The 288,358-nt window shown below is 42.4% G+C and overlaps 2 protein-coding genes across 5 annotated transcripts; both read left to right on the top strand.

Moving 5' to 3' along the window:
- The first annotated feature begins 13,813 nt into the window (after nucleotides 1-13,813).
- LOC136612284 (uncharacterized) lies at nucleotides 13,814-38,847 on the top strand. Of its 3 annotated transcripts, none has more exons than XM_066592523.1 (9): nucleotides 13,814-13,924; nucleotides 16,112-16,360; nucleotides 16,442-16,846; nucleotides 17,698-17,787; nucleotides 22,372-22,464; nucleotides 25,808-25,832; nucleotides 29,030-29,061; nucleotides 31,870-32,139; nucleotides 34,619-38,847. In XM_066592523.1, coding segments are annotated over exons 1-9 (1,233 nt in total). In that variant the 5' UTR covers nucleotides 13,814-13,857; the 3' UTR covers nucleotides 34,621-38,847. The 3 variants fall into 3 exon arrangements, with proteins under 3 accessions (XP_066448620.1, XP_066448622.1, XP_066448621.1); XM_066592524.1 differs by lacking the exon at nucleotides 13,814-13,924 and adding an exon at nucleotides 14,850-14,898; XM_066592525.1 differs by lacking the exon at nucleotides 17,698-17,787.
- Nucleotides 38,848-63,993: 25,146 nt separating this feature from the next.
- CHRNA7 (cholinergic receptor nicotinic alpha 7 subunit) lies at nucleotides 63,994-269,113 on the top strand. Of its 2 annotated transcripts, none has more exons than XM_066589960.1 (10): nucleotides 63,994-64,065; nucleotides 72,376-72,515; nucleotides 200,998-201,042; nucleotides 213,191-213,300; nucleotides 237,286-237,365; nucleotides 251,951-252,118; nucleotides 253,369-253,563; nucleotides 256,263-256,349; nucleotides 257,303-257,412; nucleotides 268,453-269,113. In XM_066589960.1, exons 1-10 carry the CDS (start codon nucleotides 64,020-64,022, stop codon nucleotides 268,975-268,977), a joined length of 1,506 nt encoding a protein of 501 aa, XP_066446057.1. In that variant the 5' UTR covers nucleotides 63,994-64,019; the 3' UTR covers nucleotides 268,978-269,113. The 2 variants fall into 2 exon arrangements, with proteins under 2 accessions (XP_066446057.1, XP_066446058.1); XM_066589961.1 differs by lacking the exon at nucleotides 63,994-64,065 and adding an exon at nucleotides 72,090-72,144.
- Nucleotides 269,114-288,358: the final 19,245 nt, after the last annotated feature.

The following is a 288,358-nucleotide window of genomic DNA, read 5'->3' as shown; positions in this document are numbered from 1 at the left end:
GCGTAGTGCTGCGTGCTGACAAATCCCCATACACTATCTTGGCATGTATGCGCACATAATATACACCAAATATTGCATGTCACATGCCTTTTTGGCGAGTGCATTTTGCATGCTGTGTGTGAGAAGTACCGTTGAAAGTAATGTAGTATTAGTTACCATGTATTACAAACACAAAACCTGTGTGTGTAATACGTGGTAGAAGAACAGGCCCTGCATGCACAAAAAGTACAGCACTATGCACCCATACATGCACAAATCTGTCTCATCAACCTCATTCACTGCACAAATACATTGCGCTGAAGCATGTACAATTGTGCATACGGTCATCTGAAGAAGCCCTAATACTTACACTATCCTGCCAAAAGTAATTAGACACCTGGGCAAGAATCAAAAGCAGTATTTATTTCAATATGTTAAGACTTAGTGGGGCTCCTTTGGCCCTAATGACATCGAATACTCTGTGGCATACTTTCTAATAACATCTCATACACTTCAGTTGGTATTTCCATCCATTCATCTTGCAAACAGCTGTTCATATTTCCTGACCTGATGTTCCATGACCTGGGTATAACGGATCCAACCTGCTGTGTCCACCAAACCTCCCTTCTCCCCGGACGCCATTAAACACATAACATTTCTAGTTTGGCTAAATTGCCCACAGCAGCCATTTATTGTAAAATATTAACAATATTGTAAAAAACACTCAACCTTAAAAAAAACAAAACAAAAAAAAACCACGAAAGAAAGGGAGGTCCTTGGAGCCCCAACCAATTCTGTCATCTCACCAAACAGAAAAATTATTTGGAATACCTCCTACCGCACAGCAACCGACTCGGGAGACCAAAATTTCTCAACTAACGCCTCCTGCCACAAGCCAAACGACTCGGGAGGCCCAATCACACCCTGTTGCCTCTAGTCGCCTACCTCCCAACTCAGAGACCCACTAGCCGTTCCCAGGCTAGATATTCGACATCTCTGCAGGGGCTACTGCTCTGTCAGATGTGAGAGGCGACATACTCACCGAAACCCCATGAAAAAAGGGCGAAGGTAGCTATCCAGCCCCTGCCTTCCCCACCACCCCACATTATTTCTGACTCCAAGGACTCCCCTTTAACCACCGCAGCAAGCATGGCCTGACCACCTTATGCCTGTGCCACACCCCACAAAGCCAGCGCATGCTCTATTCCCTCCTCCACTGCCAATAGCCACAAATCCGTGCCAATTTCGTTTAGGTGCACACCATCATTTCTCCAATAATTCCCATCCCCCGATTCTAAGTTCACGTGGTGTACCGCCACTCCACCATTACGTCCCACAAAACAGGATACTTCCCGATTAAGTTTGATCCTCGCTTTGTCAACCCACTTCACTGACCGCGCATACCAGCAGACTTTCCTTGGGACTATTTCAGACCACACAATTATCAATCCTCAATACAACCTTAATAGACGCAACATATCTTACCATATCTCTAGATGAATCCCTAAAAGGCCTCCTCCTCAAGTCATTACCCCCCACTAAAACATATGGCAACTTATCCAAATTGGTGCTGAACATCCTGCAAAACCCTGAACCATGGCATACCCCTCACACCAATCCACTGGATCACTGCTGTATTTCTATCAATTCTGAATTGACTCCCGTCAGGAGGAACTCTGGCCCTTTCCCCCCTCAATATACATAAGGATGGCCCATAAACCAGATAAGGGTTGCTCGATGATCTGCAATAAAGAGAAAACAAACCAACAGTAAATAAGTAAACCCTTATTAAATGTCCACTCCCTATAATAAATGTGGTCTAATATAAGTTTCATATCTCCCCGAATCCCATCGCCCAATCTTCATCACCGCCGCTCCTTTGCTGCTTCTGTCACTGCCCCAACCCTAAATGAGTGCGACCTGAAGCAAGCACTGTCCATTCCCAACTTAACCAAAATTCTTTTAAAAACGTCGTAAGAGAATTGAAACCTCGACAAGAGAAACCTGTCCCTATGCCTTTAAAATGGCCCTGACCTCACCCCCAACAAAACACTATACTTCCTCCAACATTTCACTGGACACATGCTTCCTCCTTGCATTTCCCCTCATCACTAGCCGTTGACCGTTTCCCTCCTGATCCATTTTTGAGTGGTAGATAAAAATTTCCAGCCGCCCCTCTAACAGTCTAAGGTCCTCCGCCTGCAAACACCCCTTCCCTATTTTTAGACCGGGCAAAACTAATTTGCCAACTCGAAGAGCTCTAAAAAATGCCAAGAGAAAAGCCGCCTTAAACAACGAACTTTCAAAATCATCATCACAGACCTCATCAAGAACCTTTCCCATTTTTTCCAACATGTCAAAAGTTACCGGTCTTCGAGTATCTACACTCCCTTTTCCACTCCTAAAACCCTTTAATGACTGCCGGACCAAAAAGTGTTTTGTAATGTCAGTCATTCCCCTCAACTTAGTGCCAAAGGCAACAACCCTGATGAACCTATAAACCCTAGCTACCGACCATCCTTTCAACGACCCATCACCTAACCAACCCAGCAATGCCCCCACCCTATTCTCATCAGTCTTAACTGTCCCGAACTGCAATAGCCACACTTCCCATTCCGACCACGCTGCCTCATAGGGAGCCCACGTACCCCGAGCCAGTGATACTCCAATCAGGTGTCCCACTGCTCACTGACCACATTCCAGATATGTGCCAGGCATAACCTCCCCTGTTCCTCTGCTCCTGGTGCTAGCATCCGGAATTGCTTCCACTGAAAATGAGAAAGCGCATCCACGATTGAATTGTCGACCCCTGGTAGATGCAGCGCCACAAGCCACATATTCAAGGACAAAGCCTTCAATACCAAATGGCGCAACAGAGCCACCACCAGAGGGGATGAGGCAGACAAATTATTGATCGCCTGCACCACCCCCAGGTTGTCAGAGTGGAAGCATATTTTCCTGTCCCTAAAATGATCACCCCAGAGCTCCACTGCCACAATGATCGGAAACAGTTCAAGCAACACTAGGTTTTTTACAAAACCTGACGAGTGCCATTCTGTGGGCCAATCACCCACACACCATCGGCCTTGAAAATAAGTTCCAAAACCAGCGCTCCCTGCTGTATCTATAAACTATTCCTAATCGAAATTGTCTACTACCTCACCCATCATTACCGACCTCCCGTTGTATTTCTCCACGAATGCCGACCACACCGCCAGGTCCTTTTTATGACCTTTCCCCAGGCAAATAAAATGGTGGGGTAAACGAACTGCAGCCGTAGCAACCGGTAATCTCCTACAAAAAATTTGCGCAATCGGCATTATCCGGCAAGCAAAATTAAGCTTGCCCAATGACAAATGCAACTCTCTAAAAGTAGTCTTGGTCACCAACCTAGCTCTATTCACTTCTGCTATTAAATCATGCAGTTTGTCTTCTGGCAACCTGCACTTCATTGCCACCGTGTCAATGGAAATGCCTAAAAACCTCAAACAAGTTCTGGGCCCCTCAGTTTTTTCAGGTGCCAAAGGCACCATGAAATGCCGGGCCACTCATTGAACCAACCCCAACAATGCCACGCAAATTGGCAACCTCCCCGGCCCTAAACACAGAAAATCATCCAAGTAATGGATGACTGATGCAAGCCCACACTACCCATTCCAAAAATGAGCTGAACGCTTTAAAATATGCGCATGATATCGAACAGCCCATGGGTAAACACCTAGCCGCAAAATAATTCCCCTCCCAAAAACAATCTAACAACCAAATACTCAGGTGCTACTGGAAGTAACCGAAAAGCCAAATCAATGTCTAACTTTGCCAACAGTGCTCCTTTCCCATACTTTTGTACCCAAATAACTGTGGCGTCAAATAAAGTATAAACCACAGAGCAAATCTCCGGATCTATACCGTCATTAACTGACGCCCCTTTGGGATACGAAATTTATTCGCCTTCATTTTGGGGACCACTCTGAGCAGTGACACAACCAAATCTGCAAATAGAGGGGACTTAAAAGGCTCTGCCATGCACCCTGTTCATCTCAAAGATGTTCAGTAAGGTTTAGGTTGGGACTCTACGGGCTGGTCCGATTGTTAAGCATCTATATCCTCAAACCATGATAAAACTTAGATTTGTGATAAGGTGCGTTGTCTTGTTGGAAGTATTGCTAACTATTCACAGAGTATTACCAAATTATCATCAGCGCATTATTGCATTGAATGTCAAGGTACACCTGTTCATGGTTCTTGTCACTACAACCAACAGACAAAGGCCATGCCATGTAAAGCATCCCCAGACCATAACAAAACCTGTTATACTTAACTGTTGGCACAACACACTTGGGCAGAAGGCATTCCGCAAGCATCCTCCACACCCAGGTACGTCCATCTGATTTGAAGATGGAGTAGCATGATTCATCACTCCATAGAATGTTCTTCCATTATTCAACTGTTCAATGATGATGCTCCTTGCACCATTCTAGATGGACCAATGCATCTTCTTTGAGAGAGCCCGCCAGAGGTCTGCAGGATTAATGGAGGGAAATACCAGCTGAAGTGTATCAGTCATAAGTAGAAAGTGTGCCACAGAGAGTATCCAATGTCATTAGATCTATAAATACTACTTTTGATTCTTGCTCAGGTGTTCAATTACTTCTAGTAGAGTAGTGTGTATATGGATCCAACAATATTGGAGATCACAACATATACAGTTGTTTGAAATAGTATATTTATCGTGATATTCATCTTTCAGATTAGGGGAATGAAACTCATTTTCAATGAGAGCCACATTAGCAATATTGTTGCCTTCAAAGGGCTCATTCACATACGTGTATTTTTACTCTATTTTATGTGCGCAATATGGATAGTTTAAACACCATTGATTTGCATTAGGGTATTTAGACATGCATTTTCCACGCATCTGTTTTACGCTAGTGAAAAAAAATTGTAGCATGTCCTTTTTTGGCTCATACTACGGACTGAAAATTGGCCATTAAAGTCAATAGGATCCTGTAATTATGCATAACACGCATGCGGAAAAAGGTAGGACCTGCTCTATCTTTTTGCGTTTTATGCAGCAAAGGCTCCCAAAAAGAGTATTTGGAGATGTGAGACAAATGTGAGACACTGCGCAAAATATAGGGAAAAGAACACATCTGGACCTCATTAGGCTAATTAGCCTTTTAATCCAGTTATTATTTAGTACTCTACATTTTCCAGTGATAGTCTCATTCAGACACAACAGAGACCCTCGCTATTTATGTGGAAGGGTTAAATCATATTATTCACATTACCTAAACTAGACATCCAGATCCCATATTTCACATGGCTTTAGCATTCAATGATAACATCATGGCTGTGTGCAGCTGCCACTAGGGGGAGCTGACTGCAAATGGATGTATACAACTAGTATTGAGTTCATTGGGAGCTGTGGAAAACTGTATGAAGTAAACTCCTAAGAGTGGCTGCCTAATACAGAATTGTTAAAAATCACAAATGAACAGTGCCAGGAATTATGGCAACATCTGATTGATTCTTATCATTTAAATATAAATGAGCGGGACTCACCTGGTGCCCGGTGGGAGTTCCAAATCATAGGACAACCCACTGGCACCTCTATGTCCCGGTTTGCCTTGTATAAAGAGTAGCCGAGCTTCTGGTCCCATCCTGATCTGGGTTATCTGGAGAGTTGTCCAGGGGAAATCTGCCCTCTAGTATTTAGAGGGCATCCATACATAGATTCCAGAGTGAAAGAAACAAAACAAAAAATTCCCTGCACTCGAGGGATCAGGATGAAGTTAGGCTGTTCAGACTAATCAGTTTTTATTCATTGATTATAAGGATAAATACAGAACGGTATGCAACGTGTTTCAGCACTATGAGGCGCCTTTCTCAAGCATTAGAGATACACGATATCTTTGCCATATATATACAAAATACATAAGTAATAAACAGACTTACTCATTAGTTGTTCCACCATTCTGCTTCGGACGCCGTATCTGCAGCCGTGACGTCATCCACGGGATGGGTGTATGCAAGGGAGTTCCTCAGAATTGACATGAAACGTTCTGAATGGAACGCAACGTGCGTCTCAGAGGAAATAGTATGAGCGTCGTGGAGCGCAATGTGCGCTTCATTAGCGTGTGATGACGTCACTAGCGTTCTCGGCAGGGAATATGTACAATACATTTCAATCAATGTAAAATTCAAAGTATCATGCAAGAAAGACATAAAGTTTTAAACAATACTACATATAACTATCTTAATGGTTAAAAACATTTAAAAAGTCATTACCAAACAGTTATTACTAGATTGTTGTTGTGATTTACTAATAGGATTATTAAATACATAGAGACATAGTGTTGATAGTGGTTAACGCTAATCATTTTCATAAATGACAATCGCGAAAGGGGATTTTTGGAGAGTATTTTGTCGGGACTCACTAGACATTTATACGAGTATAGGAGACTTTACCATAAAAAAAAAGAGTATCTTGTCAGGGATCACTGAATTTCAGTATCAGAGTTTTTTTCATTATTGGCCAATGTGTGCAAAAATATATTTATAAAAGGCCTCTTAGAATGACCTATAAGTGACACATAAAAATACTTAAAAAATAAAGTTCTATAAAAAATGTGGAGAGAATTATTTTTAAATTAATAAAGGATTCAAAAAAATTCTATAAAAATATGGTTTCATTAAAAGATCACTTCACTCATTTTATATTTTCTCCAAGACCTCATTTAAGCAATTGGGCATATATGTATTTTGTATATAGTAACATAGTAACATAGTATGTAAGGCCGAATGAAGACATTGTCCATCTAGTCCAGCCTGTCTATCCTACTGTGTTGATCCAGAGGAAGGCAAAAAACCCCAAGGCCAGAAGCCAATTAGCCCTTTTGGGGGAAAAATTCCTTCCCGACTCCCTAATGGCAATCAGACTGTTCCCTGGATCAACCCCTAATAGTTCCTACCTGCCTGTATACCAGGATTGACCCTTAACCTAATATTTATATCCTGTAATATACTTCTTCTCCAGAAAGACATCAAGTCCCCTTTTAAACTCCTCTATCGATTTTGCCATCACCACTTCCTCCGGTAGAGAGTTCCACAGTCTAACTGCTCTTACAGTAAAGAACCCCTTTCTATGTTGGTGATGAAACCTACTTTCCTCTAATCGTAGCGGATGTCCTCTTGTTACCTTTGTGGTCCTGGGTGTAAACAGATCACGGGAGAGATCCATGTGTTGTCCCCTCATGTACTTATACATGGTTATTTGGTCGCCTCTTAACCTTTTTTCTAGAGTAAATAGTCCCAATTTGGATAGCCTCTCTGGGTATTCCAGTCCCGTCATTCCATGTATTAGTTTAGTTGCCCTTCTTTGAACCCCTTCAAGCACTGTGACATCTTTCCTGAGCACCGGTGTCCAGAATTGTACGCAGTATTCCATGTGAGGCCTGACAAGTGCCTTATATAATGGAAGGATAATGTTCTCATCCTTCGCCCCTATACCTCTTTTAATGCACCCCAAGACTTTATTTGCCTTTGCAGCAGCTGACTGGCATTGGTTACTCCAGTTTAGTCTATTATCCACTAATACCCCTAGATCCTTTTCCATATCACTTTTCCCCAGCGGTACCCCATTAAGTGAGTATTTGTGACATCCGTTCCTCCTGCCCATGTGCATAGTCTTACATTTTTCAACATTGAACTTCATTTGCCATTTTTCTGCCCAAGCCCCCATCTTATCCAGGTCCGTTTGTAGCCGCACATTGTCTTCCGTTGCATTAATTATATTGTATAATTTTGTGTCATCTGCAAATATTGATATTTTGCTGTGCAGCCCCTCTATCAGGTCATTAATAAATATGTTGAACAGAGTGGGGCCTAATACTGAACCCTGTGGCACCCCGCTAGCGACTGTGGTCCAATCAGAGTACGAACCATTTATTACCACCCTCTGCTTTCTATCGTTGAGCCAATTTTTTACCCACTTACACACGTTTTCGCCTAGTCCGAGCTGCCTCATTTTGTATATTAGCCTATTATGTGGCACGGTGTCAAAGGCTTTAGAGAAGTCCAGATATACAAGATCAATAGATTCTCCCTGGTCCAGCTTAGAGCTTACTTCATCGTAGAAACTGATCAGATTTGTCTGACATGAGCGACCCTTCATGAATCCATGCTGGTGAGGAGTTATTCCCTTAATCTCCTTGAGGTACTCATCGATGGCGTCTCTCAGAATCCCCTTGAAAATTTTTCCCGTTACTGAAGTGAGACTTACTGGCCTGTAGTTACCAGGCTCACTTTTGCTCCCTTTTTTGTAAATTGGAACCACGTTGGCAATGCGCCAGTCCAATGGTACTACTCCGGTCTTGATAGTGTCTAGAAATATTAGGTATAGCGGCCTAGCTATCTCGTCACTTAGTTCCTTTAGTATCCTTGGGTGTAATCCATCTGGGCCCGGTGATTTATCAATTTTAGTTTTCTTTAGACGCTTCCGCACCTCCTCCTGCGTTAGGTATGAGATATTTTGTGAGGGGTTCGTTTTATTCCCCTGCATCTCGTGTGGCATTTCCTTTTCTTTGGTGAACACACTTGAGAAGAAGCTGTTTAGTAGATTTGCTTTCCCTTCGTCATCATCAATGATTTCTCCTGCATTGTTTTTTAAAGGGCCAGCGCTCTCCCTGCAAATCCTTTTGCTGTTTATGTAGTTGAAAAATAGCTTCGGGTTGTTTCTGTTCTCTTTTGCGATCCGTCTTTCTGCTTCCTCCTTGGCAGTTTTGATCGTATCTTTGCATATTTTGTTTTTTTCCCTGTATGATTTTAGCGCTTCTTCGCTGCCTTCTTGCTTTAGTAGTTTGAACGCTTTCTTCTTTTCGTTTATTGCCCCTCGTACCGTCTTGTCGAGCCACATTGGTTTCCTTTTAGCTGAGTTTCTTTTATTTTTAAAGGGAATTAACTGCTCACATGAGGTGATTAGGATCCTTTTGAACTTTTCCCATTTTTCCTCCGTACTGATATTTTTGAGGATGTTGTCCCAATTAATGTTACCGATAGTAGTTCTAAGCTCATCAAATTTTGCTTTACTAAAATTTAGTTTCTTTGTCTCTCCCTGATAAGGCTTCCTATTGATTGACAGCTGGAAGTTGATTATATTGTGGTCGCTGTTCCCCAAGTGCCCCTCAACCTGCACCCCCCTTATACGTTCCGGTTTGTTAGTTAGTACTAGGTCCAGAATGGCCCTCCCTCTTGTTGGTTCCTGCACAAGTTGGTTCAGGTAATTGTCTTTAATTACTCTCAAGAACTTATCACCCCTGTGAGATTTGCAGGTTTCGTTCTCCCATGTTATATCTGGGTAATTAAAGTCCCCCATGATAATTACTTTGTTTCGTTTTGACACCTCTTCTATCTGCCTTAGTAGTAAGTCTTCAGTTTCTTCTGTTGCTTTTGGTGGTCGATAGAAGACCCCTATCAGGATTTTGTTATTTTTTCCTCCCTGTATTTCTACCCACAGAGATTCCACCTGTTCGTCTCCTACCCCTATATCCTCCCGTAGCCTCGGCTTCAAGTTCGATTTGATGTACAGACATACCCCTCCCCCTTTCTGGTTCCTTCGGTCTCTTCTGAAGAGATTGTACCCCTGCAAATTCACCGCCCAATCGCACTTATCATCAAGCCATGTTTCAGTAATTCCGACTATGTCATAACTTTCATCAGTCATTCTTGCTTCAAGCTCGCCCACTTTACCGATCAGACTTCGTGCATTCGTGATCATACAATTTATATCATTTTTTTTGTTTTTTAAATTTGTTTTGTTGCTATTCGTACTTATGGCTGATCTATCAGTTCTAACTGTACTAACCCCACCCCCTGCTCGTCCCCCATTCCCTTTGCTTGGACCCAGATCGCTAATTACACTGGCTACCCCACTATTTCTCATTTTGCCCTCCCCCCCAGCTGCAACCTCTCACACCCTGCTGCAACCGCTGCTGCAACCGCTGACCCGCTGCTGCAACCGCTCACCCGCTGCTATAACCGCTCACCCGCTGCTTCAACCGCTCACCCGCTGCTTCAACCGCTCACCCGCTGCTTCAACCGCTCACCCGCTGCTTCAACCGCTCACCCGCTGCTTCAACCGCTCACCCGCTGCTTCAACCGCTCACCCGCTGCTTCAACCGCTCACCCGCTGCTTCAACCGCTGACCCGCTGCCGCAACCGCTGACCCGCTGCCGCAACCGCTGACCCGCTGCCGCAACCGCTGACCCGCTGCCGCAACCCCTCACCCGCTGCTGCAACCCCTCACCCGCTGCTGCGACCCCTCACCGCTGCACCCGCTGCTGCGACCCCTCATCCGCTGCTGCGACCACTCAACTGCTCACACGCTGCTGCAACCGCTCACTCGCTGCCGCTCTCGCGCAAACGCTTACCCGCTGACACGCGCTCACAACATTTTTTTTTTTTCCCCCCCCCTCACAAACACTTAGACCCCCAGACACACACACACACAGAAGACACAACTAACCAGATACACAGAAGACACACAGCTCACAAACACACACAGAGGTAGAGGTAGATACTTATCAGCACACTCTGCCCTCCTGCCTCAGTTGCTTCGTTCTGGTCCCCTCCGCTACTGCCGGTCTCTGATTGCTGCCCCCGCACCTGCACCTGCTTCTGCTCCGGCGGCCGCTCACTCCACCTGTCACTCTGCCCTCCTGCTGCTGCTCCGAGACCCGCTCCGCTTCTGCACTCCTCCTGCCGGCTCCTGTCACCTTCGGGCGCCGGTATCGGCTCCTCCGCTGGTCCGTTGTCTCCCTCAGACCCCCTGCTCGTGCCTCTGCCTCGGCGCGCTGCTACTGGCGTCTGACGTCACTTCCGGTCCCAAAAGACTGCAAATATTTGGCAAAGATACCATGTATCTCTAATGCTTGAGAAAGGCGCATCATAACGCTGAAATGCGTTGCATACCGTTCTGCATTTATCCCTACAATAAATGATAAAAAATTGATTAGTCTGAATGGCCTAACTTCATCCCGCTTCCTTTGAGCGTAGGGAATTTTTAATACAGAATTGTATCTTTTAAAGGGGTTTCCCATCAATAGTATGTTATGGTCTGCAGGTAGCATATACCATAACCACTCAAAATCGAAAGGACTGTGCTGCTCCTATTGAGATGCTGTACAGAGAAATGCAAAATTGGCCACAAAGATTTTTTGCCTTCAGTTAATTGATAGTTATAGAATTTCCATAGGTCATGCCATACATATCCAATAGGTGGGCTCTCTCATCTGGAACTACCACCTAGCTGGAGAACAGGGTTCATTCAAGTCTACAAGAGGTACAGAAACAGTTGAGCACCACTCCTACATGACTGGATACAGCAGCCACATCACCAGGCGCAATGTAGGTCAGGTGACCTCTGTTCTTCATATAAGTAGGGGTCCCATAGCCATGAGGGTCAGATAAGTAGGTAACTTTGTTGGTCACAAGGTTTTGGCTAGTAGAAACTAAAAATGGCAACAGCACGCAGAATAAATTTACTATCAGAGGTATACATACCTATAATCAATACTCTAACCACATTAAATAATGCAAGGTTCTTGGTATATAATTCGATCAAATTACATTGGCCCATCTACCAGCGTCTAGGTGACCAAGCTCTCAGATGGGTCCTAACGCTAAAACCAGGTGGTAAATCTCAACCTGGGAAAGCTGGGTTCCTACCTCTCAGAATGCTCCTCTCTTGGGACTAAAACCACAGATAAAACCAGGGAAGGTAGGAAGCCATTCATATGCTCAAGTAGGAGGGACAGAAGGTAAATGGGCGGCAGGTGTGCACAACCAAGTGAAGGCAGCCAAAACTTCACAATGTTTGTACAAAAAAAAGATAATATAGGTCAGCACTAGCAAATGGAAATATATCTCAATAGAAATCTATATGTGCACTGTAACAACACGGGGGGGGGGGGGGGGGTGTTAAAGGGTACACCAAATGGTCACTTTTACTTCTTTTCATTTATTCATACATAAGCTTTAGCAGAACATATATAACTGGGTCTCCAGAGAAATAATAACATTTGCAAAGTCCTTTCAATGTAATCCTCCACAGTTATCAGGAGGAGCAATCAAGTCCACAACTGCCAAACAGTAACAAATCCGTTCACCTTCAGAGACCTGTAGTAGTCCATAAGCGCAGCTCATCACCAGGGCATAGTGTCTCCAGACCACAATCCCAGGGCCAGGGTTCTCCAAGCGTCCTGCCGGGACAGCGTCTCTCTCTCTGCTTACAACAGGAGTTCCTTTATCCAGCAGTCTGGTCGCAATCACCAGGATGTAGTGTTTCCAGACCTCAATCCCAGGGCCAGAGTTCTCCAAGCGTCCTGCCGGGACAGCGTCTCTCTCTGCATACAACAGGAGTTTCTTTAACTAGCAGTCTGGTCGCAGTACCAGTCTCAACTGAAGTCTGGTTCTCCCAGACACACACACCTCCCTCACTGCAGCAGGAACAAACCCTTTTATCTTACTGACCACACCTGTGGGTGTTTCCCCTTGACTCAGGCACCAGACTGACTGTCTGTTGCCCCCTACAGTCCATTCTCTGTAGCACACCCCTACATATCCCTCTCCCTTGATGAAGACCGTAGGCCGCATTACATTTTTCTTCTCTTGGCCCTTCAGGGTCAAAACTCCAGCCTTGGGGGTCTCTTTCTATTTTTACCTGTCTGACAAGTTCTTTCTTCTTGTCTTCACTCTGCTCATCACATCCTTGCAGATCTCTGTCAGACTGTGCTCTCACAGCTTGCAAGCTGACTTCCAAGTGCAACTTTGTGGCTTGTAACTTATAGTCAAGCTTCTCCTTCATTTCTTCTACTTGCTGTTGCAAGGCTTTAGTAGACTTTTCTAGTTTATATACAGTCTTTTCACCAACATCCTTGGAGCTAACAAAGTCCTCCATTTTAGTGCAGAACGGCTTGTGGAGACTTTCAAACTGAGCCTCCATTTTGAAGGTCTCTTCTAGCTCAAGAACCTTGTCTCTATATTCTTCCAGTTCCGACTGGCTGTTGCCCCCTACAGTCCATTCTCTGTAGCACACCCCTACAGCACGTTAAACCATAGCGGCAACATATAGTAGTAGCAGAAACCAGCAGAAAGGTTTTGGTTAGTTTCAGTCTTTTTAGCATGCTTTGTGAACAGCAAAGCCATTCTGACTCTTTAGTCTAGCATGCTGCTGCATTCTTTCTGTGCTGATCAGTTCTATGGAAGTCCATCCAGTAATATTAAATGCAGTGCTTCTGTCTTATTTAATACATATTAAAATGATTTGGCTTCTTTAAGAGGACATATTACGTGTGGGCAAATATAATTTAATATAGCGGGGACGGAGAACTTTTTAAGTAAGAATAAATGTCAGTTTACTTTTAATAGTGTACTTTCTCTTTTAGATGGTCAACCTGGACAAGGAAGTCACCAGCAGGTCACCCCGGCATGTCCCTATTCTTCATTAGCTCAGAAAGGCTTTGTTGAAGTCTTACAAAATTGCTGTATGCTAGAGGTGAAGTTTTCCCCATTTGCAAAATGAAAGTACAGTATATTAAAGGTAACATAGTATGTAAGGCTGAAAAAAGACCTATGTCCATCCAGTTCAGCCTATTACCCTCACCAATGTTAATCCAGGAGAAGGCAAAAACGCCAATGAGGTATTTTTTTTAAAATTTAGGTTTATTTAAAAAATATTGTCCCTCCCTTTTATGTGCCCATAACGTGCAGGATAGTTCCTCTTTAAAACCACAACCCACTTGTTCCTGAAATATTTAAGCTAAAAGGATGTGGTTAGGGCAGAATATTGCGCTACACTTTCTATATCAAGCACTGTGCAAAATGACTGTTGTGAGGGAAGACCTAATTATTACTCTGCTACTTTATTTACTAACATCTCAAGGAAAAGGTACGTTTTATGGATCCAAAAGTCATTTTATCAGGAATATGCTGCATGCAAAATGTTGTATACCTTGTTCTAGCAATGAATTAATCCTCTGTGTGCTGCTGGACAGGCTCCATCCGGTGCCATATATACAGAGAGGATTTCCTCTATAAGCATGGCATTGTAATACCTCTGTATATACAGTATATAATGGAGCACGTTAGCCTTTTTTCCTCTTTTCGACTTGTACAAAATCCAATAGAAGAAACCTCTATGCTTCCACATGAAAACATAGGCATACGGAGGTGCAGAAGAGGGCTCATACACATCTAAAGGAGCTCTAGTAAGCTCTAATATAGTTGAGTTATTGCATATACCAAAATGTGATCACGTGTCTTATTTGGTGTGTGGAATTTTAGGCTCCAAGATCCAATTAACATGAGCATATAGAAATATAGTTGTAATATACATCTGCATTTATAGGTGGTGCTGCCCGAGGCACAATGGTGAATACACCCCATATTAGCAGTAGAGCTGCGTTTGTCTTTGATTGCTCTACTTAGGCAACATTCATAGTTTGTGTTCATTGTACACATAAATGCAATCTTGCTTAGGTTGGGTTCACATATTTTAGTTGTAACTATACCTGAACACATATAACAACAGTAAGCAACTGTACTTGCGGATTAAAGAGTTTTCCAAGCCTTTTTATTAAGGACCTATCATGATGGTGATTTGCAAATTGTGGCCATACAGCTGAAAGTTTATGTTAAAGATAACTCAGTTCAAAAGAAAAGTCTCCCATGTGTTTGGTTATGGAATGTCGGTCTCTTACCTGTTCTTTTTCTTGCTGCTTCTGTCACAATGGAACTATCATGTACATGGTAACAGTAATAGGCTTCATTGCCACGCATTTTCTAAAGGGGTTATAAAAACTGATGGTCTATCCCCCATGCCAATCAACTGTCTGAAGGGATGGCAGGGCTCAATGTTTGGAGGTAAGTACAATCTTGTTTATACTTAGAAAACCATACTAATCATAGTGGCCATTCCAAGTCTCTGCAGTGTTGTCCCATTCACTTTAATGATGGGGTGTCGTTCATTGGCTTGTTCATGTGAGCACAAAAATGCTCACTGGTTGGCTGCACATTTTGTGTAAACGAGGAGATGTGGAGCCGACCAATGCTACCTGTATGGGGACAAGTCATCATATTAACAGTCGTTCTGCCCCATAATGCAGGTCATCTGCCTGTGTAAATGTTATTAACGAGTGCTGACCAACATGCTCATTATCATTCTTTGCTTGTTACCACGGGCAGGTGATCTGTCTATGTAAAAGGACATACAGAACTCATACCGCACCAATAGTACCTACCACAACGGTGCCAACGACAGAGTAACCCTATAACGGTGGTAGCCACACATCATTCCCTAAAAATGCTAGTAGTGCGCCATTGCTTCTTGCTCCTCTTGCTTTTGATAAGGAAGTTACTTGTGAGCTTCCATAAGAGGGCTTACAGAAACCAGAGCATGTTCTGCATAGGTAAGTTGCTACTGTCTTTGGCAGTTGTGTCTTATGGAACTTGTATTTCTGTCTCCTGATAATTGGGGGACAGACAGTGGGAATGTAGGATACATGTGGCCGCTGGGTTGCAGGTTATACATCCCTGTTGCATAAGATGCAGAAGAAATAACACGGATAGGAGGTAATTTATCAAGGCACTTGTGTCCAAGTTGCAAATTTTAGTGCACACCATAATTTGCACTAAAATTTGTTATTTTGGGGGATTGTGCTCTTGCCTCTTTTAAAAGGGGTGAGTGGGGCTTAACAGGAAGTGTGGGGCCTCCCATCGGCTGACGTATTTACTATTATTTATACCAGAAACTGCTCTAACCATGCAGAATTTTGAATTTCTAACACACAGACAGGCAAACATGTACCTCTTAATAGATTTGGTGCATCTTACTCCAACTTACTAAGGTTTATGAAATGCCACTGTTAGTAACATCCCCACAGTCTTTAGATATTGGAAAAACTGCCAACTGTAAGTTCTGATGGGTAACACCTTGTCTCTTTGCCAGTAAACCTTTCTAAAATTATTGATTGAAGTACATTTATGGTTCAGTATTTCTCATGTCGCTCACATATTATTGTCGCCCACACTATGACTTCCTGCTTTCTAAGAACAGCCAACTTTGAATATTTTACAGTATACTCAGATGTCCTGCTTAAAGACAAGTCAGAGAACATTACTTGTAATGGGACTGAAGGAAAAGAGAAATTTGTATGGTACAAATACGATGCTGAATTCCTATTTAACTATGCTACTGATAACAAAACGTTTGCACCTCCATCTGATGGCGGAATATTTACTTGTGATAAAAAGAACACTGGAAAAGGAACGCAAATAGCTGTGAACTGTACAACCCAGAATATAATCATTATCCCAGCAATTACAGGTATGTAACATTTTTATATACACATAGCATATACTAAACATAAAAGGGCTAAATGTTGGGTTTTTTTTGTTTTTTTTTTAGGAAACTATGACGGTGTGCCAAAAAATATTACAAAAAGCATTGGGCAAAATGTTAGCTTTCAAACTCAGTTTTTCGAAAACATCTCATACACTTTGTTGTGGATAGTTAAGCGACAAAGTGTTTCTAAGTGTATATATTCAGTAACACAATCAATTGCAATTACGAGCGTTGAAACTTCATTGAATCCACTGTGCTGTTCTAGTGATGGCATAAAGGATGAAGAAAGAATTAAGTTTAGGAATCTAACAGCCCTACATAAGCCCAATCAGACTGTTGCTCTGGACCTCGTTAATCTTACATCCTCAGTCAGTGGAGAATATACATGTATCAAACTTTCTTGTGATCAAACAAAGTGGAAATGGAATATCTTACGTAAATTCTCACTTGAAGTAACTGGGGGAGAAGGTAGGTACAATGTCTACGCCAGATTAATCTACAAAAAGATCCCATCTATCAGAGGTATGTGTTATTTTAGCAAACTCCAGTCACTTGTAGTGGAAAACAACTCACATTGGGATGCTATGGTTTTTTGAATCTACAGCATGCTATATTTGTTACAGAAATGTATTTTCTCACAGTAGAATTCATTTACTGCAATGCAATCAATCCGCATCAAAGTTTGCACATGGCTTTGGTGCAGATTTGCTCCATGATGTATGATCATACCCCTTTAGTTTTAAATTTCGGTGCATGTCTGCATCATGTTATCTATGTTGAACCTATGCAATGTAACAGAAGTGGGGGTTTTTCCTGAAACTGTGCAATTATTTGCAGCTGTTTCACAATGTAAGAGACTGTTCATACCTTGTTGTTGGCTCTGTCCCGGGGCTCCACTTAAAATCCCAAAAACAGCACCACTGAATGGAATCTGGGTGAAAATGATCTTTTCCATTAATGAAAGCTGTGAAAACAGAGACCAATATGTCTTTGTGTCGGCAGGTTTTTCTTCATTTCCGGCATTTTGTGTTAGAAAGAATAATGTGGTGGACTGCACTGTTCTTTTCTGGTATAAAACACCATAAATGAATGCAAACCTGCTAAAAAGGAAATCTATTGGTCTCTGTGTCAACAGATTTCATTAATGACCAAGATAGGTTGGGTCCAGGTCTCATTAAGGGGTGCTGTATTCAGAATTTTAAACAGAAAACCTGACGGGATCCCTGGACAAAGCCAATGACAAGGTCTGAACAGGTTCTAAATCGTCAAGAATGTATGTGAGAGAAATATAGCCAATTTTATGTTATTTATACACATAGGATCAATCTGTGGCACTGAAGCAAGCAACATATCTTGTAGTGGAAACACTTGTACAACAGAAATAAATGCCTATGGAGAGGGCAAGAAAGGTAATGTGTAGGGACAGCTGTGGCTTGTCAATTGGATGTCAGAGGAATGGCATGGTTGTGTGATCACGTGTGTTGTGTATGTGATCCATGATGCGGTTTACAGTTGTTGATGTAAAAATTGGGAGGTACGTGCCATGGACACTGTATACAGACCTTGGTTAGTTGATAGGTAAAGTGTAGGTTAGAACTGATGGACAGGTGAGATCGCGTTAGGGCGATATAACCATTTGTCTAATGATACAGATTTTAATCTATACAAGATATCGATATAACTCCTGTATATCACAATATCTAAGGGCCCAGTAACTTCCATGCAGGCTGCGCGAACCAAGACCTACAAGGATGCAACCCAAATAAGGGCTGGAGGGAAGAAAGGTGTAAGGATGGGCATACATTCTTGACACCACCAACAACATAAACCAAAATGTGCAGACAACAGGCAGCAAGATACTTACCAATATACTACAACTCAGAGGCAGATTGAATTGCTAATAAGTACGTATGAAGTAATGGTTTGTATTTTGGCCACAATACATAAGCTTCGAAGCCCACATCAAGGGTTCTCGAGTCCCTACTCTAACAGGACAACTATAACCACAAAAAGGGATCCCTGCCTACAAGTGGGACAATCGTCCAAATACAGAGAGCCCCAAACTGAAACCTAGCGGCCTGGATCACCCTAAATAGCATACAAAGTGTAGTCCACACCTTCAGACATACACTGAACAGGACCTAGTTCACACAAAGTGTAGTCCACGCCTACAGACATACAGATAGTCCCCGACTTGCGAACATTCGACTTATGAATTTCGCTAGATACGAACTATCTGTCCTGCACAGTATGATGTAATGCTATGGCATTACATCATACTGTGCAGGGACCGGACAGGCTTCTTTCAAGCCTGATAGAAGCCTGTCCGGTCAGATCTCGGTTGCTGGGCAGCCGGGGGCCTTCTGAAAGGCCCTAGGGCTGTCTATGCAGAGCGCCTAGCAAGCCGTGCGCTTGATAGGCACTCTGCATAGGCAGCCCTGGGGCCTTTCAGGAGGTCGCCGGCTGCCTAGCAACCACACAGCGTCCCGCGATCTCATCATGGGACGCTGTACGGGCCCCCTGAACGTCGGGTGCAGGCTGTTTCTTACAGCGGGCACCCGGCGGCAGCAGTTCCGACGAGCCGCGCCGCTCGTCAGAACTGTTAACACTTTAAATACCGCTGTCAGAGCGGTATTTAAAGTGTTAACAGTTCCGACAAGCGCCACGGCTCGTCGGAACTGCTGCCGCCGGGTGCCCGCTGTAAGAACAGCCGGCACCCGACGTTGTATGGAGCGGGATCCACCTGCGATCCCCTCCATACAACCATTTGTTCGACTTGCGAACAAAACGGACTTGCGAACGGGCTCCCGGAACGGAACCTGTTCGCAAGTCGGGGACTAACTGTATATAGAACAAGTCTTTGTTTACACCAAGTGTAGTCCACACCTTCAGACATTCACTGAACAGGACCTTGTTCAGACCTAATGTCTGCTCACCTCACAGACAAACAGGGAACCCCACTCAGAACCTTATGGATGCATAGATAAAACAGGAGCTAGCAGTGTCCACACACCAAGGGACAAGAGCATCAGACACCAAACTGACATGTTGCTGCTGCCAGCAACCCCATTAAAAACAATGGGTGATATCGCAGAAAGACAGGACATGCTGCGATGTGTTTCTCGCATAGCATTGCATCACGGTGCTAAGCAGGAAAACATTGCTAATGTGAATGAACCCACTCAAAAGAATGGGGTTTATATTTGTACAAGATTTTCTCGCCAGTGTGAAGGCCCCCTAAATAGCGAAGCATTGTCAGACAAGGATCTTTCAATGCCGTATTTATTAGGCTGTAATTACATGGTCGATATTCTTCTGCACGTTTTGTGTGTTGCGAGACAGAAAAATCGCAGCGTCTCTTATTTTCGTGTGAGTTTTGCACAAGAATACTACATGCAAATGGGCGATGTCCACCAATGTGCTGTGCAATGCAAGTCACGTGTGACTCGCTGTTGGCTATCTAAGTATGCCTTATACTCACAGCATATATATAAGCACTTACAAGTCATAAAATGCCAAAACTTAGCCGTGCGTAGTGCAACCTCCTATATTTGGTTGATTTGAGAAGGCAATCTACTTCTGTGTGTTTCCTGCTGATATCACCATCTTGGCCACCATAATATCTTGTGTGCCATTCCACGCCTTTTATATCAAGTACCATAGCTATAACAGAAGTTGCCAACTGTTATTAATTAGTGAAGGCTGTTGCGTTTAAGTGAAGATGCAAGCATCCCCGTTTGTGGTCGTCTGCAGACTTAACAAAAGAGTTACAACAACTTTGTTTACGATGTCTCCCGGGCTGACTGCAATACCACCCGGTGACATCTTCATGCTCTATAGACTCAGGATGCAGATGGTTCCTCCTCACGATGACGGTGAGTAGTCTTCCTCCTGAGGAGATGCTAGCTATTATTATATCCACTTTGATGGAGGAGGTCTTGTGCCCCGAGCCCTCAGAGGACCGACCCACTGAACCTGCTATACCATAACATTTCCCCTAATAAACGCCACCTTATATACAACTTTCCTAAATAAATCTTAGTATTCTACATGACCCCTCTAAATAAAGCTTTGCAGTTATAACAGTTACTCGACTACGCTAAGTTAACTTCTTCATCCCACTAAAGCCAGTTTCAGCCGAGTGTATTGTAACATGGATGTGTTACCGATGACACAACCGTATTTCATCAGTGTTTGATCTGTATGTCTCTAAATCTTTACTGACATTGGTTTTATTTTCTACTGATCCGTATTTACCCAATAGAAAATAATACCAAATATGGAGGCAAAAATCAGGCAAATAGGTCATGCTACATTTTTAGAAAACGGTTGTGAAAAATAAAGCCAAAATCACTATTTGGTGGAGATATTGCACTGCTTTAGCCTTGTCGTGGCCGAAGGTCTAACCTTAATTTGCACATGAGTGTCCTTCAGCTATCGCAACACTGGATGGATATACAAAGAAGCTTACACTACAAACAGCAGGCGTCACCAATGTATGTAAAAAAACATATCTCAGAGAGGAAACATTTTTTTTTAGAAACAATTAGAAATGGAGAAAGGCCATGTTTTCTATAAAGGATTACTTAAATAGACCCTCCGGTTTCAGGACAGTATTCTGTTCTGGGACAGCATAGACAGGGGATATAGTACCTGCATTTCTGGTTCTCTGCTGCCCCTTCGATCCGCTATTTTCAGGCCTTGTGTTCAGCTGCCCAAGATGGCTGCAGCAATTTTCTAACTACCACATGCAGACTGTGCATTACTTTCTGATTGACCAGTGTTGATCACATGAGCAGCTCTGGCCAATCAGAAAACAATTATAATGCATTGGTAGTTTAACACAACCAATGCACTGGGGGATTAGGTAGTCTGAAGATTGTGCCGGCCATCTTGAATGCCCAAAAACAGGACCCAGAATTGGTAATCAGAGGGCTGGCGGAGAAGTACTGCAGGTAAATATATTACCCACCCGCCTTTATTCCTGGGTCAGAATTTTGTCCCAAAACTGGAGGGTCGCTCTAATTGGCACTTTTGTTCATGTTACAACTACTTTAAGAGGTTAAGCAGTAGATGTAAATTTTTCTTTACAAGGAAATTAAGGAAACTATAGAATTTGCATTACAAAATGGCAGCTAGGGTAATTGAATTGTTTTACAGGTCAAACTTAACAGTTATGTTCATCAGGCATCAATTATTGTTCTTTTTTCAAAACTGTTATGCAACTTACAAAGGGCTTTTACGACCGATTCCTGTTTTTAATTTTGCTTGAACACCCCCATTTGCCCACAATGGCTCCCATTAGTTTTGGAACTAGACACTAGTCCATTTCAAGTGGGATGTCTCCACTGCATCGTGTCAATGGCTGATGTGACATTTCATGCGATGGAGACCACCTACTTGACAATGGACTAATTTTGGGCTTTAAAACTAACAGGAGCCATTGTGAGCGAATAATTGCATAGCATGCTAAATCAAAATTAAAAATATCAAAGGAATAATCAGGGACATATCTGCAAATATATATAGTCTATACCACTTGTCAGGACATGACAGGTGCTCTTTAAAGTGGTTGTGCCAAGTTATAAAGTTATCACCCATCTGCAGGGGCTGCTACAAAAACCACCGATTTTGAGAATGGGGGTCCTGAAGGTTCTGCATGAATGAAATGGCAATCACGCAATTGTGCCATGGCTCCATTCATTTTAATTACAGAGCTGGCCAAGCTCCTGTACTTGGCAATTTCTGGCACTCCCATTGAAATGAATGGAACAACGCCACATATATGCAACTGCTTTTTCATTCATGCAAGGAACTCTGGAACCTTCATTTTCTAGATCAGCAGGGTAGTAGTAGTTTACAAGTTGTCAATATCATTAGTGAAAAATTTTGTATTACTTATAATCTTTGATGAATAAATGTACATTTCAGATGTGTTTTTTTTTTACCAAACAGTTGAAATTATCAAATGATAAATGAATGTTGTTTTACAGGAAGTCCCTTCTATATAATTGCCGGATCTATTGGAGGGTTTATTGCAGTTGTTGCTGGTTTATTACTGACTATTTTTTGCATCAAAAACAGAGGTAAGATTATGCATTAAAACATATAATATCTGGGCTTACATGTTGGATGGAAAACAGGAAAGTAGATGGATGGATGATAGGTGGATGGACTAATAGATGTATAGATCTGTTAGTAGGAATGCTCCAGAAACAATAGATGAAAGCTCGAATTTCAAAAGTAGTAATGTGAAGAAACTTTTTTTTATATAATACTGTGGCAGAAAAACATCTTTTTGTCTGGGAGCTAATTAATGTACATAACGAAGACCAGAGGCATACCTAAAGGCTCAGGTGCTCGGGGTGCAAAAGTTCAACTTGGCCCCCCCCATGGGCCTCCACCCCCCACTCACTTGTACCCATACCTAGATCGTGCTGCATACAGCTGCAGAACAAATTTCTATACATGATCTGTCCCTTGGTGTAATCTTTCCAAACATGATGCATTTCCTGCACTACATGAAAATATGTTTGTAGCCCCGCAGGCCATTCACACACACCGATTTTTATTGTTATTAGTGCGGCGTCCTGAGTGCCGTACTAACCGCGGTACAACACTCCCCTGCTCTCGAACATGGTGTTCCTAACGCCATGATTTTCAAGAGCAGACTGTTCTACTTTAGAGTTTTTGTGTTTTTTAACACACCTTCTCGCTCATCACAATGATTGGATGCATTAAAAAGCACTGTCAAACATTGTACCATGCGTTCAAAAATGCTGCTCGAAATTGTGGTAAAAATGCCATGATTTCAAGCTGCCTTTTCTGGACACACATGTGAGAGCGGCCTGAGGGCTCAGTCACATGGGCGCCGATCCACTTGTGTTTCTGTACGATAAGATAGCCGCACTGCAGGTGCAGACGACTCTCCGCACCGCCCCGGAAGAAAGAACACATGTCCGGCAATGGAGCTGGTCATGCAGAGAGTCGTCTGCACGCGGTGCGGCCATCTTATCCTGCAGAAACACGGGCGGATCGGTGCCCGTGTGACTGAGCCCTTAGGGTGGTTCACGTTTTAGTTGTACTTTAACCCCTTCCCGCCCCAGGACGTACTGGTACGTCCTGGGAGCCTGGTACTTCCCGCAACAGGACGTATCGGTACGTCCTGGGGATAGCGCGAGATCACATATGATCCAGCGCTATCCCGCAGTGGGAGCCGGCTGTCAGTCACAGCCGGCTTCCCGCTGTAACAGCTGGGGGACATCGGAGATGCGCCCCCCGCTGTTAACCCCTTCCCTGCCGCGATATAAGTAGATCGCGGCAGGGAAAGAGTTCACAGAGGGAGCGCGCTCCCTCTGTGTCTCCGGCCGGCTCTCGCGATGTCATCGCGAGAGCCCGGCCTGTCACCATGGCATTAGGACGCCAGACACTGGCGTCCTGTATTGCCAATGCCTACGATCGCTGTATAAGCGATAAGGCATGGCAGAGCAGTAGCTCTGCCATGCCTCATGGTAGCGATCATAGGCATAGTGCTGCAAGTCCCTCAGAGGGACTCAAATAGTGTAGAAAAATGAAAATAAAAATGTAAAAAAAAGAAAAATGTAAAAAAAAAAGTTAAAAAAACCCCTTTTTTGATGCTTTTTCTGATATTACCATAAAAAAAGGTAAAAAAAAAATTAAAACCCCACATATTGGGTATTGACGCGTCCATAACGACATGTACAAAAAGTTGAACACCCTTTTTATTTTGTATGGCAAAAAGCGTAACAAAAAAACGCTAAAAAACGTAGGCAAAATGCTAATTTTTAGCATTTTGCCTCCCAAAAAATGCAATAAAAGTGATCAAAAAAGCCATACATTCCCCAAAATGGAACCAACAAAAACTACAGCTTGTCTCGCAAAAAATAAGCCCTTATAGAGCTTCGTACATAGAAAAATAAAAAAGTTACAGGACTTTGAATGCAACTATAGAGAAAAAAAAAAGATTTCCAAAAAAAAGGGTTTTTATTGCAAAAAGTGTAAAAACCTAAAAAAATATAAGAATTTTGGTATCGTTGTAACCGTACCGACCCGCAGAAAAAATTTAGTGTGTCATTTATGCTGCATGATTAACGCTGTAAATAAAAAAAAAAATCTATGGCAGAATTTATGTGTTTTCTCTCCCTGTTATCATAAAAAAAATAATAAAAGTTTTACGATATGTACCCAAAAGTGGCACCGATAAAAACTACAGCTCGCCACGCAAAAAACAAGCCCTTATAAGGCCACATCGACGGAAAAATAAAAAAGTTATGGCTTTAGAAAAATGGAGATGGAAAAATACAAAAAAATCGCTTGGTCCTCAACGCCAAAATAGGCCATGTCATTAAGGGGTTAAAACCACAAGAAAAACACATAAAAAACCTGCTTGCAGTATTCAAAGACCAGATATGTTATTAAGAAGCTGCATACACTATTAAAAACCGCATGTGTTTATAATGCGTTTTTCAATTGTGTGTAATGTGGGAAATTATATACAGTAGATACAGGGAGATGTATAACATATATCAGCCGTGGATAGGTAGAGAGATATGAGACAAATAATAGATCGATAGCAGAGAGATAGATAGATAAATACACAGACATACACACACACACATATATATATATATATATATATATATATATATATATATATATACATACACACACACAGACACACACACATATATATATATAAATATATACACACAGACACACACACATATATACACACACATACATACACATATACATACACACACACATATATATACACACACACATATTTACATACATACGACCCCTGTCGGTACGCCTGTGCCAAAGGCCCTGGACAATACATTAGTATATTCACTGACAACAATCATATTAAAGGCCTGATTTGGAAAAAAATCTGTAACAGCGCTCCCCACTTTGTATGTGCCATTTATAAACTATATGGTGGTTTCACACTCAGGGTTTTGTGACAGTTTTTCATGCAGTTTTTCAACCACAAGTGAAGTCTAAAGGTAAATAATAGATGAAAGATGGCAGCAGAGGCATAACTAGAAGCTCTTGGGCCCTGATGCAAAATCTGTAACAGGGCCCCTTGCCTACCATGTGCTGTTTATAATACTGGTGTCTTCTTATGTGATGGAAGTGCCTTTGGGCCCCCTAAAGCTACAATGCCTGATAGCAACTGCTACCCCTGCAACCCCTATAGCTATGCCCCTGGATGGCAGCATGGTGGCTCAGTGACTAGCACTGTTAACTTCCAGCGTTAGAGTCCTGGGTATGAATCTGCCCCCTCAACTTTTTCTTTTATCTCCCTAGCTTAAAAATCTGTGTGTAAAATATGCAGCACTTCTAGATAGATAGAAGAACTTGGCGTGCTAATGATACATATAACATTCTACTTTTTCTCGGTAGGCAAACAGAAGAAGTTAAATAGAAGGTGATGTATTATTTCCTTTATGTAGTATGCTGATAAACCTATTTTATGTATTATTTAATGTGATAGTCATACAAATCCATTAGAAAAATGTTAATGGGTATTTACATATGATTTGCAGTTTTTGGAAATGTTACTAGAACTGTTTCTATGGAAACCTGCATTGTGGTACCACATCTCTTCACTTCGTCATGCTCTCCTTACTGATGAGCGACAGCAACCACTTTATATAGGTTTATACAGTGGGTGTAGTCACTGTAATATGATGAAGCCGGGAGAGGGGACGTAACACTCAGCTCATGAATATATAGGCGGAGATGTCAACCTGGGAGAGCCCTTCACAGAGTGATGCCTGAACAGCAGCTTTTTGTAAAACGGGAGTGACTCTTCCAAGGGGTGTTGCTTATATAAAAGGACATGGGTAAATATATTCAGTCCACTTATATTAATATCAGACCCCAGACCAGAACCCAAAATTAGTTTCAGACCCCCTAAATATATCCAGACTCCTTATAATGATATCTGACCCAGAACAAGTGACCTAAATATATTCAGATCTCAGAGCCCTTTAAATTAGTATCAGACCCTAGGCGTCTGACCCCTAAAATATATTTTGCCCCAGACTACACCCCTAAATTTATTCAGATCCCAGATCTGACAAAAAATATACATTTAGTTCCTGGACTGGAGTATACACTCATCCTCCTCGCTCCCAGCTCTTGGTCAACTTTGGGCACCGTTACACTTGTCCTTGACGCTGTCCTTAGATGTTCTGAGTCCTTCCACACATTACATTCTGATGCCGGATGGTGTCCCAACCCAATATAACAAATTCCATAGATGAACAAGAACCGGGAGCAAGGAAGGCAAGTATACAGGCATCTATATATGGGAGTAAACCAATAGATGCATGCTGATTTTATATTTTTGCGGTACCTGCACCCCAACTTTAGCCTCCTTGGCCAGCAAAAGGATTAGTATATCACAGAATGAAGGAGGCTATAAAAGGGTGATTGCCTGTAAAACCAAGTGAGTTGCCATGTCTGCTAGGACGTCTGGTGTATTTTTTGTCTTCTAATATGATGATCTTGAAGATCATTACATGGCTCTTCTGACATGCAGATTATACGGCTTTTTCTGACCTTTGTTCTCTGTTTCTGGAGAAAGAAAAACAGGAAGAGCATTTCTTCGTTATTTTTAAAAAGGAGGAAGTAAGTCAGATAGTAATTTAGGAATAAGTTATTTGCATAAAGGTCCCTGTAACTTGCTAATCATTTGACTGATGTAATTCCATCAGAAATAGAACTTTTCATGAGAGCTTCATATGAATGTAATCAATAGGATTAAAAGGGCTTCCAAATAATCGTTATTAAAAATGTCCTACTGTTTTGTGTCAGCAGCTCCTATACACATGTCTATATATAAGACTACCAAAAAATAGATAACCTATGTAGTCTGATCACTACTTCATCTAACCCTTTGAATGTATTTTAGGAACAAGCACGGTAAAGATGGGGTTATGACTGCAGGATTAAGGGACAGTTGCACCAAAGTTTTGATCTGAGATCAACAAGAGTTGATCAAGTAGAAAACCATTGCTCCAACATGGTTAAGCCTGTGATCTTGGTTAAATGTAGGTTGAATTTGATCCCTCAATTTTGGCGGCTCAAACTAGTTGAACTCAGACTAGGCTGATAATGTTTTTTCTGCTATTTTTACTATCACTCTGAAGTCTAGGAATATTGCTATGAATGCTAGGCAGGAACTTGAACACAGTCACCAATCACCATGCTCGATACATTTCTACCAGATTCAACCTTTGGTTGCACATCAAGTGAACTTGGTTTTGCAAATCTTAGATCAAAAAAGTAGGTGCAATACTATTTTTTCCTAAAACCAAGTTCAAGAGTTGATCACAGTATTACTAAGCCTGGATCAACAACATGGCTGGCGCAACTCACCCATAATCAGCTAAGATGGAAGCACTGTACTACATATAGACCACTCTTCTTCACAGTCTACCATTCTGGTTACTGTTAGGCTTCATTCCCATAGAGCTATTCACTGTGTTGTGGGATTAAGCCTGCCACCTCACTTTATATGGCCCACCAGATGTGCAGCAAACCGAACAGGCGTTCCACTCATCTAGCCTGCAGTAGTGGTCCAGGGCGATTGAAATAGTGCACAAATATACAGGTTTCCTGCATATATTGATTGCATATTTGCTCTGGCCCATTCACTTTAATGGCCTATTGCAGTCATTAATAGGTTATACCACATATCTTGTCATGCAATCTCATATCGTGTGAAAAAACAGGCTCATGTGAATGAACCCATTGAAGTCAAAGGAGTCTATTTACTGAGTATTATGTGCTCAAATACGCTCATGTAAATGAGCCCTTACTGTACAGCAAAAACACACTATGCTTGCTGCTATGGAGCATAGTTGCGCATAAACCAGTTTTTTTTTTGTCTTTTGGCCGCTTAAACTCTGCCATGCTGTGTGCGAGTTTGAAAGAAAGTGGGAAGATAGGACAAGTCCTATCTTTACTCGCCCGTACTATTAACGGGCAAGAATACCGCTAATGAAAACGAAACCATTGAAATCAATGTTTTTGTTTCGTCCCATTATGTTGCCGTGATTATCACACCCGCATAACGGGACTAAATGACACCCATGTGAAGAAGCCCTTACAATTACAATTGGCCATTGAAAGCAACCATAAGACTGATGTAGCCCTCGGTGAAAATAAGTTTGACACCCCTGATCTCAAGCATTGGTGGGCATTATATGGAAGTTGCTAACTTAGGCCACGTGCAGATGGTCAGGTCGGATCCCATGCGAGAATTCTCGCAGCGGGATCCGACCTGTGTCCCTGCAGGGACCAGTGTGGAGCCAGCGCGCTGGGAGTGACATTTCTGTGAGGGCCTCTGCGAGACCTGCACAGAAATAAAACATGCCGCGATTTGTTTCCCGGGTGTATTTTCACGCGAACAAATCACGGCCGCCTGCATAGGATTGCCTTTTGTAATGCAATCCTATGCAGGAAGGCACAGGCGGAAATTCTGCGGGAAATCTCGCCGTGGAATTTCTGCCCGTGTGCAGGGGGCTTACTGTGATACCTTTTCCTTGTATGTCAATCTGGATAGACACAGATATCCTGTTCTGCTTATGTATATTTTTCTTCTTTATTTGCCAGTTCTCCTGCAGGCGTTCCAGATGACTATGAATGTAAGTAGTTTCGTAACAGAACTGATAACCTGGCATGTAGATGTTTTCTTTTTTACTAAAACAGTTACAAATTGTAGTAGAACAAAATATAAAGCGAAACGGTGTATCAACTAAACCAGAAGTTTGTATAAGCTACTTAATTTATTTAGCTCTATTTTAGGTTGTCTAGGATGAAAAGGCCCGTCATACACAGGGGGTATAAAGGGCACCAAGAGAAAAGTAAAAATAAATATCCAGAAATGAGCTCCTCACTATTCACAACATTTCTCCCTGTTGTGTTCCAAGTTGTATGAAGAACATTAGGGTATTAGTGTATCTTGACGCCACCAGCAAGTGCTGGTGGAGTTCAGATTGACAGAGGGGGTGACGCCCCCTGTACGTGATTGGCTGCAGAGAAAGCTGAGCTGTAGGTCCTGGCAGCCCACTAAAGTTAGCCTACAGCTCCATGGATTAAGATTGCATAGAGCGGCCCCGCTGCAGCTGCTGGTGCAAAGCCCATTACCGCCGGTGGCACCCACTTCTGTGCTCAAGTGCAGAGTGGGCTCGGCAGCAGGGAGGCCACACCGCGGGAGCTGCAGTGCCGCTGCCACGGGCGCCAGAGGAGCAGCTGCAAGCAGCCCCAAGGGATAGATAGGAAAAAGTTATGTACCCGGCGGTGACAGAATTCCTCTTCTCCCAGCACACTGTTCCGCGCAGTGGCAGTCGGCATGGGACTTCAAAGAAAAAGTTGTGCGCAGGGAAATGGCTGGCCCGTGGGGATGCTGCTTTCAAGGGCTCTCTGCAGAGCACATCACAGGCAACGCTCACACATGGCTGTAGCACGGCCACTGCACACTTACACCTGTGGTCTCCGGGGACTCTCGACTGACGCACAACTCTCAACACCATGGACTCACACCGCACATAGCACATAGCACAAATGCGGGGCTGGCAGAGTGACAGCTGCGGGCTCCGTCCTGAGGCGACAGGCAAAACTCCAACAACACCGACCACAGGACACTTACACCTGCGCCCTCCGGGGACACCAGTTTGAATATCTGCATTCCGGCATCCAATTCAGCACATCAGTCCACATAGTACTGTGGGCTAATGGAGCAGTGAGCGAGCGGGGCCTTGGTAAAGGACCTTCAAGCTCCTTCAGGAATGCCGCCAATCAGGAGCTAGGAGTGTGACAGGGGCATTCCTTAAATCTAAGCCCTGTCAAACTCCTAGCTTTCTGGTGGAGTCAAGAATACCGAACATTAGTGCTAAGCAGTAATTTAGTAACTTTAAAGTGAAAATCAGAAACCCACTTACAAATATCAAAATGCTGAGAGCTTACCAAACAAACACGGATTGATCTACATATCATTGTTGAAACAATCCACTTTTTGTACAGCATGACATTTTACAGCGAATACCAGTAAGTAGCACTGCCTCTATGGGGCCTCTTTTATATATTGGTGGCATGCCAACCCCCACCTGAAATTTTGATTATATTAAATTGCTCCAGTGACTCCCTGTGATAAAGCACTGAATAGATATGGTAGCCTGGTTGTTGGTGGACCACCTGGTCAATCAACCTCTTGGCTGACCAAAGTGCTGCAGAAGGGATATGCAAGTTGCTATCAGTAGAGATCAGAGATGCAGCGCTAGTACTCGACCTCACTTTCTCCCCTACTCAGTTACATTCCAAATGTGCTCTAAATTGTCTCCCACTTCTTCAAGGTAACTCTTACTAGTGTTCCAGGTTGGGGTCTTCAGGCAGTTAGAACAGCACCACCTCAGTGGTACTGCTGTGTGTGCGGCTGCTCCCTCTCCTCTGTCTCTGAAATTAGGAAGTCCATTGGCTGTATGACACCATGTACACTTATTACCATAGGACTACGAAATAAGTGCCAGCCACATGCCTTTACAGTGCTACCCACATACAACATGACACAGTGCTGGTCACCTGCCCTCTAAAAGCGCCTTCCAATCTCTATAGGTGTCCTATATCCTCAGCATATACAGTGCCTACAACATGCCACATAGCCCCGCAAGTCATGTAGATCTCCGGAACAACAACCTCTCTCGGTCGTCCAGGACGTTCCTCATCATTGGTGCTGAAGTGGCCCGTTTTAAATTTGGCAACCCAGTTCTTAACTGTAGAATATGAAGGGCATCGATCCCCCAATGTCTGTGACATATCACCATGAATATCCTTCGCGGACTTTCCTTGCAGAAAGAATTTTATCACTCCTCTGCTCTCATTTGCAGTGAATATCGCCTTAGACGCCGCCATTTTGTTTTCCGCGTGCCCAGATCACTGTTGCCATAAGCTACAAGCACAAAATTTTGAAAACCTATATTAGACACATAAGGCTTTCATGTGAAGTAACATTCGTTACCATAGAAACAAAAAAAGAACACAAAGCCAAAGACTTATCAGCACTCTCTCATATCACATGGCATGGCATGCAAGAGCCATGCAATGTCTTTTAAGGTCCCATTGAAAGCAATGGGCGAGACATTCCGAGAGAACGCCAAAAGATAGAACATGCCGCGATTTTGTTCTTCACAGCATTGCTATGAAGGAAAGAATGCAGTTCATATTCATGCAAGTTTTGTGCGTCTCGCAACGAACAAAACTTGCGTAAACGTTTTGCCTGTGTGAATGTAGCCTAAATCTGATCAGGTTCGAATTGAGATCACATGACATCGGAGGAGTTTCAGATAGAAAGGAATAACAAACCAAGGTAATACTAGCTGACATATATACTGAGGGGACACTTACGTAATAAATGATAAAAAAGTCACCCTTTAAATAAGGAATCTACTTTCTTACAGGTATGCCCTATGCAGTGAGTGAGCGGAAGGAAAAGTCCAACAATATGTATTCACTGGCACAATACCCAGTGCCAACAACGGATGCTGAATATTGTGAAGTCCAGCTCACAGATTTGGCTTTACCTAGTGCTCATACTTCTAAATCTGATATGAAAGCAAATATTGTTCCCGATGCAGAGTATGCAGAAGTAATGAAGAAAGAACCACTTAATGAAAATGATGCATGCCATGCCTACTCGGTGGTAAACCTAAATAAAAAGGAGAACTCATGTAAGTTTCTGCTTTTCTTTGTAAAGTTACAGAATAAGGAGCGACCATGGGAGTCCATTAGCCTTCTACTGTCCTGATTTCATGCAGAGGCTTTTTGATCACAGATGTTTTTATTACAAAGGGCTTCTATGGCTATTAGAACACACCCATGTTGATGCGCATAGTATTGCATAAGCCAGAAATAGGCGTTTAATATGCCACACTCTACGATTAAAAGTGCCATTGAAGTCCCAGTTCCCAAGGCACTCCACAGCGAATGTTTTCCAACAACTCATTTCTGAGTGGGGACTCCACAGAGAAATTTTATTCACTGCCACCTGAGCGCCCGTCCACACTGGCATACAGTCATCCATAAAACACTTTTTTGGCCCCCAAAACAAATGAAAATGTGGAGTTTCACGGATCCAAAGGTTAGAATGGGTTAATACTAGAGATGAGCGAGCACCAAAATGCTCGGGTCCTCGTTATTCAAGTCGAGCTTTTCATAAAATTTGAGAGCTGTATTCGAGTAACGAACCCCATTGACTTCAATGGGAGACTCGAGCATTTTTGTATGTGGGCCGCCGGTTTCCCATCTTTTTAAAAAAATGTTTTATTTATCTATTTCTCTCTCTCCAGCCACAAACTAGCGTTGACGTGTGCTGAGTCGCAGCAGGGAGGGGTCAAATCTGACACATCAGCGGCGGGGAGGGGTCAAAACTGGGGTTTGGTCGAACGCGGCATGATGCTCGCTCGAGTAGCGAACATCATCGAGTATGCTAATGTATGTTTCCATACATTTAACGTATACATTTTTTGTGATCAAGGAAAAATTAAGCTGTTGAAATACAACATTTTATTAAGAAAAAAAGAGTTTATAGTGAAAAATGTATAGGTTTTTTAAATCTACAAATGGAACAACATTGATCAAAATGTATGTGAAAGTGCCATTGTGGACGGGCCCTGAGAGAGAGAACAAGGCCAGGGTGGTACAGCCCGAGTAGAGTCAGAGGCTTGCTTGGAGAGGAGCCAGGCTGATTGGGGAAGACAACCAGCAGTGTACAGTAGATATCCAGCCCCAGGGAACCTCCACTACACCTAATGGCCCTTTTACACATGACCACAACTGTACCAGCTGGTACACACTCATGTAGGCTGTTTAGACAAATCATCATTTAGAATTGTTAATTTCTCGTTCACTACTCGTTCAGTGGTTCACATTCCTATGTGGACAAGAAGTAAATGAGCTAGCGATGATTTTTTTGCCAGTTGACAATGAACGACGAATGAGAAGCAAGTGATTCTTGTTTGTCATTGGCCTGTGTTTAAACTGAATCACTATAATCGTTCACTTTTGTTCATTTGAATGATTTCTACCTAGAATAATCATTCTACCTAAATGCACCTTAAGGGCTCGTTCACACAAGGGACCTATTTGCACAAAAATTCGGCGCGCAAAAAAATTTGTGATTTCATTATTTTCTTTGACCAAGTCCAGAGCTTAATTAGCAGTGAAATTGCCCATTCACACGATTGGGAGCTGCGCGTTGCTGAAAAAAAAGTGCTGCTGCTCCGGAAGGAGATAGAGAGATAAAGGAAAGCCCTGCGGAGCTTCCCTTCATCGTTGGGGACTCCCTTCATCTTAGCGAGGGAGAAGGAGGAATTCCCTCGTAGCGGAGAGAGAGGGGTTCCCCTGCAAGGGAGATGGAGAAATATCCCCATAGTGGGGCGAGAGGGGATCCCCTGCAGGGGAGATGGAGGGATATCCCATTAGCAAAGAGAGAGGGGTTTCCCTGCTGCACAAATTCTCTTGTGTGAACGGGCACTAAGAAACTGTTTTGTTTCAGCATAGTTGCCTCTGCAGGGCAGGAGAGAATCTGCCCCAATTCTGTGCAAGTAAGCATAAGTTTATATAAACCTGCTCTGCCTTTTCCTGGATTTAGGTGTCCAATACAAAATAACAGTCATAAAGCATCCAGTTTCACTGTGGTACACGTTAGAGAAACACAAAGCCATGGCCATCCTCAAGTGGACCAAGGGATGAGAGACCCAGTGACACTGATCACCTACCCCAGCCTCCAAATCCCATGTACTGCACATGGAGAGCCATAATATGCATCAAATTTATTACATTTATTGATTGATTTTATTAGTTACTAATACATTCGGCACATGGTGCTCCTGCACACTTCAGACTAAGGATAGATTCACACTGTGTTTTTACCTCCTGTTTGATGTACACGCAGGGTAAAGCTCCTGATGTATGTGATATGTGGAGGCCGTGATGGAACAGTGGCATCTCTCACCCATATACTAATATGGGATCCATTTAATGGATACATTGGGAGCTTTTTTTCTGCACAGTAAAATCCATTCCATGCCCCTAAATGGGGTTTATAGTAGAAACCCCGTTCAGATGAATGTGGCAGTCACAGAAATGTATGCTACAAATGTGTCACGTGTGAATATAGACTAATGGTGTTTTACTTTGTTTTGCCAGAAGTATGAAAATCTAGACATGAAGAAGCACAACCAAAGTCTCTGTGCAGATACAATGATGTTACTTCATACTGAGAAGACGAAAAACCAAAACGTCAGTTTTCAGGAGAATCACACATATTTCACAACCTGTTCTTCAAAATCTTCTCACGTACGGGAAGTCATGCATCATTTCTCAGTAGATTATGCCACAGTGTTGTCTCTACGACTGTTGCTGTTGTGGTTTTGTTGCAGAGACAGTTATGTTTCCAAGGGCTTCTTCACACGGGCGGATGCGTTTCTGCGCACTCCTCAGCAGAACATATTTGAGCTATGAACAACGAGGCTATTTTGTGTGTGTATTGGTGAATTTTAGTATACTTTTTGTGCCTGCAGGACATGTTCACTTGCACATGACAGACGAACATGCCCCAATTTAAATGCCTACTTTGCTTATTGAGTTCCGGATGTGTTCTTTTTTCATGGCATTGTGTAGCATGTTGCACATTGCATGCAAATTACCGCACCACCCAAAGACTCCTATCGGGACAAATGCACAGAAAAATAGAGCATGTTCAATTTTTTTGCACGCGCGCTAAATGCACGTGCAAAATTATTCGCACACAAATACGCCTGTGTGAAGGAGCCCTAAGGCCTCCTTGTAACACTTTTCCCAGCTTTCTTCTGTAAAAACATACCATGAACTTTATGCGTTTTTCATAGCTTTTTATTTATTACATAAGAGGGCGGGCCGTCCAAGGGCAAGATGGATGGATGATATTCTTCAGGTGACGGACTGGACCTTGGGGGAGATTGGGGTGGCCACAGCCGACAAGAAGCCTTAGTGTGGGCTGGTCCACGAGGTCACGAAGAGTCGGAAGCGACTGAACGAATAAACAACACAAAACATTTATTACATTTGTAATATGCGTTTTCATGTGTTCTGGTGTAACGAAGTGGAAAAAATGTGATACCCCGAGCATGTTGTATTCTGATATAACTACTAGAGCCAAATAAGAAAACCAACACACCACAAAGGAAAACAGACTGTACTGCACTCAGCAATGCACCGTAGACTTCAATATACCAACTGACTGCACACAAAAATGCAAAAAAAAGTTGTCAAAAATGCCATGAAAATGGCTGGAAAAACACAGCATTTTTCAAAAAAAAACTGAGTGCGATCCCACTGTAGCCCTTCTTCCAGGAATGTAGCTAATGGCTCAGGGTTACAGGTGCAACAGTTGAGTTCATCCCCCCCACCTATACCCGTACTCATACCTAAACCGTGCTGCATACATATGCAAAATGAATTTACATACATGATGTAGCCCCTGGGCTTTCAAAACATGACATATTTCATGGACTATGTGACAATATATATATATATATGTAACTGGTATAAGTTAAGCTCCCATGCACAGCTGGTATAAGTTACATAGTATAACTTAGGGCTTAGTCACACAATGGAGCCGGTCAGGTGTTCTTTCTGCCGGCGGTGCAGAGAATCGTCCGTAACTGCAGTGCGGCCGTCTTATCCTGCAGGAAGACGGGCGCATCGGCACCCGGATGCACCCGTGTGACTACGCCCTAATACTAGTTTTGTGGGGTACAGGACTCCTGCGCTGGGAGATGGGTGAAGGGGGTGGCACAAAAGAAGTGAGTATGCCTTATTTTGCTATTTTTTAAGCTTTCCCAGCCCGGAAAATGTCTTTAACCTAAGAGCCCTCATTGAGAGACTTATTCTTAATATTGCAATGACAAAACCCTATGCCTTATATAGACTATGTAGCTATTATGCTTTGGTTCCTGTGGAGTATTGTATTCTTAAGTTTAGCACTGGTGTCCGTTTCAGTTACTGCGCCATCATCGAGTTTGACTCTGCAAATTACCTTACTGGTTACTGCCTAAAGGCCCATTTAGACACAACGATTATTGCTCAAAATTCACTCAAAAGCCATCTTTTGAGTGATAATTGTTGTGTGTAAATGTGCCCATCTTTCACTTTTCTGCCAAAGGATGAATTTTCAGTTTTGCATGAAATCCATCATTCAGCAGAACAGCTGATAAGCTGCACCACATGCTGTGTTCTGCCTGAGGAGTGCTGATAACAACTGATTACATTGTCTCAGCTGCTCTCAGCTATCAGCCCTTGCCAGCAGAACAAAGGGAATGTAATCAGGGAACAGTGGGCGGTCTGTTCCCCGGATACAGCTTCTGGCAGCTCACATGCTACTAATTGGTACTAATAGGCATTAATATCAAGTAGTAGTTAATGCAAAATGATCACTCAAAAGCCATTTTTTTAACGATCAATTTTTTTGGTGTAAATGCACATTAACTCTTTCACGGATGACCTAGTGGCGTATTGTCAAGTGTCATTGCTAAGCAGTATGGTACAGTGATAAAAACAGCTGACTTTTCAAAAGCTTCTTCAATGCTGCAGTGCGAAGCAAGTGTGACATATAAGAATTATTCTAGTATGGGTCTTTCTTCTTCAGGACCTTCAGTGGTGGTTTAAATTTGGATTATCTTTTCTGCAGGATTCCTGACATAAACTGATCAGTTATAATGTTAAAACCACATGTCTAATATTGTATAGGTTTTCATAGTTCTGCAAAACAAATTTTGACTTACAAAGGCATGGACTCCATAAGATCTCTGAAAGTGTCTTGAGGTATCTGTCCCCAAGACATTAGCAGGAGTTCCTTTAAGTTCTGTAAGTTGTGAGGTGGGACCTCCATAGATCTGGTTTTTCCAGCACATCCAACAAATGCTCTATCAGATTGAGTTCTGGGGAATTTGGAGGCCAAGTCATCATCTAGAACTCTTTGTCATGTTTCTCAAACCGTTCCTGATCAATTTTTGCAGCATTTTACGGCACATTATCCTACTGAAAGTGTAATGTTGTTGACATGAAATGGATGTACTAGGTCTACAACGATGTTTAGGTAAGTGGTATGTGTCAATGTAACATCCACATGTATGCCAGGACTCAAGGTTTTCTAGTAGAACATTAACTAGAGAATCACACTGCCCCGCCGTCTTGTCTTCTACCTGCAGTGCATCCTGGTACCATCTCTTCCCCAAGTAAGCGACACACACCCAGTTGTCCACATAATGTAAAAGATTAGAGCAGCTCTTCTGTGGGATCTGCCTTTGCACCACATAAGCATTAATGAGTCTTGGGCACCCATGACTCAGCGGTTAGTTCATGGTTGTCCTTCCTTGGACTACTTTTGGTAGGTACTCACCACTGCACACCTGGAATACCTCACAAGACCTGCTGTTTTGGAGTAGCTCTGACTCAGACATTTAGCCATCACAATTAGGATCTTGTCAAAGTTGCTCAGAGCCTTACACTTGTTCATTTTTCCTACTTTCAACACATCAACTTCAAGAACTGACTTGTCACTTGCTGCTTAACCTGTTAAAAATTAAAAATTGCTAACATATATATATTTTCAGAATTCAAAATAGCAGAATTCTGCTAGCAATTCCATATCAAAATCTGTAGTTAAATGTGCGTATTTTGGTGCAGAAGTCCATTGCAACATATTCCGTATTGTGTAAAGCACCCTGAGGGCTCCTACATATTTGCGATTTTTTTAACACGATTGTCAATGGGACTTTCTAATGTTAAAAAGCATCGCAAGTTTGTGCTTTGCGATTTTTGTGCAATGCGTTTTTAACATTAGAAAGTCCCATTGACAATCGGGTTAAAAAAAACACAGCAATATTGCAGCGTTAAAAAAAAACAAGGGGGTAAAAGCCTTGAGGATTACCTTCTTTGCTGAAAACTGTGGACAGAAAAATGATAGTAGTACATGTGATGTGTACAGTGCAAGCAACCTGGTCGTTTACTATAGTTATCAAGTAATGTTATAGTATAGAAGCAATCAGGAAGAGACATTTCCAGTAGTCCCACTATATCAATAACCATACAGTGTAAGATTAAGGAACCAAATGCAATGCTTGTGAAGGTGTAACTGCTGCCTAAGTGCTCAGACGAGTGTTGTTTTTGGGTGCGCAAAAAGAGCGCTTCTAAAAGTACCAATGCGTTCCTATAGAAACGCTCATATGAGAGAATGTAGTAGTGCAAAACGGCTCGCACCTAACAAAGATAGAACATTGGCTATCTTTGGTGCAAGCTGTGCAGGAGTTTCCATTGACTCCTATTGGAGCTGGAGTTAATGGAAACCCCTACGCTCGGAATAGATTCCCCGCTGCTTACAGCGGGACATTTAAAACATGCTGTCCAGAAGTACATTTTAAATGTTCTGCTGTAAACTTCTGCTAGTCTCCGCGGGGATGAGAGGGACTTCTCGAATGTTCCGTTAATTCCTGTGGGGACTAACAGGAATTTACAATGGGACATTTAAAATGTGCTTCTGGACAGCACCTTTTAAATACCCTGCTGTAAGCTGCGGGGTATTTCTCCTGCCCCCCTGCTGGGCAATTCCTAGAGCAGCAGGGGCAGTAGGAGACTCCCTCCCCCTCTTTCCCAAGGGATTTCCCTATAGCGGGGAGAGAGAGGAGGGGTTACAGGGCTTTCCCCGAGAGTGTGGGTGGGGCTAGAGGGATCTGCCCCCTATCCCTGCCCCTCTATGGTTTGCTATGGGAAATCTCTGTGAGAATCCCTACAGCCCTTCCCCTTCTCTGTAGCCCCACCTACTCTCTCTGTGCTATGGAGATATCCCTTGAGGGTCCTCATAGCAGGGAGAGAGCGAGCAGCTATGGGGGAAAGAGTGGAGCAATGGGAAATTAACCCATAGCCCCACTCCATCTCTCCCTGCTATGCTCTGCTCTCCCTCCCTGCTATGGGAAAATCCCGAAGCCCTGCGGGACTTCTTCACTCTCCACGCGCAGCTGCCCCAGTGAATGAGCAAATTTCATGAGCATGAAGCTTGGGTCTTCTGCGCATTAAAAATTTGCCCGTTCACGCGATTTCAGTAGATGCGAGCGGCGCTTTTTTGAGTGCCTATTGGTGCGCAAAAAAATAGTCGTCTGACTGAGACCTAATTGTGCATCTGGCAAGTAACACAAGATCTAAAGGGATTTTCACACAAAATGAAGTTATTCCCTATCCACAGGATAATAGATAACTATCTGATCGATGGGGGTCCGACTGCTGGAACCTCTTGGATCATAAGAATAGGTGTCCAGAAAGTCCCTGAATGGCAGTGGACAACCCCTTTACTAATGGCTTCTATTTCAGCCTCCATCCCTGGTTAGCCGTATAGGTAACATAAAGACTCCTAACAGAACTTCCTGCGTGGATTTCCAATAAAACTACTGTGAGAAAGCACTGTATGCATTGCTATTTAACCTGGGGAAATTCGGGGGTGCATAATACAGTCAGATGGACTCCATTGCAGTCAATGGGCTCCCTTCCTGCGCTGTTCGGATCCAGCACGTGCCAGACCCAGCACTTCCGGTTCACCATCAATGGAGCTGAACAACGGACTACAAAAGCAGCCATGTGAATAAGCCCTGAATATTGTTTAGTTCTTTTAATTTCTGGGTGTCCCTCATGCTTGTAATTTAACTGGCAGGAGAAGCTAAATTTTATGACCAACACATCTATCTCAGAGGGACGCTTCATTTTGTACTCTTAAATACTGCAACAAACCTGAACCAAGAATTTTAGCAGATTGGGGTCATTTTGTTGTTGAAAATTATCATAATTGAGCTTGAATGGGACACTCCGCTATGAACAATTCCACTCTAATGGCAGAAAGGTGTGCTGTGGTTAAAGGGGTTTTCAGGGACTTAATTATTGATGACCCAGTCTCAGGATAGCTCATTAACAATTGATTGGCAGGGGTTCACCATTCAGGATCCACGCCAATCAGGAGTTTTCTGGGCTCACTGTCAGTGTGGATGGAGCTGAAATCTGCTATTTCTGTCCACATTGCTGCAGCCAGGGTTGGTAATGCCAGCACAGAACCTATTGAATTCAATGGGGCCTGTGAGCTCTGAAAACTGCAAATATAACTTTTCTGGTTAGTCAATAAAGGTATCACCTCTATAATATTTTTGTCTCTTTTATAGAAGCATATTAAACATCACATAGATTTTTCTGGTTAGTGCTGTACCATGCTATTTCTGCTCTACAGAAGTTCTTAAAATGGACACAAGATGTCAGTGTTTGGCTTAGCAAGCATCCCAGATTCATTTATACCGATGATAGTGCAAAGTGCAACTACACTTTACTGCTAAAAAACTACGTATTGTACAAATGCTCACTGATCTTAATATTATCATAATTGAGGTTTTTCAAATATTGCTCACATTTTTGCTTAATACATACAGATAATCGGCATGCTAAAAATTGTATTTAATCATATAAAGCATTAAACTTAATAAAACATCATTTTGGTTTCTGATTGGCCTCTGCGTTTTCTTATGGAGGGAGATCAAGATGGCTGCCAAGATCTGCAGGTCAGCAGGAACTGATACTGTCATACTGTTATTACTTACGTAACCCTCAATTTGCACAGAGGAGTAAAGCTGTAATTAAGTGAGAACAGTGTTGTGAAAAACATATGAGTGGTTCTGCTGTATTGTCTGGAAAACACCTAGAAAGTGATGGGAAAGATCTTATATTTGATTTCCTACTCTGGGATAGATATACAATGTATCTCTCTCTTTCTCGCTCTCTCTCACTACTTGTATGTAGTGGACATCTTTTTCCGCTTGTGTAGAGCTTGTTGACCTGTGGACACCTCTATGGGTCGTTCTGAGCAGACTGTTAGGAGGTGTTGGGACCAGTGGATGTGTGAGGGCACACAAGGTGACTGGGCTCAGTTTCCCTTCAAGGATTCAGTTTTCCACAATACATGATCCTTTTGCTCTGATGTTGTAATCAATTCATCAATTACTGATATCAATGTTACAATAACACATGTAACATTTCATTAGATTCTGACAACTCCTTCTCCTTCTAGGAGCTTGATTTTCTTTACAATGACAGTTGAAATTTTAAATTGTTTAAATCCTGTTCCCCATGCTAAGCCGCTATGTGTGAGACTACAACATCACATAAAGCCATGGTCGATTAAAACCTGCAACCTTGATCATTTAGGGCTCCAAAGCAGCTCATAACTCGACCATGTAAATCAGTTTTTGTCATTTTCCTCAATATGTATAATAGATATTCTTGACTCCTCTATATGTGGATCATGGGAGCAACTTGCTGGGGATAAATAATCTTCCATAATCAACAAAGGGAGCACCACCAAACGCCCCAAAATCTTGTTATTTCCAGCCTAAAATGGTCAGAAAGCAAACCGAATCTACAGCTCCTAGGAAACTTACAGATTTTTTTCCCTTCTGGCCCTTACGGCATCAGTCAAGATGTGGATTCTCATGATCACAGCTCAGAACCAAGACAAACAGCAGAAACGAAGTTCTCCATCATGATTTTCCTCTACTGACTCTTCCTCATATGAAGCAGCAGAATAAAGCCCTACTTCCAAAGAGGTTACTAAAAGGGGTATTCTGGGCTCCCTACCGGCATCCCCCAACTCTAAAGGCCCTTCTTTCAAAAAAGGAACTTATTCTACCACTGTGAAGGATCTAAACATAGAGAATCTCTCCTGTAATTTACAATCGTATCCAGGTACAGATAATTCTTTAACCACCACTACATTGAAGGAGCTACTTTTCTCTCTTTAAAAGGATATTTTTCAAGGTATGCAAAAAATTTCTAATCAGCTTTAATCCAATATTGACCACTTTGCCACATGTTGAACAAAAATGGGTGAATCCTCCACTGCCCACAATGAGTTGATAGATGCTCACAATGTCTTGGAAGAGGAGATCTCTCATCTGCGTGAAAAAGTTATAGACCTTGAAGATGGGTCATGAAAAAAACATAAGATTCTGTGGGATTCACTTGACTTCCATCCCTATCTCCGCTGGAATATAGCATTGATAGAAGACAGAATTCCTAAAGCTTGGTCCGTCCTGGGGGCTGCTCCAAGGGACTTTCTAGCTCAAATCCATTTTTAACAGACTTAGGGGAAACTTCTAAACGAAGGAAAGCAAAGAGGATCTTTACCAGCCCATATAATGCCATAGTGATGTTCCTTGATCTCTCTCCTGCAATTTTGCAACACCAAAGACAATTCAACAGTTACATCTGTTCTTCATGGTGTTAACAATAAATATAAATGGAGCTCCCTACTAAGCTTCTCATCTCAAGACATGGTGTGTCCTATGTAGCAACTTCTGTGATGAAGGGTCTGTGCTCCTGAAGAAGAAGGAAATTCCTGTTGATCAAGCTGCACCTTCTTCAACGAGTAAGCCCCCACCTCGGATTACACAAGAATGTTCCTTCGCTGGAAATAATGATCGTCATACCTAACTAATAAGTACTTTTACTCTAATCATAATCTTATCTTTTTGTACTTTTCAAAACTTTTCTTACTTTAATACATTATTGGCATTATAGAGCAATTCATGATGTTTGGATATGTAAATACCACCAAATTATTATTAACCTTTTGTGCAATTGGCACTTGGTGAACACCAATATATTGCTTTTCAGTATTTTTTATTGGTTCTTCTGTTAGTTTTGTTTTTGTTACATTAATAAGAGGTATTTCTTTATGCTTTGTGTCCACCACTTTCTGTCTTCCATGAAATCAGCACAGTTTTTTAAATTTTTATTTATACATCATGCCTATTATTATTTCTTCGTTACATTTTAATGGCTTGAACAGTCCATTTAAATGCAGTTCGCTATGGAACAAAGCCCTCAAGCTACATGCTGATATATTCTTTGCTCAAGAAACTCATTTTATAAAAGATAAACACCCTAAATGTTCTCATCCTAAATTCCTGCATCTTCTTTTTGCTTTAAATCCCGATTGGAAAAAAGAGGGAGTATTACTTGCAATCAATAAATCAGTATCATCAGTATCATGACTTATACGTAGATCCTTTGGGTGGTTTCATAATTCTTGTCCGTGAGATTAATAATGCCCCTTTCACTTTAGTGAATGTATATTTCCCATATATAGACAGCAATCTAAATTTCTTTCACATATTTTGAATGAAACTGCTAAGATACGAAAGGACACTTTGATAATTGGGGGTGACTTCAATTCGGTTATGGATCCGACTTCTTCCTGGGCACCTTGAATGGAATATTTGCCTAAAAAAACCCATAATGTATTCATTACCTACATAGTTCTTTTTTCAGAGCTGCGTTGCTTGTGCCGGACCCCTATACCATGGGAGACAATTTGTCATTTTGATCTGTTCAACACCTGCTTCTTTGTTTCTTTTTTCTATCTCAGGTACTTAGTGATGGTGGACACTTTACTCCTGTTATTATTTTTAATCTTTTTTTTAATCGACACTCATGTATATATTTTAAATGTACACCCATGGTTCCCGTATTGTGATATGTCTACCAAGTCTTTGTTTTAGACCCGGGCTGTTAACTCTGAAGTTTTTTTGTAATGTTAATTATTTTAAAATAATTTCAATAAAGTAATTATTCCAAAAAAAAATTTAATAGTTTTCCTATGTTCAAAAATTCCATCTAAGTATATTCGGTGTTATTAATAGGGAAAATTCCCTAGCCTATACTGTATTAAGTTATGTTTAAACTCACATAGGGCCAAGTTCTCAAACAGTTCTTTTGTACAGATAACCCGAGTAAAAGGGAGGTAATTGCGGATATTGGGTATGGATCATAGAGGGCTTCAGTGAAGACCCTACCTGCCACCAGTAACACATTGCAGTAAGTGGGGCTATTGACTAATGGTTCCTGGAACATTAGGATGGTTGGAGCAATGTCCAGAATGTATCCACCCCTTCTCAGACTTGCTGAGAGTTGTTGTGCAGAGCTTGAGTTGCAGTTGGGCCTTCAGGGGATGACTCCCACGCCACATTGCAATGCTCAAAATAATTTTTTAATAACTCACAGCTTGTTACAACAGTTTTGGGGTAATGAAGGTAAGGCTTGCTTGAATATTGACTGCATGTGGTTCATGTAGCTGGCTGTAGAAGTGGGTCACTGTGCGTTCAGATTGTCAACCGTGTTCTCCCTTCCATCTCAAATACAGATTACCACTCCCTACAGTAGTGTCAGACGGTTGCCACTGTTCTCTTTAAAGAGACTGGGATCCAGCCTAACCTGCATGCTGCTGCTTCTCCATTCTGCCTATAACTGCACACCAATCTGAGCAACTAGACATGCAGCTCTTCCGATTCCGCAGCAGACCACCTACAGTCCCCAATGCGCTGTTAAAGAAACACACACCAACATATTAATGCAAGCAATTTAAGTTAGACTTACTCTGTGGACAGTGACTGGTGGGGAGTTTGACTGGGGCGGTACACCTGTATAATCCTAATGTGGGTGTCCTAAGGTGAGCTCAATGCTGTGTAGGATGCCAATCTAACATTAGCTTTGAATGCCCTGGCAGTGTTTCAGTAGATAAACATGTGTTATTAAGTACAAGGGAATTTAATTTAATGCAGGACATTCATATAATGTAATGCATGAATGAAGTGTTTCCTTGATCAGAAATAATAAAAAAACAAAACAATGCACACCAAATGGATACATTACTGGGAGCCCAACACAGAACACAGTGTAAATATATTTGATATTTCTATTCAAGCAAAGCAAAGCCAAATGGCTTTAGTGGAAGTTGTTTTAGTGCATAATACAGCAGACTGATGGCTCTTTTTATGCTCTCTTGCTTTATAAAATCCAAACACAAAGAAAAACATATTTCTTGAATATAGTATAGAAACATCCAACTCTGAAGGGCAATTATTTGAGACTCGTCGGAACAGATGTACATGCACTGCTTCTATTGTGTCCTGCTTTATACATTAATGTCACTTAGTTAACCCCCAAATGGCAGTTTTTGATCCTAAAGTAACTCAGAAAGCTAGATTGTAATCAGATGCACGGCTTTTGGAGAGGGCAGATGGGGCAGCAACAGCCACAGAATTGAGAGTAGAAGTTGAATGGATGGTTTATGTAGGTCTGGAGAAGGTGGATCGGGTGCTGGAAAAGTGAGGAGCCAAAGATGTCTGTATTACAAATTTGGCATAGACAAGTGGTGCGTGGAAGAAGTCATTATGCTATGCTTGTGCTGGATGGAAAAGTAAAGGACAGAGAGGATGTCACCTATCAACTGTATTGTAATCACCAATATGGTCTGCAGAATGTTTGTGTAGAACTGGTATCTACTGCTATACATATAATCACTATATGGTGGCAGCATGTTTGTATAACCACTATGATTGGGCCTTCGATGTTGTAATATGTGTCACCTAGGGCCCACTCAGAATATTTCGTTCCCCCATGCTAAACCTCTAACTACCCCTCTGACTGCAATCCTATTCCAGTATTTAGATAAGCACAAGAACTGCGGGTTCACGAAGAAAATGGATGTAATAGAAGAGGTTGACTGCTAGTGAAAATGTAGGTTGTAGGTCCAGAATATTCTTTTTTTAAAGTACAAAAGAATGTGAAAAATCTAAATAATTTATTTAGCACCAACATCTAATATAAATAAGCCTACATGCTTTTTCTTGCACCACCCTTTGACCCCTTTGCTGTAACTTTGGTGTATGATGTTGGTGTCATTAGATGACACACATGCTCACCGGTGCCGTAAAATCATCAAATGTCAGTTTAATTCATTCAGGGACCTGTCAGGTGGGTTGAAAGTTACAATGCAAAGTCTATGGGTGGCGCTGCTGTGCTTCAGGCATGAGAGACAGTGAGAGAAAGAGAAAAACAGAGAAAACCAATAGAGACAATGATATAGGGACAACAATAGAGAGACAGACAGAGAGAGAGAGAGAGAGAGAGAGAGCAATAGGGAGACAGAGTGAGAGAAACAGAGAGCAATAGAGAGACTGTAAGAGAAGGAGTGATAGAAACACAGAGAGAAAGCAATAGAGAGAGAGCGATAGACAGAAAGAGAGAGAGAGTGAGACAGGCAGAAAGAGAGAGCTATAGAGAAACAGACAGAGAGAGAAAGTGAAAAAGAAATAGACAGAGGGAGAGTGATAGAGAAACAGAGAGAGAGAAATAGAGAGACAGACAGAAAGAGAGAAGGATAGAGAGACAGATAGTGATAGAGATAGAGAAACAGAGAGAGAGAGAGAGAGAGCATAGAAAGTCAGAGAGAGCCTTAGACAGACCAACAGAAAGAGATAGCAATAGAGAGAGAGCAATAGAGACAGAAAGAGAGAGCTATAGAGAGCAAGAGACAGACAGAGAGGGACAGACCATGAGAGACAGAAAGAGAACAATAGAGACCACCAGAGAGAGAGAGAGAGAGAGATAAACAAACAGAAACAGACAGTAAGAGAGAGAGAGAGAGAGAGAGAGAGAGACAGACAACAAAAGAGACAGATAGGGAGAGAAAGACAGACAGAGAGAAAGAGATAGAGGGAGAGACAGACAGAGAGAGACAGAGAGTGAGAGACAGACAGAGAGAGAAAGACAGACAAACAGAGAGAAAGACAGACAGAGAGAGAGAGAGAGAGACCTGTTGGCTTTTTTATATTAGATATCTGCTCCACATAGAAAGTGACACTCTAAATAATCACCTAACCAAGCAGGTTTATAAGTTCACAACCACCACTTTTGAAACATTTTATGGTCGCGTAGCGAACATCGGGTCAATCTAGTATTATAAGAGACAAGATGCAGGAGAAGAGAATAAATCTTCTCAAACAAATTACAGTAAATATGGAAATATATATATAAAAAATCAATAAGCAGTTTTTGAGTTGGGTTTTGTTACAAAAGAGGAGAAAGGTTTACTAAGGCAAAGTAGCAGAACCCGGGGCATAGTGGCAGCCTGGGAGAATTCCTTTAGCCAGGCATGCAGGATAGCAAAAAGTTAAAGAAGAGGTAATAAGAATGATTTGATTGATATTTAGTGGTTGAGGTTTGAGAGAAGTTATGAATGGCTATGAAGGTAAAGTTTGGATTTTACTTTCAGGTTTCTAGTAAGTCAGTAAACAAACTAATAGACCTATATATTAGGAACCCCCATAAATCACCCCATTTTAAAAATTCTGTTAACTTTTTAGGGTTTCACAAGAAGTAAATTAAAGTGAAGGATAAATTTGCAAATTTAATTTTTCTTGCAGATTTTTGAGAGAAGTATCAGATAAAAAAACCTCAAAATTTATTACCCTGAATCTGCAAGTTTTTGAAATATACAACATGTGACCCTAGTGTGTAACATGACTCAAACACAGGCTACAGAAATGAATGAGGCCCTTATGGATATTGAGCCAATTTTTCATTGTCCTATTCAGAGAACCATATTTTTTTTAGTTTTCCATCTAGGGGGAGGGGTTTACACATAAAAATATGTATTTATTTTTTAATTACAGTTACTGTCAGTGATCAGCTTCTGTGCTCCCATGTAATCCATGTAATCAGCATACATGGATGCAGCAACTACTGGTGCACTGCGATGTATGGTGACTGTCAGGAAGGGGTGAATGCATAATCTGCCCATTTAGACATTATTTATGAGTGCAGATTGATGTGTCCATTGTGGATCAGCACTAGTTAGCACAGGCAGATGATCTACATGTGAAAAAGCACCTTTAGGAATACATTTTTAAAATGTCAGGAGGATAAGGTGCAAATATCTGCCTTCCTTCAGTTTTAGATATTGCATCCATACGTCAGTAAGAAATTTTAGGGAGGAGAAGGTTCAAGAGTGGGTCAGTAGATATGTAGGACATACAATAATGACCCTTATTTACATACTGCATACATATTTCACAGCACTGTTCTTTGGGCTCCACAATTTTTAAATTCAACTATTTATATGTTTTTGGAGTGTAGGAAGGAACCCACACAAAAGTATTGTCCCTAGCCACATTTGAACCTAGGACCCCAACACTATAAGGCAACAGTGCTAGTATGCTGTTTCTATAACTCCTACACACTTTAATGGGAGTTATGGAAACAGTGTGGCTCAGCCTCCTCTGCTGTTTCCATACTTCTTGCCAAGTGTGTATTTCTATCTTGGACATCAGTTGCTGAGATAGGAATAGCCCTTTAAATCCTGCCACATAAGGTAAAACACACCCCTTCGGTTGGTCCCCAGCTGAAAATGAAACAGATCAGTAGGAAATTAAAGGGGGTTTCCATTAAAAGCATTTCTCCTCTATGCACAAGATAGGAGAACGCATCAATCTCCACCTGTCTTCTTGAAGTGAATGTAATGGTGGCTGAGCTTCCTTACCATCTCTCCATTCACATAGAGTATTTGGGAGCACGGACCTCAGTATTACTGGGGGTCCCAGTGGTCCGACCCTCAGGAATCAGACATATATTCCCTATCCTATGGATATGGGATAAATGCCTTAAGTAGTAAAATACCTTTTCATTTTCATATTCTCTACACAATTTCTAGAAGTCTGTTTTTTTTTACAAGAGTAAAAAAAAATTCTGCAGACTGGCAGTGTGAACACGTTTATCTGCTGCTTACTTTTATCATTAACTTCTAGGTTTAGTATTTTTTTTTTAAGTAGATTACTTTAAAAATGTGTGAATCTAATCTGTTAAAGGGGTTTTCCAGCACATTAAAAAAAATTATAAAGGGTTAAAAAGAAGAAAAATTGAATACTCACTTATCCCAGTGGTTCTCCATCCAGAGATGCAGCCCAATGCCCGCCACACGGAACCTGGAAGAAGCAGTCAGTAGCCAGGTGTCATTAATTGCGTACATGACTGCCCAGCCACTCATAGACTTCAGCTGTGATTCTTCTATGGATGCTGAAGCTTGGGAGTGGCTGAGCAGTCATATGCACAATAAACGGCACATGAACTCTTGCTTATTCTGGGTTCTATGCCATGGGTGATTTCCCAACTGTGGCGCTAGTTGGGGAACCACTGGGATAGGTGAGTATTCAATTTCTCTTCATTTTTATTCTTTATAATTTTAAGCTGCCCCATAAAACTGCAGAAGAGACTGGCAATGTCCTCATAATACATTTAAAGGGATTTTTCAAGACTATATTATTGATGACCTATTTTGAGGATAGGTCAGCAATAGTTGACTGTGAGGAGTATGCTACTTAGGACCTGTGGCCATCAGCTGTTCTCATCCCTGCTGCCAGTGTGCATGGAAGTGGAAGCTGTAATCAAAACAATGTATTATCCAGCACCATGGTCCAATAAAAATGTATTAATTGTTTTATATAATCCATATATTAAAAAATGTCACTGGCAATAGAAAAGATCAACAGTCTACGCGTTTCAAGCTTAGTCACAGCCACTGCACCAAATGGGAGCTGTGTCTGCAATTACGAAACTGGGATGCTGAAATGCAGATGGTTCCAACCCTAACAACAGTTGGCCAGATATCGGCTTATTTCCGGGGGTCCCGAGTGGCAGACCACTGCTGCTCAGCTATTGATGGCCTATCGTGAGAATAGATCATAAGTACTGCAGCCATGTCCTGGAAAACCCTTCTACTGATTGACTATTTATCAGATGGGCTCTGAATTTCTTCAGCTTTCATCTAGAAATATTTTTTTTAAATTTGTGTAATTATATGAGGGGATTAATGTGCTTAACATTGATTAAATGTTCAAATTAGAATTATTTTCTTAAGTTCTTGGAATCCCAAAACTTGGTAGCAGGGAGGCTGCCAGTGCGTGTATTAATCTAGATTACAAATTGCAGTATTTAATTTGTGGTTGATGCATAGCATATACGATGAAATCTATGCCAACACTACATAAAACATGCTGACGTTTTTCAGGCCAGGTAATTGGAAGTGGAATCTCAATCCAATTTAACAGCATTGTCAGCAGATTTTCTTTTATTTACAAACTTGTCTCGTTACTAGAAGCCACTTTCTAGTGTGAGATCTGGACAGTTTTACCGACTCTGCCATGAAGTATATTAAGAACCACTGAGGACATTAAAGGGGAAAAAACTGCTCAGCTGACTTCTATTTCCTTGTTGTTCCTCTTCCAACTTCTTTTGATATGATTGCTGACTGCCTAAAATATATACCTTCTCACAGTTTCAGATATATTTGGTCAACTGATACACTATGGTCTTTTTCCTAGGCGAATGAAAATCTAGCTGATAAAAAGGCACCGCCTTCATTTTAAAGGTGCCATAGATTTGGTTATGTAGTGCATTTCCACTAATCAGACCACGAATGGTCCCTATGTAACGTATAGTACATGTAGTGTTAAGGCACTCAAAGTAGGGCTTTATGGCACTGTGCTGCATCTGCTGCTTAAGTTCCTAAGGAAGTTTGTTAGGATAGATTGCTTTTAAACATTCATTGTCACATTTGTGCTTATTGCTCATATCTGGCAATACCGCATTTTATGTTAACATAGTAACATACTATGTAAGACCGAAAAAAGACATATGTCCATCCAGCTCAGCTAATTACCCCTAATGTTGATCCAGAGGAATTCATTTTTGTTGATCTAGTATTTTTTAAAGAGGCTTTGAGGTCCTCTGATCATCAGGGCCAACTGCATAGCTTTATAGCTGTAGCCCTGCTGACTCTATTGCCCCCCCTTCTTTCTGTTCGGCGCCTGTAATCAGTCAAGTGGGCAGTCATATTCTCTCACTGTCAATAGATGATGTCAGTGGGTAAAGGAAACCTGATATTGAGCAGAGGGGGACCACCCACTTGACTGATAACAAATGCTGGTAGCCGTAACTAATGGAGGGTGGTATAAGGGAATAGCATTATTCTTTATCCAGATGATAGAAGATACCTATTTGACTGTTGGAACCCCTACTGATCATAACAATAGGAATCCTTAAATAAATGGAGTGGTGGTCACGCATGCACACTGTCACGTCATTCATTTCATTGGAATCGTTGCAAGTGCTTGAACTGAGCTATATCCAACAGTCCTATTGAAAAAAATGGAGTGTCAGTGCACCTCCACTCCGTTCATTTGGGGACCTCTAGTATCATTGTTCTCATGATTTGTGAGGGTCATAGCTGTTGGACAACCACCAATCAAATAGTTATATCCTATCTTGAGGATAGGCAGTAACTTATTTTCATAGGACAACACCTTTAAGCAGGCACTCTTGATGGTCAAGTTAAAGGAGTTTTGCAGCCCTATGAAATATTTCACAAACAGCTGATAAGGGTATAAAACAATGAAAGGAGTATTAGTTCCCTTACTAGTCTCCTCCAGGTTCCCAGGGGACTGGGTAGGTATTTTTTAGAATTACCTTGCTCCCGATGCCTGCACTGTCAGCCCCAAAAGCTGTCGTGTAGACCGTGCATTCAGCACGTGGACCATGCCAGAAAACACAACAGAAACAAAACCACAGTTACATAAAGTAATCAATTGGTGGAAACAGAAGGGGTGAGGGTCCTGCTCCAATGAGCTTACATACTACAGATAATGGGGTGATACAGAAGGTAATGGGGCTGTAGATGTGCAGGGTATGGCGAGGTGGAGAATGGGGGATGCTATACACATAGACAATGGTCAAATTGAGCCATATGGTGGCTAATCTCTATGGGAGCATGTTCACACAGCTTTGAGCCTGATGACACGGTCCATGCGCCAATTTTTGGGACTGACAGTGCAGGCAACGGGAGGCTGATAAGTATAAAAAATACCTCCCCGGGCTCCTGGGAATCTACCCTATGAACACCATAACTTAGATTATTGTGCTCACAGCTGGTGACAGGTTCCCTTTAACAGCTTCAAGATAACATCTCAGACTTGTATTTTCAGGTGATATTTTAACTTTAGCAATTTCAGAGTTCGTTATGTCTTAAAATTAAACATGAGAACATGATCTATGAGCTACTGTATAATGAAGTATCATTTAAGGGTACAGAAAGTGAAACTAACACATCATTTAAAGAACAGATAAAAGGCATATAATGAAATTGAGACATGATAAGAAAAATATCTCCAAGGTTTTCTTATCCTCAAAAATTGTGTGTAAGTGCTTTAATTGCAGTATGATCCATACCTGTGTATGTAACGGCTGGACTCCTGAGCCTGCTGCATGCACAGACACCCGACGGGCCCTGTACATATACGGCCAATGTTAGAAAGGGGTTAAGTACGGAATCTTCTCATGCTAGCCCCATTTCTTGTAACCTGGTGAGTGACTGGTGTGCACAGAATGCAATTACCTACAGTAAGTATTTTTGCTTAGGGTGGCTTTACATAGGTGTAAGCACAATTGCACATACCTCAGCACAACTCTTTTGCGCTGTAAAGGAGGCATTTTTGCACGTGTTTCGGGTTATTCTACTGTACTTTTTGGAAATTGGTTATGAGTTCCAGATGTGTTTTTTATCCAGTGGAAATACAGAGTGTTTCACGCATCTCCTTGCGAATTCTGTGCGCATTTGTTTACCTCCCATATTATTTTGTGCAAGGCAAACAAACACATCGATTGAAATGGCTAATAAAATCCAGATGTGTTCCTTATCCAATGGAATTACACAGTGTTTCACGCATCTCCTTGCGTATTCCGCGCGCATTTGTGTACCTCCCATTTCTGTGGGGACCTTTGATGAGCAAAACTGCAGAGAGAAAGCGCATGTTCATGTTCAAAGATAAAGCATGACAGGGAGGCGCTGTAATCAGCATTCTTTTGCCTGATTTTGAACAGTACCCCAAAGCGGAGTTTAGAACTCTGTCCATACAATTTCAGTACTATTACGGCTCACTTATACTGGCGTTAGCCTCAGTCATGCATTTCCGTTTTTCTGTTCCATTTGAGGAGCAGAGAAACGAAAATAAAAACCGAATTAAACATTTCCGCTTTATTCTCCATTGATTTCAATAGGTTTTCATTAAAAACAGTTTTATTTCAATTTTTCAAACGACACAAATAGCGCAGCTGAGGCTAACGCCAGTGCGAATGCGCCCTTATATACCCATAATCACACCCTTATGCATTTGTATTCTTAGGGCCCTTTTACATGGGACGACCTGTCAGGTGCCGATGTCCAACAGGTCTTCCGAGTGATAATCGTTCGGTTTAAATGCGAGACGACGACAAATCGACATCTGAGAATCGTGCACTTTTTGTTTGTCGTTCAGCTTCAGCAGGACTAAAAATCAGCATTGGCTCGTACAATTATCGTTGTGTGTAAATGCTGCCCAATCAATGTATTACGTAGGAATGTGAAATACTGAAAAAGTAGTGAATGATTCTCAATGATGATTTGCCCATCATATGGCTGAATGAGTGCAAAAGAGTTAGTGGTGACGTCACTTGCTTGTTTTAAAGAGAATGGGCTGGTCTAAAAGGGGCATTAGTAATGCATCCTTCACCCTTTTATCTGACTGGGTGGGGTGGCTGGGCAGAGCCCCCAGACTGCGGAAAAAGAAGCAGCTGGAGCCCCGTGAATAATCCAATTGTTCAAATTTCAGTCCAACCCTGGGCCCCCCAACTCTCCTGGGCCCCTGTGCAGCTGGTATGTCCCCTCTGCATGTAACATACTAATGCTAATAACACTAGTGATCAGTCCTTGCAAACTGGTACTTCTCGGAGCTACTGAAACAAAATGTGATGTGTAAAACGCATGGCGAACATAATTTTATCAGCAATCTACAAGGAAAGTGAAGCCTTGCAATTCTGTCAGTAGTATAATATTAATTATTATTAAGTTTTGCTTCATTTCTTCATTAAAGACTGGAATTAGTTTGACACAGTGTAAATTACTGTAATTACTCAGACAGAGGGGGATTTGATTAGCGCACTGTGCTCCTCTGTATTTTTCTTTCTGTTTGTCTGTTGCTTTCTTCCTCTAGACATTTATTCTTTTTTTAAATGTATTTAGAATATTATGAGCAGCCCTCTATCCGTTTATGGTCTATGTGCTCTATTCATTCTAAGCGGAAGCAGCATACTTTACTTTTAATAAAAATAAACTTTACTTAACATTAATGGAAATGGGGGGGGGGGGGGTCACTCCATTGGAGGGTACAAGATACTTGAACATTGCTTAATAGACAATGGTGTAACCATTTGCTTTAGAGTACAAGGCTGGAATCATCATATGGCATAACCAACATATCAACATTGCTTGACAGCTTGACAAAGATCTAATCTAAGATCGAGACGTTGCAGCTTTGTACTATGGGGAATAAAAGTTATGTTTTATCCGCATCTACCCATGCGGCCACGGTATTTATTTATCTGAACAACATATCAACATTAATGTGCTTGGTACATTGAGGCCTCGTTCAGACGAGCGCTGTTTTAGCGCAGAATAGGCGCGTGAAAAGAGTGCTTCAATAAGAACCAATGGTTTCCTGTAGAAGCGTTCACATGAAGGAATGTTAGATGCGCTGAATACTCGCATCAATCAAAGTTAGGACATGTGACTACAAAGCTTGCGTCTAAGGTGCGAGAAAAGATAGGACCTTACCTATAGTTTTCCATAGACTCCTACGGGAGCTGGATAACACGCACCTCCGACCATGTGAACGGGCTGATTAAAATAGCTAGAAATCACCCGTTCATGCGATTTGTAGTGCAGTATAGGCGCAATCTTTTCACGCTCCTATACTGTGCTAAAACAGCGCTCGTGTTAACGAGGCCTAACTCTGAATTGAACCAGGCCGCAGCAATTCACCTGCCTACTTAAGTGACCTTTGGCTGTAATTAACTCTGTTACATGTAGCTTAGACCTTAAAACCCCATAGGGTAGGCGTCTTTCTTATCGAGATGTATGGACATCACAGACGTCAACTATCACAACACTACACGGCTCTATCCCTGACTAAATCCCATTTTCTCTCAGTAATGCAGATGAAATCACTGTGCCCTCACATCACCAGCATCATACACATATTAAACAACCGTCTTGCCAATAAACTTGTTTCCCCTATTGCAGGCCTACGCATAACTCAAAGTCACATGGTGTGCACACTAAACAGAGGCTGGGCCTCACTTACATCTCTCAGGCAAGTGGAGCATCCCCCACTGACCCACAATAACTTGTTCCAACCATTCCCTCCACACTGGGGCCATATTGCAGCAACTTAGCCTTTCAGGCTGCAACCAATTCGGAACCTTCAGCCCTCTGGTCCTCAGGGCCCTTGAAGTCCATCATCCTCACCCTCTGTCATCAGGACCTAGATGCTGATGCCTGTACTGCTCCCAAGCTTCAGGACAGCTCTTCTTGGGCTGCACTGCTATTAATCGCCACTGCCACAGTTCAAGCCTCTGCTGGGCTTCATACAGTGTCACATTTCTGCTCACATTTGCATCCTCGCTGCCCAGACTCTGCTGCTCTGTGTAGGAGCTGTTGCTGCCGGTCATACTCCTCAATGAAGCTTGTCCTGCTGCCACACACACCACCACTCCTATGGGCCAAGATGGCCATCAACATGTGACTTGGGGACAGGGTGTATACCTTATGCACAGCCCCAGCATGCAGAGGTAGTCCTAGTACCTATAGAAGCTTCATGAGATGGCAAAGCTAGTTACCATAAGACCTTAGGAGGGAAAAGGCTTAGCCTCTATACTCTCCCCTCCCCTCTGTACTGTCAGGCAGCACACACTGAGGGTGGTGTAAACTCTTCTAGAAGCTTCACACAGGGCTTCACTTATATGGCACCCATGTCATGGTACTTGACTAGCGGAGGGGGACCTTTACACGATACTGGAAAGACTGCATTAACCTGGCACTTGGCCAGTCTCAGCTCTCCCTGCTCCCCCTCCCAGGTGAATTCTGGGCACAAGTGGCACACCTTAACACATGGCAGTTGGGCCGCTGCAGACTCTGTAAGAGGGTGCGGGCAATGCTCAACATCCCTTACAGGACCACCTTCTGGGTACTTGCTGGAGTGGAACATGCTGGATTAAAATATCTCCTACAAGGCTGATAGCTATGCTGATACTTCTGTAGCGGGATGTAGCAAGGCACCCAGAAATGTTGGATACAATGACAAGTAAGGAGATGTGTTTACAAAAATACAGTTTCAGTTTGTTTTAGATATGGGGCTAGCGGTAAAAAGACCCCTAAAACACACTATTATAACCAGCTACTGGCTATAACCTATTGCAACTGACTGTGGTCCTTTTAGCACTCCGTGCTACAAGCAAACAACTCTTTCTCAAGTATGCTCTTTGTCAGCAATGAATATCAGGTTTTCAGCATTATATGTCATACAATAAATGCAAAATCACACAAGTCCCAAATGTCCAAGTAATCTTCAGGCACCTTTTGAATAGTTCCCGTATTGCTAGATGAAACCTGAGTTCCTTGTATAGTCCATGATTCCGCTGTCCCTCTTACAGTAAGTATGTGTGCACACAACAATCAGCAGAGACCAGTCTTTCTTGGCTCCAAAAGCTGGCACCATTGGTAGAGGAAGACTTGCACATAGCCTTTGTGAACTCAAGCCAGTTGGGGAGCTTGACCCATTCCCTACCCTCCAAGGTGGTAACTGGGAGCTCTCAGATATGTAGGAGATACCATCACCATGTAGCGGATTACATTGTCAACAGTTCTCAGATGTGATCCTTAAGAAGGTCGTATTTCACAGCAGTGTCCAGAAGTCCCAGAACATCAACTCCTCAGCTTGTCCAGCCACACAGTTGAGCTGTTCCACAACTCAGCTGCAGATAGAAGGCTCTATAACCACAACCAGACCCCTTTTATATCCTCCCAGACAGTCTACCATAACCTTCCAGGAGGTTTTTTAGATTAACATTGACTTCTGTAAAAGGAAGTCTCTTTCTCTAAATTGGAACTTCCTCTTGTGTCCAAACCAGGTACTGCAGTCTCTCATATATCAACTGTAGTAGAACAATCTACAATCACCCTCAGAGGAATGTTTAAGCAGCTCTCCAGGTCCTACCTAATGCTATTTGGTTTTACAGGGTCAAAACCACTGGCAAATTCCCTTTAATGTAAATTCCACACTTTATCCTGTAGGCATGTATTTTACAGTGAAATTACTTTGAGATAACCACCTACAATTGCGTCTTCTAGGGCATGGTCTTCCCAAAGTAGATTGTCAGCATGCATGTTATTTGGAGCAGCTGAAAATCTGTCATGGAGAAACCTGGTCTGGATAAGGGGGTGGTCTTCTCAAAAGGTGGTCTTTTGAGGAGGCTTCACTGTATTAATTTTATTTATCTATACCTTTTTCACCATGTGAACATTAATGTAGGTTAGGGCGTAATATCTTCCTGGAAATCTGTTACTTTCTCATGTGGATCACCTTTCCTAATAAAATGGGCAGGGTAGTTGGTGAGATTTGCACTAATTTTATTTAAAGGCACACAGCTCTTAATACATTTGGAGCATTTTGACCACTCACACAAAAAGACGTTGCTGTGCCAGCTATGAGTAGATGTGGATTTGGGCCATACATCTCCCTCATTGAGGTTATGAAATATGGCCAAACTATATCTCCTGGGAGATCACAGCCACTTTTCTTGTCACTTTCTAAATTTGAAGAGTGAGTAAAAACATTACATTTTATGCCAAAAACTATAATCCAATAAAAGAAGAAAAAGTTTTAAAGTTTTGTTCACCCCCAGATTTCACATTTCTCCTGTTACAGTAAGCACATTTGATTTTGTATGTTCTTACATTTTGTCTTCTGTGACCTTGTAAGTCCCTTTTAACAAAAATATATCTGTAAGACAAACCCAAAATCTAACGAAAACTTCACAGAAGAAAGCAACAGCACATTTTGGCACATTTCCAGCTGCTGCACATTTTAATGATATGAATCATTTTGTAACTTAGATTTCACGTATTAGATGAAATGTTCCCTTAAGGAGGCCATGCAATAGACAAAATGCTCACAATGAAGAAAGCATTCTGAATACGGAGTCTGGTTATCGTGGAGCCTGCTGACATGAATAAGATTACCCACTAACAACACTGTGTTGCATCTTCAGCAGGTGCCTTTAGAAACTCTTTGCAGGATTGTTATTGCATTGTATATACTGTATATAGGAATACATGCTCTCGATGCTGCATAATCCAAGATTACATGGAAAATTCTATTTTACAGAATTTGCCACCTATTTTGTAGAAAGAGCATAGCTTCAAAGAAGAAAGCCGCCGCAGTGTTGGTAAATAAATTGTGGGGGCTCTAGTGTCAGTAGAGCTTTAAATATGGCTAATAAACCTGATTATGGCATGTATATATAAGAATTAAAGCTCTAAATAATTGACTATCAATAGCTGATTGGCGTTGATTGGTTGCCCAGGACCACTGCCAATCAGCTGTTTGCCAGGGCTAGTGCACTCATGCACTGATGTATGTCCAAAGCACACAGCTCTATACACACTGCAGTGGCCAGATATGGTATGGCAGGTGCAGTTTCCATTCACTTAAATGAGAACTGCACCTTCATTACCCCGCTTATAAGCTATTGATGACCTATCCTGAGGACAATCCCTGTAACAGAAGTGTGTGGAGACTGTAAGCATTTACAGGAATATGATTTTTTTAAATTTTCTTTTTGCAACTTCGTATATGGTGAAGTGCCAGCATATAGAACTAGCTGACAACTATGTATCCCCTTCAAATGTACGGCTGTGATGCGGCACGGCATCACTGACACAATGCAACTAGTTATTGTCTGAACCAAACAACAATCAGCTTGAACCTAAAGACTGAATCGTTATGCCTTAATTACATAGAAAAACTCTGTATTACCCAAGGCTAGGGTAACTTTGGCCCTGCTACCTTGCACTTTCATTGAAGTCAATGGGGTCACAGTGTGACTTGCAAGTGGCCACAATCACCATCAGATCACAAAATGTTCAGCCGTGGTGATTTTTTTGCAATCTGCGGGTGACAGTCACAACCATGTGCGAATCACACTGCAACCTTCATTGACATCAGTGAGAGGGCATGGTTCCAGGAGTACACAGCAACTTTTGGATATGTGTTGCAGCCAAAGCCATTATGTAGCCCTAACCTAATCACTACAACTCACCTTGACTGCAGTAAAAGGCGGTCTTCTAGAGAGGTGGTCAGAGTGTACATAATGCTTGGTAAAATGTTTGTGTAGAAAATATATACTGTACACTCCATAAACACAACAAATGAGACAAATCAAAGTCTCGTCTTTAACCATGTTTTTAATCTTTGTTTAATTATGTGATTATCCACAGTTTATGGCACCTGAGGAATACACACCTGGGGGGAAATTTACATTTCCAATGCTGGTATTAAGGCCCATTTACACGCAATGATTATTGCTAAAAAATTCAATCAAAGCCATTGTTTGAACGATAATCATTGTGTAAATGCTTCCATCTTTCACTCTTCAGCTGAATGATGATTTTTAGGTAATCATAAAATCCATCTTTCAGACAGAGAGAAGATAACACAGACCGCATGCTGTGTTCGCTGTCCATGGTGCTCTATTCTCCACGGGAGCTGCTGATTACACTGTATTCAGCTTGCAGCCCTGCGGCAGAACAAAAGAACTGAATGCAGAGAACAGACCACCCCCTGTTCTCTGCATACAGTCCTGGAGGCTCATTTACATGCAAATAAAAAGTGATAAGCTGCTAATGGACTTTAGTGTCCAATTTATGCAAAGGAATTGCTCAAAATCTTTTGAACAATTATCTTTGCGTGTAAATGGGCCGTTAGCATAATTTGCCCAGGCATTTCATGGCTCTTCATGCACATGCCTCTTCATGTATTAGGCACATCTTGGCACCTCCATGCACGTACACAGAAATGTATGCCAGGTCCGACCTGGCATTTATTTTGAGCATAAATGAAGCCAGTTTCTGGTATAAATTCTAAATAAAATTGTTTACAAAAGTGCCGAGTTTGGCGCAAAAAGCCAAAGACTCGCAAATTTTTATGCAAATATCTACTTATACAAAAATTTGTAACAACTTTATGCAACAAACCGGCAAAAAAGGTCTATGAATGGTGAAAACCCACTTGCGTTTTTCTTGTGCGTTTTTTTCACACAATTTCACTGCGTTTTTTTCACGCGATTGTCAATGGGACTTTCTAATGCTAAAAACGCATTGCACAGAAATTGCAAAGCACCAACTTGCGATGTGTTTTTAACATTAGAAAGTCCCAATCGCAGGATAAAAACGCAAGTGTGCAGGAGGCCTTAGGCTTCCTACATACAGGTGAGTGTGATACTGGGCCGAGAAACTTATATCGCACTCTTAAATGTGTGATTTACGGCGGATGTGAATCGATTTTCAGGCAAAAATGTATCACATCTGTGAAATTCCGATCCTCTTGCGTGTGTTTCATGCGCAATAGAGGATCAGAAGCGTTTCCCATTGATTTTAATGGGAATTCTCGCATCGCACTCACATACACATCGCATGGCATGCGACAGCCATGTGATGCATTAAAAGTTCCATTGAAGTCCATGGGTGAAGCGTTCCGAGGAACGTGAAGAGATAAAATATGCAGCAATTTTTTACATCACTCATGTATATGACTCAATTTTAAAAAATGGATTTTCGTGCGAGATTTGTGCATCTCAAACGAGTTTCTCAGCAGTGTGAAAGTGACCTTAGTCCTTTAATGTAACATTAGAAAGTCCCATTGACACTTGGGAAAAAAAAACGCAGCGAATTCACAGCGAAAAAAAACCCGCTAGTGGGTAAAAGCCCTTAGGCAAACATTCATAGACCTTTCTTTGCCGGTTTGTTGCATAAAGAAGTTACAAATTTTTGTGAAAGTGGATGAAAGTGGGAAAGATAGTTCTGGAACTATCTTTTCAGCCTGAATACAGCTACTGCCATAGACTCCCTTGTGAGCTGCGGGAGAAGGGAGGTGGGAGGGAGTTTAGCAGCGTGACTGCTAAACTCCTCCCCCTCCTCGCCCCTTGCCGGCTGTCTGCAATGGCAGGGGGCGGGATGGGGTGCGCGCTAGTGTGCTAAAGTCCCACCCCTCCCCTTGCCTGCAGCTCCCATAGACTGGAACAGAGAATGGAAGGGACTAGCTCTGCTAAGCTCCCACCCCCTCCCCTTGTCGTTAAACCGCAAGGGGCGGTGAGGGGGTCGGAGTTTAGCAGATAGCTGCACTGAACCTTCACTAATTAAAAGCAGATAGTGGTTAAGCAGAGCTAAACTCCCATACCTCTGGCTGTTGGTATTCCGAGGCTGCGGTGTATATGCGCTGCAGCCTCGGCTGACGGAACGGGCGTTTAAACAGGAGTTGCAGCCGTGACTTGGTCATGGCTGCTTCTCGATCATGCAATTTTCGGCCGCGCTATGGCCGTGACACGGCCAGCCAAAAATCGTCAAGCCTGTGTGAATGAAGCCTAAAGAACACTATGGAATAGAGTACTGCAGTGTATTATGTTATTGTATACAGTTTTTGTACTAGAATTATTGAGGCAAAACTCATTATCTACCCTCTGTACAGTTTTAACTAAAGATTTGATTAGAAGTGGGAACACAACCAAAAAGGAAACAACAATAGTAAAGTGATAGAAACACGTTAATCTGAGCTCATAATCTAAAATCATAATTTGCAAATGATCAACTATTCTGCAAAATGCTAAAACTATTCTATGCTGAATTATTGTGATTTTATGTTTTTTTCTTCTTTTTTTTGGTACTCTGTTAATTAATTTAAGAGGCGGCCTATAATTATGTCAGACTCATGCAAGTGGACCCAAAACAGGTGTTAATTTATCGCTGAAAGTTATTGGAGGCTTTGAGCTGTCATTACAAGAGACACTTAGCATAACACAAATTCCCAGATCTGAGTGGAGAAATGCTTCTAGTTTTGCTGAGTCAGATATGAGAGGAAGAGAGCCCAGAAAACAAATCGACGCAGGTAATGTGTTTGTTAATTAAGTTATTCTTGCTCTCTCCGCTGCCTGTTTTCTTCACTATGTAAATTGATCAGAAATGTCTGTGAGGGTAAATTTGATCTGGTTAATTAATTTCAAGAAACATTACTAAAACTGGAGACATCTGAATATATGCTGTCAATAAAGTAGTTCTATAGTTAAACGCCAGCAAGGTAACCTATAACAAATAAGTCATGTGCAAGTATGGGCTGTACTGTGGACTGCTAGCTCTGCAACACTAATGTTTGACTTAAAGTGTGTGTATATATATATATATATATATATATATATATATATATATATATATATATATATATATATATGTAATAAGAATGCACAATGCACTGGTTCAATACACAATGGATTTATGCTTGAATACCGCATCCTCTGAATTCAGGTACTTGTACAGGTAGGTCTCTTCTCTGCTCTAGACTCCTATGTTTCAGAACTGTAGTGTCATTCCCTATGGATACAGCGAACGGAATGGGTTGCCATAATGTAATCTCAAGATTCTGCTCTACAGCGAAACATAGTGCAAGTCACTAACATGATACATAATTGCCACTTGTCATGATACAGACAATGCTACAATTCTGGGTGAATTCGATGCTCATATATATGACAGATAATTATGAAGCACTGTAAATGTGTCAGGAGGGCGAAGACATCTGATATTTGTAACTATTTGTAGCCATTCTGCCAACAATTTAATGTCTCTGGGGACTATCTGACTCAAGCTTATTGGGAGGAGAATCGGAAAAGTTGGATAGTTTGTATTAGATGTTCTCTGGCAGCGGTTCTTCTCTCTATAGCCCAAAGGTGATTTAAATTTTATAGAAAGGTGCCTCAGGGTGCACTATTAAAAGCTATATGTTATTTTTATATAGTTAACTCCCAGGGTGCATGTGAACTGTTGCACAGAGATCATTGGTCCCCACAGCAAAACTTTCCCAAAAAGTACGATTTCTTTTATTTAAGTTCATTAGCCATTATACTGTATCTTTATAGGGAACAGGTACATTTTATGGACTGTATATAGAGCTCCAATTCCCCTGCTTTCCTACAAACAGTCATTGAGATTAAGTGATGAAATTCTATCTGCATGTAGCTACCACTAGGGGGAGCTAACTGCATATGGATTTACTGTATATAAGTAGCAGGCTGTCTTCACACAGGCAGTTAACGCTGTGGAATTTCTGCAAGCAGAATTGCTGAGAAAGTTTTGCAGCATTTATAGTACAAGCCATGTGGAGGAGCATTATGCTGCGGAATGATGCTGCAAAATTCAACCCTTGAAATACAGGGGTTAAATTCTGCAGCTGATCTGCAATTAAAAACTCGACCAAATCTGCACCCAAATGGCCAACACGGATTTCCTGCAGAAATGCCGTGGGTTTACCATTGCAGAATGCTTGCAGCTATTCTGCTCTGTGAGAAGATACCTGTACTGAACCTTTACTGATTAAAACCAGAATGCGGAAAAAAAATTAAATCTGTTTTTATTTTTTGATTGTAGAATTTTTAATCTTACCTTTGATTTATGGGCCATTCACACAATGGACAGTATCTGACCCATCGACTTCTATTGGATACTGTTCTAGGCATGCTCTGTGAACAAACAGAGATCATTATGCAGGAAGGGCAAGGAGGTAAGCTGTGAGCATCACCTATTGTGAATATTGTATCCTGTTATCTATATGTGTTCACCTTTCATTGTAATCCTGCCTGTGATCATAATGAAATGACTGCTTAAAGGTTTTCTCTACAGAACAGGAATTGTCAGACTATAGTTAGACTTAGTGGTCAATGTAAGAACTGTGGGGTTATATGACTTCTTTAAATATAGACCATGACATCAAAAATTAAGAAACAACACCAAAAACTCTTAAAAGATATATTTAACACAAAAACGTGATTTATACAATAAGTAATTTTCTGATGACACATTCCCTTTAATACGAATGTTCCAATGAATTGAATCTGCCCACAATAAAGCAAATGAGGATCATTATTTTCAGCTGTGGTTGTGTTTTATGTACTTGTCTGTATTTTCTCTACAGAACTTTAGTGTGTGGATTTGTGTGTAGGTGTCCTTCTTTGCTACCTAGTTGGAAAATGTAGACTCATTGTGCGCATATGATCGGTTCTCTTCCTACAGATGTTGATAATGGTGGATTTATTTCCATCTAATAGAAAGAAATTATTTCTACGGTGCCCAATTATAAGAAAATGTACACTCTGGAATGACTCATCCATGGGTAATTTGATAAATTTAATATAAAAAGCAATATGTAGAATCTAGGTCATTTTAACATTATTGTGACATATCATCAAATTAATGAGACATAAGTGCCAAATTCCCCTGGACTCGCTTCTTTAAAACCTTTTTAGCAATAATCCAGCAAATCAGCTCAAGTCATCCTGGGATTCTTTGAAGGATTTTTAGCCCAGGAATATAACAGGCACATGGCAGATAAGAATATGTCTGTTAGAATAAACATTTCTCAGGGATAATCAAGATATCCCCAAGGAGGAGGTCTAAAACGAGACTTGAGACCTTTCACCATGACTTGACTCTTTTAGAATGAGAAGGAAATCAGCACATACAATTTAGAAGCTACATAGTATTTGCTGATGGATAGTCATTAGGAAGAATCAATTTAGGATTCTACGATTGGAAGTTTTTAACTCTTTAAAAACAAAATGTCATACAGCTTCTGACAGTTTAAAACCCCAATACTTATCTTTTAAATGGACCTCTCAAGTCCAGTGCCATCAGTCCAGTTCCAATCATGGAAGCGACTGTAGCAGGCATGTTGTTGCGTTCACTAACGTGCAACCACAATAACATAAATCAAAGGCACAACTGTGCAAAAGGAAAACAAAAACTAAAGGGGAATGCTCTCCCTATCGTCCCCTAACCCGGGAGGGGACCCTGCCTACTCGGCAGACTAACCACGCTGAAAAGTGCGAGCCCACACTCGAACCTGGGCCACTGACCAGTCCCTAACTGGGGGCCCTAGCGCAAAACAAAAGGAGAACAAAACCAAACAAAACAGCAAAGAACTTAGCTTATCCAGCAGAGCTTCCACCACACTGTGTTGCTCCGTCGCTGTCCAACATGGAACTGCAGAGAATCATTGACCAGCACAGGAGTAACCGTTAGCCCTGCTTAAATAGCAGCAGAGCTACTTAACACCAGGTGCTGACTGACATTAATCTTGTCACTACCACACCTCTCAGCTCCAGGAGAGGTAGGAATGCTACTAAACCCTGGTTTGGCCTGACAGCAAGGTGGGAACCTTAGGACGGCTGCAACACATGTGCTGTTCTTCAATCTGACTGCTCAGTCAATTACTGGCCTCAGTGGTCATGTGTGCATGAACGGCACATGACCTCTGCGGACAGTGATTGGCTGAGCAGTCACATGAATGATGACTGGCACATGACCGCTGCTGCGGTTTCTGGGACTGAGCAGACAGGGATTGGACAGGATTGTTGGAGGAGCTGCAGTATTTAAAAGTTGAGTAGATATTTTTTTTCTATTTCATACTGTCATTAGTTGTGTGACTTTTTTTCTCTTTTTTAAATATCATATTCATATAACATTCACGAACCAGGGAAATGGATGGACAAGACTTTAGGTCTCCACCAGATAGGAGATGCTGCGGTACATGGAAGTGAGAAAAAAATTTGATAAAATGCTATTGCTAGATAATTTTTGTTAATAAAATGTGATTATCTCTGGGGGCTCCAGGAATAAATCTGTAAATATCAAAGTTCTCAACTACTCTAGTATGTGATCCTGTCCCATTGGGCACGTTTGTGCTAGAAAAATTTTGTACAGTCAATCCAGATTCTTCTCTATGAAACCCGATAAGGGTTAATTACTTCTAGAGGGCATAACATGTTCTAAAACCCCATTTTGTGCGTGTCATTGCGCTTTACATATACTGATGGAAATATACTCAGGCAAATATTAATATTTAAACTTGGAGATATAATTAAATCTGTCCTGTTGGTTATGTGAAATGCGTCAGGCTACCATTAGGGACATTTATAAAAGTATGCCCAGTTATGAAATGTAACAGGGACACATTTCTTAACTTTTAGTTAAAGAAATCTATTTCAAGGATGTCTCCTGCACAAAATATATAGACTTCTCTTTATTAAGCATACTTACCTATATTCCCAAGATGCCTTCAAAATAGGTGAGATCTCCACCACTCCCAGTAGAGCAGGCAGATCTCTTGTAAAACCTGCATATTAATATTGCTCCTATTGATTTAAAAGGAAATGGTATAAATATGTATGCAGTGAGCGCTCCTTGGGGTGGTGGCTGCTGGGCGCTGGAATTTCATTGTTTAATTCTATGAGTGTGTAAAGGGAGGGACTATCATGTTGATGCTTTTGTTTATTGTGGGCACTTTGCTGGCATTGTTTCTATAGGATACTCTGTGTGCAGCATTATTTATTGGGATCTCTTTATTAGCACCATTCTTTTATGAGACACAGTCTTCAGGCAATGTCTATGGAAGGACATTCTGCTGGCACTGATTATGGGAACACTGCATGGAGGTCATTCTGCTTATGCTATCAGTAGAGGTCCTTAATATGTGGGTGTGGCTTGTACTTATTAAGGGAACTTACGTATTTGCCTAAAAAAACCTGTCCTTTGCATTTCAGGTCTTGTTGAAACTAATTCTGAAGGGTATGATCATACATCACGTGTGGATTTTCAATGCGGTATGCAATTGTTGCATTGCAATGAATGAATTCTGCCTAGAAAATTGGTAGCATTTCAGTAACATATAGTGTGCAGTCATTGTTATAAGACTTATATAAAGAGTCTAACATTGATTTGTATGAATGCTACCTTCCAATAGGTGGCGCTGCAGAGGTATTGTTCCATCTTCCGTATTCACAAGAGATAGAGCATGGTATGTATATGAAATTCCACAGCATGTCTATTTTCTATTGCAGATTTTTTTCTACTGTTAAGGCCCATTTACACACAATGATTATTGCTCAAAATTCATTTAAAGACCGAATTTGAGCGATAATCGTTACATGTAAACGCGGACATAGGGCACTTTTCGTTTGAAGGATAGTTTTAAGGTGAACCTTAAATCCATTGTTCAGCTACTGGAGATAAAGCAAACACCTTTATCTGTCAGTAGACTGCAGGCTGTTATCTCTGCAGAGAGCTGGCAGTTAACATTGTATTTTGCAGGTACCAGTGACGAGAACAATGCTGCTGTGCTCACAGCTGGACGTGTGATTAATCACACACTGGGCTCTGCAACACAGCTCCTGTAGGCCCTTTTACATGCAAATGAAGATGATAAAGTGTTAATGGCCATCAGAGGCCATTAACACTTTATGCAAAAAGATCGCTAAAAACTTTCAATCTTTCAACCATATGAAAGATTATCTTTTGGTGTAAATGGGCCTTCAGACCGTCTTCAGATGGGCCATAAATGCTGCAGAATTTCCGCTGTTGGAATTACTGTGAAAATTCTGCAGCATTTATAATACTTGTCATGTGAAGGAGATTTCAGAAATCTCCTCCAGATGTTGTGGACATTTTCTGAATCTGCAGCACGTCTATTAATGCTTTAATATTTTTGCTAAGGAATTCAGTCCTTGAAATAGAAGGGTTAAATCCCACAGCAAGTTCGCAAGAAAAAACGTGGCTGAGTCTGCACCTAAATGCTGTGGATTTGGCCATTGCGGATTTAAAGTGTAATGGCTGCAGGTTTTCTGCTGCGTAAAGCCCACAGCAATTACACAATCTGTGAAGGTGACTTAAGTGAATGGAGTTTGTTAAAATCCTATTTACTTACATTGTACTGTACATGTACACTGCTGCAGACATTCTGCAACAATTACGCTGTGTACGTGCCATGCTGCTATACTTACGCAAATTCAAGTAGTACAAATAAGTCTTAATTATGTAATTGTAAATGCTGCAAACTATGCACGATTGTCCCACAATATTTCTAGATTTAAATAATCTTAATTTGAGGTAATAATTTACAATATATTTTCCGTAAAAAGAGTCTTGGCGCTGCAAATTTATGGCGTTTGTTTGCATTTCCTATAACGTAGAAAAAAATGAAAGCATGCCAAGTGATCTTCCGCTGCTCACTCAAGTCAGAATACTGCGAATCACACAATTGCACGCTCTCCGTTGCCTATGAAGCACTGAATCCTTACAGCAGTGTACTCCAAATTAAGTAACTGATTACGGGTGACTTTGGTATCTTAGGAACAAGTTTACAACCAAGAGCGATCCTATTATAAATTACAAGGCTTCTGGAAATTTCAAACTTCCCAGGAGCTGTAAGCGGAATGCAGACACTGTTTATGGCAGACTGTACTGTATGTTGTAGGTGCAATCCTCATGAAGGCTGTTCATGATAGCCACTGTCAGAACAACATTGAGAAGTCACAAGTTGCCATAAACTACACATATATTACATTGTGTTAGGAGGACATTTAAAAGTAAATTCCTAAACATAATCACATCACTAATATTACATCTATTGACCATTGTGCTTCATCCATAGTGGCATCACATTTGTCTATCATGCTTCCATTTTTCTATTGGCTCAAACTATGCATGCTATATCTGCTAGAGCAATCCAACACTAAAGGTGCCATATACATTAGACTAAGGCTAGTTTCACACGGGCGATCGCGATTTTGCCGCATGAAAATTGTGGCAAAAATGAGTCTATGTTTCTGCAATTTTTGAGCGGCAGTGATGCTTTTAAAGAATAATCTCGCATTGCAGCACTGCTGCCAATGATAAAATTCTGCAATTTTTTTTATTGCAAAAGTCAATAGGACTTTCTAATGTTAAAATTGCATTGCAATGCATGTGTTATGCATTGCGATGCGATAACATGGGAGATTAAAAATTACACATGGCAGAAAGATAGAGCATACCCCAATTTTGTGATCTCTCAACATCACATCCGTGAAAACATCGTAGATCAGAAGGAAACCGTTGTAAATCATTGGTTTCATAATCTGCTTTTTTAACTGACTCTCGCATTAGGCGGAAATCTCGCCTGTGTAAAACCACCTAAGGGCTTTTACCCGCTAGCGGTTTTTTAACGCTGCGATTTCGCAGCATTTTTTTCAATGGGACTTTCTCATGTTAAAATCACATTGCACAAAAATCACAAAAGCACAAACTTGTGATTTTTGTGTGATGCGAATTTAGCATTAGAAAGCCCCATTAAAAAAACAGCGATATTGCAGTGTTAAAAAAAATGCTAGTGGGTAAAAGCCCTAAGGGCTCTTTCCCATGAGCGGATATACAGTGACGGTGTTTTTACGTTTTCACACCTACTCCATATTAGCGCTTGAATGGTTGTTTTTCTGCAATCCTGGGCAGCGTTTTCTCGTCCATTCACAGGACCACGAGCGTCGTTTTTAGCGTAAAAATTTTACGCACCCCGGAAAACCCTTGCTCTGCCAAAATCCTTGGGATGCCTTCCAATGTCTACATAGAGGCCCCTGTAAGCTTTTCATAGCATTGTATGCTGCAAAAATGCTTCTCCCTGCATTCTCTTTCCCTGCTACCATAGGAGTCTATGGGACCCGCCGGCGTATATTGGCCAAAACATAGTTCCAGAACTATTTTTTGGCTGAGTGTATATGCGCCGGCCTTGTTTATGTTCTTTTTTCATGCTGCCTGCTTTACGTGCTGTACAATTGCCCATGTGAACTAATGCATTGCGAACCAATGCTTCACATGGGTAGCGTATATACGCCCGGCATGAAAACATGCCGTATATGTGCTCATGGGAATAAAGTTGATGAAAATAGATGATTTCAACCAAAATAATAGTTTGTTGGTGGAATTTAAAGGGGTTGTCCCGCGGCGAAAGTGAAAATGTTTTTTTTTCACTTACCCCCGAATTCTGCCCTGTTAAAAAGAAAGCATGGGTTAGTTTTTAAAAAGCACATTGCACTTACCTGCATCAGCGTTCTGCAGCTTCTTCTTTTCTTCTTGTGAAGATGGCGCCGCTGGTCTTCTCCCACGGTGGAACGCAGGTCTTCTCCCATGGTGCACCATGGATTTTCTTCTCCTTCCTTGCGTTCCATTGCCGATTCCAGCCTCCTGATTGGCTGGAATCGGCACACGTGACGGGGCGGAGCTACGATGACGACGCGGTGACCAGCTCTCCGGCACGAGCGGCCCCATTCACCAGCCAGAAGACCGGACTGCGCAAGCGCGTCTAATCGGGCGATTAGACGCTGAAATTAGACGGCACCATGGCGACGGGGACGCTAGCAACGGAGCAGGTAAGTGAATAACTTCTGTATGGCTCATAATTAATGCACGATGTACATTACAAAGTGCATTAATATGGCCATACAGAAGTGTATAACCCCACTTGCTTTCGCGGGACAACCCCTTTAACAACAATCATTTTAGCCAATTAGTAGTCATACATAAGATCATTAATCCATGAACAATCTTTCTTTGAAGGACCGTGTCATTGAACATGTATGGCCAGGTTCAATGACTGTATTGACCAATATGGCCTAAAATGTGTATAGATGTGTCTGCAAAACAATTCTCCACCAGACGACCAACTAGCAGCCAACTTCTGGCAGTGGTCTTGAACCTCTGCCTCTCCAGCTATTGCCAAACTGCAACTCCCAACATGCCCTAACAGTTGGGGAACATTGCACTGAGGTAAGAAATTTTAAGTCGCTGTAGCCAATATGTCATTGCATCGGTACGCTCACACACAGCTTCAGGGGTAGCCAGATTTCAAGAGTGGGCACAATTACTAATGCAAGTACTTTTTAGTTTTTTTTTATTTAGGCATGTATGTAAAAAACATTAAACATCAGACAAACTGCTCAAAACCTTCCTAAGCCTTTTGTGCTTTTATTTGTAAAGCGAGCAATAAAATCATTTTATTTCATTGGCAGTCATGCAATTCTTCTTTATAACAATCAGAATGGCTTTAATTAAAATTAGGGTTTCACTTTTTAATTGTAGCAGAAAACCTAATATCTTTCTCTTTCCTGCGTTGAAATTCTAGTCATTATGTATTGATTCTTTAATCTATTTTACTACTGAAGAAGCCGTTCTAAAAATATCCCAGCTTACAGATATTTATAGTCAGCTTGATGCTCCGTCCTATACTGGATGTGCCTGCATGGCACGCGCAGCAGCGAATGGGTTAATACTCACACCAGATCTGGGCTGCTGCTCTGCCTCCTCCTCGCCTGCTATAAAATACAATGCAATGAACAGAGCTCAGACTGAGACAGGATCACAAGTCACAAGCTTCACGTGGAGCCCATCTGAATGGAGCCATTGCTTCCTGACAAGTGCCAGCACTGAACCTAGGGGGGAGTTATCAGCGGCAGCTGGGAACTACTGGAATCCCCCAATAAAATAGATGCAATGCAAACCTAAATATGAAGACAATCCCCGGCTTCCCATCATCAGTGAAGTCTCATACACAGGGGCTGTGATACTTTAGTAGTCACCACCTCCACAGCCTGAGCCTGGATGCAGCCAGAGAGCTGATTTTCTGCATTCACCAGAATCCAGGACTCCGCTTATTGTCATCAAATCATAAACTTTTCCCCCTCAGCTGGGAATCTGAAGACCTCCTTGCCTTGATCTCATACAATGGGAGCTGGGGAGATCCAATTGTGGATGATTATGTCAGTCTGCTTGATACATGGTAAATTTATCTCACCATTATACTGCATTCCACCCTAATTGATAACACCCCATTCTCTGTGAATGTGTCCCAGTTCAGAGCTATGTTCATGATGAGCTGATCACTGTTATACAAGCCACTTGCTATATTGCCATATCTATATCACTAGACCATATCATTGCACTGTCCATGTTACTGTATATTGACTATGTGCTGAGTGAGTGCTGATCATGCTCTTCTCTTGGTTTGAAGTGTCCCTGCAAGGAGAATACCAGAGAAAGCTCTACAGGGAATTACTGAAGAATTATAATCCTTTAGAGAGGCCGGTGGCCAATGACTCCCATCCACTTACTGTTTACTTTGGAATGAATCTCATGCAGATCATGGATGTGGTAAGTGTCCTCCATACATTCTGCCTATGTATGCATTCCTCTCAATCTGCTTTAGTGGGATAGGTGCAATTCTCCGAGTCTGCGGTCGAATAAGGACAACCTCATTAATAATTATAGTTATTAACTCCCACGGATCCTGTATATTATGCAATATATATATACATTTAAGAGGCGTACATGCTTTTGGTGAATGGTATAGTTAAGATGACTTTTTCTGCCAACTTTTAAACAATTGTTGAACATTTCTTTGAGTTTCTATTAGGAGTGGCAACCATTGTGAGGTAAGAATTGTTCAAAAGTCCCATCAGTCCTTAAGTCACTCTAAACTTCTCTCATCTCCCAGCCCGGATAATAAATATAGGTTATTTGTAGAACTATTTAGTAGTTTCACGCCTTGTGCAATGTTAAATGTAATTATCTTGTGCCTTATTTTTGCTGAGTGTGCCACAGATATACAAATCTTTAATTAGGGTATTTTTCAGATGCCCTAATAACACTAATAAAGTGTGTCCATAAGTTAGGATGGCGTTACATGGCACAATTATGGACTAAAAAATCACTGAAACAAGTGATTTTCAGCGATAGTTGTCCCATGGGACTCGGCAGGGACACATTGCTAGTCACATTGTTTTAGCTCAGTGAAATGAAGCAACTAGTGAGCGAGTTCTCACTTAGTGTAAACAGGCAGTCATTCATCATTGAATGACTGCCTGTTCACAGTGAATTGAGTTGGGTGGCTGGAAGAGTCTCCAGTGTGTTCTGCTTCCATACACTGAACAATTACAGCTCCTATGTGAAAGCGTGGGTGCGGTAAGACATTGGGAGCACTTTTGAGAGGCTATGCAGTTAACAGTCATCCATGTAAAGCTACCCTTAGAATGCACTGTATGAATAATAGTGATTTCCTCGTGGTATTCATGTGACTAGATTGTGGCTCATTGAGAAAAAAGGATTCATATAGCCAGTCAGCAAAAATAGGACTCTTTGGTAGATGTCCCAATGTAATGAGACTGGCCTTCAAGGGTGCTTTCACACATGATGGAGAATTCCACCATGCCAAAATCTGCACCAAAATTCGCATGTCTTACATATTGAATTTGATGCAGATTTTCTCTTAGGGCTCCTACAGATGAGCATATGCATAGATATGCTTGTGATAATATGACATACTAGCACTGTGAAGGAAGCGCTATCGTGAGTGAATCTGCGCATTCTACTGTACTTTTCTACGCTGCCAGGTGCGTTCACTTTGGCGTGGAACACACCCACACCATGATTGAACTGGCCGGGCAGCCTAATTATTTCTCGGTGTTATCGACTAACACAGCAAACTCTCGCAGTTCAGTGCTTGATTTCGTGCAGACGTGGTGCACATTTGCATTCCTCTATAGACTCCTATGGTGCTTTGGGTGCGCAAATGCACACACAATGGAGCATGTTGTGTATATTTTTGCATGCTCTGTGGTTTGCATGAGTGATTTAGCATACGCAAAAGCGCACACAATGCCGCCTGTCCGCAGAAGCTCTTAGCAAATATGCAACAATTCTGCAGCACATTCTGGTCAAAATCTGTATGTAAGACATACGGATTTTGGTGCAGGTTTTGCCATGGAGGAATTTTTTGCACATCTGAAAGCACTCGAATAGTGACACTTGTGTCCTACTTATTCAGGAGATTCTCAGCTTGGGTCAAAAGCAACAAGCGGCAGAAGTTTTCTTGAGCTATATGAACATTATGGCAAAAATGTAAAGGTGATGGTCTCTACATTTTCCATAACCACAGTAAGAGCAAAGACCACAAAAACATTTGGAGAACCAAGAGGTTCTGAGTACATGGTGGTACAAATCATACCATTTGAGGAACTTGCATCTTTGTGCAGAAAATTATTAACTAAGAATTTTCCTTAAATCTTGGTTGTAAAATGGAATCCCATCTTATATTGTGATGGAATATCTCTAGGATATTCCATCACTTTATAATCAGTGGGGATTTAGGACACCCATCAATCTGAAGAGTCAAGAGACCACTGCATGGATGAAACTCTGCAGGCCATTGACAGTCTTTCTCTGCACATTGGTACCATAGCCACCCATGGTTCAGCATGGCACCTTTCACCTGAATGTAGTCATGCTGCGGTTCCCCCACACCTCGGGTAGCTGCAGCACCGCTGTGTAGGGTGGAAGGGTGAAAGAGCTGCCATACTGAATCAGTGCTGTTGCCCCTTCATCCTCTGTTTTGGTTGGAGTTTCCGATGTTGGAGCCCAACTGATTATGAAGTGATGCCATATCCTAGTGATATACCATCACTTTATAAGAATGGGACATCACATCACCAATAGATGCACCGTGTCCAGTTTATTATTTTTAGGGCTTGTCACCCAACTTATCAAAGAACCTGAATGTCATATAAATCTGAAGAGCGTTGTTCTTGCAGTATGTGCATGGACGTCTGCAAACCCCATTCAGAGGATTGGGTCAGCTGCATAAATGTTTGCAACAAATCATCTGTGGGTAAACATACCCCTATTGTCTCATCTTGCTAGGTTTGGGAACACATAATTGGTTTTGCAACTATTAATTTACAGAATTATGATTCAAGAAAGCTGAAGTGTCACCAGCAATTATTATCATTAGAAACATTATTATTACAAATGTGTATTCCTTTTTTTGCTGATTTATTCCCCTATTCTGTAAAATATTTCTTACGATTTCCTGGCATTTTTACTATTAATTTATGCTACATTGATCTCACGACTGGAAAGCTTAGTGATTCTTAAATGTGCAGTGTTGGAGTGATTCCCACGTCTCTAACTTGTTGAGCACAGAAAAGTAAATATGACTAATTTGCCATGCTCCTTCTTGTTGCCATGCTTCTTCTTGTTGCCATGCTCCTTTTTGTTACCATGCTATTGGAAATGACATATATTTAAAATGTTGAGCGGCACTTGCTGCTTGATTGCTGCTTGTTTGGAGAGAAGGAAATCTGTATGACAGGTCCAGCTTATTGAACATTGGAACAACTAACAGCTGTAATGAGAAGATGCATATGTAGTAATTATGTGGCTACTTAGTCACAATCTGTATTTTTGTTAAGAAAGAAAACTGTTGGAGCTGTTAGGATTTGGGATCAATGGCACAATTTAATGAATATTAATACAGAGCGCTTAATACTTCCAACATACTTGCGGACTTAATTTACCTTTATCCAATTTTTAGTATTTTTTCCGTTATGCTGTAACGAACAGTAATACACTTATAATATTATTCTGCACAATTGATACTATATTAGCTTTTTATTATGGAAATGGCAACAAAAATTCATGTATATTAAGTAATACTTACCTACAGGATCTGGAAGCATAGCTCAAAGTTTTCGTATGAAGCGTATTCTGGTCAGCATTTGGAAGCCAAAACCAGGAGTGGGAAATAAAAAGGTAAAAAATAGATAATGGAAAGATTTCTACATCTTCCGTGTTCTGGACCCCCTCCTCGTTTTGGGAAAATACTGACCAAAATACTGCCATGTGAAAATGGCCTTAGATGGCATTTTAGGTCATTGAAGCAGATGGCATTTTATATTTAAAAGGTGGAATTTAGAGTCTACTATTCTGCATGATCAATGGTGACACCAGAAGACTGTAGTTACAATATTGGCATCGATATAATTGTGAATAAAAGTTGGAACTTTGTTCTGATACTTGGTAAGCAGAGTTAACAAAATTAGTAACCACTTATTAGGCTATATTGTCATTGAAGTAAGCTATGAAGTTTAGATCTCTGGTACAGTAGCGTATTCAGGGCTGTGTGCTGTCTGCGTTAATCCATGGCAGCCCACGGCCCCATTATAGGCCAATGTGTCAATACACATGGATGCTTTTTTACCCGGACTCATGACATGTCCTATTCCTGTCCATCTCACAGAGGAGAATTAGGACATGTCAATGCATACCATTGTGCATAGTCCCTGTATATCAGAGTGGCACACAAACTATCGTCTATGTATGGTACAATGCCAGTTGCGTTTCAGCCTCTTGCATGCAACTCACATTTATGGCTAGTTTGCATCTAGCCTACAGTGAAAAGAATGGTGATGTTTCTTTATAGTACCACTAGGGATTAAATCTAATCTAGTGATTTCTTGTAAGGTATCCCATGTCACCATAGTTGACATTTGGGCTGTCCAGCTACAATAAGGCTGTGTGTAGCCTGAGCCAAGGTCTGATCAGTTTAATTTTCTTATATGTGTAGTTAAAAAGTTTTTGAAATAGTGCTGGAGATTCAAGGGCCCGGGATGAGTGAGTATGGGATCTTTTGTTATATTTTTTTTTTTACCATGGACAGCATTTATTTTCATAATTTATTATGGAAAAACTATTTAAAGTTTTACATTTGGTTCATATTAACCAACGTAAAAAAATAGCATTTAATTTCTGGTGTTTATGACATATAACTGCTTTCAAATGTTGAGAGTTACACCCAAATGTTACATTAAACAATTTTGTTGCTTTGCATAAAAACTGGCTTGGATTCCAAATGTGAAATCTCACAGCGGAACCAGACCCTGTGCCCCGGCACTAACCCCATGTACCTGTCATCTTGTCTTCTTTCTGCTCTGTGGATATGCAGTGCAGAGACTCGTGCCGGCGATGACGCGGATCCGCTTTAACTTGCCGCAGGACAGACGGCTTCCATTAATTGCAATGGAAGCCGTCTGTGCGAGGCTCACAATAGAATAAGACATGCTATGATTTTCCCTTGCGAGCGGAAAATAGCAGTTGATTTCCACTTGTAGGCATGGAAAAACGTTTTCCATAGCATGTCCATGCGCAGTATTTGCTACAGGATCCGGAGACGAATGCTCGCTCCGGATCCCGCAGTGCAAATACGCCCGTGGGCATTCGGCCTAAGGCCTGCTTCACACGGGCGACTAAATTGCGATGCGGGAGTGCTACAAATCGCATGTATGTGAAGCTCATGCTTTCCTATGGGTTCCTTCACATTAGTGATGTTTTGTAGCCTGTGACATTTCGAGGAAAAAAAATGTGCTTCCCAATAGAGGCTCCTAGTTTATCGCATCTCACAAACTTGCGATTTTCGTGCGGTGCAATGCGATTTTAACATTAGAAAGTTCTATCAACTTTCTCGCTATAACATCACGCGTGAAAATTGCGGGTAGCAGCGACGCGATGCTTAATTTTTCCCAAGAAAAAAGCATCACTGATGCTAGGAAATTGCGTGTACATAGCAGCGATATCGCTGTCGCCCGTGGTAAATGGGCCTAAGTCACTTAGGTAAGGGTATGTTCATAACCACTACTGGGTGAAAAATGGAAGAAGAAATGATGTTAGCAAATGCATTTTTATGCTGCTTAGCTGGATTTTTGAATATTTCAAGGAAAATGTCCTCAGAACCAGAATGTAAGAAACGCTGTGTACAGTCAAAGAGCACATGTAATATAAAGTCCCTGCGGTGATTCTGCAGGACCTTCTATATAACTGCAGGCTAACTTCCTGTATAATGTCATAGAAAAGTTCTACTATCCTATTGATTACAAAGCATCTATGAAACTATTCCAAATGTGTTAAATCCCAGCAGTGGCTACAACATCATTAACCAATTTGTGGAGGAGCTTATAATGTGCTCCTGGTTAGCACTGATAAGTATAACAATGACCATAATTAGGGTTTTTTTCTATCTGTTTCATTTCTCATAAAGATTTAGGACTCCTGCACATGGCAGAGCCCTAGGCATGAAACTTGTGCATCTATATGAAATTGGAGGCATATGGAGGTACAATAAAGGCTCAGTGTACCTCTATGGCAACTGTATAATGAATCAAATTGGAGCTGTAATATGCATGAGCTTTAATACCAGCTTTATACTAAAATCTTATAATCGGAGTAATTGTAGTTCCCATTTCTTCCAGAATTGAAATGCTGATAAACAAGGATTTGGCAGTTTCCACTTTTGCTAAGACTATATACAGTGTATTATATATATAATATGCTATTCAGTTAATAATTGTGATAGGATATCAAATGAACTGGTATATCATCAGACTAAATAAAAATTACATGGCAATTACACATTATAGTGTACAGTTACAATAGAAGTATTTAACCATGAGCCACCGTGCTTCTTCTGACATCTTCTCCAGAGGAGAAGGGAGAGAAAATGAAGACGTGCAACATACAAACTCCATGCAGATGTTGTCTTTTCTCATATTTGAACCTAGAATAACAACACTTCAAGGCAAATGCGCTAATCACTGAGCTACCGTGCTTTTTCTGCCACCTTCCTCTAGAGAAGAAGAAGCACAACATACAAACTCCATGCACATGTTGTCCTTGGTCAGATTTGAACCTAGGTCCCCAGTGCTGCAAGGCAACAATGTAAACCAGTAAGCCACTGTACACATTCTACCTTCTTTTTCCTCCTTCCTCCTCCTACTTCGTCTTCTGAAAGAGGTAAGGAGAAGAAGGAGACCAGAATAAGAAAAGAAGAGGTAAGGAGAAGGTATTTTTCTTCTGCTTTGAAGAAGGAAGAAGGAGTAGGAGGAGAAAGAAGACAGAAGAAGCACGGTGGCTCAGTACTTAGCACTGTTGTCTTGTAGTGTCATACACCAGCTTTAGGGGTTGTAGCAAAGTTTCGGTTTGGTTTGAACTAATTCAGACAGAACCAAACTTCTTGCCGAGATTCAGTGAACAGGTCAAACTGAACCTTTCAAAAATTCACCAAACAATAGTAAAGAAGCCTTGTCACCTCTTGAGATTGAGCCATATTTTTCTCCACAGAGGGAGTACCCCCATGTCTTTTGAGAGGATTTTACATAGAACAGGTTTTCACCATATATTTTGTACAAGCCATTTATATAATGGTGCCATTTAATGATGCCCCCTTTCATGACTCTTCTCACGACTAAATAAATTAAATTCTATTAATATTTTCTAATAGCTAAGATCCTCCATGACGCTTATCAGCTTAGCTGCTCTTCTTTGTATTTTCACCATCTCCAGGGCAACCTTTCTATGAACTGGTGCCCAAAACTGAACTGCATATTCCAGATGAGACCGCACTAATATTTTGTGAAGTAGAAATACTCAGTTACAATGAATAATACTGATACCGACATCACAGCCAGCTGTTTCTTATTTCTAAAGACCATTCTTGTTTGCAATGATATGTCTGTTATTTTAATTCATTGAAATAGATCTTATATGTAGCTGACTGACATTTGACAATGTATTATTTACTGCCTGAAATTCAATAAAATGTACGTGTCAAGATATAGTCAAGCCATTCTTTATAGTCTGCATATTAATCACATAATGATACAATAGACTTCATGCTGATTCACATAAGTGTATATTTTTCTCTCTGAAGCATTATTTTATCAGTAATAGAATACAAAAAAGGTAACTTGAGGTACATTCCGAGACACTTTTCAATGTGTTTTGAAGCCAGTGTATGTTTTAATGTATATATTTTAGTATAACAGAAATTTAATAAGAATTAGTACAAAGAGGCGTAACTTGAAGCTCCCGGGCCCCAATGCAAAACTTAAAACAGGGCCCCCAACTATAATGCTTTACTCATAGTACTGGGTTCCCTATATGGAGAAGAGAGGCCTTATGGGCCCCCTAAGGCTCCTGGGCCCGGGTGCAACCGCATCCCCTGCATCCTCTATAGTTACGCAAAATTTATGACGTACTATGTTGTGTGTAATATACAATGAGACTTCTCTAAAAGAGTACCACTTTGGGAAGATCTACCCTCTTTTTCAGATTACATGTTTAGCATTGATTTGAACTCCAGGTCAACCTGTCATGGTCCTTAAATGATTCTTGGAATATTTTTGCACTGTGGCAAGGCACATTTTCCTGCTGAAAGAGGCCACTGTCATTAGGGAATATGATTGCCATAAAGGGGTGTACTTCGTCCGTAAGAATATTTTGGGATCTGGTACATGTTAAAGTCATAACCATTTGAATGCCTGGATCCAATGACCCATTGCCAACACCAGCTTGTCTTCTTCCTATAATGCACCCTGGTGCCATCTCTTTTCCTGGTGTTATTTGTTCTACGTATGTGACCCCGGCAATCTATATTGTATAAAAGAATATCATTCATTAGATCAGGCCACCTCCTACTATTGCTCTGTGGTCTGGTTCTGATGCTCATGTGCTGACTGTAGGAGTTTTTGGCTACACAGCTAAATACTCAGCAAGCTGCGATATACTCTTTGTTCTGACACTTACTTATGATACCCAACATTAACTTTAGCAGTTTGTTCTGCAGTAGCTCTTCAGAGCAGATGGACTATCCTGTGCTGATCAAGCACATCACTGAGCTTTGGGTGCCAGTGACTCTGTTGCCGGCTCACTGGTTCCTTAGAACAGTGTTCCCCAACTCCAGTCCTCAGGAACCACTAACAGGTCTTGTTTTCAGGATCTCCTCAGTATTGCACAGGTGATGTAATTATTGTCGGTGCCTTAGACATTGCCACAGGTGTTCTTACTATAGGATATCCTGAAAACATGACCTGTTAGTGGTCCCTGAGGACTGGAGTTGGGGACCCCTGCCTTAGAACACTTTTGGTAGATAATAACCAATGCATCACCAGGAACACCATACAAGATCTGCTGTCTTGGAGATGCTTCAGATCAGTGGCCTACTCATCACAATTTGTCCCTTGTTAAAGTTGTTCGGATCCTTACACTTGCCCACTTTTCCAGTTTTCAAGACTTCAACTTTGAAGACTGGCTGTTCACTTGCTCTCAATATATTCCACCCCTTTGACAGGTATTGTTTTAAGAAAATAATCAATGTTACTCACAGTTTATGCAGTATGAAGATGCATTGTTCATTTTATGCCTGAACAGTGTATACACTTTTTTCCTTTTTCAATGAATGGAATAAAAATGCAACATAAATTCAATAAAATATAATACAAAGGCCTCTGCTGTCTTAGGTAGGACATCAATTCAAATTGATATATCCAAATAGGTATTCTATGTGCCTTAAATTTTAAGGGAAAACATAAAATAGTGCTATTTATTCTTGAATGAAATATTGTACGGTGATTGACTATATTCAGTCATTTTCATCATCATATTAATGAAGCACTCCAGATTTCTCTTCCTTGAGAAATCCATCCCAGTAACAGTAACGTCTTCCGTGAATAAGCCACTTCTGTAGCTTGTCCCCTCCAGACTGTGTATTCTGTACTTTTCTTTCAGCCTCCAGATCACATGACCAGCACTCTGACAACACTCTGTGTCCTGCAGTTAATGGGGCAAATGTATGCTGTCACAAAGAAAAATTGCCTTTCTTGTCCATAGCGACCAATCACAGAGTAGTATTCATGTTCATGTGTAGAAGGCGAAAGGAAAGCTGGGCTGTTATTGGTTGCTTTAGGTATGATAAACTGTTTTTCTTTCTCCACTTGTTTTAAATCTGCCTTATTAACTGCAGGACACAGTGTTGGCAGAATGCGGGTCATGTGACCTGGAGGCCAGAATAATAGTGTAGAATACCCAGCCTGGAGTAGCCGAACTGCAGAACTGGATACTTCGTAGCCGTGATCACTCATACTATGATGGAGTCCCTCAACATAAAAAAGAGTGCTTTTTTTAACTTTTGCTTTGGAATTCTATGTAGATTATGAATAAAGAAGTGGTTCTCTTCTATAAGTGTTTATAAACCTAATATTATTGCAATGGCTACTGTAACTATATTAACAAGATGTAATATCTATATTATTATTTTATGATTGCTGGTGTTATACCTAAACATCCAAACATAACATAGGTCTTCTGTGAATAGAATACTTTTTGGCTGAGCTTATGATCTAATTCTAGTGAGACAGAGAAAAGTGACATGTCTATGATCAAATTAGTCTTTGACCTCTTCATTTCTTACAATCATCTCTAAGTGTAATTGTTTCACTTGTACTATTTTTTTCTAAAGGGTAAAAGACTCAGTTTCAATCCTCCCTGATATAGAAAACATCAGTGACAGACTTATTCGTCAGAAGTTATTTCAGAAGTTACTTTACAAACAAATCATTTGGAGCTGTTAGGATTTAGCACTAAGATTTGCTTGTAGAACGATGGCACAAACCTCTACTGGTCATGTTCATTTCTGGGCTGTGATTCGGATTGTTTCATTAGATCTTTATACCCAGTGGCCCTACCTGTTAAAGTTGTGATCACAGGGGAACTGAGGGTGAAAGCTCTTTGCTGTTTGGTGAGATTTGGGGAGATTTTTTAAGGGAACCATTGAAGGTTAATTTTGTAGAGCTCTACTACAGAACTGCATCTCACATCCGTGATCACACTTGGCAAATGATATTAGATATAAGTAATTACCTCCTGTTTGCTTTAGCTTTGTTTTTATTGTTCAAAGGGGAAAAGCTATAGAAGCATGTGAGAAGTCCACATCAGAGAAATCTGTGTTTTCCGGCAACTGCTTATTTAATGTATGAAAGTGATTTAAAGGCTATTCAAAACTCAAAGTAGAATTGAGCTTACCGCGGCAATTTCCTTTCGTGCTTCAATCCAGCCAACATCTGCAAGTCGTACCGAAGGTTGTCAGTAAACAGTAACCACAATCAGCAAATGGGAAAAGTAGTTCATCAAGTCTGGATATTATAAAATCCAACTTTATTAATAGATTAAAATGGATTATGATGACACATCATGCTTTAGACAATGTCATAATTCATTTTAAGCTATTAATAAATTTGGATTTTATAATACCCGGATGTGCCAAACTACTTTTCAATGTAGTAAAAAGTGTTTTCAATATCTGAAATCTCTGATCAGTGTCAAAAGGGTCTGAACTCTCTATAAAGCTCTTTACTACTTGAAATCAGTGGTAACCGCAGAATTCTTCAACCCAACCTTCTAATATGTGTCTATGACATATCAGCAAATCATTTTCCCTTAAAGCGACCCTTCAGGTTGAGACAAATCAAGATGGCTTCTCTGACTATCTGATGCACACTTTGCATTAGTTTGCATCATTAGTATAAGACACTACACCTTTTTTGATTGACTAGTGCTGCCTATATGAGCGGTACTGGCCAGTAAGAGCAGCACGTAGTACCTTAGACTATTAATGCATACTAATACATAGTGTGCATCAGGTAGTCAGAGAAGTAGTTTTGCCATCTTTGTTTATCCAGGCCGGGAGAGTCACTTCAGGTCAATTGAATGGTCAATGTGGTGAATGTTCTATGTAGTTTGTCACTGGGTAGACATGGGAGACTTTTACTGACTGAGCAAAGGTGAACTACTTTCATTATGAAATATAGACGAGTATTACACTGCTTGTATTTAGTTGATTTATTATCACTTTTGAATGAGGCTAATGCCATTTTTTCACTACTAATCTTAGGTATTGAGTAGATTATTAGTGCTGGAAGGACTACACAGAGATTCCTTTGACATTCTCTTCAATGGTTTAAAAAAAAAGCTGTAAAGGATCCAAAGCCTTTTTATTGCAGTAATGCTGTGTGCATCCATATTCTTAAGAGAATATTAAGGTTTATTGGATGTGCTAATGGTTGCATGCCCTAGAAAAGTGACAAACATTTTTCTGAGCCTAAAATAGACAGGAAATGCTTGTTACTTTCTTCTCTTTCACATATTTCACTTGACAGTACAGTAACTAGTAAAAGTCATTACTTTATTTATTGTCTGTCATATAGCATCACCATATGCTGCAGCAATGTCATCATTCACAATAGGGCTCACAATCACTATTTCTTTCACTCGCACATGTGTGTGCACACACACACACACACAATTACTAGTGATCACCGACTGGGTTGATCGGGGAAATGAGGTGGATATACTGTATCTTGACTTTAGTAAAGCATTTGACAAAGTATCTCATACTATACTTATTGAAAAAATGACCAAATATGGGATTGACAAGGCAACTGTTATGTGGATTCACAACTGGCTGAGTGATCGTACTCAAAGAATGGTCATAAATGGCTGCACATCCAAGTGGAAGAATCTATTAAGTGGGGTACCACAAGGCTGTCCTAGGCCCAGTGTTGTTCAATATTTTTATAAATGATCTGGAGGAGGAAGTTGATGGGAAACTGATCAAATTTGCCAACGACACAAAGCTAGGAGAGATAGCTAACACTAGGGAAAAGAGAGAGAGTAATCAAAAAGATCTAGACAAGCTTGAACAGTGGGCCGTGATTAACAGAATGGTATTTAACAAGGAGAAATAAAAAGTCCTACATCTGGCCAAGAAAAAAAAAACAAAAAACACATACAAAATGGAATTGGGCCAAGCAGCACATTTGAAAAATACTTGGGAATACTGATAGATCATAGACTGAACATGAGTCCACAATATGATGCAGGAGCCGAAAAGGCAAACACAATTCTGGGATGCATTAAGAGAAGCATAGAGTCATGAGGTAATTATCCACCTCTACTCTTCCTTCTTTAGACCTCATCTGGAATACTGTGTCCAGCTCTGGGCACCCCACTTTTAAAAAGACATAGGCAAACTGGAGCAAGTTCAGAGAAGAGTTACCAAGATGGTGAGCGGTCTGCAAATCATGTCCTATGAAGAACAGTAAAGGATCTAGGAATGTTTAGCTTGCAAAGAAGAAGGCTGAGAGGAGACTTAATAGCTGTCTACAAATATCTGAAGGGCTGTCACAGTGCAGAGGGATCAGGCCTGTTCTCATTTGCAGAAGGAAAGACTAGAAGCAATGGGATGAAACTGAAAGGGAGGAGACACAAATTAGATATTAGAAAAAACTTTCTGACAGTGAGGATGATCAATGAGTGGAACAGGTTACCACGGGAGGTGGTGAGTTCTCCTTCAATGGAAGTGTTCAAACAAAGTCTGGACAAATATCTGTCTGAGATGATTTAGTGAATCCTACACTGAACAGGGGGTTCGACCAAATGACCCTGGAGGTCCCTTCCACCTATACCATTCTATGATTCTATTAGATAGCCGAGTGCTATCTCTGGCAGTTTTATTGATAATAAAGGAACGACAGCATGCATGGTTGGCTGCTACTCCTTTCAAACTTCTTGTCACTGGCCGGAGTGCATTGAGGACGAGAGAAGGACACAAGGCCCTCATTTTCAGGATTGGTGGGGGTCCTGGCAGTGAGATGCCCACTAATCAAACTTTCATTACGTAGACTATTCTATAATAGGTGATAAAAGTCAGTTGTAGAAAAATATGGCAGTTCTCTCCCAAAAAACACCACCACCCAAGGCCTTAGTTAGTGTTTGGTATTGCAGCTTGGAGTGAATGGGGCTGGGATGCAAACCACATACAATCCATGGACAGGAGTAGAACTGTTTTTGGAACAAAGCAGCCATATTTATCTAATCCTAGACAACACATTTAAGTTGCTAAAGCTTTACTCACCCAGAGCAAAACTTTGCAATAAATTCTCCTAAGTCACACACTCTTTGTAAAAAAAAAAAAATCAAGCACCTAGAATGAGGTGTCATCTTGCTACAAAACATGGCGTTAAATTTCAGGCACATATGCAAATTATTACAGTTTTGTTGTGATTAGATGAACGGTTTTGCCACCTGAGGCCCTAAAAGTAGTTCCACCCGGTACTCATGCATCTTGTCTCCACCAGAAGCTAGAGGTTGATCTGCCTTATCTGGAGTTTAGGCCCTGGTCATGCCCATAGCCGCCAATTGGCTCATGGTCTGTGCTGTTCCGTGCCCATCTAAAAGACAACGGCAGCAGCGGAGGCTGAGAACCCGCACACAGCGGCAGAAACCCAGCAGGGGGCGGAGTTGTGAGTCACCCCCTGGCTTGCACTGTGGTAGCTGGCTGTGCCAAGGACTGACAGGTGCTGTGCAGCCAGCAGCAGTAGTAGCAAGCGCAGATTCAGTGCCTGGAGCTGGGCGGCCAGCAGCTGTAGCGGCCGCTGCCTCAGTGCCCCAGTGCCAGCGCAGGTTCCAGTTGCATTTGTTGGTCGGGGGGAGGCTGGAGTAGCTGGCCATACAGCAGCAGTAGCGGGCGATACAGCAGTGCCGATGCTGCTTCCAGTGGCAAGTGTTCTTGGGGACCGACAGGAGTAAGCTGGAGGCTGACCTAAGGATGGCACGTCTGTGGCAGCCAATCAGTCGCTGGGGGCATTTCTTCATTCTCAAGACTGCCAAACCATGTCTCCACCCATTGTTCTGGTGGATACATAATGCACCAGTTCCATTCCACCCTTGGTCTATAAAAAAGCCCTCAGAGGCTACTTGTGTGTAGTGGACCGCTTTTCCAATTTGTGTAGAGCTTATTAACTACTAAACGCCTCGAAGGTTCAATAAAAAATAATTCACCCAGTTAACAGAGTTTGAGCAAGGGGGCATTATTGAAATGTGAGAAGCTGGATAGTTGTATCAAGGAATAGCCTACCACATGGGCCATTCTGACCAGAGTGTTAGGAGGTGTTGGGAGGACAGACCACCAGTAGAGAGGATTGTCTGATCATCTGACAAGAATGAGCAGTTCCAATTGTTTCATTGTCTGCCATTCAGAGACAGGTGGCACCCTCGATACAGGACCTTGTGTCTGTCAGAACCATTTCCAGGTGCTTAACTTGAAGGACATTTGGTCTCACAGTGCCAATTATGTGTACTGCCTTTGACACTCACCCATCACTTGCAGTGGTTTGGTGAATGAGGACACTGGACTGCTATGGAGTGGATTCCGGTGGTCTTCAGTGATGAATCCAGGTTTAGTTTGGACACTGATGATGGCTGTGTTCATATCTGGAGATGCAGAGGTGAGCACATAAATCCTGCTTTTGCTGTGGAATGGCACATTGCCCCCACTGCTGGTGTGATGGTATTGGGGGCCATCGCATACAACAGCCAGTCACCCCTAGTAGTGGTATGAGGGACAATGACAGCTCAGCAATATGTTTAGGACATCCTGCAGCCACATGTGTTCCTCTCATGGAGACTTCCAAGAGGTATCTTCCAGCAGGATAATACTCGGCCGCACACAGCAAGGATATAACAGAAAGTTTCCACAACACTGTCACACTTCTGTAGCCCACCAGGTAGCCAGATTTATTGCCAACTTTGACAGCCTACAGGTTTGCACAATCTAGAGGCTCAGTTACAGCAAATGTGGACCGATATGCCACATGATACCATACGGAACCTGTATGCTCAATCCACGCCTGTATAACATCTTGTATCCAAGCTAGAGGCAGTACAACAGGGTGCTAGAGCCTCCATGGCCTTCCATATCACATCTTGTATCCAAGCTAGAGGCAGTACAACAGGGTACTAGAGCCTCCATGGCCTTCCATATCACATCTTGTATCCAAGCTAGAGGCGGTACAACAGTGTACTAGAGCCTCATGCCTGCCTGTATCACATTTTGCATCCAAGCTAGAGGCAGTACAACAGGGTACTAGAGCCTCCATGCCCACCTGTATCACATCTTGCACCCAAGCTAGAGGCAGTACAACAGAGTACTAGAGCCTCCATGCCCGTCCGTATCACATCTTGTATCCAAGCTAGAGGCAGTACAACAGGGTACTAGAGCCTCCATGCCCACCTGTATCACATCTTGCACCCAAGCTAGAGGCAGTACAACAGAGTATTATAGCCTCCATGCCCGACTGTATCACATCTTACATCCCAGCTAGAGGTGGTCCAACAGGGTACTAGAGCCCCCATGCCTGCCTTTATCACATTTTGCATCCAAGCTAGAGGCGGTACAACAGGGTACTAGAGCCTCCATGTCCACCTGTATCACATCTTGCATCCAAACTAGAGGCAGTACAACAGGGTACTAGAGCCTCCCTTCAAGTGAGCAGTTTTCCAAAATGAATGATTCTTTTGCTCTGATATTGTAATCACTTATATCAACGTTACAATGAATTCATTCAATTCTGACAGCTCCTTCTAGGGGATGGATTTTTTTTTTCACAATGAGTGTATTATGACATTTTTACTTGGTGCCACTTTAGAGTTTTGTTCTCTGTATCTGGTGTTAAGTTGTTTTATGTACTTAAAATAATTTTGAATAGAAACCTTTGAATGACAAAATTTTAAACTCTGGTTGCCGTATTTCTGTTCAGACTTCACAGCTAAATTGCTGCATGTAATATTCACCGGTGCTTGAAATCCACCTTCAATTGACAGATTACCATGAGAGTAGATGTTTGTATGCCTTGCATCAGCAAATAACAAAGTAAAACCATCAAAAGGTCACGCATGAAATTTATGCTACCTTGGGTGTATGCACATTTTTAAAGGCTTTGTCTTAAGTAACATTTCCAGTTCCATTGACATGATATTTTATACTGATTGGAGTACACAGTTCACATTGAAGAAAAGTAGTACTACTAAGCCTGGGAGACCAACTGAGCTGCTGAATAATCCATGCTGTGCCTTGTAGTATTAGTGCTTAATGTGATACTGATGTCAAAGGCATAGCTGCAGATGTGAGGGCCAAGGTCAGCAAAAGAGGAATTGTAGTAGAAATAGTTACTAAAACTACTATCCTTTTTGTGGGACAGAGACAATCCATCCATGTTCTGCTTGGTCCCTGTGTGACAGTCATCGTCCCTGGACACTACTTTAGCCAATTCATCTGAATGTCATGTATTTTCTAACTTCATATGCAGTATAAAAATTGGAAACAATTCTCAGATTCTAAATTTACTCGTTATGCTAGTTTCACACAGCTGAGCATGATATCGGTCCAATATCGTGATCACGCACCTGAGACATGTGACATGTTTGTGTGACATGTGACATGCACATTTGACATGTTTGTGTCAAAAACGCCTCCCATTACTTCAGTATATTTGGGATCCTCTGGCACGACTTTCAGCTTGTTGCACCGGAGGATCGGCAAGTGTTTCCCATTGTCTTCAATGGGAAACCTCGCATGCACATTGCACGCCGTGCAATGAGTTTTCCGGCTCAGTTGAAAACAATAGGCGAGACGTTCCGAGGGAACACCCAAAGACAGGACATGTCACAATTGTTACATGTACTGCACTCTGATGCAGTGCGGTAAAAAATCGCTCATGTATGTGACCTCATTCAAAAGGGGGTTCATATTTGTGTGAGATTTGTGCAGACAGCTCTGTCTAAAGTTCAGTGGCCTGGTTTGGTAATGAGGCACAGCTGGCATTGAATTCAAAGAAAACTTCGCCCGCATTTTGAAGCCGGGCTACTGCACAGCGGCCAGAGCTGTTTGCTTCTGCCACAGTCCACAGTGACAGTGGGCCTGGGTAGCAGTTTATCAGTGGGGATGCTAAGCAGCAGAACGTTACGGAAAAACCCTTTAAAGGTTGTTAGTCATGTATTTCCAAATAGGGGAGATGGAACAATACCTCTGCAGCGTTCCCTTTTTGAAGGCAGCATTCCTGCAAGTCAATGTTAGACTCTTTATACAAGACTTGTAATGGTGACAGGAAATTGAAAGACAAGCCAGAATCCATACACAGACAGCTATTGTGCATCAATGTGCAGTAGGTTTCTGGCTTGGCTAGTAAGAGGCCTGGGATGTGGGTCAGGCTTTCAATTTGCAGTCACTGTTACAAGGCTTGTATAAAGAGACTAATATGGACTTGCAGGAGTGATGCTGTCCAATAGGTGGCACTGCAGAGGAATTGTTCCATCTCTCTTGTTTGCATATTACCCAGAGGAGCATGAATGGCCATCTAAGTTTACTCACTCGCCTTCTAGGTGCTCTCCCTAAAGAAAAGAGATAGCGTTCCTGGCTCATATATGCAAAACTCACTGTATCTAGCATCATTGAACAAGCTTTTAATTCAGTATTCAGTAGTATTCTGCATTTGTGCAGCAAAAACGGAAAGAAATGCTTCTTATGGCCTATTGACTGCAAAATATTACAGATTTGCAGTTCTTTGTGACTTTGAACATTCTCAAAGATCTTCCTGCAGAAAAGTTAAGAGGAAAAGCTTACTCTGTAGGATCTTAGTGCAGACTAATACAATTCTGCTTTTAGCCATATATTTATCTTTGTAACAGGACTGCTTTAATTAACTGCAATACATTAAAATGCCCTTTAAAAAGTGCTTGCTTAATCCTGTTTGCTGACGTTATGTATTTATAGCGTATTATAAATATCTGGAAAATGCCATTAATTGATAAACAAGACACTTTATGCCTTTTTAAATTACACTTTAGCTTTCTGCCTGGGAATTGTCCGAGAGTACATTTGTAATTCTAATTAAAATGTTTCATGAAGAGCTTTACACAATGTTCTGCCTACAACATACTAAAGTACAAGCAAATCAAAGCAGGAAAATGCTGTTTAAATGAATGGCTCTTAACATCCTTTTATGTGAAACCTATATTGTTCCAATTCAAGCAGAAGGGTTTATATAAATTAACTAAGCAATAATACTTTTTTTTAATGGTGAACAATTAAAAAAAGCATCAATCAATCATGTATTTGATCATTCATTAAAAAAAAATTAGAAGGATTTTCTAAGCTTTAATGACGGTTTATTGTTACACAAACTTTATGAATGGAACGATAACTTCTGGAAATCACTTTTTGTGGATGGACCTTTATAAGAAATAAGAATTTTTTTTTCAGATTTCTCATTTGCACAAGGAAAGCCTAGAAGCAATGGGATGAAACTGAAAAGAAGGAGACACAAATTAGATATTAGAAAAATCTTTCTGACAGTGAGGGTGATCAATGAGTGAAACAGGTTACCATGGGAGGTGGTGAGTTCTCCTTCAATGGAAGTGTTCAAACAAAGGCTGGACAAATATCTGTCTGGGATGATTTAGTGATCCTGCACTGAGCAGGGGGTTGGACCCGATGACCCTGGAGGTCCCTTCCAACTCTACCATTCTATGATTCTATTTCACCAAGATGTGCTAAAAAAGGGACAATCGTTCTTCTGGGATAATATTACTGAAGGATGAGTAGACTAGATGGATATTAGACTATTACACCTTGGCTGATGAGGAGTTACATCTCTGTAAACCTATATTGATATACTGTATTTTATATATACAATTGTCAAGGCTGGTTTTAGACAGAGTATGGCCCTGAGCAAATTTGAAAGTGAGACCTGAAATGCTGAATCACTGTACCAATAACACAGTCAGTTTAATTATTGTGATGAGATCTGTAGCACTGATTTATAGCACTTCCAGGAGCATTACTAGCGTCATAAAATTGCATAGGCACAACCCTCACATGAGCCCCAATATACACGAAGAAGTTATTTGCAGACATAAATACATATCAAATAATACAGCTATAGCAGGACCAAGTATTACCACCATACAATGGTTACAGGGGTTTTCTAGTACTACCCTACTGATGCCCTATCCTCAGAATAGGTCATTAATAATTGACTATTGGGGGTCTGCCACTCAGGATCAGCTGATTGAAATGACAAAGGTGCTTGGGTAAGTCCTGTTGTCATTTCAGCCCATACCAGGCATAATGCCATATATTGTATATGTTTGTGCCTGGAATTGCAGCCCGTTCCTATTTACTTGAATAGGACTGAGCTGCTTTCAGAAAATGTAACCAATAAATGTGGCATCACGGGGCTAAGAAGAGTTCACAGCACTCACCCAAGCACCGCAGCCTCTTTAATCAGCTGATCAGTGGGGATCTTGAGTAGAAGAGGTTCAACTATTGAGGACAGTTCATCAATATTATAGTCCCGGAAAACCCCTTTAAATTTACCAACATACTGTTACTGAACAAAATCCACTAGGCTTATACAAAGACCAATATAACCAATAATCACACAATACAAGGCGTGAATAATACTGCTACAACATAACCACATACTACCACAACACAGTGACTAATGCCAGCGGCATTTTACCAGAAGAAAAAGCGTTACATTTAGCGCTTTTTCTTCCGGTGTTTTATACCAGATGTGCAGATGTGAAACCGCCCTTTAAAGTTTTATAAACTGATGTTTTGTTTTATTCTTCTGCATTTTGTTGAAGTTTTAAGTAAAACTTGACTTGTATAAATTGTGTAGGGGAGTCTCTGCATTTAGGATTAAAGGGATCTAGGAGTTGTTGGTTCAAAAATTCCTTTTCAGGGATGTTACCAACGTCTACAGCAAGTTTTAAAGAAAAAAGAGAAAAAACAGAAATGCTAAGGAAAACTCCAGTGAAAATATACTGATGTAGTCAACTATACTAAACGTGATGAAAAAGCACTTTACAACTAGACCCATATGTCTCATGTAAGAAAGCACTTGACAGCAATCATTGGAGCTCTGCAGTGAGGGGGCACATGGGGGCTGTTTTAACTTGCAGATTGTCTAATGAAAGTGAAGTAAGGCAGTCATGTGATCCATTTCTTAGTTTAGATAGAAAATCATTAACCTGGCACACGGAACGTTTTTATCAATCTCCATAACTTTTTTCTTTTTAATGACATAAAATGAACTGTCAAAGCCTAACAACACTAAGTACATTGAATGCTGCAATTATCAGCAGTTCTTACATGCTTCTGCCCTCTGTTGCAATGCAGAAGTATTAATGTTAAAGGAAAACTAAACATAGAAGATACATAAAAAATAATATCCCAGCACATCCTACCTTCATCTCCTACCTTCTTGTAATCCTAGCAGTGCAAATAAACTGAGAAATATATACAGAACTCTTCTCTATATATAACACCTGGATCACATTTTTCAATCCCCGGCCAGAAGAAGAGCAATGCAGGGACCTGGAAGAAGATGCCAGAGATTACAACGTTTCTAAAGTGATGTGTATTTTTTTTTCTGCAGCTAGGGCTTAATTTTGGGGTAGGGGTTATATTTCAAGCCCCTCCACCAGGAAAATCATTGCTGCAGGGGTCCCCTTCATCCTAATGCTTTCAATGGGGTGGCAGCAGCCCCAGCCCCATTGAAAGCAGTGGGATAGCATCATGCTCCTCTGCTACAGCTGTCACAGCTGTGGCAAGGGAGCGCGATCTGTGACAGCTGTGGCAGGGGATTTCTTCATCCCCGCGGGGAGTCCCCTTGTCACTGAACACTGTGACAGTCACTAGTCTAACCCAGCTTGACCCCGAAATGCATATCCGCTGGTTTTAATTGACACAATAAAAAGAGAAGTTGGATAAATCTTAACCCAGTGCCTGTTGATATTCATTGGAGAGCAGCACACGGTTACCAGTATTGTTTCTCCATTTGCTCCATTTGGTGGCTTTATCTGGTCGGCAGAGCTTCCTAGTGAAATTAATTTTCACACAAATCCACACTATATTTTATTCAGCTCTTTTTGGCTTCTTGTCCTCAGACATCATACCGGGCTCCGGACCCTCATACACACTAAATTTGCTCCACCCATTTTCTATGTCTTTGTCATAGTTGTGTGAGGGCTTGTCTTTTGCATGACGTCCTGTAGTTTCTATTTGTACATTTTTGGAGTTCATACAACTTGTTGATCTTTTTTTAAAAATCTTTTCTTGGAGGGTTGACTAAAAAAACACAATTCCGTGGTGTTTGTATTTTTTTCCTGATGTTTTTCACCATGTCGGATAAATAATGTGTTACTTTGATTGATCAGACTTTATGGATGCAGTGATACTAAATGTCTTTTTTTATTATTACAAATATGGGAAAAAATTTTTTTAGAAGGCCCTAGTCTTCCATAGCAACTGAACAGCACCTCTCAATCTCATAGCTGTTCGGGATCCCTGAATACCAATTGGGGCATTTGAATGACTGTTAACATCTGGGATCAACAGCTGATTGTGGCTGCTGCCGGTGGGTGTCGGCACCATCATGTATGGAAGGAGATTGGCTTCTGATCCCACTCCATACAAGCCCTGTGCCCCCAGGATGTAACTGTATGACCTGGGGTGTGAAGAGGTTAAAGAAAATTAATCAAACAACTAATATGCATAAAAACAGACTTTGCATATAAAAGTCAGAAAGAGCTGCTGGAAGCGGTAAATAACAGTACATGCAGTGCTCCACCTGTTGTCCACAAGAGCAGCTCATGTTAAGCACAGGTAAAGAGCAGTACAGAACATGCAGTAGCATGAGTTACTATAGAGAAATGCTGCTAGACAGCAATCAGTGCATGCAGTTCAGTAATATGTGGGTTTACCAATAAAATGCTCATATAGATCGACTGGATTTTCCAGAAAAGGTCTGAACTGTCTGGGACATTGTATGTTGAATCGGATTTCAAGTAGTAAAGACCCAGGACATACTATTGCATGTTGAAAATATTGCATCATGAGGCCATTGTAATGTGAGGGATCAGTGTACCTGTTCTTCAATTGCAATAAAAAGAGAAGGTGACTCTGCTTTTCATTTTAGACCCAACGTCAATGTGTGGATTTTAATTATAAAATCCGTGTCTGTCTCCTATACAGCGCTAGAAGCCCATAGGGATACATTAGCATCCGCAGTGCAATTTAAAGCATGCGGGTGTGATTTTTTTTTTCACAGCATGCGCATTTCACACGTGGGAAGAAATTGCAGCATGCTCCATTTTTCTCTGCGGATCCTGCAGGACGGCTTCCATTGGAGTCAATGGAAGCTGTCATGTCCGCGGCACACCCGCAGCTGTCATTGTGACTGTGCCGCGGATCCGCGGAAAAGCAGAAAAAAGGAAAATGCACTGCTCATGTGTCCACTACGTCGCCGACACATCCGGACGTATCTGCTGTGCTGAAGAAAGAAGATCAGATCCACGCTGGAGCAGGAGAGGTAAGAAAACTTTTTTTTTCCCAATGTCTGCGCGCACGGATGGATTTCGCTGCGGGATTCAGCAGTGGAATCCGTGCATGCAAGTGGACATCGGGCTTAAAAAATATTTATCTATTAGCACTGTATATGTTTTTTTAAACTGGTTCAATAACAGCTACACTATTATTTAGACATACTGCATCATACAAACAAAACATTTCAAATAGTCACTTTGAACATAATGCCTGAACTTAGTCTTAACTTACTGATGTGTTTATATTCTTTATTATTGAAGTTTCTACCTTTTAACGTTTTAATAAAAACATGAATGTTTGATCATCTTATTGCCCTTGGATAAGATTAGAGCTCCCCATTTATTACAGTGCACACTTCCCAAAGGCCATAAAATTTAGCAAAATTTGGTTATAGAGTGCTATTCATTTGAAAATATTTCATGTTTCAAAGGACAGAGAAAGGAACCCTTTAATCTTAGTGACTTTGTCTAATATCTAAGAGCTCCTCTACTTGTTTTTTGCTATCTCTGCACTGTCTCGAGATTCTTTTTGTTCATTTTAATGGACTTTGAAAAATCAAAGGAAATATTTAGACATGGATATTTGCAGTCTGGCCAACACACACATTGTAGTCAGGGTTAGGAGAAAAATGGGTATTGTTTTCATTTCAGGCTTCATTTAGGCTGTATTAGTGGATGAGCTGCATACAAAACTAGATGCTGTCTGCGCTATACAATGTATTAAAGGCACAGGAAAAGTCAACTACATTAATGGGTCTCACGTTCTGGTTTAAAAACAGCTTTTTACACGTATTGTAACGAAGGACACTGTAATGACTAACACATTCTAATAAGGCCTTATTCACATGAGCGTTGTTACGCAGCTATTTTGCCGTGATAGAACGTCGGACGAAAATCGCAAACATATGAAGCATTGGATTTCAATGTATTCATTCACAAGGACGATTTCCGGGCACGTGAAAAAATCGCACTGTCAAAATGTGAAATTGGCGACTGTTTTTAGTCACCGATTTTTCATGATGTGTCAAAAGATAGGTCTTGATCTATTTTGAACGGAAAATGCTGAAAGCTCCCATAGACTCCTATGGGAGCTAAAAAAAAAGGGAGAGGGAGGGAGTTTACCTGCATCTGGGGCTTGGAAAAGAAGACAGCTGGCTCTATTTAGGCATTAGAAGTCATTCCCGAGGGTTCTGCTGACCGACAAAATTCCGTGCCGCAGCTTATTTTTCACGTGATACGACCCTGTGAATGGACAAGAAAATGCTAATTAAATTCAGGACTTGATTGCAGCTACTCTTCATTGATTTGATTTTCATACTGACACTGACTCGCCCGTGTGTAGGTAGCTTTACATGGAGAGTTACTTGTAGAGTTCACCACAGAGTTCATCCGGCTATACTGAAAGTGGTGAAATCTGTGATGGAAGGGTGAATTCATACCTGCATTTAGGCTCCGTTCAGGGTTTCCATCTCTTGCTCAGTTTTTGGAGGAGAGAAACTAAGGCTAATTTCACACGGGTGAGTGCAATATCGGGCCATGAATCGCAGCCTAATATCGAGTCCCCGATTTCTTCTTGGAGGATCGCGGACTGTTTCCCATAGCTTTCAATGTAATCCGGCTGCACTTGGGGGTGGAGAGTTGGATGAAAAGCTCGGTGTAATCTGGCTGCTGTTGGTACACTCCTGAAGGCAATTAGGGAGAGTTTTTAGTTCCCTCCTACCCTGGGTTCTGTGCTGGCCGATTTCAGTGCAGTCTCCTTCTGCTGTGGAGTGAGGACCTCTCTGGATCTGGTTTTTGTGGTCTTTCTGTGGCTAACTATCTTCAGATAAATTCAGAGATTTATTACTAAGATTTATTCTTTGGGGTTTTGGTTTACTCTTATGCTGGTTTTTACTTTGGCATTTATCAGGGTTAGTGAGTGGCACAGGCACAAGGGTGGATGCGTTCTTATCAGGGCGGGTCATCCACTAGTTCCTCTTAGGGAAAGTTTTCCTCCTTCGTTTACTTTTTCCTTGTACTGCAGGGAGTTCCTGTTAGTGTGGCGTGTCATTGCTAGAGAGTTTATATTTTGGGTTGCAGTTATAGCACGCACAAAGCAGACATGACAGCATATCAGGCAGGGATGGATTAAATCTACCATAGTGCTGGGCTTGCATGGTAGATATAATAGCAGAATCTCGTAATCAATAGTAGTTCCCGCAGTACTGTTTTTAATACCCAATCATGGGGAGGAAAATACTGCAACGCCGATCAGACTGGTGGACCAACCTTCCAAACACACAGCCAAGTTGCAAAGAGGATCTGCAGCAGACCAGGAGATGATAAAAGAATAGTCCTTTATTTCAGTCCCATAAAATGGAAAGTACAGGCAGCGACATTTCGACCACTGGTTGGTCTTTTTCAAGCTTTAATTTTTTCCATTAGTCCTCTGTCTATCCATTGAAAGAGGGAAAGGTCCAATTTGGACATCGCTGTGACCCACTGCTTCTTGTGCAACACGTCTTCGGCCAGTGTAAGAACAGATCTCTCCATAGTAGCGATGTTATTGGGGTCGCTCCCGAGCCTGCGAAAGAACAGGCGTCGGCCCCCCTGAATAAGACCAGTGCTCCATCTGCACCAATTATAATTCGGCCCTGGTCGTAGATTGTCTTTAACTGACATTAGATGGGGAAGTATACCCAACAGCTGCAGGTTACTGTAGGGAACCATTAATTTTTTTGCTCAATTGAGCTCCATTAATTTGTTTTCAGGATTCTGTCAGGATTTTGGCCATGTAGGAGATCCCACAGCAGCATCCGACCTGGTGCCCGGCCAGTGACCCCTACCTACCTGTCCAGATTAATTTCTTCTGTGCTGCGGACCTGCTGGCCAGCACGCCAGCACACATGCGCAGCACAGATTTGACCGCAGTGTCACTAGGCAATGATGCGGATCCCGCAGCTTTTCAGCAAAGATGATTGCGGAAGGGCGCGGTACACATGGCTTCCATTGAGTTCAATGTAAGCCGTCCGTGCGTAGCCTGCTCTACAATAGATCATGCTCCGAAATTTCCTCTACGAACAGAAAATCGCAATTGATTTCCGCTTGTGGGAAGGAAAAAGCGTTTTTCCATAGCATGCTATGGCAGCTATTTGCTGCGGAATCCAGAGGCGGACGCCTGCTCCGGATTCCTCAATGCAAATCCGGCCATGTGCATCTGGCCTTAGACATGTATTTACAAAATTCTGATAGTTAGCAGGTAATGTAAATTAGGGTAGGGTATTTTTGTACCCCATTTAAATGCAGTATAGGAAATCCATGTGGATAATGAACTGACTGTGGTTTGTAAAATGTCCCAAATTTTTCTTAGACTTATCCCTCTGTGTATAAAAAATAAATAGAAAGAACTGTATCTGTATGAGCATAAACTGGTAAATTAACATCATATATATATTCCTTCTCAGAACCTGCCCTGCTTCATCTCACTGTATCCTCCACACCCCATACACCTGAAAGGGTGGTGTGGTTTAAAGATAAAAAATTTTAAGGGCTGGGCATAAGTTTAAATTAAAAAAGAAAAAGGCATACCCGCTGGCTTCTGTTGCCCCATCTCCGTTCTCTGCCAACAGAAATCAGGTGATCGCTGTGGCCAATCAGAGCAGACTCAGGCAGATTCCCCTCTAAAATCCGCTGTGCGAACATGAACCTACCTTAAATGTAACGACCACATAAATCAATATTGGCAGAGTTAACTGCATATTGACTATCCAGCCAATAGAAGATCTGAGCAATGAATGCTCTTGAAAACTACAGTGGGAAACAGCAAATTGCCAGATAGCTCACAATATGTTGTGGTTCAGTAAAGCTAATTGGGGGTTATTATTTATGTATTAATTTTTCATGATAATTGGATGTAAAATTGAAAAATAGATGGAACATATTGTATAGAAAATGTGTTCCCATGTTTCTTGTACACTTTTACATGATTTACTGTAAATGCTGTCTTTTCCATCTTGTCTAGATTCAACCATTGATTGATTATGTTTGGTTCAGATTGCCAGCATGACGCTTAAATCAGAAATTCAGTCTTGTTTTCTGGTAAATTTTCTTGTAGCTTTGATAGTAATAAAAGCGTTAGTGTGGAACCTGTGTCCTCTGACGATGTAGTTCCTTTATGGAGCTTAGCACAGCTTGGACGCCGTGCAATATCTGTATAAACAAAGTGAAGCCGCAATCAGTGATGGAGGAATTTAAAGTGAACACCAAATAACTAACAAGTGTCAGAAAAAGTTTTCAAATTCAGATTTGTAACATGAGGTTCCTAAGACCCGGCAAGGTACAGATTGGTGCGAGACCCACAGAAAATTAGCATGGGGTGGAAGAAACAGGGGAGACCAGGACAAGAGATGACTTGCAACTTGATGCAACGAGCTTGGCATTTACACTTTAGGTTAACAACATCTGTGTTGCAGGGTCCATTTTGAACCTCAGTCATAAATCTGGCAAAAAAGAAAGGACCCTATAAGGGGTGCAGGGGACCAATGTATCAATACTAATAGAAGAAATTGGCGTAATCGGGCAAATAACAAAAGCCCTAAAATCACATCCCGAATGTGAAAATATACTCTTTATTGAAAATGAATTAAAAGACTTTCACAGGACTTATGTTTAAAAGAATAAAGGGCCAAATGACCAGTCGTATGTAGGTCCAACACTGCACCAAAAAGGACTAAACCAGAAACATATATAAACCGATATCTAAAGGCCCTTTTACATAAATGATTATCATTCCAAAAAATTATTCGAATGTGCGAAAGTGATTGATATCATTTAGTCTAAACAGAGCCAACGACTGAACAGCGAATGATAAATCGTTGGTTTTTTGTTCAGCATTCATTTTATGCAGGGCTAAAAATCATTGTTGGCTCAATCACTTATCATTTAGTTTATAGCGCTTGTTCAGTCGTTCTCATTCACATATACAGTGAATGTGAACGAATGAACGATTTGTCATTTGAACAAGCCAGCGATGTATCTGCCTTTATAAACAGACTGTGGCATCGTTCGCTCATTCAAACGATATATTTTTTCGTGTAAGGGCTCGGGCATATGTGTTTTTGCACGTCTCAGCACAACGTATTTTATGTGTGCATCGGTGCATTTAACTGTACATTTTTTGCTCGCAGGGCATGTTCATTTGTGCATGGCAGACAAACACGCCCCGGTTTAAATGTCTATTTAGCCTAATGTTTACAGACTTGTGCAGCGTATTGCGGATCCTGTTGCGCATTGCACGCACATTTGTGCACCTTCCATAGACGTCTATGGGAACATTTGGTGTATATATGTGCAGAAAAATAGAGCATGCAAAATTGGAGGGTGAGAGCAAACCCATTGAAATGAATGGGTTCTATTCTCTGCGTATTGCATGTTCAAATTTTGCATGTGCAAATACACCCCCGTAAAGACGCCCCACGCTCTTTACACCTCTCTACTATTGCTTTTTTTCGGAAGATTTTAAACACTACACTATTCACATTCGTGTCTGGGGCCGTTTTTCATAGATAACATTTTAATTTTATAGGATGCTGACACCAATTTTTTCAGGATTTTGTCAATGTTGGAATTCTAATTTTATAGGTAAAAAAAATTACTTATAATTTACAAGATAACATTAATAATTTTTGGGATTTAACTATCTTCATTGATCTTGAGTACTGAATACAGACAGAAATGTTTTGAAAGCCCATAGCCACTAACAACTTGCTTATGTGGGAGAGCTGGCATACTCCTGCACTGTAAAAAGGCATCCCAGTAAGTCAGTACATACGAACCAGTAGGAATTGTTTTAATGAAGCTTTCTCTGTTTGCCTCATTAGGCAAATTTCTTCTATCGGGCACAAAACCATCACAAATTCACAGGAAATAGGGCAGCATGCTGTGCTATTTTGTCCAGGAAACTGCTGGAGGGTATGACAGAAGTTATTTGGATAGTAAATAGGGCCTGTTGGGTGCAATTAGTTTCCATCATAGGATGGATCTTGGCCTTCTAATTGCCTGCTCCCATGCAGCAATGGAAAACTGAAACTCAAACACAAATGTGAATTCTGCCCTATACAGTTCACAACGCTTGGTGATTACAACTCGCCTAATACAAGGCTACAGATCTTAGTTGTGTTGACAATTTGGCAGCTAATGGCAGTTACTCACTGGTGGTGTAATTTGGCAATTCAGCAGTTAACTCCACTGTCCTTTCTGTCTCTCAGCCACACTGAGATCCCACTTCTTCACTTCGCAATGCTCAATGCAGGCTTGGTTGTCTGCTTACCTATTGAGCTTCTTCGCCCTACCTCTTTCAGGGTTTTTGGGATGGAACTTCCTCTAAAGATCACAATGGAGGAAAACACATTGGTTAGATGTATGCACCAGAACATCAGGTGGCAACTAAAGCTTTCAAAAACAACCCCCTGCCACATCCTCTGCTCAACCAAAACTCTCTAGCAAAAAACTACCTCTATAAATTAGGTTTCCAAACCCCGGCCATACAGAGAGACACTATGCTCATCATCAAGGGGCACCCACTTCAAATACGTTAACTTATATACAGTTTCTATGCAATATAGTGCCAAGTGAGGTAATTTCCCCTTTGCCACATTGTGACTTAGGCCCAATGTCCATGGGCGGATCTGGTTTGCAGAAACCATATGGGTGACCCACACGGAAAATTTACAAATCAAGCCGCCCATAGAGGTACATGGGCACCCGCAAGTGAAATAAAGCATGCAGATTTGATTTTCAGACTTTTTTGTTCGGAAAAAAAAAATCGCAGCATGCTCCATTCCACTGCGGATGCCGAGTAAATCAAAGATTTAGAGCAGCAACACGGGTGCAATTTTCTTCAAATAATCATACTCACATCTCAAGACTTCTGTGCAGCATCCTTTATTGGTTAAAATACAGTCACTGCGGATCCCGCACGGACGGCTTTCATTGAGTTCAATTCAATTGTGGACAGGCTGCAGATTCCATGGGAAAGATTTAAAAAGAAAAATATCTACTGCGCATGTCAGCGCTTCCTCACACATCCGCAGACCCGGACAGGTAAGCACCGTCCTTGGTCGCGGGCAGGATTGGATTCCGGTGCGGGCTCCCGCATGCGGAATCTGACCCGCCAGTGGACATGAGGCCTAACTAAAATACTCTGATTGCCATGAACCCCAAAGCCATATTGTCTTGCATACCACACCAGAAGATATAATATGATAGGATCATGCATTGTTTAGGCACCTGCACATAAGAAAAGCATGTTTATGGCGGGCACCTCGCACCTGATACATCCAACATAAATAAGGTGAATAGCGTCTTTTGGGACTCCCCTCCCCCAGGCAAACTGGCCAAATGCCCACTGCCAGAGGAGACCTCACGCAGATTAGGATTTGGATTTTGATGGAGATTCTCTGTAGATTGAACCCTTTGATGAAAATCAAGAGCATAAATTGACATGCCTATTTTGTTGTGGAACTCCACAGCTACGGCTTTGACTGTGTCAGGCAATGTAATTCCATCTCATGTGAAAGCCCCCTATGGGTGCTTTCACGTGTACCAAAATATTTTGTAAGGTGCTGGTGAATATTCCATCATGCGAAAGAATCCACACAAAAATCTGCAAGACTAACATACGGATTTTGCCATGGGTTTGAAAATTGCTTAATTCTGCAACAAGTCCCTGTCAATATCCGCATTTAGACATGCAAATTTTGGTTTGAATTTAAACAGCAGAATATTCCATAGAGTTTTGTGGAATATTCTGGTATGCAGGAAATTTTGGACACAGATTCCATGCAAATATGGTGCAAAATCCCCATCAAGAAGTGACCTGTCACAACTTTTTTTCTGTATGTGGATTTGAAGTCAGCGTGTGGAAAAATTATTTTGCCGTATAGACTACGGTGCAGATTTTCCATTGAAAGTGATAGGATGCAGATTTGCTACAGGTGTAAAGTAAAATCACTTTGGGGTCCCCATCAAGTCCACATGAAAAATTGGCTGTGAGAACATATCGTTATTATTAAGGCAAGTTTGGAAAATAAAAGCAGTCCTTACGCTAGAATGGTCAAGTAATGTGGATGTGCAACCTCACTGTTGGATGTGTATATCACAGTAGGTAGGTAGCGCCCACCATCCTTTGTTTTGTCCATTGCACAGTGATGCTATTTGTATATACTTTCTGTTGAAATGTATATTATTAATCAAAATGCTGAGGAACGTGGGTCAGGAAAATCCATACTTTTATGCACATCAACTCCTAAATGCATATACACTTGAGCCTGGGACTCATTTTACACCCACTGATTGGAAGGGACAGGCAGATGTGGCTAGACTGCAGAGCTTCTTTTCGATAGACCTCATTAAAACACTGGTTCTTTCATCAAGCACAAAAATCAGATCTTATTTTATAGAACAAATGGAAATGTGAAGACTGCATTTTACAGAAATGTGTGGAACAATTTTCGATCCTGAATGAGAATGACCTTTAAAGCTGTGAGGATCGCTTACCCATCACTATCATAAGTAAATGCACTGGGCTAGTTCCAAGGTCAATTTATATAAGTAAGGCTACTTCTACTATACATATGAATATGTGTGTCTTTTAGACTTAAATTAGTCTTAATTCTATTGCAATGGGTAGTATTACACAAGAGAACATACTAGTTAAGATAATTATAGTAGTTTGATGAACTGCAATTTTATAAAATACAGTACAGAATGTGTACGAAAATGAATATAAGCATGCAAAAGACATGTGTTTGATTTGGACAAATGGGTATAACTGCCAAGGTAATAAGTTGTTGTGGCATCTGGCTGGTAAATGGTTCCACTTCCAATGTGAAAGAGCAGAAACTGAGTAGTGGTAGGAGGCAGGAGATATGTTCATGTTGCAGTATTGGCTGCCATATAACATATATATCTCCCAACTTATACATTAAACAGAGATTGTGATGAGTGTCTAACAGCAGTGTCCGTCAACCATAGGTTTTAATGGTCTAATTATGAAAAGCTATTGAAAAGAGCATAATTCTTTCTTTTACAGGTGCCTGTGATGGATGTCATACAGTGCCATCTTTCACCCATAGACTACCATCTAATATATATATATACATCTTAGCCTGATGTGGTGCAGATTGTTATCAGAACAACTCTGCCCTCATGTGTATGCATGCACCACTATACGCTATGCCTCATATTCACTCGTCATCACCATAGCTTCTACAACTTCATGCCTCACATCATCTACATCCACACTAGCAGTGCAAAGCTACCTCTCTGAATCAAACACACAAGCCCGCATTGTAACATGTACACTTTTTCACCAACCATCTGCTGAGGTTCTAAAATGACGGTTTCATGAAGTGGTAAAATCTTGATTTAACAAATTCCATACTTACGTCCTGTGAAGTCATAGTATGTCCTCAAATATACAATAGCAAATAGGATAACTGAGCTGAGCCAGTAGAGAGAGTGGGACAGCAAAGGGACCTCCACGTTGGTTTGCTCTGGGTATTTCGTGTATTCGAAATAACTGATGCCTTAGCATTAAAACTATTATTCCTAATTCCATTGCATCATTTTCCTGAGCACGGAGATTTAGACCCTGAGCCCAGCCAGAGAGGCCCGGTAAAGGAGGAGACATTCACAAGAGACACGAACATCATAGTGATCATAAAATGGGGCCTTTATAATTGCTGGTTACACCCTGTTGGGACACCAATTTACAGTTTGCATGAAAACTTTGCAAATACTGCAAATGTATTACATATCGTCGTGTAGTGATCCTGAGATAATGCCTGTATAGAGCACAAGCACAGTCCCAATTCTACAGGCGTAGCCAATGCATTGTTTATTTATGGCTGGTCCATTGCTCTGAGAGCTACCTATGTTTTCTTCCTGTTGTGACAGGCATAAGAGCTTAAATTTTCAAAAATTTCTTGCTTTCTCAATGCCTATATATAGAGGTTTGGTAGGGGCTTATTCATCACTCCTCCAAGATATAAACATGCAAGCTCAGCTGTGTATGCATGTTTATAGTGGTATATGCACTGGGCTGTAGGACCTCAGGTAAGTTGTTAAGGATGTGTCTGTCAACAAGCTTATTAACTTGTGAATAACTCCAAACTGTAAGTCAGGATCTTGTACAGTTATTATACTATATTATACTACACTACCTTATAATACATGGAAGTTACCATACTATATAAATTCTTATTCACATCGGGCATACCTATAGGGGATGCAGAGGATGCGGGTGCACCTGGACCCAGAAGCCTTAGGGTGTCCATAAGATCTCTCTTCTCCATATAGGGAGCCCAGTACTATGAATAAAGTATTATAATTTGGGGCCCTGTTACAGGTTTTGCATTAGGGCCCAGGAGCTTCAAGTTACGCCTTCGTTTACACAGTTGTATGCAGTTTCAGTCCATGAAATATGCAGCGTTTTCATGGACCGAAATTGCATGTATTTACAACATATTTGCTCCTTCTTGCATTTTTTTGCATGCGTATTCACTGCATTTTTCACGAGCTCAAAAAGGTCCCATAGATTTTTCCTGCCTTTATACATAAATATGCGGTAAACACGCATGTATCATGTGTATTCATTGCATATTTACACAATTCCACTGACTTTAATGGGCAATTTTTGATCCGTAATATGGACCAAAGTAGGACATGCTGTGATTTTATCATACACAGGAAAAATGCACGGCTGAATACCCCAATACAAATGAATGGGGTGTATGCTGTCTGTGTTACGCTCGTAAAAAAATACAAGCGTAATACAGAGTACAAACACGCTATGTGAATGAGGCCTAAATGAAGCCGGCCCCTGGGGTGATCCAATGAGGACAGGAAGATTGTTAACTGGGGGACTAGTAGAGGTCTGTAGTTTTGTAATGTCTTCCCTAGGCAAAGGCCGCAAGGTCAACTATGTTGATACTAAGGGGACAAGGCCAAGTCCTTCTTGGGGGTCGACAGGGGCTGGGGACACTGCATCACAGTTAAAGGGGTTGTCTCGCGGCAGCAAGTGGGTCTATACACTTCTGTATGGCCATATTAATGCACTTTGTAATGTACATCGTGCATTAAATATGAGCCATACAGAAGTTATTCACTTACCTGCTCCGTTGCTGGCGTCCCCGTCGCCATGGCTCCGTCTAACTTCGGTGTCTTCTGGCGTTTTTAGACGCGTTTGCGCAGATGGATCTTCTCCCTTCGGCTGGTCTTGGAAGCATCAGCGTTTTGGCTCCGCCCCCTTGTACGCATCATCGCGTAGCTCCGCCCCATGACGTGTGCCGGTTCCAGCCTCCTGATTGGCTGGAATCGGCACGTGACGGGGGCGGAGCTACGCGATGATGCGTACAAGGGGGCGGAGCCAAAACGCCGATGCTTCCAAGACCAGCCGAAGGGAGAAGATCCATCTGCGCAAGCGCGTCTAAAAAAGCAAGAAGACACCGAAGTTAGACGGAACCATGGCAACGGGGACGCTAGCAACGGAGAAGGTAAGTGAATAACTTCTGTATGGCTCATATTTAATGCACGATGTACATTACAAAGTGCATTAATATGGCCATACAGAAGTGTATAGACCCACTTGCTGCCGCGAGACAACCCCTTTAACAGATGTCTCACGACAATACATATCCAGTATAACAGTCTCCAGATATTCAAAGATGGGGTAGCGAATGGCAGGCACCGAAAACCTAGTGGAATGCAGCTTCAGCTCTGGAGATTAAGGAGGAGATTTTCCGTAATTAGCTGTTCAGTCTTCCTGCAGTTACGACTAGGATACCAGACAACCCAGCTGGCATGAATCCTTCCTGACAGCAAACACACGTTCTTCTCCTGCATCAGACATTGAGTTCACACCTTATATTGAGCATGTATGATCCTGGCATCTGCATGCTCCATGTGTCCAGCGGCAGCCAATCACAAAATAATAACAATGTTAATGCAACAGGATTGTAGTAACACAGTTTGGCCTGTAGAGGTCAGGCCACCCTCACTCATTACAACAAATATGGGTCATTACTTCACAAACCACCCATTTAACGTAAGGGTGCAGGGGGCAACCCCCTTACATAAGAGTGAGTGATCATGTATATGTAGTGATGTGGACCATGCAACATTTAATATAATGTATGCTTCTCAACTGGAATTCAGGGCTGTATCTTAGGCTTCCACAATGTAAAGGCTGATGACCGCTTAAGAATTCTTTGGTTCTCAGCATTGACCCATGCAGGGGAATATACTGTAGAATTGTTTTTAACAACGGACTCCTATGTTGTGGCTCTTCGTTCTCTTTGATGTAAAGTGAACTCAGAGATAAATGGAAGAGGGCAAAGATGAACACCAGAGGATGAATTTAGAAGTCAGAGACAGGTGACAATTAAAGCCCTTTACATAAAAAAAAAACTCTTTTATTTGGTAAAACTAATGGTATCAAAATTCCACATACTATACATGCCGAATAACCTAACACCACCTCATGGCTATAGGCGCAAGTAAAAAATTTGGAGCCACCGTTGAATGCTCTATAGCAGTGATGGCGAACCTTTTGGAGTCCGAGTGCCCAAACTGCGACCTAAAACCCACATATTTATCGCAAAGTGCCAACATGTCAGGGGGCGGGGCTTATCACGACGTATGATTTTACCTCCGTCGTTCTAAAAAGGACAGGGCCGCTTCAAAATAGACAGCGTGCAGATTTTAACTGCTTTTTGGATGCGCGTCCATCAAAGTAGCACATTATTTACCCCACATGGTGACCGTCATCCGAAAAAATTTAAAAAAAAGAACGCCAGAAATGCACTTTCAGTCACCCTGTCTCCCAGAAAAAAATGCAATAAAAAGCGATCAAAAAGTCGTATGTATTCCGAAATGATACTAAAATAAACTACTGGACATCTCGCAAGAAATGAGCCCTCGCACAACTACGTTGATGGAAAAATTAAAAAGTTATTGTGCACAGATGATGGCGGCAGAAAATAATTTTACAAAATTAGATGTCTTTACAAAAAAATAAAAGTAGTACAGCAAAAAAAACTATACAAGTTTGGTATCATTGTAATCGTACTGACCAACTCGTCCCGCAAAAAACAAGCCCTCATACAGCAACGTCGATGGATAAATAAAGGAGTTATGATTTTTAAAAGGGAAAAGGAAAAAACGAAAATGGGGAAAAAAAACGAGTCCACGTCATTACAGGGTTAAACGTGAACTTTGAGCCACCTGCACATAGCCGGGTCAGATCCCGCAGCGGAATCAACCCTGTGCCTCGCCAGTGATCCCTATCCGGGTTCTTCATAATCTGTATTGCGGCTCTACCAGCCAGCATGCATGCGCAGTACAGATTATGCCGCGCTGACGCAGGTCCTGCGGCCATTCTGTAATTATGACTGCGGAATGGCCGCAGGACAAGCTGCTTCCATTGACTTCAATGGAAGCCATCCGTGCGTAGCCCTCACAGAATCGCTGCATGCTGTGATTTCTCTTCCGCGAGCGGAAAATCGCAATCAATTTCTGCTCATGGAAGTGAAACCACGTATTTCCCCAGCATGCTATGGGGCGGTATTTGCTGTGGAGTTCGGAGGTGGACGCCCGCTGTGGACTCCACAATGCAAATCCACCTGTGTGCGTTCTGCCAAAGGCCGCCTGCACATGAGCGGAAATTCCGCGGTGGGATTTCCCGCGGAATTTCCGCTGCTGGAAGCCTGCATAGGATTGCGTTAACAAACGCAATCCTATGCAGACGGCCGCGGTTTGGCCGAGAGAAATATCGCGCAGCAAACAAATCGCGGCACGCTCTATTTCTGTGCAGGGCTCGCAGAAATGTCACTCACCCGCTGCCGGCTCCGGTCTGCCCAGCAAGCCAGCACATCAAACAGCCGGAGCTGCGGGGCGCGGGTGCGTACGCACTGGTCCCTGCAGGTGCTCGGGTCAGATCCCGCGGCGAGAATTCTCGCTGCCGGATCCGACCCGCCCGTCTGCAGGCGGCCAAAATACAACATGCTGCGATTTTCCATCCGCGAGCGAAAAGTCGCAATTGATTTTCGCTCGGCGACATGGAAAACTGATTTCCAACAGCATGTCTATGTGCAGTATTTGCATTGCGGAATCTGGAGGCGGACACCGCAATGCCAAAACGCCCGTGTTTATGTGTTTAGCAGTTATCTTTGCAGTAACTGCTGTTCGCTTCTTACTTTAACCCAGGCAGCAAGGATCTTCTTTTAAACCTCTTCTTTACTGCTGCAGCTCCGCTCTGCTTCTCTCACCACAGGCAGTCAATGAGCGCAGGCTGTTGTCGGCTCTGCATTGGAAATCCCCGCACTACTTCTGACATGGGAGGTAGAAAGCGCTCCCATTGGGCTGCTGTGCGGAGGGGCGGGGATATGAGGAGCAGACAACAGCCTGCGCGTGCCGGCATCTCCTTCACCTCCGCTGCCGTCTGGGCTTTATTTAAATCTCCCGCTATAGGAGTGACAGGGGAGTAAGGAAGCGCTCCCATTGGCCTGATGTGTGGAGGGGCGGGGGGGGGGGGGGGGGGGGTACGAGGAGCTGCTAGAAGACCGCGCGTGCCGGCAATCAAGTTCACTCTGCAGTCAGCGCTCCCCTGCCTTACGTTTGACAGGGCAGGAAGCTCTCTCTGCAGTGCCGACGGCCGGGTGATATCAGCGAACAGCACGCGTGCCGGCAGAAAGGACTCCGCGTGCCCTCCCCGGCACGCGTGCCATAGGTTCGCCAACACTGCTCTATAGCCATACATTGTTGATGCACCTTTTTAATGGGATTTGCACCACTTTATTTACACCATTGCTCCACTTTTATGATGTAATAAATGTACCCTATAGGGTATTATTAGATATTCATCCTTATCATAATATACTATATATTATACAGTAACAGTAGGGAATGACACATGAAATACACTGGTAGAACGCCTTTCCCAAATGGTGACTGCAGTCTATAGATATAAATCTCCACACTCAGGAAAATTATTCAGTGTAATTAGGAATAATAGTTATCATACAAAGGTGTCAGCCATTTTGAATACACAAAACACTCAGGGCAAACCAACATGGAGGTCCTTTTGCGTGTTGCCCCACTGACCCACTTTTGTAGACACTGATGGAAACTATCAAAAGCCTCCACAGGGTTTTCTTTTGGCTTTAATTAAAATATTTCCCAGAAAACAACATTCCAATGAAGTTTGTTGCACAGGCGGTCCACAAAAATTATCCTGGCACCACACTCCTATGAGAGCTGTTTAAAAGAAAATCTTAGTTGCCAATGGCAACCAATCGCAGTGCAGCTTTCATTTTACCTCACCAGTACAAGAAATGGAAGCTGCGCTGTGATTGGTTGCTATGGACAACAAAAACAGATTTTATTTTAGACAGCTCTCATAAAAGTGTGGTGCCGGGCTTCTGTGGCCAACCTGTAGATGCTATGGGGATGATGAGGGAATGTGAGATATAGTGTGTAGTTACATAATCCACACACAGAAGGGCAGAGTTTTGATAATCCACATCACACTAAGGGCTCATACCCAGGAATGTATTGGTAAAACGCTGCGCGTCTCCCGACAGCGGTTTACCGAGTTTGTAAACACCAGCTCTGCCGGCAGAGACTGCGTATGGCTGCGAGTGAACTGCGCATGCCTGCAGATCACATGCACACAGACATGCATAGGGCTTATGCTGCGTGGTACGCCAAGAAATAGAGCTTGCTGTGATCTATTTGTCATGCGTATCTACATGCGGTGTCTACACGCACATGTGTGATTGCTCTCAGTGAGAGAAACCAAGTAATCTTGTACATATGATACCATTTTAATGGCAAACAAAAGTACATGATGTTACAGCAAGCTCTCGGGTCTTCTATCGATCCTTCATCAGGCAAAAATGAAACTGGCTTGGATGGGGCGCAAATATAATATACAAATGCAGAGAGGACACCTCCTCTTGATTTGAAATACAAATGTTCACACACAGAAATTTGAGACTGGTTTCCACTCAAAACTTAAAACAACAGACAAACTGAGCTGAGACATAACTACTTAATCAGTCCACTGAGCTCAGGAATGTGACAGTTTTATGATGTGTCTTATCTCTCCTTTAACCTGCACATGAAAAGAGATGCAGCACCATCTATTGGATGGCAACATTATTACAAGTCAAGTTCAGAATTTTAGGAAGTTGAAAAGAAAAAATGATTGAGAAGAGGACATATCTCTTGACCTCCTTCAGACCATATTCTCCCCTTATGCAAGAATCCCTGGCTTTTTTTTTTCATTTTACACACACATGTACATGGATCAATGAAAGTCCATTGACTTTCATTGACTCCATTCACAGTGTATCATGGGGCCGTGCAACACACATGTAACACGCAGTGAAAACACGGTTGTGGACATGTGCCTTTAGATGTATATAAATTAGATAATAAAGAGATACATACAAACTGTTAATAGATATTGAGGAGAATTATACCTGAGTAAATCATACATATGCACACTAGTTACCAATAGCACCCCCGGTACAGATGACATTTGTAAAAGCAGTGACCAGACTGGCTAGTATGGCTTTTTCCAGTCTTTTCTTCTTACTGGGTATATCACTGCACTGCCCTTTTAAATGTCCTTACTAATAATTTGTGGTTTGTTATTTACTACTTCTACTTTTTTATTCTAGACTTACGCTATTACTAAATGAATATATAAGATGAAGGTGAAGGCAGAGAATGAATGTGTCACCATAGACAACTATTAATCACCGTCGGTATCTGATTAAATTTTGCCCGACCAGTATTCAGATCCTTTCTTCCCCATCGGTGTTATCTGGCTAAGTCTATTACATTAATGCATAAATAACCCAAAAAACATTGATTACAACTAATTGCAAATCCTATGATGTGCTCACCATCATTAACCTTAAACTGGCATTATATACTATACATTAGTCTGAACATGTCCTAGAATGCAATACACGTAGTATATAAACTAGTGACACAAATGCATAGTATTTTTATTAGATGAACTCCTAAAATATGTTTAAAAATATTCTTATATTTTATAGTTATGTAATAAAAAAAAGTTAATTAATCTAAGAAGAATTATTAAACAAGAAATACCAAGCAGGACCAGTCTGGAATTAAAAAAGCCCGCCTGGCACACAAATCCTGCGAGCTCACCGATCATCCACCACGTTGCAGAAAAATAGTCATGCGCAAAGGATACTGATGCAAACTTTGCTTTATGCCGGGCTCACATGGGTGTACATTTACCGCGTATTATGCGAGCTCTGTACGCCCATGTGATACGCGGTAACTCGCAGGGAATCAATTACATTGCTTTATGCAGTTCCAATCACATTAGCATGTTGGAATTGTATAATATGTAACCCTCTAAAAAAACCTAGCATGTTCAATTTTGCCTTGCATATATGCGAGATAGAGCCCATTGTCCTCTATGGGCACATATATATGCGAGCCCATATGCAATTGCATAAGAAAAACAGGTGGACCACGCATACGGCATGTGTGAGATATGCTGCCTTGTGCAGTACAATATTGTCGCCGTACACTGTAAAAATGCTGTAAATGCAGCTTGAGCCCACACAGCAGTTTAGGCTTACGGCTGTGTGAGCTTGGCCTTGCTCTTTCATTTGAAAGTATGATTGGCTGTAATCTTTTTGGTAAATTCAATAGATCATGACTTCTCAAATGTTTTCTACTAAGGCCTGACCAGCCTGCACAGAATGACTAGTGTCGGACTATCAGGAGGAGGTACTTGCAGAGATGGAATTCTAATTTTTAATAACAGGTTGCCTACATAACTCACTAAGATATGCATGCAATGTGCCTGTGACAGCATGATGCAGAAAATTATCTTTAAGCTAATTACAATACTCCAAATATATATGTTAATGAATTATGAGGCTGGTGGTACTTCAGGAGGTTATTAGGACTGTAATTTATGTCAACTTACACACATCTCACAGTAAATGCTGGTAATGAATTCATATCAATATCTGACCGTGAGAAATATATTAATTAATCTTCATTCATAATGGTTTTCCAATTTGTCTATAAACAATGTTGATTGCCTGTGATATTTGAATAAGCTTTTGTATGGTGTAGAAGTGCAGTACATAGAATGGCCTGCAGAGGTTGGTAGACAGGCATTCTGGCTGCAGAAACCAGAGGATTAACACCTGGGTGTGTCAGGAAGCAATATAAAAGTCTTAGGTAGGGCACTGTCATCCCCCTTGTAGTACAGGGTCAGTTTGCCAGAAACCCATGTGCGTACCCAGTCCCCTTTTGGTCATGATCGTAACATAATGCACCCCCTTTTGTAAGTGGGGGGCATTATGTTACAATTGTGTGGGCAAACTAAGCACGGGGCCCACACAATCGTGACCGTGACCAAAGCGGGGACATTGCCCCAATAAGGGCAGCCCAGCGGTCTTCGGATCTGGGCCCTAGCTGATGCTAGGAGCCACGCACCAGAACAGGACTCATTCACATGCCACATGACAGGGACTGAACAACAGGACACACAGAGCCAGAATACACAGCATACAACAGCCAAAATGTAACCACTAATAAAATATAGGAAGCTGAATATAAATAACAGGTATTAATTGACATTTTGTACAAAACATGAAAACTAGCGGGCCACTTCATGGCTCCTGGTTATACTGCTAGTCCCTACACTAACCAGAAGTCCAGCAGAACTGGACACAGTTCACACAGAACACTGCAACAGGACAGGACACAGATCGCAAGTCACACAGCAAGCTGACACAAAACTAACAGAATATAAACGTACAATCGAACATGAACCAGCAAGACACAGATCACACAGCAAACTTCAACAGGCAAGGATTCATGACTGCTCACCTTGAACACCAGACAGAAACTGACCAGGAGCTGGGTTTATATGTGAGCACAGACCCAGAAGATTGGCTAGCAGGAAGAACCACACCCAGCCAGCTCAATCATTAACCCTGAGAGTGCTGTGCTGCTGGAAGCACAGTAGTACAACATGTCTCAGCAGCACAAATAACAGTTGCTTGATCTTGCCTTTAGGAAGCAGTGAACAATAAGAAAATATTCAGTGCAAAGGTGTTCATATCGTTCATGCCTTATAAAAGATAGAAAGAAAACTTTATTGGTGCTTCATGAGAGAAAATAATGTACAGGGCTTGGACTGCAGAGGACATGAGTAAAAATATTTTCTCTAGTGAGGCCCCCTTCAGACCACTTGGGACATCTTGAAGAATGATTGTCCAAAGAAGAAAAGGTGAGCACTACCATGAGTCCTGTGTGATGCCAAAAGTAGAGCATCCTAAGACCATTCATGTGTGGCTTTGCTTTTCATTCAAGGGAGTGGTCTCACTTACAATTTTACCTGAGAACTAGGCCACGCATAAAGAATGGTATCTAAACATCTTCCAAGAGCAGCTTCTCCAAACCATCCAGGTGCAATCTGGTGATGAACAATGCTTTTTCCAGCATGATAGAGCACCATGTCACAAGGCAAAAGTGATAACTAAGTGGCTTAGTGAACAAACCATTGACATTTTGGGTTCATAGCCAGGAAACTCCCCAGATCTCAATCCCATAGAGAACCTGTGGTCAATCCTCAAGAAGCAAGCAGAGAAACAAAAACACAGAAATTGTGATAAACTCCAAGCACTGATTGGGCAAGATTGGGTTGCAATCAGTCAAGATTTGGACCGGAAGCTGATATTCAACATGCTAGAGCAAATTGCAAAAATCTTGAAAAAAGGGTCAACCCTGTAATTCTGGAGTCTTTGCCTAAACCCTTTGTGTTTGTCAATAAAAGTTAATAAACGTATGAAATTCTTATTATTGAACTTCGGTATACTGTCTCCGGAGGTAATGCTTGACTCAGGTTTTAGGATACGATGGAGCCAACAGAGTCACAAGAAATATACAAGGTTTATTTAAGAAGACAGAAATATAAATAATACCAATATGAGAATGATGATAATGAATAAAGAGTCTGACTTTTATCCTAGGGTTACTTAGCGCCTTTTGCAGCAACTTAGTTCTTAACACAAGCGATAAGATAGCAGCGATGTTTGGAAAGAACAGTGTTAATGACACTTTGTGAATATTGGTTTGGTCCGTTTACGTTATATAATGCACAGTTCTTCTGAGAAAAATCATTACTGCACTACTGATAATGCGAAGTAACTGAACATAGCGTGTTGACTCCAGGGGCTTCCGAAGGTGTAATGTGGTTAGTCTCTGTCCGTAATGTGCAAGCAATGTTCCTATAAGTCTTAGCTCCTGCAGCGTTTCTTTAAATAGCAGGCCTGTTATAACTGATCTAATCCCAGTGAGCATTCACACCCAATGCTTACATGGAGTTCAACCTCACTTGCAGTTTGCTGCTTGAAAAGGGGAACACCTCTGCCCCATCATCCCCTGAGCATGCTCTCTAGTAGTTTTGTCCAGCAACACAAAGATTTCCTCAGTATAGCACTTATTGCCGCTGCCTCTCCTGCAGCTTTTGGGGTCCTTACAGTGTAGTTTGCTCTAGGACAGTATTCAGCATCCAACTAGGCAATTTTATGAATAACAGTTCTGGAATATACAAAGTGTGCCACAAAAATGTGCCCTACACCACACTGTTATGAAAGCTGTCCAAAAGAAAATCTGTTGCCCATAGCAACTAATCACAGAGCAGCTTTCATTTTACCTCAGCAGTATAAGAAATGAAAGCTGAGCTCTAGCAACCAATCACAGAGCAGCTTTCATTTTACCTCAGCAGTATAAGAAATAAAAGCTGAACTGTGATTGGCTGCTATGGACAACAAAAATTACAGGGAAAGTCGGGGAGTTTTTTGATTTTTAATGACGCCAGTATTCGTCGCTGGTGCTGAAGAACGCTCATGCAAAATTTCACCCAAATTGGACTAGAATTGTGGATTTGTATACGATACAAACAAACAGATTTAGCATTTTATATATAATACTACCACACCATGACCACGGCCAGTACCACTATATAGTGAGTGAGCATTAAGGCTTGTTCAGATGAGCGCTATTTTAGCACAGTATATGCGTGGGAAAAGATCGCTGCTATACTACACTAAAGATTGCGGGAACGGGTGAATTCCAGCTATTTGAATTAGCTTGTTCACATGATCGGGAGCTGTGTGGGGCGTGTTATCCAGCTCCAATAGGAGTCTATGGAAAGCACACACCAAAGATAGGTCAGGTCCTATCTTTACACGCACCACAGAGCTGAGATGCGACCTGCAGTCACATGTCCTGCCTTTGTCAGGTGCGTGAATTTAACGCGCCCAAAATTCTTTCATGTGAACACATCTATAGGAAACCATTGGTTTCAATAGAAGTGCTTTCTGTGCACGACTCTAATGCACGCCCACAGCGCTCGTATGGACAAGCCCTTATTTTAAGAAGATAAGGAAGGAAAGGGGTCGAGAAGAGAGGGAAAAGGAGCTTGATGAATTGAAATGAAAACAAAGTGGTTGTGCCGTCAGACACAACCCCTTTCAGAATGGGTCACCTGGGGCAAACAGCTGATTTTGAATGGGAGATGTAGTGACAGGAGAACTACAATTCATCCAAATGGGAGCTGCTATTCCAGTGTGGCTCTCTGCTTTAGCTCATGGGGGTGAAGTCCCGAGCAGGGGTCCCCACTCTATGACATTCATATGCCCTGTATATTTACTTAATTTATTGAAGAATAAATATTGCACAAAAATTTTGAGGGACTTTTATACCCATTGACATGTCATGATGAAATGTGTTGGGCTTTATAGCATCATCCTTTCTTCTGGAGCTTTATCAGTGGAGCAAAGAGTCAACGATCAAAGACACCCCATTACCTGATCCTATTATTTTTATTTTTAAACTCACTAGAAAGAACCAAATTGAAAAGAATAGGATAAGAAAAGGAGCCCTTAGCCACTAACCCCTCACTTGACTAGGTTCGCGGGCTGCTTTCTGGGACTGGCTGTAGGTGGAGCTTCATGATGGTTTCTTGCAGCCTCTGCTCCCGTGTGACCAGGACTCCTTGTCAAGTCACAAGAAAAAGAGAGCTGTACAGATTACATAGTGGTGGTCTGCTAAGTGGGACCTTTCATGCATATTGCAAGTGCAGTGCGTCCGACTGCCTGGGAATCCTCTTGGGGATGGAGGCCCTGAGCAATTGCACAGTTTTCTCCTTCCGAATGCCGGTCCTATATGCAGGTCTTGGCATCCCTGCCAATCTCTGTATTGACTTTCTGTTGCACTTACAAAGCCTCTTATTGTCCTGACATCAACCTTTTCTGAAAATCCTCACTGGGCATGCTCACCAATACATTGCAACATTTTGGCACAACGTTTGATGCACACGGTGAGTTTTGGTGCACATTTTGGCATATTTCTATCTATTGCCCAAGCAAACCTTTCAGGCTAGCCCCTTACAATACCATAGAAAAAGCTGACTAAAAGATCTGAAACCTCTGAAGCAGCAAACTTTGTGAAAAAAGCATCAGTGGTACAGTATATGTTTAACCTGGTAATGGTTCTTAGTGATAGGCTGTGCTTCCTTAGGAAAATGTTCTACAGATGTATACCAGCAAGGCGAATGTCAAAGGGACATCTGTCCGGCCAATAGAATTTCTTAGTGCATATGAAAAAGTACTTTGAACGTGTTGTGAATATTGTCTGATGCTTTGATTTTCCTGGTCCTATTGGTACATAGTAATACTGTATCTACAGCTGCAAACAGTAAAGGTTGCAAGAAGCATCTTGCTTGCACTGGCTTTTGATAAGTGCCTATGCAGCTATGTAATAATTTCTAATGATTTTTGAACTTTTGGCTTGATTGTGTCTCCTGGTAGAATCATAGAATGGTAGAGTTGGAAGGGACCTCCAGGGTTATCGGGTCCAACCCCCTGCTCAATACAGGATTTACTAAATCATCCCAGACAGATATTTGTTCAGCCTTTGTAGACTTCCATTGAAGGAGAACTCACCACCGAACAGCCTGGCTGTATAAAACACATATAAAAGCATAAAATACTACCCCCTCTTCTAACCTAGAACATCAAAGTTAGTGACATTAATCTCTCGACTTTCTTAGACCACCCAGAAAATTTTTAATACCTTAGAAAGAAATATTTTTCCTATTTTGTGTTGTGTAAATCTGGATGTTTCCTATAGTCTGGTGCATCTTAGAGTCCGAAAAATAAAGCAATTAAATAATACAAACAGTAAAATCTCTACTAACGTAGGTAATCCGTCCGAAACAATCGGCTTTATCTGAAACCGTTGCAACTTGAGGTAATTATTTCCATAGGAATCAATGTAAATCCAATTAATTTGTTCTAGACATTCCAAAAAACACACAAAACCACATTTAATGGAGGATAAAAATGGTCTTTAATACCAAAAGCAATAACCATAATAAATGAATATAAAAGACTACTGTAAAGAATAAATGAACATTTAACTCGTTATTGAACGTTACTGTGTGTTATCTGTGGTGTTACATAGTACTGCAGGTCACCACTACTACATCATGTGTCCTCAGCGTTATCACTGTGTTCTCTGTGCTGTTACATAGCACTGCTGGCAACATCATTATTTGTCCTCAGCGATATTACTGTGTTCTTTGTGGTGTTATAGGACTGCAGGTGACACCATTATCTGTCCGCAGCGTTATCACTGTGTTCTCTGTGCTGTTACATAGCACTGCAGGCAACATCATTATCTGTTCTCAGCGATATTACTGTGTTCTCTGTGGTGTTATATAGGACTGCAGGTGACATCATTATCTGTCCACAGCGTTGTCACTGTGTTCTCTGTGCTGTTACATAGGTCTGCAGGTGACATCATTATCTGTCATCAGTGTTATCACTGTGTTCTCTGTGGTGTTACATATGACTGCAGGTGACATCATTATCTGTCCTCAGCGTGATCACTGTGCTTTCTATTCTGCTACATAGGACTGCAGGAGACATCTGCTATACTACAGTACATCATCTGTCCTCAGCATTATCACTGTGTTCTCTGTTGTGTTACGTAGGACTGCAGGTGACATCAAGAGATCACGTGGGTTCAGCAGCAAGGTCATGCAGGCTGGCACATGCCGGTGCTATTAGAGGCAACCAATGTTACTAGAGAAAAAAATTTTCGCAAAAAAAATGGCCGTACGCAAAATCAGCCTTAGTAGATATCAATGCTAGTAGAGGTTTCACTGTATTATTTTAACGTGTGATGTGTTATTCCAGTGTGTTACTATCTGTTGCCATCGATAGTTTCTAACAGGGCTATACGTTCATTCTCTGAGGCCTCATGTCCACGGGGAAAATCAGGCCCGCTACGGATTCTCCATGGAGAATCCGCAGCGGGTCCCTCCTGCCCCGCCGACATGAAGGCTGAAAATAGAATAAACTCACCTGCTGCGGGCTGTGCAAGTCTTCCCTTCTTCGCGGCCGGATCTTCTTTCTTCGGCCCGGCGGATGTGCTCGGCACGCCGGATGCGTGGCGCGCACATGCGCCGGGCACATCCGCCGGGCCGAAGCAAGAAGATCCGGCCGGGAAGAAGGGAAGACACGCACGGCTCGCAGCAGGTGAGTATATTCTGATTTTAGGTCTCCCGCGGATCCGGACGGCTTCCATAGGCTTCAATAGGATTCAAATGGAGCATGGTCTGGATTTTTTCCTGCATGTGGATCCGCATCTGCAGGGAAAAATGACATCCGCAGGTATTTAACTACCTGCGGGTGTCTAATGCATCCCTATGAGGCGCAGATCCGCGTGCAGGAAAAACGCTGCGGATTTTAAATAATAATTTGCAAGTGGACATGAGGCCTTAGAATACCTGAAATACTGAAGGCAGCTTTAGAATATTGCCAAGCTGTCAATCTGTGATCATGGACAGCCTTCATGTCAGAGAATATAGATGTATTCTCTAGGACATTTAAGTATTCACAATCCAAAACTGTATCTTTCTCTTCTTATCATTATACGGCCTTCATCGAGAAGCTGTCATGTGAAATAATAGCATGGGTCATGCAAAGTTAATTTATTTATTTGCACACTGTGATGCCAATGTAGCAGCAAAGCTTTCTAATGCGTATTAAAAGTCACGCAGACAGAATGTTAAATCAATATAATACTTTATTAAAATAGATAAAGTGGATGAATGATAAATAGACCTAAATTGAATGATTATTGAGCTGTACTAATCTACGAAGCATGAATCTTACATAAAGATCGATTTTTATTTTTTTTTTACTGTATGTTACAACTTTTGCATTCAATGTATATTAAAACTAGGAGATAACCTTGGTCTACTCAATGTAATGCTGCTGATACACAGTGTCCTGTTACAATGCGTGTTCTTTTGGTGTCCACACATATAATTACATATTATATTACTGTATAATTTCTGCTGGAATCAAGTGCAAGTAATTGCTCTATTTTATTCTATACATATGCTCTAGGGGGGGTTAGATAATATTTAGACCCATTTCAATGGGTAGCCAGTTTTCTTATTGCGAATCACATACACATGATCAAAATACGGTATATACTCGAGTATAAGCCAAGTTGTTCAGCACATTTCGGCTTATACTCGAGAGAGGAAAGCAAACAAAAAAAAGCAATACTCACCTCCCAGCCGGCGTTGGTGTCCCCGGCACGATGCGCCCCCCGGCGCTGTGGCAAGGTGCTGGAGACTTCTCCCCGCTGTCATCTTCATGCTCATCTTTGAATTCCCCCGCTGTCAGTGCTCCTGTAAGTAAGCGCTGTGATTGGATCGAGCGCCAGCCAATCACAGCCGGCGCTCCATCATTCACAGCTATTCAGTGAATGACATCACTGAATGGCTGTGATTGGTTTATCGAGCGCTGGCTGTGATTGGCTGACACGTAATCCAATGACAGCACTTATTTACACAGCGCTGACGGTGGGGGAATTCAAAGACGAACAGGAAGATGACAGCGGGGAGAAGTCTCCAGCAGCTTGCCGCACTGCCGGGGAGACCATCGCGCCGGGGACACAGAAGCTGGCTGGGAGGTGAGTATTGCTGTTTTGTTTTTTTTTACCTAGTATATACTCGAGTATAACTCGGCTTATACTCGAGTCAATAAGTTTTACCGTTTTTTTGTGATAAAACTTATTGACTCAGCTTATATTCGGTTTGGGTAATACTCAAGTATATACGGTGAGCATCAACTTAGCTCAAAGATATAGAAATCTCTGAGCTTTGAACTGAAGGGGCACAGTCAAAGTCATAACTAGAATTCGCCCCTCCTTAACAAAATGAGGAATGCCCCCACCTTGTTGAAAGTAAACTGAAGATCACTGTTGTAATGCAAACTATCTTTATTTGAATAGCAACCAAAGTATAACTATAGTTGTTTCATATCGTTGTGGTAACTGCAATAGTTTGTATGTCAAATCAATCTAACTTTACAGGATACAGCATGGAATCCGCATCAAGGAGGGACATGTCACTTCTTTTTTTCCCGTACACAGATTTGAAATCTGGAAGCAAAAAAATCCATGCTGTGTATATATAGACTATGGTGCAGATTGTCATTGAAAGCAATGGTGAAATGAAGACTTATGGCAGAGTCCTCCATCCAAGGTTGGGATCAGCTGATGGGTGTTGGAGTGTCTGCGGGGTAAGTGGCTTACCTGTAGCTCAGGTGGCAGAGTCCTCCAACGGGGTCTTCCTGTTTCTTGGTTCAGTCTCATCACTGCGAGAAGCAATGAAGCTCACTTTCATCATCAATTTCAACTGAATTTATCGTGGCTTCTCTCTCTGGGCGCTGGGTGGCACAATCAGTGGAGCACAGTTGATTATCCTCGCCTCCCTAACTGCTAGGTATTAGGTCTGGCACACTCTGTAGACTCTCTCTACCTCTGACCTTACTCACTCTCATTTTGCCAGGGTTCAGGCACCACCCTACAATTTCTACAACACCCTCGTTATCAGGGTAAGGGTGAATGCAGACGGCCGGGTCAGATCCCGCTGCGAGAATTCTCACAGCGGAATGCGACCCCTGCCCCTGTAGTGACCCGTGGCTCACCTCCTCAGGCATCTTCTCTCTGCTTTGCGATGTGACGGCTGGCGCACAACTGCAGATTTTACATGAAATCTGCATGGATTTCCAGATCCAATTCGCAGCAAAATTCTACAATGTCAACATGCACTTATTATTCCTAGTAGCAGGGCCTAACTTGAAGTTGCTGGGCTGTAAAGCAAATCTTTAACAGGACGCTCGAATGCTTCATTTTTAGCACTTGTTTCCTTATATGTGGAAGAAAGACCTTATGTGTTCTGTAAGGCTCCAGGACCAAAGTGTGAACACACCATCTGCACCAACTATTATTACTTCCCTAGGACAATAAAGAGCTAAAGTATACAAATATCTGACTTGCCATATCCATAGAGTTAAATGATAACATTTTGTCTGTCTGCAGCTGCCATTAGGGGTAAAAGGAGAAACTTCAAGCACCAGTTTGAGGGCGGAGAAAGCCTGCATCTTATGAATATCATTGGACTCCTTGTTCACAGAGCTGAGAGCACATGGCAATTATTAAGCTATATGCAGACGGCTGAGTGTGAGTTGTGGCCAGGATTCTCAGATGCCACTCACATCGGGCAGCACATGGACACACATCTTCATGCTGCCTCATACTCACGGCCGGTGGACAGTGCATGTCCAATTCTGGTCCGTGTCTGGTCCAGAATAGGACATACTGCAAGTTTTTCGATCCATGTGAAAAACATATTCATGTGAATAGCCTAATTGGCTTTAATGGGTCCGAGTGCTGTCCATAAAAAATAGATGGGAAAATCGTCCATATGAATGGGACCCTATACTGTGACTTTAGGCAGTATTTTACATGCTGATTGCAGAAATAACTAACTTCTTCTGATTATGTAAGCCATTTTTCTACCTCCTATATTTTTGTTTGGAGGTGGAATTCATGTAGCATCAGTGATGCTGCTGCCACAGCAGGAATTTCTAAGGGTTGGAGATATCTTCCAGAGATGTGAGTAGTACAGCATTACCACATTATGCATTCCTCCTTTATAAAAAAGATCTCACCTCCTCCAGAAACCGGTCACAGATCTCCTAAGTAACATCAAACGAGCAAATGAGCCGAAGCACTGCACTTGAATAATGTAAAGATTCTGCTCATCCATTCTGCTCTGTTTCTGTTCTATTAACCTCATATCTAAAAAGTTGTAGTCTGGATTAGTAATTCTTGGCATTCTTCATAAATTTGCTGCTGCAGTTCATTCGTTTAACCATAGACCATATGTGTTGGGGAGACAGCTCATCGTGAATTGCCATCTTAAAAATAATGTATTACCTATATTTTTTTTACCTATATTTGTTTTTTTTATTTTCTGTTTGTTTTTTATTATTCCATTTTCTGTACATGTTATAGGGGTGTCCAGCCCGACTAAGTGGCTGTTGAGAGCTTTCAGAGATATGTTTACAACCATGACATGGACATAGGAACCTGAAATCTGGAGATGACTTATTGACTTCTATTGAGAGTGGTCTAGGCATGCTCTGTGATCATTGTGCAGGGAGGGGGGGAGGGGGGGGAGGTGAGCTGTGAACATCACTTATTATAAATGGTGTATCCTGTGTTTTCCATGTAGAGACCTTTCCATGTTATCCATGTATATACACTTTTCATTGCCTGTAATGATAATGAGGTGAATGCTGAAAGGTTTTCTCTACAGAACAGAAAGTGTTAGTTTATTATCAGGCTCAGTGTCCAGAGTAAATATTGCAATAAGTCAGGATTTTAGTAAATATTAACATGGAAAGTAAAAATACACACAAAAAAGTCATTAAAAATGTTTAACATAAACACTTGATTTTTCACTCTGTGGTGACACATTTCCTTTAAGAACTGATGATTTGGGTATTTTTATCTGACACAGCAAATTTCAGCATTATTGGTTTTAGACTAAGCAGTAAGTTTTTTGATCTTTTGCAAGTTCTCAGTAAAGTACTAGAAGTCTTGATGTAAAGCAGCTTTCCTCTTTGTTCCATAACCCATCTTAACTCAACACTTCTGTGACTTAAATTATGTTAATGAAAAATCTCTATGTCATTAATAATTTACAACATTGAGAAATGACAATACTACCCAAAGGATGGGCTGGTAATGCCGCAATCTTAGGTGTCCTTAGAGATCTACTTATGCAGCAGTTTCACTGATCTCCCGTAACCTGTTAATAGCCAATGATTATGTGTGCGTATATATATATATATATATATATATATATATACTGTATATATATATATATGTGTGTGTGTATATATACAGGGTGGAGCGCGGTAATTTGCTAATTTGGGAGTGAAATAAAAAAATAATGAACTTGTAAAAACTTTATTTTATATTTTATTTACATTGAACAGTAGTGGAATTTACAAATTATTTGGTTTTAAATATTGTATCTGGCAAATGTTGACCTTCGCTACGAACATAGAACGAGTTAGAGCAGCAGTATTGCAATCTCCGAAACGCCCTGCTCGGAAGCAAGCACTTGCTCTTGGCATTTCAAGACGTTCTCTCCACCGGATTCTTCATAGTGAACTGAATTTTCACCCGTGTAAAATGTGCGTGGTCCAACAATTGTCAGCACGGGATTATGTTACACGACGAACATCTGTATTGCAACCGTCCCAACACCCTGGAAGACCTAAGGAACAATATTGACGCTGAGATTGCCAGAATAGCAGTCGACATGCTTGAAAGAGTGCATGAGAACTTCAGAAAACGTATGCAGCAGTGTGTGGATAGCGAAGGTCAACATTTGCCAGATACAATATTTAAAACCAAATAATTTGTAAATTCCACTACTGTTCAATGTAAATAAAATATAAAATAAAGTTTTTACAAGTTCATTATTTTTTTATTTCACTCCCAAATTAGCAAATTACCGCGCTCCACCCTGTACATACACACAGACACACATATATATATATGTGATTTTATAAGTATTTGTGTAAGCAAAGAAGGACAATCCATTATGTGATGGATATTAAATTGGGGGTGAGTATTATACTTAGGTGAGGGAGACGTAAGTAGTAGTTCTACTATATTTTGACCTATATTCTCATTTCAGGCCATAGATTGGATTTGCATTAATATTACACAACTTTTGTATTGAGCTGCAAACCTACTATAAGACAAACTTCACACGGGCATATTTGAGCATGCCACACAAAGAGAATAGAACCCATTGATTTCAATGGGTTCATTCCCATTTCCATATTTTGCGTGTGCATTTTGGTCGCTCAAAAAAAAAAATTAAAACATGCTTTATTTTTCTGCATATTTGTGCACCTAGGGTCCAGATAAAAGGGCTCAGTCAGATGATCGTTTTTTTACACGCATGTTAGGTGTGTTTGCAATTCGCATCTATAAAAACCAATGCTTTCCAATGAAAGCGGTCACATGTCCGTTTTTTTTACAAACAAATAGAATTTGCACCTGCAAAAAATAGGACAGCATTTTGCAATTCAAATGAAAACTAGGCTTTTGTGCAAATCGATGCAACTTTAACAGTAGGAAATCCTGGCACTGTTCTCCTTTATTTAAAAATCCCTGCCTCCTGGAAGTGCTGCCTCTGATTGGCTGAGCGCTTTGACCAATCACAGCCAGAATGGGAGAAAACGTATATTTTTTTTTCCAACAATCATCACTGTGGGGGCTCCCTTCATCCCATTGCTTTTAATTGGGAGCAGCAGTGCCGGCCCCATTGAAAGCATTGGGCTACCATCGTGCTCCTCTGCCACAGCAGTGGCAGGGGATTTCTTCATCCCTGCGAGGAGTCTCCTTGTTACTGAACACTGCCGCCGGCCCATCCAGGGGTTTTACATCCAAGGAATCTCTTGCTGCAGCGGTAACAGTTGCAACAGGGGATACCAATGCGACTGCACTTTTATGTGCAAATTTTGCTATCATGTGACCGCACAACAAGTCCGAATTTAAAAAGACATCTGCTGCTTAGGTCACGCAAATTTTATAAATGCGTTTAGCGAATGTGTTTCCTATGTCTAAATGCGTTAAAAAACGCTCATCTGACTGTGCCCAAAGATGTTATGAAAGGTGTGCAAATACGTGCACAATATGCTTGGAGATGCGTGAATCACTGCGTAATTCCGCTGGTAAAAAGACACATCTTGAAATGATTAGACATTTCAATTAGTGCTTTTGTTTGCTGCGCGCAAATGAACATGCCTTGTTAGCAGAAAAAGTAGAGTGCCTCGTTCAGTGCCAGTAAAGCCTCGTTCAGTGCGCTAATACGTTGCGCTGAAGAACGTGCAATTGAGCTTTCACTCATGTAAAACTGGCCTAACTCTCCATTTTCTCTGTGCAAGGGCATTTTTTAATGTGAAGGGGATTAATACTTTTTATGACAATGACAAACATCTGCTGTCATAGCTGTGTAGACAGCCATATTCTTGCCAGTGTAATACAGGGTAAATCTTTTTGAGTTGTGCATAATTATAGTCAAATATTTCCTTCACTGTTGCCTATTGTTAAGTGGGATGTCCAGCCATTATATTAGTAACGGTAGAGTAACAAAGGACAAAAAATGACAAAGGAGGAAGAAAGATGAATGCAAAGATGTGCAGATTAGATACATAGTGTTCCTGTAAAACAGCCGACTGATACCTGGACGCATAGGCTCATGGAGGGCAAAGTCTAATGTAGTAGTCATGTAACCTTGTCCAGTATCTTTAGCCTCAACAGTTACTTTTCTGAGGCCATTTCTAAATTTCTACAACTCTGCAATGCTGATCTCCGGCCAACAACACATGACTGCTACAGCCAATTACTGGCTTCAGTGGTGTACTGCTGAAGTTAGTGATTGGCTAATTTAGTCATGTGCTGTCATTGTGACACCACCAATGTAGCCCTGCAAACAAAAAATGTTGAATAGCAGTGGAGATGCAGCACTGGTGCAGCAGGGATTCAATGTCTAAGTAACACATATTTTGTTGTTTTGCCCCATTCCCTGCCTTTATAACACTTTAATACTGTAGACAATTGTTTCTTATTTTAGGAAGCCCCACAGAAAAAGAGTACAACATCCTGTAGGGTGACTCTGGACACATGGCATATGCTGAGCAGCTGGGAGGACAAGATGCTGGCTTGTCACAGTGGCACTTACCACGCTCCCTCTCAGAGGGGCGCACATAGGCAATGCCAGGGCAGTGCTGGGCTTCTTCGAGACACCCCTGGTATGGGGATGCCCAATAAATAGAAGAACGGGTGATGAGGTTGTCACGGGTGACACCAGCTTTCGGGTACCCCCCAGCATGAACATTGAAGGGGAAAATAAATGAGCCACAGACAGTTCTAGAGTACCTTAAGTCCCTGGGAATGGTCAGGGCCTGAAACAACTTTACTCAACGTAACTTTAGCAGTATACAAGGCACAATTTGAAGCAATGACAGTGCAGGAAAAGGAATAGACTTTAGCAGTAGTACCTCCACATAGTGATCCAGACTTCAGATCATCTGTGCGTGGCAGACAAAATGGGTGTACCTCTATGCGGTGATCCAGATGAACTTAGATAGTACCTCTGCACTGCCTTGATAAGCACCCACTCATGGTTGCTTTCGCTCTGCTCAGGTGGTGCTCACTCCTTTCTCCTCACAAGCACATCCAAGCCAGAAAATCTCTCTTCCTCCTCCATGCTTCGTTACATGAGGGCTGAAGGTGCCCCCATGTAGCTGGACCTCCTGACTACCACTCCTGAAGACATGGAGCTCCTTTCCCACTCTCAACACTCACATTTATAGCCACACTTATACCACTTGACAGGATAGAATTGTTACATTTACAGACAGTCAGCTCATACTTTGCAGACATTAAACCATCACATGCTGCAGCTGTGCAATACATATAACACAATGACAAGACAGTCTACATAAGACATACATGTATGACATTATGGAGGAGGCCAGGAAAGCATGTACTGGGCCACTACAGTTTCCCACTACTTAAAAATAAGCCCACCCCTGCACCTCCAAAACAGAGTGTATGAATCTGTGTCAGGTCATCTCCAGTGTGTGACTTCCAATTTACCTGAGAGGCCTCTGCGCAGTCATGGAGTGTGCAAGTTGAAACTTATAAACACAACTCCTACCACTGGTTACCTATCTAAGGTTAACCCACTCCCAATGTACTGAAACTAGAAGAAGTGTCATTTCTGACTATGGCTTCTTGTCCATGACAGCATGTAAGAAACATGACTTGCAAGTACATTTAGAAATTCTCCTATGCTGAACAGAATTCAGGAACACTAGTATTGCTATGGAGCACATTAATAACTCTTCTCTCCAAAGACTAAAGGAACTGAGACAAGTAGAATGACAATCACTTTCTCTATTAGGAATGAAACACACTGTGACCAAACTACAAAAATTAGAAAGGGCGACTGGCAGGAAAAAAGAACAAGAGATGAGTGGAATGACCATCACTCTCTCTGAAACAAGTAGGAATCAATGGCGCAGTCAGTAGCTTAAGTCTATACCACTGTCCAGCACCTTTCAACATTTTACCAGATGGTCTTGATGGTTTTGCATTATAATAATCAACTAAAAAGAACAGTGCTCCAATTAAATTAACATTTTTAATGCGTCATAATGAAAGTAGTCAATATATAAAGCAATATTTTGGACATGTATAATACCGTACAAATGTTTTAGGCAGGCTTGGAAAAGTGCAGCAAAATAAAAATGCTTTAAAAATAGAAGCGTTAGGCTGCCTGCACACGGGCATGTTTGCCTCTGGCAGCATACTATGGAAAAGCGATTTTTCCTGCATATGAGCAGAAATCAATTGCGATTTTCACTTACAGAGAAAAAAATCACAGCATGTTCTATTTTAGTGTGGTGTCCGCAATTAGCACTGCAGAGAAGTCGCAGGACCCGCGTCATTGCTTAATGACAGCGCGGAAAAATCTGTACTGGACATATCCGACCGTGAGCCATCTGGACCATACGCAGCATATAAAGAGATAAGAACGGCACGTATGCAGGGTCACCAGCTGGACACAGGGTCGGATTCTGGTGTGGGATCCCGCTTCCTGAATCTGACCCGGTCGTGTGTAGGCGGCCTTAATAGCTTTTTGGGGTCAATTAACAAAATGCAAAGTGAATTAAGAAAAGAAATCTAAACCAAATTCATATTTGCTTTGGCCACCATTTGGTGGTGAAAACAGTATCAATTCTTCTAGGGACACCAGCTCACATTTTTTGAGAGAACTTTGAGAGAAACATGGTGGTTTTTTCAAACATCTTGGAGAAATAATCACAGATCTTCTGTTAATGTAGACTTGCTGAAATCCTGTCTTTACATGTAATTCCAGACAGACTCAATGATGTTGAGGTCAGAGCTCTGAGGAGCCATATCATCACTTCCAGGACTCCTTGTTCTTCTTTAGGCCTTAGTCACACGGGCGTTTTTTGCCGCGATTTGCAGATCGCATGACGGATACGCATCCGCAAATCGCGTGACCGGGGCCGAAAAATCGCCCGAAAAAACTGCTCCTAGCCGCATTTCAATAGAAACGGGCCGGAGCTGTCCAGCGCATTGAATTCAATGGAGCCGGCAATACAGCCGGCTCCATTGAAAGCAATGTGCTGCGGGCGATCTCACGATGAATTGTCAGGAAGGGCTTAAATATATAAGCCCTTCCCTGCAATTCATCCAGAAATGTGTAAAAAAAAATAATATATATATACTCACCTTGTCCCGGCAGACGGAGTTCAGCGCGGCCGGCCGGCAGTGGGTGTGAGTGGGTGTGAGTGAGAACTGCCCCTGATTGGTCCCTGCGCTGAGCCAATCAGAGGCAGCACTCACTCACACCCATTCATGAATGGGTGTGAGAGAGAGCTGCCCCTGATTGGTCCCTGCACTGAGCCAATCAGAGGCAGCTCTCACTCACACCCATTCATGAATTCATGAATGGATGTGAGTGAGAGCTGCCTCTGATTGGCTCAGTGCAGGGACCAATCAGGGGCAGCTCTCACTCACACCCACTCACACCCACTGCCGACCGGCTGCGCTCAACTCCGTCTGCCGGGACAAGGTGAGTATACATATATATATATATATTTTTTACACATTTCTGGATGAATTGCAGGGAAGGGCTTATATATTTAAGCCCTTCCTGACAATTCATCCTGCGATCGCCGGCAGCCCATTGCTTTCAATGGAGCCGGCTGTATTGCCGGCTCCATTGAATTCAATGGGCAAACATCGTTCTTCTCTGTCACAGCTGTTACAGCTGTGGCAGAGGAGAATGATTTGTCTACTATATGTTCTCAATGGGGTCGGCGCTGCTGCCGCCGGCCCAATTGAGCGCATATAGAGAAGAGAACAGGAATCGCAGATCGCAGATAGGTGCGATCTGCGATTTCTGTTCTATAATTTATCGGACGAGCACATAAAAAGCGCTCATGTGTCCGATACCATTGCAAAGCAATGGTTTTCTAAAATCGCCAGACGCATGCGCATGCGCAAATCGTGCGAAAAACGCCCGTCTGACTAAGGCCTTACACTGAAGTTGTTATAACATTGGCTGGATGTTTGGTGTTGTTGTCCCACTGCAGAATAAATTTGGAGACAATCAGACGCCTTCTATTTTTTGAAAACAAATCTTACTTTGCATTATTTTTTTTCCCCACCTGCATAATAATTTTGCACAGTACTGTATGTCCTCCAAAAGCCCTACGGCGGCCTCAAAGGCAGATGAAGATAACGATTGCCCATTAAAGTAGCCAACTAGGTGCAATAATCTAACAATAAAAGTTTTCATAAAATACAATTTGCATATAATTTTTGCATAAAATAACCTAAATACCAAATGAACAGCAAATACCGCTTAAAATCCTCACAATGGCATAGAAAGTTCTTACCAAACAGACCCCTCTACATTGTACACCTCTGCCCTCATCCCAAGATACTAACTTACACATTACCTTTTGTCCTCTTCACTAATTCTCACATTATCACCTACAGGGCTTGTCTTGTACATCTCCTTTCTAGAAATGTGCACATCAAGGCATCAGACCCCTTCCTAGCCTACAGGCGTTCAAAAGGAAACTCAAAAGCCTTCCTCTTCATACAAGCATACAACCTATCACTACTACCATATATACAAACGTTAATATTATTTCTATTAACTCAACTTCTGTTTCTTTCTCCTTTCCTTATAGATTTTAAGTTCTTAAGGGCAGAATCCTCTTTCTCAATCATCCTCTTTATTTTGTCATGTTCTGTATTTATTTCTTTACTTGTCATTTATTTTCACATGCATTACACTGGCTGTATGTAAATAAATAATGAAAATTATGGAAAACGTATTTTAAGCAGCTATATAAATAATCTTATATATTATAACATTTTAAGTGAAACATTAAACAGGGAAATACATCTACTAGAGAAATTAAGACAGGTTTATTTAGCATATGACATAATTAAAGTGTTTCAAATGTACCATGAAGCAAACTGGGAGCCTTTGAGTTTTGTTAATCATTTCTAAGCAACAAGGAGAAGTAATTGAGATGGTTTCTAATTTTACCTGTCTCGTTGCATGCTGCTCTGCTATCTGAAGTTTGGCAGCAGAACGTCAAATTAATAATGGTGGTAACCAGGAAAGAATCAATGTACGCGATTTCTGTACCGCATTCTTCTTTTAAAATGATTAAGCAGTTCAGCATCAATTATGCAATAGGCACTTACTTGAAGAACGTTATTTTTTCTGAAACCATCCATAAAACATAACATTTCTGCTATTTCTCAGGGATGTGCTGTCGCCGCTTATATCTGACAAAACTGTTGAAGTACAGAAGTTCAAATAGAGAATCGTGCTTGTGTCCTGTTGTGCCCAAAGGTGCATATTTTGATTATCCCAGGAACAGTACAAAACTTTTCATCAATGCAAGCCTCACGAATGTCACAAACATCAACAAAAGCAGGGCAGAATAAATCCATCACCCTGAGTAAGAAAATAGGAGCCTTCGATAAACCTGCTGATATAAACATCAAGTTGACAAATGGCATATTGCCAGTGCTGGATATTGGACAGGTCTTCATCAGAATTTATATGCTGTATTATGACATTCTCAGGTTTACTCTTTCCATTTAAATAGTTGCGGATCCACATATAATTTGAAAACAATTTTTACAACACTATTTCATGTAATAATTACTCATTATGAAGGTCAATATGTATTTGAATATTCTATACAGTATAATGAATCATTTACCAGCAAGATGTTAACTGATCATTTAATTTGTTGTATTACATTTCAGTTATAAATGCAATGATTCAGCACTCTCAGGAATAGACTCATTTCAGATTAATCAAAATGTACATTTTGTAGTACCTAAAGATGTGTTATGATTTTGGGTCAATAAGACCAGCTAAGTAGCTTTGTAGCCCCAAATACTGTATTGAAAATTCTCCTTTCACTCTACTCCTGATTGTTCCCCTCGTATCCTGTTAGATTTGGCTCTGAGCCCTTTAAATCTGTCAAGTGGGTGGTCTCTACCAGTCTCTACCACTCACTGACAATGAAATCTAATATCATTTATTGACAATGAGCCGTGGAGACTGCCCACTTCAAAGTGCCAGGAACTGAATCTGATGAGACTTAGTACCAAGGAACACAATTTGACCTTACTAGGGTAACCTCTTTTGATGCACCCCATTATCCTCTTTGCCTTCGCAGCAGCTGCTTGGCACTGGTTGCTTCAGTTGAGTTTGCAGTGTTTTCCAATTTAGTGTGTAATAGTGACATGTATTTTCTATGCCCATGTGCATAACTTTACATTTAACAGTGTTAAACCTCTTTTGCCACTTTTCTGTCCAATCCCCAATTTATCCAGATCCTCTTGCATCCGCATTCTGTTCTCCCTTTTGCTAATTACTTTACATAGTTTTGTTTCATCTGCAAATATTAATATTCTACTTACAATCCCTCCACAATGTCTTTAATTTAATAAAAAAATAAGGCCTAATTCTGACTCCTGTGGTACCCCACTAGTAGCAATGGCCTAATCAGAGAGTATACCATTTATAATCACCCACTGCTTTCTATCACTGAGCCAGTTACACACATTCTCGCCCAGACCAAGCATTGTCATATTATATACCAACCGTTTATGCGGCACAGTATCAAAATACTTTTGAAAAATCAAGATACATGAGATGCAATGACTCTCCCTGGTTCAGTCTAGAACGTACCTCCTTGTAGAAGCTAATCAGATTAGTTTCACAGGAGTGATCTCTTACAAACCCAAGCTAATACAGAGTTATACAGCCATTTTCCTTGAGGTCCCCCATCTCTTAGAAACCCTTTAAACATTTATTCACAATATAAGTTAGACTTACTGGTCTATAATTTCCAGGTTTGCTTTTTGACTCCTTTTTGAATATCGGCATTACATTTGATATGCGCCAATCTAGTGGAACAGACCCAGTCACTATGGAGTCCTTAAATATAAGAAACAACAGTCTGTCGATCACATTACTTAATTTCCTTAGAATCCAGTGGTGTATGCCATCAGCATCTGTTGATTTGTCGATTTTAATCTTCTTAAGGCAGCTGTGCACTTTTTCCTGGGTTAGACTAAAGACATTTAATGGAGAGTTTACTTTATCACTCTGCATTTCATCTGATATTTTGTTTTCCTGAGTGAATGCACTAGCAAAAAAACTATTTAACAGATTTGCTTTTTACTCATCACCCTCTACTATTTTTCTTTCAGTTTTAACTTTTACTATTTATAGTTGAAGAACATTTTAGGGTTAGTTTTAATCTCTCTGTCTCCACGTTTGCTGCTTTTATTTTCTGTTTACATCATTTATTTTTTTCTTAATAGCTTTTTAATGCTTCTTCACTGTCTTCTTGTTTTAGTAGTTTAAATGCTGTCTTTTTGTTGTTTATTGCCCCTTTACATCTTCATTGAGCAACATTGGTTTTCTTCTATTTCTGACCCTTTTATTCCTGTAAGGTATGAACTGCTCACAGGGAGTATTTAAAATGCTTTTAAAAAAATCTGATTTATTGTCAGTTCACTTATTTCTGGAGACATTATCCCAGTCAATGAGGTTAAAGACATCTCTAAACTGACTGAACTTTGCTTCCTAAAGCTTAGTATTTTTATAGAAGACATGTTGAAATTAATTTTATTATGGTCACTACTTCCCAAGTGCCCCCCAACCTGCACCCCTATTATTCTGTCAGGTCTATTGGTTAATATTAAGTCCAAATTGGCCGTCCCTCTAGTTCGGTCTTGCATAAACTGAGAAAGGTAATTATCTTTATTTATTAACAGAAACTCATTTCCTTTATGAGATCCGCAGGTTTTAGTTTCCCGGTTTATATTCAGATAGTTAAAGTCGCCATAATAATTCCCTTATTATAATTTTACATTTCATTTATTTGCTTTAGTAATAGATTTTCAGTGGCTTTTGTTGTATGTGGTGGCCTATAAAAAAAACCCTAAGAAGATTTTATTATTTCTCCCTCCATGTATCTCTACCCATAGAGACTCCACTTGCCCATTTCCCTCACATATATCTTCTTGTAGTGGGGGCTTAAACAGGACTTTACATAAAGATAAAAACCGCCCAGTCACAGCTTTTATCCAATCAGATCTCCCTAATTCCCGCTATGTCATAGTTTTCCCCAGACATAATTACTTCCAGTTCTTCAACCTTATTGGTCGGACTTCTAGCAGTAGTCACCATACAGTTTAGAAAGTTTTGCTTATTTTTGTTTTGTTTCCCTATTAACTGTGCTTCCAGTTCTAACTGTAGTAATCCTTTGCACTGCTCAACACCAATTTCCATTACTTAGTCCCAAATCACTGTGCACACTATCTTCCTCTCTGTCTCTTTGGTTGCTCTCCCCCCAGTTTCTAGTTTAAACACCCCTCCAACCTTTTCCCCCAACCCTCATCCATTGATATGCAGCCCATTCCTAGAGTAGAACCTGTAGCCAACAATTCTGGCCCAATGCTCCAGAAATCTAAACCCCTTCTTCCTTCGCTAACTCTTAAGCCACTTGTTTACCTGCTTAATCTCCCTCTGCCTTTCTGTTGTGGCACATTGTAGAGTTAAGAACACCAATCCCTACCATTAACATCTTATATTCTCCAATCAATGTTGGAGTTAGCAGAGGAAGGGAGCTCATTCTGAGATGTCCTTGGCTCAGAGTCATGAAATTGCACAGGGCTTATGGGTTGCCAATTGCCATGGCATTCAGATGTGCCATGACTTTCAATGTAAATCAATGCTGGTAATAAATTGCAGCACAGAAGTACTGATCGCAGGTTCAAGTCTCCTAAATATATGTTAAAAAAAGGAAAAAAATAAAGATAGCCAAAAAAGTCCTTTAAAAAAATAATTTTTTTGCACACTTCTCCCATTGTTTGTTTAAAAATGTAATAAAAAAATCCTTATGCTTGGTATTGCTGCATCCACAAAGACCTATACAATAAATTGAAAATACTTTTTAGCCCACGATGTAAACGCTGTAAAGAAAAAGCTAAAAAAAGAGCCAACTGCTTTTTTTTTTGTTCATTTCGCTTCCCAAAAAACACAATTAAAAGTGATCAGAAAAGTCATCTGTAAGCCCAAACCGTACCAAAAAAAATGAAAGCTTGTCACTCATGAAACAATCCCTTAACACAGCTCCATTTATGGGATAAGGAGAAAGTTATGGGTCTTTGAATGCAGCAATGCAAAAAAAAGAGTTTTTGTTGTAAAAAGGTGGAAAAACGTAAACTATAATTTTCGTTTTGTCATAATCATACCAACCTGCATAAAAAAAGTCTACATGTCATTTATACCACATAGTGAACACTATGAAAAAAAAGCAATGATTGAATTCAGCTGTTTTTTTTAATCTCCGCCCGCCAAAAAAAAGGTAATAAAAATTGTACAATTCATTACATGTATCCCAGACCAATGAAAACTACAGCTTGCTACTCAACGAGCAAGCCATTATATGGATATGTTGATGGAAAAATAAGTTATGGCTTTTGAAAAGTGGAGCTGAAAGTCCTAAAAATCATTGCATCCTTAGGTCCAAAACAGGCTGCGTTCTTAAGGGGTTATAAATGCATAGTGTTTTTTACAAACCAGAAGAAAAACCATGAGAAAGAAAGTTTGTGAAGGAAGTTTCAGATATGAGATTGGAAAAAAGTTATTGAAATACATTAGTCTGAAAAGAGTTAGAAAGTCATGTGTAAGGCTTTGGGACTGCAGTGAACCTTAGTGAGATCCATTATGTTCAAATGGAGAGAACTTGAAATAGTGGTAAATCTTCTCGCTCATGTCAGGCAAGGTGAGTTTTGATGATTCTGCTATTAGAAAAACATCTGAGCTCAAATGACAATGATGACTTGGCATGGCAGAAACTACTGCTAATAAAGAGAAACATGAAAACTTTAGGGATAAGGTTCTGAGGACTGAAGACTTGACAGTGGAACTTTTGGAAGACATTTGTTCTGTTCTAAACAGTATGGTGTAAATCCTCAGGGTTTCCACAATAAAGTGTCACTAGATTAAAAACAAAACTTTCTGATTTGTCATAGTCACATGTCACAAGTATTGATTGCTGGGTGGTCTGGGTGCTGAGACCCCATGGTTTACTACATTGAATAGGAAGAAGTGCTCAGCTGAACAGTGTTCTTGTTCTTTTGTTATGAGTGAGCAATGTATGGACTCCATAGTCTACTGTGTAACTCAAATGCAGCCCCTAGCAAGGATGGAAACAACGTAAAGACACTAGGTACATCACACTATGAGTAGGTCATAGATGACGGTAGAGTATCGTAGATGATTTGCCACTCCGTATCCCTACTGATCAGCTGATTCCCAGCACCACTGTCATTACAGACAACAAAGGGAGCAGATTACGCCATCCTTACTGTAGCGACCCTGATTGGTAATGCAGGAACAGCTCCATTGAATTCAATAATAGTTGTGCCCCCACTACCAAACCTGCCAATCATCTATTGATGACCTATCCTGAAGATAGATCATCAATAGAAAAGATGCTCAAAGTCCTGGACAACCCGTTAAATGACACTTATGAGCTCCATAATAGAAGTCATGTCTATATACATGCTGTCCCTCTTAGGGCTCCCACCCACTGGCGTTTTTTTCTCCACTGCGATGCGATTCTAAAGTTAAAGTCTCGCATCGCAGTGCAAGAAAAACGCAGGCAGATATCCCAAAATCGCTGGGATATCGCTGCGACATCGCCAGTCTTTTCAATGGGGCCAGCTGCCAGCGCTAGCCCCATTGAAAAGACATGAAGAATGCCGCGGACTTCTGCCACAGCTGTGACAGCTGTCACAGCTGTGGCAGAAGTCAGCGGCATGCTATCCCATTAAGCCCTTCCCCGATAATCATAAAAAAGTGGTTACAAAAATAATAAAAATGTTACTCACCTCTCCTGCTGTCAGCCGCATCCTCCGGCTGGCTCCCTGGCACTGCTACTGAGCTCTTTCAGCAGACAGGGATTTAAAAATCCCCGCCTACTGAAAGGGCTGTGCAGATTGGCTGAGGGCTCAACCAATAGCAGCTACTGCTTAGCTATTGGCTGAGCGTTCAGCCAATGACAGATAGCTCTTAGCTATTCATTCATGAATAGCTAAGATATTGCTATTCATGAATGAATAGCTAAGAGCTATCTGCCATTGGCTGAGCGCTCAGCCAATAGCTAAGCACTAGCTGCTATTGGCTGAGCCCTCAGCCAATCCGCACAGCCCTTTCAGGAGGTTGGGATTTTTAAATCCCTGTCTGCTGAAAGAACTCAGTAGCAGTGCCGGGGAGCCAGCCGGAGGACGCGGCTGACAGCAGGAGAGGTGAGTAACATTTTTATTATTTTTTTAACCACTTTTTTATGATTATCGGGGAAGGGCTTATATTTCAAGCCCTTCTCCGATAATCATTCTGCAGGGCTTGTCAGAAACCACTGTTTTCAATGGGATCGGCAGCAGTGCCGATCCCATTAAAAGCAATGGGATAGCATGCCACTGACTTCTGCCACAGCTGTGACAGCTGTCACAGCTGAGGCAGAAGTCTGCGGCATTCTCCATATCTTTTCAATGGGGCTAGCGCTGCTGCCGCTGGCCCCATTGAGAAGACTGTCGCAGCGATTTCTCGCACTGCTCTGCGAGAGTTTTCACTTACTCTCGCAGCGCAGTGGAGAAAAAAACGCCAGTGGGTGGGAGCCCTTAGACTGACCCATTCCTCTGATGATGTGCTTGTCAGCAAAATATGTATGACATTGTTCTTAGCTTGTAGAATTTTAGTCCATATGTTTTGTCTACAATTGATTAGTGAGGGACTGGATGTCTGGATTCTCCTCTCTCTCACCCTAATGAGCACCTATATCTATATAAGAAAATATGGCTAATTTACGAGAAACGTGTTAAGTTAAGAACCATAGTATAGTAGAGTTGGAAGGCACCTCTAAGGTCATCAGGTCCAACCCCCTGCTCAGTACAAGATTTACTAAATCATCCCAGACAGATGTCTGTCCAGCCTCTATTTGAAGACTTAAGATGTTAAGTTTTAACATCTTATTCTTTCCTTGACCAATCTTTGTTCATTTTAATACGGTTGAATAAACTGTAGTTTATATAAATGCTCCTTTAGGTGATGCTTTATTACAGCCATGTGCCTGCTCCTGATCGGGCATGTAAAAGTATAGCGCATGTCTTCTGAGAACTTCCGTCTGTATTGTGCCAGTCTCAAGGGGTTAATATTTTACTTTTTGGGTATATTTGGCTTTTTTCCTTTTAAAATATTTATTCTTTGCATTTCCCCTCCTAATGTTTGAACTTTGTAATCCATGGCAGGTCCTATCTTATTTGAACGAACCTGGTTTAAGAAAAATTGTAAATGTTTTCGCAAAGACAAACAGGCAAAATGTGCAAACAGAAAGTGCAATTTTCTAGAGCAAACATTATCTTGTGCGGATTTTGCTTCGACGCTGATTGTGCCTGCTCATCTGTTAATGCACAACTCTGCTGTACTAGAGAATATATTTAGCCTCAGTTCATTCTTTTGAAGGAAATGAGTGTAGGCTGCGTACGACTAACCTTTCTCCTCACCTAATGAAATGAGCTACTGTTTCTCTAAGAGCATGAATGACATTATTTACTCAGCATCCATTACACTGAAGACGGTTTTTAGAGTCAAACTTCTAAATTTATTAACAATGAAAATTCCACCGATACTTTTCTGCCTGTTTTATGTTTAGAACATCCATCTTTTTAATGTAGGTACATTAGGTGATAAGCACAAACATTGCCTGTTACATTATGTGCTGGCATTCACAGGCTTCATAGCTCTGGTTATCCATTTTATGGTTCTTTGCTAATATGCATTTAAAATAATTTCAGTCTGGATCTTGAGAAGACTTTGATAACTTTGGTATCCTTGGAGCTATGAAGTGTAACGTGCATATAGTATATATAGTCAAACCATCATGTTTTATTGAAGTGTTTCAAAGGCCACTGACGGAAGAAGTAATATGAATGCAAAGCAACATTTGAATCAAGAAGTGCTGCAGGGGGCACTTAACATTACTGGATGTTGGACTGTTGGAGCTAAAATTGATTAGCAGGTTACCTTGTCAGATTACTTATAAATGTTCTACAACTGCCCTTTCTTTTGTCCTCTAGTTTTTTAAGTCTTTTTTTTTTAAAGAGACAAATTAGATTGAAAGTCATTATGGCATATCAGTAGTTAAAAAGATATATCAGTGCTCCCATTAGATTATAGATACAGTCATACCTCTACTTTCGCTACCTTCTTTTTTCGCCGGTTTCCAGTTTGGCTGAATCTCCAACGCAGGATTTCACCTCTACTTTTGTTGCCTGCTTCTAGACCTCGCTGTCTGATTCATGGATTGCTCCAATCACAGCTATTCATTGATGTTCTTGGAGCATCCAGTGCTGGCTGTCATTGGCTGAGCGTGCTGTCACTCAGCTGACTCAGCCAATCAGAGCAATCTGATTCAATGGGCGACGCAGGGCCAAAAACGCTTGTGTGAACAGCCCCATTGAAATGAATGGGAGCGTTGTACAGTGTTTAGCGCTGAGCTGAAAAAGCAGCACTAAACGCTGTACAAAAATGTGTTTTGATGTGTTTTTTGGAATGTCTAGAACGAATTAATTGGATTTACATTGATTCCTATTGAAATAATTGCCTCCAGTTTCATTGGTTTCAAGTTTAGCCGATTGCTTTCGGACAGATTATCAACGAAACTAGAGGTTTGACTACACATGTTTTGTTAGCAACAAACAACTATTAATATTACCATTTAAATTAACTTTTTTCTAGAACTAACAGGGTCCTACAATGAGAGGTCAGAATTGGTAATCAACATTTTGCCCCAGACAGATATACACCTCCACAAACCTTTGTGCGACTGCTGTCAGTGACGCTTAAAGGGGTATTCTGGTTAATGTCAATTTCGCATTTTCACCCATCAACCAGAAAAGTGAAAACTGATAGATCAGTGGGGGTCTGACTGCTGGAACCCCCACCAATCCGCCACCTTCTGCTTTCTTTTCCTATGGCAATGAATGGACGACAGGTTTTGCAAGTGCACTGCTGCTCTATTCACTGTCACTTGGACTGTCGGAGATAGCCAATCACTGCACCTAGCCGTCTCTGGTACTCCCATTGACACTGAATGGAGTGGCAGTGTACTTGCATGACCTGCTGTCTGTTCATTGCTATGGGAAAAGAAATTATACTCGGCTATCTCTGGCAGTCACACTGACAATGAATTGAGTAGCAGTGCGCTTGCACGAACTGCTGACGATTCATTGCCGTGGGTAAAAAAAGCAGAAGGTGAGGAGAGGGTTCCAGCAGTCGGATCTCAACTGATCTATCAGTTTTCATCCATCCAGTGGACTGGGAAAAGTTGAATTTAAAGCAAACTTACCGGGATACCTATTTAAGGCCCCCATGCATATTAGAGCTTCGTTGTCTGAACCCATTGTTAATAGCAGGGTCAGACAATTCTTTGAGGTGCATGTGGGTGGCTCAACTTTCCCTGATGGGAAAAGAAGTATCGGGGATGTTGAATTTGAACAACCGCTTCTTTTATTCCTGAATGTTTGTGTATGTTTTTCAGTCGCTGGCAGCATTTACACTGAATGATTATAATCTTATTTTTATTTATTATTGTTCCGATTTGCATGATCTAGTGAGAATCTGAACGATTATCGTTCTGTGTAAAATGCCCCTTACATCTCTGTTTTATGTCATTCTTCTAAGTCCCTGAATAATAAAGTTGTCACACCAACATAGAAGGGCATTCTTTACTATAAGAGCAATGAGACTATGGATCTCTCTGCCTGAGGATGTGGTGATGGGGAACTCCCTAAAAGAGTTCAAGATGGGCCTAGACGCCTTTATGAATGCAACAATATTACATATTGTAGTCACTGATTACTGGAGATGGGATGTTGATCAAAGGAGTTATTCTGATATTTGGAGTCTCAGGAAGGATTTTTTTCTCTGAGATGACCAAAATCGGCTTTTAAGTCATGAGTTTTTTGCCTTCCTCTGGATCAACATTGCAGGATAATAGGCTGAACTCAACGCACTTGTATTTTATTTTCAGCTTTACAAACTATGTTATTGTTATATTACATATCTCTGTTCATCCTGATCTTCCTGGAGATGAATATAATAGTACAACTACAATAGTGCATTGCATCCTTTGGAATTTGTACAAGTTATAGGAAAGAAGTTGCAGGAGGAGCATGTCATTCATGGGTTCTGGAAACTTTGGTTACAAGCCTTATGGGCACTATAATGGTTGCCATTACTGGTTGGCACTTTAGGAAATTATGCTAGGTCTCTACATATAGGACAAGTTTGAAGATTGCAATTTGATTTGAGCTGCTAAAATACCTTTAATCATAGCTTGTGAAACAGTACAAATGTTTAGCCTTGACTTTCTGCTGCCTGATAACTCCTGTGTCTTTGTAGATAGTGAAATACTGCACATAAATCTGTTTACATAAATTCCAAATGTCTCTATCTATTGCCATTTGAAAAAGTACATACTTTGTAGTTGTGCTGCTTTAACATGATTGCTAGCCATTGCCGGCAACAATTTGCTTACAGCATAGACAGCCGGAAGCTGTGCTTTTTCAGCATTTAACAAAAGCTATCAAAGGACACAGACACGGTTCGGTGCAGTCAGCACTTAGAAATAGAAAACCTTTTCCATACTTTTTCACATTACTGTATTCTCAATTTTTTTCCATTTTAACAATATATAAATATAAGGGCTCCTACCCACTTGCGTTTTTCTAACGCAATTGTCAATGGGACTTTCTAATGTTAAAAACGCATCCCACAAAAATCGCAAAGTACAAACATGCGATGCATTTTTAACATTAGAAAGTCCCATTGACAATCGCATTATAAAAACGCAGTGATATCGCAGAGTTACAAAATACGCAACTGGGTAAGAGCCCTAAAGCTGATGTAATTGAACAAAAATGCTATTTGAGTTAATTAAACAAAAATCTACAACATGCCATTTCTGGCTCCAGAACCTGGTATCACCCCTCCTTACATTCGAAACAACCTTCAAAAGGCATCTCTTATTACTTACTGTCTGCCTGGCTCTGACAGCTACTAGAATATATGTTTCCCACTGCCTGGTGAAGAATTTTTTTCCTTTGTCATACAGTATGACTGAATGTCATCAACGGTGTCAAGAAACTTTTGACATCGCCAATAGCAATAGAAAATCTGCTCCAAAATTCATATCAAAATCCGTACATGGATTTTGGTGATCATACCCAAATACAACATATTTCCATCCTGCGTTGGGGTCTTAATCAGATACCTGATAAAACAACAGGTTAGCGGTCTCAAGGCAGAACATCCCCGCTTTCATCACGGCTAGAACATTGTAACCCCAAGAGATTATGTATCTCATGGATTTATTATATATCTAATAGAGTTGTGCCCATGGTAGCACAACTACATTAGTCTTAGGGCAAGTTCACACAGACGTATTTGTGTGAGCAAAAGGCAGAGAATAGAACCCATTGATTAAAATAGGTTCATTCTCACGTCCTGTTTTTGTGCATGCATTTCGTGTGTGGAAAAAAAACACAGCATGTTCTATTTTTGGTGCATTTGCGCACTAAAGGTCCCCATAGAAGTCTATCAGATGTGCACGGATGTGCACTCAATGCGCAATACACTGGGCAATTCTGTGAGAAAGAGAACACGTCAAGACCTCATTAGACTGAATAGCCATTTAAATCGTGACATTTTCGTATGCTGTGTGCAAATGAACATGGCTTGCATGTGCAAAAAGTACATTACAATGCACCGATACTCACACTAATCCACTATGTTCATAGCACAAATACGGTGTGCTAAAGTGTGTACAGTTGAGCTTATGCTAATGTAAATTGCAGTTATTCCTCTATTCGTTTTTGTCTATACTACACTTAGAGTTCCGCCCTGTTCTCTTTCCTCTTTTTCTGTTTTTTTGGCTCCTATACGATACACATTTTGGAGGCAAGCACATAGATCTCCTTAAGTCTCATTCAGATGAATTTGGATATTTTACAGAAATTTCTGCAACAAATCTGCTATGTGTGAACTTACCATTACGGCTCAGTCAAACGAGCATTTTTTTCACGCATGAATAGTTGCATGAAAAAAAAAACGCAAAATGCATGGTTAAAAAAAACGCATGACCGAAGCTTCAGAGTCATGCGATAGTAAAATTTGCACATAAATAGTGCGGCCCCATTGAAAGCAATGAAAGAGAATTGCTATCCTCTGCTTCGGCTGTGACAGCTGCAGCAGGGGATTCCTTGGATGTGAAACCCCTGGATGCTGTCACATCCAGGGGTCTCACCTTGTTGTCAAGGGGGCCGGCAGCAGCTCCGGCTCCATTGAAAGCAATGGGAGAAGGTCGCGCTCCTCTGCCACAGCTATGAGAATTGTGGCATGGGATTCCTTCATCTCCATGGGGAGTCCCCTCATTACTGAACACTGTGACAGCACTGGTTGTTATTGGTCAAAGTGCTCAGCCAATCAGAGGCAGCGCTTCCAAAAGGCAGGGATTGTTCAATCCCCGGTTAGAAGAAAATGAAGACGAAGAGGGGCACGGACCTGGGGGGAACACACGCTGGTGCTGACAGTGCTTCTAGGTGATGTATTATTATTATTTTTTTCCCTGCAGCTAGGGCTTATTTAAGGGCTCTGCCAGCAGGATTTCCTACTGTCAAAGTTGCATCACTTTGCACGAAAACTGCGTCTTTGTGCAAATCGAAAAACGGAGTTCTATTTTTTGCAGGTGCAGATTTTAAATGCTTGTAAAAATGGACATGTGTCCGCTTTCATGGGAAAGCATGGGTTCTAATAGATCCGTTCTTAAAACGCGCCTATACAAGCATGAAAATTTGCTCGGCTGACTGAGCCCTTAAAGTATTGTTAAAAGTTGCTACAATGGATGGTGTTGGAGCTATTTAGTCATTATCTTTCAACTAACTTTAAAATATCCATTGTGTGGGAAACTTTTAAGAAGTAAGAAGTAAAGACACAGCTCATTAAATTTTGCATGGGAAAATAGTAGGCAAATAAAATCAAAACCGGAAACATCAGTTGCACTTGAAAGGCGCATTATATTATAATACATTGAAATAGAAAATGGGTCTAAACTACACCAGGATTCTTTTAAATCTTGAAATTATTGTCCCGGCAGTCAGATCAAATCCAAATCTTTTGAGTTTAGGTTGTTATTGTGCAATTTTAGGGTACTTTTTGGGCCTTTTTGATGCAGTTATTTGCAGTTTTTGAAGCCAATGTCAGAAGAAGATCATGAAGTAAGGGAAAGTATGTGTAGAAAGATTCAACTATTTTTTCAATCCACATCTAGTTTTGGCTTCTAAAGCTGTGTAAAAAAGAGAGAGCTCTGTAAGACTGAGGTAGTACATGAGAAATTGTGCACATTATCATTTCAAGAAATTGGCTTATAAATGTTCTATATTATAATGCACCTTAATCGAATTTAACTTAAATATGTTCATATCACTAGTTCATATATACTGTATTGCCATACATTTAGACTCATTTATGAAGACTAACCCTGATAAAACATTCCTTTGTCACTTTTTTATTGACTACTGTGATAACGTAGCAAAGGAGTAATACTGGAATGTCAGTAAAGCTAAACATAAGGCAGCACACGTAGTTTAGTACTTAAATCATGTAGTCATTTTCGATTGATTGATGTGAGACATACTATAAGTGCTGTCTTCCGTTGCTTCATATTATACATGTTGTTTTTTTATTATCCTGCTGTAAGAGTTAAGGTTAACCCTAACCCTAATAACTGCTGCATATCATTTTGGTGTATATGCAGGGTAATCATAATTAAAGTATCCGTATTCAGAGATGTATAGGAGACATCTACTGGGTGATATTCAACCAAATTGGGAGTTATCTATTTGAAAAAAATGGTTAATAATTAGAGATGAGCGAGCATCAAAATGCTCGAGTGCTCGTTACTCGAGTCGAACTTTCAGTGATGCTCGAGAGTTCGTTTCGAGTAACGAACCCCATTGAAGTCAATGGGCGACTCGAGTATTTTTGTATATGACTGGTGCGCCGCTAAGGTTTTCATTTGTGAAAATCTTAGCAAATCACCAAAGGCATGTAAAAAACACAGAAATGGGTAGGGCAGGTGAGGAGCAACATGCAGGGCTGCATTTCGGGCTCCGAGGTCTCACTATTAAGCCACAATAGTGGCAAGAGTGAGACTCCCCCCCTGCACTGTCAGCATAAAGATTGTTCTCCTCTGCCACAGCTGTAACAGCTGTGGCAGAGAAGAACGCTGTTAGCCCATTGAAAGCAATGGGCTGCCGGCGAGCGTGGGATGAATTTTCGGGAAGGGCTTAAATATATAAGCCCTTCCCTGCAATTCATCCAGAATTGTGTAAAAATAAAAAATATATATATATACTCACCTGGTCCCAGCAGACGGAGTTCAGCTGCGGCCGCCTTCAGTTCTCCTGAACTGCTCTCTGTAGTATTCAGCAGCCGGGGATTTAAAATCACCGCCTGCTGAATGAACTGCCTCTGATTGGTCACAGCCTGACCAATCAGAGGCAGCTCTCACTCACACCCATTCATGAATTCATGAATGGGTGAGTGAGTGCTGCCTCTGATTGGCTCAGCGCTGAGCCAATCAGGGGCAGTTCTTAGCTGTCATTCATGAATTCATGAATGGGTGTGAGTGAGAGCTGCCTCTGATTGGTCAGGCTGTGACAAATCAGAGGCAGCTCATTCAGCAGGCAGGGATTTAAAATCCCCGGCTGCTGAATACTACAGAGAGCAGTTCAGGAGAACTGAAGCCGGCCGCGGCTGAACTCCGTCTACCGGGACCAGGTGAGTATATATATTTTTTTATTTTTACACAATTCTGGATGAATTGCAGGGAAGGGCTTATATATTTAAGCCCTTCCCGACAATTCATTGTGAGATCGCCCGCAGCGCATTGCTTTCAATAATGCGCTGGACAGCTCCGGCCCGTTTCTATTTTTTTTTTTACACATTTTAGGATGATTTTCAGGTAAGGGCTTATACTTTTAAGCCCTTCCCGAAAATTCATCCCACGATCGCCGGCAGCCCATTGCTTTCAATGAAGCTGGCTGTATTGCCGGCTCCATTGAATTCAATGGTCAGTGTTCGTTTAATCGAGATGAGTACCGCGTGGTGCTCGTCTCGAGTAACGAGCATCTCGAGCACCCTAATACTCGAACGAGCATCAAGCTCGGACGAGTATGCTCGCTCATCTCTATTAATAATCTTACCAACAGAAACAGGATTTTCAACACTGTTGACTGGCCATATCTAACTAATCATAGTAGGTAAGTGTGCTTTCACATGTACAGGAATATTCCACAAGAATCTGCTGTGTGAAAAAAATCAGCACCAAAATCCATATGTCTAATATGTGGATTTTGACACGGATTTGAAAATTGCTTAATTCTGCAAACAATTTTGTGTCAAAATCCACAGTTAGGCCTTAGTCAGACGGGCGTTTTTTCGCGCGATTTGCAGATCGCATGACGGCAGCGTATCCGCAAATCGCGTGACCAGGGCCCGAAAATCGCCCGAAAATCTGCTCCTAGCCGCGTTTCATTAGAAACGGGCCGGAGCTGTCCAGCGCATTGCATTCAATGGAGCCAGCAATACAGCCGGCTCCATTGAAAGCAATGCGCTGCGGGCGAGTGTGAGAGCGCTGAGCCAATGAGAGGCAAGTCTGACTCACACCACCTTCACACCCACTGCAGGCCGGCCGCTCTGAACTCCGGCTGCCAGGACAGGGTGAGTATATATATATTTTTTATTTTAACACATTTCTGGATGAATTGCAGGGAAGGGCTTATATATTTAAGCCCTTCCCGACAATTCATCCTGCGCTCGCCGGCAGCCCATTGCTTTCAATGGAGCCGGCTGTATTGCCGGTTCCATTGAATTCAATGGGCAAACATCGTTCTTCTCTGCCACAGCTGTTACAGCTGTGGAAGAGAAGAATGATTTGTCTTCTATATGTTCTCAATGGGGTCAGCGCTGCTGCCGCCGGCCCCATTGAGCGCATATAGAGAAGAGAACAGGAATCGCAGATCGCAGATAGGTGCGATCTGCGATTTCTGTTCTATAATTTATCGGACGAGCACATAAAAAGCGCTCATGTGTCCGATACCATTGCAAAGCAATAGTTTTAAAAAAATCGCCGGACGCATGCGCATGCGCAAATCGCGCGAAAAAACACCCGTCTGACTAAGGCCTTAGGCTGCCTTCACACATGGTTGAAATGGTGAGGAATTTCCACTACAGGAAGTGCTGCAGAAATTCTGCAGCCTTTACAGTATTAACCATATGGAGGAAATTTCAAAAATCTCCGCGTGGTTTGGAAAATTTCCCTAATGAATCCTCAGAGTTTTTGAAAAGTGCTGTGGATTCTAAATCTGCCGCTTGCCTATTCATGCTGCAGATTTGAACCTTTGAAAAAAAGGGTTAAAATCTGCAGCACGTCCGCTACAAAAACCGCAGTCAAATGTGTAGCATTTTGGTGTGGATTTGGTCACTGTGGCTTTCCTGTCTATCTGCTACAGCGGATACGGCTCATATGAAAACCACCTTAGATATGTGGATTTTGGTGTGAATTTTGCCAGATGAAAAATCTGCAGCATCTTGTGGAATATTCTGTTACTTGTACAGGCACCCTTAAGCAGTAACCAAGGCATAATAGCTTCTCTACCATATAGCTAGACGACAGTATTATAAATGGCACATTTGGTGGGGGTGGGGGGTCCTGTGAAGGGTCAGGAGCTTCAATTTATTCCTCTGACTCTGCCAGCATGTTAATGTTGTATGAGGTTCACTGAAGTCTCGGAAACCTTTCATCTGTTTGTACAGGGAAATACAGAAAAACTAATAACCTTTTTTTTTCAACTAATTTTCAAAGCTCTCATTTAATGTTTTTAAGAATATACATTGTAATTAAATAAAATACGATCACCTAACTCAATGATGAATGTGCTTCCAAAAGTGTCCATGTAGCTGATAATTAAATTCTGATTGAATTGTTATCATTGCTTTGTTACAATAATGTGCTTCCAACATTAATCACAAGTAAAGTTGCTCAGTTTGATCCACTAATCATTTTGGACTCAAACAATGCTTTTATTTCAGCCGCTCTCTCCTTTATTAAAATGAGTGACACTGTTAATTTAAATACATCACTTGACATTATGTGGGCTGTAAAGAAATTGCTTTCCCCATTCTATGTCCAAGTTTCACAAATAAATTAATCTATTCATCAAATTCTGAAAAGCATATGTGATGTCCAGGAATAATATTTTTTCACAAAGAAGGACCAATAGCTCTTTTAGCCCTATAAGCTAAGCTTTTGGGCTGAAAGTAGGTGACCTGCTGAGTCTGGGGATGTAAGTGTTATACTTGCCTCCCCAGTCGTTCCACCGGTGTGAGTGCTGAAAGCTGCCGCTCATGCATTGAGAGGCTCTGCCCAGTAGTCCGCCCATTATAAAATTAGAGCGTGCTACTTAGCGTTCCACTCAATGCATTGCGACTGCAGCTTCCAGCACTAATACCAGGGAAACAACAGTGAAGGTAAGTATAACACTGGCGTACTCGGACTCAGCTGGTCACCCACTTTCACCCCAAAAGATTAGCTTATAGGGCTAAAAGTAGGTGACAGATTCCCTTTAAAACACAACCAACCATTCAGCCACAAAGAACACATTCTAGTATAAAAGAAAAAAATTTGGTACAGTGTTAGCCAGTAGAGCAAAGTGTGATTGTTCTCAGTGAGAGAAACCAAGTAATCTTGTAGACATGATATCTTTTAATGGCTAACAAAAATACACGATGTTATAGCGAGCTTTCCAACCTACTCAGGGTTCTTCCTCAGGCTTAATGGAACAGATCCGAAGAAGAAGGCTCAAACATGGTGTGATTAATTTGCACTTAAATATAAGTGCAAATTATAGCTATAAAATGATAATATTAATTAAGAGAATCAGCAAAAAATCATTTATTGTTTTAATCCCGTATTTTTATTTTAATTTTTTTTTCATGTCATTTAACTTATGGCTCAGACATATTTTGTACCTTTCTGTTTCCACTGTAGTTTTACATGGAAGTAAAACAATTTCTATCATATTCTAGCTTTATACTGTCCACTGACCCACCACTACAATCTAACGCTTAAAGGGCTTATTCACACATGTCATTTTTATGTCTGTGTGATACCGTAACTGCGCACAGACAACACACTGAATCATTACAGTCAATGGAGCTATACAGATATGTGTTTCCTTTAAAAAGGAGTACAGCATGTCCATTTGTGGTCTAACTCTCGAACAACAGTCACCCAGTCAAGTCAGTAGGTGCGCAAAAAAAGAAATGGAGAGCACACAGATAATAAGGCCTTACAGATATGACTTTTCAGCTGTGCATACTAGGAGGAGGTGGAGCAGTTATCTCATTGTCATCACAGTTCAGGATTACAATGAGAGTGGATTGAGATGAATGTGAGTTTGTTCCCTTTATACGTCCGTGATAATCGCAGCAGTATAATGGGACAAAACAAAACCACTGATCTCTATAGAATATCAGTGGTATCATTTTCACCACCTCTTTTCCCCGCCATTAGTTGTACGACTGGGAATATATAGGACCTGCCCTATCTTTCTGGCACGTAATTAAACTACGTGCGGAGAAGATCGGACGGCACCTATCTTCCTATGGTAATTTTCGAACTACTGCACTCTAGCGCAGAGTTTGAACCGCTGGCGATGGGACTCCCCCGTTCAGGTGCAACTATGCTCAGTGCTGCCGAGCGTAGTTGCGCCTTCGGCAGTCTGAGTAAGTCCCAAAACTGGAGTACATGATCACACCATTGAGGATGACCATTGGTGATGGTGTACAGCTTAGCTCCATCCTCTCTCTGCACATTGATCTCTGCACATGTCACACAGCAAGCTCACATTGCTCTCTTATAGAAGTCAACTGACTAAATTTCTGACTGAACTTTCCTATGTCTTCGATAAAGTGAAATGCCTATAGCAATTTTCTTAGCTCAGGGCAACTGTGAACACAGCTGCCTCAATATTCATGTAAAAAAATAATACAATGTACAATCTCAGAAAATGAAAAAAATATTGTATAGCAAACAGAGTTATATCAAAAAGTTACTTAATGTACAGTATGTTAGAGTTTGCAATTATGGTGGTGTTACTCACCTTACCCAGTTTCAGTGCCATGTTTTGATGGACGGCTGTGGTACCTGTCGATGGTTTTGTCCAATTACTAGGCAACTAGATGCTTTCTCTTCATTCAGCTTTGGCTCCTGTTCCTCACTGGCAGCATTGAATGGCTAACGCAACTTGTACCCAAAGATAATTGCTGGATGGTGGCCTATTTAAGGGTCAACTGTCTTGCCCTGTCTAGCCTGGTGTTTGTAGTCCATTTCTGTCCTGGTTTTTGTTCCCTGTGCTAATATTTGATTCCTGATTGACCATGATTCTGTCCTTGGCCTTCTTCTTGGACATTTCTCCTGCTTCATCCTGTGGTACATTCTTCTGCTATCTGTTCTTCTCCTGGCCTTGACCCTGGCCACATCTCTGTCTATCCCTCTGTCTCAACCTCTAGCCTGTTGCGTCCTGTTGAATGCATCAAGCATTGAATCATTACAGAAATCTTCATGATAGTGAGTCCTCCTTGATGACATTTTTTGTGTGTGGTAGGTACACTTTGATTTTTCTTTTAATTCAACTTCAACATGTAGTTACAATTATAATCTGCTCAAAGCAGAATCCTGTGGTTTCAGTAACCAGCCAGTCTGATAGTTAAGAATTTGTTCCTATGTGTTTTTCACCGAGATAGAAAAAAGTCAGTTCTGTGAGTAGTTTTGACTGTCAGTTCATCACAGTGGGAGTTTGGATTATGCTGGACTGTGTGTAGAAGATATGGGCTGCTGTAAATAAAACTTTTTAAGCAATATGTGTGGAAATGAATTGTATCCCTGACTTCCCTGCACTTATTAAATTTACTGAAAACACTTGAAAAAACACTATATCCAGAGCACACTGAGATCTGAAAAAAATGAATTGGAGCTGAAAAATGCACTAAAAGTAAGAAAAATACACCACTATAAAAAACACAATGTTTGGAGTACCACAACTCCCCACTGGCCTTCAGATACCATCTGGATGGGATATTTTTAGCCTTAAAAAAACACAAAGTCTGTGACAAAACCATCATTTTTTGCACATGTAGCATATACATTTTTCACAAACAAGTTTACACCCAAATCCACATGCAATATATCTGGATTTGGGTGTGGATTTGTCACAGAATTAGTACAAAATTGGTGAGGAATATTCTCTTTGCATGGCAAACTGCAGAATCCTCTCTATGGCTTCCCTAACACAGGTGTTTTTGTACAGCGTTTCTCACTGGGTTTTCAACACTGTGCTAAATATTGTACAACACTTCTATTCATTTCAATGGGGCTGCTCACACAACCGTTAAAATGCAGCGTTTTCAATGCTGTGCTTTCACAGCGATGTATGTTCTATTTTTTGCCATTTTCAGCTGTGCGTCGCACATTGAAATGAATAGGTAGCGGTTTCAGCCTTGCTGAAAACGTGGCACAACTTGGTATTGCGTTTTTGACAGCGCTAAACACAAGTCCTAGCTACACTACCTTAAAAAAAAGCAATACTCACCTAGCAGGCACCGTCAAGGTCCTTCCCACTGTTCTCTGGCGCTGCTACAGGCTTCCCGTGCACTTGTCATCGCCGACAGAACATCTCTTGCTGGTAATGGGGTTTGAAGACCCTGCCTCCAGCAAAGGATTTCTCTAATTGGTTTATTAAGGGCTGGGTCAGCCGATCAGAGCCAGCACTCGATAAACCAATAAAAGCCATTCAATGTGATTGGCAGCGCGGCTCAGCCAATCAGAGCAATCTCTTGCTGTAGGCGGGGTCTTCAAAGCCTTTTAGCTTCAAGAGATGCTCTGTTGGCGATTACAAGTACCTGGAAGCCTGTAGGGACACCGAAGAACAGCTTAAGGAACCCGGACGGCGCCTGCTAGGTGAGTATATGGCTTCCCTCACACAGTTCTGGCATTCAGCCTCCTTGGTGCTAAAAATGCAACCAAAAGGTTGACAAAACGCATGTCAGTGCTGCTGAAACTGCAGTAAATGCAGCAATAAAAAGCAGCGTTTTTGCAAACGCCTGTGTGAAGGAAGCCTGTTTTTTGTGGAAAATTAGCAACCTCACTGCAACATATTTGCGCTATGAATGAGTCTTTTTTGTGTGTATTTTATTGTACTTTTTGCACACACAGAGCATGATCATTTGCGTGCAGCAGACAAATGTGCCCCGATTTAAATCATTATTTAGCCTAATGAGTTCTGGATATGTACTTTTTCTTCATGGAATTGTGCAGTGTTTCACGCATCTCCTTGCACATTGCAGGCGCATTTGCGCCCCCCCCCCCCCCCACAGGCTTCTATCGGCACCTTTGGTGTGCCAATGCTCAAAAAAATTATAGCATGTTCCATTGTTTTTTGCTAATGCAGGAAATGTGCGCGCAAAAAAAGGAAAGATGAATGAACCCATTGAAATCAATGGGTTCTATTCCCTGCATGTTGCACAAGCAAATTTTGCACACGCAAATACACCCATGTGAAGGAGCCCTAAGACATACAGATTTTGGTCGGTTTCACATGAGCATATTGCAACCGCATTTATACATTTGTAATATGGATGAGTGTCCTGGCCCAACTGCTGGTCTACTGACTCGATCTCGGAACATTATAGGCCCCCCTCACAGCTACTATGGCCTTGAAAATATAAACACATGCTAAGAAACCAACAATTTTTAGTGTAGTATGTTCATTAATTAAGCAACATACCATAAATGTTCTATCAAGCCTCTTAGGGCCCTTTTACACGAGCTGATAAATCGTTGAGATTCCTGCATCCAGGAGGAATCTGAACGGTTATTGTTCGGTGTAAATGCATGCCCCAACTGAATGACGAATGAGAATTTGTTAACTTCTCGTTCATATTTCAGTTTCTTTAAGCAGAAAACTGAACAAGAGTTTGTTGACTTCTCGTAAGGTTCTTCAGTTTCTGCATGCAGAAAACTGAATGACGGATAGGCCCATATAAACAGGCAGTCGTTCATTTACTTGTGACTTCCTGTTTATTGTGAAGGGAGACAGATGGGTCCAAACGATCCCTGGCCTGAGCGATGTTCGTCCCTGTGTTAAAGCACAGGAAGGCTGATTGCTTAGATGACCTGTTGGGCATCTGCATTCGACAGGACGTCCCATGTAAGAGGGCAAATGATGCATATAAAGGCAAAAATAGACTGCCTGCTTCCATTCAGAATAAACAGGCAGGCATAAGTGGACAACTGCTAGTTTACACGGCCGATCCGTTGCTTAGTTTTCTGCATGCATAAACTGAACAACCGCACGAGAAGTGAACGGACTCTTGTCTGTTGCTCAATTAGGGAATACATTTACACTAAACGATTTTCAGCCCTTGTAAAAGGACCCTTTCCAAGCAAATCTTTATCTCTCAGGCCATTATTTATTGCTCACAGTTAAGGCCCATTTACATGCAACAATTCACATAAAATTCATTCAAACAATGGCAAATGAACGATAATCGTTGCATGTAAACACTGCCATCGTTCACTCTTCAGCTGAACAATGATTTTAAGATGAGTCTAAAATCCATTGTTCAGCTGGAGAGAGATAACAGGGACCGCATGCTGTGTTCTGCACGGGAGTCAGAGATTACATTGTATTCTGCTGACAGCCCATGCAAAAACAGTGGAGCTTTGTGCAAACCTCAGACCACATGCTGTTTTCTGCAAACAGCTCCCGGGGGCACTTTTACACATAAATGAAGCTGATAAAGTGTTAATGAACATTAGTTTTTGAAAGATTGTCTTTGCGTGTAAATGGGCCTTAAGATGAGTCCACGTGAGATAACTTTAATAGTTTCAGGTGGGGCAGTTTACAATATTTTCCAATTTCACCTTTGCCTCTACTTTATTATGTTGTCTCAGGACTATTGCTATGATATTTACATTCAAATAGCCTCAGTAATAAAACTATTAAACAACGTTTAAGAAGCAATAATGGCCATGATAAAATTCAGACAGTAGAACAGAATGCAGTCTTGGGTTCTCGTGCAAATTTGGCCTTTACTGAAAGCATTCCTAGCTGGCCTAGCAATAATTTAAACTCTCTGACATCTTATTACTGATGCATACAGAACAAATCGTGCATGCAATTAAACTAACATGGTAATTTCGGTTAAAAAAATGGATGTAACCTTTCCTGTGTTCTAAGTGCCTGAGAGACTCCATGGTATTTATATTCAAGTCTGAAAGAACACAAATTTCACTTATAAGGAGGGAAATAATGGTTCAGTCTTTAAGATGCCTTATTTACACATCATTGTTAAAGAGATGATTTTTCATAGGTTAAATACTTTCATTGTGGCGGCACTGGATGCACAAAACGTGTAATGTTTATTTTATTTTATTTTTTTTGCAGAAAAGCAAGTCAGTTGATAGTGAAATCCCATTATGGTTTATAATGGTAAAAGGAGACATTTTTTAACATAATACATGCGAGTACGTGATGCAATTTAAGGTCTATTGATTACAGTGTGTACTATGAATATGGATAAAGATATATATGGTAAAATAATATATAGGAAATTGCTCATTTCATTAGGACTACTCTCATACAAGATGATCAGAATACTCATGAGTCATTCCATGCCAAGTGGTCTAACACAAGAAAAAGTCCCCTCCTTCATATCTCAGATTTTGTTTAAAATTTGTGTATTACACACCCATGGTATCAAAAGAAATTTCCCAAAGTTTTAGGTTCCTACATATAATGGTTCCTGAGTTAGACGCCCTGTTTAGGGAAGTGTCTGCAAGTGCGCGCACAACAATGAATAAAATGGAATTTTTTTTTAGCTCTTAATACATTTGGAACTACGTGATCATAAAAGCTAAAAATTGGAGGTCCTGCACAACTTTTTATGCTAAGTTTAACCCTTTCCAATCCAATTTGTATCTTGGTTTTCCTAGGGGGCTTACTCTTTTTCTGCTGTTATACAACAGCGCTATATGCTGGCTAAAGCCAGTACTGCATGAGGTGACACATTGGATAGGCTCCGACAGCAGAGAGGCTGGCAATATACAGTAAGAGAACCCCGACAGATGTCTTCCAACATTGGAGCTGTACAGCCTTAAATCATAATGTCTTAAGACGTCAGACAGTGGATTGGAAATGGTTAATTAATGGTACCATCATGAACTTTTCTGGTTCGAAAGCCAGCTTGAAAACCTGGCTCGAAGGGTGCCTTAAAATCTGTCATTCTCCGTGGAAGGAAATTTGGACCAGGGTTTTGGCCACTGTAGCATTACCCAAAAAGTGATACAAACCTTCAAGTTACGCCTCTGCCTGTAGTAACAGATGCTGAAAAAGACACTATTGCAATCTCCAATCATGTGCCAATTTCTACAGCTAACCAACGTAATTTTCTCCCAAAAAGAGCTTTTACATACCGTAGGTCCTCACAGAAAGTTAATACTTTATGAAATATGAGAACCCAGATGTCTTTGAGCCAATTATCTGGAAGTCTCATTAAATGGTGCTTAGATGGGCCTTTATTAACAGCTGTACTGACTTGAAGAGACACTGGGAAAAACAAATTAACACCCATCTTTCACAAATTGCTGCACTAGAGAATCTACATAAACAAACTTACAATGAGCTTCGCAGAAAGACCTTTTACTCAGAAATCAATGAAAAGAGCGTCTAAACATCAAAGCCACCAGATCACTGCATCTCTGCAAATACAAAGCTTTTGTTCATGGAAACAAGGGTTCTAAAATGATATCTCCGCTGCTTAAAAAGCAGAAAGAAAATTCTTTTGTACGTGCAGTAAAATCCACTACCGCATCATAACACTCTGATACAGATGAAATACCTAAATATTTCTGGTCCTATTATCGATCTCTTTAGAATCTTAATTCTGCCTAAATAATATAAAGATATTTTATTCCATGGGTTCTTAAAAGGATGTAACATTTTTTGGTCAGTATTTATTGGCCCAAACCTGCCCTGGAGGCATATATATGTCATACCTTAAGTAGGTAAAGACCCTGAATTTAAAGGCTATGTACACCTTTGCTCTCTTTTTTTGTTTTATCAATGTGTCTATGGAAATGAAGACTTTTTGCAATTGGTTTTCATTAAAAACTTTTGATTGTTTGGTTTCCATGCTTGTATTATTTTCCAAGGCACTGAAGATTGAAGATTTTAGCAAAATCCATCAGTGAGAGTAAGGGCCCTTTACACAGGCAGATAAATCATTCAGATTCCCACGAACCAGAGAGAGTTTGAATGATTTCCATTCAGTCGAAATGCATGCCAGCAGCTGTGTGATAAGAATTGCACGTCCACTCCATAGCAGAGGAGGAGAGCCACCTGTACAAACTGCTGATTAGTGAGTGCCCAATAGGAACTTCTGCTGCTCTTCCGCCCCACCAATCAGCTGTTTGTATGGGTGGCTCTCCTCCCCTGCTATGGAATCAGCAGCTGTGTGATAAGAATGTGCGATCCTCATCACACAGCTGTTGTTGGGTCTGAATTTCAGCACATTCATTTTATAGGACACACTGACGTTTTTCCACCACTTTAGAGGCAGGGGGAAGGAAGTGCTTCTTATAAAGCAAAAAATACAGTAAATTATTATTTATTTGTGGGATGACCCCTTTTAGAGGAAGAAGTTCCGACACGGGTTTATGCTGGCAGTTCTCCTGCCTGTTCTCTGAGACTCTATTGTCTGATACTCAAAAATGACTTCCACTCATATGCATGGCCTGCAATAGCTTAAGCATCCCCCAGTTCTCCAACAGCTTTGCAATGCTAAAGAAAGGCAAACGGGCTGTTTGGTGCCAGTAAGTTGAAAACTCAGGTATGCTTTAAATTTCTCTCTTTACATGGGAAACAGATTTGTAATAATAAAAATTACTATATTGCTTCAGAAATGATCTAATTGAATGTTAGACTTTGTATTATTCCATTTTTTGGCACAATTTGGATTTTAAAAAATTCTGCATTCAGTTGATTTTTTTTGCAAATATTTAAATGAAACACCATTGAAGCATATAGCCATGCATGAAAAAATGGATCTTTCGCACAATGAGCAAAAAGTGTCCCTCTTTGAATGTCCCAATAAATTGAGAGGTGTGATTACAGTTCTTTGCCAGTGCAGATGTTTGACATGGATTTTGATGCAGATCTGCGGCAGATTTTACCCTTTCAATTGAAGGGGGTGAATTCTGCTATGAACAGGGTGGATTTTGACGCAATATTTGATGCGGAAATTGACGCATGTTTCGATATGGATTTTCCACTGCAGGATATCCAGAGCACAAAATATAGTGTGGATATTGGTGTGAATCCACGCAATGTGTGAATATATCCTAATGAACGAGCAAGGAATTCCAAATATGATCTGGGTAAGCTCCACAAGTTTTCCTAGCCTTAATACTGTGATACATTATCTGTTCATACGTGATACATGAAAAGTGGCAGCCGGTGAAAAGACCCCTCCATCTCCAACCAACATTGCAGTAGCAGAATATTTAGGGCATAAAGTTAATACTGTATGATTTTGCTTTGAAAAGTAGCCAAAACAGCTTTCCCCTAGAAGAACTTAGTGTATATGTGAGTAGGCTGCCAGCAATTGCTTTCCTCGGTCTTAGACAGTCTCTCTGCAGCTCTGTTCTGTGTAATATGATCATTCTGTAAGAAGCTCCAACCATTTTCATGCCTATATATATGCCATAGTTTTCCAGAAAGTGCAGAACTTCTGAACAGCTAGAGATAGTCCAATAGCCAGGTGAAAGGGAAAGAGGTGGCTGATAAGTAGAGAAAGAGGCACTTTCCTTTAATAAGATATATTACAAAATGTATTATCTTTGGATATTGAGTTATAGAAAGAAATAAAATGATAGATGTGCTTTCAGCGGACATGGAGAGCTGTTAAAGGGAACCTGTCACATTGAAAATGCATGAAATATGAAGAAAAAAACACAGTGGGCAAAGCTCTGTGGAGTAAAAGTGCGATTATACGGTATACCAAGGAGGTGTTCCCAGCCTAGTAACACTGTATACTATATGGCTAGATGAGTGTTAAGGAGTGCAGAATAAAGAATACAAAAGCTACTATTCTGGAGCCAAAACCCCAAACAGGAGACAGAGGTGATATAGATAAGGATGGTGACAACTAAAAAAAGAAACAAATGAAAAGGCCATGTTATAAGACAACAACAAAATAAATACATAAGTGAAAACAACTATGAATGTTAAAGAATAAAATATTAGTATTAAAAGAAAAAAAAAGTACGGTTTTACACAGAATGGGTTAAGGTGCTTTCACACTGGGGATTCTGCTTTCCTGCTCCATTCGGACGGAATCGAACAGCGCCGGGCACTGGTGTAACTATAGGGGATGAAGGGAATGCGGTTGCACACAGGCCCAGGAGCCTTGAGGGCCCATAAGGCCTCTCTTCTCCCTGTAGGGAGCCCAATACTATGAATAAAGCATTATAGTTGGGGTTTTGCATTGGGGTCCAAGAGCTTCAAGTTATGGCTCTGCGTTAAGGGGTTAAGAGAAGTTGGGGGGCCCAAGATAAACTTTTGCACCCGGGCTGTTGAGCCTTTAGCTACGCCCCTAGGGCTGGATAGACCCCATTGATTATAATGGGGTCCTCCCACTTTCCACTCAGCTGTCCAGTTGTGGGGTGAAAGACCATGCGCTGCATGCAGCGCCATTTTCTTCTAGTAGTTGCAGCCTCCAATGCAGATGTGAAATCAGCTTAAGATAGTGGAATGGGGATAAAAGAATGTTTGAACCAGACAATAAAGTAACAAAAATGATCTAATCAACAATATTTTCAGACCCTCATTTAGTCCAGCCGGACACAAAACATTCAATTTGTATATGCAATTCATTTCATGCTGTTTGAATCTTTCAAAGCAGTTTTCAATGTTGTACAGAATGCATTCTATTGGAGTAACTGATATTGATCTGAAGGTATATGCATGTGCAAGTGCTGTGTGTTGTGAGACGCTATGCTTTATAAATCTATTGATCACATAACTTTGGTGTTTACTTATTCTATTGCGCAGTGTTTGCGTGGTACGCCCAATGTATTGTAATTTACAGGTGTATTCTAGTAAAAGGTGTATTTATGGGAAATATTCAAACGGCCGCATCTATAGGAACCAGCCATACAGGAAAGAAATATGGTACCACTAGTATGTTTATTTAGTGGCTGGGAGTTCTTAATATACTTGGTCCCAGTGTGTTCTTGAGGGTCTTGGCTCTCTTAAGCATTATCCTGGGTTTACGAGGAATTGACTGAGCCAAGAGAGGATCATTTAATATGCCAGTGTTTATTAAGCATATTTCTAATAACTGGATTGGACTTATTTTAAGTAGTAATTAAATTATGAGTATATTGGCAGATATATTTTTTCTCTTTTTTTCTTCTGATTTCCAATGGTGCTCATAATGTGTGGTCACATTTTGGCTCTTTGAAAGTTCATTTTGATCAAGGGCTTAAGATATCCTTTTGAAATTAGACAGTTCTTAACGATGTTATTCTATGTGATAAAATCTTCCTTAGTCAAGTGAATTGAATATTATTGAGCCATTTTTTATGATTGGCGTAAAATTTAAGAGGCTATTGCTGTCGACCTTCTTAAAGAAGGTTCTTGTAATAATCTTCTCTTCATCATGGCTGAGAGTTAAATTTAAGTATTTAATATTTGAATCTGAAATTTTCTTAGTGAATGCAAGATCCCATATTTTTTGTATTAATATAGCAAGTAAAGGTTTGAAACTCATCAGAGGTCCCACCCCAAAGGAACAATCTTTTGCATCTCTTGTACAGGATGATCTTAGCTGTCCAGGGTGGTCTGAAGTAATACATTTTGATTCAAATGCAGCCACATAAATATGTGGGAAGCTAGGGGTGACCTTCGTCCCCATAGCTGTATCGAGGGTCTGTAAATATAGCTTTGAGTCAAAGCTGAAAAAGTTATCCTTTGAGATAAACAATATACTGTCTAAAATGAATTTCTTCTGACTCCTAGGAATAATGGGGCCCAAATCTAAGAAAGTGGAGACAACCCAAATGTCTTGGTCATGAAGTATATTTTAATATAGGGTATTAATATCAAGAGTGGCTAATAATAGTAAGGCTTCCATAAAAGTCCAGAAAGAATTTAGATTAGTCTGGAGAATAATGTCAATATAATGAGAGAGATTGGATGTGATGCTTTTTATGCCAGAGACCAATACCAGAGACCAATGCTCTTGCTTTTAATGCCAGAGACCAATCTGCTTTTTATGCCAGAGATTATTGGTCTACCTGCTGGATTTTCAAGATTTTGATGTATCTTGGGCAAATGATAAATTAAGGATTCTGGATAATAAAAAAGTATCTTTCCTGTTTTTAAATAATTTTATCTTCATATGCTGTATTGATAAAGTTGCAAAATTTATCTTGTATATCTTTGGTAGGGTCGTGGTCAAGGGGATGTAGCAGTTTGCATCTGACAATGCATAACAGGCCTCTTTACAGTCTTGTAGTACTACTCCACCCCTCTTATCTATCTGCATTTCTAATAATGAGTTCACTATTGTCAGTTAGTGATTTTAAAGCTGAAAACTCCTTTTTTGTGAGATTATATTGGATTTTAAGATGGGAGTTGATTTTCCTAAATTCCCCCCAAACCAGTGTATAGCATGTTCCAATATGATGGCCCTTATATTGGATAGGATGAGAGTTTGATTTAGGTTTAAGATTGGTCCAAAACGAAGGTGGAGATGTTGGTTCTAAAAGTGGAGAAGTGGGGAGGAATCTATTTGGTTCGTATCAACTAAAGGTTTTGTAATACCGTGTTTCCCCGAAAATAAGTAGCAAGATGCCTAGTAAGGGTTAATTTCCTTATAAAAGTATTAAGATGAAGAAATAACTCAAATTCATTTATTCTTTCTATAGGATATTATAAACCCTTTATGTATTTCAATTATTATATTTGTCAGGTGCATGAATATCTTTCAATTAATACTGACAACTTATAGTTTTTTTGATTTTTATTAGTTATATGTCATATGTAAGCAAGTGATTTAAGAGTCTGTAATTTACATTCCTTTGTATTCCTAAAGTTTCATGTTCTTGCCTTGATTTTACAATTATTTTTATTTCAATTTCTTCACATAATCATTTGTTTTTATTAAGCACTATTGATGGATATTACTCCCATAAGTTTTCATTATATATCATTGTGTTACAATTAGTAGTCAGTGCCTAAGGTTCTTATTTTTTATTATAAGTACATAGTTTTCTATAGATTCTTTGACCTTATATGAACTGTCTTATAACATGTCCTTTTCATTTGTTTCTATTTTTTGTTAATTTATGTTATTTCTTGTCCTATTTCTATGTCATCTATATATATTTCACCGTCCAGTTGTTTGAGAAGGAGACACATCGTCTTGATACATGTCTCACTCACTGGTTTTAGAAAACAAAATCGTCACCATCTTTATCCATTTTTAAACTTGTGTCTCCTGTTTGTGGTCTTTGCGCCAAAATCCTAGCATTTGTATTTTCCACATTGAAAATGCAGTCCGATCTGCAATGAATACCCTATAAAGCAGGAGGCTCTGAGCTGACTGATATACTGAATTTTCTTCCCGTAAAACTATATAATATCATTTATTGATCTGAATCTCAGGCTCATTCTGGGTCTTGCTCAGTGATTGTTAGCCTTCCCCATTTGATTGTGCATACAAAGGTACCTGTCAATCGATGAGTTGAGACCACCCACTGGACTCCTAAGCCCAAAATGAGCAGAGTTTCAGATCAATGAAAAAAACTAAAAAAAAAGGGGGGTTGGTCAATGATCAATGAAATGCATTTGTGTTAACTCAAGGACAGCACACAGACCTATTACAGCCAAAGGGGCTAAGCAGATGTGGTCTGTATGAAAATGCTCAATGCTTGTCCCATTCTTGCCTGTATCACAGCCAAGAATTAGAACATGCAAATGCATCTCAATGTGCAGGCTGTTTTTATATCGGACAATGCGGACAATGTGGCTAATGCGATTTGTGCCTAAGCCTCTCTTGCACAACTTGGACACACAGGAAGGGTGTCATAGCTGTGGGCTGCATTCACACAAACGTATATCGGCTCGGTTTTCACGCTGAGCCGATATACGTCATCCTCATCTGCAGGGGGGGAGGATGGAAGAGCCAGGAGCAGGAACTGAGCTCCCGGCCCCTGTCTGCCTCCTCTCCGCCCCTCTGCACTATTTGCAATGAAAGGAGGTGGGACGGGGGCAGGGCTAAGTCACGAGAATTAGCCCCACCCTGGTCCCGCCTCTTCCCATTGCAAATAGTGCAGAGGGGCGTAGAGGAGGCAGAGAGGGGGCGGGAGCTCAGTTCCTGCTTCTGGCTCTTCCATCCCCTCCCCCCCGCAGATGAGGACGACGTATATCGGTTCGGCATAAAAACCGAGCCGATATACATTCATGTGAATGCAGCCTTATACTGATTTTTCCTCTCCCAAAACAATATCTCAATCAGTTTGTGTCCTTCTACCCTATAATATGCTGACTGCAGATTGGATTGAGTTTTCTATGTAATAGGTTCCCCTTAGTGCATTAGAGATTTACGATGACGACAGAAAAATAAATTTATGGAGTAATTGTATTGAAAACAAAGGGGTCCAGATCAAATACCATATTTTTCAAACCACCTGTCACATTTTCTAACATAATTTTTGTATGTGTCAAAAGATTCGGGAAGAAAAGTGCAATTTATTTGCAAAAGACGTTTTCAGCAAACTCAGTAGTTGCTTCACATTTCTTAATCAACGCTATTATTTTTAACTGGTAAGAATATTTTAATGTGTATGTTCCTTTAACTAAAACATAGCTTGTGATCATTTTCTGCATGTTAATTATACATTATAGCAATGTAATTAGTTTAATAAAGAGAAATGGACATTTATGCAGCAGATATCCAATTAAAGAGATTAGCAATCCTTAGTAGTATGAAAAGAACATGTAAGATTTCTTTTACATGATAAAAGAGCTTGCATAGATTTATTTCTTGCACTGTAGTAATGATTCCATTATAGAAATTGAATTTAATCATTAATTCAATATATGGAAATGCTTTAATCATCTACAGATATTGGAATAAAACAGACGCATTTCAGCTATTTATAAAAGCAGGTGGGAACATGTACATCTATTGAGATAAAACAAGCCTATCACTGACTCTTATTCCAAAAGCACGTTTTATGCATGTTCCTTTGTTAGCATACAAGATTTAATGAGTCTTACATATTTATAATATATACATTGTGTTTTGTCAATGTAGCATAACCAGCCCTAACAGTGCTGCTATCTCTGATTTTTTTCTAGCTTAAAGGAGCTGACTCAAGACAACCCTTTCCATATGCATTATTAGGACTAATGATGAGCGATTAGTAGACTAATCAGTTAGGGTCGGGATTGTGCCAATTTAACCAAAATCATTGTGAATCGGGATGACCGATTCAGACTCCCATTAAAATCAATGGGAGTAAACATTGGGTTCACTAATTTGCCCTCCTATAGCAGTCAAAGCCCCTCAAATTGCATAGGGCAAAAGCCACACATCTGGGGAACAAGATGCTCCTCCAAAAAATTCAAAAAAAATAGTGTTCAGTGGTGTGGGGTCATTTGTAGCACAGGGGTGTAATAGAAAACAAAAAAGGCCTATATAGCGTCTCCTATATCAAAAATTAGGCCAAGGGAGACAGCAGGTGTGCTGCTAGCTTTAAAAGCATTGTCATAAATTTTGCCATGGACAAATTCTACCAGTGGAACAGAACACCCAAGCATTAGCCTTCGTCAAGGAACAGCTGTTAAGCTACAGCTGTTTCTTGTGCTACCCAAAATAAATTTGTTGTGGGGAAAGGAGAAGGAAATATGGTGGAGGCAGGAGAAAGAGAGCAGCAACACTACCACCACTGCCACCAGCAACAACTGCACCCTGAGGGCACAGTGTGGTCTTTGATATAAATCTATGCCCCTTCATATGTAATTAAAAATTGCCAGTAAGCTAACTAATCAGAGGAATCTACCATAGGGGTGCAGATGTCAGGTGACATCCATGCCTGGTTAATGTTTATAAATGCCAAATGATCCACGTTGTTTGAGGAAAGGTGGATACATCTGTCAATTATCACACCCCTAGCCATGCTGAACACCTTTTCTGATAGCATACTGGCAGCAGGGTAGGCCAGCACCTCTAAAGTATGTTGTGCCACTTAGACACCCAGATGTCAAAGAGGTCAAGGACAAGTCTGAGTGCATCAATGAGGGAGCTAATATACTTTTGGACTATCATGGATAAGTGGAGGGTGGCCACCCAGTAATGATCTGCTATTTTGATGTGGGCTTTTGAGATGGTCCTTCTGCAAGCACTGCAGCATAAAATCACTCATATGCTTCAAAATGCCTAAAGGTGATGGCCCACATTCATTGGGATCAGACCTATGAGTGTCCGACAGCCAGTCCCACCATCCACACACAGAATAGCTGGGATTAGTGATGGATGGAAGGAACATTGCTCCTCCACTGCTTCTGGACCTATATTATCCCTCTGCTGTTACCCTTCTTCTTCTGTACTTCCCCAATGGGTGAAGAAACATGTTGGACAAGGCCTCCCCCTCATTTTTTGTCCAAAGCCACCCTCCCTGCGGTGGTGAGAAATAACAGACTAGCCAAACAGTTGGGAGATTGATATCCCTTCATTCCTTTCTTCCTATGACAATGGCATGTCATTGGCCCTGAGGCCCTGTAGCATCTGTTCCAGCAGGCAGACAACAGGGATGGCCATCCTGATTATTGAGTCCTCATGACTGACCATTTTGGCCGCTTCCTCAAAGCAGGCTGATACGGCACAAACATCTTTGCTCTGCAGCCACACTGCAGGCTTCAAGTGACAAAATTCCATACAATGCCTGCTAACGGTATACACAATATGGTATTTCGCGATCGCTCTCTAAAGCTGGCATAGCCTCTGCAATGTGGGATTCCATTGTGTAGGCATGTCACAGATGATGTGGTTGAGTGATAGCCTGGGCTTTCGCTGCACCTTCGCCAGATGAGAGGTGGCTGGGTGTGAACGCCAAAAGTGTGACCACAGTTTCCTAACCTTTTCCAGCTGTGGATGTAAACCTCAGTAATTGTTTAGGAAGCACTGTACTATCAGATTCATGACATGGGTTGGCAAGGTATGTGTGGGAGATTTTTGAGGTGCTGCTAGCAAATTGGTCTCATAATTACATGCGACCTTGCCTGGCTTCAAATTGCGCGGGGTCAGCTACGTGTCAACCTGGACCTGCAATATTGGCTAGACTCCTGACTTTGAACAATGCCTAAGACCGCAAACCCAAAACTGCGATTTTCCACATGCAGCAGAGTAGTTTGTGTTATATATGCTATATATGCTGCTATATACAGTGACACTAGCAGGAATATATGCTCTATAAATTATCTCTCCCTAAAGTACATGTTTTGTATAGGCATAGAACATTCATGCAGCTTGTATGATCCCCTTAAGGCCTCTTTCACATGCTCGACAGCAATATCACCACGAGAAAATCGCAGCGATATTGCATTGGTGTTCGGTGCGATATCGCTGTGTTTTCTAATGGCGATATCACAATTTTGTGTCACTACAGAGTTGCATGACTTTGTAGTGCTCTTTTGCTGGTGCCGGGGCTTGAAATATAAAGGAAGGGGCCTTGAAATATAAGCCCTATCCCCAAAATAATCCCTAGCTGCATGAAAAAAAAACAGTACATCACCTAAGAGGTGCTGTCCGGCTCCGCTGACATCTCCTATACATTTCCGGCACTTGTTTGAAGTCCTCTGGCAGAGCTTCCTGGTCAGGAGTTTGAAAAACCCTGCCTCCAGGAAGCGCTGTCTCTGATTGGTTCTCGAGCGCCACAGCTCAGCTAATCACAGCCAGCGCTCGATGAACCAATCACAGCCATTCAATGAATTTGCTGAGCCACGGTGGTCGAGAACCAATCACAGCCAGTGCTCCCTGGAGGCAGGGATTTTGAACCTCCAATCCAGGAAGCGCTGACAGAAGACTTCAAACAAGTGCCGAGGATCTGCGAGGAGAAGTGTGTCGGAACGGAAAGCGCCTGCTAGGTGATTTTTTTATTTTTTTTTTAATGAAGCTAGGGCTTATTTTAGGGCTTTTACAGTAGGACTTCCTACTGTAAAAGTTGCATCGCACTGCATGAAAAACGTGTTTTCATGCGATGCAACAGAAAGGAAGGCTTCATAGGGAAACGTGGGCTACAGAACATAGCAAACCACTGAAATATTTAGCAACCCACGATTGTTTTTCTCACAATGTAGCAGGCTACAAAATATAGCTAATGTGAAGGAATCCATTGGAAAGCATGGGTTTCACATACATGCGATTTGTAGCACTGTTGTAAAACTCTGCTCATTTTGGGCTTAGGAGTCCATGTGAAACCAACCCAACTCTGTCCTGTGCTAAACTATAAAATGGCTGCTGCTTACACACTGTCTATGTTATATATGGCTTGATCATGTGATGCAGGTGTCCAATGAAAGTGCTACCCATATGTAAGGTGGCGGACACATTCGGAGACATCATCAAGGTGCTCTAGCTGCTGATTGGCCACACACTAACCTCTGTACCTGGCATTATGAGAAATACTATTTCCATGTGATGTTCGCCAAAAATCAGGTCATGCACAACTCATTTGATTTAGCGAAAATCGGGTTGATTTTATTCCCTGTCCAATCAAGATGAACAACACTAATTATAAGTAACCATATAATGTATTAGAACTAGAGATGAGCGAACACCAAAATGTTCGGGTGTTCGTTATTCGGAACGAACTTCCCGCGATGCTCGAGGGTTCGTTTCGAACAACGAACCCCATTGAAGTCAATGGGCGACCAGAGCATTTTTGTATATCGCCGATGCTCGCTAAAGTTTTCATGTGTGAAAATCTGGGCAATTCAACAAAGTGATGGGAACGACACAGCAACGGATAGGGCAGGCGAGGGGCTACATGTTGGGCTGCATCTCAAGTTCACAGGTCCCACTATTAAGCCACAATACCGGCAAGAGTGGGCCCCCCCCCTCCCAACAACTTTTACTTCTGAAAAGCCCTCATTAGCATGGCATACCTTTGCTAAGCACCACACTACCTCCAACAAAGCACAATCACTGCCTGCATGACACTCCACTGACACTTCTCCTGGGTTACATGCTGCCCAACCGCCCCCCCTCCCCCCCACAGCGCACACCAAAGTGTCCCTGGGCAGCCTTCAGCTGCCCTCATGCCACACCACGCTCATGTCTATTTAGAATTGCGTCTGCCATGACGAGGGACCGCAGGCACACACTGCAGAGGTTGGCACGGCTAGGCAGCGACCCTCTTTAAAAGTGGCGGAGCGATAGCCCACAATGCTGTACAGAAGCAATGAGAAATAGAATCCTGTGCCACCGCCATCAGGAGCTGCACACGTGGGCATAGCAATGGGGAACCTATGTGCCACACACTATTCATTCTGTCAAGGTGTCTGCATGCCCCAGTCAGATCGGGCTTTTTAATTCATAGACACAGGCAGGTACAACTCCCTATTGTGAAGTCCCTGTCGACCCACAGCATGGGTGGCTCCCTGGAACCCACCGGCAGTACACAGAAATATCCCATTGCATTGCCCAACACAGCTGAGGTAGTAATGTCGTGCTTAATGCAGGTGGGCTTCGGCCCACACTGCATGCCCCAGTCTGACTGGGGTTCTTTATAAGTGTACAGATGTAGTAAAAACTCCGTGTGCACCTACAGCATGGGTGGGTGCCAGGAAGCCACCGGCGGTACATAGAAATATCCCATTGCATTGCCCAACACAGCTGAGGTAGTAATGTTGTGCTTAACCCTTTCCAATCCAATTTGTATATGGTTTTCCTAGGGGGCTTACTCTTTTTCTGCCGTTATACAACGGCGCTATATGCTGGCTAAAGCCAGTACTGCATGAGCTGACACGTAGGATAGGCTCCGACAGCAGAGAGGCTGGCAATATACAGTAAGAGAACCCCGACGGACGTCTACCAACAACGGAGCTGTACAGCCTTAAACCCTAATGTCTTCACAGGTCACACAGTGGACTGGAAAGGGTTAATGCAGGTGGGTTTCGGCCCACACTGCATGCCCCAGTCAGACTGGGTTTCTTTATAAGTGGAAACAGATGCATTTATAATTCCCTGTGGACCCACAGCATGGGTGGGTGCCAGGAAGCCACCGGCGGTACATAGAAATATCCCATTGCATTGCCCAACACAGCTGAGGTAGTTATGTCGTGCGTAATACAGGTGGGCTTCGGCCCACACTGCATGCCCCAGTCAGACTGGGGTTCTTTAGAAGTGTACAGATGTATTAAAAACTCCGTGTGCACCTACAGCATGGGTGGCTCCCTGGAACCCACCGGCGGTGCATAAAAATATCCCATTGCATTGCCCAACACAGCTGAGGTAGTAATGTCGTGCTTAATGCAGGTGGGCTTCGGCCCACACTGCATGCCCCAGTCAGACTGGGGTTCTTTACAAGTGGACACATGTAGGTTAAACTCCCTGTGGACCCACTGCCTGGGTGGGTGCCAGGAAGCCACCGGCGGTACATAGAAATATCCCATTGCATTGCCCAACACAGCTGAGGTAGTAATGTCGTGCGTAATACAGGTGGGCTTCGGCCCACACTGCATGCCCCAGTCAGACGGGTTCTTTAGAAGTGTACAGATGTATTAAAAACTCAGTGTGCACCTACAGCATGGGTGGCTCCCTGGAACCCACCGGCGGTACATAAAAATATCCCATTGCATTGCCCAACACAGCTGAGGTAACGTCAGCTGTAATGCAGGTGGGCTAAAAATTAATTTGATTACACTGTAGGCGAGGGCCCACAAAAATTGCTGTATCAACAGTACTAATGTACATCCCAAAAATTGGCCATGGCCAGCCAAGAGGGCAGGTGAAACCCATTAATCGCTTTGGTTAATGTGGCTTAAGTGGTAACTAGGCCTGGAGGCAGCCCAGTGTAACGAAAAATTGGTTCAAGTTAAAGTTCCAATGCTTTTAAGCGCATTGAAACTTATAAAAATTGTTCTGAAAAATTATTTGAGTGAGCCTTGTGGCCCTAAGAAAAATTGCCCGTTCAGCGTGATTACGTGAGGTTTCAGGAGGAGGAGCAGGAGGAGGAGGAGGAATATTAGACACAGATTGATGAAGCAGAAATGTCCCCGTTTTGGATGGTGAGAGAGAACGTAGCTTCCATCCGCGGGTGCAGCCTACGTATTGCTTACGTATCGCTGCTGTCCGCTGGTGGAGAACAGAAGTCTGGGGAAATCCAGCCTTTGTTCATCTTGATGAGTGTTAGCCTGTCGGCACTGTCGGTTGACAAGCGGCTACGCTTATCTGTGATGATTCCCCCAGCCGCACTAAACACCCTCTCCGACAAGACGCTAGCCGCAGGACAAGCAAGCACCTCCAGGGCATACAGCGCGAGTTCAGGCCACGTGTCCAGCTTCGACACCCAGTAGTTGTAGGGGGCAGAGGCGTCACCAAGGATGGTCGTGCGATCCGCTACGTACTCCCTCACCATCCTTTTACAGTGCTCCCGCCGACACAGCCGTGACTGGGGAGCGGTGACACAGTCTTGGTGGGGAGCCATAAAGCTGGCCAGGCCCTTAAAGACTGTTGCACTGCCTGGGATGTACATGCTGCTCGATCTACGCACATCCCCTGCTACCTTGCCCTCGGTACTGCGCCTTCTGCCACTAGCGCTGTCGGCTGGGAATTTTACCATCAGCTTGTCCGCAAGGGTCCTGTGGTATAGCAACACTCTCGAACCCCTTTCCTCTTCGGGAATCAGAGTGGGCAGGTTCTCCTTATACCGTGGATTGAGCAGTGTGTACACCCAGTAATCCGTCGTGGCCAGAATGCGTGCAACGCGAGGGTCACGAGAAAGGCATCCTAACATGAAGTCAGCCATGTGTGCCAGGGTACCTGTACGCAACACATGGCTGTCTTCACTAGGAAGATCACTTTCAGGATCCTCCTCCTCCTCCTCCTCCTCCTCAGGCCATACACGCTGAAAGGATGACAGGCAATCAGCCGGTGTACCGTCAGCAGCGGGCCAAGCTGTCTCTTCCCCCTCCTCATCCTCCTCATGCTCCTCCTCCTCCTCCTGTACGCGCTGAGAAATAGACAGGAGGGTGCCCTGACTATCCAGCGGCATACTATCTTCCCCCGCCCCCGTTTCCGAGCGCAAAGCAGCTGCCTTTATGGTTTGCAGGGAATTTCTCAAGATGCATAGCAGAGGAATGGTGACGCTAATGATTGTAGCATCGCCGCTCACCACCTGGGTAGACTCCTCAAAATTACCAAGGACATGGCAGATGTCTGCCAACCAGGCCCACTCTTCTGAAAGGAATTGAGGAGGCTGACTCCCACTGCGCCGCCCATGTTGGAGTTGGTATTCGACTATAGCTCTACGTTGTTCATAGAGCCTGGCCAACATGTGGAGCGTAGAGTTCCACCGTGTGGGCACGTCGCACAGCAGTCGGTGCACTGGCAGCTTAAAGTGATGTTGCAGGGTGCGCAGGGTGACAGCGTCCGTGTGGGACTTGCGGAAATGTGCGCAGAGCCGGCGCACCTTTACGAGCAGGTCTGACAAGCGTGGGTAGCTTTTCAGAAACCGCTGAACCACCAAATTAAAGACGTGGGCCAGGCATGGCACGTGCGTGAGGCTGCCGAGCTGCAGAGCCGCCACCAGGTTACGGCCGTTGTCTTACACGACCATGCCCGGTTGGAGGCTCAGCGGCGCAAGCCAGCGGTCGGTCTGCTGTGTCAGACCCTGCAGCAGTTCGTGGGCCGTGTGCCTCTTATCGCCTAAGCTGAGTAGTTTCAGCACGGCCTGCTGACGCTTGCCCACCGCTGTGCTGCCACACCGCGCGACACCGACTGCTGGCGACATGCTGCTGCTAACACATCTTGATTGCGAGACAGAGGAGGAGGAGGAGGGTGCTTTAGTGGAGGAAGCATACACCTCCGCAGATACCACCACCGAGCTGGGGCCCGCAATTCTGGGGGTGGGTAGGACGTGAGCGGTCCCAGGCTCTGACTCTGTCCCAGCCTCCACTAAATTCACCCAATGTGCCGTCAGGGAGATGTAGTGGCCCTGCCCGCCTGTGCTTGTCCACGTGTCCGTAGTTAAGTGGACCGTGGCAGTAACCGCGTTGGTGAGGGCGCGTACAATGTTGCGGGAGACGTGGTCGTGCAGGGCTGCGACGGCACATCGGGAAAAGTAGTGGCGACTGGGAACTGAGTAGCGCGGGGCCGCCGCCTCCATGATACTTTTGAAGGACTCCGTTTCCACAACCCTATACGGCAGCATCTCAAGGCTGATGAATTTTGCTATGCGGACGGTTAACGTTTGAGCGTGCGGGTGCGTGGCGGCGTACTTGCGCTTGCGCTCCAACAGTTGCGCAAGCGACGGCTGGACGGTGCGCTGAACTACACTGCTGGATGGGGCCGAGGACAGCGGAGGTGAGGGTGTGGGTGCAGGCCAGGAGACGGTAGTGCCTGTGTCCTGAGAGGGGGGTTGCATCTCAGTGGCAGGTTGGGGCACAGGGGGAGAGGCAGGGGTGCAAACCGGAGGCGCTGAACGGCCTTCGTCCCACCTTGCGGGGTGCTTGGCCATCATATGTCTGCGCATGGTGGTGGTGGTGAGGCTGTTGGTGTTGGCTCCCCGGCTGAGCTTTGCGCGACAAAGGTTGCACACCACTGTTCGTCAGGCGTCAGGCGTCTCTGTGAAAAACTGCCAGACCTTAGAGCACCTCGGCCTCTGCAGGGTGGCATGGCGCGAGGGGGCCCTTTGGGAAACAGTTGGTGGATTATTCGGTCTGGCCCTGCCTCTACCCCTGGCCACCGCACTGCCTCTTGCAACCTGCCCTGCTGATGCCCTTGACTCCCCCTCTGAAGACCTGTCCTCCTGAGTAAGCGTTGCACACCAGGTGGGGTCAGTCACCTCATCGTCCTGCTGCTCTTCCTCCGAATTCTCTGTGCGCTGCTCCCTCGGACTTACTGCCCTTACTACTACCTCACTGCAAGACAACTGTGTCTGATCGTCATCGTCCTCCTCACCCACAGAAAGTTGTTGAGACAGTTGGCGGAAGTCCCCAGCCTCTTCCCCCGGACCCCGGGAACTTTCGAATGGTTGGGCATCAGTGACGATAAACTCCTCTGGTGGGAGAGGAACCGCTGCTGCCCAATCTAAGCAGGGGCCCGAGAACAGTTCCTGGGAGTGCTCCCGCTCCTGAGCAGGTGTTATTGTAGTGGAGTGAGGAGGCTGGGAGGAAGGAGGAGCAGCAGACAGAGGATTCGGATTGGCAGCAGTGGACGGCGCAGAACTGCGGGTAGACGATAGGTTGCTCGAAGCACTTTCTGCCATCCAGGACAGGACCTGCTCACACTGCTCATTTTCTAATAACCGTCTCCCGCGTGGACCCATTAATTGGGCGATGAATGTGGGGACGCCAGAAACGTGCCTCTCTCCTAATCGCGCAGCAGTCGGCTGCGACACACCTGGATCAGGAGCTTGGCCTGTGCCCACACCCTGACTTGGCCCTCCGCGTCCTCGGCCGCGTCCACGTCCTCTAGGCCTACCCCTACCCCTCAGCATGCTGTATTACCAGTGATTTGATTTCACAGGCAGGAAATAAATTGGCGCAAGACTGCAGGCCAAATATAATTTTTTACCTTTTTTGAAAACGAAAGGCCCCACTGCCTCTAGTGAATGAATAATCTAAGTTTAATAACTGTGCTGTTTTCCTGCTAATGTGTCACAGAACGTGAGGGTAGCAGAGTTATTAACTGTGGCAGAGCAGGTATTTTTTTTCCCAATTAAGGAAAGCAAATGGCGAAGCCAGGAGTAAAACGTAGCTGGGTGCGTATGATTTTTACAGGTTGCACACGCAGCCGACACGTGTCCACCGGCGTTAGGACGGACAGAGGCAGGACAAATAGAATTATTTTCACTTGTTTTACAAGCAAAAGGCAGCACTGCGTATATTCTATGAACATGAAAAGTTTAATAACTGTGCTGTTTTCCTGCTAATGTGTCACAGAACGTGAGGGTAGCAGAGTTATTAACTGTGGCAGAGCAGGTATTTTTTTTCCCAATTAAGGAAAGCAAATGGCGAAGCCAGGAGTAAAACGTAGCTGGGTGCGTATGATTTTTACAGGTTGCAGACGCAGCCGACACGTGTCCACCGGCGTTAGGACGGACAGAGGCAGGACAAATAGAATTATTTTCCGTTTTTTGGCACCAAAAGGCAGCACTGCGTATATTCTATGAACATGAGAAGTTTAATAACTGTGCTGTGTCCCTGCTAATGTGTCACAGAACGTGAGGGTAGCAGAGTTATTAACTGTGGCAGAGCAGGTATTTTTTTTCCCAATTAAGGAAAGCAAATGGCGAAGCCAGGAGTAAAACGTAGCTGGGTGCGTATGATTTTTAAAGGTGTCACACGCAGCCGACACGTGTCCACCGCCCTTAGGACGGACAGAGGCCGGACAAATAGAATTATTTTCCGTTTTTTGGCACCAAAAGGCAGCACTGCGTATATTCTATGAACATGAGAAGTTTAATAACTGTGCTGTGTCCCTGCTAATGTGTCACAGAACGTGAGGGTAGCAGAGTTATTAACTGTGGCAGAGCAGGTTTTTTTTTTCCCAATTAAGGAAAGCAAATGGCGAAGCCAGAAGTAAAACGTAGCTGGGTGCGTATGATTTTTAAAGGTGTCACACGCAGCCGACACGTGTCCACCGCCCTTAGGACGGACAGAGGCAGGACAAATAGAATTATTTTCACTTGTTTTACAAGCAAAAGGCAGCACTGCGTATATTCAATGAATAATAACTGTGTTGTGGCCCTGCCTACACAATTCTTTCCCTGCAGTATCAATGGAGGGTGCAATGCTCTGCAGAAGCGATTTTGAGAAGCAAAAAAAAATGCAGCACAGCTAACAGCAGCCTGGACAGTACTGCACACGGATAAATATGGCCCTAGAAAGGACCGTTGAGGTTCTTGAAGGCTACACTCACTCCTAACACTCTCCCTGCCTATGCAGCACTTCTGTCCCTAATGCCAGGTGCAACGGTCTGCAGAGGCGATTTTGAGAAAAAAAAAATTGCCACTGCTAACAGCAGCCAACACACAGCTATCAGTGGCCCTAATAAGGACCTTTGGGGGGTCTTGAAGCCTACACTAACTACCAATTCTTTCCCTACAGCAGCTCCGGTACAAACAGCACTGTCCCTCATCTAACTCACACCGCATCTGAGGCGAACCGCGGGAGGGGCCGACTTTTATGTTCGGGTGACACCTGATCTTCCCAGCCACTCACAGCAGGGGGGTGGTATAGGGCTTGAACGTCACAGGGGGAAGTTGTAATGCCTTCCCTGTCTTTCAATTGGCCAGAAAAGCGCGCTAACGTCTCAGGGAAGGAAGTGAAAATAACCAGAACACCGCATGGTGTTCGTTACGAATAACGAACATCCCGAACACCCTAATATTCGCACGAATATCAAGCTCGGAAGAACACGTTCGCTCATCTCTAATTAGAACCCTTTCACCTTTAGTCTACTTTCAGATGAGTGTATTTTAGCTGCATATTTGGTCCATATTTTGGGGTGCACAACATGTAGCTAATGTAACTCTATCGAACTATTCACGTTTCTGTAGTTTTCTCGACTGTCTTTTAAAAATGCAGCATGACCTATTTGCATTTCTGCCTCTATATTACTATTATTTTGTATTGGGCAAATACGGATCGGGAATACCAAAAGAATATCTACATGTGCTTCATCGACTATGCTATAGCGCGCCCTACAAGACCTGGGAGTATCGGCACATCTAGTCAAGCTGATAAGATCACTTTATACCAATCAAGAAGCCACTGTGAGAACACAGTATGGGGACACAGATTGATTTGGGATTGACAAAGGCGTCTGACAGGGCTGCATCCTGTCACCCTTCTTATTTAACCTATATGCAGAAGTGATCATGCGTAAAATGGACCTAGACGAACGGGAAATCGGAGTGAAAATAAGTGAAAGAATCATCAACAATCTCTGTTATGCGGATGTCACAACTCTGCTTGTAGAAACAGAAGCAGGTCTGAAGCGGCTGATGTGTAAGATTAAAACTGGAAGAGAAAAAATGGGCCTCTAATTGAATTTAAAGAAGACTAAAATTATGACAACTGTAAAAAATAGTCAAATTCAAATCAAAATCGACAATGAGGTCATAGAATTTCATGCGAGACTTCATCTTCCTTGGCTCAAAAATTGACCAGGCTCTAGAATCTATGTCAGAGATAAAAGGTAGGATAGCATTGGGACGAAGCGCTATGCTAAACATGGACAAAATCTGGAAAAGTAGGGATATCGGTATAGCAACTAAATGCAGGGTAGTGCAAACCATCGTATTCCTCATAGCCATGTATGGATGTGAAAGCTGGACTGCGAAAAAAGCTGATAGGAGGATTGATGCGTTTGAACTGTGGTGCTGGTGAAAGCTGCTGCACATGACCTGGACGATGAGAGTAACAAGCAGAGAAGTCCTGAATTGTATACGACCCGATATATCACTGTAGGGGAGGATTACCGGACTCAGACTCACGTATTTTGGCCATGTAATGCGAGCAGAGTCGCTAGAAAAATCTAGAATGCTTGGACAGATCAGTGGCAAAAGAAGACCTGAGGCCAAAGAACACGATGGCTGATACTGTCAAAGCTAATACTGGCATGGATATCACACAACTGAAAGAAGCAGTGCAAAACCGAAAAATATTGAGGGAGCTCCCTTTTAGGTTCGCTAAGGGTCGTGAATGACTAACTGGCTAACAACAACAATTTGTATAGTAGAAAATAAAACCAATATGGAGGCAAAAGCAAATCAAATACTGCTGAAATACTGATGATATAGGTTTGTAACACATCCATGATACAGATCAGTATTATGGACGTGTTATAATTCGTTTGCCTGAAACGGCCTTAAAGTGGAGTGAAAGTATCATGTTGGTGCAGCCGTGACATTTTTTAAAACCAAAACGCCATGGCCGTCACCACATGGAATGGTTAGTGAATTTCCATACACTGCATGCTTTGAATCAACCATTTAATGGGTGCAGCAGCACCCACTGGTTTGATATAGAAAGATCATATATTAGATGTGCTTTTTCCAAAGTTTTCCCTTTAATAACTCTCAGTGCCTCCATAATATAAAAATATGCATCTACCGATCCTTTTTATTGCTTCCTGTCACAATTCAGCCAGAACTCAGATCAGACTTGGTATACCTGAACTGATCCTGGTGGACACTGATGTCACATGAGAAGCAGAGAGAAAGCAATGTTAGTGATCTAAAACAAGAACTTGGTAGTTACCTTTAACCCATGTCTGTATTCTGCTGCGGCCATCTCTCCCCATAGAGAGAAGAGAGCTGGCAGCGGAAACGGCAATGCAATTGACATGCTGCGGCTTTGAAGTCCACGCCACATGTCAGTTTCAGTGCAGCTTGGCCGGAACGGATCGGACGCAGCGTATGGATGAGATTTTTGCACTTTGCTGCCTAATGCCAGGATTAAAATTGCAGGCGGAGTCTCCATGCAGAAAGTCTGCACAGTAATTCCGCGGCAATTCCGTCCCGTGTGAACCCAGCCTCAGAGTCAAACGGACTTGATTAGCAATGATAGAATAATTAACTTCATATTGAAGTAAATGTAGGTTAGGTTAGTAATAAAGACTCAAGATCCAAGTACAGAAGACTCATGGGAATAAACAAGTCTGGCCGTCAAGGAGGAATCCCATGAGACACAGGAATGTCAGCGTTCACCGCACAGATGTTAAGAGCCAAGCCATGCAAGCAGTTTTCTTTACTCTTGGGTGATCTGTCACAAATATTCATACAAATCTTGGTGCAAGCAGGAAAATTCATGCGGTTACAAAGAATTTGTGATGTTTCAGTGGACCTGGCCTAGAACTGCAGAACTGGTGACTCAAATGACATTTTCCCAATCCCCACAGCTTGCTTCGGTCTCTCAGCTCCTTTAGATTGTAAGTTCCTATGTGCACTGCTTCTCCTTTGCTGTACAACAATTTGTTCTGTTTGAAGCACTTTTGCTTTGGTAATATATTTTTATGTTGTTTCTCATTTTGCCCCAGATATAACAGCCACATAGAGGATGACGGTGCTGTAGGAAGAAATAAAGATATGAATACAGATGTGAGAACAGAGTTCATTCTGTTTGCTCTTATATATTTGTTTTTAATAATCTTTTCACTTTAGAAAGAAAACCAAAGAACAACTGACAGAGAGGGATGAAAAATATAGGAGATTACTATGCATAGTAAAGTGAATCTGTCACTTTTTCCTTTCTTCTGAAATAATTATAGCTAAATAGCAGTTCTGAAATAGATCCAAAGCTTCAAATGATGGACAGATTTTAGGGCATAAATGCACCATACGTTAGCTAGAATAGAGCAATGTTCTGCAACCAATGCATCAGTAATGACACATACTGCTGTTCAATGTGCTTCAGTGACATGAGGCATGTCATTGACTGAAACCTGGCACCAAGGTCAGGATTATATTTTCTCACAGATCAGGGCCATTAACCTTGCATTTGACATTATAGCCAAAAAACCCTGGAACTTTACATAATAGAGTCATAGAATGGTAGAGTTGGAAGGGACCACCAAGGTCATCAAGTCCAAACCCCTGCTCAGTGCAGGATCACTAAATAATCCCATACAGATGTCTATCCAGCCTTTGTTTGAACACTTCCATTGAAAGAGAACTCACCACCTCCTGTGGCAACCTGTTCCACTCATTGATCACCCTTAGTGTGAGAAAGTTTTTTCTAATATTTTTCTAATATCTAATCTGTGTCTCCTCCCTTTCAATTGCTTCTAGTCTTTCCTTGTGCAAATGAGAATAGGGCTGATCCCTCTGCACTGTAACAGCCCTTTAGATATTTGTAGACAGCTAGTAAGTCTCCTCTCAGCTTTCTTTTTTACAAGTTAAACATTCCCTTTAACTGTTCCTCATGGTAGCTCTTCTCTGAACTTGCTCCAGTTTGTCAATGTCTTTTTTAAATTGGGGTACCCAGAACTGGACACAGTATTCCAGCTGACGTCTGACCAAAGAAGAGTAGAGGGGGATTAGTACCTCACGTGATCTAGACTCTATGCTTCTTTTAATACAGCCCGGAATTGTGTTTGCCTTTTGTGCTGCTGCATCACACTGTTTACTCATGTTCAGTCTGTGATCTATTAGTATACCCAAGTCTTTTTCACATGTGCTACTGCTTAGTTCAATTCCTCCCGTTCTGTATGAGATTTTTTCATTTTTCCTGCCCAGATGTAGGACTTTGCATTTCTCCCTGTTAAATACCATTCTGTTAATCACCACCCACTGTTCAAGCTTGTCTAGATCTTTTTGAGTCCTCTCTCTAGCTTCTCCAGTGTTAGCTCTCCCTCCTAGTTTTGTGTCATCTACAAATTTGAGTAGTTTCCTCAATTTCTTACATTAGATTATTTAGAAAAATGTTAAACAACAACGGGCCCAGGACCAAGCCTTGTGGTACTCCACTTGAGACACTCTTCCAATTGGATGTGTAGCCATTTATGACCACTCTTTGAGTATGATTACTCAGCTAGTTTTGAATACACTTAACAGTTGCTTTGTCAATACCATACTATGTAATTTTTTTAAATAAGGATAGTATTAGATACTTCGTCAAATGCTATACTAAAGTCAAGATATATTATATCTACAACATTTTCCTGATCAACCCAGTCGGTGATACTGTCATAGGAAATTTGATTAAGCCTGGCATGACTAGTTTGTTACAAACCCACACTGGCTCTGGTTAATTACACCATTCTTATCCAAGTACTTGCATACATGTTGTTTAACCCTTTCCAATCCACTGTCTGACGTCTAAAGACATTACGATTTAAGGCTGTACAGCTCCAATGTTGGAAGACGTCTGTCTGGGTTCTCTTACTGTATATTGCCAGCCTCTCTGCTGTCGAAGCCTATCCAACCTGTCACCTCATGCAGTACTGGCTTTAGCCAGCAGATAGCGCCATTGTATAATGGCAGAAAAAGAGTAAGCCCCCTAGGAAAACCAGGATACAAATTGGATTAGAAAGGGTTAAGAGTTTGTTAAAAGATATTTCCTGTTATATAAGTCAGGCTGACAGGTCTGTAGTCTCCTGGATCCATATGCGCTCTTTTTCCATTTGCTAAACATTTTTTCTTTCTTTCTTTTTAGCATGTATTTAGTTCTGTGTTCATTCACTCTGGTCTCTTTAAATGCTTCACATTCTTCCTTTTTTTAAGGATTGTTAACAATTGGGCTTTAAGAATCTCATTTCCCAACCTTCTTGGACATTTCTGTCTTTAAGAACATCCAGCCATTGGATCCTTCCTACCCTCTTCCTGAGTTCAGTCAAATCTGCCTATCTGAAATCCAACCTTGAAGTCTGAGTTTTCTCAAGTCTTTCACCCCTTGTTATACAAAATTCAAGGATAGCATGATCACTGCCTCCTAAGGTCCCAGCAACCCTTACTTCCTCAACCATTTCCTCCCTGTTGGTAAGAATTAGGTCCAAGATAGCAGAGCCACTTGTTTTCTCTTCTACCTCTTGGAAGATAAAGTTGTCAGCAAGAGCGGATAAGAAATTGTTGGATCCATTATTTTTGTCTGAGAGGGATTCCCAACAAATGTCTGGATTAGAAATGAGCGAATATACTCGTTTCGAGTAATTGCTCGATCGAGCACCTCGATTTTTGAGTACTTCCGTACTCGGGTGAAAAGATTCGGGGGGTGCCGGGGGGCAGGGGGAGGCGTGGCGGAGCGTGGGTAGCAGCAGGGAACAGGAGGGAGCCCTCTCTCTCTCTCTCCCCCCCCCACTCCCGGCTGCAACCCCCCACTCACCCACGGCGCCCCCTGAATCTTTTCGCCCAAGTACGGAAGTACTTGAAAATCGCGGGGCTCGGGCGAAAAAGGGGCGTGGCCGAGTAGGTTCGCTCATCTCTAGTCTGGATAGTTAAAATCTCCCATGATCACTATGTTGTACTTTTGTGAGAACTTAGCTGTCTAATGTAAAAATAATTCATCTATGTCTCCAGCGTATCCAAGTGGCCTATAGTAAATGCCTACACTAGTGTCCTTTCTGTTGTTCTCGTATTCTTACCTAAACATTTTCTACAGAAAATCCATTCTCTGAAGTTTGAACCTTCATGTGCTCTTTAACATTTTTGCTCACTGAGATTTTTATGTTTGGCTGTTTCATTGTTCTCATACGTACCTTGTTATAGATCTGTTCCAAAATTTACATTTTCTAGCAATGCAGTTACAATTTACTTCCACATCCTAACTTAACTTCCATCAAGATTACATTCTTTACTGTTTACCAAGACAAATCTATTATGCTTGAATATTCTAACCGAATTTCTGATTACCTTTACTGCTTGCAGAAATCCCATTTGCTTCACATCTGTAATCAAGTGGTTATGTCATTACTTGGCCACAGAGCTAGCAAGGAGAGAGCTCCTTTCTGGGGAGACAGATGAGTGTATGACAGAGACACTGGTGTAACTACAGGGGATACAGTTGCACCCGATCCCACAAGCCTTGGGGGTCCATAAGGCCTCTCTTCTCCATATAAGAAGCCCGGTACTATGAATAAAGCATTATAGTTGGGGGCCCTGTTACAGGTTTTGCGTTAGGGCCCAGAAGCCTCAAATTATGCCTCTAGACAGAGATCCCCAATCTTTTCTAGCTTGGGAGCCTCTTTCAAATGTGACTGATGAAAAATTCTATTAAATGTATGACTGAATCATTTGACTCTTATTCTATTGTTGAATGGCAGAGACCTTCATGTGCTCTTTAACATTTTTGCTCACTGAGATTTTTATGTTTGGCTGTTTCATTGTTCTCATACGTACCTTGTTATAGATCTGTTCCAAAATTTACATTTTCTAGCAATGCAGTTACAATTTACTTCCACATCCTAACTTAACTTCCATCAAGATTACATTCTTTACTGTTTACCAAGACAAATCTATTATGCTTGAATATTCTAACCGAATTTCTGATTACCTTTACTGCTTGCAGAAATCCCATTTGCTTCACATCTGTAATCAAGTGGTTATGTCATTACTTGGCCACAGAGCTAGCAAGGAGAGAGCTCCTTTCTGGGGAGACAGATGAGTGTATGACAGAGACACTGGTGTAACTACAGGGGATACAGTTGCACCCGATCCCACAAGCCTTGGGGGTCCATAAGGCCTCTCTTCTCCATATAAGAAGCCCGGTACTATGAATAAAGCATTATAGTTGGGGGCCCTGTTACAGGTTTTGCGTTAGGGCCCAGAAGCCTCAAATTATGCCTCTAGACAGAGATCCCCAATCTTTTCTAGCTTGGGAGCCTCTTTCAAATGTGACTGATGAAAAATTCTATTAAATGTATGACTGAATCATTTGACTCTTATTCTATTGTTGAATGGCAGAGAGCTGGTTTTGACTCTGGTTCTAAGTTGTAGTGACACTATGACATCCCTGGTGCCACCAGGGCATAATGGTATTTAGATTTGATACCAGCTGGGGAGCTAAATCCAGGCAGCCTGAGAGCTCTAAGTGGCTTGCGGAACAGTGATGTATGGTATTACAGTAACTATACATCAGGTACAAGAGACAGGAGGTTTCCCGGAGGATTTCTCAATGATAATAGCAAATCACTGATAAATGATGGAGTGTCACCCAATGCATATGTGAAGGGTTGCTATTTGCTGAGAATTTTTTTTTGTGCAGTGCTGCCATAGGGCGAGACAAGAAGAGTCAATTGTTCTACTTTAGAACTGTAAAATGCATATTCAGCATTTAGAATATACAAGAAAATAAGGTGCATATTTTGTGCTTACTATTGAAAGAATCTTAAAGTTGTTAGTATTTGCTTTACAGATACAAAAGTGTAGAAAAAACACTAGAATTTTGTTTTGTTTGTGTGCTTGATAAATCTAGTCTTGTGCATTGATTTTATTGATCTTTTCTTCTGTGTGTTTTACTTTTGGCACCAAGAGAGCTTTCCATTAATATACTTTACTTGATTAATGTACGTTCTTACTACGCCTAACCTACTGTGTAATAGTTTTAAGGGTAAAAGCCTGTCTTTCTTGGCCATAGTCATATATCAATAGACAGTATGAAAAATGTTAGCATTATCTGCACATAAGTGGATTCTTACAACTAGTTTAATCTTCAGGAAAGATTTACTAGAGATAACCTGCTATACCAAAAATTATTGGGAAAATTAAGTAATTCATTATTTATTCTAATGAAAGCATAGGTTTGGTTTGCATAGTAATACAAAATTCAAAATGACTTCAATCACAGTTTAGGTGCATTTAGACACAAAGATGGCTTTTGAGCGATCATTTTTACATAAGCTACTACTTGGTACTAATGCTTATTAGTACCAATTAGTAGCATGTATGCCGCTGAGAGCTGCATTCAGAGAACAGACCACCTGCTATTCTCTGAATAAATTCCCTTTGCTCTGCCTCAGGGAAGGCAGCTGAGACAATGTAATCAGCGCTTCTTGGGCAGAACACACCATGCGGTCTGTCTTATCAGCTTTTCTGCTGAACAATGGATTTTATGCCCATCTGAAATCCATCGTTTGGCAGAAAAGTGAAAGATGGGCATATTTACCCGCAATAATTATCGCTCTGAAGATGACTTTTGAGCGAATTTTAAGCGATAATCGTTGCATCTACATTGGCCTTTAGTAGTAACAAACTGTGTACAAAAAAAGTGATTCAAAAATACAAAAAGAGCCAAAGAAATATATGATAAAAGTCATGTGATACCAAGAAGAGACTCTTCACCAACTGTGAGACATGGGAAAATCTCTCTCTGCAATTCAAAAGCTCATAGAAAATCATAAAAAGCACATAAAAGACAATAGACAAGTTCAGTCAGTCCCATTGAATATATATGGATTTCAGACAGTGAATCCATTTGACTTCCTTCCTCAGCAAAAAATTATCCCAGTTACCATCTCGCATGGGGGATTTATCATGTTCAATCCCCATAAAGGAGATTGTGCCCAAGTCACCACTGTGTATTTTGTTAATATGTCTCGCCAGCGGCTTAATACTGCAATTCACTATTTCACCAACATGATCCCTTACCCTTCTCCTCAACTCTCTGATAGGTCTGCCTACATAATTTTTCAGGCAAAAAACACCAGTAGTCTTACAATTATTGTAAAAGTGTCACCTATAACTGCACTGGTAAAGATCTTACCCACTTATATTGATGAACATACCACACAATTTCCATTTAGTCTCTAGTCTTTTCCTAACTGTGGCAGATAAATACCAATTAGAGATGAGCGAACGTACTCGTTTCGAGTAATTACTCGGACGAGTACCGCCATTTTCGAGTACTTCAGTACTCGGATGAAAAGATTCGGGGGGCGCCGGGGGGGAGGGAGAGGCGTGGCGGCGCGGGGGGTAGCAGCGGGGAACAGGGGGGAGCCCTCTCTCTCTCCCTCTCCCCCCCACTGCTAACCCCCGAGCCGCCACGGCGCCCCCCGAATTTTTTCGCCCGAGTACGGAAGTACTCGAAAATCGCGGTACTCGGGCGAAAAAGGGGCATGGCCGAGCACGTTCGCTCATCTCTAATACCAATCTATCTTTCAAATTCCTCCCCCGCCTGTATGTCACTGTTGGGCAATCTGTAACCTAACATCAGAGACAGATTTCAAAACATCCCAGAGCATATTCAGTTAAATCTTGGTATTTGTATAGCGCCAACTTTCCACAGCGCTTTCAGGTAATTATTACCCCCCACCATGCTGGGTTCTAATTTTACCAACCTCAGAAGGATGGAAGGCTGAGTCAACCTTGAGCCGGCTACCTGAATCATGCGGGGATTGAACTTGCAACCTTCAGCTCATAGGTGTGAGCTTACACTCTGCGCCACACGAGTTTTCTGTTCACTAGCTGATGTCTATTACTTGAAGCCACATGCATATAGGCCTCTTTCAGTACATACTCAGGGAAACCTCTCCTTTCAAAGCTATTCTTTAGTTCCCTGGACTTCTTTTGAAAATCCCTCCAACCAAAACAATTTTGTCGCAGGTATTGCCCATTAGGTATCCCACGTTTCAGGAGGACTAGGTGGCAACTGTCCCACCTGAAAAGTCTATTGGTAGCTGTGGTTTCCTAAAGACTGTTGTAGACAGTTTTTTAGCCTCAGTAACTGCGACCTCAAGTTGTTGTTTTGTTTTCTGAAAAATCACCATTTCCTCCTCCAAAAGCAATTTCATTAATCTAATTGATGACTCAGTAGCCTCCTTTTCCCATTTTTTCAACAGGGACAAGGGAAATACACAAGAATATTGAAAATAGTTCTCTAGGCTTTTTATGTTCTACCAAGAGCTTGTATGGTTCATATATAGTTGAGTAAGATTTTTGATGGTCGATTTTAGAGGGGTTTACTAGTTGACTTAATAATCTCACATTCTGAGAACACTTCCCCTGCCTCTCTTGCCTATTTGTCTATATCAATAGCATTAGATAGAAAACTTGTCATCAATTCTAGACAAGAACTGTTTAAGTAGATACTACACTAATTGTTAATAACTATATATTGTTCTCTCAAAAAACTTGGCTGAATCACTGACATAAGCAGAGACTAAAACATAGGTTTTATTACATAGATAAATAAAATCTAAAAACATCACTCAGTATAATCCACATGACTCCGCTACCAACGTCAAATATCAGGTGAAAAAAGTCTCATTTAAATCACCCGATATAAGTGCACCAACAGCACGTGATGAAACCATGCCATGGAGAAAGAAAACAGTCACAATATTAGATAAGCCAGAGGACAGTTATCCCTCATACATAAATATACCAATAGCACAATAAAAATGTGGCAAAAGGGGGGTGATTTAAACTTTTATTCCTTTTTTTTTACAATTAAAAAAACTTTATTGATCTTTTTTTTACTTTTAAGCCCCCCTGTGGGACTACAACATGCGATGCTTTGATCGCTCTTGCAGTATGACGTAATACTACAGCATTACGTCACACTGCAATTTGACAAGCAGCCTATCAAGCCACCCGACGGGGAAGGCTTGATAGGCAGTCTCCTAAGGCAGTCCTGGGCCTTTCAGAAGGCCCCCGGCTGCCATGACACCTACACGGCTCCCCCGACCTCACAGCGGGGAAGCCATACGGGACCCCTGAACATCGTTCGGGGCATTTAAAGGGTTAATAGCCGCGATCAGCCGCACTGCCAATTCCAGCTATTGCCTGTGGGTGTCAGCTGTAGTAAACAGCTGACGCCCACGCTGTATGAAAAGAGGTCGCCCTGCGACCTCTCTTCATGCATGCCCCAACGCTCCAGGACGTAAATGTACGTCCTGGAGTGGAAAGGGGTTAAAATCCTCACCTGCTGAATGGACTGCCTCTGATTGGCTGAGCACTGTGACCAATCAGAGGCAGCTCTCAACTATTGAATGCCAGCTGAGAGCTGCCTCTGATTGGTCCCTGCGCTCAGCCAATCAGAGGCAGCACTCACCCATTCATGAATAATTTTGAGGAATGTCAAATGCAGGGAGTACAGTTGAATAAACTTTTCAAAAGTTCAATTCAGTCAGTTTGCTGAATTTTGTAAAAAAAAAAGTTCATATTCAATTATTTTTAAATCCTTGAAATGATGGTGTGGGTTGCAGCTCCTCAATAGATGTAAACTAGTTGCCTTACACTGCTGGGGTCCTAGGTTAAAATCTTGCCAAGGACAACATCTGCAAGGAATTAAAAACTTCATGCAGATGTTGTCTTTGGTCAGATTTGAACCTAGGACTTTATCACTGCAATGCAAATAAATATAATAGGATAAATAATAATGATTTGCACGGAACATACGTAAATAAACAAATATTCCTTGCATAGAGGTCCCGAAGATCATCTCTCTGGATAGATTTATAATGCGCAGTAGATATTGCCAAATAAGTGTTACATAAACATAAGCTGTAGAAGACTGCAGATCCCTTCACGTAATGGGCGCACATGACACTATTATTTCTTGTGGAATGTATGATATGCTGGAAAATGTCTTTCAGTTCCATTCAAACTGCAACTCCCAGAGAAAGTCATCCCTCTCCTAAGTCACTTATATAGCTTTTTGCTGTGGAAAGACCCAAACCTGCAGTGGCACAATGAAGTGCAAACTCCTCTGCATAGCCTCAACCTTATTGGCACATACTTGTTTTGCACACGAAATAGAGAGTTTCCTTAGCAGTATAATCAGTTCTTTTCTAAGCGCTACACACATTCGATGGATGTCTAAGGCACAACTCTATTTAGAGTGATCACAATAAATGTCACCGAATACGCAAAGACAATTAGTAAGTGACAAACAACAATGACAGAGGACAGCGCAGCACTGCGCATACATGCTGCCAACCAGCTCAGTGCTAATTATGAATTAAAATGCCTCTCTCTAGTCTCATTATAAAACAACCCCACAGGAGTCGAACATTTAACTTTAATTAGGTAGAATCAAGTAGGCAAAAAATGTACAATAGGATTTGTTGAAAACAAGATCAGTACACAGAATGTATCTCTGCTAGGAAGCCGCGAACGGTAATTACAGGAACACGATAACTTTCTGCACATAACTAGATTTTTTTTCCCTTTGATATGGTACTATTAAGTGAACATTATAAAATAATTTGTCTTACGATGATATAAAATGTTTGCTGCCAAAGACTCTTAGAAAATAACATGAAGATGTAGTAAAATACTCCCTTGTAATCCCTGTAGGATGGTGTCACGCGGCAACATTTTCTGCCCATGTTTTCTGCCCGAGTTTTCATGTTTTCGGTTGCTCTGAGGATTTTTTAATATTATTTGTACATGATAATCAATGGGAACAGCTTAAAAAACATAAAAAGTCATTATTTCCACAATAGAATGCTACACAGTGAATTTCTTGTACCTGCCCACCTATACCTTAGGGTTCAGTCAGACGGGCGTTTTTATGTGTGTATGTTACCTGCGTTTGCGATCCACATCTATATAGAAACAATGCTTTTCAATGGCAGTGGTCAAATGCCGATGTTTACCTGCGCACAAAAATGCGCAGCCGTAAATATAGGGCAGCAGATTTTAAAACCGAGGTAACTGCAGCATCCGTTTTTTTTAATGTGAAACCTTTAATGTCACATCCGGGGGTTTTACTTTGTGCTCAATGGGGCCAGCGGCAGCAGAGCCGACCCCCTTGAGAACATACAGTGAAGATCGCGATCCTCTGGCACAGCTGTGACAGCTGTGGCACCGGAGCACAATGTTCTCCCTTTGAATTCAATAGAGCCGGCGCAACTACTGGCTCCATTGAAAGCAATGGGCTACCGGCAAGCCCTGCAGGGGTATTCAGGTTAGGTCTTTAAATATAAGCCCTTTCCTGAAAATCATCCATAGAATGTGTTAAAAATAAATAAAAATATATACGCACCTCTCCGCATCAGCCGGGGCTCAGACGCGTCCAGCCGGCTGTAGTGCTGGCTCCATTGAATTCAATGGAATAGTATTGCGGTCCTTTGCCACAGATGTGACAGCTGTGGCAGAGGATTTCTTCATTTCTGTGGGGAATCCCCTTGTCATTGGACACTGTAACAATGCTGTCATAGTGTTCAGTGACAAGGGGACTCCCACAGAGATGAAGAAATCCTCTGTCACAGCTGTGGCAGAGGATCACGATCTTCTCTGTATGCCGATGGGGCCGCCGCTGCAGCTGCCGGCCCTATTGACCAAAGGTGAAACCCCTGGATGTGACAGCATCCAGGGGTTTCACATCCAAGGAGTCCCCTGCTGCAGCTGTCACAGCCACAGCAGGGGATAGTGGGCAGCACAGCTTATGGGCTCATAAATGCTGCCAGGTGCAGTTTTTTCAGCGTGACGCCCGCTTCGGTCACGCACATTTTTTTACACATGCGTTTTTGCGCACATAAATTCGCATATAAAAACGCCCGTCTGACTGAGCCCTTAGAGAGCATGTCATGATGGTTGTACAGGATGATTTACTCAAGTGTTTACAAGGGCTATTGTATAGTATATTGTATTTTCTATGGTTGTATCAGTCATTAATTATCTAGTTTATACCACCATTTGGCCTGCGCAACCACATATTGTATATTGAGGCCCAAGTGTGGGACAGTCTGCAATATGTGGAAACTACTATGAGGCACAATTTCCCACTAAATTTAAACCCAGACCGGGACGACACAGTATTGTTTTGAGTTGTGATATTGAAGAATTCAGTGATAATGATTACATTGTACCAATTATATCCAAAATCTACTATAAACTAATTTAGGCTCTGTAAAAAAGAATAAATTCTGAGAACTGGTAGCTGAAGAAAATAACACACCAGGGAAATTGTGACACCTAGGAGAGGAAGGCGAAAAGAGGAGAGCAATTTGCAAGGTTTAATGAGAGCAGGTGATGAAAATTCTGACTTGCTGTTCAGTAGTTGGTGAAGTTGGCTTATAACCACTGCAAGAGCTGTAACAGCGACCATATTACTTGGCTTTAATTTTTCTTGAAGCAAATACAGGGTAATTAAAAAGTCAGGGCCATCTGGAATATCTCCTGAACAAAAAGAAATACAAGTAGGAAACTTTGTACAACACTTAGATGGGGGGAGTTGTTTTGGAACCATAGTGGAGCCTTTTAGCCATTTTGGTGACATCTATCTTGGATTGAACCCAAGAAACGTCAATGGAAAGGGGTTCCTGGGATACATGATTTAAGGGTAGAATTTCACCAGAAATTTATAGGTGCAGTCATGTTTTTAATATTTACAAACATTTTTGACATATGGATGATGTCATGTTGAGTATTGACAAAAATGTTATGTTGAATTATGTGTTATGGCAAAAACATGTCTTTTCAGTTACCAGAAGATGTCAAAAACAACCCAGAAAAAAATTGAGATCATTCTGATAGTCACAGAAGTTCATGTAAAGTGGCTGAGGCTTTATGTGGACTCTTTGTGAAAAGAACAAGCTCAGCTGTCGACACCTGGGGATAGGAAACACTGCTCAGGCGACCAATTCTTGATTTATCCCATACACGACCAGTTTCCATGAACTTCTGAATCAGTTTCCTGACAGTTAGTTCATGCACTCACTGTCTTCTTGGGTGTTCATGAGTGAAAGCCTCAGCCACCTCATATAAACTTCTCTTACCTGCCATCAGGTTGATCTCAGTTCTACCCTGGATTCTTAATGCCATCCTATGGTACTTGAAAAGACACGTGATTAGTGTTTTCTATACCTCGGAATTCTACATAAGAACTTTTTAATACTCAACATAACATAATACATAACTCAAAAATGGATTCAGGAATTAAAGACATGACTGTACCTATCAATTGCTGATGAAATTCTATCCTTAAATCATGTATCCCATGACCCCATTTATATTGAGGTTTCTTGGGTTGATTCTACAATCGCTGCCACCAAGAGGGCCAACAGGCACCATCATAGTGCCACTTATGGTTTAATGTTTGTACTTCTTTTCGGTCAGAAGATATTCCGGGTGGCACTGACTTTTGAATCAGCCTGCATAACAAAGAAACAGCAAGATAGAATTTTTAGCAATTTTACAACAGAATACAACTCAATGACTTATCCTGACTGATGATTTTACAATGAAATGCCTTTTACGTGAAACTTTTACATGGTGCATGTTGACGTGCCATAGAAGGATGATTCTGCTTGTGTAACCTTTTCATTTGAGCAAAATTATTCTCTCCCCATCCTTTGACCTGCAGAACATTTTATATGACAATACGTAATATAGTATATTACATGTTGCTGTCAATGGTTCTAGCAGAATATCAGCGTCTTATCTGAAGTTTACAAAAGCTGTATTCATCCATTTCAGATCACCATAATTGCTATTTACCAAGATAAAAACATTGTTGTTTGTTTATTTATTTATTTATTTTTAAGTAAGAGTCACTTTAACCTCAAAATTGATGTAATTGCTTCACTTCTTCTTACATTGGTAAGGACATGCGGTACGCAATCTTCAGTGCTTTCAGCCATAAGTAGCTCTTCAATGTTCCCAAACAGAGCAGACATGCAGAGGTGGATCAATAAATTAAACAAAAGATACTCTTTTGTGGGCTCTACAAGATACAAGTGTAGCAATGAATGAAAATATGAATTTGGAGGTACTTATATTTGTCCTATACTTATGAATGAAGTCTGCTTTGTAGTGTAAATGCAGCATCTGATGAAGTCTTTGAACCCTAGTTTATTGTACAGAACACAATGTACAGTTCAAGATGTACTTAAAGATAGTTGGTAACTTCAATTAATCATGCAATTCAGGAACATTCGGGCTTGGTGCAAGGGGATGGAGGCCCCTCTGGTCCGACAATTCATCATAATTTATGCAAGAATCTGTAATTGATTATAGCACAAATCTACGCCAGCTCTCAGCTGTACTAAATTTGACTTTCTGGTGCATGGGATAGTTAGAAATGTGTCAAATTTCTTAAGATGTATGTGACTCTTAAGACCCACAAACAAGCAGCTACTGAAGGCAGTTGCAGTAAAGGCCTCAAAGAGCATCTCAAGGGTGGTAAGCTCAGCATTTGGAAATATCCATGGGTTTCCAGCCACTGACTGCAGACTACAGGGTACCTCAAAAGTGTGGAAACACCTATGCAGAATAAAAATCTTTTGGCAGATGGTGATCCAGTTTTGCATACAAGCTGTGAAGAAGGGGGAAACCTGTAAGGCCATGTCACCAACATGATAGCTGTTTTGAATGCTTTCATTTTGGATTCAACTCCTATTTTTCCAATGAGTAGCTAGGTGTGTGATATATTAGACTTGCAGATGATTTTTATTCATTACAGGTAATGTGAATGATGAGGCTATGTCTCTCAGAACATATTGAGATTAGAGATGAGCGAACACCAAAATGTTCGGGTGTTCGTTATTCGGAACGAACTTCCCGGGATGCTCGAGGGTTCGTTTCGAACAACGAACCCCATTGAAGTCAATGGGCGACCAGAGCATTTTTGTATTTCGCCGATGCTCGCTAAGGTTTTCATGTGTGAAAATCTGGGCAATTCAACAAAGTGATGGGAACGACACAGAAACGGATAGGGCAGGCGAGGGGCTACATGTTGGGCTGCATCTCAAGTTCACAGGTCCCACTATTAAGCCACAATACCGGCAAGAGTGGGCCCCCCCCCCTCCCAACAACTTTTACTTCTGAAAAGCCCTCATTAGCATGGCATACCTTTGCTAAGCACCACACTACCTCCAACAAAGCACAATCACTGCCTGCATGACACTCCACTGACACTTCTCCTGGGTTACATGCTGCCCAACCGCCCCCCCCTCCCCCCCCACAGCGCACACCAAAGTGTCCCTGGGCAGCCTTCAGCTGCCCTCATGCCACACCACGCTCATGTCTATTTAGAATTGCGTCTGCCATGACGAGGGACCGCAGGCACACACTGCAGAGGTTGGCACGGCTAGGCAGCGACCCTCTTTAAAAGTGGCGGAGCGATAGCCCACAATGCTGTACAGAAGCAATGAGAAATAGAATCCTGTGCCACCGCCATCAGGAGCTGCACACGTGGGCATAGCAATGGGGAACCTATGTGCCACACACTATTCATTCTGTCAAGGTGTCTGCATGCCCCAGTCAGACCGGGCTTTTTAATTCATAGACACAGGCAGGTACAACTCCCTATTGTGAAGTCCCTGTCGACCCACAGCATGGGTGGCTCCCTGGAACCCACCGGCGGTACACAGAAATATCCCATTGCATTGCCCAACACAGCTGAGGTAGTAATGTCGTGCTTAATGCAGGTGGGCTTCGGCCCACACTGCATGCCCCAGTCTGACTGGGGTTCTTTATAAGTGTACAGATGTAGTAAAAACTCCGTGTGCACCTACAGCATGGGTGGGTGCCAGGAAGCCACCGGCGGTACATAGAAATATCCCATTGCATTGCCCAACACAGCTGAGGTAGTAATGTTGTGCTTAACCCTTTCCAATCCAATTTGTATATGGTTTTCCTAGGGGGCTTACTCTTTTTCTGCTGTTATACAACGGCGCTATATGCTGGCTAAAGCCAGTACTGCATGAGCTGACACGTAGGATAGGCTCCGACAGCAGAGAGGCTGGCAATATACAGTAAGAGAACCCCGACGGACGTCTACCAACAACGGAGCTGTACAGCCTTAAACCCTAATGTCTTCACAGGTCACACAGTGGACTGGAAAGGGTTAATGCAGGTGGGTTTCGGCCCACACTGCATGCCCCAGTCAGACTGGGGTTCTTTACAAGTGGACACATGTAGGTTAAACTCCCTGTGGACCCACTGCCTGGGTGGGTGCCAGGAAGCCACCGGCGGTACATAGAAATATCCCATTGCATTGCCCAACACAGCTGAGGTAGTAATGTCGTGCGTAATACAGGTGGGCTTCGGCCCACACTGCATGCCCCAGTCAGACGGGTTCTTTAGAAGTGTACAGATGTATTAAAAACTCAGTGTGCACCTACAGCATGGGTGGCTCCCTGGAACCCACCGGCGGTACATAAAAATATCCCATTGCATTGCCCAACACAGCTGAGGTAACGTCAGCTGTAATGCAGGTGGGCTAAAAATTAATTTGATTACACTGTAGGCGAGGGCCCACAAAAATTGCTGTATCAACAGTACTAATGTACATCCCAAAAATTGGCCATGGCCAGCCAAGAGGGCAGGTGAAACCCATTAATTGCTTTGGTTAATGTGGCTTAAGTGGTAACTAGGCCTGGAGGCAGCCCAGTGTAACGAAAAATTGGTTCAAGTTAAAGTTCCAATGCTTTTAAGCGCATTGAAACTTATAAAAATTGTTCAGAAAAATTATTTGAGTGAGCCTTGTGGCCCTAAGAAAAATTGCCCGTTCAGCGTGATTACGTGAGGTTTCAGGAGGAGGAGCAGGAGGAGGAGGAGGAGGAATATTAGACACAGATTGATGAAGCAGAAATGTCCCCGTTTTGGATGGTGAGAGAGAACGTAGCTTCCATCCGCGGGTGCAGCCTACGTATTGCTTACGTATCGCTGCTGTCCGCTGGTGGAGAACAGAAGTCTGAGGAAATCCAGCCTTTGTTCATCTTGATGAGTGTTAGCCTGTCGGCACTGTCGGTTGACAAGCGGCTACGCTTATCTGTGATGATTCCCCCAGCCGCACTAAACACCCTCTCCGACAAGACGCTAGCCGCAGGACAAGCAAGCACCTCCAGGGCATACAGCGCTAGTTCAGGCCACATGTCCAGCTTCGACACCCAGTAGTTGTAGGGGGCAGAGGCGTCACCAAGGATGGTCGTGCGATCCGCTACGTACTCCCTCACCATCCTTTTACAGTGCTCCCGCCGACTCAGCCGTGACTGGGGAGCGGTGACACAGTCTTGGTGGGGAGCCATAAAGCTGGCCAGGCCCTTAAAGACTGTTGCACTGCCTGGGATGTACATGCTGCTCGATCTACGCACATCCCCTGCTACCTTGCCCTCGGTATTGCGCCTTCTGCCACTAGCGCTGTCGGCTGGGAATTTTACCATCAGCTTGTCCGCAAGGGTCCTGTGGTATAGCAACACTCTCGAACCCCTTTCCTCTTCGGGAATCAGAGTGGGCAGGTTCTCCTTATACCGTGGATCGAGCAGTGTGTACACCCAGTAATCCGTCGTGGCCAGAATGCGTGCAACGCGAGGGTCACGAGAAAGGCATCCTAACATGAAGTCAGCCATGTGTGCCAGGCTACCTGTACGCAACACATGGCTGTCTTCACTAGGAAGATCACTATCAGGATCCTCCTCCTCCTCCTCCTCCTCCTCCTCCTCAGGCCATACACGCTGAAAGGATGACAGGCAATCAGCCGGTGTACCGTCAGCAGCGGGCCAAGCTGTCTCTTCCCCCTCCTCCTCATCCTCCTCATGCTCCTTCTCCTCCTCCTGTACGCGCTGAGAAATAGACAGGAGGGTGCCCTGACTATCCAGCGGCATACTGTCTTCCCCCGCCCCCGTTTCCGAGCGCAAAGCAGCTGCCTTTATGGTTTGCAGGGAATTTCTCAAGATGCATAGCAGAGGAATGGTGACGCTAATGATTGTAGCATCGCCGCTCACCACCTGGGTAGACTCCTCAAAATTACCAAGGACATGGCAGATGTCTGCCAACCAGGCCCACTCTTCTGAAAGGAATTGAGGAGGCTGACTCCCACTGCGCCGCCCATGTTGGAGTTGGTATTCGACTATAGCTCTACGTTGTTCATAGAGCCTGGCCAACATGTGGAGCGTAGAGTTCCACCGTGTGGGCACGTCGCACAGCAGTCGGTGCACTGGCAGCTTAAAGTGATGTTGCAGGGTGCGCAGGGTGGCAGCGTCCGTGTGGGACTTGCGGAAATGTGCGCAGAGCCGGCGCGCCTTTACGAGCAGGTCTGACAAGCGTGGGTAGCTTTTCAGAAAGCGCTGAACCACCAAATTAAAGACGTGGGCCAGGCATGGCACGTGCGTGAGGCTGCCGAGCTGCAGAGCCGCCACCAGGTTACGCCCGTTGTCACACACGACCATGCCCGGTTGGAGGCTCAGCGGCGCAAGCCAGCGGTCGGTCTGCTCTGTCAGACCCTGCAGCAGTTCGTGGGCCGTGTGCCTCTTATCGCCTAAGCTGAGTAGTTTCAGCACGGCCTGCTGACGCTTGCCCACCGCTGTGCTGCCACACCGCGCGACACCGACTGCTGGCGACATGCTGCTGCTAACACATCTTGATTGCGAGACAGAGGAGGAGGAGGAGGAGGAGGGTGCTTTAGTGGAGGAAGCATACACCTCCGCAGATACCAGCACCGAGCTGGGGCCCGCAATTCTGGGGGTGGGTATGACGTGAGCGGTCCCAGGCTCTGACTCTGTCCCAGCCTCCACTAAATTCACCCAATGTGCCGTCAGGGAGATGTAGTGGCCCTGCCCGCCTGTGCTTGTCCACGTGTCCGTAGTTAAGTGGACCGTGGCAGTAACCGCGTTGGTGAGGGCGCGCACAATGTTGCAGGAGACGTGGTCGTGCAGGGCTGGGACGGCACATCGGGAAAAGTAGTGGCGACTGGGAACTGAGTAGCGCGGGGCCGCCGCCTCCATGATACTTTTGAAGGACTCAGTTTCCACAACCCTATACGGCAGCATCTCAAGGCTGATGAATTTTGCTATGCGGACGGTTAACGTTTGAGCGTGCGGGTGCGTGGCGGCATACTTGCGCTTGCGCTCGAACACTTGCGCAAGCGACGGCTGAACGGTGCGCTGAACTACACTGCTGGATGGGGCCGAGGACAGCGGAGATGAGGGTGTGGGTGCAGGCCATGAGGCGGTAGTGCCTGTGTCCTGAGAGGGGGGTTGCATCTCAGTGGCAGGTTGGGGCACAGGGGGAGAGGCAGGGGTGCAAACCGGAGGCGGTGAACGGCCTTCGTCCCACCTTGTGGGGTGCTTGGCCATCATATGTCTGCGCATGGTGGTGGTGGTGAGGCTGTTGGTGTTGGCTCCCCGGCTGAGCTTTGCGCAACAAAGGTTGCAAACCACTGTTCGTCGGTCGTCAGGCGTCTCTGTGAAAAACTGCCAGACCTTAGAGCACCTCGGCCTCTGCAGGGTGGCATGGCGCGAGGGGGCGCTTTGGGAAACACTTGGTGGATTATTCGGTCTGGCCCTGCCTCTACCCCTGGCCACCGCACTGCCTCTTGCAACCTGCCCTGCTGATGCCCTTGACTCCCTCTCTGAAGACCTGTCCTCCTGAGTAAGCGTTGCACACCAGGTGGGGTCAGTCACCTCATCGTCCTGCTGCTCTTCCTCCGAATCCTCTGTGCGCTCCTCCCTCGGACTTACTGCCCTTACTACTACCTCACTGCAAGACAACTGTGTCTGATCGTCATCGTCCTCCTCACCCACAGAAAGTTGTTGAGACAGTTGGCGGAAGTCCCCAGCCTCTTCCCCCGGACCCCGGGAACTTTCGAATGGTTGGGCATCAGTGACGATAAACTCCTCTGGTGGGAGAGGAACCGCTGCTGCCCAATCTAAGCAGGGGCCCGAGAACAGTTCCTGGGAGTGTTCCCGCTCCTGAGCAGGTGTTATTGTAGTAGAGTGAGGAGGCTGGGAGGAAGGAGGAGCAGCAGACAGAGGATTCGGATTGGCAGCAGTGGACGGCGCAGAACTGCGGGTAGACGATAGGTTGCTCGAAGCACTTTCTGCCATCCAGGACAGGACCTGCTCACACTGCTCATTTTCTAATAACCGTCTCCCGCGTGGACCCATTAATTGGGCGATGAATGTGGGGACGCCAGAAACGTGCCTCTCTCCTAATCGCGCAGCAGTCGGCTGCGACACACCGGGATCAGGAGCTCGGGCTGTGCCCACACCCTGACTTGGCCCTCCGCGTCCTCGGCCGCGTCCACGTCCTCTAGGCCTACCCCTACCCCTCAGCATGCTGTATTACCAGTGATTTGATTTCACAGGCAGGAAATAAATTGGCGCAAGACTGCAGGCCAAATATAATTTTTGCCCTTTTTGGAAAACGAAAGGCCCCACTGCCTCTAGTGAATGAATTATCTAAGTTTAATAACTGTGCTGTGTCCCTGCTAATGTGTCACAGAACGTGAAGGTAGCAGAGTTATTATAACTCTTGGAGAGCAGGTATTTTTTTCCCAATTAAGGAAAGCAAATGGCGAAGCCAGCAGTAAAGCGTAGCTGGGTGCGTCTGATTTAGCAATGTTGTTCACGCAGCTCACACGTGTCCACCGCCCTTAGGACGGACAGAGGCTGGACAAATAGATTTGTTTTCAGTTTTTTTCCACCAAAAGGCAGCACTGCGTATATTCAATGAACATGAGAAGTTTAATAACTGTGCTGTGTCCCTGCTTATGTGTCACAGAACGTGAGGGTAGCAGAGTTATTATAACTCTTGGAGAGCAGGTATTTTTTTCCCAATTAAGGAAAGCAAATGGCGAAGCCAGCAGTAAAGCGTAGCTGGGTGCGTCTGATTTAGCAATGTTGTTCACGCAGCTCACACGTGTCCACAGCCCTTAGGACGGACAGAGGCTGGACAAATAGATTTGTTTTCAGTTTTTTGGCACCAAAAGGCAGCACTGCGTATATTCAATGAACATGAGAAGTTTAATAACTGTGCTGTGTCCCTGCTTATGTGTCACAGAACGTGAGGGTAGCAGAGTTATTATAACTCTTGGAGAGCAGGTATTTTTTTCCCAATTAAGGAAAGCAAATGGCGAAGCCAGCAGTAAAGCGTAGCTGGGTGCGTCTGATTTAGCAATGTTGTTCACGCAGCTCACACGTGTCCACCGCCCTTAGGACGGACAGAGGCTGGACAAATAGATTTGTTTTCAGTTTTTTGGCACCAAAAGGCAGCACTGCGTATATTCAATGAATAACAACTGTGTTGTCGCCCTGCCTATACAATTCTTTCCCTGCAGTATCAATGGAGGGTGCAATGGTCTGCAGAGGCGATTTTGAGAAGCAAAAAAAAATGCAGCACAGCTAACAGCAGCCTGGACAGTACTGCACACGGATAAATATGGCCCTAGAAAGGACCGTTGAGGTTCTTGAAGGCTACACTCACTCCTAACACTCTCCCTGCCTATGCAGCACTTCTGTCCCTAATGCCAGGTGCAACGGTCTGCAGAGGCGATTTTGAGAAAAAAAAATTTGCCACTGCTAACAGCAGCCAACACACAGCTATCAGTGGCCCTAATAAGGACCTTTGGGGGGTCTTGAAGCCTACACTAACTACCAATTCTTTCCCTACAGCAGCTCCGGTACAAACAGCACTGTCCCTCATCTAACTCACACCGCATCTGAGGCGAACCGCGGGAGGGGCCGACTTTTATGTTCGGGTGACACCTGATCTTCCCAGCCACTCACAGCAGGGGGGTGGTATAGGGCTTGAACGTCACAGGGGGAAGTTGTAATGCCTTCCCTGTCTTTCAATTGGCCAGAAAAGCGCGCTAACGTCTCAGGGAAGGAAGTGAAAATAACCAGAACACCGCATGGTGTTCGTTACGAATAACGAACATCCCGAACACCCTAATATTCGCACGAATATCAAGCTCGGAAGAACACGTTCGCTCATCTCTAATTGAGATCATCCTTATATCAAGTAAATGAAGCACATGTGTCATTGCCGCAAATTTCAATCAACATCACCCAACCAGACCTCCCACAGTACAGTTGCCCAACTCCTTTCCAAATTCATTGTCCGTCTCAAGAATGTGGGGTTAGTCTCCATACAGCTCATTTTGTCTATTCATAAATGGCATCATTACAATTTGCAGATGCTGCAACATGTGATGTCCCAGATTCTTGGATAGAACTTGCAGAATGGGTGACACGGCAACTTCTGATTAACCCTCATTTTCCCTATCAGGTACTGGTCAGTGATGAAGCAAATTTCTTTATGAATGGTAAGGTCAACAATCTGAATACCACATTCTTGAGACAGATGATGAATTTGGAATTTGGAAAGATGTTTGGCAACTGCACTGTGGGTAATGGCAGATCTAGTTGGGTGGCATTGATTGAAATCTTCAGTGATGACTAGAGATGAGTGAGTATACTCGCTAAGGGCAATTGCTCGAGCGAGCATTGCCTTTAGCGAGTACCTGCTCGAGACGAAAGGTTCGGGTGCGGGCAGCGGGCAGGGAGCTGCGGGGGATAGCGGGGCGGAACGGAGGGGAGATCTCTCTCTACCCCCCGCTCCCTCCTGCTGACTGCTGCTACTCACCGCTCCCCCGCGCCGGCACCCGAACCTTTCGTCTCGAGCGGGCAGGTACTCGATAAAGGCAATGCTCGCTCGAGCAATTGCCTTTAGCAAGTATACTCGCTCATCTCTAGTGATGACATGTGCTTAGTTTACCTGACATAAGGAGGATCTCAACATGTTCTGTTTGAGATAACGCCATCATTAACATTGCCTGTAATGAAGAAAAATCACTGTGTTAACATGAGAAGGAATAATATTATGTTAAAATGAAGCAGTCAATTGTTTTTTTTGCCAAATTCATATATCACACACCTACCTTCTCATTGGAAAAATCGAATCGAAGATTGCAGCATTCAAAATGGCTGTCATGTTGGTGGCATGTCCTAACAGATTTCCCCCTCTGCTTAAATGAAAAATTGGATCATGGTCTGCCAAAACATTTTCGTTCTGTATGGCCGTTTCCATAATTTTGACACAGCCTGTATTTGCCTCTTGAACTGCTTAGAAGTTGCAGTTATTTATATAATAAGTACCAAGTATATTTACTCATTTTTGTTACCTTGCTCCACCATATTGTAATTCACTAAGGCCGAGCATTATGTTTGAATGCTTTGCACCAGAGATGACATGATTTGATCCGTCTGTATATTTAGAATAGACTGTATCTATCTTCCGCTATCTATCTATATGACTAACTGACTTCTGAGGTGATAAAAATACAGCGCTCTGACTTTGCTTAGAAGGAACTGTTAGAAGGGATAAAGGAATGCTATCTTGGGAACAATATATGGACTTCACATGTACAGTAGAATAATTTACTAGAACGGTGGGGATGCTGTTCTCTAAGCACGTTTTTATTCTTATTTTAGGATGAAAAAAATCAAGTTTTAACCACAAATATATGGCTACAAATGGTAAGATATCAATTTTTCTACTATTTAATAAAAATATGTTTCTGGATCTCATGCACAGGATGAGCAATGATTTCATATAAAAATGACGTATGTTAGAATATATATAGTAAATAATGACACATTTGTATTGAGTTTATCTATGCCCAACAGTACCATGTGTCTGGTGTGTGTTATATCAGTAGTGTTTTAAAATCTATTCTTTCATATGATATATCTTTATTTATTAATACAAGCACTCACAAATACTATTTATGTCCACACATCAAAGTAACATTTATAGTAAGAATCCTACAAGCATTACATCTGCTTTAACAATATGGAGATGGGAATAATTCCTAAACTGAATTTCAGTTTTCAGACTCCCTAACCAGCCATAATGTAGTAAAATATACTGATGATTGTAACATGATTGTTAATACAACAGTATAGGCAAATTAAATTATTGGCTTTCAATCATGAGAACCTCTACTGGACCCTGACACAGTTTATTGACACCAATCATGGCATAATTGATGTTGCTTCAAAGGGAACATGTCACCTCCAAACAGCACGATAAACTAGGTTAAGTTGCTGTTTGGGTAGCATGTCCTAAAGAAAGTGTTTAAAGGAGTTACAACAGAATCACATTATCCTCTAGCCACAAGATACGATATAACTTGTTGATTGGTGGGGGTCTCACCATTGAGACCCCTACCGATCCTGAGAACAGGGTTCCCATGTCATACTCTGCCTGCCACTGCGTGGCTACTTCACCCCCCCATCCTCCACAGAGATGTCAGAATGAAATGAGTGCAGGCCGAGCATACACAGCCACTGGTCTATTCATTCCAACGGGGCTGATGGAAATACCCAAGCACTTGCTGCTCAACTATCTCTGGCAGTCCCATTGAAAATTAATGGAGCGCTAATGTGCTTGTGAGACCCTCACTCCATTCAGTCTCCTTCTCACTGTTGGAGGTGCAGTAAGTCCTCAGTATGGACAGGGGGCAAAGGACCCCCATTCTCGGGATCAGTGGGTGTCTCCACAATCAACAAAGATTACAATGCAATCAAAAGTACATGTTCTGTATGGATTGAGGATAAACCCTTGGAATAATTTTCTTTGGTGTACCAAACAAACCCTAGTCTGATGCTTCATGTTGGCCCCTCTACACAATACACATATACTGTATACATTGTATATTTTAGTTAAAGCAGAGCAAAAAGGGAAAATTACTCATCCAAATATATCGTCGGTCAGCCATTTGAAGGTACTTGTAAACTTTATGTTATCCATAAAGAGATCAACATATATTCAACAGCATGATTACACTTATAGCACTATTAGCAATGAGAATGTGACCTTACAAGTAGATGATGGTTGGTCATGGTCATATCTATATGTACACTTGCAGAGACACATGACTATATAGTTCCAATATGGTAGCACGCATTTCATTAAACTTCGTCATACAGAGACACCTACCAGAAAGCATTTTAGACGATTTCATTGTAATACTTGCTCCACTTTAAACTATGTAACTAATAATATATTAAACAGTTACAAAGGGAAGTAATGGCACTGTACAAGTGCTAAGAAATACGCCAACATAGAATATACAAATTTTGAATTGCATTACTGCTATATTCATATAAATGTGCATTTATTATACATTTGTGAGGTTCTTAGGCCACTCTTCAGATGTGACTGTACACTTACCCCTCTTTCAGAATAGGCCTCCAAATAAACTCAGAACAGGTAGGATCCCACTGTAATCTGCTGTAAGTACAATCAGCCTTGGACAGATGGGAAGTAGCGAAGGGAGGGAACTTGTTATTTGTATAGCACCAACATATTCCGCAGCACTTTCAGGTAATTTATTTATTACCCCCCAGCTGGGTACTTATTTTACCGACCTCGAAAGGATGTAGGGCTGAGTTAACCTTGAGCCGGCTACCTGAACTGTGCGGGGATTGAACTCACAACCTTTGTGAGTGAGAACTTAACACTCTGTGCCACACGAGGCCCCTTGTGCATATCCAAGATGGAGGCAAAAACATCTCCAAATGAAGAACTCCAAAAAACAAAGTCAGTGCACCCAAACTAAGTGCAGTAATTTTGAACAGCCTTGGACAGATGGGAAGAAGTGGCACTAGAAAAGTACTGTTGCATCGTTTTGTGATTTGTACTTTACAGCCATAGTAACTTGCAGATGCAAACAATTATTCCACTTGGTTTGGATGTACAGTATAGTGCGGCACATAGAGATAGGCATCATGTACCTAAGACATAGACATCATACTGCGATTCTTGGAGTGCCCAAGGTCCATTATAGAGTTCTTTAGGGACTCCGAAATGTATGAGCCCTGAGATGCATTAATGATATCTAGAGATGAGCGAACACCAAAATGTTCGGGTGCTCGTTATTCGGAACGAACTTCCCGCGATGCTCGAGGGTTCGTTTCGAACAACGAACCCCATTGAAGTCAATGGGCGACCAGAGCATTTTTGTATTTCGCCGATGCTCGCTAAGGTTTTCATGTGTGAAAATCTGGGCAATTCAACAAAGTGATGGGAACGACACAGCAACGGATAGGGCAGGCGAGGGGCTACATGTTGGGCTTTATCTCAAGTTCACAGGTCCCACTATTAAGCCACAATACCGGCAAGAGTGGGCCCCCCCCCCTCCCAACAACTTTTACTTCTGAAAAGCCCTCATTAGCATGGCATACCTTTGCTAAGCACCACACTACCTCCAACAAAGCACAATCACTGCCTGCATGACACTCCACTGACACTTCTCCTGGGTTACATGCTGCCCAACCGCCCCCCCTCCCCCCCACAGCGCACACCAAAGTGTCCCTGGGCAGCCTTCAGCTGCCCTCATGCCACACCACGCTCATGTCTATTTAGAATTGCGTCTGCCATGACGAGGGACCGCAGGCACACACTGCAGAGGTTGGCATGGCTAGGCAGCGACCCTCTTTAAAAGTGGCGGAGCGATAGCCCACAATGCTGTACAGAAGCAATGAGAAATAGAATCCTGTGCCACCGCCATCAGGAGCTGCACACGTGGGCATAGCAATGGGGAACCTATGTGCCACACACTATTCATTCTGTCAAGGTGTCTGCATGCCCCAGTCAGACCGGGCTTTTTAATTCATAGACACAGGCAGGTACAACTCCCTATTGTGAAGTCCCTGTCGACCCACAGCATGGGTGGCTCCCTGGAACCCACCGGCGGTACACAGAAATATCCCATTGCATTGCCCAACACAGCTGAGGTAGTAATGTCGTGCTTAATGCAGGTGGGCTTCGGCCCACACTGCATGCCCCAGTCTGACTGGGGTTCTTTATAAGTGTACAGATGTAGTAAAAACTCCGTGTGCACCTACAGCATGGGTGGGTGCCAGGAAGCCACCGGCGGTACATAGAAATATCCCATTGCATTGCCCAACACAGCTGAGGTAGTAATGTTGTGCTTAACCCTTTTCAATCCAATTTGTATATGGTTTTCCTAGGGGGCTTACTCTTTTTCTGCCGTTATACAACGGCGCTATATGCTGGCTAAAGCCAGTACTGCATGAGCTGACACGTAGGATAGGCTCCGACAGCAGAGAGGCTGGCAATATACAGTAAGAGAACCCCGACGGACGTCTACCAACAACGGAGCTGTACAGCCTTAAACCCTAATGTCTTCACAGGTCACACAGTGGACTGGAAAGGGTTAATGCAGGTGGGTTTCGGCCCACACTGCATGCCCCAGTCAGACTGGGTTTCTTTATAAGTGGAAACAGATGCATTTATAATTCCCTGTGGACCCACAGCATGGGTGGGTGCCAGGAAGCCACCGGCGGTACATAGAAATATCCCATTGCATTGCCCAACACAGCTGAGGTAGTTATGTCGTGCGTAATACAGGTGGGCTTCGGCCCACACTGCATGCCCCAGTCAGACTGGGGTTCTTTAGAAGTGGACACATGTAGGTTAAACTCCCTGTGGACCCACTGCCTGGGTGGGTGCCAGGAAGCCACCGGCGGTACATAGAAATATCCCATTGCATTGCCCAACACAGCTGAGGTAGTAATGTCGTGCGTAATACAGGTGGGCTTCGGCCCACACTGCATGCCCCAGTCAGACTGGGGTTCTTTAGAAGTGTACAGATGTATTAAAAACTCCGTGTGCACCTACAGCATGGGTGGCTCCCTGGAACCCACCGGCGGTACATAAAAATATCCCATTGCATTGCCCAACACAGCTGAGGTAGTAATGTCGTGCTTAATGCAGGTGGGCTTCGGCCCACACTGCATGCCCCAGTCAGACTGGGGTTCTTTAGAAGTGTACAGATGTATTAAAAACTCAGTGTGCACCTACAGCATGGGTGGCTCCCTGGAACCCACCGGCGGTACATAAAAATATCCCATTGCATTGCCCAACACAGCTGAGGTAACGTCAGCTGTAATGCAGGTGGGCTAAAAATTAATTTGATTACACTGTAGGCGAGGGCCCACAAAAATTGCTGTATCAACAGTACTAATGTACATCCCAAAAATTGGCCATGGCCAGCCAAGAGGGCAGGTGAAACCCATTAATCGCTTTGGTTAATGTGGCTTAAGTGGTAACTAGGCCTGGAGGCAGCCCAGTGTAACGAAAAATTGGTTCAAGTTAAAGTTCCAATGCTTTTAAGCGCATTGAAACTTATAAAAATTGTTCAGAAAAATTATTTGAGTGAGCCTTGTGGCCCTAAGAAAAATTGCCCGTTCAGCGTGATTACGTGAGGTTTCAGGAGGAGGAGCAGGAGGAGGAGGAGGAGGAATATTAGACACAGATTGATGAAGCAGAAATGTCCCCGTTTTGGATGGTGAGAGAGAACGTAGCTTCCATCCGCGGGTGCAGCCTACGTATTGCTTACGTATCGCTGCTGTCCGCTGGTGGAGAACAGAAGTCTGGCGAAATCCAGCCTTTGTTCATCTTGATGAGTGTTAGCCTGTCGGCACTGTCGGTTGACAAGCGGCTACGCTTATCTGTGATGATTCCCCCAGCCGCACTAAACACCCTCTCCGACAAGACGCTAGCCGCAGGACAAGCAAGCACCTCCAGGGCATACAGCGCGAGTTCAGGCCACGTGTCCAGCTTCGACACCCAGTAGTTGTAGGGGGCAGAGGCGTCACCAAGGATGGTCGTGCGATCCGCTACGTACTCCCTCACCATCCTTTTACAGTGCTCCCGCCGACTCAGCCGTGACTGGGGAGCGGTGACACAGTCTTGGTGGGGAGCCATAAAGCTGGCCAGGCCCTTAAAGACTGTTGCACTGCCTGGGATGTACATGCTGCTCGATCTACGCACATCCCCTGCTACCTTGCCCTCGGTACTGCGCCTTCTGCCACTAGCGCTGTCGGCTGGGAATTTTACCATCAGCTTGTCCGCAAGGGTCCTGTGGTATAGCAACAGCGGGCCAAGCTGTCTCTTCCCCCTCCTCCTCATCCTCCTCATGCTCCTCCTCCTCCTCCTGTACGCGCTGAGAAATAGACAGGAGGGTGCCCTGACTATCCAGCGGCATACTGTCTTCCCCCGCCCCCGTTTCCGAGCGCAAAGCAGCTGCCTTTATGGTTTGCAGGGAATTTCTCAAGATGCATAGCAGAGGAATGGTGACGCTAATGATTGTAGCATCGCCGCTCACCACCTGGGTAGACTCCTCAAAATTACCAAGGACATGGCAGATGTCTGCCAACCAGGCCCACTCTTCTGAAAGGAATTGAGGAGGCTGACTCCCACTGCGCCGCCCATGTTGGAGTTGGTATTCGACTATAGCTCTACGTTGTTCATAGAGCCTGGCCAACATGTGGAGCGTAGAGTTCCACCGTGTGGGCACGTGGCACAGCAGTCGGTGCACTGGCAGCTTAAAGTGATGTTGCAGGGTGCGCAGGGTGGCAGCGTCCGTGTGGGACTTGCGGAAATGTGCGCAGAGCCGGCGCGCCTTTACGAGCAGGTCTGACAAGCGTGGGTAGCTTTTCAGAAACCGCTGAACCACCAAATTAAAGACGTGGGCCAGGCATGGCACGTGCGTGAGGCTGCCGAGCTGCAGAGCCGCCACCAGGTTACGGCCGTTGTCACACACGACCATGCCCGGTTGGAGGCTCAGCGGCGCAAGCCAGCGGTCGGTCTGCTGTGTCAGACCCTGCAGCAGTTCGTGGGCCGTGTGCCTCTTATCGCCTAAGCTGAGTAGTTTCAGCACGGCCTGCTGACGCTTGCCCACCGCTGTGCTGCCACACCGCGCGACACCGACTGCTGGCGACATGCTGCTGCTAACACATCTTTATTGCGAGACAGAGGAGGAGGAGGAGGAGGGTGCTTTAGTGGAGGAAGCATACACCTCCGCAGATACCACCACCGAGCTGGGGCCCGCAATTCTGGGGGTGGGTAGGACGTGAGCGGTCCCAGGCTCTGACTCTGTCCCAGCCTCCACTAAATTCACCCAATGTGCCGTCAGGGAGATGTAGTGGCCCTGTCCGCCTGTGCTTGTCCACGTGTCCGTAGTTAAGTGGACCGTGGCAGTAACCGCGTTGGTGAGGGCGCGTACAATGTTGCGGGAGACGTGGTCGTGCAGGGCTGGGACGGCACATCGGGAAAAGTAGTGGCGACTGGGAACTGAGTAGCACGGGGCCGCCGCCTCCATGATACTTTTGAAGGACTCCGTTTCCACAACCCTATACGGCAGCATCTCAAGGCTGATGAATTTTGCTATGCGGACGGTTAACGTTTCAGCGTGCGGGTGCGTGGCGGCGTACTTGCGCTTGCGCTCCAACAGTTGCGCAAGCGACGGCTGGACGGTGCGCTAAACTACACTGCTGGATGGGGCCGAGGACAGCGGAGGTGAGGGTGTGGGTGCAGGCCAGGAGACGGTAGTGCCTGTGTCCTGAGAGGGGGGTTGCATCTCAGTGGCAGGTTGGGGCACAGGGGGAGAGGCAGGGGTGCAAACCGGAGGCGCTGAACGGCCTTCGTCCCACCTTGCGGGGTGCTTGGCCATCATATGTCTGCGCATGGTGGTGGTGGTGAGGCTGTTGGTGTTGGCTCCCCGGCTGAGCTTTGCGCAACAAAGGTTGCACACCACTGTTCGTCGGTCGTCAGGCGTCTCTGTGAAAAACTGCCAGACCTTAGAGCACCTCGGCCTCTGCAGGGTGGCATGGCGCGAGGGGGCGCTTTGGGAAACACTTGGTGGATTATTCGGTCTGGCCCTGCCTCTACCCCTGGCCACCGCACTGCCTCTTGCAACCTGCCCTGCTGATGCCCTTGACTCCCCCTCTGAAGACCTGTCCTCCTGAGTAAGCGTTGCACACCAGGTGGGGTCAGTCACCTCATCGTCCTGCTGCTCTTCCTCCGAATCCTTTGTGCGCTGCTCCCTCGGACTTACTGCCCTTACTACTACCTCACTGCAAGACAACTGTGTCTGATCGTCATCGTCCTCCTCACCCACAGAAAGTTGTTGAGACAGTTGGCGGAAGTCCCCAGCCTCTTCCCCCGGACCCCGGGAACTTTCGAATGGTTGGGCATCAGTGACGATAAACTCCTCTGGTGGGAGAGGAACCGCTGCTGCCCAATCTAAGCAGGGGCCCGAGAACAGTTCCTGGGAGTGTTCCCGCTCCTGAGCAGGTGTTATTGTAGTGGAGTGAGGAGGCTGGGAGGAAGGAGGAGCAGCAGACAGAGGATTCGGATTGGCAGCAGTGGACGGCGCAGAACTGCGGGTAGACGATAGGTTGCTCGAAGCACTTTCTGCCATCCAGGACAGGACCTGCTCACACTGCTCATTTTCTAATAACCGTCTCCCGCGTGGACCCATTAATTGGGCGATGAATGTGGGGACGCCAGAAACGTGCCTCTCTCCTAATCGCGCAGCAGTCGGCTGCGACACACCGGGATCAGGAGCTCGGGCTGTGCCCACACCCTGACTTGGCCCTCCGCGTCCTCGGCCGCGTCCACGTCCTCTAGGCCTACCCCTACCCCTCAGCATGCTGTATTACCAGTGATTTGATTTCACAGGCAGGAAATAAATTGGCGCAAGACTGCAGGCCAAATATAATTTTTGCCCTTTTTGGAAAACGAAAGGCCCCACTGCCTCTAGTGAATGAATTATCTAAGTTTAATAACTGTGCTGTGTCCCTGCTAATGTGTCACAGAACGTGAGGGTAGCAGAGTTATTATAACTCTGGCAGAGCAGGTATTTTTTTCCCAATTAAGGAAAGCAAATGGCGAAGCCAGCAGTAAAGCGTAGCTGGGTGCGTCTGATTTAGCAATGTTGTTCACGCAGCTCACACGTGTCCACAGCCCTTAGGACGGACAGAGGCTGGACAAATAGATTTGTTTTCAGTTTTTTTCCACCAAAAGGCAGCACTGCGTATATTCAATGAACATGAGAAGTTTAATAACTGTGCTGTGTCCCTGCTTATGTGTCACAGAACGTGAGGGTAGCAGAGTTATTATAACTCTGGCAGAGCAGGTATTTTTTTCCCAATTAAGGAAAGCAAATGGCGAAGCCAGCAGTAAAGCGTAGCTGGGTGCGTCTGATTTAGCAATGTTGTTCACGCAGCTCACACGTGTCCACAGCCCTTAGGACGGACAGAGGCTGGACAAATAGATTTGTTTTCAGTTTTTTTCCACCAAAAGGCAGCACTGCGTATATTCAATGAACCTGAGAAGTTTAATAACTGTGCTGTGTCCCTGCTTATGTGTCACAGAACGTGAGGGTAGCAGAGTTATTATAACTCTGGCAGAGCAGGTATTTTTTTCCCAATTAAGGAAAGCAAATGGCGAAGCCAGCAGTAAAGCGTAGCTGGGTGCGTCTGATTTAGCAATGTTGTTCACGCAGCTCACACGTGTCCACAGCCCTTAGGACGGACAGAGGCTGGACAAATAGATTTGTTTTCAGTTTTTTTCCACCAAAAGGCAGCACTGCGTATATTCAATGAACATGAGAAGTTTAATAACTGTGCTGTGTCCCTGCTTATGTGTCACAGAACGTGAGGGTAGCAGAGTTATTATAACTCTGGCAGAGCAGGTATTTTTTTCCCAATTAAGGAAAGCAAATGGCGAAGCCAGCAGTAAAGCGTAGCTGGGTGTGTCTGATTTTTACAGGTTGCAGACGCAGCTCACACGTGTCCACCGGCGTTAGGCCGGACAGAGGCAGGACAAATTTAATTATTTTCCGTTTTTTGGCACCAAAAGGCAGCACTGCGTATATTCAATGAATAAGAACTGTGTTGTCGCCCTGCCTATACAATTCTTTCCCTGCAGTATCAATGGAGGGTGCAATGGTCTGCAGAGGCGATTTTGAGAAGCAAAAAAAAATGCAGCACAGCTAACAGCAGCCTGGACAGTACTGCACACGGATAAATATGGCCCTAGAAAGGACCGTTGAGGTTCTTGAAGGCTACACTCACTCCTAACACTCTCCCTGCCTATGCAGCACTTCTGTCCCTAATGCCGGGTGCAATGCTCTGCACTGCCGATTTTGAGAAAAAAAAAATTTGCCACTGCTAACAGCAGCCAACACACAGCTATCAGTGGCCCTAATAAGGACCTTTGGGGGGTCTTGAAGCCTACACTAACTACCAATTCTTTCCCTACAGCAGCTCCGGTACAAACAGCACTGTCCCTCATCTAACTCACCAGGCATCTGAGGCGAGCCGCGGGAGGGGCCGACTTTTATGTTCGGGTGACACCTGATCTTCCCAGCCACTCACAGCAGGGGGGTGGTATAGGGCTTGAACGTCACAGGGGGAAGTTGTAATGCCTTCCCTGTCTTTCAATTGGCCAGAAAAGCGCGCAAACGTCTCAGGGAAGTAAGTGAAAGTAACCAGAACACCGCATGGTGTTCGTTACGAATAACGAACATCCCGAACACCCTAATATTTGCACGAATATCAAGCTCGGACGAACGCGTTCGCTCATCTCTAATGATATCCTCTAGCAATATGATTGTGAGGTCGCATTCTACTGGTTAAGCCCACAGCCTAGCAACTATACTTCCACTAACATTTGCCTACTGGCAGGTAAATGACTTTCAATCCTTTTTTCTTTTGTCTTTTTATGGTTATGAATTAGACATTCTTAGCAAGCTTCTATCATGCAGGTTTAAATACGAAATAAAGACAGCAATCAGAGAAATTGTTCTTTTTTAAGATGGCAAATTTATTGGAATATAGAAAAGGAAGCGCTGAAATCACATGAATCATGAATTATGTGAATTACCTTAAATGCTGGTCATTTGCAGCATAATTTCTTGTCTCTTCTAAGCTTAAAAAGTATTTCAGAACTGTAAGGAACTCTCCAATATATTTCTGGTATGGTGAACATCAAGGCATTCTTCTTATAATTGAAAATGGATTCTGTCAGAGTATTCGATTTATATTTTCCATATAAAAATGTCTATCAGTATCTATCACTATGAAGGTACTTTATGTTTTCTATGCCTTTATTATTTCAAATATGATGCTGAAAAGTAATTGTGTCTTAGATTCTATAAACCAAACATTTATATATACTCTCGGCCCAATATACTGTTCCTCTATGAATGATGAAGATGACTTGACCTTGAGAAGAAATGCACGCTTATATCTTCACTCCATTTAGAATGCCGGTGTTACATGTCATAAGCTCCTTGCTATTCCTGGTGTCTTCCTCCTACTCTATATCAGGCATCTAGGGATTTTTTAAAGGTTGTGGGGGCACTGAAAGCACAATTTAAGAATTTAAACAAGGCTTTATTACAATACCTGACAAAGTCTTTGTTCTTCCATCCTGATTTTTTCTTTGATGTTTGCCTTGGTTTTTTTGACCTGACCTGGTCTGACTCATGACTGCTTTTGATATTTGCTCCTAAACAAAATTGGATTTATCATCATTACAAAGATGTCTTACTCCACTTTCAAATGTTCCTACAATTAGTGAAATGCTTTTCAGAGTGCAGTTTTAGCAGTCACACCCTAGTCCTCGTGCATGAGAGGGCCAAAGGTCTTTCTGCCACATTGGAATGTATCAGAATCATAAATGGCATATGGTAGGTGATGCTTATGTTGCACAATATTATAAGTCTTTAATTAAGGCTATGTGTTTAACTTTAAACCATGTTATAAAGAGCTGTAATAGGTCACCAATATAGGTTCATGGATCATTACTGAGAGATAATTATGTTTTGTTCTGTTGGATTTTTACATGAATTTGCAAAAAAAAGAGCGGAAAACTCTATTATATACAGTATTACAAAAATATTCTCCCCAAGAAGCATGGGGCACCATGTGCTACCATACCCCTTCAAAGACATACAGGCTCTAACATGTATAGAAAATATGTTATTTGGAGTCTTTGGTGACTTTTAGTTGTCATCTTCCTAATTGATTTTAAAAATGCTGCAGACAAATTTGCAAAAACAATGTCTATTGCTCTTTGATTGCTGCTCTTTAGGGTGAATCCATAAATGGCAAGTCTGTGGCAGACATTTCTGTGACTATTCTATTCATCCCATTTCGACTTCCATGTGCTTTCCACCAAAAGACCTTCAATCATTTCTCCCTCTTAAAGACTGTGAAAAATATATATTATTATTTTGAAAGAATATATATAGTGTTATTTTGAGGCTATATATATATATATATATATATATATATATATATATATATATAAAACTAGCTTCAATAACAATATATATATTGCTTCAAAATAACAAAATACCATTTTCTTAGCCTTTTAGAGGCAGAACATTTGAAGTTTTTAGCTGACCGCAAAGAAACATTTCTGCAACAAAGGAACCCGCTTCCTCTCTGCTTCTTGAAAAGAAATGCAATCAGAGTTATTGTATGTTTCTTCTAAACAATCAGCTGCTTGACAATTGTATGCTCTGTACAGTATATAATCTTACATGCAGGCACAGTGGAGTTTTGTCCATTTGTACGCTTTCTCCTGCAGTTAGATCATGGCCCCTGACTTCTAAAGCTTACTTCCTAATGGTATTTTAAAGGTAGCTAAGTCCTCTTCTTTCATTTTATTCCTTGCAAGTTAAGTGCAATAACAACCTTTTGAATGACAGCTGCACATTTTGTTGGGTGTTATATAGATCCCCAGCAAGTAAGAACAGTATACTGCTTTTAATCCTTTTCTTTCCATTTCACACTCTAGTATTGGACAGATTACTATTTACAATGGAATGTGTCTGAATATCCCGGAGTGAAAAATGTTCGTTTTCCAGATGGACAAATTTGGAAGCCGGATATCCTTCTATATAACAGGTATGTGTTTGCCTTGCACAAAAGCTTTTTGCTTTCTTTGGTGATCAGAGATTAGCTATATATATGATTGTGCAGTAACAGAAGTAGCTGTCATAACTGCTTTTATGTCACAATCCAAATACAGCATATTATGTGCAGCTCTGAGATTAACCCCTTCCAATCCAATTTGTATTCTGGTTTTCCTAGGGGGCTTACTCTTTTTCTGCTGTTATACAACAGCGCTATATGCTGGCTAAAGCCAGTACTGCATGAGGCGACAGGTTGGATAGGCTCCGACAGCAAAGAGGCTGGCAATATGCAGTAAGAGAACCCCGACGGATGTATTCCAACATCGGAGCTGTACAGCCTTAAATCATAATGTCTTTAGGAGTCCGACAGTGAATTTGAAAGGGTTAATGTCTATGCAACTTTGCTTGTGTACAGCTTAAGGGCTCAGTCACACGGGCGCATCGGCATCCGTACACCGGCGCCGATGCGCCCGTGTGACTGACACCAGCAGACGGACAGACCTGAAGACAGCCGTCTCTCTGCAGCATCGGGAGGAAGAACATGTGACCGGCTCCATTGCCGGTCATGTGTTCTATGATTAGCGCTGGAGAGAGACGGCCGGTGTACGGGTGCCGATGCGCCCGTGTGACTGAGGCCTGAGGGTGGTTTCACATGGCCATATGCGCAACTACGCTCGCCGCTGCAGAGCATAGTTGTGCATGAATGTTTTTTTCCCCTTCTCTGACTTATCCAACTCTACATCATAGCACAGGAGATTGAAAAAATTAGCGGGAAGATAGGTCCTACCCTATCTTTCCTGCATGTAGTTGATACTACCAACGGGAAAGATAGGGCAAGTTCTACCTTTTCTCGCCCCTACTAGCGACGGATGAGAATCCCGACAGTGAAAATGAAACCATTGAAATCCATGGTTTTGATTTGTCCTGTTATGCGGCCATGATATCAGGGCCACATAACGGGACTAAAACATGTTCATCTGTTTAAGCCCTAAGTGTGTATGAGAGCAGACTGTAGACTACAGCCTGGTACATACGTTATGGCACTATTATGCATGTAGTGTGTAGCAATGTGTTTTTTGGTCATTGTGTGCTATTATTTTATTATTACAAGTTTCCATATTGAAACAGAACGGTACTTTTCACTTAGACACTAATAAGATAAGGTAGAGTCATGATGAAAATATACAGCTTATCAGCTAGGTTGTATGCTCCATATTCACTGAGCCATATTATTACGCTCCGTGGGTTCCCTACGTTTAGTAATAGGTTTATGATTGAACCTTTAAATGACTTCCTTCTCTAGCAGCAAAGTAGTCATTTCTCTTCTGATCGGCTCAGCGATATGGATGGATCTATTTTATGCCCAAGCGGTTACTTTTCAATGTATGAAATTTAAACCAGGCTTCTTGGGACCAAATGATCACCTCTTGCCCTGAAATGAAAACTTCCAAAAAAAGCATGATAAGTAGAGGAGCAAATAGACTTGGTAAATAATTGTTTCTTTCAAAACCTGCAGATGCCAAGTCCTTGAGTTGCAGAGTCCCATAGCTCACTGTAGGAGCACCCAATATAGAGAATATTTGCCTCTGGATTGCTTCCTGAATCTATACCAAGCTCACAGTAATTGCTTTCAACACGTGCACTGTATGAAAGGAGAGTGGAATGCGTAACGCTGGTTTAATATGCCAAGGATATTTAACATATAAATTATAGCGGCCAAGAATAATCTCAGACTTCAGTGGAATGGGATGGGATTTTTATTCAGAATTAATATATTGAATATACACATCTGTGTTGAATATATGTTTCCTTATAGAGTCACATTTTAGAAACAAGATCAAACTACTGTATTTGCAGTAATATGAAATCACTGAAACAGCTGATATCGTTGTCGTTTTTTTCTCTGTATTTTTTAAAATTAATAAAAAAGGCTACATTAATTATGATGACATCATTGACAATATAATAATATTATATTCTACTATATATAATTAGAATGGATTATATTATAATTATATTGCTATATCATTAATAATTATTAATACTTTAATTTAATAGAATTATTTACTCTCTTTAGTTTCACGATTTGAGCTAGAAAAACACATTAAAAACATCACCCAACCTATACTGTGTTAATAAAGCTTTAAAGTGACCCTCCAGTCCTGGACAAACAAAGATGGCTGCACCACTTCTCTTACTACTTGATGAACACTGTGCACTAGTATGCATCATACGTGTAATATGCTACACCTGCTGTGATTGACCAGTGCTGCCCACATGAGCCGTGTTGCCAGTCAGAGTAGCTTGTAGTGACTACCAGTACATACTAATACACAGTGTTCTTGAGGTAGAGAAGCGGTGCAGCCATCTTTGGCCAGGACAGGAGGGTTACTTTAATACTACTAATGTTTTTTGCTGGTGATGCACAAAAAAGCTACTTCCATGACTCCCCAAAAACATGAATGCTTAAATCGCTTGATCCTGTATATGTATGTTAATAGTGAGAGGAAATTGGCACTATATATATCTATATAGTGAGCTGAGGCCGCAGACAGTATCTTCTTTAGGCCGCCTGCAGACGAGCGGGTCGGACCCGACACCAGTGCCTGCAGGGAGGAACGGGTACTTACCCGTGCCCGGTGGCCCCGGCTCTTTCATGCGCAGACCGGAGCCGGCGGCCGGGTGAGTGACATCTCTTTGCGGGGCTCTGCGAGGGCCCCGCACAGAAATAGGACATGCCGCAGTTTGTTTGCCACGCGATATTTCGCGCGGCCAAACCGCGGCCGTCTGCATAGGAGTGCGTATTGTAATGCACTCCTATGTAGGCTTTCAGTGGCAGAAATCCTGCCGCGGGATTTCCACCCGTGTGCAGGCGGCCTTAACCACACCATGGACTCCGTGATGTCTGCTTCTATTCCTTGATATCTTCACATTGGATTTTGTAACCTTGTAAAAAAGTAAATTGAGAAAAGGGAACCTTTGATAACCGGTTTCCAGGTTCACCCCTTGATTGGTAATCATCAAAACTCTGTGGTCCATCCTCGGAAGCAGTGGGTATTTTTCTTCGATTTCATCTCCTGTGGGAACACAAGATGGGTGTAATACTGTATAGAGGAACTCGGTGACATTACAGTAATAACAGGGTTGAAGTTTTAAGACTGTGACTGCATGCTGAGTACAAAGGAGATTATACAGACCACACATACCTACAAACTAATGGCCCTCTAACTCATAAATAGAATGTATCACACCATAAGTTATCTTGTTGTATAGGGTTTAGTCAAAACTTGAATTTCAAATCCAACCATTAACATATCATATTAACTTATCACAGGATCTGAAGCAGTTTGCTAGCCGTTATACTCCCTGTAAGTAAGTCCGCCTTAAACTCCACTAGTTCATCTCTAAACTAACCGGCTAGGGGTTGTTATAAGGATGTATCAAAGACAAGAAAGTTATAAGAGTATAGAGCGTAAAATATTGAGAAATTAACAACATCCCTTGACTGGGTGGGCAGCTTCAAAAAGGCAACAACAAAGAGACCACCCAGAGGTGGGTAGATACAGGGCTGATAGCAGCGCTGTGTAGTTCTACTGAAATAAAAGTAAATCAACATGCGTTAGGTAGGAATGAGAGACTGTCTTCCTGCAGCGTGCTCTTTAAAGCATACCTGCACTTTTAAATGACATTTCAGAATAAGGTGCCATATTTGTACACGAGAACGAACACTGCATCTCGCTATTATATGATTTGTATCTTACATTTTTCTCACTGCAGGCTATATCTGTAATTTTCAGTTAGCTGTAGTAGTACACCTGTGTGAGTCTTTGTCTCTGTCTCCACTCCCCCCTGCTCTCTATAGACTTCAATGGGCAGTATGACTCAACACCAACCTCCACTTTCTGTGGTCTGTCTTGTCATTTCTATAACTAGAGATGGACTTTACTTGACAACAGGGAGCTGACATCAAATCAAAAAGAAAGGAGACACCTTATGGCCAGCATTTTAGGGCTCAGTCACACGGGCGTTTTTACACGTGTAAAAACGTTTGCACTGCGCGCGTAAAAAAAACGCTTGACCACGTCCATTTCTATATTTTTAGAAATTGTTCTATATTTTGCTAGTGCAAATTTTTTTTGACGCATGCAGAGTGAACGTTTTTACGCGTGTAAAAAATGTCCATGTGACTGAGCCCTCAACAGGATTTTTTAAGCACAAAGACATCATTTTCGTAAATAAAGTGGTATGCCCATTTTCTAGTTATCACATTGGCTATCGAATGTGTCATCAGAAATCTTCACCTATAACAATATAAATGAAGGTAATGCAGTCCAAAACATTTCTGTACTCCCATAAACACAACCCCATCTCTCATAATAGCCCAATCTCTAATAAATGATAAATGTTGACCATTCAGGGATTACAAACCTCCTTACAAGCTCATATGGAATTTGCAAATGACTCAAGTTCGACTACTGCAATGATTGTGGCCCCTGTTACCAGCTATATAATTGCTCCACTCTAATTATACTGTATTTTTTCCCAGACTGGTGCAAGATCTTTTTAGGTTAGTATGGGTGTGAAGTCTCTTAAGGCCCATTTACATGCAAAGATAATCTTTCAAACAATTGAAAGATTGAAAGTTTTAGTGATCATTTTGAATAAAGTGTTAATGGACACTTATGTCCATTAACACTTTATGATCTTCATTTGGATGTAAAAGGGCCTCCTGGAGCATGTGGACTGGGCTCTGCACCCAGATGCATTGTACTTGTTGGGGCTGCCAGCAGACTACAATGTAATCTTCCAGTTCCCACTGAGAACTCAGCATGCGGTCTGTTGAGAGATACTTTATCTCTCTGCTGCTGAATGATGTATTTTAAGTTCACCTTAAAATCATCGTTCAGACGAAAAGTGCACAATGGTAGCATTAACACGCAACGATTATCGCTCATTTGCGGTTGTTCGAACAAATTTTGAGTGATAATTGTTGCATGTAAATGGGCCTCAAGGTAGGTGTATACCTGAAAATATCAATATTGTAAGAATTAATGCTCTTACACTTGCATTACAGTCTGGAAAACATAGAAATGTGCTTATTTTACAAATGTATAGTAAAAGAACATCTTCCCCTTTAAATAAATTGCACATAATGAGCACATAATATTTTAATAGCATGTCTTTTTCAGTGTCGTGCCACATAAAAATCGCAGCAATTTGCTGTTTAGTGCTTTACATATTAATTAAGCATTTCATAATGGATTTGCCATGTCACAGTTTTAATTAAAGCAGCACTAACACTTCTAATGCACATTGCTTGCTGGGTCGATACTGCCCTGGGCATTGTTTGTGAATATGCTAATTAGTAATTGGCCATTATACATTTATGTTTCCCACTGTCTATTATGCCCTCCTTCACCATTAATAGAAATAATTGTTTATAGCAATAGGCTTAGCAGAAGTCAATATTATGTTTAAAATTGTATAATATTAAAGAAAACACCACCTACACAGATCCTAACAAAAGAGTTCCATAGTCATTACCGTGTCACACTGAAAATAAGACACTGTCGTATATTAATTTTTGCCCCAACAAAGGCACAGTGTCTTATTTTCGAGCATGTCCTATACTCACCTAGCCAACAGCATCCCAGTGCCTCGTGCTGGTCTCTGATGCTGCGGCAGGCTGCTGTGTCCTCCACGCTATAAGCATTCTCGTTCTGGTAACTAACGGGGCTTTGAATACCCCGCCTCCAGCAAGCGAGTGCTGCGATTGGAACACAAGCACCTCTGGCTCGGTTAATCAGAGCCATCGCTCGATGAACCAATCACAGCCATTCAGGGATGTCAATCACTGAATGGCTGTGAATGATCGCGCGCTGGCTCTGATTGGCTGAGCCAGCGGCGCTCGTGTTCCAATCACAGCACTCGCTTCCTGGAGATGGGGTATTCAAAGCCCCGTTAGCAGAAAGAGAATGCTGTCAGCGCGGAGGATTACACTGCAGCCCCCCACCCCCAATTTTTTTTTTTTAATGAGGGTAGGGCTTATTTTCAGGGTGGGTCTTATTTTTGCGGGAACATGTTACTAGCACTGTTGCAAAGTTGTCATTGGTCAGCAGGCAGAAAGTTTTGTGAGCTATTGAAAAATTTGTAGATGTCCATTCCTTTTGTTACAAACAGCCAGTGGGAGAGTTGGATGAGTAAAACACTATATTAGGGAGCAGTCCTGGGCAACACAATATGTAAGGGAGCTCTGCTATCTACTTCCTGTGCAACATGTCATTACAGCCAATGTAAACGTAGGAACAGGAGAGGACCTAGAGAGTGGCAATGAAAGTTAGGATTTAGGATGGCTTTACATGGGACAACTATCATCCAAATTGTCACCCAAAATAGTTGCTGAAGCATATGATTGTTGTCTGTGTGCTTTTACAAGTGGTTGCTCACTTGCTCATTTTCATGGTCACTCAGGCGTACACCTCCCTGCAAAGTTTATTGGATAATCATTGAAAGATAAATGATTGCTTGTTTACACCAGATAATAATTAATCAACCAGCCACTATAATTAAGTGAACTGAAACTAAGTGACTAGAAAATGAATTGTCCTTTGTCAGATGGTTGGTGGCCGTGATAACACAAAACAACTGTTGCTGACATTCGCTCTATTGGGCAATTATTCTGTGTAACGCCACCCTTAGTCAGCCCTTCCTCATCATGTGTGCTCAAAGGCAATCAGATCTCCCTGCTGCCCCCTCAGCCCTCCTCAAATATACAGTCTCACAGACACACTTCAAGTTTCACTCCAATCTTCACTGCCTTTTCTGTAGTATTTTATACTAGATTTTGCTTCGAGATACTAAGGAGGTTTCTAAACATTTTCAGTGAGCCATGGCTTTCAGATGTTTTAAAACAGATTCCACAAGGTGGCAAACATCCTCTATATTGAACTCAACCCATGTCCACTGCAGCAGCTCCATTAGCTGCTGCACATTTTGCGGATACATGGGAGCAGATCTCACAGCATTTCAGCATATGCCAAACATGTCAATACGGGTCAATAATAAGGGTTACAGTCCAGTGAGTTTGGGGGCCACGTAAGTATGAAGAATTCATTTTTGGGTTCCTCCAACTACTCCTTAGTAATCTGAGCTAGAAGACATTCACCAATGTCCTTTTGAAAGATGGCATTATGGTCAAGGCAGATTTCCTGAAGCTTTTGGTGCAGATGGTCAGCTAACAGGTCCCTGTAGTGTTCATTATTCCAGGATTGAGATCTGATGACCAACAGTCTCAGGCAATGCCAGGAAAATGCTCCCTGGACCATGACATCGTCACCACCAGCCTGTTGAACACCAACAGTACACCAGTGGGATACAGCTTCATGCTGTTTATGCCTAATGCCAACATGGCCATCTGCATGGTTTAACAGGAAATGGTATTCATCAGTCCAGATGAACTTCTGTCATGTACAGCAAGAAGTAGATATAGATCAGCACTCAGGAACTCATTAAATCTTTATTTCTATAAAAGAAATTACTTTATTATCTCAATACATAGAACAGGCTGCAATGTTTTGAATCTGGTCTTTGTCAAGCAGCTCTATATCTACGTCTTGCTGTACTACGGAGGGTTTACAAGTCAAAAACCACTTCTGGAGCATGCACCAACCTTGCTTTCACACATATGGTTAATAGGCTGTGCTGCTGACAATTGCTGCTTTCTTGAACTTCTGTCATGTGTCCAAGGTCCATTGATGTCTCACCTGGGCCTATGCAAAGCATTGTTGGCAATGATACAGGGTGATCAGGTGCAACTTTGTTGCTCTTTGGCTATTCAATCCTATCAGACACAAGCTTTACTGCATGGTCATTGTGGACATTTTTCTAACTTTCCCTTTGTTATACTGCTTTGGTTGGTCCACTGTGGCACATTGTTGCTGAGATGCCAGACGTGTCTCCTCTGGGATCAACCATGCGTGACCTGCCGCTGTGTGATCTTCTGTCAGATGTCTCTCCTTGGCTCAACCAGACTTGGTATATTCTTTTTGTATCATGGTGTTGGAACAATCAACAAGTGCCACTGTTTCAGAAATACTGGCAACACACCTCTGAAACACCAAAAATCTGCACGCGATCAAAGTCACTCAAATCACCACATTTAGGGCTCCTGCACACTTGCGTTTTTCTTGCACATTTTTTTCACGCGATATCGCTGCGTTTTTTTTAACACGACTGTCAATGGGACTTTCTAATGTTAAAAACGCATCGCACAAAAATTGCAAAGCACCAACTTGTGATGCGATTTTGACATTAGAAAGTCCCATTGACGATCACGTTAAACAAAACACAGCGATATCGCAGCGTTAAAAAAACGCAAGTGGGTGTGAGCCCTTACACACGACTGCCAAATATTGCCACCACATTTATACATGACTGCCGCTCAGAGGAAAGGTCAGTACACTATCAGAGAGCAGGTCATGGCGCACTCATCATGTGCTATCACTTTACTGATCCCAAGATATCACATGCCAGCTGCAGTGATCATTCAGTGTAGATATATAACAGACTTTCAGAAATTCACATGTTCTAGTGATGTATGCAAAACAAACAAATATAATAATAGATACATTTTAACGAGATGACCCAATGAAATGCAAAGCAAACTTCTAAAGTGCAAAAATGATACATTTTGCATATTTTCATCTATTAAAATTGTCTCTGCCTGAAAACACATTACGGTATGACATTGTGCATCATGTTTTGAGTCTACACAATGCTGGTACTCTGCTTTTGTTGCTATTTTAAACGATACTGCAATGACAGATAATGTCTGGCACCTGCCATATCTGTTCTATAAAGGTTTATTTTCATATGATAGAAATTCAGTCCTAAGCTCTAGCACACAACCTAAAGGTTGTGGGTTCAATCTCCGTGTGGTTCAGGTAGCCGGCTCAAGTTTGATTCAGCCTTTCATCCTTCCAAGTACCCAGATGGGTGGGGGGTAATAAATAAAAAATTACTTGAAAGCTCTGCGGAATAACTTGGCGCTATACAAATAACAAGATTTATTTATTTTATATGATACTTTTGTAATTTGCTACCTTATTCTTTAGATCTCTAGAAAATGTAGACTACTTTACTGAGTGTTTTCAAAGAGTACAAAATTGGCACTTTGACATTTCCTAGAAATGTAAACAGGCTCTCATGGTACGCATTGCTATGGAAACATAGTTTTGCACTTCGTGAGCTGTTCAGCAGTCCAGTCAATCACTTAAAGGGGTTCTGTCACTAAAAAATAAATTCTATACTTACCTATTCCTCCCCCATCAGTCTACTTACCAGATTTTCACCTCACATATGACTCCTGCCTTCTGCAGTCTGGGAGGGGGTCACTTCACCTCCAGCTGGCTGATTCCTCTCCTTCCTGTGAAGTTACATACATTGCCTGCAGTATTCTTCCTGCCCGCCAATGTACGTTACATCACAGTTCACAGCAGGGGGAGTGCTGATCTACTTCAGAGACTGCTCATGTGAATTCCTTCCTAGGCAATGATCGCTACAGCATAGGGACGTGACTTTCACTGACCCGACAGCAAGAGAATACAAGGAATGTAGCCTTCATAACAAGCCGTCCAGCGTGCGCTGAGGTGACCCCGGGGCACTGCAGAAGCTCAGCCAGGAGAAGATGTGGTAAGCAGACTGACGTGGAACGACTAGGTGAATATAGAATTTTTTAAATGACAAAACCCCTTTAGGGCTTCTTCACATGTCTGCATTTGTGTATGTTTTTAGAACCAATTGGTGTAGAGAATAAAACCCATTGATGTCAATGGATTTGTTCTCTTGAGCGTGTTTTGCAAAAAATAGGTGCTGCTGTAATTTCCAGCATATTAGCGCACCAAAGAAGTCTATGGGAGGTGCGCAAATACACATTCAATATGCACACAAATGCTCAATATGCTGCGCAATTCCGTGAAAAAGAAATAACACATCTATACCTCATGAGGCTGAATAGCCTTTATTCCATGGAAAAAGTGTATAGCTCATGTGTGAGAATTAGCCCTGCATGCACAAAAAGTACCATACCATGCGCAGACACACGTACAAATCAACCTCATCAAACCTTGTTGATTGTGCAAATACGTTGCGCGGAGGCAAGTGTATTTGTGCATATACTCATCTGAAGCCGTTTTTAAACTGCAGAAATCACATATCTTAACGAATTTCTAACATTTGTCCTGACAAAGCAGAATAAGTAGCATATTTCAGTATTAATAAGTACTGGGACTAATAATAGCAATAAAAACTACTTAAAATCTGTTGTATTCTAATAATCCGACTGCTTGTCAGTTCTCTTGAGATCACTGATGAATATTTAACTTTTCACTGCTATAAAAAAGGCATGCTTACTTTATAAGGTATAATAAAATTTACAAAAGAAAAAAGCCGCAATGTTCCCCTTTGTCGCAAATATACAAATTGGTCTATAAAGTGAAGAACAAATGAATAAATGGTTTCAAAATTAGACTGTTGCTAACGTTACAGGCATCACAGAGTATAGCTAAGAATGTGAATATCATTACATTTTTACATTTTTTTGACACCAATGGTTTTAATAATGTAGCAGGTTGACTGATCAGCAGTGCTTTGTTATGCAAATTAGATCCGTTCCCCATGAAACTGTTATTTACATAATTTTAAAATAAGTCATAGGAAAGATAAAACAGAAAATCAGGCATTTGGTGCAAAAAATCATTAAAAAAAAGAATGCATCAATTTACAGGATAGCAAACAGATATCGATGATATACATCAAAATTGGATCAACATTACTAGGGAGCTCGAACCTGAGGGTACTAGTGTTCATCTCACAAACTCAATAGCTGCAGCGCTGCCATCAGCCCTGTTCTGAAAGGAAATAAAAACATGTCAGTACCCGAAATACGTTTTTTCTAGTAGAGGTCCGTCAGCCAACCAATTGACTTATCCGGTTCTGATTCCCACTGTTCAGAAATATAGAAAAAAAAAAGTTACTTGCTTTTGTAACATATTTATTCAGTAACTTTTCATTTGACATCATGTGAAGAACTCAGCCCGGTCAGGTCTATGTAAATATTCCTTAAAGGGGTATTCTGGGACTTTTACTATTAATGGCCTATCTTTAGGATAGGTCATCAATAGTTGATCGGTGAGGATCCGTTGCTCGAGAGGCTCATCCATCAGCTGATACTCCTGCCTACTGTCAGTGCAGTGGGACAGGATCTCTGCATTGGTTGTCAGGCCCAGAAGTATAATAGATGTCATGTCTTCCATTGAAATCAATATGAGTGGTGCCTCCTAGCACACTTCTAGCTATGACTGTAATGAGGAATCAGAACTGTAATAGAAGGGATTGCTTCTATTGATTTCAATGGGAGTGAAGCTGCCTATTACACTTCCCACCTTGACCACTGATTCGGACATCTAGCCCTGCTGCACTGACGGTCGGTCAGAGGATCAACTGATGGGTGAGCAACCCATGCTGAGGATAGGTCATCAATAGTAAAAGCCTTGGAATATGCTTTTAATACAGGTAATAGACTATCTTAAGTATAGTAGCATCTATTGTAATGCTACTATATAACATTTTCTTACCTGGATTTGGAATTGCAGACAGCTTGGCACAGACTAAACTAAGATACAGCATGTAAGGGAGTCTGGTCTTTATCCATGCCTTCCACTTAGTTGTAGGTGTTTACCCAGATCACAATTTTCAGAGTATTCACCCAGTGGCAGTGTGGGAGACAAGAACAAAGTCAAGCAAAGCAACAGCACAGTCAGCTGGAGGGCGGATGAGGTCCAAGGAGTAAACAGGGGAATAGTCAAACAGAAGCCATGGATCTGATTCAGGAAAAACACTGCAGATTCTAAGCATGATAACTGAGGGTCAGATAGGAACGAAGTCAAATGCAAGTCAATGGTCAAACCAGAAGAGACCATACAATATCAGTCCAAGGTTCAGACAGGAGAGAGTTGTCAGAAATAAGCAAGGAATATACAAATAGCAAATGAGATTTTGTATGAAATGGGTTAATCCGAAGGCAAGATCAGGTGCAGGCTAGGTGAAATGCTGAATCTAATAATGGCAAAAGAGAGAGAACACAATAAAGGCCTTAAAAAAAGAATCATTGGCACTGGACGTTGATATAGATATCATATGCACTATGAGTAGCCCAGTGACCGTGCCTACTATGCACATGCTGCCCTACCTCTCTACCAGCCCTGCTCACAGTGCTGGAGGCTGACAACCACGTACAATGTAGAAAAGGAACTGAGTATGTTACATACTACTGCAGAATCTGCTATAAGCCTGACTGATGTTTTAGTTATGTTATGAAAATTACCATAGTTGATTTCTTCAATATTCTTTATGTCAATAAAAACAATTTACAAGAAGGCAAAAAAAAATTCATGCTGCTAAAAGACAAATGTTTTAACCGAGTCTAAGGGGTATTCACATGGGCAAGGGCAAATTGCGCCCAAAATTCTCGGGTGCGACTTCGTCTGTGTGCTGCGTGATGTGCGGGAGACCACACATCTGCATGTTCCATTTCTTGTGTGACTCACATAAAAATAGAACATACTACGATTTTCCCATCATAACTCTGAGAGAAAAATTGCCCATGTAAATACACCTAACACAAATAATAGGTTGGATTTTCATGTAAGTTTTGTGCATCTCACAACACACAAAACTCGCACAATTTTGTCACCCATTTGAATGCACTCTAAGGGCTCGGTCATACAACAGTGGTTTACATGCTGCTAAGCAACGTGTAAAACTACACTCCTGACATGCAGGAAAAGATTGCATGACCGGACTGTCTCTAGCTCTGTGGAGCAGCCCAGTCACACGTCCATGCTGTGGGCAGCCTGCCTCTACAGCTCCCATGGGAGCCTATGGTAAGCACTCTGGACAACGCGCACCACGGAGCTGACAGGAGAGTCGACACTCGCTGTCCATTCTTTTTTAGAAGCGCAGAATCTGCGCTTCTAAAAAGGGTCCATGTAAGTGCTTCCATAGCAACTTATTGGTTGCTATAGAAGCGTGGTTTTACACGCTGCTGTAGCAGCATGTAAAACACGCTTGTCTGACCGAGCCCTAATGGTGAAAAGTAGTGATTGGTAAATTATTTGCTTTTGGTGATTTGCTTTTGAAGATTTTTTTAAGCCTTTTTATTGGTCTCCAAACAGCATCTGTTATGTCATAGTAGCGTCTATTACATCATAAATATATGGCTGTATTTTAAAACTTTGTATGGTGTTAGTATGCATTTTTTGTCACCATACTAAAAATTTCTACTACACTGGACAACAAAAATGCCATTTGATTTTCTTTCCTTTCTCAATATACTCAAAATACCTCAATTTTGAGTCGAGAAACATGAATATGACATTAGATTTTGTTTATAAGCCTTGTTTTTGTTTAGATATACTAATCTCAAATTAAAATAGGCTTTGAAGGTTTTTATCCCTCAAAATAACTAAACTACGCTAATTTTGGGTCGAGGAAAATCAATGTGACATTATAATTTGTTTAGTAGGCCTAACACTGGTTTTATAGATAAACTAACCTCAAATAAAGTGCTTGTCCTAACTGGATACCGAAATATTGACGATATGCAGAATTCATGATTAGAGTATTTAAACGTTTCTGGGCAGAAAATGTCACCTCGCCACACATAACAAAAATTTTCAGATTTTCAGAGTTTTTACAATTACGTAGTGGGAGTGAGAAAAAAAATGGCTTAAGGTGCAACGACTCCAAAAAGGGTGATGATGAGATATAAATATTTTATTATATGAGGAGTAAAACCATCAGAACAAATGTGTTTCGAGGAAAAACTTCTTCAGTAATTACTGGGGCAAGACATGCTACAGTGCATAGAAAAACATATACGTTTAAAAGTATTGGTAAAATGAAATTGAAGTAGAAATTAGTAGAAAAATAGGGAGAAAACATAAAATATAATCAGGAAATAGTCATAATAGTAAAAGTAATCGTAATCATACAATTACAAATAAAAATCGTATCAGCCATAATAATAATAATAGTAGTAGTGTTAATAACAGTAAATTCATTAAAATAGTGTATAGTTACTCCTCTGATGGAACAAACAAAATCTCTGTGTAGAAGAAAAGTAAAAAGTTTGTCACACTATCAATTCAAAGTCAATATATATGAGAGAGTGACTCGTGGGGTAATGTCGACAACTGAAACAGGAAACAGAACAGTACAAAACGGAAAAAAAAAAATTTAAATTATAATCATTAACCCCTTAGTGACGAAGCCTGTTTGCGCCTTAGTGACAGAGCCAAATTTTGGAAATCTGACATGCGTCGTTCAACGTAGCATAACTCCGAAAAGGCTTTACATATCCAAGTGATTCTGACATTGTTTTTTCACCACATGTTGTACTTCATTTTGGTTGTAAAAAGAGACCGATATAATTTGTGTATATTTATTAAAAGCGCCAAAATTGGGAAAATTTTGAAAAAATTGTCATTTTTTCACATTTTCAACTGTAATATCTCAAATATGTCCAAACATACTGTACAAATTTTTGATAAGATATATATTTCCATCTGTTTACTTTATTCTGAATGCACATTTGAAAAACTTTCATTTTTTTTTAACCATTTAGGAGACGTACAAATGTAACATTACTTTTCAGCATTTTGAGGAACACTTTGTTTTCCTGCACCAAGCCAAGTTTGCAAAGGCTCATGAGTGTCAGAATAATAGATACCCCCCCCCAAATGACTCCATTTTAAAAACTACACCCCTTAATGTATCCACTGATGGGTGTCATGAGTATTTTGACCCCACCGTTTTTTTTCAGGAATTAATTAAATTTAGAGGAGAAAAAATAAAATTTCATATTTTTGCAAATATGTCATTTTAAAGACATATTTTTTTCCTATAGTGCCCATGAAAATGAGGATTTACACCCCAAAATGGATACCCCTGTTTGTCCTGTTTTTATAAATATACCCATTGTGGCCCTAATCTTATGTCTGGATGCACAACGGGGCCTAAAATGAAAGGAGTAGTCGGTGTCTTTCAGAACATAAATTTTGCTTGAAGGCGTTTTAGGCCCCATAGCACTTTTGTAGAGCTCTTGAGTGGCCAAAACCATAGAAAACCCCCACAAATGACCCCATTTTGAAAACTAGACCCCTTAACGAATTTATCTAGGGGTGTACTGCCCATTTTGACCCCACAGTTTTTGAATGAATTCTAGCAATGTGAGCCCGGCTGTGACCCTGCGTACGGACGCGTAATGTAGTGCGCATAACTGCCTACTCACACAGGCGGTCATGCACAGTACTTTTCTTTTTTTGTTTGTATTTCCCGCACCGTCGCTTAGCGATGACGTGGGTACCCGCAGCCCGTATACAATGCAGTTGCGTATGGGCAGCGGGTATATCCGCGACCATGGAGCACAATGGGCTCTATGTCATGGATATCTGCGGTAAAATAGAACATGCTGCATTCTCTTTTCTGCGAGTGGATTACACAATTCCGACCCACTACTGTAAGCGGAATTGTGTAATCCAATGCGATTGATTTGCGTATTACAGCGGATCAAACGCATGTGGAATCCGTCATTCCTATCCGGTCATGCGAGACCGGCCTAAGGTAGATCGCTACCTTTTTATTACGTGACCGGCGACCGCTCAACGAGGCCACCCGTCACTGCTCCAGGCTCTCGGCGACCATTGGTTGCTGGGAGTAAGGAGATTTTAAATTTCCTGGGCTCCCCGACTCCTGCGCATGTGTCCGGTGTTTTGCTGGCGGTCGCATGCGCAGAATCCGGGAAAGTTCACAGAAGAAGATCGCGTCGGGGTGCAAATACGGAGGCCTCTGGTAAAAAGTTTCATCTCCTCTCACCAATCGCATCGGTGAGGGGAGATGAATCGTCACCTTTTTTTAACTTTTACATGATCGCCATTATCCATTGGATAACGGTGAACACGTGATCAGGAACCGCTCACTGCGGCCCACCGTGAAATCTCCATGCTCTCGGCTAAGTTTTGTAGCCAGGAGCAGGGAGATTTAAAATTACACTGGCAATCCATGGCTTTTGCGCATGCGTCCACCACTTCGGCGACGGGCGCGTGCGCGGAAGCTGGGGTAAGGTCTGCGGATAAATCCGCAGGCCTTAGGTACGTCATTTCATCCTCCCTCACAGATATGATCCGTGGCGGGTGATGAGACATAAGATTTTTTAACTTTTTTAAAACTTTTTTAAACTTTTTTTTTACTTTACATGATCACTGCTATCCATTGGATAACAGTGATCACATCCCCAGTATAATCTCTCTGCTCCTGGCTACACATGGCAGCCAGGAGCAGAGGGATTTTAAATTTCCCGGGGCTCGAGCCCCTCTGTGCACGTGCCCGATGATTGACATCGGGCGCGCATGCGCAGACAGGGATTCGGGCACCCGGGACATCGGGGAGGACTTAGGTGAATATTTTCACCTCCCCTCATGGATCCGATCCATGAGGGGAGGTAAAACTGACACTTTTTAAAACTTTTTCGCGATCGCCGCTATCCAATGGATAGCAGCGATCGTGGGCCCGGGGACCGCTCACCGCGGTCCCCGGTAACACCTCTTGGTTCCCGGCTACCTTCAGGAGCCGGGAACCAGGAGGTTTTAAATTTGCTGGGGGCTCCCGGGCTTCTGCGCATGCGTGTGACATCATCGTCTGGCGCGCATGCGCAGAAGAGCGGCAGCGGGTCCGGGAGGATCAGAATCTTCGGGGGCAGCGTGGAGAAGGCGGGTGAGTATTTTCAGCTGCCCTGATGGATCCGATCCATCAGGGCAGCTGAATCTTTACTTTTTCCCACTGTTTTATTTACTTTTTTGCGATCGGCGCTATCCATTGGATAGCGCCGATCGCAATGCCGGGTGGGGACTGCCCGCATCCTGCGATGACATCTCCATGCTGTTGGCTACCTTCGGGCACCGATAGCATGGAGCTGTCACGTCCTCAGGCAAGTGGGCATTAATCCAAAGAGGATGCATAAAACTATGTCCTCTAGGATTAAAGCCCACTTTCTGAGGACGTAGTTTCCCAATGGGGCAGTCGTTAAGGGGTTAAAATCGCTGTAATAAAATGTGAATATTATCTGGTTTAATAATGGCAATTTGGCATGTAAATCATACCCCGGGATATAAAATAGGGCATAAAATTCAGGAATATATATCAAAACACCTAATGAATATTATAAATGGGAACTGGTAAGTATTAAAGATGGGGGAAGCGGTGGTCCCTATTCATGATATTCATTAAAGGTACATATATTTCATTTAAATGGGCTACATCTCAGAGCCAAGAGCTAACTCAAGGTTTTCAGTGTCATTTTTGTTTCTTCTATGATGTAATGATTAAGAAATACCCATTTTCAAGTCGGAAAGATTTTCACTGTTGACCAGTGTTATCTAACATGAACTTTTTTGTCTTAAACCATAAGAATGTCACATTCAACCTAATAACGTTTTACGATATTGCAGCTTGTTTGTTACTTGTTATCTTTAGGAGTAGAACTGTGCTGTAAACTTCAGATGTTTAATAGCATATCTAGTAAAAGTTAGAGGGGTTTTCCGAATTGAAATATTACTTTTTTATGCTACCCATATTAAGAAATAACAATATAACCTATACTTACCTGTCCAGGGTCCCCATAACTCCAGCACCGCACTCCCCTCGCTAGGGTTCTGTTTACAGCCCAACTCTGAAACTTGGGGTAAATGGAGGTGCCATGCTTGTGTTCCCGGAACCTGGGACAAATGCATATAGAGTCATTTGTTATTTTTTAACATGAGCAACATAAAAAATGTAATATTTTAAATAGAAAACCTCTTTAAGAATGAAGAGATTTGAGGGTTTAAGACTTATGGCTGCAAAATATGTAATTTCCACTGGATAATTAGAAGAGCTCAATACCCTGCTTATTCTGCAATATTCTCTAAGTAGAATATTTTGTTCTAATTATTCTCTGGCAGAGACATCTGGAAATTGTTAGTATAGAAAATAGAACAGACGCTGTGATGAAAGATATATCTGGGTCTTATAAAGAAAATTCTTTGCACTGTACAGTATATTTTATGCAGACCTTATATGCAGAATTTTATGCGTTGTTGAGAGTGCAGTATGTCTTTTGGAGTTGCAAAGGATAAACTATCAAAAACCTCTCTTTCTAGATACGGCTTGTGTCCTTAAATGGGTTGTCTTATCAGGACAGCCCCTAACCATCCTATTAGTTTGAGAATGTAACAGCCGTGATATAGTAATTTGGTGCACTGTATTGTGATATCTTGATGCGTTATTTATGATTGTTTATAAGATTGTAAGTGACAAAAAAGAAGTTACAGAAGCTGTCCAAGTTATGAAAGGGTTTAAACCAGGACCGCCATGCTGTAAAATAGCAAAAGAGCTGATACTCATTGCTTCCCACTCCCCTGCTTGTCTTTTACTGCTAGCTCTAATCTCGGTGTTGTTGTTTATAGGCTGCAGTCAGCCTGTGCTGTGCCATAAATCTGCTGCTGCAGCCAATGATAGCACCCAGTGCTTGCTGAGCGCTGTCATTGGCTGCAGCATCTTGTTTGGAGCGTAATAATAATTTACCCCTACCCCTGATCTAATGGATGAACAAATTGAAAAATTTTATGCTTACTTCCAAGAAACACTTCATCTTCCTCGGATCGAAAATTGACCATAATGGAGAATCACGCCCTGAAAAAAATTGACAAATGGCACTAGTTTGCAGCACACTGCTAAATATGGATAAGATCTGCCAAAACAAAAACATAAGTATTTCATCGAAATGCTGGATAGTCAACACAATCATCTTCCCAATCGCAACTTATGGCTGTAAAAGTTGGACACTAAAGAAAACAGACAAGTGGAAGATTGAAGCCTCCGAACTTCGGTGCTGGAGGAAACTCCTACGAATTCCTTGGACCACCAAAATAATGAACAAAACAGTCGTAGACCGCATCAAATCAAAGTTTTCATTGAAGTGCAAAATTCCGAAACAGACTCTCTCATACTCCGGTCACATAATGCAAGGTAATACATTAAAAAACATTGAGAATGCCTGGAGCGGCCAGTGACAAAAGAACCAACATGCAAATGACTGAACTGAACCCCGTGGGGAGGGCTGTTCCATAAAGTGTCCGAGAGTCTGCCCCCTGACTAAACGGATAAAGATAGATAGAAATTAAAATATCAAATCATTGTGGGAAAAACCCCTTAGTATTGTTGTTATGGCAAATTGCTTCATTCTCTGTGTAATAACGGTGCTTTTACATGGGATGAAAGATGGAATGCCGCAACAAAAGCTACACGAGTAACTGTGGAGTTTGATGCGGAATTGTCTGCAGAATTCTGCCATCATCAATACCGCATTACAATCCATGTTAGGAGTGCAGATTTTAGTGCTGAGTATTCAACAGTAGGGCATAGTCTTCCAGCGTGGAAGACCTCTAACTTGCAAAGAAGTGCTGAGAAAAGCAGTATATAATGGCTGTAATGCACTAAAATATGCCTCCAAATTTCAAATAGCAGTATCATGGTCTGAAGGTATTGATGGTCTACAATAAGTATAGCCATCAATCTTATAGCTCCAGAAAACCCCTTTAACAGAGCATATGGTCAGGGGTTGTCGTTTTAAATGCTGATGAAGACATATTGATGGTGTCCTTTTTCCATATCAATATTGCCAGCTCCTAAAACAGCATATATTCAGTTTTTTTATGACTGCAGTCTGGCAGTGCATTCATCCTCTTTGCACACAGTGAAATGTGCCATATGTTTTACTGCCCATTATGTGAAAATAAACCTGCCTTATAAATTGACTATATTTTCCCTTTAATTTTCCCCTTAGAAACATATCTAGATTAAAGATCTATAAGTAATTTGAAAATCTAATAAGAAGCTTGACGTTGAGATTTACTCTCTGATGGAACACTGCAGTATCTTCCAGAGATTAGGACCACATCCAGACTGCTAACAAATAATTAGGAAGAGCATATCACAGATATCCTCAGTCCAGGCCAATGTTCAAACTTCTATTTAATTTTCCCCTTCCCACACGTAATGGACTCATTCTGAATCAAGATAATTACTGTATTCAATTAGCCTTCCAAGATTTGGTTTTTGCAGCATTATCAGCAGCAAGATAATGCCCTTCAGGGGTGGCATAGCACTGACCTTTTCATTTGAAGCTTTCCAGATAATGTTCTGACTAGTATATGTCATATTTCCTTGATAACATCTGCCCGGTTTTGTCTTGCTTGACTTCATTGTGAAATATACATTTAATTGTAACATTATCTGTCACATCTCACTGAGAGGCTCTGTAATTTTTTTTGCTATCATTATGCAGTTTTGACTATAATACAATAGATTACATACAATATGCCATTCGTCTCTAGTTATTATACTAAAAAAATGTATTTGATGTTGTGCCATATATTGCAAAGTGCTGTGCTTAGAAAATATTCACTCACTTGAATCTCTGACCCCATTGGGTTTGCAATCTAATTTTTTTTACCTAATGTGCATATATGAAGTGACCCAGGCAGGTGGAGACTTATTGCTTCTTGCAGGGATAGGCCCTATAGAGGTTTAAGGGCCTCATTACCAGGGGGGCCCTTTGCAAGTCTTTACAACTGAGGCTTCAAGCTTGGCAAGCACTCCCTGATATGGGCAAACTCCAAGATTTGAGTCGATACTAATGGAATCACATATGGGTGGAACGCCAAGTCCCTTTGGAGCACCTCAAAAAGAAAGCTCGATCACAAGGCCAATTTATGGTAATTCTGGTTTTGGAAGAACGTTGCCTTCAGTACCACATTTCTGCTTCAAAACTCTTTATTATCAGACGAGCAGTCTCTTGATACGACACAGCTGTACGGTTGGATAGGTGCTGATGAAAGTCATGCATACAGCATCCAGATATAAATTTCTGAATATGGGGTACTTTTTGTAGTTCCCCTTCTGATATGTATCTCTTGCTCTCTCTCTAGTGCTGTTCAATTCATAGCAATCAGAGATATTCTCTTTTCTCCTGCTCTCCCCGTGTTTCACATTACTCTCTATTGATTAAGCAAAACATGGTGCCCGGCCACTTTCCAGTTCCAGATCATCAGCATCCTTTATAGATAATTTTTAAAGAGATATACCCCCAAGCTAACACGCAATGAACTTTAAGTCCCTTCCTAATTAAACTACTAATGACCACTTGTCCGTTATATGTATGTATGTGTGTGGGTGCTTCTCATGCTCTGCCCCTGGTGATGTCATCGCAGGTTCTACAACATATATAAAACACAGAGCCTAACCGACAGAAGAACAACAAAGTTAGGGCTCTTGGATGGGGAAGACAAAAATAACAAAATGAGAATACAGCTAAGCCGTTATTATCTCAGACACAACTCAGCAATCCTGACAGAAGACACCGACCTACCCCCACCACAGAGATCTGGTGGGCTGAAGGCCCTGCGGTTACATCACTGCTGTGGGAAGACCATTGTGCAGTTTAGTAGAAAGTACTGTATACTGGATAAGCCTACAGCAGCCACCAGGACCTGTGATGATGTCACCGTCATGTGATCACCTTTGTGAGTGGAGTCAGGGATCACATGACCAGGGGCTGATCACTGTATCCAGGAGTTTACTGAGCTGGTGATGTATGGAAATCAGCATGGATGTACCACAGCTGTGTGTATGTGATGTATGTGAATCTGGATGCATATAGTAGAGCTGTGTGTGTGATGTGTGGGGCTCATAATAGATGTACCATGTAGCACAGCTGTGTGGCGCATTGTGCCACCAGAAACACTGGTACTATGATTTCCTAATAATTACTAGTCAAAGTGCTAACGGCCACTTGCCCATAAGTGTGTGTGTGTGTGTGTGAGAGTGCTTCACATGCTGCGCCCCCCTGATTACATGGGGGTGACATCATCGCAGGTCCTTCACGCTATTAAAAACCTGCGGAGCCAGACAGCAGCCATGTGTTGACAGGACCTGTGATGATATCACCGCCATGTGATCAGCCCCATGGTTTCTGAGCTCTGCCCCTGATCAGATGATGGTGACATCATCACAGATCCTAAACCAGCAGAGCCTGATCACATGACATCATCACAGGTCCTTCATCCTTGTTCACTGATTGAGGTATTATGAACAGACTACATCCCCCACAAACCCCTCGGCCCCAGTTGCTATGGATACACCAGTACTCAATCTAGCACTGGTTGTATCCATTAAGAATGTTCACAAGTTTAAATGTTGCAGTATCGGTATTGCTATTTTTTGCATTTACTGATATTTTCTTATTCATAGGTGGTTACTCAGCAACCAGAAATTAGTACAATCTTACCTGAAGTGGAAAAGCAGGAAGAATATAGGCTTTTCCAATAATAATCAGGGTGGCTTACTGTGCTGAGTTCCTTTCCTCTCCCATTAATAAATGGGGAGATAATGCCACCACATAGTCCTTAAGGGCTGTAATTGTTTGCCTTTATCTTTGTTTGGTGTGCCCCATGGGTTATATTTTAATGAATTATAATAAAATTGAGTTTTAATAATTAATCTATACTGTGAAGGACCAAATAATGACAATAGCTTACTATTTGCATGGAAATATTTTGACCAACTCCAATCCCTTTCACTATGTATTACATTAGTAAGTGACGCATTGCACCACCAGAAACACTGGTACAATAAATAATACTACCTTACATATGCAATGTTAGGGTGCCTACCCACTGGCAATTTTTTTTCCTGCGATGCTAAATTGCGTTTTGCGTTTTTTCTGAAGAGCAATTAGCATAGAATGTGTTCTTGTCCATTTGGGTTTTTTTTTTTCGTTTCGTTGCAATTTTTCACATAGGAACTGTCAGTTGCATATGTCTCCTTATTTTTCTCTTAATGCACCCATAAATGTCAATGGAAATTAACGAAAAACGCCGCGAAAAATGCTGCGTTTTTCACGCACGAAAATCGGCAACGCCAGTGGGTAGGCGCCCTAAGGGTCCATGCACATGACCATATTTACAGTCACTGCAATCTCTAAATTGTTCATTCAACCAATAAAAGTATATGGGGTCTTATTACACTTCCATATGCCTCAGATCTCAATTGTAGAAGTTTTTCTGATTAGGGGCAGAGACATAGATGACTGTAATGCAAAACACACTCGCTCCTGCGCAACTTTTTACGCAGAGAAGGAGTGTACTTTACGTGCGTACCTGCGCAAATACTATGTGTATTTGCGGAGGCACCCCTAGTTTACATGGGCACGAGAATCACCCCCCCCCCCCCGATTTAAATGGCTATTAAGCCAAACGAGGTGCCAGTGTTCGCGAGTAAGCGCAGCACCGATCCTGTATAATTGTACTTACAGCTTCGTAGAACAAAGCGGCAGAGACTCTTGTGCAGGCAGACAGTACATGGCTCTGCTGTGTACGAGACATATACTTCATGCAGATATTGTCTGAAGAGTTACAAGACGACAGCGCTCCCCTAATAACCTAAAAATGTGAGCACAAGCAAAACATTTTTATCTGAAACAGTTTATTTTATTACAGCCGTCACTTTTATTTGGTAAGGTCAGGAGGAGTAAGAAACAGATCAATTATTTTCTCTAGGTAAACACTGTGTTCCACCGTACATGAAAAATACTTTAATCCAACTAAATTGTATTTCTGAATAACACCCATCATTGTAAATGACAGCAGAGACAGAAAATCTGTAGGTAATACATGGTAAATGACATGTGATTACAGGTAAAGAATGATGCTATTCAGTCACACGTTTAACAGGTCTTAGATGTGAAGAGGCAGCTCCAGCTTGTAATACAGTGATTTATAATCACCGGTTACCCCTTTCTCACTCTTTATGTTATATTTTGTAGCGCAGATGAAAGATTTGATGCTTCATTTCATACTAATGTACTGGTGAACTCATCTGGACATTGCCAGTATTTACCACCTGGTAAGATTTACAATTTACATCTTTTTTGCCTTTATCGTCTCATGTTGTGTCCTGATCTTCTGCATGTTATACATCTATTCATAAGTGGATACTTTTTGCTTTGGCTGCATTTGTAAAGTGCCTACTAAAAATATTTATTATCTATCCCAAGGACCACGAGTATGGTGCACCGTGAATCCCACTAGTGAAGGGAGTGGCAGTGTTCATGCGTGACCACCACTCCATTCACTTTTGTGGGACGGAGGGAGATAGCTGAGCGTATTACTTGGCCTTCTCCATTGATAGTGAATGGAGAGGTGGTCACTCATGCGCACTGCCGCTCAGGTGAACTGAAGGTACAACTTTCTCATGATCCCTGGGGGTCCAAGTGGTCAGACTCCGAGCAGTCATACATTTATAACTTCTTCTGTGGATAGGTAATATGTGTTTTTGGTGGGATAACCCCTTTAACCCCTTTGTGACCAAGGCCTTTGATGCTTAAATGTCTACATCAGCATTTCGTATTCTCAAAACGATACATTCTAAGTGTTGATATTTTTAATTTGATGCCTAATTTTTTTTTTTATGTTTGTGGCAAGGATTGGGCTTCCTTATGGTACCAGGACAGGGCCAGTATGTTTCAATTGTACGTTTTATATAGAATAAAATGGGCAGAAATAGTATAAAATTCAAATTTCTGTATTATTTCTAAATCAGTGTCATAAATTTGAAAATAAAAAAACAGATTAAAAAAAAACTTATTTACAATACCAAATATGTGTACTCTGATTAACCTATCATCACTAGAATACCTAGGTGTAAAGATTAGAGATGAGCGAGCACCAAAATGCTCGAGTGCTCGTTACTCGAGTCGAACTTCCCGTGATGCTCGAGGGTTCGTTTCGAGTAACGAACCCCATTGAAGTCAATGGGCGACTCGAGCATTTTTGTATATCGCCGATGCTCGCTAAGGTTTTCATTTGTGAAAATCTGGGAAATTCACGAAAGTGATGGGAACGACACAGAAACGGATAGGGCGGGCGAGGGGCTACATCTTGGGCTGCATCTCAAGTTCCCAGGTCTCACTATTAAGCCACAATAGTGGCAAGAGTGAGACCCCCCCCCCCGCACTGTCAGCATAAAGATCGTTCTCCTCTGCCACAGCTGTAACAGCTGTGGCAGAGAAGAACGATGTTAGCCCATTGAATTCAATGGAGCTGGCAATACAGCCGGCTCCATTGAAAGCAATGGGCTGCCGGCGAGCGCGGGATGAATTTTCGGGAAGGGCTTCAAAATATAAGCCCTTACCAGAAAATCATCCTAAAATGTGTAAAAATAAAGAAAAAATGTATACTCACCTTTCCGCTGCAGCGGAACGTACGAAGGGTACATTCACAAGAGCGTGTTTTTGTGCGTACTTAGGTGTGTACATACGTCCGCACCTAGGTACGAGCAAAAACTCACGTGATCACAGCTGTGTGCTTGTTGTCAATGGAGCCTCAACAATGAAAAAAATTCACATATTTGGTATTGCTGTGTTTGTAATGCTCTGAACTATAAAAATATCACACTGCTTATCCTTCATGCTGAACCCATTAGGAAAAAAGTGCAGAATGCCAGAATTGTAGGTTTTTTGGTTGCACAGGCTCTCAAAAGAATTGAATACAAAGTGATTAAAAAGTGAACACCCCAAAATGACACTAATAAAAACTACAGCTAGTTCTTCAAAAAGCAAGCTCTCACACAGCTCCATTGACAAAAATGTGAAAGTTCCGGGTCTCAGATTATGGTCGCGAAAAGCAAATATTGTTTAAAAATATATATTTTTAGATTAGTAAAGCATTTAAAACTATAAAAGGTTGGTTTCTCACTAAGGGCTTAGTCACACGGGCGCATCGAAGAAGACGGCAGCACTTCAGGACGGACGTCTCTCTGCAGCGCCAGAAGAAAGAACACATGACGGGCAATGGAGCCGGTCACATGTTCTTTCTTCCGGCACTGTGGAGATTCGTCCGCATCTGCAGTGCGGCCATCTTTTAGTGCAGGAACACGGACGTCGATGCGCTAGTGTGACTAAGCCCTAATCATACTTAACCACAGAATAAAGTTTATATGTTATTTTTACTGCATCTCGAATGACATAAAAACTAATCTTCCCACAATATGCACTATTTTTCTTTTCATTTCACCCCACTTAAAAATTTCACAAGCTTTTCAGAACATAATATGGTACATTAAATGGTATTATTTACAAATACAACCCATCTCACAACAAGCAAGTCGGGGATAAAAAAACAAACAGAAAAAAGAAAAACCTCTGGTCTTAAAAGGAGTTAAGAAGCACTTGGTGTTTGCTTCCATGAACATAACGCAATGTTCTTAAAATTGTGTGAAAGTACATGGAATGATTGAGAAACCCTTTACAGTATATTGGATATATAGGTATTTGCAGAGTTTCGGTGGATTATTAGCCACCAGGCAAGCATAGAAGAAATGTAATGGAAGTCTGTGGGAGAAAACATAACAGTTTTTGAATTAATCTGAGCAAAGCGGAAGGAAAAAAATTATGATTTTAATTTTTTTGGCAATTGTGTCATTTTTGAAACCTTTTTTTTGTACAGCACACACATGAATCCCCGTTTGTCCTGTGTTCAGAAACATACACATTGTAGCCCTCATATTATGTCTGTATGCACAACGGGGCACAAACTGGAAGAAGTATTAAACTTCAACTGTTTTTTAACTTTTACATGATCGCCATTACCCATTGGCTAACAGCAATCACGTGACCGGGGACCACTCACTGCAACCTTCGGTCACTGCTCCAGGCTATTGGCTACCTTTAGTAGCCAGGAGCAGAGAGATTTTAAATTTCCTCCCCAGTTTCTGCGCTTACGTGTGCCATTTTGCTGACGGGCACATGCGCTAAAGTTGAGGAAAGATCCGCAGGTAAAAATCCCGTCGGGGGGGCATCGGAGGCCTTAGGTAAGTAATTTCACCTCCCCTCATGATTCAGATCCATGATGGCAGGTGAGATTTTAACTTTTTTTGAATTCAAATAAATTTTATTGCACATCGACAGCTTGGTCACATTTGTATAACACTTCAACCTTATCAAGACAAGCAGTGAAATAAACTTGGTAAACTATTATAGATGTGTCTGCTTCAGAGACTTATTATGCGAGCAGAAAATTAGCAGAGAAGAGGAGACAAAGAACAGAGTATCATGGGGGAATAACGTTGCGCTTCCCCCAGTAATTCTGAGGCATCTTGTTTGCGTTGACTCCCTGTTGTGTATTGTCCCCTTCTCTCCTCTCTGTCTTAGTCTATGTTACAAGACTGGGTGCCCAGTCTCGTCCCGTCTTGTAGTTCTGATATGGACCTTTCCTTTGCCGTCGACATTTATTTTACTTACTCTATGACAAACATTGGGGGGGGGGAGGGGGTAGGGAAGGAAGGAGGCGGAAAGAAGGGGCCTGGGGGGGGGAGAGGAGAGGTGTGTGGAGTTGGAAGTAGGTATGGCCGCGTGTGCTACGCCCAGGGGGTCTTTCTTACAATCTCATTAGTCTAAAGAGCCTTGCTCTATCCATTTTCTGAGATTATCCGTTCCCCTGAACGCCACCCACGGCTGCCATAGCTTGTAGTAGGCTTCCCATAGTTTGGGCTCGTCTGCCCCCAGCTCGTCCAATCTCATGAGAGTATGGAGTTCTTCCACCCACATGCCCCTGGTTGGGGCGGCGGCTGAGCGCCACAGTCTTGGAATGAGTCTTCTCATTGCTATTATAAAATGTTTTAATAGACTTACTTTCGCCTCCCTCACGGAGCCCGGGAACAGCGAGAGCAGGGCAAGCTTGGGCGTCATCGTAACGTCCGTGTGATTGACTTGATTGTACAGGGTTGTCACTTCTTTCCAGAGCTCGGCTACTGGCTGACATTCCCACCAAATATGGATCATGTTGCCTCTGCTCCCGCCGCACCTCCAGCACTCCGAGGAAACCTGGGGAAAGATCCTCTGCAGTTGGTCAGGGGTCCTGTACCACCTTGAAACTATCTTGTAATTAAGGTCTTGAATTTTCCCTGCCGTGGAAACCTTATGGGTCAGATTCCAGATCCTTCCCCAGTCCTCCTCTGTGAGGTTGTCCCCCAACTCCCGCTCCCAGGATCCCTTGTACCCCAGGGCCTCGTCCCCCGTCTCCCGGTACAGCAGCATTTTATATAACCCAGAGATCATGTGCCTCTGGGATAGGCCTGAAAGACAGATTTGTTCGAACTCCGTAGGGGATGCTGTCAAATTCCCTTTCGGCATCAGCGAGCTCACAAAACCCCTTAACTGCAGGTATTGCAGCCAAAAACCTGGCTGTGGTGGAGCCTGGTCTAGAATCTCTGTCAAAGATTTCAATCCTGACTCTGTCATTACATCTCTTAGTCTGGGGGTTGGTGTAGCCGGGAGGGACAGGAGACCCGTCCTATTTTTGGTGGTTTCAAACAAGGGGTTTGCAGTAAGCGGTGTTAACGGCCCGGGAACCGTGACCAAGCCCATGCGAGGCGCAAAGCCCGCCCATGTGGTAAACAATTGGAGACTGAAGGGGGAAATATTGGGAATATTTTTTATCCACCTGGTTGGTATCCAGGGGGCTCCGTATAGGCCATCCGTCTCCCCTGCATGCTCCATTTCCACCCATAGCCTTGAACTCCTGCTCCTGATAATATCAAGGGCACAGTTTGCTATGTTGGCTTTATGGTATAACGAGAAGTCTGGTAGGCCCAGGCCTCCCTTTTCTTTTTCCCTCGTCAGTATGGAGTGGCGCAGTCGTGGTTTGCACCCCTTCCATACGAAGTTAATAATCAGGGATCTAATTTTTTTGAAGAAAACTCTTGGTAGACCTATTGGAATGGTTTGGCAGATGTATAGAAATTTGGGCAGCACGTCCATTTTTACCGCATTAAATCGCCCATTCCATGAGATATAGAGGGGGTTCCATTTGCCCAAATCCTTCTCCAGGCTTTCGACAAATGGGATAAAATTTAATTTAAAGGCTTCCGCAGGCTCCGCTGAAATGCTTATTCCCAAATATTTTAAGTGTGAGTCGACCCACCGAAAGGGGAGTACCGACTTCAGATGAGAGACCTCGGCCTGCGGGAGTGTTATGTTCAGGGCCTCTGATTTCTGTGCGTTGACTTTGTAGTTATTAATTCTCCCGAATTTCTCGAATTCCTTTAAGAGCACAGGCATGCCGATTCGGGGGTTAGACAGGTACAGCAGCAGATCATCGGCAAATAATGCCATTTTATGCTCTGAGGTGCCAACCCTGTAACCCCTTATTGAGTCATTGCTGCGAATAGCGTTCGCTAGGGTCTCCATAGTAAGAATGTAGAGAAAGGGGGAGAGGGGGCACCCCTGCCTCGTCCCGTTACCCACTCTGAGCGTATCGGACAGCGTCCCGTTCACTCTGATTCTTGCGGTCGGGTCCTGGTAAAGTGCCATGATCCACTGGAGCATCCGTGGGCCCAGACCGATTTTCTCTAGTGTGGCAAAGAGGAAGGTCCAACTCACCCTGTCGAAAGCCTTCTCTGCATCGATCGACAGGAGGCATAGGGGGGTGTTAGTCGATTTGGCTCTAGCTATTAGGGACATTGTTTTTATAGTGTTGTCCCTTGCCTCTCTGCCAGGGACAAAGCCAACCTGCTCCAAGTGGATCATCTTAGGGATTTGGTTTTGTAGTCTGTTTGCTATCAATTTAGCAAACATCTTGAGATCGACGTTTATCAGTGAGATTGGCCTGTAGCTCCCGCAGGCCGAGGGGTCCTTACCCGGTTTAAGTATAACTGTGATGTGGGCCTGCAGAGCCTGCCTGGGGAACGGGTGGCCTTTGTTCACCGCATTAAATGCGTCCAAAACTACTGGGGCAAGTTCTTCCGCAAATAATTTATAAAATCTAGCTGTATATCCATCTGGGCCCGGGCTCTTACTTACTTTCAGATTTTGGATTATATTGGTCAGTTCTGGGGGTGAGAAGTCCTGCTCCAGGGCCTCAGCCTCTGTTGGTGCCAGGCTCTTAGGTGCATATTCAGAGAGGTAGGCATCTATCTCGTTTTTAAGGGTCTGATGTGGAGTATGTGTCTCTATCGGGATGTTGTAGAGTCTGTCGTAGAAGGATTTAAATTCCTCCAGTATATCCTTGGTGTTGTGTACTACTTGGCCTCTGGCGGATTGAATTTTAGGGATATATGTTTGAGGGGTCCTGGGATGGAGGGTCCTAGCCAGGTGCGCCCCACATTTGTCCCCGTATTCAAAGGACCCTTTTCTGATTTTGTCCCTGAGAGCCAAGGAGCGCTGGTCTAGTATCTCTAATATCTGTTGGCGGACCAGCGAGATTTCCGCCCGCAGTGTTTCGTTTTGCTGTCTTTTGTTAGTATTCTCCTTGGCCCTCATGGTAGCAAGTAGCCCCGTCAAGGTGGCCGCTCTTTCTTTTTTAATCCTGGTTCCCTGGGAAATCAGCACGCCCCTTAGAATACACTTGAGGGCTTCCCATTTAATTGGTGCCGGGGTCTGATCTGCTTGGTGTGTCTCCTTAAAAGTTTCAATTTCTCTTCTAAGTATTGATACGCATAGGGGGTCTTTTAGGAGATTGTCGTTGAGTCTCCAGGACTGACATCTAGGTGTGGACCCCCACCCCACTAGACCCCCAAAAACCGGGGCATGGTCTGACCACAGCAGGTCCCCATGTGAGCATGAAGGGGAGCTATCTAAGAGGCTGTGTGAAATCATAAGATAATCGATCCTACTGTAGGAGTTGTGAGCCGCTGAGTGGAACGTGTAATCCCGGGTGTCTGGATGTAGTGTTCTCCAGAGATCTATTAAGTGTAATGTATCTAGCTTTTTTTTGAGTGCCCTGGTTGCTGCCCGGGAGACGGAGGACTTACCCGATGAAGTGTCCACTTCGGGGTCCATTGCCACGTTAAGGTCTCCGCCCAGAATTATTCTCGATCCGTCCGCGAATTTGGCTAAGGCGGTCAGCACTCTCATCGCCGCGGGAACCTGGTTCTGGTTGGGGAGATAGATATTAGCAAAGGTGGTCACTGTACCCGTTATTTCAACCTTGAGAAAAATATATCTGCCCCCTGGGTCAATAAAGGAATCAACTGACTGGTATTGGAGCGTCCTATGTAGGGCGATGGAAAACCCTCCTGCCTTTCTCAGAGGGTCGGGACTATGGAGCCACTTGGGGTAGTACGAGGAGGAGCAAGTTGGCACGCTCCCCTCCCTGAAATGGGTCTCCTGTAGCATGGCTACCATTACTCTTTTTCTATGGAGGTGATAGAGGAGCTGTCGTCTCTTCTGGGGGCTGTTTAGCCCCTTGGCATTGTGGGTGCAAAATGTTAAATTCGCCATTTAAGCCTAGCAACCGGGGTGAATGCGTATCTCCCATCTCTCCTCAGGTGGGATAGGGGCGGGGAAGGGTAGAGGGGGATGACACAAGAGGAAACGACACATCGGGGAAGACCAAATAGGGGATAAACACGTAACTTAAGAACAAATAACATCTGGTAGAGGGCCGCTAGCGGTCCCCTAGAACTAATGGTTCGCCTATACTAGGCAGAAAACAACAGCTTAATTTAGCTGTCAGCCCTATGTGGGAGTGTGGAGGCCAAGGAAGGGTGGGCTCCCCCCCGCATCCCCACCCCGTCGAGAGTGAATCCCGTGTGTGGTAACCGGGATCGTTAAACATATGTGTGGGCGTACCCAGACCCGGCTACGTCAAGTTCGTCCCCCCTGCTAGTAAGATCTTGTGGCATATTCACCCTATACAGGCGCATTTAGAGAAGGGGGGGAAAGGGGTTATAGGTATAGTAGTGATATATGCATGGAAAGCGGAGAAGCAAGACAGTATGAGGTTGTGGAAAAAAAAAAAAAAAGTGGCTGCGTCTCTGTCACTCTGCCGCTCCGCTTCTGGCGTCTTCATTTCCCCCCTGGCGCTGGTCTCTACGTCGTCGTCTGGATCTCGGAGGTACCGATATCCACGTGTTTCTTGGGGGTGGCACCGGAAGGGAGCTCGGTGTTGGCCAATCTGGTAATCGGACTGGGGGCAGTTCCAGAGTTCCCAAGAAATGTGGTAAGTCCCCCAGTCCTCGGAATGTTGCTGCCTTGCCATTCTTGGCAGCGTGTAGTTGGAAGGGGAAACCCCAGCGATAGGGAATCCCCCTATCCTGGAGGATGGTCAGCAGCGGTCTCAATGCTCTGCGCAGCTGTAGAGTTCGACGCGAAAGGTCCGGAAGAATCAGGATCTGGGTACCCTGGAAGGACAAATCTTTGATGGTTCGTATTTTTTGTAAAATTAAGTCCTTATCTCTGTAGAAATGTATTCGGCAGACCACATCTCTGGGTCTGCTAGGATCTGAGGATTTCGGGCCGAGAGACCTGTGAATTCTATCTATTTCTAGTAAGGCGGCCTCCGGTCGCTTTAATATATTATTGAAGAATGACTGGGCCCAGCCTTCAAGTTGTGATGGTTCCACTTCTTCGGTGAGACCTCTAATCCGTATATTATTTCTCCGATGACGGTTTTCTAGATCATCGAGGTGCGTGTAGAGATCCAGGATCTGCTGGGAGTGTAGGTGTAGCTCTTGATCATGCGCCTCAAGCGTTTCTGTGACCTTCTCCTGGGCCTTCTCTACTGCCTCTACTCTCTGGCCTATTTGTCGTATCTCCTGCTGGAGAGACGCTACGTCCTTCTTACGTGCAGCCTCGAGTTGCTGGAAAAGGGTATCAATATGATTCTGTGTCGGTAAAGCCCTTAGATGACTTTTCCAGTCCCAGTCCTCTCCCACTTCTGATTCAAGGATTTGGTTGTTGGGTTCGCTCTGGGCTAGGTGTCTGAAGTTCGATCGCCCTGTTCTGCTGCCGGAGTTGTCTGCGCTGCCTGTCCCCAGGTTCGGTATGCTGTCTTGCAGCTCGGGAGTCTTGGGTTTGGCTGCGCTTTGGACATCGGTCTGTATGTATCTTCTCTGTCCCACGCTTCTTTGTGGTAGCGGGGCGCTGCAGTATGGATGTCCTGGTGGGCCATTCTCTGTCTCGGGCTGGTGGTAATCTGTGGGTTTTTTGAAAGGGGCTCTGCGTCCTAGAAGTTGCTCTGGCGAGCCGTGTGTCAGTGGGAGACTGGACCGCGGGGGAGCCTGATCCGGTTGCGGCACAGGGGATGTTGATGCAATCTTGGCCCAGTTACTGGGCTCGTTCTGCATGTTTGGCCTCTGTGGTGGCTTAGTTGTGATTGTGGCCTGCTCGTCTGCCAATCTGGTCTTTCTTTGTGATGCACTTTTGCGCAGCTGAGGGGAGCTCGGTCGTGGCTGGCTTGTGTCTGCGTCCGGCGTGCTTATGTGCGGGGTGTGTGCAGGGCCCTTAGGGGTGTCTCCTTGCCGGGAGGGCGGCTTTGGGGAGCTGGATATTGGTGGGGTACTGCTCTGCCTTGAGAGACTGTTTCCCGGAGGGGGGTGTTTGCCAGCCGGTCCTGCATCTTGCTGGGGGGGTTCGTCCTGCCTCGCTGGGTGCTGGTTTGGCTGTGCCCCCTTGCTGGGCTTGTTGCCTGTGTGGGTCGTTGCCCTTTTCCCCTGCTCCACTAGGGGCTCTTCTGCTGGGGATGGTTGTTGGGCTCTCCCCTTTGCCTGGGCTGCTCTTCCTGGCCCCTTTTCCCCTGCTGGGTGCTGCAGGTCTGCCTGTGGGGGGGCTATCTGCTCCACTAGGGGCTCTTCTGCTGGGGATGGTTGTCGGGCTCTCCCCTTTGCCTGGGCTGCTCTTCCTGGCCCCTTTTCCCCTGCTGGGTGCTGCAGGTCTGCCTGTGGGGGGGCTGTCTGAGCCGCAGGTGGCTCTGTTCCTGTGTTGGTGGGGTCTCCCCTTATCTCTGGGGCTGACTCCCTGATTCCCCTTGCCGCTCTCCCCTCCTCAGTTGCTATAGCGCCCTCGGCGCTTGCCGCTCCTCCTCCCCCCTCCGTTGTACTGCTGCTGCCGGCGGGTTCCGGCGGTCCGCCATCCGCCGCCGGTATCGTGCCGTTACCTCCTCTCCGCTCTATGTGGTGATCGGGGTCCGCTGCAGGGCCGCCCAGGCTGCTGGGCTCTCTCCCGTTTCCAGCCGGCTGGTCGCTGTCCGATGCCGGGCTGGGTTGCCGCTCCGGAAGTGGAGCGGGCGCCATCTTGGGAGCGCGCTCCCGGGACTCCGCTCCCGCTGTTCGTCTCAACAGGGTCGCAATGCTTCTCCTGGAGTCGTCTGAGGGTGTTGGTGTGACTCCTCTCTTCTTCCCCTTCGCCATTGTTGCGGTTTGCCGGGTCTGGGTCCTCCACGTGTAGGCTAGATGGGGCTGGATGCGGGAGCCGAGCTGAGGCACGTCTCACTCCTCCATTAGCTGGCCACGCCCCCCCAGATTTTAACTTTTTTTTACTTTTACGTGATCGCCGTTATCCACTGGATAGCAGCAATCACGTGACCAGGGACCAAGTACCCCCCGTGAAATCTCCAGCTATGTTTAGTAGTCCGGAGCAGGGAGGTTTTAAATTACCTTGGCAATCTGCGGCTTTTCGCATGTGTCCGCCATCTCAGCTACAGGCTCATGCGCAGAAGTCGGGGGAATATCCACAGATAAATTCATGGGCCTTGGGTATGTAATTTGATCTCCCCTCATGGATATGATCCTTGAGGGGAGATGAAACTTAAAAACTTAAAAAAATTTTTTCCATTTTTTTTACACTTTTTTTTAAACTCTAAATGATGGCTATTATCCATTGGATAACAGCGATCATGTGACCGGGAACCGCATATAGCAGTCCCTGGTGATATCGCTCTGCTCTCAGCTGCACATGCTAGCCAGTAGCAGAGGGATTGAAAATTTCCTGGGGCATGAGCCCTTTTGCGCACGTGCCTGATGTATGACGTTAAGCGCGCATGTGCAGAGAACGACATCAGGTCCTGGAAGAACCAGATCACCGCAGGGCATCGTGGAGGATGGGAATGAGTATTTTCACTTCCCCTCATGGATCCGATACATGAGGGCAGGTGAAACTTTAACTTTATTTAACTTTTTTGAACTTTTCCGTGATTACTGTTATCCATTGAATAGCGGCGATCACGGTCCCAGGGACTGGTCACCGCAGTCCCGATTGACATCTCCTGACTCCTGGCTAACTTCAGTAGCTGGGAGCCAGGATATTTCAGATCCCCCGCGCCGATATGGTCTTCTGCGCATGCGCCACCATTTTCCCTTAGGTGTGCAATACACAGCCGAAGGTCCTCTTGGGACCAGATCATAGCGGAGGATGGGGGTAAGTAGTTTCAGCGCCCCTCAAGGATGCGTTCCGTGAGGGGAGCTGAAACTTTAACTTTTTTTACTTATTTACTTTCATGCCATCGTGCTATTCATTGGATAGCGCCAATCGCATGATTGGGGGTCAGATATCTCAGCCCCCCATGACAGCTCCAGGTTGTTGGCTACCTCCAGCAGCCGGCAGCATGGAGCTGTCATGTCCACAGCTCACATGGCTTTAATCATCAAAGGAAGCATGTTTTTACGTCCCTGAGGACTGAAGCCCACTTTGCAAGGGCGTAAAAAGGCAATGGGTCCTTCAATAAGGGGTTAATATGTGCACTCTTTATTCTAGGATGAGTTTCAGACCCAGTGGCACGGCAGCAGCAATTTTAGTGTCCCACAATGTTCAAGTTCACTTTGTAATCCTAAAAAAGACTTGATTTTGCCATCTCAAGTTAGAATAGAAAAATGTAGTAAGTCAGTGACCTATCCACCAATCAATAGCAGCAGGAGATTGATCCTTGAGAAGATTGAACATGCACTGTAGAAAAAGGGGATCAGACATCAGTTTTGGGTAGCTCCTATGTGTGTAGGCAATGCCCATCAACTTAGTTGTTGGTGGAACTTAAGTGTTTGCCTTCATGAGAGAGACCACACAGGACACCAGCAGAGGATGAGCCCCAACAGCCTTTAGGTTTTGTAGTACTTTTGATGTACTTTACCATTCTTAGATGTACATTTTTTAATGAAAAGTCCATCTGTTCTGCAACAGTGGCAACATCGCATTCAGAGAATTGTAATAGCTGCACATATTTGTTAGTTTTATTGTCCATTAATATAATAGGTTGTTTTCCACTGTTTATATGCAGTGGTCTGAATAATGCCATTGTTTCACTAGAAAATGAAAAACATAATATTTCTATGTAGATCATTTCCTTTTCTTTGTGCATTTGGCATTTAAGGGATTTAGTCCAAATTTTAAATAGAATATTTATTTTTGTGTATGGAAAAGTATTCTTTTAAGTCTATACTAGAGATGAGCGAACATACTCGCTAAGGACAATTACTCGATCGAGCATTGCCCTTAGCGAGTACCTGTCCGCTCGGAAGAAAAGGTTCGGCTGCTGGCGGCGGGCGGGGAGCGGGGAAAAACGAAGGGGAGATCTCTCTCTCCCTCTCTCCCCCCACTCTCCTGCTCACTGCCGCAACTCACCTCTCACCCACGCCGGCACCCAAATCTTTTCTTCCGAGCGGGCAGGTACTCGCTAAGGACAATGCTCGATCGAGTAATTGTCCTTAGCGAGTATGCTCGCTCATCTCTAGTCTATACCTTTAATCCATGAACAGATATTATGACGTATTGAACATATACCCACAGTTTGGAAAGCACCGATCTTACACATAGCAATTATACTTATACAATGCTTATACTTAAGCCCTTAACACTCCAGGATGTACATTTAAGTTATAGAGGTTTGGGGTTTGTATGAAGGGTGATCGGGGATCGCAGCTGTTAACACTATAAATGCCACTGTCACTTCTGACAGCAGTATTTAAATGCTCCAAACCAAGTTCGAGGGGCCCGTTTGGTCCCTGTGAGGAGATCACCAGGTGCCATTTGGTTGCCATGGCAGTCAGAGGCCTTCTAAAAGTCCCCAGGGCTGCCATTGATAGATTGCCAGTCAGATTGCGGTATAATGTAGTGATAAAACCATTACAAAATTAAAAACCAGTTCTAAAAAGTATTATCAATTATTCAAAACTAAAAGATAAAAAAAACCTTTTGCCATATTTTAATAAAAAATCTGAGTAAAAAAAAACATATTTGGTATCGCTGCATCCAAAAAATTCTGATCTATTAAAAAAACACATTATTTATGATGCACGGCAAACATCGTCAGGTAAAAAAAAATTAACAACATCAGAATTGCACTTTTTTTGCTCACCTTGTAGCCAAGAAAAAATTTTACTAAAAAGTGATCAAAAAGTCTTATGCGCTCAAAAATTGTCAGAATAGAAACTGCAGCATGTCCTCCAAAAAAAACAAGCCCTCACACAACTACATCAACAAAGTGATAAAAAAGTTATGCCTGTCAGAAAAAGGGGGACGGAAAATAATTTTATTTTTTTCCAAAAATTCTTTATTTTTTAAAAGTAGTACAGCAAAAAAAAACTATATAAATTTGGTATTGTAGTAACTGTACTGACCCGTAGAATAAAGTAATCATGTCATTTTTCCTGCAGTGTGTACACCGTAAAGAAACAAGAACCCCCCCCCTAAAAATGTAGTTTTTTTTTCATTTCACTCCACTTTTTAAAAAGTTTTTATATATTATATTGTACATTAAATAGCAACATTGAACACTCATCCCTCAAAAAACAAGCCCTTAGACAGCTACGTTGATAGATAAATAAAGGAGTTATGATTTTCTAAAAGTGGGAAGGAGAAAACAAAAATTAAAAAAAGGTCCACCTCCTTAAGGGGGTTTTGTCATTACAAAAATTCAATACTTACCTATTCCTCCCCAGGCAGCCTTCTTACCACATCTTCTCCTCAATGATCTTCTCTAGTCCCCTGGGTCACCTCACTTACAACAGCTGACCAGATGGCTATAAAATGTCTCATTGGATAACTTCATAGAAATATCATGTAGTATCATCCATGGTTTATAAGTGCCCTGTAGACAAAGGTAGAGAGAGTCAGCCATGGAATGGTGTTGGTGAAGTGTACTTTTGACCTTTTGTGCTGATGACCATCGACTCCCCCCTTCCAGATTGATTTGCCACATATCATGGATTCTAAGTATAACATTGTTTTGCTTTTCCGTATCTTGCTGATTCCCTATTTGTATATCCTGTTTGCCGCTTTTCATCTTACATATCTCTTTAGATCATATTTTTGTTGATAACTTGGATGTCTTTTGATATATTGCATGTATAGCTACTTAGTATTACTTTGATTAATATTTGGCCTGTGTGTGTGAGCCCATTTCTTCTCGCAGTGGAACTCACCTTAAAACATGAACAGTGTTTGCAATTTATATGCTGTTCAAAAAATGTAATCTGTAGCAATATGTACCAATGTTTTCTTGCGCTCATATCCTTTGTTAAATACTATTAAACTCATTGTTAAATATAGGCAGATGTAAAATGTAATCGGATCTGAAGAAATTATTGGTTTGCACAATACATCAAATTTTGCTTAATATGGAATGATTAAATTGTATAAAGTCATAGGGTATTTGTAACAGTTTTTCTATTAAGTAGGACCTGATACAGAACCTAATTTTCTCCTTACTTGGTCTGTTTTTTAGGAATATTCAAGAGCTCCTGCTACATAGATGTTCGCTGGTTTCCTTTTGATATCCAAAAATGTAAACTTAAGTTTGGATCTTGGACTTACGGGGGGTGGTCCCTGGACCTACAGATGAAAGAAGCAGACATCTCTGAGTATATCTCTAATGGAGAGTGGGATCTTGTTGGTGTGTGTTGAATTGAGAAGTATCACTGTACTGCTTGAGATTATTCTTGTCTATTGTGATGTATGCTGCTGCCATTTACAACTGCATGCTCTTGGCAACGGTCTATTAAAGAAGACTCACATATTTAAAGGGGTTGTCAAAACATAGCAACATATCACCTATCCACACATAGAGGCAGATGAATGGCGCAGCAGTGCACACACATGACCGCCATTCCATTCATATTCAGGCAACAAAGTCTATTGCCTGTACTGTGGCCAAGCAATTGTAATAAATCCAACCTTCATTCTTGATATTATTAAAGAGGTTGTCCAGTTACCGGACAACACTCCCCGGATAGCTGTACCTACATTCAAATAACAAACAGAGCAGTACTTACACCTCTTCTGCCGTTATGATCCCGACATTTGCTATGGCAGATGATGCCACTGGAAGTCAGGTGACTGCTGCAGCCTCTTATTGTTCTGAATTCCTGGTATCATGGCGCCCAGGATCTGATCACTGCTGCTAAGAAAACAGAGGATGTCCCTGCAACCTCTGATTGGCTGCAGCAGTCAGCTGACTTCCAGTGACATTATCAGCCATAGCAAACGCCAGGACCATGGCGGGGCTACAGTAGAGGAGCGGTAAGTACAGTCTGTTTGTTATTTTAACACAATTATAGCTATCGGGGGAATGCATCCGGTAACTGCACAACCCCTTTAGTTGTGTTCATTGATTTTCTGCTATTGCATTGTTGCAGGGTACTGGTGTTAGGTTGAGGGAGACCAAGAAGTCATGCTTTTTTTGGCCTTGTGTGGCGCAGTGTTAGGGAAGCAGAAATGCTGAAGGTTGGAGGTTCAATCCCTGTGTGGTTCAGGTAGCCGGCTCAAGATTGACTCAGTCTTCCATCCTTCCGAGGTCAGTAAAATGAGTACCTAGTTTGCTGGGGGTAAAAAGATGACTGGGGAAGGCAATGGCAAACCACCCTGCAAAACAGTCTGCCAGGAAAACGTCACCCTAGGAGTCAGTCATGACTCGGTGCTTGCGCCAGGGGACTTTACCTTACCATTTAGATACAGGGTTGGTGAATCTTTTGCACAGGTGAATGAAAATCTAGTTATTACTTTGCCATCCTGTGCAATAAATCTGTTATCTCTATGATTATTATTAATATTAAACAAATCATGTATGTGCATATATTAATATGCTGATTAATAATGAATGAAGTTAGAGAAAAAAGTGACAAAGAAATTATATTTTCTCTCCAGGAGTTCCAGGAAAACGGGGCGAGAGTTTTTATGGATGCTGTAAAGAGCCGTACCCAGATGTGACATTTACTATTACAATGCGAAGAAGGACATTATATTATGGACTGAACCTTCTTATTCCCTGCGTTCTAATATCTGCACTTGCATTGCTCGTGTTCCTTCTTCCGGCAGACTCAGGAGAGAAGATCTCACTTGGTAAACATGCAGTTACTTAAAAACAACTTTGAATTTCACTAGACTTGAAAAGTATAGAATTTGAAATCTAGATTTGAGAATACACTTAGCAAGCAGAGCTATTATTCAGCAAGATGCAGCCGTTGTAGGTTTTATTATTCAGGACATTCCATTGTAAGGCACCCTTTTGGATATGCGAGTTCAATCTTTTCTTAAACCAACATTCATTTTTATATACACATCAGTTGGAATGCAAACATTCTGTTCTGTGTATGGGGATATATTTTATACTGGAAAACATTTTTGAATGTTTTATGTGCTCTGCAGGGCAGCCAGGTATTTGCTATGAAAATCTTGGGTTTTGATAGTAATACAGAATTATTAGATTTTGAAGCAGAAACATTCAGAAACATGCACTTTGCTCTCCTAAAATGATATATCCCCCAAGAAGTTAATAATAGAAGTGCTGCGTACATTAGGCAAATTGCTCTCAGTTAACTGAATGCAATGATTACTAACAGTTTGTAATGCATTCATTTCACTGATTGGGTTGTGAAGCTGAAAACTCTGTTTACACAGGCATATTCATAAAGTAGATCTAAGGACATACTCTATATATTCAATATATCCACAGACCTGCTGGGAGGGGACATGTCTGTGCAAAAGAGAAATTAGCTGTAGTCCAACATTTAGATAATTTAGCAAAGTTGTTTATAGTTACATAGCTGATAGGGTTGAAAAAAAGGCATGGATCCAGCCTATAATTCTTACATGTTGATCCAGAAGGAAGGAAAAAACCCATATAAGATGGAGGCCAATTGCCCCATATTAGGGTAAAAATGTCTTCCCATCACTAAATATAGCAATCAAAATAAAGCCCTGGATTGTATCAATGTCCCATTTACAGAAATATAGTAGCCAAAACTTGTGATATTATTAATTTCATGTCCTTCTTGAACTTGTTCAATGAATCAATCTTCAAAACACAATCTTGGTGTGGCACAGAGTTCCATAATCTTGTTGCTCTTAGGCCGCTTTCATACAGCCAAGAAAATTGCGAGATTGGTGCATTGTACAAATGTGGTCATACACATGAGCGATTTCTTTTTTCCTGTATCAGATTACAATGCCTACACAGAACCAAATGTCCTATCTTTGGTTATTCCCTTGGAACAGCTCGCATAGCCTATTGTTTTCACTCAGACTGGCAAAGCATTGCACGGCATGCAAGGTGCACATGAGTGCCACGCAAGGCTTCCCATTGAAAATGCCTTGCATCCCACAGGGACATCGTACTTTGGTGAGCATCCCATAGCGCACTCGCCCGTGTGAAATTAGCCTTATGAAAACGAATCCCTGTCTGTGATGTTGATGATGTCATATCTTATAAAACGTTCAAACATTTTACGGACAATAAAGGTTAAATTTACTGGCCTAGAATTTTCGCGTTCACTTCTAGACACCTTCTTATATAATGGCACCACATTAACTATGCGCCAGTCTAGCAGAACAGACTCTGTCGCTATAGAGTCCTTAAACATAACAAATAATGGGCTGCCTATCACAGTACTTAATTTCTGCAGAACTCAGTATTTGTTTTTAACACAGCGCTGCACTTCTTGCTGGGTTAACAGGTGGTATTTAATGGGGAATTTGCATTGTTCCTAATTACATCATCCATCACTGGATTTCCCTGTGTAAATACATTTGAGAGGAAGGCATTTAATAGCTTGGCCTGAACAGGAGTGCTAGGGGATCCGGTGAGGTGAGTATGACTTTTCCAGCCTGGTGAGCAGATTTTTAAAAATTAATTTTTGCCTTTAAACCCCTTTAAACAATTTATTGTTATCCTTTATTGCGCAATTTACCATTTAATTTAACCACCTATGTCTCTTCCTGATATTATAGCATCATTTTGTTCTAATAAGTCCATGCTTATAGCACCCGGTTTCCCTGGATTTACAAATTGAGCTCTTGAGTTGTAAATTAGTTATTGAAGCAAGCATCGTATCATTACATGGCCAATTTTAATTGACCTTTGCCATTCCAGAGTCTGAGAAGGCTGAAAACTACTCTATAAGCTGGGAAGTCCTCAAGCTAAGGGCAAATTTGTGTATGGATGCTTTATCACTTTATGACAGCAGATAGGGCCCTTACGGCGTGCAATTATTTTTTCCTACATAATCTATAACATAAAAACTTTCAACTGCCTAAAATATCAGAAGCATACAGAGGCGCATAGATTTCTATGGGTGCCATATTATGGATCTATAAACCTGAAGCTTAAATAGGATTTTTAGCAATGTTAATGGACTGGTGATATGAGGGATAAATGCTCTTTAATGAATGCTAGTTGCTTCTAGGAAAGGCAGATAAAAAGAGCATTAAGACCTTGCTAAACCTACACTTATAAACTCTACTTTATTGCAATCAATGTCTCCAACTTTTTGCAACCATTTCACCCAAGATAAAAATGACTGCAGTAAAAGAGTTATTTCATGACATGGCTTATCACAATTTATGGGAGGGGAGCCCTGTGGTAAATGGCTGTGTCACTTCGGTAGCCTTGAGGAAAGTGTAAGTAGTTAATATTTTATTAGGATTTAGGATTTATATACTTTTCTTGCTGACCCTTTCACTGCATTTGGGTTTCTAGAAGTAAAACAGATTCTTCCCCTGTTGTTGTTTCACTCTGATTATTTTTTGTTACTTTGTTTTAGGTATAACTGTACTTTTATCTCTGACTGTATTCATGTTGCTGGTGGCGGAGATAATGCCAGCTACATCCGATTCGGTCCCGTTAATAGGTAATATTATTTAACTATGTAGATAAACAGGCAGACAGATGCACGATGAATAGAGATGTAGATTGGATAGGAAAATATGGAACTGGCCATGAACAGCTGAGCAAAAATTCATTTTAATGATAATTAAATGATACTTCGGTATTGTGTTTTTTTTTCTGTAGTCATTCAGCATAATACAGATTAAAAGTGATACCCAATTTTCGATGTCTCTAGGAAACATAGAAAAATTCAGTAATGATGTGATGTGTTGCATATTGAGCCATGAAGCAGGTACAGAAATGTTAGATTGGATTTGCATTGCATTACAGGGCATTTGCATTGCAATTTGCTGCTATGGTGCTTTCATTAGAGAGTGTGAATATCTGAAATTCCTATCATATATTGCAATGCTTTAGTCGGCTTATGGTAGTTTTCAGATGGCTGAAATGCAGATACATTTTTGCATTCTTGTTACAATTGGAATATTTGGACTTCTTCGCTTCAGTAAATGCCCGATCCTTTGTTCTTAAGGGAGAATAAGTCACCGTCAGACGTGTCTTGGCAGCAGCTTATTCCCCACTCCCCATTGAGAACACATGCAAGCACAGTTCGATCAAGGGAGGTTAGGGGGAAAATAGCTGTTGCTAGTGATGGTGATAACGCCAGCCAGATCCGATTCAGTTCCGTTAATAGGTAATATTATTTAACTATGTAGATAAACAGGCAGATAGATGCACAATGATGTAGATTGGATAGGAAAATATGGAAGGTCTATGGGCTATTCACTAAAGGGCCCATGGACATTCAATAGCTGTCAGCTGATTTACAAGCATTCAGTTGACAGCTATTGACGATCTATTGGCCTTTTAGTGAGCAAAAAAAAAAATGACCTTGTATATAATATGATAAAATAGTTTGCATATAAAAGCATATGTATTTATTATAGTCTTCGATTATTATGTTATGTTTTGCAGCACAGTACTTTGCCAGTACAATGATAATTGTGGGTTTGTCAGTGGTTGTAACGGTTATTGTCCTGCAGTATCATCATCATGACCCACATGGAGGAAAAATGCCAAAATGGGTATGTTCTTAAATTTATGTATACTTTAAAATGCAGATTGTGACTATGTACATATGTAGTAAACTTTAACTTGACATATAACACATTGCATGTTATTTACAATGTCAAGTTAAACTTCGCTATATCTGCAATTTTTGTTTAGAGATCTATTAGAGATTTATTAAAGGGAAGACTAGAAGCAATGGGATGAAACTGAAAGGGAGGAGACACAGATTAGATATTAGAAAAAACTTTCTGACAGTGAGGGTGATCAATGAGTGGAACAGTTTATCACAGGAGGGGGTGAGTTCTCCTTCAATGGAAGTGTTCAAACAAAGGCTGGACAGACATCTGTCTGGGATTATTTAGTGATCCTGCACTGAGCAGGGGGTTGGACCTGATAACCCTGGAGGTCCCTTCAAACTCTACCATTCTATGATTATATGATTAAAGTGAAACTTTTGTGCAAATATAGGTTTCCAATTGTAATTAGTGCTTTACTTACTAAGCAGCACTTAAATAAATGTGGCCAGTTGTCTGCCAGCAATCCACCACCAGTGACTGACTTTTCTTGATCTTTCTATTCCTTTGAAGACATGCAACTAAGGAAGATGGAAAAATACCTCTACAGCACCATCTATTAGATGGCAGCATTCCTTCAAATCAAAGTGACTTTATAACAAGTCTTAACAATGAATGGGAATAGGAAACCTGGCTGTTTCAGAGTGATTGCCCCTCATCAGTGTGGAGCAGGCTTCTGGCTTAGTTTGTGAGAGGCCTATGTCGTGGGTCAGGAGGGGTGTTGTGTCTCCTTAAGGAGAGCACTCAAAAAGGGTGTAGTGTCTCCACACACTTTTTGGGTGCTCTCCTTAAGGAGACACGACACCCCTTTGAAGACAAGGCAAAGTCACTCATTATAACATAGTATGCAACTGAGTGATGGAATAATGCATCTGCAGCACCATCTCTTGGAAGGTAGCTTCTCTATAAGTCAGTGTCCAACCTTCTAACATTTCTTACAACATGAATAAGGATATAAGCCAAATCAAAATCTTCTCCTAATGGAAAAGACAACCATTTACATGTAGCTATTTTATGGTTCTTGCCCCTCATCAGTGGGCAGTAGGTTTTCTGGTTGGCTGGGTGAGAGGCCTGTGATATGGGTCGAAAGGGGTATACACTGACTAGTAGGTGTGAGGAAGCTTATAAAGCCATGCAATGCTCCTCTGGGAAATTTGAAATGGGAGTTGGTACAATGCCTGTGCAGTGAATTACAGGGAAGCTACCTTCCACTGGGTGGCAATGTCCAACCTTCTATGGTTATCGTTTCCTTTTGGAGAACATTCTGGTTTGGCTTGTAATCTTACTCATGTTCCAAGGCCTGTTAGGAGGTTGGACATTGACTTATAGGCTACCTTTCACAAGATGGAGCTGTAGAGACATTGTACCATTTACAATTTACATACCAGATTTCCCAGGAGAGCATTGCATGGCCTAGAAGTCTCCTTATGCCTACGTGGCGCTCTCTACAAGGACAAACACTACCCCTCCTAACTTACTATACCTTGTAGTACCAGTAGGATGAAGAGTCATGGCCGGTCCTCCAGTATGGATTATGAGGTTTGGCTATCAATTTTTGTAACGCTGCAGTTGGTAGAGTGGGAAGGGGTCGGGTCGAGAGAAGAGACATTGTTTCCTTGTTGGAAGGTATCTTGAAATATTAATAGAAACATGACTCTAGCTTTGCCTAAGTCAAGCATATTTGTAAATCCATTGGAAACACTTTTGCTCCTGATGTGTCTTCAAATTGCCTCTTGTATACTGATTGTAAGATGCAGCATGGGGTTAGAGTATTTCTAAAGCTCATGTGGTTGTAAGTGCAATTAAAAATGACTTGCTTACAAACAGGAAGGAAAATCAGCATGTGCAGAATAATTTTAACTAGTACAGTATAATTTTAAGTATCCTGCATTCTGTTCATGTATGAAAACATTTACACTGACATTTGTAAGCTTTACAACTAAGTATACTGCAAACACCAGAACTCCGAACAGACGTTGTTTCTGTCTCACAATATGGAAATAAGCACTGTGGGTTTGGATCTGCTATGATGATGCCTGCTAATGCTTAGTAGATACAAGTATTAATCAGCATATGTTCATTTATTTACACTGGATATACAAAAGTGCATTTCATTATAAATCCTGAAACTATTATCTATAAGATTGAATTTAATAGGATTGTATGAGCCTGGAGACAGAGGTCTAGATTTCCAGAAACGCCAATAATCTTGTACATACAGTTAGTTGTTCCTGGTATAACAACTTAACCCCATTCAAGCAACAAGTGGTGAGCTGTAATACCCGAAACAGCCAATAGGGGATACACCCCTTACCTCAGCCATGCCAAGAGTGATTACACCATCTTTCCTGCCTTCCATACCTTGGACTGTGCGTTAACCCCTTAGTGACTGGCTTATTTTGTACCTTAATAACCAAGATATTTTCTTAGTTTTTTCAGTGTTGTTTTGAAAGTGCCATAACGCTTAGATTTCTTTTGTCTACATAGCTATATTATGGCTTGTTTTTTATGGGACATTTTTTTTTTTCAATTGCACCACTTTGGGATACGTGTAATGCGTTGCAAAACTTTTCTTAATTTTTTGGGGGTGGGGGGATGTATAAAAAAAACAAAAATTCCACCATATTTTTGTGGGGATTTTGTCGTATTGGCGTTCACTGTGCGGTAAAAAAACCCAGAAAACTTTATTCTCTGGATCAGAACAATAATGACAATTAGAGATGAGCAAGTATACTCGCTAAGGCACATTACTCGAGCGAGTAGTGCCTTAGCCGAGTATCTCCCCACTCATCTCTAAAGATTCGGGGGCCGGCACCGGTGACAGGTGAGTTGCGGGAGTGAGCAGGGGGGAGCGGGTGGGGGAGAGAGGGAGAGAGAGATCTCCCCTCCGTTCCTCCCCGCTCTCCCCCGCCCCCCGCCAGCCCCCGAATCTTTAGAGACGAGCGGGGAGATACTCGGCTAAGGCACTACTCGCTCGAGTAATGTGCCTTAGCGAGTATACTCGCTCATCTCTAATGACAATAACAAGTTTTGTTATTAGTTACTGCTTTTGTACACTAAAAACACTTAGAAAATCAAATAGTTTGTCTGTCGGCGCAAGACCCAGAACATTTTTATTTTTTCAGCGAAAGAGCGGTATGAAGACTTATTTATTTGTTGGACGTCTACATTTTATTGGTACCATTTTGGTCTGAGGTGAACGCTTTGCTCATTTTTATGCCGCTTTTTAGGAGTAGCAAATAACTGTAACTCTAGAATTGTTTTTAAGTTGTTTTTTTTTTCTTTTATGGAGTTTTAAAGTTTTAACACATTTATGGAGGTTTAATTTTTTTTTACTACTTTTATATTCTTCCCTCTTTGGTTCCTTAGAAGTGATAAACAGGCCAGAAGTTCCCACTACTAAAATCACCACTTTAAGGCCACCTGCAGATGGGCGGAAATTCTGGGCAGGATTTCCCGTGGAATTTCCGCCCTTGGAAGCTGCCATAGGATTGCGTTAGCAAGCGCAATCCTAGGCAGACGGCCACGGTTTGTCCGCGTGAAATCCCGCGTGGCAAACAAACCGTGGCATGTACTAATTCTGTGCGGGGCTCGCAGAGCCCCGCACAGAAACGTCACTCACCGGCCGCTGGCTCCGCTCTGCGCATGTGCCTGCTGCCCGGCAGCCGGCACATGAAAGAGCCGGAGCTGAGGGGCGCAAGTGAGTACGTGCTGCTCTCTGCAGGGGCTCGGGTCGGGTCCCGCAGCGAGAATTCTCGCTGCCTAATCCGGATCCACTATATGAAAGCAATGTTGTTAGTCTGGAAGCCCAGATATTAAAACACATAAAAATGTAAAAGCATGTATATAAAGCATGAAACGAATAGTCAATGTAGCAAACAGTAATATTCAAAGCCAACTCAAGTTTCATTGTGACGGCTTCTTCCAGATACAGGGCAGCTAGCATGAAGTGGCTCTCGCCTTTCCTCTGATCGCACCCACCTTGCTGTAACTTTTAAATTGATGCCAATAAAGTGAAGTACCTCTAGAAACTATAACTTATTCCTGTTGATTGGATTATGCTCAACTTTTTAATACAAATCCTTGCAAATTAATTTTGCTCTGTGAACTCCTGTCACTTTGATTTACGGAAAGATGTGTCATATTTTTATGCTAAAACAAGCAATTTCATATGTGTGGTTTGATTTAAAATTAATCCAATCGCTGTCGGAGCACAACTGGAACTCTGTCGTAAATTGTCAGTACACTGACTTCAAAGTAACAAAGTAGAGCTACAGTCACACTGGGGAAACTTATTGGTCCTGATGAAGAAATAAGACGTGAGCGCTGATATTGGGAAGGCTCTGCACACAGAATAATTAACTTGTAGGAGGAATTTAATATAACTACAAAAAAAATCATCATAAGGGCCTAAACAGATGAATGTGTTTGTGAAGATTTTTGCGTGGTGAAATACACGCCCCGTAAAACGTGACAAAGCAAAGCCATTGGTTCCAATAAGTTCGTTCTCACGAGCATGTTTCTTGTTCGCACATTCTGCATGTCAGAAAAGATAGACCCTGCGCTATCATGGTCCGTGTTACGCAGAAAGCTGCCATAGAAGCCTTTGGCAGCTTAAAACAAGAGAAAAAGGGAAGGAGTTACATTGCGTGAAATGCAGGAAAAAAAAGACAATTTGCCCTAATTTTGGTTTAAATAATCATTCTATTCTGCGAGAAGGGAATATCACCTTTCATCAAAGGGGTTTTCCAGGGAAATACTATTGATGACCTATCATCAAAATAGTTGATTGGCCGGGGTCTGTCGCTCGAGACCCCGACAGATCAGCTGAGCCAGTGCATGCTGTCAGCGCTGCAAATGCACAGAGGTCGGAGCTGAAGCAGCGGAAGTCTCTGCTCCGACTTTTGTGTAGTGGCCGACACTTGTAACTGCAGGCACAGCTTGCTTTTATTTCAATGAGAGCTGGCATAAAAGCGCCTGAGACTCCTATGGGAGCCTATGCTAGCTGCCCAGAAAGGAGGTGGGAGGGAGTTTAGCAGCGTCTCTGTGCACTGATGCATTTTAAGCCAATACATCAGAGGGGCAGCGTATATCAGCCGGGCGTGAAAACCTGGCCAATATACACCTGTGTGAATAAACCCTTAAGCCGCCCTTTGGGTGCTTTGACAAGTGGAAGAATATTCTGCCACGGAAAATCCACACCTGATTCTGCATGTCTGACATGCAGATTTTGACACAGATTGGTAACGGAATTTCGCCATTTGTAAATGCGAGACAAAATCTGCATGTCTGACATGTGGATGTAGCTATGTAGTTCACTGTGAGGCTGAATTTGGATCAGAGGAGGGGATTTCCTGCTACATGTGAGTCCCTCTCCTATCAGACACAAGCACCTGCAATTCTAAATATTTTTGAAGGGTAAAAGAGCTTAATTGCAATTATTTACCCTGAAATGGCATACGCTTGCGTTTGTCTCTAGTATATTTTCAGTGGGCTGAAAACCGTGTGACCCTTCTAGCCTAATTATTATGCTGTACCCAGCTGGTTCTCTAGATGAGTCATACTATAAAACTATGGGCAACCCTAAAGTTGTGTGTTTTTAAGGAATCATAAAGTCTAAAATGTACAATAAAAATCTTTAGTACCTTTGTTCATCTGTCCGTAGGCTGAAGCAAAAGCACAATTTGTTTTTTGGATGAATCAAAGTTCTGATTTATACATTCATAAGTCTATGCTCAGACTGAATAGGAACAGTTTGTGCATGTACAACTACTGCACTATGTCTTGCATGCAGATTTTGTGGGGATTTGTCATGAAAATGGCCTAGTAAAGGCTTTGACAGATGAACGTATGTGCAAATACGCTCGCCACAACGGTACATATTTGCGCATTAACAAGGTTTGGAGATGGCAATACTTAGGCACGATTAGTACGGTAAATTTTGCACTCGCTATGCCAGTTCACACTTGCGTGATGCTCCCTATTAAAGCCTAATAGGGACCCACTGTTTTTTCCCTGTGTTCTCGGCAGGGTCACCCCCTTTTCTTTCATTTTTTAACCCGCTGTAAACTTGTATGGCAGCTTTTTTGCATAAAATGTAGAAAGGCAGGCAAGACCTATCTTTTCTCGTGCACAGGAATTACGTGGAATAAACACACTCATAAGAACAAACCAATTGAAATCAATGGGTTTGCTTCATCACGTTCTATGGGTATGAGTTTCATGTGTGCAAAAACGTGTGCAAACACATTTGCCTGTTTAAGCCCTATGAATATTTTGTGCACAAAATAGAGCAGGTCCTATTTTTTGCGCCCACCAGAACCGCATGCACGAAAAAAAGAACTGAGAAGAACTGTGAATTTGTTGTCAGACCCAATCAATTTCTTCTACTTTCCATAAGAACATATTGGTTTAGAATGATGATAAAGATATCAGTCTTCACTATGTCTTTAGGTGCCTGGTGTCATTGCTTTGCATTGCATTGCAGAGAGTGACATTGCTAACATGTTGGGTACAGTGTAACACATCTTTGGATACGGTTTTATGGCATTTTTTAGTTGAAAAACATCTCCTACATGGGAAGTCAAGTAAAAATCAGTTTTTAAGGGAACCTGTCATATCCCCGCAACACCATGCATCTAGTAATGGTGCGGGAAGGTGACAGAGAACCAGGTGAGCCATTTTTTATGCTCACCTGCTCCCAAGATCCAGCAATGTCCTCCTCTGAAATTGGCACATGGCACAAAAATCTGACTCTTTGCAGAATTTTCCTATACAAGTTTATGGGAGAGGGAAACACACAGGACTCGGAAAAGAGTTACATTGTCTAATAGCACCCGGGCATTTTTTCCCACGATTTGCGGATAACTGATGCGCATCCGCAAATAGCGTGACCGGGGCCGATGATTCGCTGAAAAATCTGCACCTGTCATTCAATAGCTGAGAGCTGCCTCTGATTGGTCCCTGCGCTCAGCCAATCAGAGGCAGCACTCACTCACCCATTCATGAATTCATGAATGGGTGAGTGAGAGCTGCCTCTGATTGGTGAGGGCTGTGACCAATCAGAGGCAGCCCATTCAGCAGGCGGTGATTTTAAATCCCCGCCTGCTGAATACTACAGAGAGCAGTACAGGAATACTGCCGGCCGGACGCGGCTGAACTCTGGCTGCAGAAAAAAGGTGAGTATACTTCTTTTTATTTTTACACATTTGCAGGATGCTTTTCAGGGAAGGGCTTATATCTTAAGCCCTTCCCCGAAAATTCATACAGCGCTTGCCGGCAGCCCATTGCTTTCAATGGAGCCGGCTGTATTGCCGGCTCCATTGACTTCAATGGGAGAACATTGTTCTTCTCTGCCACAGTTGTGGCACAGCTGTGGCAGAGGAGAACAATCTTTAGTATATGTTCGCAATGGGTTGGCGCTGCTGCCGCCGGCCCCATTGAGCGCATATATAGAACACAACAATTCGCAAAACGCAGATAGGCGCATTCTGTGAATCGTTGTGTCCTATAATTTATCGCACCTCCGCATAAAAAACGGACATGTGCCTGCTCCCATTGGGATGCATTGGGTCTATATATCTGCAGATCGCAAGCGCGTCTGCAGATCGGACCAAAAGACGCCCGTGTGACCGAGCCCTTAATATGGATCTGTATGAAGGACCTGTTTCAAAAGACATTATATCCATATGTTATCAATTTTTCATTTGTATTTGCCTCCGATTGGGAAAGTACTGATTGTATAGAATAGAAAAGAATACAAATACAGAGGCAAAGTGTGATTGTTCTCAGTAAGAGAAACCAAGTAATCTTGTAGATGTGATACCTTCTAATAGCTAACAAAATTATACATGATATTATAGCGAGTTTTCGGATCTTCTAAGGACCCTTCCTCAGGCTTAATGAAACTGATTTGGATAAGATTATATATATATATATATACATACATACACACACACACAAATGCAGAGACTGATGGCACTTAAAACAATACCAGACAAGATAAGCAGTGAGGTAAGTATACTTAATAAGTCCACTGCTAAGGAATGTGACAGTTTTATGATGTGTGTTATCTCTCCTTCAAACTGCACATAAGGGATATGGAACAATACCTTTGTAGCGCCACCTATTGGATGGCAGCATTCCTTCAAATCAATGTATGAATTTTTATGAAGTTTTTAAAAAAAACAAAAATTGGGAAGAGAGACAACGCCAATAGGACATCCCTCTTGACCTCCTTCAGACCTTTCATATTCTCCACTGATGCAAGAGCCCTGCTCCGAGGTTCATTTCATTCTTGAGGGTACCAAATACGGAGGCAATAATGCAAAATATAGATCCTGCTGCATTTTCAAAAAACGGATGTAAAATAATATGACCATGTGATTGGTTCTATAAATTTATATTAGCCCTGTATTACAGTTCTCTGAACATGGACATAGTATGGAATAAAAAGCGCTCTTCTGAAAGTGACCTTGGAGTGATTGGTAGCAGTTAGTATGTGCATTAATCATAATGCAAACAGTTTAAAAGATGAATAAAACTTATGAACAGGTAGCTTAACAACCCAGATCCATATGTTAACAGGAACCTTTAGTGATGATTAGGTTTTAATTTCTGTACTGCATGGTACAGTGATTATAATGTAATGTAAATTGCTTCCTTCAAATCAATATTCAAACTATTGAGTAATACGACGGCTAAATGCATTGAGTGCATAAAAACCATAGCCCAAAATGAAAATCTTATAGAACTGGAACTGTCAATGTGGCATAGAATTACATATATCAGCATTAATCTTTTGAATGCCAGTCACTGCCACCTACTCACTGATCCTTCCCAGGCAGCCACAAAGCATGCAATAGTTATACTACTGCTCTGATGGAAAAGGAAATATTTTTTCTCTGTATACTCTGTAACTATTTTTTTCCAAATGCCAAGTTCCACTTTGTTTCTTGAAAGGCTGCACAGACTGTCTCCATCTATTGCTTTTACAGAAATCTTAATATTCACTGCAAGCAAAAGCTTAGCCTGTGAGTTTGGAAATAGATGTTAAAACTGAATAATGAGATGCTTTATCTTAGGAATGGCATCAGTAATGTGACTATGGATGAAGATTCCTGACTGCAGACCTTGACTTCATTACACTTTTCTATATTCCCAACGTCTATTTGTCCTTGTGCTTCCAAGATTAAATAGTAACCCTGTTTATTTTCTGGCTTGCATAAATATTTTCTAGAACTAACACATTGCTTAGGCTCCGCTCACACTTCCATCAGGAAAGTCAATCTACTGTAATAGGAAGAATAGCGCAGCTTGCAGCCTATGAAAATGATGGACCCTGTGGTGAAACTCAACTGACCCCATTAAAAGTAAATGGGTTGTGTCAAGCACTGCTGGTGCCCATCATATGATGGAAACAGCACTATAATTTTCATTTTTATGCTTTAATGGTATAGAAAAAAACTGAAAATTGAAAGAACTTTTAGCAAAGCCTTAAAGGTGTATTACCACCTTTCAGGAGATACCATAAAAGTCTAATAGATGCAGGTCCCACCTGTAACTACCTAGAGCTCTGCCCTCCATGGCCCCCAGCCTGGCTATATAGGAATTACCAAAACAACTGAAACATCATAGCTCATTCACTTCTATGAAAGTTACAGAAATAGTGTAGCACAGCCACGCTCGGGCATTATACTTCCTGCCAGTCACCTCATACAGAGGTATTCCCATTGTGGCTGTGTTCGGCCATGATGAAAGAACTCCTTTTAATGATGCCCAAACATAATGCATTACTCAATTTTGAAATTTTACTTGACATATCAAACTGTCAACTTTTATGTTAATGGAGTCCCTAGGATTTCCATTGGGTATTCAGGTATTTTTGATGGCAAAAACTCTGAAACCCTGATGGACTCCACTAAAATTATAAGGGTCCATTAGGATCTGCTGGTATTGAAAACAGATCTGGAATAGCTGTCATGTCTCCATTATGAACAGAAGCCATAGACAGTAGTATGAATAGAGACGAAAAACTAATCAGACAGCCTGACTGATAGTTTTTGAATTTTTGAAGACGGTTATTTCACTGAAAGAGGCAAGAAAGTTAAAGGGGTTGTCCCGCGAAAGCAAGTGGGGGTATACACTTCTGTATGGCCATATTAATGCACTTTGTAATGTACATTGTGCATTAATTATGAGCCATACAGAAGTTATTCACTTACCTGTTCCGTTGCTGGCGTCCCCGTCTCCATGGTGCCGTCTAATCTTCAGCGTCTAATCGCCCGATTAGACGCGCTTGCGCAGTCCTGTCTTCTGTCTTCTGAATGGGGCCGCTCGTGCCAGAGAGCGGCTCCTCGTAGCTCCGCCCCGTCACGTGTGCCGATTCCAGCCAATCAGGAGGCTGGAATCGGCAATGGACCGCACAGAAGCCCTGCGGTCCACCGAGGGTGAAGATCCCGGCGGCCATCTTCACAAGGTAAGTCAGAAGTCACCGGAGCGCGGGGATTCGGGTAAGTACTGGACGGTTTGTTTTTTTTATGCCTGCATCGGGTTTGTCTCGCGCCGAACGGGGGGGCTATTGAAAAAAAAAAAAAAAACGTTTCGGTGCGGGACAACCCCTTTAAGACTAGAAGAGTAAACTTTCACTGATACAGATATAAAAATATAGAGAAAATATAGTTATTTCATGACGAAGTTAAAATTCTGCACTTGGCTACTGATCTTTCATGGCTGAACATTGTCAAGTGTTCATTAAGCTGTAAATATAAGGCTAGTTCTCATGTTCTTCAAGGTCTAAGATGTAAGAAATCCTTGCTGGAATCCTAGGGTGTAGATTGCATTCCAGCATTTGTTTGTAGCAGTTGTCCATCAATATCTTGTAACACAATAGCTTTTTCTGATTAGAAAGCCTGAAGTAACCTTTGATGTGTTATTGTAACATTGCTAACCTTTCCGTCTTACTTTTTTTATGTTTCTCAGACAAGAATAATTTTATTAAACTGGTGTGCGTGGTTCCTCCGAATGAAGAGACCAGGTGAAGATAAGGTCAGACCTGTCTGCCAGCATAATAATAAGCAACGGCGATGCAGCATGACAAGTGTTGAAGTTAATACTGTAAGTGGTCAACAGTCAAGTAACGGGAACATGCTGTACATTGGCTTTCGTGGTCTGGAGGGCATCCATTGCACACCTACCACTGATTCTGGAGTAATATGTGGCAGGATGGCCTGTTCTCCAACACACGATGAAAACCTTCTCCACCACGCACGTCACACAGACGGGGAACATGACTTAAGCAAGATTTTGGAAGAGCTGCGATATATTGCTAACAGGTTCAGAGATCAAGATGAAGACGAATCGATATGTAATGAGTGGAAATTTGCAGCCTCTGTGGTAGACCGGTTGTGTCTTATGGCTTTTTCTATCTTTACCATAATTTGTACTATTGGAATTTTAATGTCTGCCCCAAATTTTGTAGAAGCCGTGTCTAAAGATTTTGCTTAACTTCAATTTGTATTTTTCTGGAGCCATGTTTTCCACCTGATTGAACCTTTTCTATACAATCAATGCTCAAAAGGATATCCTATGCTCACATTGGGGGCACGCATGACTGTGGGTTGGTGCCAACTGACTGTAACTTCCTAATGTATAATTTTTTATTTATTTTATTTTTTTAAATTAATTCAATATTTAATTACCTATACTATAGAGGGTTCGTGACTTTGTTCCACCTGGTCACCAATATGCATAAGAAATGCATAGTAGGTTATGGTTGAAACCCTGATTGTTGTATACAGTATGTACTCTAAATACTCAACAGTATAGAGTTGCATTATCCTGATTCTCTAGCACTTGAGCACAGTGTTATATATACAGTTATTTACAGATCATCATATATTGTTACAAAGTACAGCTGAATTGGCCAAGAATAAAGATTATGACTAGAGATGAGCGAACGCGTTCGTCCGAGCTTGATATTCGTGCGAATATTAGGGTGTTCGGGATGTTCGTTATTCGTAACGAACACCATGCGGTGTTCTGGTAAATTAAACTTTCTTCCCTGAGACGTTAGCGCTTTTTTTTGGCCAATATAAAGACAGGGAAGGCATTACAACTTCCCCCTGCAACGTTTAAGCCCTATACCACCCCCCTGCTGTGAGTGGCTGGGGAGATAAGGTGTCACCCGAGTATTGAAATCTGCCCCTCCCGCTGCTCGCTATGGATGCATTCTATATGCGCTCAATGGGGCCAGCGGCAGCAGCGCTGACCCCATTGAGAACATATAGAAGACAAATCCTTCTTCTCTGGCAGAGCTGTAACAGCTGTAGCAGAGAAGAACGATGTTTGCCCATTGAATTCAATGGAACCGGCAATACAGCCGACTCCACTGAATGCAATGGGCTGCCGGCGATCGCAGGATGAATGGTCGGAAAGGGGTTAAATATATAACCCCTTTCCTGCAATTCATCCAGAAATGTGTTACACTAAAAATATATACCGGCGTATAAGGCGACCGGGCGTATAAGACGACCCCCCAACTGTCACCTTATACGCCGGTAATACAGTGGAGCAAAGAATAAAAAGCATTACTTACGTTTTTAGATGATCTGCGGCGCTCCTGCAGGCTGTCACTCCCTCCTGGTCCACGGCAGAGTATTGCTTTCTCCACGAAAGACTTTAAATCCCTGCCTCCAGAAAGACACGTGCCTTCAGCCAATCACAGCCAATGACAATGATGTCATTGAATGGCTGTGATTGGCTGTGTTTCTGGAGGCGGGGATTTCAAGCCTTGAAATCCCCGCCTCCAGAAACACAGCCAATCACAGCCATTCAATGACATCATTGTCATTGGCTGTGATTGGCTGAAGGCACATGTGCTTCTGGAAGCAGGGATTTAAAGTCTTTCATAGAGAAAGCTTGTCTGCCGTGGATTAGGAGGGAGTGACAGCCTGCAGGAGCGCCGCAGATCATCTAAAAACGTAAGTAATGATTTTTATTCTTTGCTCCACTGTATTACCGGCGTATAAGGTGACAGTTGGGGGGTCGTCTTATACGCCCCGTCGCCTTATACGCCGGTATATATTTTTAGTGTAACACATTTCTGGATGAATTGCAGGAAAGGGGTTATATATTTAACCCCTTTCCGACCATTCATCCTGCGATCGCCGGCAGCCCATTGCATTCAGTGGAGTCGGCTGTATTGCCGGTTCCATTGAATTCAATGGGCAAACATCGTTCTTCTCTGCTACAGCTGTTACAGCTGTGCCAGAGGAGGACGATCTTTATGCTGACAGTGTGGGGGGGGGGGGGGGCACTCTTGCCGCTATTGTGGCTTAATAGTGGGACCTGTGAACTTGAGATGCAGCCCACCATGTAGCCCCTCGCCTGCCCTATCCGTCACTGTGTCATTCCCATCACTTTCCTGAATTGCCCAGATTTTCACACATGAAAACCTTAGCGAGCATCGGCGAAATACAAAAATGTTCTGGTCGCCCATTGACTTCAATGGGGTTCGTTGTTCGAAACGAACCCTCGAGCATCACGGGAAGTTCGTTCCGAATAACGAACACCCGAACATTTTGGTGTTCGCTCATCTCTAATTATGACCTTATTTTTGTATGTAGAAAATTTGTATCAAATGTAGAAAAGTAATTTAGTGGAAGGCACATATATTTGGTGTAAACAATCATATTCTTGTGTATGTATGGCTTATATTTAGTCAGATACCTACAGCGGGTAGGAAGACATATGTCTAAAGGGATGATGTCTGCTGTAATATACTACAAAGATTTCCGCGCCATGATGCAACCTTTTTTGCGCTCGTTTTAGCGCATTTTACTGTAATTTTTGTGAAGGTGGGGACCTTTTACAGGAGCGTGGAACACACCTGTGCCAAAAATGAAATGGCTGTGCAGCCTAATAAGTCCCCGGTGAGTTCGTTTTTCCATGAGATTGCACAGTGTAATGCACCATTACGCGGGGATCAGGCGTGTATTTGTGCACCCCCTATAGACTTCTAAATAGAGCATGCTGTGTTTTTTTCGTGCGCTGGGTTGGGACCCATAGATAACAATGAGTTCTATTATCTGCATATTGCGCATGCAAATATGTCCGTGGGAACCCGAGCTAGGGGCACCTTTACACGGGCGTATTTTTCATCCGTATTTTGTGAGCGAAAACCAGGAGTGGAAAGTATAGAGAGAAAGTATGAAGGAAACATTTACATTTCTTCCATATTTTGGACCCACTCCTGGTTTTGGATCACAAATACTGATGAAAAATACACGCATGTGAAGGACCCCCTTGGGTGGAATCAAATGGGCGTATTTGTGAGAGCATTTGCTGCTTACAATTTGCGCACTTAAAATTTGTGCGCACAATATGCAGAGTATATTCAATGGGTTCATTCTCACTTTTCGTTTTTACCCTATTTTACTGTACACTTGCGCACCAAAGGCCCAATAGGAGTCTATGAGGGGTGCGCAAATGTACACCCAAACCCATGTATTCGCGCAATACGCTGCCCAATTTTGCAGTAAATAGTACATGTGGTACTAATTAGACTGCACGGCCTCTTTTAAATCATGGCACGGGTGTGAACAGTCCCCAACAGTGTAGAAAGTACAGTAAAATATGCAGATACGCGCGCAGTAGCGCAACGTTCACAGCTCAAGAACGTTGTGCTATTGTTTTTGTACTTATGCTCGTGTAAGGCCGCCCTTAAGCTACATGCACATATAATGGATTTTGACATGGGTTTAACCTTTTTATGAGATTAAATCCGCACTAAAGATCTGCAGCATTAATTAGCATGTTGCAGATTTAAAATCTACATTGCAGGTCAATTTACCGTACAGATTTTTTCCACAGCATGTAATTGAGATTTCTTGAAATCTCATCAACACTGCAGGTACTGTAAAAGTGGATTTTCCATAGCCAATTCCACTCCGGAAAATCCATAGCATTTCTGCTATGTGTGAACATACCCTTAGGGCATCTTAAAATGGACGTATTTATGCATGCCGAAATTGGGGAGCAAAACATAGAGAATAGAATTCATTGTTCATTCTCATTTCCTTTATTTGTGCAAGCTTTTCTCAAACGCACAAAAAATAGGTCCTTCTCTATTGTTTTGCATATTTGCACAGCAAAGGTCCCCATAGAAGTCTATGGGAGATGCGCAAATGCATAATACGGTGCATAATTCAGTGAAATCAGGGTGTGTGTCACACGTGCATATGAACAGGCCCTCTGTGGGCAAAACAGTTCTATGCACAGACACATGCAAAAATTAACTTGTCCGAAGAAGCCCTTAGGGTATAGCCACAAGTGGCAGATCTGTTGTGAAAAGTTCTATGACTGTTCCATACATCTGAAAAAGATTTGTAAAATCCATGCAGCAGAAATAACCCCATTCACATTTTGGAAACTGATTTGCAATAAATCTGCTGCATGTAAACTTTCCCTCTAAATTAACTATTTGTGCATTAGGTCGGCGTCAGATGAGAGCATGTGCAAATTTGCTCACCTCAGCACAACCTATTTGCGCAGTGAGCTATGCTGATTTGCGCATGTGTCTGCACATAGTCCTGTACGTTTTTGCGCACACAGGCCCTGTTCATTTATGTGTGCAACATCACCATGCCATGATTTAAAAGGATATTTAGTCTAATGACGTCCAGATGTGTTCTTTTCCCTGTGGTTTTGCATAGCATATTGCACATCACCTTCCATACATTTGCGCAACTCCCATAAATTTCTATGAGGCCCTTTGTTGCGCAAATATACAAAAGGATAGAGCATTACCTGTCCTTTTGCATTCACACAAAGTGCACACAAACAAAACGTTAATAAGAATAAACCCATTGACATCAATGGGTTCTATACTTTGCATATACTAATAGATTACAGTCTGAACATGAATCAACAGTGTGATGCATGCAGCATTAAGAGAAACATTAGAACACATGAGGTAATTATCCCCCTCTACTCTTCCTTAATCAGACCTCATCTGGAATACTGAGTCCAGTTCTGGGCACCCCACTTTAAAAAAGACATAAACAAACTGGAGCAAGTTCAGAGAAGAGTTACCAAGATGGTGAGCGATCTGCAAATCATGTCCTATGAGGAACGGTTAAAGGATCTGGGAATATTTAGCTTGCAAAGAAGAAGGTTGAGAGGAGACTTAATAGCTGTCTACAAATATCTGAAGGATTGTCACAGTGCAGAGGGATCAGCCCTATTCTCATTTGCACAAGGAAAGACTAGAAGCAATGGGATGAAACTGAAAGGGAGGAGACACAGATTAGATATTAGAAAAACTTTTCTAACAGTGAGGGTGATTAATGAGTGGAACGGATTACCATGGGAGGTGGTGAGTTCTCAATGGAAGTGTTCAAAGGCTGGACAGACATCTGTCTGGGATGATTTAGTGATCCTGCACTGAGCAGGGGGTTGGACCAGATGACCCTGGAGGTCCCTTCCAACTCTACCATTCTATGATTCTATTGCGTACACTAATTCCAAACAAGCAATGTATGATGCAAATACATCAGGATGCAGCCGCCCTTATAGGTGAAGGTGAGGAACATCATATTGAAGCAGTTTTATTTGCCAGACATGTTTAGGCCTTATTCATATCTGCATTGCAGGTTCCATTAACAGCCTCTGTTGTACATTCCAGCCAAATACCAGACAAAATAAAACACCATGCAGTGCTTTTTTCAGTAATATGCCAGGCACCATGACAGAAACCAGATGCCCCTCATTATAGTCAGAGGTCTATGTGGTGCAGTTGGTATCAGGCATATGACAGATCTAACACCACTGTTAAACTTCCTGTTCTTCTCCTACAGAAGAGCTGAACAATGGAAAATTGTAATGCCATGCAAAAACCATTGTGAACAGGACCTTATCAAAGCATATACACACTTACAGTACCCAGGCCCAGAAGCCTTAGGAGGCCCATAAGGCTTCTCTTCTCCATAAAGAGAGCCCAGTACTATGAATGAAGCATTATAGTTGGGGGCCCTGTTACAGGTTTTGCATTGGGGCCCAGGAGCTTCAAGTTACGCCTCTGCATATAACGGCACAAAACAAAACTACTGACCTCTATGGGATTTCAGTGGTTTCGTTTTCACCACCTCTTTTCCTGGCTGTGTTATGTATGGCCAGAAAAAGATAGGACCTGCCCTATCTTCCCCGCAGGTAGTGAATACATAGTGCAGTGAAGATCAGGCAACCGCTATCTTCCTGCCTCTTTTTTTAAACTCCTGCGCTCTGGTGCGAAGATTGAACTGCCAGAGAGAGAGAAGAAATCTAGTTGTGCCTACGGCAGGGTGAATCTGCCCTAAGGCCTCAAGTCCTCTGCACACTCTGATTTCCCATGCAGATTTCTGCACCAGATGCACTGAGTCGCCAATAAATTGATTTCTTATTGATTGCGTTTTTTTCTGTGTGCATTTACGCAGATGCACTGCAGATCATCCCCATCTCCCAGCAAAAATGTATTTGCGGATGTACTGCAGAGCATAAGCTCCCATAGATATAAATGGAGCACATCCGCGCAGTAAAATGGAGCATGCTGCGATTTATTATCCGAGCGTGGCATCCGCAAATCAAATAAAAACAAACCCGCAGGTGTTAAATGAAGTGGGCACATCCAATGCTTCCCTATGGGCAGCTTGATTTGCAGATCTCTCGCGCAGGTGCCATGTGCGGATTCCGCAAATAAAATCCGCACGCAGACAGTGGGCCTAACTAAGTCTATTTAGTCATGGAATAGAAACGAGTCACTTTTAAGTATAAATCTCTTTTCTCTTTCTACATCATTCTGGTTGCCATGGCTATTCCCAGGACCACATATAGACCTCTTTTACAATTGAATTGCAATTTTTTTATTTAAAAACAATCTGTATGTTTACTAAACGTCACACAGAATATTTGTGAACTAATCCATCTAGTACAAAGAAGTTTATTTATTTATGTGTGCACGTATTTATGCCCCTTTACCAAAATGATAGCACCCATTGTTTATATTGCAGGCTGCATTTATTGCAACACTGAAACAAGGTTTATATTAGAAAATAATGTAAATAAACAGATTTATCAAAGGGTTTAGAATCCCCATAAATCAGTGACATTCACCTACATATTCAGGTTTTTGTATTTATTTTATATACCTGTCATTCTACCATTATGAAATGGTACATTCACAGTGTTACTCCTTCAGATGGACATATTTGCTCGTGTTTTTACAAATGCAAAAAATGCTCGAGAATTGCAGAGAATAGAACCTATTGATTTCAATGGATTTGTTCTCCATTCCTATTTTTTGTACCTGTGAGGACCTGCTTTATCTTTATGCGTATTTGCACAGCAAAGGTCCCCATAGAAGTCCATGGGAAGTGAGAATATGCGCAATTCAGTTAAAAAGAAAACACATCTGGAACTCATTAGACTAGCCATTTGAATGAGAGCATGGTAGTGTCCCTGCAAAAAACCCTGCATGCGCAAAAAGTACATTGCAATGTACCGAATTGCGTGCAAATCAACCTCTTTCATTGCGCAAATACATAGTGCTGAGGCAAGCATATTTGCGCAAACGCTCATCTGAAGGAACCCTTAAGCAATACATGTGCAAAACTAATATCCTACAAGTGTATAATCTGTATAGCCAAATGTTTTTCATGCTTGTATGGTGTTGCATAGTAATAGGGGTTACAGTAACTGCATTCACAGCCAAGACTTGTTGGATACCAACAGAGTACTATGCTATAAAAGTGAACAGCAGTGCCATAAGCAGCATTGTGTTACTTGTACACTTAACAGATTTATTCCTATACTAATGAATACTTCAGCATACTATACTTTAGGGCTTCTTTACATGGGCCTGAGTACAGAGCGTAGTTGCACATGAACTAGGGTTTTTGTTTTATTTGTCGGAGTATTCAAAATCTGCACTAGTGCGCGCAAGTTTGAAAAAAAAAATGGGAAGATAGGTCCTGCCCTAGTATTAACTACTATCTTTTCTCGCCCGAACTATTAACCCTCTCCAATCCACTGTCTGACATCTGAAGACATTATGATTTAATGCTGTACAGCTCCGATGTTGGAAGACGTCCCTCGAGGTTCTCTTACTGTGTATTGCCAGCCTCTCTGCTGTCGGAGCCTATCCAACATGTCACCTCATGCAGTACTGGCTTTAGCCAGCATATAGCGCCATTGTATAACGGCAGAAAAAGAGTAAACCCCCTAGAAAAACCAGGACACAAATTGGATTGGAAAGGGTTAATGGGCGAGAATACCGCTAGTAAAAACAAAACCTTTGAAATCAATGGTTTTGTATCATCCCATGATTATCACGGCCGCATAACGGGACGAAATCACACCTACCTGTTTAAGCCCTTAGCGTTCCCTGCTTCTATACGGCATGACAGAATTATGTACGGCAGTATGTGGAGTCATTGGCAGTTAGGTGAGGGTGGGCTCTGGTATACCTTTAGGGGAATGTATTTATTATGATTTTACATTCATGGAAACACAAGATAAATGCTATATTGGGTTGCAGAATAATATTGTAGATAACGTAGCTGTCTGCCTCCCATTGTAAGTGACCTTCCAAGTAGTGTTATACTGTATTGCCAAAAATCACTTAAGCAATAGATTTGAAAAAATAAAATTTTATTTTTTAAGATTTTTTAAAACAAGTAGAAATTCTTGCAAGGCTTAACATGAATATCTTTCTTTTCCCATGTTGTCGGATGTCCAAGTGACTGTAAACTGTAATCAACGTGTTTCACTAAGACTGTGTTCCCATACAGACAGGACAGAAGGCTCTGGTCTGCTTTGAACAAGTTGGCTATAAATGGGCGCACATTATGCATCTGATTTTTCATGTCATTCTTTTTGCATATATGTAACTCAATGTAAATAAAATGATACAAATATATGTACATACAGCATATGTAACATTTTATTGTAGGAGACCTAAAATTCCCCATGCTGTTTCTTTTTCTACATCAAAATATTTTTAAGTCTATGTTCACTCATAGCGACTAACTCAGAATCGCATACAGAAAATATGCTGCATATCACAGTACCAATTAACACATTTCATCCACAAACTCTGCTGAAAAACTATATAACATAAGGTGACAACAGTATTATATATGGTACCTGGTAGTTGGAGGGGGTACCTGTTACAGATTTTGCATTTGAGATCAGGAACTCAGTTATGCCTATAGATGCGAATCTTAAAGGGGTTGTCCCGCGCCGAAACGGTTTTTTTTTTTTTCAATAGGCCCCCCGTTCGGCGCGAGACAAACCCAATGCATGTGTTAAAAAAAAAAAACGTTTAGTACTTACCCGAATCCCCGCGCTGCGGCGACTTCTTCCTTACCTTAGCAAGATGGCCGCCGGGATCTTCACCCACGATGCACCGCGGGTCTTCTCCCATGGTGCACCGTGGGCTCTGTGCGGTCCATTGCCGATTCCAGCCTCCTGATTGGCTGGAATCGGCACACGTGACGGGGAGGAGCTACGAGGACCAGCTCTCCGGCACGAGCGGCCCCATTCACCAGGGAGAAGACCGGACTGCGCAAGCGCGTCTAATCGGGCGATTAGACGCTGAAATTAGACGGCACCATGGAGACGAGGACGCTAGCAACGGAACAGGTAAGTGAATAACTTCTGTATGGCTCATAATTAATGCACAATGTACATTACAAAGTGCATTAATATGGCCATACAAAAGTGTATAACCCCACTTGCTTTCGCGGGACAACCCCTTTAATTTCCGATGACAGACCTGTCTAGTGTTCTCCTTTTTGATACACTTATCTGAATTTATGTAACATTGTGGAGAAGGGAACCGTATTCTTTGCTTTCAACTGTTGCTCAACTGATAGAAGGCAGATTCTTCACAAGTAGTTTATATAAAAAATACAGCATAAATTAGGTGATTAGATATTTTCCCCATCACATCTGGTACTTGTCACGTCTGAAGAGCGATGTAGTTGGTTAAATGAACCATTTATGTTGTGTTGTATGTGCTGCATTAAATGTCTCACTTGGCATACGTTCCAGATATACTTTGAGATTCCAGTGTGCTGCATTTGTAGACACAAGCGTACATTTACACAGCAGATTTCTGTAATCTCTCGCACCTGCCCTAAAATCCCACAAAGCCATCAAATTCTATTCCACTACTTTCTGTTGGAACATAGCTAAAGCTGCTTATGTGTCAAAAGCAATTCAGATACTGAGTGGAAATGTACACTTCAGTCTACCATGTAGTTTATTTATGACAATTCATCATTTGTGGACAAATTAAACAAAATTGTCTAGTAACTGTTACAGCCTCATGTATTTGGCCAAATTACACCAGTTCTGTAATCTATGGAGCTGCAATACATACCTAGAGAAGGTCAATACCATATACTGTACCTCTGATATCAGACAGAAGCATGCATAGGTTTTTTTCTGTCAGATTTATGAGCATCTAAAAAAAAAATATATGCCCTGTCCCATCTAATGCAATATTAGAGATATTCTTCCCTGGAAGCATTGTTACTAGTAGAGAATACTTCAATAATATGATGCCAATCAGAGCATCTCCAGCAGCACACGGAGCACCTGTAGTTTAATAGTACCGAAATATAGAAACCCTGCATGTCATTATTCAGGCTTCACACACGTCACTCTGATGTGTACATGACCTTTAACAATAAACTGTTATTATGTATCGTAGAATTTAGCTATTTTTTATGTGAACATATTTTGTATCAAAGTTTGTTCCGGTTATTAGTAAAACATTTTAGGTATTAACAATGAAGCCTGGGTCTTACGGCTTATTCACATTGACATATATCAGCCCGGGTTTTCACCCCCGGCTGATATACGTCCATGTGAATAAGCCCTTAGAGTATATTCATAAGGTGGAATCTGCCTGTAAAACCACAGCAGAAATCCACGGCTAAGGGCGGCTGCACACAAACGTACCTGCGCGTGTATTTGCAGGTGCAATACGCAGAAAATATAATTATTGATTTTGAGGGGTTAGTTTTTAGTTTGTATTTTTTTTGCATGCACGTTTTGTGCACGCTGAAAAACGGAGCATGCTCTACTTTTGTGCACATTTGTGCACCGAAAGATCCCCATAGAAGTCTATGGGGGTGCACAAATGCGTGCGCAATGTGCAACAGGAGGAACAATACACTGCACAATTCTTCAAGAAAAATATCACATTTGGAACTCATTAGGTTAAATAACCCTTTAAATCAGGGCATGCTTGTGTCTCATGTGTAAAAACCCTGACCTATGAGTGAACAAGTACAGTAAAATATGCTGATATGCATGCAAAAAAGTCTCATACATAACATAAATACGTTGCGCTGAGCAGTGATAAAAAATGCATACACCTGTGTGAAGCCGCCCTAAGGGTGCATTCACACGAACGTATATCGACTCGGTTTTCACGCCGAGCCGATATATGTCGTCCTCATGTGCAGGGGGAGGGGAGGATGGAAGAGCCAGGAGCAGGAACTGAGCTCCAGCCCCCTCTCTGCCTCCTCTCCGCCCCTCTGCAGTATTTGCAATGAGGAGAGGCAGAGCGGGGGCGGGGCTAATTCTCAAAACTTAGCTCCGCCCTGTCCCGCCTCCTTTCATTGCAAATAGTGCAGAGGGGCGGAGAGGAGGCAGAGAGGGGGCGGGAGCCCAGTTCCTGCTCCTGGCTCTTCCATCCTCCCTCCCTGCACATGAGGACGACGTATATCGGCTCGGCGTGAAAACCGAGCCGATATACGTTCGTGGGAATGCAGCCATAGCCACATATTTCTGTTTCGGATTTTGAATGAACACAATTTTAAATGAAGAACTTACATTTCACTGCTTCATGTGGATCCGTGCAAAGTCACAACGGAAATTCCACATTTGGATTTTGCCCATTTAGAGGGCTAAATCCGCATGTGAATCTGTGGCAAAATCCATGGCAGAAATATGTGTCTTAGCCTTGGATTTCTGCCATGGTTTTAGATCCCACAAAATGACAGTGTCATACGCTGAGTAGCAGATGCTTCCATAGGTTGACTGGGAGAGTATCACTGTACGATAAGACAACCAAAATAAAATAGTTTTAACTCTCTCATAAAATGCAATCAATGAAGAAAAAAAGTCTGCATTTAGGACTCCTTCACACGGGCAGCCGGCAAGGGCGGAGAGGGAAAGGGAAGGGGGGCGGGGAGTTTAGCAGAGCGGCTGGTAAACTACCTCCCACCTCCCCTTTTCGGCAGCTCCCATAGAAGTTTATGAGACCGGCGGCCGTATTCCGGCTGGAAGATAGTTTCAGTGTAAAAATGGCCAGCCAGAATATGCACCATATGCACTATCTTTGCGGGACAGCCATTTTTACGCACTGAAAAATTGGCCATCTGAACTGATGCATTGGAATCCATCTGAACTGATGCATTTATCAGCCAGCCATGAAAACGTGGCCGATATACGCTTGTCTGAATAAGCCTTTAGTGTTAGTCAATATCTATGAGCACCAAATGGAATTGAAAATAAACTGAAGATGTCATAATTCTTCAGAATAACATCTTAAAATGTGCAGCAAATGGTTAGGTCAAAGTAAATGCACGGAAAGATTAGTCTAAACAAAGTACTGAGAGTCTAACAAGACAAAGGATAATTCTTTTTTAAAGGTCAAGTTCTATGTGTCATTAGTCATAGGAAAAACCACTTATTGTACTTACTTGCTCTGCTTCAAAATCAGCGGAATCACAGAATTGAACTGAGTTTATTGCATAGCAAAGTGTTCTACATGTATTTACAACCAGCGCTAATCTCAGCTGTTCTGCTGCCGGAGGCAAGAAATAAAAAGTGCAACTCCCAACAAGTACTGCCATACTGTAAATAAATAACACCACAATGCACGGATTACGCTCTGTAAAGCTTTTTAATAGCATTTCTATGGAAAGTGCAGCGCCGGTGTCCACGAGCGGAGAATCATAGCGATTCTTCGCTCACAGGATTTAAATCGCGGCATGCTGCGATTGCTGCAAATTTCCACGATGAGACCTGCCAGTGCTCCCCCCTCCTCTCCCGCAACGGAATCCAATCATGTGTCCAGCGGGCATCTGTGTATACTTGCCTTTTCTTTTATCTTCTCTGTACTACAGATGGTCTGCACAGAAAGCCGTCGGACATGCACAGTGCAGATTTTTTCTTCAAATATCAGCTTTTCCTACGTCATCGCCTAGCGATGATGTGGAATCCGTGACCTTTCCGCAATGTCATTGCAGAAGGGCTGTGGGTGGGACTGTTTCCATTGACTTCAATGGAAGCCATCCAAGCAGAATCCGCGCAAAAATAGAACATGCTGTGATTTTTCCTCCACAAGTGGAAAAATGCATTTGATTTCCGGTCATGTAGAGGAAAAAGGCTTTTTCAGTAACATGTTATGGACAGTATTTGCTGCGAAATTCAAATCCATTGTGTACAGGCAGCCTTATGAAAAATAAGATTTGTGTTTTGAAATGGCAAATCAGAGTCCTGATGTTAATGCGCAACACAGTGATATAACCTGAAGAGGGCTGTACATACAAGACATCCCAGAAATATTGATGAACTAAAACATATTTACAGAGAGGAATGGTTGAAAACTTCTCATCAACATTGAGCAAATCTTTTTTACAACTAGAGGAAAGATTTAGTAGAGATGGTTGCTGCCAAAGGCATTCCACGGGTTATTAAGATCAGGGGTTCACTTACTTTTACTCCTGCACTGTGGATGCTTACTCAAAATACCAAATAAAAGACATGAACAGCATAAGTGCTAGTGTGTTATTATATAAAGGCCCATTTACATGCAACAATTATCACTCACAATTTGTTGATATGACCACTGATGAGCGATATTCGTTGCGTGTAAACGGGGCCATCGTACACTTTTTGGCTGAACGATGATTTTACAGTAAACCTAAAATCCATTGTTCAACCACAGAGAGATAACACAGACCACACGCTGTGTTCTCAGAGGGTGCTGGAAGATTACATTGTATTCTGCTGACAGCCTGTGCGAGAACAATGCAGCTGTGTGCAGAGCTCAGCCCACATACTGTGCTCTGCAAACAGCTCCCATAAGCCCTTTTACATGCAAATAAAGCTGATTAAGTGTTAAGGGCCATTTACACTGGATGAATGTCAGGCAAATGATGTCCGACACTCAACCCTGTGTTTACTCACTTCCGTGCTGCTGCACAGGAGTGAGTATCGCTGGCTTGCTCACAGAGTGGCCAGCAGGGGGCCTGGGCAGCTTAAGGAGATTTCACTCGCTCTCCTTTATGCAGCTTAAAATCCTGAATGATGATCGTTCAGTGTAAACAGCAGTCGTTCAGTACTGAATGGCCACTGCTAAAGTAAATGGAGAGTGGTGGAGGAGAGTGAGGAGAATAATCTCCTCCAGCCGCCCTGCCTCCATGCTGAGCGAGACAGCAATACTCGCTCCTGTGCAGCAGCACAGGAGTGAGGACACACAGGGATAAATGTCGAGCATTGTTTGCCTAACATTCGTCCAGTGTAAATGGGCCTTTAATGGACATTAGTGTTCATTAACACTTTATGCAAAATGATCACTTAAACTCTCAATTTTCCAATTGTTTAAAAGATTATCTTTGCGTGTAAATGGGCCTTTAGACTGTGTTAGTTTATAATTGTGTCTTAGGCAACAATCATAAAAAAAATAATTGAGAAGCGCTCCCTGCATAATTAAAATGTCATTGTTCCCAGCAAGGGAAACCAAGTAATCTTGTAGATAAAATACACTTAAATGGCTAACAAAAATACATGATGTTATAACAAGCTTTCGAATCTCTTAGGGCTCTTCCTCAGGCATAATGAAATAGATCCGAAGAGGTATATATATATATATATATATATATATATATATATATATATATACATACTTATGACAAGGCATACATAGATATGATTACTTTGCACTTCAAAGAATACCGCAACAGGAGGAGTAGAGAAATAAATAAATACTTAAATAATCCACTGATAAAGATGTGAAGGTTTTATCGTCCATTAATTAGTGTTAGGGGGTCACTAGGCCAGCAGTGTTATCTATAAATTTCTCATACTTCCCAGTCACACACGAATCCTCTCGAAAAATTTAGCCCTCTATTGAAAGTGCCAAAAGTGGTTATAAATTTGTACTCCCAAATTCTTCTGTGGCTTTGTGATTTGAAATTGCTTTTAAGTATAATAACTTTCATGTGTTCTGTGTTGTATCCGTGACTAAAAAAAGTGCTCGGCCACAGGTAATTCTATCTTTCTATCTTTCATCGTGTGGCGATGCGATCTCATCCTCTCTTTCAGTTTTTGTTCTGTTTCTTCAACATAAAGGCCCCCAACAGGACATTTACTTCACAGGATCGGGTACACAACATCAGGCGTGGAATATGTGAATGTCCCCAGGATCATTAAATAATGGTAGTAATAATAGATGTGACTAATCTGTGTGTGGGAGTGACCACGGTGGCAGCCACTTTCTCATTCCACCTGCAATCCATGAAAGAGGTAACCCCATCTTTTAGAATATCCGAAGGGATTGTGTCTTGGTAGTGGCCCTGGTCTCAGCATATAGCAGAAGCCAGAGTAAGAATAAAACAAAAGAGAAGAAAAAACAAAACCAAGTGCACAGGATAACTCATAAAGATATATCAAGCAATGGGATTTCCACAATAACTCTGACTTACTTGAGTTCTCTTTTGGCAGATAAATTAAATTTTTAATAATTAAACAGAAAAAAGAACAGATAAACTGATCCCCGGGCAAAAGTTTCAAGCCTTAATCTGGTACATGTTAATTGCCATAAATATTTACTTTCTTGGTAATTGTCACAAGAGATTGTTTTTCCCTAGCGAATGTTCCACCCCCCGAAACACATGCCACTGTCGATCTAATCTAGAAACACGTATTCCATCGGCTGGAAGCCACTATTAACTGAAATCATCTGTAAATCAATCCACTACTATCTTCTGAGCTATCACAAGAAGGGTCCATTGCGTTCCAGTTGGTGGATATTATCCCGAGCATCAGAAACCAAGAAATATCATAAGCAGTACAAATTCAAGATGACAGATCAAACATTATAAAAGAACTTAAAGGCCTCATGTCTACGGCCGTACCGGTAAAATGCAACGGGCCTCCCTGAAGCATTTCACCAGTGTTTGTAAGTACTGGCTCTGCCGGCAGAGACCGCGTATGGCTGCGAGTGCAACGCACCTACCCGGACATGCGCAGTGCGACTGCGCCCAAAAAACAAGGTGGGCAGGGGAAATAAATAATAATAATACATTTAAGATTGCAATGTATTTGAGTATAAAGATGATACTAATAAGACTTCATTAGAGATGAGCGAACGTACTCGTCCGAGCTTGATGCTCGGGCAAATATTAGGGTGTTCGGGATGCTCGTTACTCTTAACGAGCACCACGCGGTGTTCGGGTTACTTTCACTTTCATCTCTGAGACGTTAGCGCGCTTTTCTGGCCAATTGAAAGACAGGGAAGGCATTACAACTTCCCCCTGTGAAGTTCAAGCCCTATACCACCCCCCTGCTGTGAGTGGCTGGCGAGATCAGATGTCACCCGAGTATAAAAATCGGCCCCTCCCGCGGCTCGCCTCAGATGCGTTGTGAGTTAGCTGAGGGAAAGTGCTGTTGTGTTGGATCTGCTGTAGGGAGAGTGTTAGGAGTGAGTGTAGGCTTCAAGAACCCCAACGGTCCTTCTTAGGGCCACATCTATCCGTGTGCAGTAGTGTGGAGGCTGCTGTTAGGAGTGTTGCACATTTTTTTTTTTTTTTTCAAAATCGGCTGTGCAGAGCATTGCGCCCTGCAGTAATACTACAGGGACAGAAGTGGTGGTTAGGCAGGGAGAGTGTTAGGAGTGAGTGTAGGCTTCAAGAACCCCAACGGTCCTTCTTAGGGCCACATTTAACCATGTGCAGTACTGTGCAGGCTGCTGTTAGCAGTGTTGCATTTTTTTTTTTTAAATCGGCTGTGCAGAGCATTGCGCCCTGCAGTAATACTACAGGGACAGAATTGTGTAGGCAGGGCCAGAAGACATATTAATTATTGATTGAATATACGCAGTGGGCCTTTTCTTTAACAAAAAAAGGGAAACATTCTATTTGGCCTGCCTCTGACAGTCCTCAGCGTTCTGGGTACGTGTGTGGTGGGTGGAGAACGTAAAGAAATCATACGCAGCCAGCTACGTTTAACAGCAGGCTTGCGCCAATTTATTTCCTGCCTGGGAAAAATCACCGCTCTGCTGCACTTCATATAACACTGCAGTTCTGTGGAACACATTTCTAATCTTATCTGATTGAATATAGTCAGTGGGCCTTCCCTTTAAAAAAAAAAGGGAAACATTCTATTTGGCCTGCCTCTGACAGTCCTCAGCGTTCTGGGTACGTGTGTGGTGGGTGGAGAACGTAAAGAAATCATACGCAGCCAGCTACGTTTAACAGCAGGCTTGCGCCAATTTATTTCCTGCCTGGGAAAAATCACCGCTCTGCTGCACTTCATATAACACTGCAGTTCTGTGGAACACATTTCTAATCTTATCTGATTGAATATAGTCAGTGGGCCTTCCCTTTAAAAAAAAAAGGGAAACATTCTATTTGGCCTGCCTCTGACAGTCCTCAGCGTTCTGGGTACGTGTGTGGTGGGTGGAGAACGTAAAGAAATCATACGCAGCCAGCTACGTTTAACAGCAGGCTTGCGCCAATTTATTTCCTGCCTGGGAAAAATCACCGCTCTGCTGCACTTCATATAACACTGCAGTTCTGTGGAACACATTTCTAATCTTATCTGATTGAATATAGTCAGTGGGCCTTCCCTTTAAAAAAAAAAAGGGAAACATTCTATTTGGCCTGCCTCTGACAGTCCTCAGCGTTCTGGGTACGTGTGTGGTGGGTGGAGAACGTAAAGAAATCATACGCAGCCAGCTACGTTTAACAGCAGGCTTGCGCCAATTATTTCCTGCCTGGGAAAAATCACCACTCTGCTGCACTTCATATAACACTGCAGTTCTGTGGAACACATTTCTAATCTTATCTGATTGAATATAGTTAGTGGGCCTTCCCTTTAAAAAAAAGGGAAAACATTCTATTTGGCCTGCCTCTGACAGTCCTCAGCGTTCTGGGTACGTGTGTGGTGGGTGGAGAACGTAAACAAAAATCATACGCAGCCAGCTAAGTTTAACAGCAGGCTTGCGCCAATTTATTTCCTGCCTGGGAAATCAAATCACTGGTAATACAGCATGCTGAGGGGTAGGGGTAGGCCTAGAGGATGTGGACGCGGCCCTAGGACGCGGAGGGCCAAGTGAGGGTGTGGGCACAGGCCGAACTCCTGATCCACGTGTATCGCAGCCGACTGCTGCGCGATTACGAGAGAGGCACGTTTCTGGCGTCCCCACATTCATCGCACAATTAATGGGTCCACGCGGGAGACCTTTATTAGAAAATGAGCAGTGTGAGCAGGTCCTGTCGTGGATGGCAGAAAGTTCTTCGAGCAACCTATCGTCCACCCACAGTTCTGCGCCGTCCACTGCTGCAAATCCGAATCCTCTGTCTGCTGCTCCTCCTTCCTCCCAGCCTCCTCACTCCACTACAATGACACATGCTCAGGAGCGGGAAGACTCCCAGGAACTGTTCTCGGGCCCCTGCTCAGATTGGGCAGCAGTGGTTCCTCTCCCACCAGAGGAGTTTATCGTCACTGATGCCCAACCATTGGAAAGTTCCCGGGGTCCGGGGGATGAGGCTGGGGACTTCCGGCAACTGTCTCAAGACCTTTCAGTGGGTGAGGAGGACGATGACGATGAGACACAGTTGTCTATCACTGAGGTAGTAGTAAGGGCAGTAAGTCCGAGGGAGGAGCGCACAGAGGATTCTGAGGAAGAGCAGCAGGACGATGAGGTGACTGACCCCACTTGGTTTGCAACGCCTACTCAGGACAGGTCTTCAGAGGGGGAGGCAAGGGCAGCGGCAGGGCAGGTTGCAAGAGGCAGTGCGGTGGCCAGGGGTAGAGGCAGTGCCAGACCGAATAATCCACCAACTGTTTCCCAAAGCGCACCCTCGTGCCATGCCACCCTGCAGAGGCCAAGGTGCTCTAAGGTCTGGCAGTTTTTCACAGAGACGCCTGACGACCGACGAACAGTGGTGTGCAACCTTTGTCGCGCCAAGATCAGCCGGGGAGCCACCACCAACAGCCTCACCACCACCAGCATGCGCAGACATATGATGGCCAAGCACCCCACAAGGTGGGACGAAGGCCGTTCACCGCCTCCGGTTTGCACCGCTGCCTCTCCCCCTGTGCCCCAACCTACCACTGAGATCCAACCCCGCTCTGAGGACACAGGCACTACCGTCTCCTGGCCTGCACCCACACCCTCACCTCCGCTGTCCTCGGCCCAATCTAGCAATGTCTAGCGCAAGTGTTTGAGCGCAAGCGCAAGTACGCCGCCACGCACCCGCACGCTCAAGCGTTAACCGTCCACATAGCCAAATTTATCAGCCTTGAGATGCTGCCGTATAAGGTTGTGGAAACGGAGTCCTTCAAAAGTATGATGGCGGCGGCGGCCCCGCGCTACTCAGTTCCCAGTCGCCACTACTTTTCCCGATGTGCCGTCCCAGCCCTGCACGACCACGTCTCCCGCAACATTGTAAGCGCCCTCACCAACGCGGTTACTGCCAAGGTCCACTTAACAACGGACACGTGGACAAGCACAGGCGGGCAGGGCCACTACATCTCCCTGATGGCACATTGGGTGAATTTAGTGGAGGCTGGGACAGAGTCAGAGCCTGGGACCGCTCACGTC

Source organism: Eleutherodactylus coqui, chromosome 2 (assembly GCF_035609145.1).
Source record: "Eleutherodactylus coqui strain aEleCoq1 chromosome 2, aEleCoq1.hap1, whole genome shotgun sequence".
NCBI classification, from domain to species: Eukaryota; Metazoa; Chordata; class Amphibia; order Anura; family Eleutherodactylidae; genus Eleutherodactylus; species Eleutherodactylus coqui.
This window is presented reverse-complemented; position numbering and strand designations above follow the sequence as displayed.

Bases quoted from the DNA above. Each gene is read 5' to 3' on its own strand.
- LOC136612284 (XM_066592523.1), top strand. From the start codon at position 13,858: ATGACTGTTGTGAGGGAAGACCTAATTATTACTCTGCTACTTTATTTA. The intron at 25,833-29,029 runs GTGATGTATTAT...TTTATTTGCCAG, and splicing joins CAGAAGAAGTTAAATAGAAG to TTCTCCTGCAGGCGTTCCAG. The intron at 29,062-31,869 runs GTAAGTAGTTTC...ACTTTCTTACAG, and splicing joins CGTTCCAGATGACTATGAAT to GTATGCCCTATGCAGTGAGT.
- CHRNA7 (XM_066589961.1), top strand. From the start codon at position 72,090: ATGGGAGCTGGGGAGATCCAATTGTGGATGATTATGTCAGTCTGCTTG. The intron at 253,564-256,262 runs GTAAACATGCAG...ACTTTGTTTTAG, and splicing joins AGGAGAGAAGATCTCACTTG to GTATAACTGTACTTTTATCT. The intron at 257,413-268,452 runs GTATGTTCTTAA...TATGTTTCTCAG, and splicing joins GAGGAAAAATGCCAAAATGG to ACAAGAATAATTTTATTAAA.